This window comes from Asterias amurensis, chromosome 5 (assembly GCF_032118995.1).
Source record: "Asterias amurensis chromosome 5, ASM3211899v1".
NCBI lineage: Eukaryota > Metazoa > Echinodermata > Asteroidea > Forcipulatida > Asteriidae > Asterias > Asterias amurensis.
In genome coordinates, this window is record NC_092652.1 from 15,794,513 (window position 1) to 16,026,511 (window position 231,999).

At 38.1% G+C, this 231,999-nt stretch overlaps 6 protein-coding genes and 1 non-coding gene across 15 annotated transcripts; 5 read left to right on the top strand and 2 right to left on the bottom strand.

Moving 5' to 3' along the window:
* Nucleotides 1-7,019: 7,019 nt before the first annotated feature.
* Nucleotides 7,020-119,659, top strand: LOC139937746 (uncharacterized). 3 transcript variants are annotated; one of them, XM_071933036.1, is made up of 74 exons: nt 7,020-7,183; nt 14,438-14,607; nt 15,145-15,266; nt 15,746-15,879; nt 17,436-17,656; nt 18,426-18,523; nt 19,283-19,386; nt 19,880-20,009; nt 21,966-22,048; nt 23,448-23,573; nt 25,394-25,468; nt 27,194-27,226; nt 28,323-28,484; nt 29,452-29,540; nt 30,978-31,116; nt 31,364-31,402; nt 32,473-32,646; nt 33,805-33,921; nt 34,897-35,022; nt 35,635-35,880; nt 37,120-37,338; nt 38,037-38,194; nt 38,784-38,891; nt 40,878-40,993; nt 41,493-41,641; nt 42,314-42,525; nt 43,568-43,695; nt 44,160-44,218; nt 45,974-46,144; nt 47,136-47,177; nt 49,107-49,282; nt 49,793-49,860; nt 50,975-51,078; nt 51,484-51,750; nt 52,292-52,437; nt 53,619-53,730; nt 54,407-54,651; nt 55,469-55,649; nt 57,429-57,689; nt 58,504-58,671; nt 59,595-59,630; nt 60,993-61,162; nt 61,520-61,593; nt 62,704-62,798; nt 63,463-63,723; nt 64,471-64,619; nt 65,932-66,037; nt 66,644-66,894; nt 68,435-68,606; nt 70,112-70,372; nt 70,773-70,958; nt 72,050-72,061; nt 73,553-73,708; nt 74,929-75,065; nt 76,145-76,256; nt 77,587-77,834; nt 78,282-78,453; nt 93,553-93,708; nt 96,788-96,927; nt 98,576-98,708; nt 99,908-100,155; nt 101,717-101,891; nt 102,543-102,704; nt 103,634-103,773; nt 105,494-105,617; nt 106,421-106,668; nt 107,354-107,528; nt 108,201-108,362; nt 110,221-110,360; nt 111,523-111,646; nt 112,408-112,658; nt 113,629-113,797; nt 115,033-115,059; nt 117,306-119,659. In XM_071933036.1, exons 1-74 carry the CDS (start codon nt 7,138-7,140, stop codon nt 117,509-117,511), a joined length of 10,902 nt encoding a protein of 3,633 aa, XP_071789137.1. In that variant the 5' UTR covers nt 7,020-7,137; the 3' UTR covers nt 117,512-119,659. The 3 variants fall into 3 exon arrangements, with proteins under 3 accessions (XP_071789137.1, XP_071789139.1, XP_071789138.1); XM_071933037.1 differs by lacking the exons at nt 7,020-7,183; nt 14,438-14,607; nt 15,145-15,266; ... (3 more) ...; nt 19,283-19,386; nt 19,880-20,009 and adding an exon at nt 20,586-20,903; XM_071933038.1 differs by lacking the exons at nt 93,553-93,708; nt 96,788-96,927; nt 98,576-98,708; ... (12 more) ...; nt 115,033-115,059; nt 117,306-119,659 and adding exons at nt 79,428-79,688; nt 80,283-80,453; nt 82,659-82,691; nt 83,550-83,764.
* Nucleotides 40,698-40,770, top strand: Trnan-guu (transfer RNA asparagine (anticodon GUU)). The gene has a single exon. It is a non-coding gene; the product is annotated as a tRNA-Asn (tRNA).
* LOC139937754 (uncharacterized) lies at nt 85,996-91,562 on the top strand. The gene is made up of 3 exons (XM_071933051.1): nt 85,996-86,122; nt 88,328-88,360; nt 89,219-91,562. Exons 1-3 carry the CDS (start codon nt 86,011-86,013, stop codon nt 89,431-89,433), a joined length of 360 nt encoding a protein of 119 aa, XP_071789152.1. The 5' UTR covers nt 85,996-86,010; the 3' UTR covers nt 89,434-91,562.
* A 1,168-nt stretch (nt 119,660-120,827) lies between the features above and the next one.
* On the bottom strand, nt 120,828-141,267 carry LOC139937747 (macrophage mannose receptor 1-like). Its single transcript, XM_071933039.1, has 21 exons — nt 141,194-141,267; nt 140,377-140,547; nt 139,546-139,706; nt 137,924-138,026; nt 136,950-137,206; nt 136,220-136,403; nt 135,446-135,709; nt 134,423-134,593; nt 134,242-134,265; nt 132,711-132,889; nt 131,308-131,369; nt 130,573-130,673; nt 130,084-130,344; nt 129,163-129,323; nt 128,218-128,323; nt 126,459-126,706; nt 125,059-125,239; nt 123,918-124,172; nt 122,938-123,120; nt 122,142-122,171; nt 120,828-121,543 (listed from the first exon to the last, which is right to left on the bottom strand). Exons 1-21 carry the CDS (start codon nt 141,243-141,245, stop codon nt 121,371-121,373), a joined length of 3,327 nt encoding a protein of 1,108 aa, XP_071789140.1. The 5' UTR covers nt 141,246-141,267; the 3' UTR covers nt 120,828-121,370.
* Nucleotides 141,268-144,035: 2,768 nt separating this feature from the next.
* LOC139937749 (uncharacterized) lies at nt 144,036-159,291 on the top strand. The gene is made up of 12 exons (XM_071933041.1): nt 144,036-144,146; nt 145,904-146,528; nt 147,159-147,343; nt 148,122-148,309; nt 149,275-149,429; nt 150,380-150,523; nt 152,648-152,775; nt 154,687-154,855; nt 155,670-155,815; nt 156,445-156,554; nt 158,228-158,351; nt 159,035-159,291. The coding sequence occupies exons 2-12, from the start codon at nt 145,915-145,917 to the stop codon at nt 159,283-159,285; spliced, it is 2,214 nt and encodes a 737-aa protein (XP_071789142.1). The 5' UTR covers nt 144,036-144,146; nt 145,904-145,914; the 3' UTR covers nt 159,286-159,291.
* A 4,135-nt stretch (nt 159,292-163,426) lies between these two features.
* LOC139937753 (uncharacterized) lies at nt 163,427-177,052 on the bottom strand. 3 transcript variants are annotated; one of them, XR_011786081.1, is made up of 10 exons: nt 176,902-177,052; nt 175,810-176,082; nt 175,069-175,276; nt 174,420-174,551; nt 173,383-173,574; nt 172,566-172,697; nt 171,199-171,769; nt 164,856-164,921; nt 164,432-164,503; nt 163,427-163,565 (listed from the first exon to the last, which is right to left on the bottom strand). XR_011786081.1 is itself a non-coding variant. In XM_071933050.1 (9 exons), exons 1-8 carry the CDS (start codon nt 176,923-176,925, stop codon nt 171,237-171,239), a joined length of 1,410 nt encoding a protein of 469 aa, XP_071789151.1. In that variant the 5' UTR covers nt 176,926-177,052; the 3' UTR covers nt 168,307-169,986; nt 171,199-171,236. The 3 variants fall into 3 exon arrangements, 2 of the variants coding, with proteins under 2 accessions (XP_071789151.1, XP_071789150.1); XM_071933050.1 differs by lacking the exons at nt 163,427-163,565; nt 164,432-164,503; nt 164,856-164,921 and adding an exon at nt 168,307-169,986 and having other exon boundaries at nt 171,199-171,633; nt 171,718-171,769; XM_071933049.1 differs by lacking the exons at nt 163,427-163,565; nt 164,432-164,503; nt 164,856-164,921 and adding an exon at nt 168,307-169,986.
* Nucleotides 177,053-179,364: 2,312 nt separating this feature from the next.
* Nucleotides 179,365-215,363, top strand: LOC139937752 (TRAF3-interacting protein 1-like). Of its 5 annotated transcripts, none has more exons than XM_071933043.1 (16): nt 179,365-179,646; nt 181,926-181,994; nt 182,488-182,536; nt 184,879-184,991; nt 185,711-185,854; nt 186,644-186,937; nt 188,617-188,679; nt 192,215-192,238; nt 196,674-196,758; nt 198,809-198,826; nt 203,417-203,501; nt 204,096-204,179; nt 206,323-206,440; nt 207,272-207,382; nt 207,910-208,133; nt 209,792-215,363. In XM_071933043.1, exons 1-16 carry the CDS (start codon nt 179,527-179,529, stop codon nt 209,946-209,948), a joined length of 1,758 nt encoding a protein of 585 aa, XP_071789144.1. In that variant the 5' UTR covers nt 179,365-179,526; the 3' UTR covers nt 209,949-215,363. The 5 variants fall into 5 exon arrangements, with proteins under 5 accessions (XP_071789144.1, XP_071789145.1, XP_071789146.1 ...); XM_071933044.1 differs by having other exon boundaries at nt 186,647-186,937; XM_071933045.1 differs by lacking the exon at nt 198,809-198,826.
* The last annotated feature ends 16,636 nt before the right edge of the window (nt 215,364-231,999 follow it).

The window sequence follows — 231,999 nt, forward strand, 5'->3', positions numbered from 1 at the left end:
TTTGCATCATGCATTACAGTATGGTTTTTGAACTTGCAAAATCGACATTTTTACCCTATTTTTGGACCCCAAAATGTCAACTTGCCAGGGGTCTCAGAAAACTCTCCTTTCGGCTGTGATTAGGGCAAACATTGGTCTTTCCATATCTGGTGTCAAAAACTTGGGCAATTGTATCCTGTTGTGACAGTACTGCCTCAAAACTAGACTTTTTTCCCCAAAACGTGAAAAATGCCTTTTTAAGGGTCTTTTCACATAATATCGACATACGTGTCCACGGTAAAAAAAAGGCATATTTTTCTTATACTTTGTGGATGGTAGGGACTTGGGGTCCAAATAAACAGCATTAACATTTCAAATCATAATATAACACGTTGCCATGGTAACCGTTCATTTGTGTTTAGGCCACTTTAGTCCAATTTTGGGGTCTGAAAAAACTTTTTTTTAGTTATTATTTACAACTCCACCCCACCAAAATCAAAAATATTTCATAAAACTTTTTCCATCACTACAAAGTATCATCCTTGGCTTTACTTGGGACAAAAAAAATTGCTATAAAATTCACCGTTTTGTTATTTTTGGAACATGCATTAGAATATGTTTTTAGAACTTGCAAAATCAACAATTTTTACCATATTTTTGTGCCTCAAAATTTCATTTTTTTCAGGGGTCTCAGAATATTTTCCTTTCAGTTTTGATCAGGTCCAAAATTTGTCCTTTTTTTTCGGGTAGAAAAACTTGGGCAAGTGTATCCAGATGTTAACAGTACTGTCTCAAAAATAGACAGAAAAATGCATTTTAAATTGTTTTTTTTCTTCATCATGAATTTTGAACATTAAAAAGTAATAATTCTATCAATCTTGCAGCTTTTCCTAAGCACTCTATAGGCTTAGTGGATTACCCAACATTGATCAGGAACGATTGATGACCTTAATTTGAGAATTTGCCCCGGCCCAGCCCCAATCATATATCTTGACATTGCATAAAACAATGTTTTGTGAATAGCGCCTCTTTTTTGTAAAGTGTTCCCTTTCGGTTGTATTGGTATTTTCATGCCTTCTGGGTAGAAACACTGTGTTTATTGTATCCTGTTGTGACTGATCATGCCTTAAGTATAGTAAGTTTTCCCAAAACAATGCATGCTTGTTAAAAATCTGGCACTGTTTCCATGCCCTTTGAGTAATGAATACAAAGTTTGTATTTAAACATAATGGTATCCAACAAAACCATAACCAATGCTTTGCCACTGAGAGTTCTTGATTTGGCTACTTTACCTATTGTACAGGTATGATTCCCATTGCAAGTAGAGTGCGATGAGCATTCTCTACAAGTTGTCTTTAATACAGGGCCTACTCACCTTGGTCCCTGCCTGCTACCAATTGTAAAACTTTTCATAGAGATAGAGATCATAAACAATGTAGTTTCTGTGCTTGGGGCAGATGGTTTGGAGCATCCAATCATGTCCAACACAAATGTGGGAAATTAAAAAGCCTGCTTAAAAGTGTTGGAAAAGTTTGCCAAGATCTTATTAAAAACAATGATACTAACGATTTGCATGACGAGCGTAAGATATCATTTAAAAGGAACACGTTGCCAGGGATCGGTCAAGTTGGTCTTTGAAATGCGTTTGTAACCGCTTGTTATAAAATGCATGGTTAGAAAGATGTTTTTGAGTGATACTTGTCTGGATCATTATACTCTACTTTTAAAATATCTTTCTAATCATATGCATTTTGTAATAAACGTTTACAAACGCTTTTCAAAGACCAACTCGACCGACCCAAGGCAACGTGTGTTCCTTTAATGAAACAACACGGATAGAAGTTGTAAATACTTGAACCTGCTCAACATAAGTAAGTAAGATGCATTTGCAGTGACAAAAGTTTATTCGGCTAGTTTGATTATTTTTTCCATTCACTATTTTACTAGTTCATAATTAGCATATATGTCTCTGAGAACGATCAACAAAAAACATTGTCAAACATTACCTGCTGAACTCTTTTATTGTTTGCAACAGTACAATTGAAAGGAACCCCACCATGGTTGGGGGAACTGCTTACAGAAGGCCAAAGCAGTTGAATTTGGACACAGTACTTGCTCACTTTTAGAGCCTCTTTGTTCTGATAGGGATGAAAATGTTTAGTTTGGTAGCGGGCAGGGGACCAAGAAGACTGTTAAAAGGCCATGTACAAATGTATAGACAAGAATAGTAAAGAATGCTCATCGCACTACTTCTCTTCTTGCAATGTGAATCATACCTGTACAACTAGGTAAAGTAGTCATGACAAAACAAGAACTCTCAGTGGCAAAGCTTGGTTATAATTTTTGTATATGTTACCTTAAGAATATGGAAACAGTGCCATATTTTTTTAACAAGCATGCTCGTTTTTGTTTTTTATCAATTCAAACTAAGGGATAACTTCAAAATGCATTTTTATTGTTTTTGGAAAAATTACCATGTTTGAGGCAGAAGTGTCACAATAGGATACAATAAACCAAAGTGTTTCTCCCCAGCAGACATGCAAACCATAATGATTGCCCAATCACAACCAAAGGGGAAATATTCTGAGGACCAATAATAAATTAAGACAGTACAAACTTTCTTGATGTGCAAGGGAAATTAAAAAATGTGACTTTCAAAAAAGAGGCGCTGTTCACAAAACTTTTGTATTTTTTTTATGCAATGTCAAGAAATATGATTGGGCCGGGGCCGGGGCAAATTCTAAGATTTAGGTCATTAACAAGTCCTGATCAATGTTTGGTAATGCACTAAGCCTACAGAGTGCTTATGACAAGCTGCCAGATTGATGGAATTATTACTAACTTCTTAAGGTTTTAAATTCAAAATGAAGCAAATATTTCAAAATGCATTTCTCTATGTTTTCGGGGAAAAGGGTTTATTTTTGAGACAGTTCTGTTACATCAGGATACAATTGCCCGGGTTTGTCTTAAAAGAAATAAAAAGACAAGTTTTGGCCCTGATCAAAACCGAAAGGAAAATATTCTGAGACCCCTGCAAAAATGAAATTTTGAGGGCAAAAAATGTGGTAAAAATGTTGATTTTGCAAGTTCTAAAAACATACTCTAATGCACGATCTTAAAACACCACAAGGGTGAAATTTTTAGCAATAATTTTTTGTCTCAAGTAAAGCCAAGGATGATAATTTGTAGTGATGGAAAAGGTTTTATGAAATATGCTTGTTTGTTGGTGGGGTGGAGTTGTAAATATTAACTAAAAAACAGTTTTTCAGACCCCCAAATTGGCCTAAAAACAAACAAACTGTTACCATGGCAACGTGTTATATTATGATTTGAAATGTAAATGCTGTTTATTTGGACCCCAAGTCCCTACCATCCACAAAGTATAAGAAAAATTTTCCTTTTTTTTTACACGTGGACACGTTTATCGATATTTTGTGAAAAGACCCTTAAAAAGGCATTTTTCACGTTTTGGGGAAAAAAGTCTAGTTTTGAGGCAGTACTGTCACAACAGGAAACAATTGCCCAAGTTTTTGACACCAGATATGGAAAGACCAGTGTTTGCCCTAATTACAGCCGAAAGGAGAGTTTTCTGAGACCCCTGGCAAGTTGACATTTTGGGGTCCAAAAATAGGGTAAAAATGTCGATTTTGCAAGTTCTAAAAACATACTGTAATGCATGATGCAAAAATAGCACAAGGGTGATATTTAAAGCAATAATTTTTTTTCTCAAGGAAGGCCAAGGATGATACTTTGTAATGATATAAAAGGTTTTTCGAAATGATTTCGCATTTTGGTGGGGTGGAGTTGTAAATATGAGCTAAAAACCCGTTTTTCAGACCCCAAAATCGGCCTAAAATGGCCAAAAAACAAAATGAGCCGTAACCATGGCAACGGGCTATATATGGAATTGAAAATGCAATTTTGTTAACTTGCACCCCAAGGCCCTTCCACCCACAAAGTATAAAAAAAATTCATTTTTTGACCGTGAGCAACTATGTCAATTATTTACCTGAACTGACTCTTAATTTCACGAAATGTGTATTAGTTACTTTATTACAGACTGTAAGTTTGAATGAACCCGGTATCCGGGAAAAACTCCTTGCTGATTTTGAGGGTTTCTTTTTCTGAAATATTGGTATACAGCTCTGAAGCAAAATTTTAATATCTGCGTGCATGCAGACAATCAGAAGAAGAAAAAAAAGATTTAAAAACCATCGTTAAAACGTTTGTCGATGGACGCTCATGTAATTACGATAACATGATCGATCTGTTAATCTTGGGCCCTTTTCGAAACGACTGGATTTGGCTATTGATTCGGCTCAAGCTAGCTTGGCCCCGCCGGTTGGTTTGACAATTGCGCGTGCTTTTGGGTGTAAGCGCTCAGCTTCAGACGAGAGAACGGAGCCTCAAGCCGAAGCCGTGGTTTCGAAAAGGGCATATTTCTCTTTAACAGTTTAAAAGCAAAGTGTGGTTTCAGAAATTAAATTACTCTGGAGATTTTGACCAACTCGTCTTTTAGATGAATCTTAATGTATTGTGAAGTCGAGTACAGGACCCAACCTCCGTAAAATAGATTTGTCTAAAATAGTGCCTATACTGTCAAACATAGAAAATAGTATCTTATTTTGTTGAAGACCCTCCAATAAACACATACTTTGCTTATTTTGATATAAATCGAAGTAAGCAAACACGTTTGAAAACACACTGAACCCCAATGGGCACCAAAACACAGTACGTGTTGGGGTTGCCTCCTTAAAGACAATGAACACTTTTGGTAACTGTCGAAGACCAGTCTTCTTACTTAGTGTATCTCAACATTATGCATAAAATTACAAACCTGTGAAAATTTGAGCTCGATTGGTCGTCGAACTTGCGATCGCGAGAGAATAATGAAAGAAAAATCTAACTCTGAGGTCTCGAAATCAAGTTCGTGGAAAATTACTTCTTTCTCGAAAACAAAGTCACTTCAGGGAGCCGTTTCTCACAATGTTTTATACTATCAACCTCTCCCCATTACTCGTTACCAAGTAAGGTTTTATGCTAATAATTATTTTGAGTAGTTACCAATAGTGTCCACTGCCTTTAAGGACCACCAAACCTACGTACGGGGCCCAATTTCAGAGCCTGTAATCACAAACAAACTTGCTAAAGCACAAACAAGATATAGCTTAACAGAAACAATACCATGCAGCCAAAATCAAATTAATTTTACACTGTTGTTACTGGTGCCCAGTTCAAATGTTGCTAATAAAAGAAATGTCAAGCAGTATGTTCTGCTTGAACTTCATGAAGTTTGGTCTAGGTCACTTTGTATTACAAAGTTGATAATGGAATAGAAACGGCAACACAGGGTTGCTCCACACTAAAATAGGTCAACAATTCATGCACCAAAATTAGGCCCCCAAAATCTGTTTAATAATAACGTTTCTGGGTCATGCAATTTTAATATTGTTTAATTATGACAAGTTACCATCCTGAAGGGGTTCTTTGCCTCAACTTTTTAAGAGACTTGACTAAGGCTTTAAAGTCGGCCCCATTTGGCTTGGGAGGTGGGTAAGTTCCCCACTCGGGCAGCTAATCGTTTTGGGAAAAGGCACCTTTTTTTCGTGCTTTTCTAAACGGATGGCCTGCTAACAAAATTGAAAAGAAGTCTGAAGTTTATTGTACGGAAATTGATTGGTTTCAAGAGGCAGAAGCTCCAAAAATTTGTTGGGTATTTGTTTTAACTTTTTAAAAAAAAATTTATGCAAGTCGCCCAAAACAAGGCTAAAAGCCACTCTAGGTAAGGGCATAAAACATAGACATGCAGAAACTCAGTGGAGCTGAAGGTAGGCATTGACATTCCTCTTAAAAGATGTAAGATCATAGGGTGAAGGGAAACATGCACCAGGCAAGGAGTTCCAAAGAGATGCAGTACGAGGGAAAAAAACTACTGGAGTAGCTCTTTGTTCTACATCTCGGCACAGCCACAGTATAAGGATGGGAACAAGCAGAAAGCCTGGTCTCACGCTCAAACACCCTGACATGAGGAACAAGGTTGGATAGACTGGTGGAACATTTACTATGGAAATATCTGTAAAACAGACAGAGGCTGGCTACAGACCTTCGGTGAGAAAGGGGTTGCAGTGTAGTTCCTAACCCTTCTCCAACCAGGTTTATAATACGCTTCTGCACTCGATCCAGTAAAGATTTAAAAAAAAAAACCAATAAAAAAAAAAAACTATATTATTTTAGCATTTCGGTTGCTTGTCGAGTTCATTTAGTGTGGTGCACCAAAGCTACGGAGAGTAGGGGCCTGGTGCCCATAATTGTCCAGTGCCAGAGGCCCCCAGTGAAAAAAATACATAGCTGTGCCCTTAAAAGTGATGAAACAACCGTTATCTAAAGCTACGAGGGTTGGGGCTGGGCGCCCCAACTGTCCAGTATCCCTAAGGGTAAAAGATACACGTAGTGCCCTTAAAAGGGTGTAAACAATACCCGCCCCGAGCAATGCCCCTCTTTTTACCTCCAATAAATATATCATGGCTATGCCATTGAAATGAAATTACTAAACAAAATGGTATATAACCCAAGTTCTGTGTGAAACACACACAGCTTCAATATGTTTGTGTGACCTTTAAACAACAAGTCTTGTCCTTTTCATTGCATTACAGCAGTGTTTACACGAGGTTAACTTTGTTCCTCAAATTTGACCAGTTTTTTTTATCATGGACACTTTGTACCCCAAAACGCAAACTTATACAATAGTATCAACGAGACTGCATTTGCTTGAACCCTCCTCGGGTACAAGTCGATGTTTGCAATGATAAGGACTTCACTAAATGCTAGATGACCAATCAAAAGCCATGTTACATCCTCTCTCGCTCTATTCAAACAAGGTCTGAGGTTAAGATAAATACATTAGTAACTCTTTTTTTTTTTTTTTTAAATGATTTGATATTAATAACACAATCTGTTGATTAGTGTCTAAGTAATGATTAACAATTTTGGATGGTAATTTTGAGGTGTATTGGTTTTGGAAGCCATTCCGGGCACTGGCTGCAAGACGAGTGCAGCATACACGCCCCTCGTCACCGTTTAAACGCATTTTTCCGAAGTCTGTATTTCTGGTTTTCCTAACACTGAATAAGCTGGTCAAGCGACTAATATCAACCCAACATGCGAAGTCTACAGATTCTTGCACTGTGTTCACTCCTTGCATCAGGTAAGATTAAATTTTCGTTATTATATGAAAACAGAAACTATAGAAACACAGACAAAACTAATCTCAAATTACTCATTATTATATGAACGGAAACGCCCACCGCAAGTTACCGATATTTTTAAAAAAAATGCAAAACAAGTTCAGAATTATTGTTTTTAAATTAAAAAGCAGGAATATTAGAATGTAAATATTTAAATTTATAATGGTGTTTAAAGCACTGCATTCTTTCTCAATTTCTGAGAAACAAAACCACAGGCAAATCACCCATTTTGGGATTGGAACCCACGATATTTGCAATGCCAGAGCAATGGGCTAGCCCGGTGATTAATCCTATGTTTTAGCAGCAGGTAAACCAACTATCTAATAGATATCATTATTATAAGATCATTCGTACAAACAACTTATTGTTTTCTTTATCCCCGATTCAAAATTAAGGAACGCGTTGCCTTGGATCGGACGAGTTGGTCTATAAAAAGCATTTGTAACCCTTTTTTAAATGCATATGTTTGGAAAGATGTTTTAAAAGTAGAATACAATGATCCACACAAGTTTGCCTCGAAATTGCGTGGTTTTCCTTTTACTTTGGGAACTAACACGGTTGGTCAAAAATTTGACTCCCATAAATGGCCGACCGTGTTAGTCGACGATGTAAAAGGAAAACCGTGCAATTTCGAGGCGTTATTGTGTGGATCATTGTACTCTACTTTTACAACATCTTTCTACTCAAACGCATTTTATAACAAACGGTTACAAACGCTTTTCAAAGACCAACTCGACCGATCCAAGGCAAAGTGTTCCTTTACTATTAATTGTAAGGTAGAATGTTCCTTATGTTTAGTGTGTAATGCCTCAAAAACCCATAAATACAAAGGCATATACGAGGTGTTTTAGGGGTAAATCACAGGCAGATGAAATGGTAAAACCAAAATGATATTTTGATATCCATTGATAATTTAATATAAGATATATATACGGGAGGCGGGTCGTGGTCAAGCGGTTATAAGCGCCTGACGCAAGCTTTGATTTTTTTGATGATCAGTAGGTTCGAGTCCCGGTTGGGGTACTTGACTTATACGTACTAAAACTGAGTCGTTCTTCCTATGGGACGTTAAGTCGTAGGTTCCGTGTGTTAGGTTTGGTAGTGTACGTAAAAAAACAGAACAATATCTTGGACGAGTATAGGTGTCAACCCCAGTGTTTCTGGTTCCGTAGCATCACATACAGTTTTCCTCATAGGCTTGCGAACTACGGTGATTAAATTCACTTTATGAGACATCCTTTGTTCATTGCTGGAGCTAAAAAACATTACCATTTGTTTACTATAAAATATAACCATTTTTTTTACAAATACACAAGAAGTTCAGTCTTATTTTGGGGGTTTCCTCGTTGATGCTTTTAAGGGACACGTTGGGGTACAAGAAACATTTGTTTTGAAATAAATATGGTTGGAAAGATGAAAAGCAGCATGTTATGATTTACACAACCCTGAAATTTGTGTGGTTTTCCTTCGTAAACACGATCCGCCATTTTGTGGAGTCAAAGATTTCAGGAGCAAAATATTTACCCTTATATAAACATAATTGTTCAGTGAATAACAAAACGTTGTATGGAAGATGAAGTGTTATTATTTGTTTTACCTTTTTTTGGGGAAACGCTCTGTAAACGACTAGTCTTATCTCGAGTTAGGACGGGTTAGTCGCTCTAACTTAGGACTAGCCTTAAGTTTTTAATATCTCCTAGGACTAGTCCTAAGTTAGGACTAGGAAGTTAGGACTAGTCCCAACTCTTTGTAAAATCGACCCATTCGTTAATCGCTGCAATAAATAAGAAATACAAAATACCCAGTAATTTTTCTTATAAAACTAAAACCACACTTAACGTTTTAAATTGCTCGTAAAATACTGTTGTGTTTTTAGAGCTGTTAGAGGGCGCAATGATGTTTTGCTTTTGTTTTAAACGGTAATCACCTCTTTTAAAAATGGAGTGTACCCAAAACGGGATTGCGTGATACCTCCTTCCGCCTCGATCCGCTGTTGGCAATTAGCTGACGTTTGCCCCAATTCGGCCACCAAAAAAACATCAGTCTATATGTTACACATCTGGCAACTGCGCATTGTTGAACCAATAAGCCTTTCTGTAGTTACACTTTTTTCATACATTATGCAGTCACAACAAACAACAGACAAACACAAAAATAGAGGACACACTTGGAAACTGTCTGAATTGTCATGCCTGAATCTAAAATGAATAAAGTCCTGAGATAAATTAGAGACGGTATCATGATGTTGTCACATTGTTCGGCGGTAGTTCCTTCATTGGTACTTGCTGTCCACAGACTCGAATAAAACATTTAATAAAAAGTAGTTCAAATAGCAGCTTTTGCCAATTCGGACGTTTCTAAACTTAAAGGCAGTGGACACTATTGGTAATTGTCAAAGACTAGCCTTCACAGTTGGTGTATCTCAACATATGCATAAAATAACAAACCTGTGAAGATTTGAGCTCAATCGGTCATCGAAGTTGCGAGATAATAATGAAAGACAAAAGACCCTTGTCACACGAAGTTGTGTGCGTTTAGATGGTTGATTTCGAGACCTCAAGTTCTAAATCTGAGGTCTCGAAATCGAATTCGTGGAAAATTACTTCTTTCTCGAAAACTATGGCACTTCAGAGGGAGCCGTTTCTCACAATGTTTTATACCATCAACCTCTCCCATTACTCGCACCAAGAAAGGTTTTATGCCGATAATTATTTTGAGTAATTACCAATAGTGTCCACTGCCTTTAAACCAAAGGACAGTTTGGATTGACCAAACATGTGTTTACCTCTTATACTTGCAAAAGCAAGTTGGTGTCATATTAATCTGGTTCTATCGTGTATGTGTAGTAATGTAAATGTAAACCTTTCGTTGCCAAAGGGTCACGGCCATGGTGTTATAAAACTGCAAAGTGACGTCCTATTCGTGATGAAATGTCCGCTCTATACATGGCATAGAAGAGTACGCCCTCTTATGAGAACTCTTGGCATAAGTCTCATTTGGGCGAGTGAGGTGTGTTTAAAACCAGATATTATCAAAGATTCGGACACGAATGGGTCGAAGCATTCAAGGAACCTGTCTATAGGTCAAAACAACGTTTAACAGGTCAAGTCATCAGTTTGACCTTAATGTTAAAGGCAGTGGTCACTATTGGTAATTACTCGAAATAATTATTAGCATAAAACCTCACTTGGTATCGAGTAATGGGGAGAGGTTAATAGTATACAACATTCTGAGAAATGGCTCCCTCTGAAGTAACGTAGTTTTCAAGAAAGAAGTAATTTTCAACGAATTTGATTTTAAGACCTCAGAATTAGATTTTGAGGTCTCGAAATCAAGCATCTGAAAGCACACAATTTCGTGTGACAATGGTGTTTTTTCTTTCATATCTCGAAACTTCGACGATCAATTGAGCTCAAATGATCACAGGTTTGTTATTTTATGCATATGTTGAGATACACCAAGTGAGAAGATTGGTCTTTGACACGTGCCAATAGTGTCCAGTGTCTTTAAGTTTTACTGAAATTCAAAATTTTTGTCATGGATTTGGATCCTGATCTTTTCAAACAATAGAACATGGTATTTCTAGAGTGTAATAGGTTTAAATACGGGACTCAAAGAAGGCCAGTTTTCAGATAGCGAAATGATGTATGTTGTAAGTCTAGTAAATGCAGACCATGGACGAATGTGCTGAATAATAATTTAATAATAATTTATTCATTTATACTGCACCCATTCCATAAAATGTACACAAGCGCAAAACAAAATAATTATAAAAATATTAAAATTTTACAACAGGAAAATATATAGCAATCCACACAAATGAAAATACAAGGACCTTACAGAACAATCCGAAGTGTAAAAAAAAAAATACAAATAAATATGTGTGCATTCGGTACTTTTTTGAGACCATGTCCCCCGGTGTGTTCCCAGGTAGATATTAATTATAATTATGGTTCAAAGTAAATTGATTCAAAAAGGGCGCTACACAACTCGCCGTATGAGGGACAGAATATCAAGGGACAGAACCTATAGGAAAAAACCTCCTGCCATAGTTTTATAAAATTTCTTATGAAACTTGGATGATATAAATAACTGTACATTTACTCAGTCTTATTGTGCAGTATAATGCTAATTGGATAACTGCACGCACAGTTCGCGCCTGGTAGAACCTTTACTTATCTTTCTTAGATAAGATTTCGATTAAAACACTTTAGGATAGTTGTGATAAGAGTTGTACCAGGCTGTGTGAATTGCCAATGTTTACAATTAGGTCTACAAAGGGTCAATGGTCACAAGTACTGTCTCACAATGAAACAGGAGATATTTGTGGGCGTTGTTGGTGGAAACTATTTCAAAATAATTTCAAGGCATCCTCGCCTCTCTCTTGCACCCCTCTTAAAAAAAGAGAAAATCAAATAAATTTGGGGTGACATGGGTGGCTAAATTAGGATCTTGATCTGGATAAAATATTCTCAACGCACTAAAATTAGAGCCAAACTGAAAGAGAAGATTATAAAGAAGTGTCAGGTTTAGAGCTCACCTCTTTGCGCTGTGGCCCTGGTTCGATTCCTGACAAGGGCCATAAGTGGGTATAGTTATTTGTTATGGTTCTCTCATGAGGTACACCTGTTTCTCTCAGGATTTCAGCCTCCTAGCTCCTTAGAAATAGGACAAACACGTTTGATCTTTGGCGTGCTCTAACGGTCCATGTGGTAAAAGGAAAAATACAGCATTTATCTAGCGCATTCTGGATCACAGATCCTCGATGCACTTTACAACTTAAAACAAGGCTTGATTTACAAAGGTACAACATAAACAGGTCAGTTGTAAACAAAAAGATTAAAAATGGAAAACACTAAAGCTTTACTTAAAACAAAAAATGGCTGCTAGAGGGGCATGCCTGTGGCGTGACCATGTTGTAGCAGGGTAGGAAGTTATCCATGAAGATGATTGACTCGAGCCCGTGCTTTTCAGCCGGACCCACCTAGGTATGTGAGCGGGTTCTGGGTGACTGCAGAGCAATAAACCACTGGGTTGTGTAGTATATTGGATTACAGTATAATTCAAGTTCAGATCATTCTTAACGCGGCTGCTCCTCACAACTACTGAAGAGTGAACTGCAGACATTGAACTGCGCTCCTAGTGTGAATATTTGCAGAGAGATATACCAGGGGACAGGTCCTAGCTACTACACCAAACTGGATGGATAAATTTGATTTGAATATATTCAAATTAAATAGTAACTTTCCATTGTGTTAAATCATTTTGTAATGTTGAAATGTCAGCGGCTAATTCCTAAAGGGGAGAGGTATGTTGTGAAGCCCTTTGCTGTAGCTTGGGAAACCCACTACGACCTCATTTTAGCCCCCATATAAAACACCCTGTGCCAATTGAAATGGCGCAGATGACTCCAGGACGTTGGTCGCACCACATTTTATGCATTTATTACATACAAAAATATGCTCATTGATTTACTGAGGTAAGAAACCTTTCGATTAAATGATTTGAATCTCTGACTTAGTTTCCCAACATGGGTTTCATTTCCGTCTTCCGTTGGTCTAGTTTCCGGACAAGTGAAACATAACAGCTTCAAAATGTACACCTATATCAAGCCTAAAATGTACTGCGGTACCAAGCTAATCATGACTTTTTATTCGCCATAAGTTTGTAACCAAACTTTTACCGATAGGGTATCCTCTCTTACAGGGCGTTTACAAACTGGAAAAAAAAACACAAACTGAAACAAAAACCACGTGGTAGGACTTACACAAATTATTGCAGATTATTTATATAAATATAGTGCTATCGAAGAGATTTATCTTAAATAATCAAACAAATGTGCTCCCGTTCTGTAACCTCGAACGTGAATGGCACTATCGGCAATGGAGAAATCACTCGGCTAATAAGATCTTTGATCTGTGGTACAATTTTCTGACCCCGCTCAAGTGGGTCCACACAGGGCGGCGACGTTTTCCATCAACTATTGATTTAATAGTTTCAACATTTTGAAGTGCACGCGGACCAGCCGATTTCAAGAAACGCTAGGATTAGTCCTCTCTCAAGTTAGGACGAGTAACTCGTCCTAATTAATCCTATGAGGACGAGTAACTCGTCCTAACTTAGGATGGGTTCAATGCGTCCTAACTGTGATGGTCAAGGAACTTAAAGGAACACGTTGCCTTGGATCGGACGAGTTGGTCTATAAAATGCGTTTGAAACCGTTTGTTATAAAATGCATAAATGGTTAGAAAGAGGTTTTTAAAGTAGAATATAATGATCCACACAAGTATCACTCGAAACTGCACGGTTTTCCTTTTACGTCGCGAACTAACACGGTCGGCCATTTTTGGGAGTCAAAATGTTGACTCCCATAAATGGCCGATCGTGTAAATCGACGAGGTATAAAGAAAACCACGCAATTTCGAGGCATGTTTGTGTAAATCATTGTATTCTACTTTTACAACATCTTTCTACCCATATGCATTTTATAACAAACGGTTACAAATGCTTTTCAAAGACCAACTCGACCGATCCAAGGCAACGTGTTTAACTCGTTCTTAGTGCAATCCTAAATTAGGAAGAGTTTTGTGAAATCGGCAGCTGGTTCCGCAAAGGGGCATTTTTACCTGCTCGCGCAATGGCATTTTTAGACAAAAAATCTCAGGATAATGTCACAAATCAAAATAATGAACATACAATTAATTTAATGTGCATCTGTAAGGTTTTGACGGTTGTATAGGCCCTACTGCAAATGTTCTTGTAACTTCAGCTGATTATAGCCTAGATCATAGTCTTCCACTCAAATTCAAAGTGTACAATTGATTATTGGAATCGTTCGATTGTTCTAATCCCATATAAATGTAGATTGTTTGCAATAAAAGTGCTTTGTGAAGATTCCATTTCAAAAGATAGACTCGTTTTGAGGTAGACCTTTTCGCAAAATACCCATTGCGCAAGCGCTATTAAACTGTTGAATGAGGTGCATGCTCATAGCCAGTAATCAAACTGATCGCTAGCTAGACCAGCATGCACATACCACCCCCGTAGCGCGGTTAGGTACTGAGTATTTGCCATAAGGTCTATGAGTATATGAAACAAAAGCTTTTGATAGAATATTCTGCACATTAATATAGCTTCCCTCACTCATGTAAATGAATGTTTAAATAGCGAAAATACCTCTGAAACAAAATATTTGTGTATGATTTTCACAACAGCTGTAGCGCAGAGTGGGAGCTTAAAATGTGGCGGGAAATGGCAGCAGTATAACGGCAAATGTTATATAGCAGTCGGATCCAAGAAATCTTGGGGCGATGCGAGGAAGGATTGTCAGAAGAGGGGTGCCGATGGAGGAGATCTTGTCTTAATACCAGATACGGGTACCAACGTAAGTACACAGTCTTCTTATCGTGTCACATCAGGGGGCCAATTTCATAGCGCTGCTAAGCACAAACATTTGCTTAGCATGAAATTTTGGCCTCGATAAAAACAGAATTACCAACCAAAATTCCACGTGGTTTTGAGGATAAACAAACAACAGTTGAATACAAGTAACAAGCAATATGCAACAAATGGAAATATGGTTAGTAATCCTGTTTTTATCAAGGAAGAAATTTCATGCTAAGCAAATTTGTGTGCTTAGCAGCGCTATGAAATTTCATAGAGCTGCTGAGCAAGAACATATAATGTCATCTTATTGTCCTGTCATTTGTAACAAGTTTGCAGGTGGTATACTACAATAAAGCACAACTTTGATATGAATAATCCTGCGTTTGAAATTATTTACACTGCAAAAACTGGAGTGTTAAATTGATTCTCTTGGTGACAACACCGACACGGTGTTAATTAAACCAACGATTATAGTAATTTGGATAAATAACACCGTGCAGTGTATGTTTATTTATAATGATTGATCTTTTCACAGACGTTTCTGAAGAAGGTGCTCACTGGAGTTTCAGACAACACATGGATCGGTTTACACGACATTGCGAAGGAGAACACTTTCAAGTGGGTGGATGACCAAACACCTGCTGCTAAAGGTTTCACGTAAGTGGGTGGAAATTCAAATAGCTCCAGAGTAGGCTCCAGTTTTACCGTGCATCACCGGGCTCCATTTCCCGCCTGTATTTCACGCCTTCGTGCATCACCAAGCTAATCAGTCTCTGCTTCATCACAGTCCGGCTTTCTCCAGAAGACGATCGGAGCATACTGATCTAAACGTCGCGTTGAAACCAAACGGTTCTTTTCATAACCACCCTAACTTATTTAGAGATAGTCATTATGGTGTTACCGCAAATATTTCCATAGTATAATCTTATTATTATTCAATTAATGGTTTTACCCATGATAAATACACATCAGTCGGATGGGACTCGAACCACCAACCTTTTTGCCATTCGAGAGCAGTGTCATACCAATTAAGCCACCACTAATTTAAGAAATAATAAACCACAGGGGAAAAGGACTGGGTACAAAATATTATGTATTATACAAAGTCACATCCCCTATGTTTTTTCATTGAACAGGAACTGGGCAGCTGGTGAACCTAACAATGTTGGTGAAGAGGACTGTGTCATGATTTATACGTCAGATCCAAACTTGGTTTGGAATGACGATGCCTGCTCCACCAAACTTGCTTACGTCTGTGAACGTAGCATCAGTAAGTGAAACAAAATGTAACGAGCATTCGGTGCATGACGTTGGCCCAATTTTTTTAAATGGAGGTTTATTAAATGCACCCATGGATACTATAGGTTTTCTCAGCCAGTTTCGGAAAAAGAGCAGCCAATTCAACGGTCAAGCTATTCTATTTCGCGCGAAAAAGGGTCATTCGATTTCGTTTTATGATTAGTCAAATGTAATGTTGCGTCATTCGATTTAACAAAATGATCATTCAATTTAACATTTCATCAAAGCAGCATTCACTTCACATTTGCAGTCGCTTCTTGAGCCGAGTGTGTCTCGAAAAAGAATGACGATACACTAAATTGAACATAGTGCTAAAGGAATTTGACTCGACTCAAAACGAAATTGAATGGCCGAATTCTGAATTTGAAACGCAGTAACAACTAGAGAGGCAAAACAGCTTTAATTCGAACGCATGAGAATGAAATTGGCTGAAGGCTCATTTGCCGAATTTTACCGGGAAAACCTATATAATTAGTAATTGCTCAAAATACATGGTAATGAGCAATGTAATTGGGAGCTGCTGGTAGTATAAAACATTGTGAGAAACGGCTCCCAACAAACACTTTTATAGTTGTTTCATATGGCCATATGAAATAACTATAATAGTGTTTGAGAAAGAAGTATAATTTCTCTCTAAAATAATTTGAATTGAAGTCGAGACCTCATTGAACTTGTGGGACAAGGGTGCTTCCTCGCAACTTCTACATCCAATCGAGTTTCAAATTTCCACAGGTTTATTTTGTTATGTAGATGTTAAGAAAACTGATACCAAAGGTGTCCAGTGCCTTTAAAGGCAAAAAGTACGAAGTGTCTTGTAAGAAGGTACGAAGTATCTTGTTTAGAAGGTACGACGTGTCCAAGGTATACGAACGGTGTCAAAAGTCACTCATATCTGTAATGAAAAATACTAAATAAATTCAGAGCATTCCCAGAACCGCTCTTTTAAGATTGACATGTGATCCAGTTTGTACCATTCACACTGGCAACAATGACATTATCATTGTGCCATGTGATCCGATAATGGATCATGATGGTGTATATTGGACTGGCCGTCATCAGTGTGATCCGAATCCGAGATTAGGAACTTTAAAGGCAGTGGACACTATTGGCAATTACTCAAAATAATTATTAGCATAAAACCTTTCTTGGTGACGAGTAATGGGGAGAGGTTGATGGTATAAAACATTGTGAGAAACGGCTCCCTCTGAAGTGCCATAGTTTTCGAGAAAGAAGTAATTTTCCACGAATTTGATTTCGAGACCTCCGATTTAGAACTTGAGGTCTCGAAATCAACCATCTAAACGCACACAACTTCGTGTGACAAGGGTGTTTTTTTTCTTTCATTATTATCTCGCAAGTTCGATGACAGATTGAGCTCAAAATTTCACAGGTTTGTTATTTTATGCATATGTTGAGATACACCAACTGTGAATGCTAGTTTTTGACAAATACCAACAGTGTCCACTGCCTTTAAATAGGGTACGACTAAATTGTTCTTATAAGCTTTAATTATCTGTTCATATACAGATGCAGTTCCAAAATGTGACTCGGCAAATGGGTGGAAAAACTACAACGGTATGTGCTACAGACTCTTTACCTACAAAACAACATGGCAGACGGCTGAAAACGATTGCAAGCTGACACCAGGTGGACATCTAGCTTACGCCAAAACTGCTGACGACCAGGCGTTTTTAGACAACTTGCAATACAGTCACGGATACGAGTACTGGCTTGGTCTATCTGATAAGGTAACTTCATTGACTTGTCGAGTTGCTGGCATGTACTGAGGCTCCGCCCAGTAATAAAGTGCTGAGCTACAAGCAATTTATTTTTGTACATGTTGCCTCAGTTTTTCAAGCTACATACTAAGTTATAAGTTAACATTTGAATTTAATAAGTCATTTGAAAATATAGGTTTTCTCGGTCAAATTCGGCAAATGAGCAGTCAATTTCATTTTCATGCGTTCGAATTAAAGCTGTTTTGCCTCTTCAGTTGTTAGTGCGTTTCAAATTCAGGAACCGGCCATTCAATTTCGTTTTGAATTGAGTCAAATTCCTTTAGCACTATGTTCAATTTAGCGTAGCGTCATTCTGTTTCGTGACACACACGCCTCAAGAAGCGTCTGCGAATTTGAATGCTGCTTTGATGAATTGTTAAATTGAATGATTATTTTGTCAATTCGAATGACGCAACATTACATTTGACTAATCCCAAAACGAAATCGAATGACCCTTTTGAGTAGCATTCGATTTTGCGCGAAATAGAATTGCTTGGTGGTTAAATTGGCTGCTCATTTTCCGAAATTGACCGAGAAAACCTATAATATCAGTTGTTTTGTCAGTAGTTTTGTCTTTTGAAAACAATTTAGGCCTGGTCAATATTTTGTTCTGTTATTTTTATCAACGTCGACAGACAATTTTTCACAGGCATCGTTTTTTTTTAAAGTATTGATCATCCCAAAAGACATTTGCAGACAATTAAAAAAAAAATGTTTTAACTTACCATTTTTTTAACAGAAAAGTAACAAACAGGGCGTTTATAAATGGAGTGACGATTCAGCATTTGACGCAACAAATGATTTCTCTAAATGGGACAAAAATCAACCTTCAAATCAGTAAGTATTTCGAAGATATCAAATTAATGATTAAAAGGTTCGGCTGATACTAGTTATAATTAAAGTTAATTAATATTTTGAACAATTATTTTCATAGACTCGAAAACGTTAAACGCTTTTATTTGAGGCTGGCCCACCTTATCGCACAACAAAACTCTACTTATAAACACTAAACTGGCGTAAGTGATATACTATTAGTTATAAAATCACTAAAATTATGTAATGTCGGCAATCCTTCTTATCTCCATTCCTTAGCCGTTACAAAAAGTTGTTAAAGTTGCATACATTTTTATGCCGTGGTATTATGTAAAAGTTTATAGTTGTTTTTCAGTTTGAAAAGGCATTATCTGTTAAAACTTTTTAAGAGAACGAAAAGTTATTCAAGTTATTCAATTATACAAAACGGCCATGAATTTATGTTTGAATAATGACAGTTGATAATTATGTTTGGGTCCCTAAAAAGTTTAAAAAACGCCAAAGTCATTATCTCAAAGCGCGAATCTTTTTGTTGAACCAAAATTGCTAATTTATTTTATTTTATTAATTTAATTATGACATTAGGCCTATACAACAGGGGAAATTCTGACCATGAAGGGTTTTTCCGCCTGATTAGAATAGTCACAGAATTCGCAAAGGGAGGGCTTACATGTTGTTTTCAAGTTTCTGTCTCTCCCTTTTCAATAATGAAACGGGTTTAACAATTATTCTTTACCAAGTCGTAAGAAAATAACCCATGACTTTTAACTCACTACCGCATAGATTCTATGGGAAGGAAGGCGACTGCGCTAGAGTCAAGACAACCGGTTCTTGGTACACTCAAAAATGCACGGACAAGAGCAGATATGTGTGTGCTATTCCAGAAGGTTAGTGGTAACTAAGTCGAGTTTAAACACCTATACAAAATAAGGTACAAATGGAGTCGTCTTTGTCTATATCTCTACAAATCAGATGAAATGCAATAAATAGGACCATAGACCCGATTTCAAAGAAGTGCTTCATTAGAAGAGGATACCATAGCTAACACAACCAAATAATGCCTATTTATAGGGACTAAGCCTAGTACACGAATGATTTCTACTGAGCCAATGTTAAATCTGAAACTAGTATCATGTTTTATAAGTCAAGCTATAACCAACAAGGGAAACTGACTGGGTAAATTTGAAAACAAATACAATGAGTCTCAGAGAATTGAACCAACGACACATTATGATTGCGCTCTCTACTACCAACTGTTGACCAAGTTGTTTAGTAAAATAGATTTGCCCTTCTTGTTCTTGTTTTTCAACATGATATAATCTACCTTCAAGTTTTATTAAACGAAAACGTAGCCCAACGAATGTTTAATTTTGTTTGTAGGTGCATGCGCACAAGGTTGGCATTTCTTCAATGGACAATGCTATCAAGTCAATTCCAATACACCAATGACGTGGACTGATGCCAAGGACTACTGTACACAGCAGTCTGCATATCTGACTACAATTAAAACGTAAGTAATGACGTATCACTGACTCGGGGTTTGAGGCTATCAATCCTTCAGTGTACAGGGTTCAAGGTTCAAGGTTCATTTATCCACAGTATCAAAAACAAAAGGTAGGGTTAGGGTTAGGGTTTTATCAATAAAAAGAAATAATTATACATAAGCCCTTACGTTGCAAAAGTGACACTGCGGAGGGGTCCATTTTAGGAAAGCTTGGGCAATGGTCCCTTTTGACATGCATAATATTTTATGCATCGAAAGCTAAAAAATAATGGAAGCGAACCATGAAGGTCCGTGGTTGAGTCCAGCCACCAATCAAACAGAATTTGCAATAAATTATTTTAATTTATGGTTGACTACTAGTATTTTATCTTAAACGAACCGATCTGTTTGCAATCTGTTTACGCGATCTGTTTGCAATAATTCCGTCACTTTTTGTGCTACAGCGTGTTCATACTTTGATCAAAATTCCCGCCATATAGGCCCAAGCGCGCAGCAGCTCGAAACGCGACGGGCTCATGAAAAAATCGGCCGTGAGAGGGCGGTATTGACCATCGCCGTATGTACTTCAGATACAATACAACAGCTATGAATTAGAGCAGCAGCTGTTGCTCAATTTTAAACACGAAGATTGAGACTATCAAGGATGATTTTCACTATCTGCCAACATTGTCAAGTCTGTGTGGTTAATCAGTTCCAATCACTCTACAAACAAGTGGTGTACGCTGTCAGTTCAAGCCTACAACTTTACAAGTCACGGGCGAGAATGGTGGTGGGAGCTCCCCGCAGCTGATAATGGCCAGAGCTAGTTAATGATGTGCGGCAAGAATAGAGTTCAGTGTGTGCGTGCGGCGTATGCAACCGTGGCTGGCTGGTCACCCTCTAAAAGTATTTGTACATTGGGTACGGTCAACTCGGTCCCACGTAGAAATTGTTTGCTGGCTCAACTACATAATGAGATACAGATACAGAACTCGGTCCCAAGTCAACTCGGCCCTTCGACCAACCTTAATGTTTTTGAAATTATTTTATTGGCTTCTCAGGCTACTGTTCTGTGTTCAGATATATTTACGTACGTGGGTTAATTGGAAAGATTTGTTTATTCTTATTATTTTTAACCAAACATTAATTTCCTCATGTTTTAAGTTATTTATATTGTGGTGTTTTTGAGAAAATTTGTTGATAAAATAAACATCTGTTCTGTGTTCATGGAGGTAGCCTCCATGATCTGTTACACTAGTTGCGATAATGTAACCTTTGCTAGTAACGCTGGAGTAATGGATGGAGGAAATGTACCAACATTACAACACAAGTCACCACATAATGTGTTTTGTATCTACCTCAAAGTCGAACAAGTGTGTTCCCGTGATCGCAAAACTTCCCGCATCCTGCCACCTCGTTTTGACACATATTTATATTAATACAAACAACAGCCTTGGCTTTGGAGTATCATATTTTTGAATTAATTAGATACTATTTTATTTCATTAATGAATAAAAAAGTGGCGGCAGGGTACGGACACTTTTCCACAACATCAAAGATTTTAAAATTGAAACTACGTAAATTGGAGAATACTAAAAGTTTGACCACCACCAAGCAAAAGGCTGTAGTTTTTAAGAAAGTGTGAATTACATGGGAGAACTAGCCCACCTTGTTGAGCTGCAAATGACTCTCTTTTAACATCGGCCCTATCACGACCGGGATAGGACCGATGCTAAAAGAGATCCATTTACAGCTCACCAAGGTGGGCTAAGAAGAACCATAGTCAGTTTATAAATAGAAATTTAGAGAAATATTGTAATATTGTAAGTATGAAGCCCAAAGTCTTCTCATTGTCCATTGTTTACGGTAGGTTCAAAATGGAAAACTCACAGAACACAGAACGAAGGAAGACGTATTTTATAACAATGTGATAATCCACTGATTCTTTATTTTTGAACATTTCTTTGAATTTTGAAATTGCAGTGACGCTGAAAACAATTTCTTCAAGCAGTTTCTTGTGGACATGAACAACCAGAACATCAATGTACTTTACTTTGGCTTATCAGGTTGGTTGATTAGACATTCTAAACTGAGCTTAGTCTCAATTACATGATTGTAGCTAATGTATCTTATTGACCGAATTCACCTGACGCCATCATCAGAATGATCTTAGATGCGCCATACTGGTGGGCAATGTTACTGTGCATTATTCAGCAAAGTGCGCATTTGTATTTCCCACCAAAATGGTGAGCGTGGCACAGTCACCGCATGTGACGTGCATGCAAGGGGTCAATACCCCCACCACACCAAACTCGTTCTCACTACAAATTTAGTCTTGGTGGAAGATGTTGCTATTGACACTATCACTCAACTTTTGCGGTCGCTTGCTCCCTCCTTGCGCAACGCACACTACAAATACTATCATCTTGCACCATGACTACATTTTCAGAACATAGTGAGGACGAGATCAGTGTGATCGGGTATACGAATTGTGATATCACATCCGGATCAAAACAAAGTTTCTAAGGTTTTTTACTTCATGTTGTGTCACATAAATTGTGGATACTGTTCCAGGACTTGAATTCTACCACAGCATTACAGCAATAGACCCTTCCCATGAAATATGCTAATTACATTCCTGCATGCGTACAGACCCTGTTGGTTGGCAATCGCCATAGAGTTGTGCACTAAGCAGACGCGCAATCGCGTCTGCGTCACGCACGCATTAGCCGTGTACAAAACAGCGCGATGTTCCCTCATTTTACCAACCAAAACGTTAGTGCGCACGCGCTATGTGCAATTTACATATTTCATGGGAAGGGTCTATTGCTGTGATGACCGTTACAGTTTTACAAATTTTACATTTTCCTCATAGAAGTGGCCATTTCCAGAAGAAAAATTTACTTGCCCTTTCAAGAACGAATTTCAAGACCTGCTGGTCTTTGACAAATTACCAATGATGTGCTGTATGATATTAAAAATATGTATTGTCATTGGGTTGGGACTGTCCCTTGAGCAAGAAAACCAACATGTACATATAGGGAGTTTGGATAGTCAATTGCTAAAACCTATTTTCCACGAGGTGAATGTCTCTTTTCCCCGAGTGTGACTGGGCAACAGAGGGCGCCCGTGATAGCCAAACAGTTCGCAAGGTGTGTCTGTGCCACAATTCCAACAGTTAAGCCCGGTTTATACTTCATGCGAATGCGAATGCGAAGCGAATTTGACGTTAATTTGGCATCACAAATTTCGCAGCGATATTCACAAGTGCGTAGAGCGGAGTTGAACTGCTGCGATTTATTCGTTACGAAGTTGTGACGTCAACATTCGCTTCGCATGCATTTGCAGGAAGTATGAACCGGGCTTTACACCCAGAAAGAAGGTATGTGTGCATGACAAACTGTGTTCCAGCAAATACTACAGTGTAATTAAAATAGTTGCATATTCATTTTTCTCACTATACAGATGTGGCAAAGGATGATGAATTGAGATGGGTGGATGGCTTGAAGCTGGGTTCATACAAGCATTGGAATCAAGGCATGACACCAACATTAACCCCAAAAGTTAAAGACTGCGGCTACATTACTACAGGTATACTGATGAAGTTTACAGCTCGGAAGGCTGGGGTTTATAGTAACCATGGTTCCAAGAAATTAGACTTTCAAAATGACTATTTCAATTTTGTGATCAAATAATTTAGTAATGATAAATAATAATAATAATAATAATAATAATAATAATAATAATAATAAGACTTGTAATGCGCACATATCCACCCTGCTGGGTGTTCAAGGCGCAGTAAAACCAAAACAAGACAAAAACAAAACAACACTAAGAAAAACAGACACAACAAAATTAGTCATTGAAAACCTGTGACATAAGATAAGTTTTGCGGTACAAACACAAGATAAACTGACTCATGTTAAAATAGTGTAAATTGCCATTGGGTTCGGTACCCTACCAGTGCAAAGTGTGTCACCATCCAAAACATCTGGAGTCATGACCAAATGGTTTAGAGCATCAAAATAAAGTTTTAGTGGATAAGTCATCGGAGTGTGGGTTTGAACGCCGGTCATGACACTTGTGTCCATGTTGAGCAAGATGGTTTAATATAATTGGCTCTCTTCACCCAGAGGTATACATGGGTACCTGTAAGAGTTAAATGAAAATGGCTTTTATTTTGACCTTTTGATAAAAGAATCCTTCTAGTATTATAAAATATTCATCTATAATAGTTTTTCGTTGTTGAAATGCGTGAAGGCCTATGTTTTATGATTCATTATTGTGATATTTGGACATGAAACAAACAAACAAAACAAATCTAATGACATATTTCTCTCTGAAAAAGTCACTTGTAAGCAAAAATGAAGAGACCCATGTACACCATTTTAATGTATCTTCACAGGTGCTTCATATGAACACATTTAGTTTCTCAACATTTAAATGTTTATGCGATACAAAAAAAATTGGATTGGACAAATTTGCTCTGTCATGTTTGTTTTACCGTGGTAACAAATTGTGAAGTTTGATTGGTCGAGAACCAATCACGTGATGTGATACAAAATAGTATGTACTATGGCTAAGGATGCGTGCTACGCATTATGCGTAGAGCACATCCTTAGCCATGGTAGGCCTTGCCTGGGTTTTTTGTTTACCAGTGTACAAAACCTTGATCGTTCCCACCAATGGTCCCACCAGCGCTTTGTACAAAACAGCCGCGTGTCAAGGGAACAGTGAATAATTGTTTTTTGTTCGAACAACTGTTCGTCTGCTTATTAAATGCATACTCCGTCATTTGAAGATGACAGCAGAACTTCGAGCAATGTTGCCAAGGTATAACAAAACAATTGTTTCACGCTGTGACTGGGGTCCATGGGTTTTGTACACCCTCGAGGGAAAATGGTACCTTTGGAGAAAAATTGTATGTTAACAAAATGATTATTAAAGGAACACGTTGCCTTGGATCGGTCAGGTTGGTCTTTGAAAAGCGTCTGTAACCGTTTGTTTATAAAATGTATACGGGTTGAAAGATATTTTAAAAGTAGAATATAATGATCCACACTAGTATCACTCGAAATTGCGTGATTTTCCTTTCACCTCGTCAACTAACACCGTCCGCCATTTATGGGAGTCAAATTTTTGACTCCCATAAATGGCCGACCATGTTAGTTTGCAAAGTAAAAGGAAAACCACGCAATTTCGAGGCAAATTTGTGTGGATCATTGTATTCTACAGTATACATTTTATAACAAACGGTTATAAACGCTTTTCAAAAACTAACTCGACCGATCCAAGGCAACGTGTTCCTTTAACATTATGAATCAGGTATGATGTCAAAGACTTGGCGCCTCACATGCAGGTTTTTTTTATTTCCCCAGTTTTATATTTAAATAATAAGTCTTTAATTTCAGGAGATTCAAATGATGCATTCTGGAACGTGGGTGACTGTTTCATGCTTGGTGCATTCATTTGCAAGATTAATGCGGGTAGGTACCTTTTTTTGTTGCCATTCACATGTAGCTTTTCTTTGTCAGTTCAAGCTTTTTGTATTTGCTTTTGTGGTTGTTGTTGTTCTTTTTGGTTTTGTGGTTTTCTTGTAATGTTTTAAACAGTTGTATACATTTTTGCCTATGAACTATTTTTAATTGTAAAGGTACTTTGTGGCCTGCTTGGCTGTCAGTGCAATCAATTTAAAAAAAACAGAACAATAATTAACCCATGTACAGGTCTTGAATCTGAAATTTACAGTCCCTGTTTGCATGTGGCAAACCTAGCATAGTACCATATGAGTGCATGTACACTGGATGGAACATCCAAAGCTTTTATTATGTCACCCACTGTAGGCCTAAAGTGGGTGTGGTGGCCGAGCGGTCTAGGTCACCAGACCCAAGCTCTGGTGCTGTCGGCAGCAGAGTGTGGGTTCCAATCCCGGTCATAACACTTGTGCCTTGAACATGTGTTGAACAAGGCACTTATAACCATAGTTGCTTTGTAAAACATTTGGAGTGTAGTGCATTCTGCTCTACCAGCCAGACTCTTAGTGTATGATACTCATGCCTATCCTTATAGACTGTGAAAGGGATAGCTTTGTTTCAGCCCCAAGAGTAGGTGGCAACGTGCCCCTTGTGACAGCTAAGTGTAGCCCTCACCTAGAAATGGTCTTCTATGGCCTTGTGATGTTAGGCAGTCTCCAAAAAAAGTTAAAATGATACAAGCGTGTTACTATGCCAATTAGGGGCGTCCAATGGATGTGTGGAAAGTGGCTTTATCGTGCCCAGTGAGGTGTCATGGCAAAGTGGGTTAAGTCATTTGGGTGAGGGTTCGAATCCTGTTTGTGACACTTGAGCAAGATACTTTACTCTTGCTTCTCTTCACCCAGGGGTATAAATGGGTACCTACGAGGGTAGAGGTTGATATTGGGTTTGATAAAGCCAATTGGAGAGCTAGGTTGCCCATGTTGTATACTCCCCAGGGAGCTGAGAAAGATTAAAGGGATGTTATTGGCCCTATGATCAGGGCACTATGTGTAAAGCGCATTGAGACGATATTAGAAAGGGCCCTATGTAACTACGGGAATAAAAGGGTAGCTTCTAGTTCTTTCACGGCCGTTTTTAACAGGCAGGGTCGAATTGCCGTGTGACGAGGGCCTTTATCACACGGCAATTTGGCCTTGCAAGGTTTTAAACGGCCGTGAAAGAACTAGAAGCTACCCTTTTGTTCCCATTCATAAATGCCTTTTTGGTTAAAAGGCGTTAAAAGATACTATTATAGACACTTTAACAATTGAAAATTTGAGGTTTGAAATATTTTTTTCAAAAACGTTGTGAAGAATCTGTTCGATGCACGTGGGTTGTGTGTACGCGTGCGCGCTTAGATTACGCGCTGTTACTATAGCTATGCATTGCGCTCCTCGTGATAATATTGCGCACCCGACACACGGAAGCCAGCTTGTTATACACACTGGTCATTATCAAAGATTTATACACCCCCACGAATAGCGAAACTGTCTGAGGTAATTATGAATATTTTTTATTGTTCTGTGTAAATAGACATCACTGGCACTGTAGCAGTTTAAAAATATTCTGCTTTGGTGTTTCTGATATAAGCAGAGGGTGGGTCTGATTTCTGGGAGCCATATTATGGGAATGTGACTTTTTCTACAAATACAATCATGAAAATGACACTTTTACTAAATTATATGAATGTTTCAGGTACCAAAGTGACACCAGTGCCACCCGGAGTTGGTAAGTACGAAGACTAACTTTTCCAAATTTGAGAGGAAAAAAAATAAATAAAAAAATAATCATCTTCTGCCCTTGAATAAACAGTACATCATAGTTGTTGTTTTGTTTGTATTTGTTTGCAATCTTTTTATTATCAACTTACATCATACAAATAACAAACTTTTAAAGACAAAAGTAGTGAAACGGCCAAACTTGCCATTGTAGCAATGAATTTATGATTTGAATATTCATATACCATGGTTTATGCTTTTTTATTATTTTCCTAAACATATAAAAACATTTCCCAGGAAGTTTGGCGACAGGGATTAGGCTTTGCAACTTATGAGTGTATTGAAATACTGGGAGGCGTTCAAGCGCACAAGATTTTTTCCTTCAAGTAAATTACGTGCAACTAAAGTGGTCCCAAGCGTGAGACTTGCACAGTCTATAAAAAGTTAAAATACATTTGCTTCCACATTGAATGTTACACTTTTGTTAGTGGTAACAAATAGTCCAGCATTATCTTAAATCATTTAAACAAGTTTTATTTCAAATATAGGCTCACATTCCTATGATTATAATGTTTTTGAAGTTGTTTTCTTAATTTCATCCTAAATAAAAAATCAACAGACTGGATTTTAATGATTTCAGATAGGTGATTAGAATTTGATAATTTCAAAAGAATTAATTACATTTGATTAAAGGCACTGGACACCTTTGGTAATTGTCAAAGACCAGTCTTCTCACTTGGTGTATCTCAACATATGCATAAAAACCCAACCTGTGAAAATTTGAACTCAGTTGGTCGTCGAAGGTGCGAGATAATAATGGAAGAAAAAACACCCTTGTCACACAAATTGTGTGCTTTCAGATGCTTGATTTCGAGACCTCAAAATCTAATTCTGAGGTCTCAAAATTAAAATCTTGAAAAATTACTTCTTTCTCGAAAACTATGTTACTTCAAAGGGAGCCATTTCTCACAATGTTTTATACTATCAACAACTCTCCATTGCTAGTTACCAAGTAAGTTTTTATGCCAACAATTATTTTGAGTAATAACCGATAGTGTCACTGCCTTTAAAAGTTGTTAATGTAACTTTCCTATTATCCTAAACAGTGGACGGTTCTTGTGAAAATTCGAAGTGGGACTTGCATGGTGATTACTGTTACAAGGTTACGACCTCCCAGTCCACCTGGGACTCTGCAAGTTCAGAGTGTAAAAAACTAGGTGCAGAGCTAGCCAGTATACACAATGATGGCACACAATCATATATGTCAGGTAACAAAATCTCTACTATGATCTCCCATTATGAAACTGTACCTCAGATGAACTAGACATCACATTTCTATGGCACTTTGACCTCTGACATCACTAGAAAACCATAACATGATTCGCGCGCATACCTCCAGGCAAAACTGACTACGCGTCTTTTTGCCCGGCGAAACATGACGTATACAGTGTTTTGTCAACAGGGCGGTTTGAATGTAAACATTGGTCACATCGTCTATAGATGGATTGCAATAGACGCCATCGGCAGCCATATTTGATGAACTGTGAAGAGCTACCGTTGGCTGAGAGTCGCACACAGTGCGTACATTCACTTTTCCATTGTCTTACATCAAAGATGGAGGTCAATGACGCATATTGCAACCCATCTACATGTATAGCAATGCGGGAGATGCCAGGAGTGACAAAATGGACATTTCATCACTGTTTACAAAGGGCAAACTTAGCAACTGCAGCCAAACTTTCATGTTTGGAGAAAACCACATTCGAAGTTAAAGGAACATTACAGAATTGGTTTTGCTAGCAAAAAAGTTGCTGGCAGTGTCAGCACTCTATGTAATCCACAATATACATAAACTGACAAACCTGTAGAAGTTTGAGATCGATCAGCCATCTGGGTCACGAGAGAATAGTGACAAAACGATTACAAATTCTGCATTGCATCAATGCCAAAACAAAAATTAATAAAACGCTCACTGAGCGATAAACTCAAAACGCGAAATTAGATTATTTATTTCTCATCAAATATGAAATTTCAGACAGAAATATTTCAAGAGATGTTTTCTACTATCATCATTAGACCGTGTAAGTTTTATGTAAATCTGTGATCTTCACGATTTTTGTTTCTTACCAATTCTGTAACGTTCCTATTCTTGAAATAATTGTTTCAGACACTGTTTGCAAAGAAAAATGTTGACATTTAAAACTTGTGCAACACTTGTTCCTTTATTTCTTACAGTGCGAATGAATACTCTCAGCTCGTGGATGTGGATAGGCCTGAACGACAAAGCTGTTGAAGGGACCTACGTTTGGACAGACGGTTCAAGTGTAAGTATTCGCATCCAATCTTACATCCGTTTATCTATGATAGAATGTCTAGGAACTGCAGCTGTTTAGCGAACAAATTGTCATTTGCTAAGCAAAAAGTAGCGGGGCACCATTTGACTCGCATGGCACTTTGTCTGCTTTCCTGCATCTGTTAAGCAGTATAGTGATTTGTGCTTAATAAAACAAAAATTAAGATATAAAGGTTGATTTATTTTTTTGTCTAAGTGCCGTTTGTCCCTGTCTGTTTACCAGTGGTGTCAAAATTAATAAGTGAATGGTTCAAAAATCAATATAGCAGCCAAAAAAAATAAAAAATTTGTCTGTTCCTCTGCTTGCCCCTCCCTCAAATAAAAGTGTTTGGTTACATCACCCCTGTTAACCAATCAAATAAATCCAGCCACCTTGATTGCATGCCAGTTAATACAAACAATGTTCCCCTCAGTTCAACATGCTTTTTAACTCTTTCAAAAAGGTCACTTTTCCAGCCTTCCATTTTGGTGACCTTAAAAATGTTACCTAACAGAATGCCCTTCCACAATGTCAGTTGTTGATATAGCTATGATAGCATTACAAGAATTTCTCATTAACTAAATCTCCAATTCATAATACTCACTGGTTTCACTGTGACCCTTATCAGCTGCTATCAGGGAAGTAGTAATATAAACTTTCACCCTTGAGCCCACTTCCCCAAGGCAAGTGATCCTGACCCATGGGCCTTCTTGCCGGTGTCTCGAAATGCAGAAGAGCAGAGAGAAAATTTTGTTCTTTCTTATTAATTTCTCATTTAATTTTTAAAGATATTATTAGTAGATTTTCATGATTCAAAGCTAGTTAACACCGTTTCACAATTAACTCCTTGCACGCACGTCACACGCGGCGACTGTGCCACGCTCACCATACATGTAGGCTTGCGTGTAAACACCGCGTCGCCTAAAATGTGCACTTCACTGAGTAACGCACAGTGACATTGCCTACCAAAAGATAAAGGGCGCATCAAAGATTATTCTGAGGATGACGCCAGGTGAATTGGGTCAATACAAGAACCTGGGAAATTCTACAGGTTGTGTCAGTTGTTACAGTAATTGGTGCCCTTAACCATGAGTTTATACCTCTGGAACTTTTGATCAGATGAGAAATATCTTGCAGAAAACTGCTCTTTCCCAAACCAGCGATCGAACCAACCTCGAGTTTGTCATAGGCAACCTCAGGTCAGCTTTTATTGGGTGATTCAAGTAATGATGGGAGGGCAGAGATGGTTCTTGTGATTGATTTAGCTGAGTAGCGTTTATTTGTTGCTCAAGGCTGTTTACTCCCCAGGTAGCTAAGATGGTTTTAGGAGGTAATATAATATATCAAGTGCTTTGAGACACCCTTTGATTGTGAAAAGCGCTATATAAATCTGACTATTATTATTATTAAGCTCTTGTATGCCTTCAGTATGACTACAACAATTGGAGTCCTGGCCATCCCAAAACTGATGACTGTGTCGCCATGGTTTCTGGGGCAAATAACTACGGGCTCTGGAGAACGCGCCCTTGTACTAAGAATTATTACTACGTTTGCCAAAAAATGAAGCGTAAGTAAACCACAAGGTTGCAGTGTTTGACGCATTTGAAATTCAGTTTTCAGTATGCTAAATTGTTTTTAGTATGGTTTTTTTTAATTAACAAAATTTTGAGGCAAATTTTTACATATCCTTATATTCTACTTTTAAAACATCTTTCCAATTCATTTTACATCAAATTCTTTTATAGCTTTTTGAAGGCAATATTTTCCTTTAATATTTTAAATATTTGACTTTGTTTTTCCTTATCCCTCCCCAGTTCCTGGGCCTGGTGTAACCAATGCTCCTCCCCCTACAAGTAAGTTCCCTTGTATTTGTGATAATCAAGCATTTGTGGTAGTCACAAGTTCCATTGTTGAAAAACATCTCTTATTTTGTGTAAATCTAGATTTGTCAGTACCTAACACTCAAATTTGGACGATGAAACAGGCATGATATTATTCATACTTTAGTGATTTTTGATTTCTTTTTGGCCCTTGGAAAAACATTAAAAAACTGATGAAATTGCCTGTAAGGTCTTTTTAAACCCTACACCATAGTCTATTCTATTGTAATGCCACAGCCCAACTTTTTGCTTAGAAAGGTTGAACAATTAGAAGGCATCAATTCAAACTGGAAACAGTTTATTAATTTTGGTTTTTACCCATACACCGATGTGTGTTAGCACTGTATATACCCAGTATTTTCCCGAGTCCTGGAAACAGTTTGAACAAGATTACACAAATTTAAGTTTGTAAGGAAAACGCAGACATCAGTCATGCGATATAATTTGTTTCAACTGAAAGTATGCAGAAATGTTGAATTTGGTCACATCTGTTAACATGGTTGGATATTTTGCTACATGTAACAATCGGCCGACCATGCAAACCAGCGACATTAGTTTATCAGCAATAGAAGGGTCTGTAAGAACAAGTAGTTCAGCCCTTGTACTTGGCAAAATGTTCCTGCTTTTTCCCCAAGAACAAAATATACCAGGGCCCAATTTCATAAAGGGGCTTCAGCAGAAAGTACTGCTTATTACATTTTCTGCTGAGCTAAAATGAGCAGGATGCTTGCTTACTTGCATGTGTCGAGTGATGTCCTCGAACCACGATGGTTCTACATGCCTTTCTGTCTCCTATTCATGCCGTCTTGAAATCTGCTAATTCCTGACCTGTGTCCATTAGTAAGTATGTCAGTGTATGTAAGTACAATGAGCAGGATACCAGTCACAAATTGCACAAATAACAAGGTGGTTTGGCTGGTAACCTTTTTTCTGGTAAGCAACAATCTTGTCAGCAACTCTATGAAATTGGGCCCTGTTCTGAACACTGGACGTAACAAAACTGATTTTGAAAAGAGAGCCATATGTCAAATATTTCATTTCAGTGAATTACTACGCACGATGTGGAAACGGTTGGGAGTACTACAAACCGTCTGACCGCTGTTTCCTGTTTCGGCCATATGACTACAAGAACTGGTTCAATGCGCGCTACCAGTGCCGTGTAGAAGGAGGGGATCTTATGAGTCTATCAAACCCAGTTGATCAGACGTATGCCGCAAGTAAGTCACGTTACAAAATTGGTTGTTGAATTAAAATTATGAAATGGAATGTTGTGTACATTTGGTTATCACTTCTAAACTTATTGGCAATACATACTTACTTTGTTAGAAGTCTACAGCAGCTGTCAATCGTATAAAGCAATTTGAGAAACTATTTCGGTTTGAATCCCGCAAAATTTGAATTTGAGAAATTTTATTGTCAGAAACGTTTCTCAGATTGTGTATTCCAGTTACGTATTATTTTTCCTGCGAAGACATAACCGCTCCTGATTTTTGGCAATATCTCAGAAACGCTACACCTTTTAAAATGAAGTTCTCACAGGTTAGTTTTGTTGTACATGTATATATCTACGTGTAGACAGGAGCAAATATGTCCACGCAGGAATATAGGAAAACACACTCTGATTTTTTGGAATAAAAAGCAATATCTTTTTCCATAACCGCAGTACTTGGAAGTGAAATTTTTCTCAAAATGCATTATATTATCCAAAGCTGCTGTACTTCTTACCAAGGCAGTTTTAATTGCCATTAATTTTCAGAGTCATTACTGAATGTATACAGACCCAATAAGTGCTAGATTCTCTGCTTCCTTTGAACCCCCTTTACACTTATTCAGAATCAGCAGGAATGAAGCAGAACTAGCCGGAATAAAGCAGAACCAGCCGGAATGAAGAATCTTCAAAATTTGTGATATATTCGGGAGGGAATCTTCAAATTCGCGATATTCGATATAATCGCGATTAGTTAAATTTGACATCATCAGTCTTCAAACTCCCAGTGAAAGTTGTAGAAGAGACAGTCACAGCATAAGAGAGGTGTTCTTATGACCTATTCTTCTGGTTTTACTCCAAATCTATGGGGTGCATGATGTCTCAGCTAGAAAATACATCCCGATATTGCGATATTTAATCGATATCGCGATATATCGCAATATATAGGATATATCAATAAAAACCAAATCGATCCAATATCGAAATCGTTTCCAAGTTAGTCTCGCGATATTTGATAATATCGTGATATCGCCCAAGCTTAAGCTCTAGTGTGCCTTGGGTTTTGAGCACTAACTTTTCATTGACAGTAGTTGAGCAATGCCATGCCATTGACCACAGGATTATCATTCTGATTGTATTTTATCTTGGTTGTAATTTGTGTAAACAGGTCGTTTGAAAACGAGCACAGAGAGTATTTCATGGCTTGGATGTAATGACCTCGGAGTGGAAGGAGGATGGGTCTGGACCGACAAGAAACCGTTTGTATTCATTGACTGGAATCCAGGTAGGTTAATAATAATACTAATGGATTTATAGAGCGCTTTGTGCAAGCATCAAAGCGCTTAACAGTCAAACAGTTAGTAAAAGCTTTTAAATTTAGGCAACATAAAAAAAAGAAACTGTTGATCATCCCCGCCCGACCGTTCAAAACCCTCAACCCATTTTTTTTTTCCCATGTCTGGATATCTCTTTATACTTTTACTGCCCAGATTTTTCAGCTGAAATTTTTTTCCAAATGTACAGGTTTGAAAAGATGTTTAAAGAAGGTTTTTTATTCATGTTGGCAAAGCAAGAACAAATCTTCGAATATTTACTTGGGCTACACTGTGCTTAGTTGTTTGAAAAGGTTTACAGAAAATGTCATCTAGGAGTTAAATTTGTTTGACAAAACTATTGAAAACATAAAAAAAAAAAAAAAACCTCATCCACAAAAAAAAGGACGATCAACAATTTCTTTGTTATGTGGCCTTAAGTGAAATGGGCGAATATAAATCATTTTTAATCTGAGGTCATTGGTTCAAATCCTGCTGTAGTAAACTTTTCTCTGTTCAATCCCAAATGATTTAAAAGTTGCATCCCCCTTTAAGGTGATCCCCTGGCTGCCTCTTCCCAGATTGTATTGTAAACTTGGGTGTGACCCCTGGCTCACGGCACTCACAGTTTGAATGTTCTCTGACTGGCACCCTAGAATAAACATATTGACATTATAGGGAGACTGCCAAGTTGTTGCTAGCTCAGTTGGTTAGTTAATCCTGAGGTGATCGGTTCAAATCCTGCTTTAGTCAATTTGTCTGTTCAAACCCAATAATGTGTGCCCAACACATTTACTTAATACGTGACATTGCAGGGATTATATGAAAGCTATAAGCACTGACAACTTCTCAAATAGGCTGAAGTATAATCATTTGGGAAAAGGAAAGATTCAACTTAAATAAGAAATAACTGATATGGAAATCCTCTATTCATTGTTCATTTCCAGGTCAGCCAGATAATTGGTTTGGTGGCTCCAGCACTGGCGAACACTGCTGCCAGTTTTACAATAACATTGGAACGTGGAACGATAACTACTGTGAAACTGGTTTAGGGTATAGCTGCAATCGTGATGGTAAGTGCTCACTTTCTGGTTTTTCTTCTTCAGTTGCTGTGAACACTGCCCAAATGGTATATTTAATAATGCAGCTCTCAGCGTTAAAAAATTCCTGTATTGATCGTATTCCCACTGTGTTCTCTGCTGCTCTGTGTATGGGTATAAGTTTGCGTGCAAGATGCAAGACGCATGTAATATCTTGACTGCACAGCGTTAACATGCAAACACAATGCACAATATTTGCATCTTGTGTACGCATGGCAGACTGTGAGAATACGATCAAAAACGGGATTTTTTTTTGTGAGGAACATATGACGACCAAAACCCACCGCAGAAAAATGTATGCTGCCATGGAATGTGAATCTGTTGAAATTAGTGGCTTCTTGCAGGAAGCTTTGAGTTATGAAGCTTTAAAAAAATTTCGCCCCAGAAATGGACCCTGATATCCAGGACGTCACTCTAGTATAATGCGAAAGTGTAAGACCGCCAGGGCTAAGTAATTATCTAAAACTATTAATAACTGTTAATACTTAACAGTATTTAACAGGGATGGGCATTGTGAAGTCCGAAATGTTGAAAAAGTTGGACTGCCGCCTGATTCGCCCTGATCATTGTCTTTCCTTCCTCTAGATTACATCTTCAAGTATTACATCTCATTCCCCGAGAAGCAGCTCCTTGGAAACGACGACAAGACGCTGAAGAACATCTTTCCGAGTGAGTGCGCAAGACGTTGCGTCACCGAAACAGACTTTACCTGTCGCTCATTTGACTATGAACGCAACAAGATGACATGCTACCTCAGTAAGACCGACAAGAACGTGGCGGGAGGACTTGTACCATCATTTGAATCGCAGCACTTTGACTACTATGAGAGAGGTAGGCAATATAAAAACAGATTGGTTTTAACAAAGGATTGTCTAAATTCTTCCAAGTGACCTATCACTGATTTTTTGAACAAACATTTTAGTCAAATTCTCTTCTTTTTTTAAAATACTTTTTACTTGATTTTGTTGTCTTTGTTCAATAATAGTTTACTTATACTACGCACATATCTGTCGATAAAGACACCCAAGCCGCACATAGAAAAAATTAATGGTTCATTTAAACAGAAAACTTGATTCTGAAAGAACGCTTATTGAAAGAACGCTTATTGTCTTTAAAAATGGACTTGAAGCACCCAAGGGATGTAGATTAACAAAGATCTTATGTGAGAGTGTTCCAAACTCGTGGAGCAGCCACACAGAATGACCCAAAATTATTTAAAATTTATCTATCAGTCAGTTTCTCTTGTGGTGTATCATTTAAAATCTGAAATAAAAATTAGCATCCCCTTTATATGGTGATTTCCCTGGCTCGTCGCTTCCCTGGTTGTAGCGTAAACTTGGATGTGATTCCTGGCTACACGGTAGTTGGCGGTTATATATGGCTTTTGACTGGCACCCCTAAACAAAATAGGGAGGCCGCCAACGTAGGGCTAGATAGCTCAGTTGGTAGAGCGCAGGTACGTTATTCCAGAGGTTGTTGGTTTAAATCTCGCTCTGGTAATTTTTCTTGTTGTGGGAATCAACTCATGGGGTAAGGCTGACAGCAGACAGAGGACTGGCTATGTGCGTGTCCTCCGCTGTAATACTGGTGCAGAGACCACAGCAGGGCCCAATTTACCAGGGTTTACCGCTTACCACATTTTTATGCCTGCAATTACCAGTCTCTGCTTACTGTGCCAGTGTTGATCTTCTGCGCTCGCCTGTTACGCAAATAATGCCTATGGTGCGTTTGTTTAGCTTCCCTGGTGTGTGGCGTTTTTTTTTTCCAGGACGAACGTGGGTAATTATCTGCACACGTTCGTCCTGGAAAGAAAAAACGGGACGCTAAACGAACGCACCCCTAGTAACATTGAGTCCGCTTGCACAAGCAAAAATGTGAACCTGTGAACTACACTTGAATAAGTGCCGAATTCTCTGCATCCTTGAGCACCAATTCGTTGGTTACGGTAAGCGGACCTATAAAATGGGCCCAGAACTGACTGCCTTCATAGGGTTAAGAGAAGATTGGATTGGCGAGAGGCTGTGCTGGTTGCCATTGAAATATTGTTTTATCTGTGTTTCTTTTTGCCAGATTTCTCTGTGGCAGTTCCAATACCAACTAAAGCTCCTGGTACCGACATGGGATGCGCCAAAGGTTGGGGTCGATACAAGGGGTTCTGCTACTTTGCCAATCTAGCCGCACTGGAGTTCGCTGAGGCAGAGAAAGCATGCAAGAATCAAGGAGCTGAAATGGCTTCCATTTTAGACATGAATGCCAATAACTTCCTGAGGGCTAACATCTACGAGAAAAGTAAGTATTTCAAAACAGAGTAACATTGAAAAATAAACTGAAGTAACACTTTTCGCCATTGGTGAAGGGATGTGATTTCTCTGTTCTTAAAAAAAAAAGATTCTTGGTTTTTTTTGCCCCCCCCCCCCCCACAAAAAGAAAAAAAAAAAAAATAATGAAGATAAAACCATATAAATTACGCCCCAGATTGCAGAGTAGGGCTTTTAAAACCAAAGATATATGTTATTATTGGGCTTCATGCTCGTTGCCTTGGATCGGACGAGTTGGTGTATAAAAAGCGTTTGAAACCGTTTGTTATAAAATGCATATGGTTAGAAAGATATTTAAAAAGTAGAATATAAGGATCCACACAAGTATCACTCGAAATTGCATGGTTTTCATTTTACGTCGTGAACTAACGCGGTTGGCCATTTTATGGAGTCAAAATTTTGACTCCACAAAATGGCCGACTGTGTTTCTTCTCGATGTAAAAGGAAAACCGTGCAATTTCCAGGCATGTTTGTGTGGATCATTGTATAATCTACTTTTAAATTATCTATCTGACCATTTGCATAACATAACAAACAGTTTCAAACGCTTTTCAAAGAACAACTCGACCGATCCAGATTTCCTTTAATGTTTTGGACAAAAGGCAACACCGTTGCCTACCATGATTCATGTGTTACATCATCATCTGATGACCTTGTTGTTCTCAACAGCAAAGACCATCACTCGCTACTGGATCGGTCTGAATGATAAGAAGACAGAAATGCTGTATGAATGGTCTGATGGTACTCCGGTAACCTACACTAACTGGTATGCCCATGAACCCAACGATGCCAACGGTGAAGATTGTGTCGAGATATACACCGACATTGTAAGAAACACTATTTATGTAACTTTTCATCAATGATTAATTCCAATGTGAAAGAAGTACTGAGTATACGGTGCTAACACACACCGATATATATGGGTTAAAGCAAAATTAATATTCTGTATGACACACCTCTTGCTTGTTCTGTATTCTGGTTGGCTGAAACACAGTCACGTGGGGTGATTTAAAATAGTAATCTGGTTGGCTGAAACACAGTCACGTGGGGTGAACTAATATAGTCTAGTGATTGTGCGTACATGTTTTGCGTAAATAGTGCCCGATCGGGCACTAGTCTTTAAAAAAACACCCTTGTCACATGAAGTTGCGTGCTTTCAGATGCTTGATTTCGGGACCTCAAAATCTAATTCTGAGGTCTCAAATTCAAATTCAAATATTTTAGTCAAAAAATTACTTCTTTCTCGAAAACTGCGTTACTTAAGAGTGAGCCATTTCTCAGCATGTTTTATACTATCAACAGCTCTCCATTGCTTGTTACCAAGTAAGTTTTTATGTTAACAATTATTTTAAGTAACTACCATTAGTGTCAAGTGCCTTTAAATGAGTATACATGTTTGGAATTACTCTTTAACAGGGCTACTGGAATGACTTGAATTGTAAAGGATACACCTTCAGCTCTATCTGTAAGAAGCCTCTCTCTTCTGGTAACCCAGTACACTTGCCAGCCGCAACATGCCCAACTGTAAGTATACACAGCTCTTTTTCAGAGCCAACACTCCTTTGAAAAGAGATTTTACACATGGTTGTACCCGCAAGTTTACTTGTTATAGTTACTATGGTTGTCGTGGCCGAACGGGTAAGAGTACCGAACTCAAGCTCTTGTGTTTCTGTTAAGCAGAGTGTGCATGGGTTTGAATCCTGGTCCTGACACTTGTCTCCCTCGGAAAGACACTTCTAACTAAAATTGCTTCTCTCCACCCAGGGGTAATTGGGTACCTGTGAGGGCAGAGATGGTTCTTGTGATTGATTTAGCTTATGCGCATTATTATCGCAGGACAGTTCACTCCCTTAGGAGCTGAGATGGTTTAAGGAATGAATTAAGGCCCAGTTACCAGGGGTAATAATTTTGGAATCGCTTTAAAGCCATTGGACCCTTTAGGTAAACAGTATTGTCCAAGGCCCACACTATGTGTATCGCAACTTCGATATAAAATAACAAACCTGTGGAAATTTGGGCTCAATCGGTCATCGGAGTCGGGAGAAAATAACGGGAGAACCCACCCTTGAATCCGCACGTTTCGCCGTGTCATGACATAAATCCGTAATTCTCGATATCGAAACTTGATATTGTTTTACTGTTTTCTCAAAAAGTAATGCTTTTCATGGAATAATATTTCAAGAGAAGTCTTTCACCACTACCTTCTGTAAACCCTGTAAGTTATTTGTAAATCTGTGAACTTTTTTTTTTTTTTTTTCTGTACCGAAAGGGTCCAATGGCTTTAAGACGCCCTCTGGTTGTGAAAAGCGCTTTATAATAACTGGTTATTATCATTACTATTATTTTAACTTCTGATTTACCACACCATGGATGCAAAGCTTCAAATAACAAATAAGATTAGATACAGATTTAAACCCATAACCTGGGCCCAATTTCATGGCTCTGCTTACCGCCGAATTCTACGCTTACGATCACGATTCCCCGCTTACGTGCAAGCGCCGAATTTCTGCGCTAGCCTTGTAAGCGTAGAATGCCTAGTAACGCAGAGTACGCACGCGCAGAAGCCAAAATTCGCCGCTAACCCGTGAAATACGCTTGCCGTAAGCACAGAATTCCCTGCTTCCGTAAGCGCCAATTTTGTGCTTACGGTAAGCAGAGCCATGAAATTGGGCCCTGATGATGTCTTTGATATTCCAGAATGAGGTTTATTCATAAAGCGAAGTGAATTTTGTTGCATACCTGATTATTTGAGTCACATAATCTTACTTTGCGTGAAGTGGGTTGTCTTTGGCTGTGTGGTTTCTGATCAGCAGAGTGTGGGTTCGAGTCCCTGTCGTGGCTTTTATGTCCTCGAGCAACTTTACCATAGTTGCTTTGTCCTTCATATGAGACACATAAGCTGTAGGTTCCCGTGGATTTGGTTTGAAGTACCTGCCTGACTGAAGCTCCGTTCATACTTCCTGCGAATGCGAAGCGAATGTTGACGTCACAAAAATCGCAACGAATTTCGCAGCAGTTCAGCTCTGTTCAACTCACTTGCGAATATCGCTGCGAAAGGATAGTTGTTATGTCAAATTCACTTCGCATTCGCAGAACCGGGCTTTAGTGGGGTTTTCCCTGAAATATTTGTCTGGGGATTACCTACAACATCTAAAACTGTTACTTCCTTGTCTTCTCTCCATTGGGTTCTTGGCTAGTACAGTCATTAAGTACGCTTTTCTTTGAGTCCTTAGCTTCAAAACCAGAATAAATGAAATGAAATGATAACTAAAATTCTGACTGGCACCCCCGAACAAAGATATTAACAAAATAGGGACACCGCCAACATAGGGCTAGATAGCTCAGTTGGTGGAGCGCTGGCTTGTTAATCCAGAGGTCGTTGGTTCGAATCCCACTCTAGTCAACTCTTTGTTCAACCCCCAAACTCATTTAAAAATTTACCCAGTCAGTTTCCCTTGTGGTTTATATTGATAACTAGAATTATTACTGTACTTTACCAATCGTTACCAGGGTTGGACAGGCTGGAATGATGTGTGCTACAAGATGGATTCTACCAAGGCTACATGGACTGATGCTGGTACTCAATGCAAGACTGCTGGTGGTCGACTGGTCATCATTGAAGACAAGTAAATATGCACTCCACAACGACTGTTTGAATCTCAGTATATAGTCTTGTATTGAATTTATTTCAATTCAATTCAATTCAACTACTCTTTATTAGATAAATAATGATAATAATAAAAAGGGTAGATCAAATGCTTGCCTGCTGATAAATCATTAAAACATTAAAACAGCTCTTGGGCTTTATACAATTGAAAGTAAAACCGCCACACGTCACTTTCACACGAATTTGTGTGCTTTCGCAGATGCTTGATTTCGAGACCTCAAAATCTAATACTGAGATCTCAAACTTAAATTCGTGGAAAATTACTTCTTTCTCGAAAACTATGTCACTTCAAAGGGAGTCATTTCTCACAATGTTGTATACTATCATCCTCTCCTTACTCATTACCAAGTAAGGTTTTATGCTAAAAATTATTTTTGAGTAATTACCAATAGTGTCCACTGCCTTTAAAAGAGGTTGGTTTAGAAATTTCTTAAAGAGCAACTGTCTGTTTGTTACAGGTATGAGTTATCTTTCCTGAGTGCTCAGCTTGGAATGGAGAATGGCGATGATTTCTTCATCGGTTTCAGCGACAGTAAAACACCAGGACTCTATGAGTGGATGGATGGATCTTCAGTCACCTACACCAACTGGGCTGAGGGACAACCTGGTCAGAGTCAACACTATATTATCATTTAGGATTTTACATTAAATTTCAACAGATTTGATGGTTTTTGTTTTGTTTTTTTTTATATTTTAAGTTTCACCCCTAAAACAAGTTTTTAATTGTAGTTCTAATAAAGCTTGCCATTTGTTGCATATTGCTTCTTGCTGGTATTTAACTGTAATTGGGTTGGTAATCCTGTTTTTATCAAGGAAGAAATATTATGCTAACCAATTTTTTGTGCTTAGCTCTATGAAATTGGGCCCAGTTATTAGGCAGTACTTAAGCAGCAGAGTCAAGCAATCTCCTGAAGACGATCAGAGCACACTGATTGAAACGTTGGGTTGTCAACCACCGGTTCTTTTTAGACCCAAGACTACTCAAAGGAGATCCTTACATGGTGTTACCACATACCTCTCTTAGCCATACTTCCTCCATGCAAAGTTCCAAATCCTACTTATGAAGCCCGGTTCATACTTCCTGCAAATGCAAAGGCGAAGCGAGTGTTGACGTCACAAATTCGCAACGCATAATTTGCAGCAGTTCAACTCTGTTCAACTCACTTGCAAACATCGCTACGAAAGGAAGGAATTGTGACATCAAATTCATGTCGAATTCGCATCCCATTCGCAGGAAGTTCGACCCGGGCTTAACTCTGATGATTGTTTGTCTCTACAGATGATCAAGCCGGTAACTGTGTAACAATGAACTCTGGCATGGATGCTGGCTACTGGACCGATAGAGATTGCAGTGTGAAACGTCGTTACATCTGTGAGAAAGCTGGGAATGGTCAACCACCTCTGACCCCACCTCCTGCCATCACACCTACCCAGCCATCGGACACTGACTGCCAAGCTGGATGGACAGGCTATGGAACACAATGCTTCAGGGTTAGCTTCAGAAGATTTTGTTTTTTCCTGTGAGATCGAATCTTCTTGAGAAAATAGAATTAGCTGCCGTCGATTTCACAAAGAGTTAGGACTTGTCTTATCTCGAGTTAGGACGAGTAACTCTTCCTAACTTAGGATTAATCTTAAGGTCTGCATGCTACAGTGCAGGGTTGGGACTCATCCTATGTCCTAAGATTAGTCTTAAGTTGGGAAGAGTTTTGTAAAATCGACGGCTGTTTTAATTGATGTTAAATTTGCATCGGGAATAAAGGATATTCATTTTGGTTTTTACCTGTATACACCAATGTGTGTTAGCACTGTATACTCAGTACTTTCCCGAGTCCTGTGAAAAATATCACAGGCATAATACTCGGGTGGGATTCAAACCCATGACCTTTGCAATTCTAGAGCAGTGTCGTACCAACTAGACCCCCCCCCCCCACGAGATTGCCCGGTGGCTAGAGGCAGTTTGAATCCTATGTTTTGTGCAGAATTAGCTGTTGCAAACAACTTAACAACCAAAATGACCTATGGTATAAATGCAAATAATAGTTTCAACCCTAACAGAGTCTTTCTCAAAGATGACAACGCAACAAACGTGAACAGGTAACTAAGTGTAACATAAGTAGTCGGGTGGAAGTACATGAATAGAGAGAGAGAGAGAGTCAGAAAGCACACAGAAATAAGCAAGGGATAAACAATGAATAGGGAGACAAAACGGGGGGTCTTCTTCTTAAACTTCTATTTGTACAAAGTTCTTGAAAAAATTATCATCTGTCAAAGGAAACAGCTAATCTCTCTCGTATAAACATTGGTTTAATGTCTATGATTATGAATTGCACAAATCAAGAAACTGTGATTCAGGAACTAGACGACAATATTTATTATAGTCATTTTGAAATCAGCGGTTAGCTGGGGGATTCGAACCCACAACCTTTTGATTGCAGGTCCTGCAGCCTAACCACTGGACCACAGTGACATTTTGATAACCGAGGAGTTCAAGATAATTTTTTTAAATGTGGGTGATATTTGTTGTTTCCAGATATTTGAGTTCCAGTCTGATTCAGACATGGTGACGTGGGATGAGGCAAATCGACAGTGTATTAACATGGGAGCAAACCTCGCCAGCTTTCACCATCCTGATCAGCAAGCGTACCTCGTTCAACAATTGTAAGTTGAGAGGAACATTTGCGCATAACTGCCACCCATCCAAAGAACAAATTCCACACAATGAAGTAAGACCAAACCTTTAGAAATTCTCTTTGTGACAGCTATAAGGCCTCCACAAATGCCAACCACATCATATTTTCTGTTTATACATTTCCTGTGTATTCTTCTGGTCAGTTCATCCAAAAAGCTCTTTTTATTATTTTAAGGAGTTCTAGTTTAATAAAACCATTGATTTGTTTTTGTTAAAATCTCAATTGCTACTTTGCATACATTCAGCAAGACATTGATAACCTTTTTTATTGTGTTTATTTTATTTAAGTATGTACATGTACAAGGTGCTCACTCTATTTGAAACTGGCTATGAATATTTGTTATCCATCAGCATCTATTGATCAATGTTATCGGATTGCTGTGGATAATTTGGGGTTAACATCTGTTAATACCAATTGTGTTTATGTTTGCAGTACACCCACATCTTCAAACGGATTTTGGATTGGACTGAATGACCAACGCAAAGAGGGGGGTAAGTTTTGGTCTGGCATTTCTTACAATTTACCTTTATCACGCTGTCACCATCTTGGTCATGTTCCCTGTTTCCGATCCCAGTAATGAATGCTAACATTCACTGCGCATGGCACATTCTAATATTTCGCCCATCCTCAGTTTGGTTACAATGAGTTGAAATGGAGTAAAATCAAGATGGCCACATCGTGATAAAATGCTTATAATAAGAACAATTAGTGTGCACCTGTCCCCACAGATTGATCCAGGCACAGTACACTTCAATGAAATCTAAAAACTAAAGTTCAGTTATTTTTTTACATTGGTTTGAATTGCTACATTTTGTATACCTAGTGATCACTTAACCTCACCCCAAAAAAATACTTTTGTAAAAAAAAAGCTGCTCTAGTAATACAGAAAGGCATGAGTGTAAATTACTTTTTTATTGCACATCAATAAAGGGAAGGGAAACAATAACACAAAATGCCAACAAATTGTCAAAATGGATTACTTGCCCTCATGGCAGGGGCCAATTTCATAGAGCTGCTTAAGCAAAAAATGTGCTTAAGCACGAAAATAGCTCGCTTATTTTACACATGTTACTGGCCAAAATTTCATGCCATATACATTGCTTATGACTAGTATTTAGCTGTTGTTTACTTAGCATAACAATTGAGTGGAGTCTTGGCCGGTAATCTGATTTTACTAAGCAATGAATTTTTTGCTTAAGCAAAATTTTTTGCTTAAGCAGCTCTATGAAATTGGGCCCTGGTCTCAAGACCTCATCATGGTCTCGACAAGCAACAGTCTCAGTCTCGGACAGAAAAGGGTCCAATTACATGGCTATTGCTTAATGCCAGATTATGAGTGAACGGTCACCATTCTCCGCTTACTGTGCAAGCGCCGAATTTCTGCGCCAGCTGTGTAAGTGAAGCATGCCTAGTAACTAGAGTGCCCACATTGAAAATTCACTGCTTATCCAGAAAATATGCTTGACATAAGTGCAATTTCCCTACTTCTGTAAGCGCGATTCTTTGCTTATGATTAGCAAAGCCATGAAATCGGACTCTTGTCGCTAGTTAGTCTAGGCAGGCATAGACATAGACTTTTATTCAGTTCTCAACAGTGGCGTTGCCTGGAACATATTCTCATTCTCAGTAGGTGTTGGGACTGACGTGGGTTGTATCTGGACAAAATCGTCACAGCCCACATATTCCCAAATATTTTAGGGCCCAAGCCCACAGGGCCCAAATTTCACAGCTGATATACCTGTGTAAGCACAAAAATGAGCTAAGCAAAACAAAACTCTTCTTAACCAAAAAAAGGATACCAGGAAAGGTCCATGTTCATACATGACTGTTGTCCTGCTCGTTTCCTGCTGTGACACTTGTGTCCTTAAGCAAGACACTTAACCATTCGTCCTTCGGATGGGACATAAAGCCGTTGGTCCCATGTGTTGTGTAACGCATGTAAAAGAACCCAGTGCACTTACCGATATCAAAAAGAGAAGGGGTTTGCCCCGGTGTTCCTGGCTGTGGCTGCTTTATGTGCCGTAGCACCTTGTAAACCCTTAGAAGGTGCTAAATAAATGGGTCTCAGAATTCCTCACTGCAATAACATATCTTTCTGAAAGTTTGTATATACTCAGCGCCTTGAGTACCTTGTTTGGTAGATACGTGCGCTATATAAGACTTTGATATTTATATATATATATTAGCAATACTTTCTGCTCAAACAGCTCTTTCAAGAATCCCACATGATTTTGTTTCTTGACCAGGTTATGCATGGAGTGACGGCACACAAGTTGAATTCACTGACTGGGCACCAGGAGAGCCCAATGATTACGGTGGCCAGGAGGAATGCGTGGAGATTTATCTGCAGTCCGACAATAAATGGAACGATCTGTACTGCTGGTATCAGAGAAACTTCATCTGCCAAATACCCAAAGGTTTGTATTTTTTTTTCTTACGGAGTACCCCATGAAAAAACATGCATAATATGCTATAGGGATAGCTAAGTCCTAATTTCAACAGACCATCCAATGATAAAAAAAAAACGAAAATAAAAGAAACTAAATAATAGTTATTGGACTATGCCTCACTCACTAGAAAGTGATGAGAGACGCAACAATTAGCATCACACTGCAAACATAATTGCCGTAAAACAGGACCTTACTTACACATAAGGTATTTATTTACTCTTCATTTGAATGACTGTATAAAGCTGTGTTCCTATTGGACTATTTTAAGTACCACTACTTTTCTGTAGAATTACAAAATTAAATCCAATGGGACTGCATGGTAAACTGACCTCCCTGTCAACTTACCCCGACCGTGATGAAAAAAATAGGCCTAAAGAGGTCGTGGAAGACTTCCCCGCAGCCACGTACCTTTACAGGGGTGCTAACAAATCCAATGGAAACAGCTCCGCTCTGTAAAAACCTACCTCCACTTGCTATAAAACGCTATACAAACTTCACGAAATGTAAGTCCAGGTGGGAACACATGGTAGAATTACACAAAGTCAGTCACGGTCATTTCCCGCGCGGTAGCGGAAGTCGAATGGAAATATGGCCGTAGACGGAGATTGTTGACAGTGTGTTGTGTAATGCACGTCAAAAGAACCCAGTGTACTTATCGTGAAGACGAGTGGTTTCGCCCCCGGTGTTCCTGGTTTGATTGGCTGCATATTGTGCTACAGCACCTTGTTAACCATTACTGGGTATTTTGTTTAGAAAATAGTGTTATACATCAAAAACGTAGCTCCACATACCTTGCAGGAAAACACTGAATGTTGAAGCACCATGAGTGTTGCTGAGTGACGAATTTGTGGGCTATGAGAAGCCACTATTATTATTATTATTAGCCACAATGTGATAAAACAATTTCTCAAATTTAGTATTGTGTTTAATTGTTTCTTGTGATGCGTTTCTATTCTAGGGGAAAGCGTTATAACAACACCAGCCCCAACAATTCCAACAGGCAAGTTAATATTGCAGTATAAATTTATAAATGGGAAGAAGAAAAAAACTAAACTGAAATAAACTTTTGATTTGTGCTGCTGTGTAGTCCAGCCTTGGATGGATTCACATAATGTTATCGCAGAAATCTGCTCACCAGGGGATTCTTGCGTATAATTGTATTGTATTGAGTTTTTCTTTTTAATGGAACAAACCCCATACCCTTGGGAAGGGTTACAACAATTTAACAAAGAAGGAGAGTTTAGCATGATCAAATATTAAATTTTGTTTGGGTTTCCTTTAAAGGAACACGTTGCCTTGGACCAGTCCAGTTGGTCAAACATAGCGTTTGAAACTGTTTCTTTTGAAATGCATATGGTTAGAAAGAAATTTTAAAAGTACAACATAATGATCCAAACAAACATGCCTCGAAATTGCACGGTTTTCCTTTTATGTCGCGAACTAACACGGTTGGCAGTTTATGGAGTCCAAATTTTGACTCCACATATAATGGCAGACAGTGTTTCTTTGCGATGTAAAAGGCAAACCGTGAAATTTCGAGGCATGTTTGTGTGGATCATTATATTCTACTTTTAAAATATCTTTAAAATGTCTTTCTTTATAAATGCATTTCATAACAAACGATTTCAAGCGCTTTTCAAAGACCAACTCGACCGATCAAGGATAACGTGTTCCTTTAACTTAATGCAGAGAATAAGTACTTCGTAACACAGTTCATAGTGGTTTTATCCTGAGAGCTCATTAGGAAAATAAATTTGTCCTTCTTAGATAAGATACTAAAATCTGTGTAACTTTGACCAATGGACAAATGATGGAACCATATAATTTCTTTCTGAATACAGTAAACATTGGGCAAAGGGAAATGAATTTAATTTCCGTTTCAACATCCTGTGGGAAGAATCGGGAAACAGTGTTAAATATTATAATGAAAGTATTCAATTCAATAATACGTTTATTCCATACTCTTGTTGAAAAAAAAGAACAGCTGTGAGAATTAAACAGTCAAAATCTAAAGCGCATTAAATTGTACAGAAACAATATAATCTTAAAGGAAATAATAAATAAATAACTAGGAATTAACTATGTTCAAAGTAACTTTGAAGTATAAAAATTGACCGAATATTATTTTGAGAAATCCAATAAGAAACTGCAGGACTTTCTCTGTGCTTTTCAACAATTTCATTATTTGACAGCAAATATGCATGTGGGTCAGGATTACTAGCCTTTGGAAAGTTGTTTCAAGGAAGAACTGTTGTAAAACAACTACTTTACTGATAACACAGTTAAAGACCTTGGACACCTTTGGTAATTGTCAAAGACCCGTCTTCTCACTTGTTGTATCTCAACATGTGCATAAAACAACAAGCCTGTGAAAATTTTAACTCAATTGGTCGTCGAAAGTTGCGAGAGAATAAAGGAAGAAAAAGCACCCTTGTCACACAAGTTGTGTGCTCTCAGATGCCTGAGGTCTCGAATTCAATTCAAATATTTTAGTGAGAAATTACATTACTTCTTCCTCAAAAACTACCTTAATTCAGAGGGAGCCATTTCTCACAATGTTTTATACTACCAACAGCTCTCCATTTGTTCCATACCAAGTAAGTTTTTATGCTAACAATCATTTTGAGTAATTTCCGATAGTGTCCAGTGCCTTTAAGAGTCACACAGATATAAACTGGTGATTAAAATTCACACTTGGGGTGGTTCTGAAAAGAACCGTTGGTTTCAACTCGACGTTTCGATCAGTATGCGCTGATCGTCTTCTGGAGAATACTTTCATTGAGAGATACATGGTAGTCGTTACATGTTACCGCAAACCTTTCCATATTGTATTTCTACCATGCAAAGTTTTAAATCCTACTTAAAATTCACAGATTCACGTAATGCAAGTTGACTACATGTAAATTTTGCACCTTGTTTTTCGCCTCAGGTGACCCATGTCCAGGCAATGATAAATGGATTCATCGTGCCCCATACTGTTATTACTTCAGTCAAGCAATGGATGGTGTTCTTGGCTGGGCCGAAGCAGAAGAGTTCTGTCATAAAAACAACGCACATCTGGTGTCTGTCCACAGCAACGACGAACAATCATTCCTCAAAAAATATGTGAGTTTGAAATGTGTTCATTTGACAAGTTGTATCGTAAAGTGAGGTGTGATCCCTGCAGCTGATTTCACGAAACGCTAGGATCAGCCCTACCTCGAACTAGGACGAGTAACTCATCCTAACTTGGGATGGGCTCAATGTGTCCTAACGTATTTGAATACAGAACTGAGAACCCGTCCAAAGTCCTAAGATTAATCCTAAGGTAGGAAGAATTTGGTGAAATCGACGGCTCGCTCCTATTATTATTAAATAAATTTGCCTCCGTGTTTGCCTCGTTTTTAATTGTTTCTACTTAAGTTATTATTCTAGAAGTTCTTGATACCTCTTTGTTCAATAGACCATCTTTTTAATTATGTGTACACTGTATAGTCATTCTGAAAATAAATGCTAAGTTGAATTTAATTGATTAGTGACGATTGATAGTTTTAGAACCGGGTTCTTGTGACTACCAAACATTTTTATTTGAGTTTGGTTAAAAACTGGATTGTGATATTTTTCGTGTGATTTCAGGCGAGCTTCTTCGCTAGTGGTTACTGGATTGGTCTGCGGTCCAACTTGACTCACCCAGGGGAATACCAGTAAGTTGAAGCCACAGACTTTGTTCAGTTGTTTCCCCTTTGAAAGACCTCTAAAATATAATAATAATAATAATAATAATAATAATAATAGCCGTGTTTATAACGCGATACAAAGCGCCAAGTAGTTACTGCAAAGTGAGTGGGACGGAGTTTGAATTAAGAGACCTAATTCTTAGCACCATGTAATGGTTTACCTGGAACCCCTTGTGGCCAAGTAATAAAAAAGGAGTCTTACATTGCACAGATATCGACCAGTATGGTGCTCGATGTGCTTGTGCAGAAAGAAACTTTTTTTTAAGATTTATTTATTTATTTTAATTTATTTTTATTAATTTGGAGTGGACCATACAATATTTTTATAACAAGCAGAGGCTGTCCAGGGAGTGGTAAAGGCAACAACAAAATTAATCAAATTGTCACACAGATATTGTAGAAAAAATTTAAAACTAAATATGTGACCCACTAATGTAGCACCTTTGGGGGGTTACAGAGTGCTGCGCAGCACTTGGCAGCCACTGCCAAAAGCACCGCAGCGTATGTGCTGTTTTTCATGGTGTCTGCCATAAAGACACCATACGATGGAAGTGTCATGGCCAAGGGATTAAGAACACTGAATTCAAACTCTGGTGTTTCTGTTCAGCAGAGTGTGGGGTCGAGTCCCAGTCATGACACTTATGTCCTTAAGCAAGACACCATTTCTTCATCCTTCGGATGGGATGTAAAGCTGTTGGTCCTGTGTGCTGTGTAACGCTTGTAAAAGAACCTATAGTGCGCTTATTGAAAAGAGAAGGGCTTCGCTGTGGTGTTCCTGGTTTTATTGGCAGCATATTGGGCCGCAGCACCTTGTAAATTATTACATGGTGCTTCAAAGGAATAGGTCTCTACTAAAAAACGTAGCTCAACAGTGCAAGACAAAATACTGAGCGCTTTGAGCTACGCCCCTATGTGGCGCTATATAAGAACCTAGTAATATGATGTTTTTGTAAAAAAATACAAAGTATTCAGTGCTTATGCACATTGGTATACACATCGGTGAAAGGTCAGAAACCAAATAATATTCTTGATCCCGCTGCAAAGTTATTGTCTATTAACAAGTTTTCAATGTGTTCCTCAGGTGGGCAGATGAGACCAATCTAGACTTTGTCAACTGGCAAAAAGGCCAACCAGATTCAGTGAACGGTGCTGAGCTCTGCGTTGAAATGAAGATGTTCCCAAACAGTAAGTTCCCTTTTTTGTTTATTTTTTCTGGTTCACTTATTATTCATCGTCGAATGAAATTAAGAACCCTGAGCTCAGATTATGGGGAGCTTTTCAGTCTGCGATTATTTACAACATACAGCGTAACTGCGAATGATTTTCAGACAATCTGAAACAGTCACCGCTCAAAAAAATCAACAGTCGCAAGAGTAGAACAATTTCAACTTGTACGACAAAATCCAGATAGTTCAGAACCAATCACAGCAGGCCCACTATTTCTCAGTTGTTGTGACCGGAGCATATTTCATCCGCGCGTTGCCGACAATTTGTTGTGGGCGCAAGGAAATCGTAGGTCGACCTGAGGCCGGCTTAAGAAGCCACTATTATTTTTATTATAATTATATTATTATTTGAATTCATACCCAGCCGGTGAATGGAGAGACAACAACTGTGGCGACTGGGCAAAGTTCATCTGCCAGAAAACCGTCGACGACGTTCCTATGGTAACACATGCACCAACCACACCTCCGACTGGCGAGTGTCCAAACGGCTGGAAAAAGTACAACAATCGTTGCTACACCATTGGTGGAAAGAACGAAGGATCCAAGAAGAATTGGCAAGATGCCAGGAAGGAGTGTCAAACCTTGAATGCAGCGGCTAGCCTGGCATCCATACACGATATCGCTGTGCAGAGTAAGTATTCCTTTCGAATAACAGTTTCCCTTGTCGCAAGCCTGGTGTCCATACACGATACCTCTTTGCAGAGTAAGTATTCATTTCGAAAACAGTTTCCGTTGTATACTTTCGCCAGCCTGGATATCGCCGTGCAGAGTAAGTATAGACCAATCCAGGCGCGCATTGCCTAGCACTTGCGCGCCTGGATTGGTCTATTCCTTTCTAAAATAGTTTCCCTTGTATACTATCGCAAGCCTGGCGTCCATACACGATACCACTGTGCAGAGGATAGTACATTTAGTCATTTCCAGAACACTTTCCCTTGTTTATACATGTACTGTACAGTAGTATTGCAAAATAATACAAAAAATGTATCAGTGGCTATATTCTTTCTTTCGATGGGACGTAAAAGCCGTTGGTCCCATTTGTTGTGTAATGCATGAACTTCCAGGAAAAGGGGTTTCCCCCGGTTTGGCAGTGGCTGCGGAGTGCACAGCTGCTCCTTGTACCCAAATCATTTTTAAATATACCCTTACATGTACATCTTGCCCCTATGCAGCCTACTTGACAGCTGACCTGATTGATGTCAACTTTGATGTGTGGATTGGTATGTCATCCCTTGGTAGCAGCGGAAACTTCCTGTGGGCAGACAACACACCGGCAGACTACTTCAACTGGGGCTTCAACCAACCTGATTGGCCCTTTGTAAGTCATTTAGGGGCAAATTTCATAGAGCTGCTTAGCGACAAATTTTGTGCTTACTGTGCGATTTCTATTTCATAGACCATAAGCACATGAAAAGGCGTGCTAACCTTCTGGTGCGCACTGCACCAAAATAAATATCATTACAATGTTAACATGGTGAACGTGCAATTATGGTCGCTAATTTTTCTGCTAACTGCTAACCTGTACCTTAGCAACATTTTCTGCTGCAGTACAAAAATCTGCTTACCGCTAAGCAGTGCTATGTCGGGCCCAGGTGTTTAGTGTCGGTTGTTTGCCTTATAGGCACTGAACACTATTGGTAATTACTAAAAAAATAAATGTTCGCAAAAAAAAATAACTTGGTAACAAGCAACTAAGAGCTGTTGATAGAATAAAACATTGTGAGAAATGGCGCGCCCTCTGATGTAACATCATTTCTCACTCAAATATTAAACGCTTTCGGGCCTGAAGTCTTTTAAGGCATCTGAAAGCACACTAGTTTGTTTTTTCTTTCTCTAGGCCTGTCTCTTGCACTTTTGATCACCAATTGAGTCCAAATTTCCAAAGATTGTTTATTTTATGCATATGTTTGGATACACCAAGTGAGAATACTGGTCTTTTCAATTCTTTATTTGTACATCTGTACATGTAAATGTAGATATTATATGTCCAAATTTCATTTCAAAAGGTGATAAGTGTATTTTAGATTTTGCCAAACATCTGGAGCATTTACGTTCACGCAGAAAGAATAATCTGTAAAACACAATCTGAGAAGCTTTACTGTCGGTAATGTTTCTCAGATTCAAACGTTTGTGGATAGTGATATCTTTTCCATTTAACCGCAGTACTTTGATGTGAAAAATGTCTCAAAATGAATTATACATGTACTAAGTGCTTCTTTACAAGTATGTTTTAATTTTCATTAGTTTTCACTACCAACCATATACACGTACAACCCCTTTAGTTCGAAAGATTGCCTTTGTACTGGTACATGAACATGTCTGTCTTATTTTTTCAAAACCAAGGCTCTGTCATGATTGCATTTAGTTTGTTTAACTGTGGCGAAAAGTCAAAATGCAACCACCACAACACAGCGTTGATGCAACCATGCTGTAAGATACAATTGTGTTTTACTATTTTGTTTGCTTTATTGTATTGTTTGATTATTTTGCATAATTCAGAAGGGAAATCGAACAGACTGTGTCTTGATGATGAATGAGGAAGAGGAACCAGGCCGCTGGAATGATGTGGACTGTATGGCCCTCAACAGCTACCTTTGTGTCATGAAACCTGGTAATACTAACGTACAGTCTCATCATTAGTACTTTAACTTTGTGTCAAGAAACCTGGTAATACTAACATGCAGTCTCACCCTTGGTACTTTAACTTTGTGTCAAGAAACCTGGTAATACTAACATGCAGTCTCAACCGTACCTTTGTGTCATGAAACCTGGTAATACCAACATGCAGTCTCATCATTAGTACTTTACATATGTGTCATGATACCTGGTAATACTGCAGTCCCATCCTTAATACTTTACCTTTGTGTCGTGAAACCTGGTAATACTAACATGCAGTCCCATCCATAGTACTTAACCTTTGTATCATGAAACCTAATAATACTAACATGCAGCTCATCATTAGTACTTTACCTTGTGTCATGATACCTAATAATACTAACATGCAGCTCATCATTAGTACTTTACCTTGTGTCACGATACCTAGTAATACACTGTACTAACATGCAGTCTCACCCTTGGTACTTTACCTTTGTGTCATGAAACCTGGTAACTAACATGCAGTCTCATTCTAAGTACTTTAACTTTGTCTCATGATACCTGGTGATCACATGTACTAACATGCAGTCTCATCCCTGTAGTACCTTACTGTTGTTTCATGAAACCTGGTAATACTAATTTGAAAGAAACAAATATTAGTTTTCTTATGATCAACCATGGTATCATTTCAGATGATAAATACACAAATCCAACCACCCCGCCGAAGTGTGACGGCTTGCCTGAGTACGAGAAGTACGGAGATGCCTGCTTCAAGGTTGACATCATTACTAAGAGGACATTTGAGGAAGCCAAGACGTTCTGCCAGAAGGATGGAGCAAACGTGGCCTCGATCCGCAACGGTTACGAGCAGGCCAAGTTGCAATCCATGGTCATGAAAGCGGATCAAAGTGTCTGGATTGGCTTGTATGACGACCCGGTAATTCAATTGAAAACTTATAATTTACAAAACTCTTCTTGCACTTTCAGTGCGTGCATTTTCTTTTGCATTTTTAACCTAAAATGCCCAGCTCTTTTAGGTTTTATACATTAGTGTTAAGCAGCCGATTTCACGAAACGCTAGGATTAATTCTAACACGAGATAGGACGAGTAACCTGTCCTAACTTAGGATGGGTTCAATTCGTCCTGGAACTGAACACGCCAAAGTCCAAAGATGAATCCTAAAGTTATAGGAAGAGTTTGGTGAAACTGACGGCTGGTCATTGAGCCAATGTCATTCCTGTAGTTTTTCTCAGCTCCCCAAGGAGTATAAAGTCTCGGGCTGCTGTGGTTCCAAAGGCTTTTTCAAACCAACCTCCTCCTTTGCAGGGCCCAGTTTCATAGAGCTGCTAAAAGCACAAAAATTTGCTAAGTATGAAATTTCTTCCCCGATAAAAACAGGATTACCAGCCAAATTTCCATTTGTTGCATACTGCTTGTTACTGGTATTCAGCTTTTGTTTGCCTATCCTGAAAATCACATGGAAATTTGGTTGGTAAACGTGTTTTAATCTAGGAAGAAATTTCATGCCAAGCAAATTTGTGTGCGTAGCAGCTCTATGAAATTGGACCCAGGTACCCATTTATAACCCTAGGTGAGAAGAGAAGCAATTATATTAAAGTATCTGGCTCAATACAAGGACACAAGTGTCATGACCAGGATTCAAACCCACTCTTTAACCATCTACACTTTAGTTGATGTTCTACTAAACCACTCTGCCATGACTCCCTTTTTCTACTTATTTTATCTCCTGTAGGCTACTGGAGTATTTACGTGGATAGACGGCTGGCCATTGTACTACACCAACTGGGGCTGGTTGTCTCCTATAGGTTTACCATGTGCCGTCATGAAGGAAGGTGGATTTTTCACTGAGGCGGGCGAATGGTCAAACGTAGGATGCGGTATGAAGTCATACACCGCTTGCAAATACACCACAGGTAGGCAAGGGTTAACCCTGTAGAGAGGGCTGCTGACAGCTCATGCTGACTTTAGGCAAAGTCACACTGCAGCGATAACAAAAGCGATAACGATCTTGAAGCAAAGAGAATACTTTCCATTGGGTGAATTACTCCACGCAGAATACGCACACGCTCATTAAATCAATAGGATGCGTTCTCTTGACGTCGTGATCGTTATTGTTTCTGTTTTTCCATTGTTAAAGGCACTCTCTTAAACAGCCAATAAAGGATGATCTCAAATATATAGATATTTCTAACAGCTGCAGTCCATACAGGAAACATAAAAAATATAACGAGTCTCTTACCTGACGTTAAACATGGTAAAAATGGGTTTTTGCCAGAACGCTCCAAGCCAAATTTCTGAAAAAACGTGGGGTCAAACAAGCCCGTGCGACAAAGGAATCGTGATGTCAGTGGCGGCTATTTTGAGTGGAAATGCCAAAGCTGGAGAATTGTGTTCAAACCAATAGGGGATAATCGTCACTGGCGTCCAGGGTCATCATAATAGATAAGCCGTTTTTGACTCTCGGTTGAAAAAGCCGCGCGGCCGGGTGCATTTTTGACTCAAGTTATTTATTACTAAATGCAAATTTTGAGAGTAAAATGGTTATTAACCGGTATCTGCAATGTCTATTTGGCCATAGAAAGGTAACAGTTGACATATTGAGATCATCCTTTATTGGCTCTTTAATATTTATGCATGACGTCATAATTCTCACCCAAAATGAGGCTATTGGCACACATCCCCCATCACTTGCAGTGGCTGTGTCCATTACCTCATTTTGGATTGATTAGTAAGAAAGGCCTATTGTGTTGGCTTAAAAACTTGGTTACAGCTCCCTCTGAAGTAGCCTAGTGTTTGAGAAAAAAAGTAAATTCTCACTCAAATTCTTTAATTGAAATCAAGACCTCAGCTGAGGTCTCGAAATCAACCATCTGAAAGCACAGCTTGTGCGAAAAGGGTGTTTTTTCTTCCACTATTCTCTTTTGACCAATTGAGCTCAAATTTTGACAGGTTTGTTATTTTATGCATATGTTGAGACACATCAAGTGAGAAGATTGGTCTTTGACAACTACTGATAGTGTCCAGTGCCTCTAACTGCATTCTACACACATTCATAGTGCCATGATATCCTAAGCTGGACCATACCACTCGTCATAGAGGGGTTGTCAATCAAGTGGTGTTATAAAATGATTTGGTAGAAGGGGGTAGGACAAAAATCTGCCAGCATCCTCTGTTTACAAAATCGGTATTTCAATTGTCAATGGTAGCTGAAACCAAACTATTACACTTTTAAAACACAAACAATGTTTCATTAAACCAGGAAACAGGGTTTGCTTTCGTGGGTGATTCAGGTAATGAAAACGAGCGATATTCAAGCACAAACAACACATTTCTGATGTAATGGTTTAACCCTTTGATGCGCAAGGCGGACACTAGACGCTACCGACCACCAAAAACATGACAAATTACACTTTGATAAATGGTCATAACTTAAAAACTAACACCCAAATATACCGCCCTCATTCAGTTGAATAGTTCTTTTTTTTCTTTCTTTTAAATTAAATCTTCGCACCAAAGGGGTAAACTTAATCCAAAAAAAACAAAACATGGTTCCATTAACCAAAGATTCAGTGTTTGCTACCAATGGGTGATTCAGGTAATGAAATAGAGCAATATTCTAATAATTTGAACTTTATTGGGGTTTTTGTTTGCTTGTTTTTACTATTTTTTGTTGTTTGATTTTACGAATGCAGCGGTCCCACCAACCAAGGTTCCAGATTCAGAAGGCAAGTGTCCAGACGATTGGACAGCATATGGATCCAGCTGTTACATCATGGGATCTGGGTTCTTCTCTACAGGCTCATTCCCAGAGGCACGGTATGACTGTCAGACAAACTACGGAGCGGATCTGGCCACCATCAGCAGCAAGGACGAGAACCACTTTGTGTTGGGACTGGCTCAGAAGTCATTTGACGTGTCGTGGCTGATCATGGGGCTTCATCGAAGTAACAATGGTAAGATGCAAGAATTGCATTGTTTCACTCTGTTTGTGAAGCCAAGAATTCTCACAAAATTTATTAGCTCAATTTCTAAACTAGCCAAGTACCTCGTGAAGAGATAAAAAAGTAGAAGATTTCAGGAAAAGCCCAGATAATTTACTAAAGGGAAGATCTCTGCAATCGGATTGGGACTGATGAAAGCTCAATCAACATAGTGCTCCCAGAAGGATTTGAACCAGCCGTTGATTTCACAAAACTCTTCCTAACTTAAGACTAATCTTAGGACTTAGGACGAGTCCCAGCCTTGCACTGTAGCATGCAGACCTTAAGATTAATCCTAAGTTAGGATGAGTTACTCGCCTATCCTAACTCGAGATAAGACAAGTCCTAACTCTTTGTGAAATTGACCCCTGATTGTGAAGCCAAGAATTCTCAGAAAATTGAACTCAATTGCTAAACTAGCCAAGTACCTCATGAAGAGAAGAAAAAGTAGGAGATTTCAGGAAAAGCCCAGATAATTTACTAAAGGGAAGATCTCTGCAATCGGATTTGGACTGATGAAAGCTCAATCAACATAGTGCTCCCAGAAGGATTTGAACCAGCCGTCGATTTCACAAAAATTCTTCCTGACTTTAGATTAATCTTAGGACTTAGGACGAGTCCCAACCCTGCACTGTAGCATGCAGACCTTAAGATAAATCCTAAGTTAGACGAGTCCTAAGCTCTTTGTGAAATCGACGGCAGGGTCCTAGAGGTGAGGATGGGGAAAGGTACTTTTTAAGCCAACCTAAACTACCAAATGACAAACAAATGTCTCTGACGTTTGCAGGTGGCTGGAAGTGGATTGATGGCTCCCCAGTGGCTTTTACCAACTGGGCTAATGGCGAGCCTGACGATGACTCGGCAGGGTGTGCAGAAATCTGGCCAGATTCGCAGGGCAAATGGTTTGACGTATCCTGTACTGTCAATAGCCACTATGTCTGTGAGATGCCAAAATGTAAGTTACATTCATCTTTAATATTTTCTTCTTCTTGAAGCCCCTTACTACTTAAAGTGGTTTTCAGCCTTGTTTGGGACAAATTTGCATGAGACAAGAATAAATTAAACAAACACTACCAGTACTTGGTATTGGTGTGAATCTGTATATTCTACTTTAAATACTTTGTATTGTTGTTGTCCGCTTGGTTGTCTGTTTTTTCTGTCCTGTAAGGCATCCCCCCCCCCAACTTCAAGCTCTGTTTTTTCGGGATTTACCCACACATTACTCCCCCTTTAAGTTTTTATTTATTTAATGTCCATGTTGTATGCCTCTGCTGAGTGTTAGTTTACTTTATATTCAGTAGTTGTCTATTTTCGTCTTTCTGTGATATGGAAATAAATGTTATACGAATGAATGAAAATGCAGACAGATTTACACATGACTGAAAGCCCGGTTCATACTTCTTGCAAGTGTGAATGCGATACTAATGTTACGTCACAAACTCAAAAAGAATAAATCAAAAGAGTTGAATTGTGTGCCACTCCTGCGAAGTATTGGCAGAGAAAACAGGGCTGTGTGACGCATTTGCATTGAGTATTAATTGGGCTTTTACATGGAGTAAAAATGGCTATTGTGGGAAAATATGTTTGCCTAAAATGATTTAGTTTTTGAAAAATGAGTAAAACATTTAGAGCATGTTTGAAAACAGTGAAAAGTATTTTTTAACTGTATTTTTTGCGACCTCAATGACCGATTGAGCTTTTATGGCTATGTTATTTTATTTGTGTATTGGTGGTTCTCAAAAAAACGGTAAGGCCCTACTGGTCTTTGCTAACTACCATTTCTTTTTCAGTGTATTTAAATTTTAGCTGCATATATATGTGACTGTTTCTTTTAAAATTCCTGTTGACCTAACTTGTATATTTGTGTTTGTTCCACAGTGCCTCTTTTCACAACAGAAGCACCCTTCACTAAACGTAAGACAACAATTTGATTTGAGTAATGGTCATCTTTTTTATGGAATTATTCACCAAGGGTGTTATGAGCTATGTGTAACATTGTGCTCATCATCACAATATGAAGAGCCGTTTTCTGTCCTGGGTCGGCACCTAACTTCTGCAAATTGGCTGTGTTGAGATTTAACTTCAATTCTGGCTAACCCCAGTGCCATTTGATCAGCGATCAGCACTTCATTGTGTCAAACTGTTTATATAGTTAGGCAGCATAACACACAAACCAATAACAATCGTGCATTTTATGATAACAGCCAGGGATTTGGTATATAGGTAAATTAATGTGTTACAAAAATATTTGGATATTGGGCCATTTCAATTTCTGCTCCTAGCGGCTTTGGCGGCCATTTTGAAAATGGAAAACCTTCTTTAATGTGACTTCTATGAGGCTATGATACTGTTAAACTGGTCTGCAAAGGTGTTGGCAACTATAACCCAACTAGCTAAGGGCATTTTGGTCCTCTTCTTGAATGCACTGAAAAACTGCTCTCAGAACTGGACACAGAAGCTAGATTACCCCATCAAGGCCCTTGGCCTGATTTCAAAGAGCTGCTGAAGCAAAACATATTGCTTACTTTTCTGCTTACCAGAATGATCAGGATAGCATTCACAAATTGAACATATTAAACATTTTGGGTGGTCACCTTACCCAAGCCTATATCCGTATGGACTGTAAAAGGGATAACCCTGTTTCAGCCCTAGGAGTAGGTGGCAACGGGCTCTAGAATTTTTTTTATTGTAACCCACACCTTGACGCGGCCTTCAGGCCTTGTTTGTCTGGTGACTTGTATAACAATTTTTTATTTTAAATTCTGGTATGCATAATTTTGTTTTGCTCAGCTAGATTTTGTTTTTTATGTAGCTCTGTGAAATCTGCGCCCTCGCGTAGCGTATTGCTGCGGCACATGGACAGCATAAGACACTTGAAGCCGAACATCGATGCTTGAATATACAATCGTATTAAAACATGAACTGCATAGAGGACACCAAGTTTGACATTTTGTTTTAATTTTATTTTATCTGAAGCAAAAAGTCGCATCCCCTTAAGGTGATCACCTAGCTGCCGCCTCCCAGGTTGTATCGTAATTTGGGTGTGATCCCTGGCTACACGGCAGTTAACGGTTGTATGGCTTCTGACTGGCACCCCCGAACAAAGATATTGACAACATAGGGACACCGCCAATATAGGGCTAGATAGCTCAGTTGGTAGAGCGCCGACACGTTAATCCGGATGTCGTTGGTTCGAATCCCACTCTAGTCAATTCTTTGTTCAACCCCCCCCCTAAATTTTTTTATTTTATCTGACATTACATTTTTTCTAACCAGCACCGTATTGTCCAACGGACCCTGATTGGCTATTTGTTAGTCCATACTGCTACTATGTAGAGGACAGCAAAGAGAAGACATGGTATGATGCTGAAGCATGGTGTAACACCAAAGGAGGCTACCTGGCATCAATACACGACGATCAGGAGCAGATACTTGTCAAAGGATTGGTACGTTCTCATTTGTCTTCTGATCATTTTAGGTACAAGAACTAAAGCCTTATGCCCACAGTATAAATATATATAATATTTTGTTGAGCTTGTCTGTTTTCCTTTATTTTAACCCTGCGCTGCAGTATGCCAGATTCCATGCAGCAACAAAAGGTTGTACGGTCCTCGACCCTACAGTGACAAATTGCGACAAATTGCTTGCAAAACTGATTTTGGTAGCACATCACAAGCTGTCATTAATTTTAAGAGTGAATTCCAAATGTACATCTTCCATTTAAAGCTCCGGATAAGGTAGAACAATAAGTGGCACATTTTTTGTTACAATAGTTTTTATCAACTTCTCTATTTTTCCTTCAGACTCCATACTCCTACAATTATTTCTGGATCGGATTAAAGAAACTTGACGATAGTAACAGTGTTGATGAATACAGGTAGGTTCATTTTCCATGTATAATAAGTGATATTTATAAAACGCTTTATACATCAGAAGGGTGTCTCAAAGCGCTGAAACATACAGTGTTTTATGCGCACTGTAATGGTTTACAAGGTGCTGTGACGCAATATGCCGCCATCCAGCCAGGAACACCGGGCGAACCCCTTCTCTTTTCGATAAGTGCACTAGGTTCTTTTATCACAACACACGGGACCAACGGGTTAATGTCTCATCCGAAGGACAAAGCAATGATTAGGTGTCTTGCTTTAAGGGCACAAGTGGCACGGCTGGGGATGTATAGAGAGAGAGAGGCAGAATGCAAACGAGAAAACCAAGGGGTAAGCAATAAATAAGGGGATAAAAGAGTGGTTTGGAGTTGACTGCATGAAGTTGAAACACAGAGGACAGAGGGAGAACAAATATTTCAGTGGTGAATAAGGCAGACTAAAATGGAGATATCTTTTGGAAAGGGAGAAGGAAAAGACAAAAAAAATCTATTAGTCATTTTCTTGTTAGATGTTCAAACCATTGGATTGAATGTTCTGAAGGCGCCTAATCCACAGTTTCTCCTTACTCAACGAACAATCTCTCGGTGGTTAGCTATTACCTCAATGCTTTGTAAAATCATTTCAGGAATGGAATGATTAGGAATATTGAAGTGATGTCCTTACAGGTGTGTCCAGCTTTTGGGTCTTGACTGTGGATCTGTGGCCGTAGAAGTGCCTCTTGATTGTAGTTCTTGTTTCACCTACATGTATATATTGAAAACCACAAGCTTTGCAAGATATCAGATAGATGCGATCAGTGGTTATGGAGGTGACATGACCCCTTGATTGTCTTATGGGTATGGCTGGTGAAAGAGTGAGATTCCCTGATGTATTTTCTACAGACGTTGCATTTGGAGATGTTGGAACATCTGAAAGTTCCCTGTGGTAGGAAACCTCTGATGGTCGCCTTCAACTCATCCCAGTCCAGCATCAGAGTTCTAAGCTCAGTGGTTTCGTGTTGCGTCCTTCTTCAGCTTGTCTACGAGTGTAGTAATGTCTTACAGGTGTATCCAGCTTATAGGTGCGTTGACTGATAATGATTTGAATGATTTCATTTACAGGTGGAGTGATTCGTCACCAAGTGACTTCACTAATTGGGATTATGGACAACCCAATGACGGCCTGGGAATGCAGAAATGTGTTGACATGGCGGATGGTAAGTCGCTCCTTCTAGGTGCACCCGAGTCTGGTCCCCTGTCTTTCAGGGCCAAATTTTATAGTGCTGCTTACTGGACACAATTAGTAATTGTCAAAGACCAGTCTTCTCACTTCGTGTATCTCAAAATATGCACAGAATAACAGACCTGAAAATTTGAGTACAGTTGGTCGTCGAAGTTGCGAGATAATAATGAAAGAAAAACACCCTTGTCACACGGGGAGTTGCTTTGATTTTGAGACCTCAAAATCTAATTCTGAGGTCTCGAAATCAAATTCATGGAAAGTTACTTCTTTCTTGAAAACTATGAGGGAGCCGTTTCTCACAATGTTTTATACTATGAACAGCTCTCCATTGCTTGTTACAAAGTAAGTTTTTATGCTAACAATTATTTTGATTAATTACCAATACAGTCTTCTGCCTTTTATGGCAGATTTTGTGCTTACTGTACAATTTCCATTTCATAGCTAACCGTAAGCATATGAAAAGGCGTGCTAACTGTCCTGCGCTTACTGCACGAAAATGCATGACGACACATGTAAATCCCTAACCTGTAATATGCGCTTCTGCTTAAGCAAATTATTCTGTTGCAGCTAGCATAAAAATTTTCGTCTTGGTCATTTTGTTTGTTGGTTAAATATTTGACTTGTTGTTTTGTCCGCAGATGGCTTATGGGGTGATACTAACTGTGGTATAGAACAGCACTTTGTTTGCAAGAAAGATTACAATAACAAGGTTCCGATTGTGAAGCCTGACCCTCCGCCCGCAGAAGGTAACTGCCCCAATGGGTGGTTCAAGATCGACAAAGGTTGCTACCAGATCAACGGAGACACCAGTGATTTCAAGACGTGGGACAACGCTCGCACTGCGTGTAAGGCAAACGAGGGAGGAGGCCTTGCATCCATTCATAATCAAGCGGTTCAGTGTAAGTCTGCCGTTTAACAATGTAATAATAATAATAGTTTGAGAGACTAATCATCCTTACCCGCAGGTATGAGCTGAAATGTGAAGGACGCGGCTACAACGTCTTCGAGAAGCAGGCATGCCAGGGCGCCTTTGGCAGCCAGCCACATCAACCCATTTTGACCACGGAGCACAGCCAGAGATCGAAAGTGTTTGATTTTTCCCGAGGGAGGAAAACCTGATGGTCTGGAAAACCCTAGTGGCACAGCAAAGAACCAACGCACAACGCAACCCACATTATGGCCCTGGCCGGGTATCAAACCAGGGTCACCTTGGTGAGAGGCGAGCGTTTTACGCACAAGCCAACCATGCCCCCAAATCATATGTCTTATGTAAGATGGTGGGGTTTCGTTGTGAAACGGTTTGGGGCGATGGACTCTAGTTCTGTAATTTATAATCCTATATTGTATATAAGATGTCGGGATGTCGCGGCCGAACAGTTTTGGGCAGTGGACTCAAGTTGTGTAGTATTCAATCCTATATCTTATGTAAGATGGTTTGGGGCGACAGACTCGAGTTTTGTTATTTACAGAATAAAGGTTCAAATCGGGGCCTGCTCAGTTGTTTCAAATTTTTATTTTTCGGAATTTCTGGAGAAGCTTTTGGAAAGACAAAATGAAATCCAACCAATTCAATCTGTGAAATAAAGACAAGTATAAAACGTTAAAGATTGACCAAACAGGGTTGATGTGTTTGTTTTTGTTTACAGCTTTATTGACCTCGTTGATGAAGTTCTCCACTGGGAACCTGTGGACTGGACTAAGCAACAAAGTGGGATACTATTATGAGTATCATTGGTCTGATAACTCCAATGTTGACTTCCAGCACTGGGCTAGCAACCAACCCAGCTATCCCTATGTAAGTAGTAATAAGTTACATCCAGTAGTTATAATAATAATATCAAAATCTTATATAGCGCACGTATCTACCAAACAAGGTACTCAGCAAACACAAACTTTCAGAAAGATAGGTTATTGCAGTGATGAATTCTGAGACCCACTGATTTAGCTATGGCGTATACAGCAGCCACAGCCAGGAACACTGGGGCAAACCCCTTCTCTTTTCGATAAGTGCACAGCCGTCGATTTCACAAAACTCTTCCTAACTTAAGACTAATCTTAGGACTTAGGACGAGTCCCAACCCTGCACTGTAGCATGCAGACCTTAAGATTAATTCTAAGTTAAGAAGAGTTACTCGTCCTAACTCGAGATAAGACGAGTCCTAACTCTTTGTGAAATCGACGGCTGGGTTCTTTTACATACATTACACATCACGTAGGACCAACGGCTTTATGTCCATTCCAAAGGACGGAGCAATGGTTGAGTGTCTGGCTTAAGGACACAAGTGTCACGGCTGGGGATTCGAACCCACACTCTGCTGATCAGAAACACCCGCCACAAATTTGATGCTCCTAACCTCTCGGCCATGACACTTCCAGTAGTGACACTCTATCAGCTTTTTTCTACTACATGAATCTATGTTCTTACAAGCACTTAGGAATCCTACGCACTGCTTTCCTAGAAATGTGTGGCTACATTCAGATGAACCTTACAATGTTCAGCTTCATCAGCACTTGAATTTCATCTTTGTAGAGTGTCGCGGCCGAGTGGTTAAGAGCATCGAATTCAAGTTCTGGTGCAGTCACCGGAGTGTGGGTCTGAATCCTGGTCGAGACAGTTGTCTCCTTGAGCAAGATACTTTACTATAATTGCTTCTCTTCACCCAGGGGTATAAATGGGTACCTGCGAGGGTAGAGGTTGATACTGTGAATGAAAAGCTTTCGGAGCGCCACAGCATCTCGGGGCTGTAAACTCCCTAATGGGAGCTGAGAAAGATTAAAGGGATGTTTATTGGCCCAATGACCATGGGACTAATGTAAAGCGCACTGATACGGTTTATTGTGAAATGCGCTATATAAGAATTTGTTATTATTATCTTTGAGAGGACAAGGCCATTTTCATTTTCCCAAAGGGCATTTCCATAGGAAAGTCTCTCAGAATGTTATGATGGGCACCAAGGCCAAAACCAGGGCAACAGAACAGAATACATGGCCTCAGTAGTGGCCACTGTGTAATTCCAGGCCTATATTGAAAAAAAAATGTTTACTTTGTAATTATTATTTTTGTCACAATATAATGTTGTATACTGTGTCCTGTTTGTCTAACGAAGGTTGATACTGCTTGTGGAGTTTTGGTGAATGATCCATCATACCCTGGCAGATGGGACGATGTTGACTGCTCTGAACAACATGGCTACCTTTGCTACAAACCCTTGGGTAAGATACAAACTTGTTTTTAGAAAAAAAATGTCTTTATAAAGGTTTTTCGCTAGTTCTGTTTCCCTCCTGTGCCCAATTTCAAGTTAACAAGCAGGACAGTTATTTTTTAGGACAGAGAAGTCTCCTGAATTCCGAAAATTTTATTCCGCGGTAGTAGACAAACTCTTCTGAACTTCAAAAGACTACTTCCCGGTAGTAGAATATAAAACAAGACAAGTTCTCACAAGAACATAATCTACCAAGCAAGTAGATACACACATGGTGTATACTCGGTACTTTCCCGAGTTCTGTGAAAAAATTTCACATGCATATTACTCTAGCGGGATTGGATTCCACGACTCTTGCAATTCTAGAGCAGTGTCTTACCAACTAGACTACTTTGCCTAGTTACTAGAGGCAGTTGGAATCCTATATTTTGGCTGCGGGTACCGGGCAATCTCAGTAGTCTAGTTGGTAAGACACTGCTCTAGAATTGCAAGATTTGTGGGTTCGAATCCCACCCGAGAAAGTACTGAGAGTATACAGTGCTATGGGTAAAAAAAAAAAAAAAAAATGTTTTTATCCCCAATGAAAATTTAACTTTTTTTATTACTTTGCTTGCAGATCCAGCACTGCCCACTCAAGAACCCTCTTTTGGCGGCCTGTGCCCAGCCAACGGATTCCTCCAATATGGCACTGATTGCTTCAAACTAATGACTACTCCGATGTCATTCATTGATGCTAAGAAGGCCTGCGAAGGACAGACAGCTACCCTGGCCTCTGTCCGGGATGGCTTCTCGGAAGCGTTCATCGTGGCCAACATGCTGTACAAGAATAATTTAGACAGCGCTTGGATTGGCTTGACAATAAATGATGTATGTTGTTTATATTTCTCACATTTATTTCTGCTTTTGTTTTGCTTAACGGGAAGTTACACGTTTGGGATTGTCAAAGACCAGTCTTCTCACTTGGTGTATCTCAACATAAGCATACAATAACAAGCCTGTGAAAATTTGGGCTCAATTGGTCATCGAAGTTGCAAGAAAATGAAGAAAGAAAAAACACCCTTGTTGGACGAAATTGTGTGCTTTTAGATAGGAATAAAAGACTTCTAGCTAGAAGTCTGTTATTATTTTAGTGAGAAATTGCCTCTTTCTAAAAACTACGTTACTTCAGAGGGAGTCGTTTCCCATAATGTTTTATACTATCAACAGCTCTCCAATGCTTGTTACAAGTAAGTTTTTTAAGTTAATATTTGTTTTGAGTAATTACCAAACGTGTACCTTCCCTTTAATTTGTTTTTATATTGTTCTTTTGTATTTGGTGCTGTTGCCCTAATTTACTATAGTCTTCACCAGGATACAGCACCATGCGCTTAGAAACATAATCGTAAGCGTGGCATAAATTTATATTATTACTATTGTTGTTATGAAGTAGGATGCTCTTGAAAGCATGGTCCAAATTTCCTGCGAATGCGATACGAATTTTGACATCAAAAAATTTGCAAACAAATAATTCTCATCAGTTGACATGTGCTGAACTCCTGTGAAACCTTTCGCTGCGAAAACAGCCCAGTGACGCCAAAATTTGCATTGCAAGAAGTATGAACGGCGCTTAATACTATAATAGAACAAGACCGTGTGCCCCCTCCCGCCACACTCCAAAAACCAGCAGGTCTGATACTTTGAATCAAATTTGATCTTCTGAATTTGTCGAAATCCATCTCCCTAAAACTGCAATGGGACACTATACCTGTATTGTACATGTACTGAGGGTTTCTTTTGGGGGGAGGGGTTAGTTGTTTGGGGGAGGGTGTGGTAGTTCTTTTATTCTATCTATTTTTAATGAGTTATTTCAACAGTAGTTTAGCTGTTTGGGCACTCCACCCTGAACAAATCGTTTTGGGGTTTGTTTGTTTGTTTGTTTTGGTTTTTTTTTTGTATTTCTTTTTTCTTCTTTACTGTTATATGTTTGTTTCTCCATTATCAAATGATACAAAAAAAACAATTTTATGTGAGTTCTTTTTTCCAAATTTTATGTGAATTCTTATTTCTTTTTGCACACTACCGTTACATACAACATTGTACATGTACAAGTGTGCCGTTATAAGTTATACAAGTTATTTTGTTTGTCTTTTATACTATAGGCCTATTATGTGTGTTTCTCCATACCAAATGATATGAAAAGCAAGCTAAACATGAGAATTTTGTTTTGCAGAATAACGGTACATTCAAGTGGATTGATTGTTGGCCATTGATGTTTACTAGTTGGGCTGATTACGAACATTGTACAAGTGTACTGTTATAAGTTATACAAGTTATTTTGTTTGTCTTTTATACTATAGGCCTATTATGTGTGTTTCTCCATACCAAATGATATGAAAAGCAAGCTAAACATGAGAATTTTGTTTTGCAGAATACCGGTACATTTAAGTGGATTGATCGTTGGCCATTGATGTTTACAAGCTGGGCTGATTTCGAACCAAGTGAAGAAGACGGAGAGGGTTGCGTAGTACAGACCAACAGTGCTGACTGGGATTCTATCAAATGTACATTGAAACGTGCATTTGTCTGTCATACAACAGAAAGTAAGTTTATTATTACTAGTGGTTTATTAAATATACTGCAATACTTAAGCATGCAGCTTTTCAGCTGATTTCCTCTATTTCTTTTTAAAACAGTGCCATAGAAAACTGAAAAACACTACAAAAGATAAGTGTGGTTGGTTGTTTTCTCTCCTTTTTTTTTGCAATAAGAAAGTGAAATGTCTGAATACAGCGACTAAAAGCCAAAATGTGCACTTTACAAAAGCCATACATATTATTAAAAACATTAGCAGTAAATTACAGATACACACGGAAATGAAAAATAGTTATTTAGAGATATATAAAACACTTTTTTATGATAGTACAAAACTCAACAATTTGGACTAAATAAGAATCCAGTCATTAAGAGCAACTATAAATATAAATATTAATAGTAAACTTGCGGGTACAACCAATTTATATTTATAGTTGCTCTTATTCTCCACACCATGCAAAGCTTCAAACATCATTTAATTCAGTCATTGCTCATAATCTTGGAATGTCAACAAGATGAATATGTGCCATCAACAAAAACATGTTGTCAAGACAAACATTAGAATTACATGGTGGCAGTGGCATCTGTCGCCCCTGGCCGTGGTCGCCCCTGGCCTTGGTCGCCCCTGGCCTTGGTCTTGTTTGCCCCTTCAAAAGTTTTCTTAGACTTTAAGATTCTGCAATAAAAAAGTGCCCTTGGCAAAATGAAAATAGCCTTGCCCTCTCAACGATGAAGTTCCAGGCCTAAAACTTCCACTGGACACCTTTGGTAATTGTCAAAGACCAGTATTCTTACTGTTTCTCAACATAAGCAAAAAAAAAAAAAAAATCTGTGAAATGTTTTACTCAATTGGTCGTCGATATTGCAAGAGAATATTGAAATAAAAAAACACCGTTGTTGCACAAATTGTTGTGCTTTCAGATGCCTAAAAAGGGGCTTCATAAGGCCTGGAGTATTTTACTATTTCGCAAGTAGAAATTAGGTTTCACGTTTTACAAAATATTCCACTTGCCAGCAATTTATTAACATTCAACCCTAACGGCAGACTAAAAATGTACAGAGCATTTGTTTCTTGCCCATGCTATGATAATTTGTTTGTTTATTATGGGGTGTCGTGGCTGAGCGGATAAGAGCACCGAATTCAAGCTCTGCTGATTCTGTTCAGCAGTGTGTGGGTTCGAATCCCGGTCGTGACACTTTTGTCCCTGAGCAAGACACTTCACTATAATTGCTTTTCTCCACCTAGGGGTAAACAGGTACCTGTGAGGGCAGAGTTGGTTCTTGTGATTGATTAGCCTTGGTTGCGCTACATATTTAGCGGCACAGGCTGTATACTCCCCAGGGAGCTGAGATGATTTAAGGAATGATTTAAGGCCCAGTGACCAGGGGTAACAATGTTGAAGTGCTATATAAGAAGCCACTATTATTATTATTGAAGAGTTTTCATTGTTTTGTTTTTTCATTTTAGTCAGTTTCATAAACAATAACTTACCTCTTGTTTTCTCGTGGACAGTGGTTCCCCCAACACCGCCCTCGTTTATTCCTGGCAACTGTCCCCCAAAATGGATAGGGTTCGGTGACAACTGCTACATGTTTGAAGCAGAGTTGCAGTACGTGTCATGGTGGGAGGCGTCTTATTTCTGCGAGAAAACCTTTGACAATTCGCACATCTTGAACATCCACAGTAGAGGGGAGAATGCATTTGTCAAGAGGGTAGCTGCAGAGAAGTATGGGTACTATGGAGTGTGGCTGGGCTTGACACGTAACACAACTGGTAAGTAAGCGTGATCTTTCATATTTGGTTGAAGATTAAGCTTAAGTATGCCTTTATATTTTTTAATCATCCAATGGGGGACTTTGCGGACGCGTGGTGGCAGCAGACTTACAGGTAAAATACAATTTACCTGGTAAGTCTGCTGCCACCTAAACATTCCGAAGTCTCCCATTGGTTTAATCTTATGTAGTTGTAGATATATTTGTGTGAGATACAGTGTTTAATCCAGATAAAAACCTTTGGCAGTTGAAGAAAAGTTTATTTATGATGATAGAGCTTGGGAGTATGCAGTGCTAACACACATCAGTGTATGTGGGTTAAAATCAAAATTATTATTCTTTATCCCCGATGCAAATTTCCATCTATTAAATCACTGGCCTTGTTTCATTTCCCTCTGTAGCTGTAGACAAGCAGGAGTTTCTCTGGAACGACGGTCAGCCGCTGGATTACACAAACTGGAAAGTAGGAGAACCAGACAACGAGCTAGATTCCGAGGACTGTGTACGCATAATGACATCGGAGTACGGCAAATGGGAAGACACTGGATGCGCCTCTTACTCACAGTTAGTCTGCAAGAGACCCAAAGGTACGTACACAATGCCTTCCGGTATAGTCTGTGTATAGGAACCTCATCAAAATGGTAAATAATAATAATAATAATACCGACGATGACTAGAGCAAGCTAGTCGAAACATTGAGACCCAATTAAAAACTCACTTCACGGTAGTGAAGTTAAATCCACTAAAAGCTAGTCTCAGCCTATTTCCTACCTTCCCCGGCCCAGGTAGTAGTTAAAAAGCAGATCTTTTCAGAACTGAGAAGTCTTCCGATATCTGAAAAAATCTGCTCTGTGGTAGTAAAAATTAAAGCAAAAACAATTCTCAAAAGAACATAATCTACCAAGCAAGGAGATACACACATGATGTCGACACCAAACCAGCTCTTTTTTCAGAGCCAACACTCACCTTAAAAGATTTGCACATGGTTGTACCCGCAAGTTTACTATTTATTTATAGTTTCTTCTTATAATCTAATGTTTATTGAAACCTCACCATGTAATGCGTCAATTTCCATACTCCATAAAATGGTAATTAATAACAATAAAACTAGGTTCTTATATGTTAAGGAGAATATACGAGAAAGTGTAGTTTTGTGAATAGAATGTACGAGCCGAAGGCCAGTACATTGTAATCCCGAATCTACACTTTAGTGTCTATTCTCTGACTTACACTATTTCCCCCATTGGTTATGTAACAGTTTCAAGGGAATGATTTTTCTAAACTGGATTATGTTTGTAAATTGAAAGATAACATATTGTCAGCTATGTTTTTTTGCACTTCATGCCATCTTTCAGTTTGGGACAGTAATTTTCAAGTTGAACTATTTACTTAAGTTTGTAATGAACCTACACTCAACTGTTGATTATTTTTACGAATCTACACTTAAGTGTAGACTACAGTTAAGTTTAAGTTCATGTATCAGACCCCTGAAGGGGCGTATTAAAGCGCTCGGTATTTTTTCCTGCAAGGTATTTCTAGCTACATTTGAACTATGATGCCTATAATTCCTTTACCAATTCCTTATTTCATTAACTTTGTGAGTATTTACAGTCCCTACCTTTTCCATGCTATTTTTTATATTGTATTCTAAATGGATGTTTCTGCTTTTTCCCAACAGACAAAAGCTCAGGTGAGTTAAAATCTCTTTGATCCTTTAATGTTTTCTTTAAGATCATTAACAAACAAGGCCACATACATTAACAGTGTTTTTGTTAATAAGGGATTCAAACTGTATACAGGCACATATTCTTGTGGTAGAACAAACACTCCTTAAAGGAACACGTTGCCATGGATCGGACGAGTTGGTCTATAAAAAGCGTTTGTAAACGTTTTTTATAAAATGCATATGGTTGGAAAGATGTTTTAAAAGTAGAATCAATGATCCACACAAGTTTGCCTCAAAAGTGCGTGGTTTTCCTTTTACTGCGCGAACTAACACGGTCGGTGTTAGTCGACGAGGTAAAAGGAAAACCGTGCAATTTCGAGGCATGTTTGTGTGGGTTATTGTATTAAACTATTACAACATCTTCCTTCCCATATGCATTTTATAAAAAATAGTTACAAACGCTTTTCAAAGACCAACTCGACCGATCCAAGGCAACATGTTCCTTTAACATTTCATACCACCGGTGACCTCACATGAAATACATAATGGGCCTGCAGCCGATTTCACAAAACGCTAGGATCAATCCTATCTCTAGTTAGGACAAGTAACTCAACCTAACTTAGGATGGGTTCAAGGTGTCCTAACATCTATGGATACAGAACTTAACTCGTCCTAACTCCTAAGATAAATCCTAAGTTAGGAAGAGTTTTGAAATCAATGGCAGGCTTGTTTTTACTTTAACCCAAACTCACATTTTGGACAACACAGAGTTTAATGTTTATTAGAGCTGCTTAAAGGGACCATTGCCTTGGATTGTTGGTTTATGAAAAGCATTTGTAAACCGTTTGTTTTAAAAGTAGAATATAGTCCACACAAATATGCCTAAAAATTGCGTGGTTTTCCTTTTACTTTGAGAACTAATATGGCGAGTCAGACATTTTGTGAAGTCAAATAGACTACACAAATTAAAGTGCTGTGTAATTGTTCACAACGTATAAGAAAAACAGGAAATTTCGAGGCATGTTTGTGTGGATCATTATATTCTACTATTAAAACATCTTTCTAATCATATACATTTCATAACAGTTACGCACCCTTTTCATGAACCAACTCGCCTGATCCAAGGCAACTTGTCCCTCCAAGCTCAACAGTTGGCAAAGCACAATACAGTAAAGATTATACAAGCTTAAAAACCATGTCACACTAGCGGGATGCCGTGCTTCGCTAGAAATCTTTATGCTTAAAATGCCGCGTAGCGTTGTGTAGTGGGGTGGGGGGGGGGTAAGAAAACAATGGCGGCCCCATGCGATTTGAGCGTCATTATAGTACCATCTGTGATTAGTATCCTGATCTTTTCTACAGAGCAGCGAAAACTGCTAAGCAAAAGTTTCTTCTTAAGCAGCAGAGAATTTGAAATTGAGCTTAGCAGAGTTTTGATTCCCGTGCACTAAAACCATTTGCCACCTATACCCCCAATGTCAAACTGAATATATCTGTTGTTTTTTCATTCCGAAGTTGGCGGTTGTGAGAAAGATTGGTACCGGATGAACAACTTATGTTATGGAGCATTTGGCAGCAACGAGCCCGAATCATTAACGTGGACTGAAGCTTATAAGTCTTGCGAGAATAAGGGTGGCAACTTAGCTACTGTCTATGGTCAGAATGTCCTATGTAAGTCACTTATGTCTGCAGTTTTCTTGTATTTTTGCTTTTGTTGACATATTAAATTAGCTCTAGCCATATGCTCGGTTCATACTTCCTGCGAATGCGATGTGAATTTGACGTGAATTTGTTGTCACAACTCTCCCCTTGCAACGATATTCGCAAGTGAGTTGAGCAGAGTTGAACTGCTGCGAATTATTTGTTGCTAATTTGTGACATCAACATTCGCTTTGCATCCGCATTCGCTGGAAGGGATGAGCCGGGCTTAAGTCTTGAAGTTTAAGTTTTGTTTCCTTCTGCATTATTTCTATGTAAGCAGGCAGTGCAAGTCTCGCACGTGCACACATTTCTGGGACCAAGTTGGTCCAAACCACATTGAGTTTAACAATATTGGGTTCATAATATGTCCAGTCTAGGCCGATTTTTTCACTTTTCATCTTATCTCTGTACTTGCTTTCCTCAGAGTGTAATTCTTTTAGTTAGGCTGTTTCTGTTATCTGTGTGATATAGAAAGGTTTGCGGTCACACCATGTAATGATAATCTCTAAATGAGTTGGGATGGTTTTGAAAAGGGCCGTTGGTTTCAACTCAACGTTTTGATCAGAATGCTCTGGTTATCTTCTTTTCTCTTAAGAAGACGATCGGAAGCATACTGGTCAAAACATCGAGTTGAAACCACTGGTTCCTTTCAGAACCACCCCAACTCATTTAGAGATTACCATTTCATGTTGTATCCACAAACCTTTCTGTATCGTGTTTCCACCATACAAAGTTTCAAATCCTACTTATCTGTGTGATATATTTGTGGAAGTGTCGTGACCGAGCGGTTAAGAGCACCGAAATCAAACTCTGGTGCTTCTGATGAGCAAAGTGTGGGTTCGAATCCCCAGTTATGACACTTGTGTTCTTAAGCAAGACAATGAACCATTGCTTCGGATGGGATGTAAAGCCATTGGTGCCATGTGTGGGTGCCATGTGTTGTGTAAAGCATGAAAAAGGACCCAGTGCACTTATCGAAAAGAGAAGGGGTTAGCCCCGGTGTTCCTGGCTGTGGGTGCTGTATGCGCCGTAGCATGTACATAACGGGTCTCACTATTCGTCACTGCAATAACCTATCTTTCTAAAAGTTTGTGTATATACCCAGTGCCGTGAGTACCTTGTTTGGTAGATACGTGCACTATATAAGACTTTGATATTATTATATTATTATTTTTTGTCCAACTTTCCAGCTTTGCTAGAAGCCATGATGTTCATGATGAGACGTACCAATGCATGGATTGGATTGAATAAGATTGATGGTTCATATGAATGGGCAGATGGAACTCCCATGCAGTTTGAACACTGGACTGAAAACTTCCCTGATAAGGTATGTGTGCATGGCAAGTTAATATCAAGCTCAATCAGTTAAGCGCACTGGACACTTTTGGTAAACCTTGCGTGTGACGCTAAACATACCTTCATCTGCCAGACGGCAGACATTGGGAAACCAATGTTGGCAGGTCTGCGAGGTGGGGTGGTTAAGTGTCCAAAACGTCACCACGAAATATTTCAGATTTGTTTTTCAACACCTGGTTGCTTCTCTGAGGAATACGTAATCTGAGAAACGTTTACTGACAGTAACGCTTCTCAGGTTCAACCTGTTTGCCATAAAACAAAACTGTGTTTCTGGTTCACATGCAAGTATCACTGTTTACAGGTTTACTCAGGCTTGTGAGCTACAGTGATTCACTTATGCGGCATCCTTCATTGCCAGAAATATATAATAGTAGAATCAGACCAATACTTACCTCCAGATCCCCTGGGTTATTTTCATGTGAATTCTTTCCTTCTTGTTGCCCCTAACCAAAGGTTGCCTTGTTTGGGACACACTTGCTGAAAGGCGCTGGACACCTTTGGTAATTTTCAAAGACCGGTCTTCTCACTTGGTGTATCTTAACATAAGCATACAATAACAAATCTGTGGATATTTCAGCTCAATTGGCTGTCAAAGTTGTGAGATAAGACAAAACACCCTTGTCACAAAAAGTTGTGTGCTTTCAGATGCTTAATTTCGACACCTCACAATCTAGTTCTGAGATCCCGAAATCAAGTTCGAGGAAAATTACTTCTTTCTCAAAAAACTACATTTCTTCAGAGGGAGCCGTTTCTCACAATGTATTATACTACATGTATCAACAGCTCTCCATTCCTCTATACCAAGGTTTTGCTATTAATTATTTTGAGCAATTACCAATAGTGTCCAATGCCTTTTAACAAAATAATAACAAGTACAATTTCAAACTTTGCATGGTGGAAATATGATATGGAAAGGTTTGTGATAACACCATGTAATGACCATCTTAACCACCCCAACTCATTTAGAAAATAATAACAATCGAATGAATTGTTTTGCCTCACAAAAGTCATTTCACTCTTGTTTACTTATCATTTTTTTTTTTACCAAAGGACCCTGACAATATGTGTGTGATGATTGTTAACAACCAAGTCAAGCCAGGATTCTGGAAGAACCTACCGTGTGAAGGGCCGAGAGAGGGATACTTCTGCCAAAAGCCAACCGGTAAGTAGATTGAATATAAAAAACATTCTACTATTTGTGTTAGTGTTTGAAAATCCTGTTCTTTCCCTACTCTTTTTAAGTAACCAACTGTTTTTCTTCTTACAAACATCTTCCTCTCCATTTTAGGCATTAATGACACATTCAAAGTGTTTGTTCTTTGAATTCAAGGACATGTAACTGGTCGCCAGCGAGCCCGCAGTGCCAATGAGAAAATGCAATAAAAAAAAATTAACAAATCTATAACTCTACCTTTAAAGGCTCAGCCCTCAATTTCACCAAACTCTTCCTAACTTAGGATTAATCTTAGGACTTAGGACGGGTTCAGTTCTGTACCAAAATACGTAGGACGCATTGAACTCATCCTTAGTTAGGACGGGTTACTCGTTTGGTAATTGTCAAAGACCAGTCTTCTCACTTGGTGTATCGCAACATATGCATAGAAGAACATACCTGTGAAAATTTAAACTCAATTAATTGGTCGACGAAGTTGCAAGAGAATCGTTGAAGAAAAAACAACCTTGTCGCACAAGTGTTGTGCTTTTAGAGCTGAGGTCTCGAATTCAATTCAAATATTTGAGTGAGAAATTACTTCTTTCTCAAAAACTATGTTACATATACTTCAGAGGGAGCCGTTTCTCAAATTGTTTTATACTATCAACAGCTCTCCATTGCTCTCTACCAAGTAAGTGTCATGCTAACAGTTATTTTGAGCAAGTACCGTTGGGTTCAACTAGCAGATACTAAAGAAACAAATTAGTTTTCTTTCTAGACATCTTTACTCCATTTTTGACAGTGTTTTGTTCTTTGAATTCAAGAACTGTAACTGGTCGCCAGCGAGCCCGCAGTGCCAATGAGAAAATGCAATACCCTACCTTTAAAGGCTCTGGACATCTTTGGTAAAATGTCAAAGACCAGTCTTCTCACTTGGTGTATCTCAACATAAGTATGTAAGAACAAACCTGTGCAAATTTGAACTCAATTATTGGTCGCCGAAGTTGCAAGAGAATAGTGGAAGAAAAAAACACTCTTATTGCATAAGTTGTGTGCTTTCAGATGCTTGAATTCGAGACGTCAACTGAGGTCTTGAATTCAATTCAAACATTTTAGTGAGAAATTACTTCTTTCTCAAAAACTGCGTTACTTCAGAGGGAGCCGTTTCTCACAGTGTTTTATACATGTACTATCATCAGCTCTCCATTGCTCGTTACCAAGTAAGTTTGTATGCTTACAATGATTTTGAGTAAGAACCAAAAGTGTCAAGTGCCTATTGTGAGAAGGGAGACAGGTGTTTCTGTTGAACTGTTTTTAATTCTGTGAATTTCTATTTCAGATCCGGCCATACCTGACTTCCCAACTGGGGATAGCTGCAGCCAAAAAGGCTACTACAGGCATAATGGAGTTTGCTACAAGGTGTATGATCAAATGGACCAGAGGAAAAACTTTGTCGACGCGCAAGCACAGTGCGAGAAGGACACCGGTAATCTGGCTACAGTCACAGACGGCTTCGTCGAGGCATTCATGGAAACACTCCTGTTTTATTACAACATACGGGACGCTTGGATTGGCCTGATGCAAGATGTAAGCTATTATTAATGATCAAGGACAATGTGTTTTGCATGATGAAAAGTGTGCGTAGTTTTTCACTATTTTTCTCCAGAATCACACAATGGATTAGGCCCTTATTTTCACAGTTTTCACCAAACTGGCTCTTCTCAGAGCCAACACTCACACAATAGAGATTTACACATGGTAGTACCCGCAAGTTTACTATTTATTTATAGTTTCTTCCTATTTCTTCACATCATGCAAAGCATCAAACAATACTCAGCTTGATGGTGATGAATGTTTTTGTGGTGATACTGCACTTTATAAGTTTCTTATTTATTATTGTTAAGTATGAGGTTTACTCTCCAGCATAGCAGTATATGGCAAGCAACATGGACTAGACACTGACCATACCAGAATAAACTACAATTTAAATGGCATTCATTACTTTACTTATATGTTTAACCTTCCTGTTTACAGTCCACAGGAAAGTTTCTCTGGGTGAATGGTGATCCTCTAGTTTACACTAACTGGGACGAGGGAGAACCAAGCTCCAACCAGGGTGAAGGATGTGTTCGAATCAGCGATGGCCAGAAATGGGACAACGTAGGTTGTGCAGCGACACACAACTTCATTTGCCAGATAGGTGGAGGTTAGTGTTGCCTTAGTAAAAGAGAAAGTTTGCGCTAGCATCCGGGATGCTACTCTACCCTCTTCCTATAAGATAAAACACAAGTTTCAAATTTGACCAGAAAGGAAGAAATATATTTGTTGAGACAGATTTGAAAGATGATACTATATGCGAAGAATTTCTGGTTGAAAAACTCTTTCAACTAATATGCAACAGTGGCTGCTGTATGCGCCATAGCACCTTGTAAACCCTTATACACGTAAGGTGCTAATTATTTGGGTCTCAGAATTCATCACTGCAATAACCTATCTTTCTGAAAGTTTGTATATACCCAGCGCCATGAGTACCTTGTTTGGTAGATACGTGCGCTATATAAGACTTTGATATAATTATTATTACAGTATATATACTCGAATCTGACAATACGCGACCTGAAGCTACAGATGTTTGGTTTTATAAAAAATATCTTGGAAAACTGTTTTAAAAGTAACCACTGTCTGCAGTAACACCATGTGAATATCTACTTTACTGTGTCGATTGTGTTCTTTTGAGAACTTTTATTAATTCTACTGCCGCGGAGTATCTTCTTCTTTTTTCGGGAGACTACTCACTTTTGATAAAAACTGTCCTGTGTAGTAACTATCAAGGTTTGTAATCGGCCGCGACTACTTCCTTCCCTTTGTGGATGGAGGGGACTTCTCGTTGTTAAGTTTACTGCGGCGGAGTGAGTTCTTAATTGCTCTCAATGTTTTGACTAGCTTGCTCTAGTCATTGTCTTAAGACATAATCTGCACAACAAAGTAGATATACACACACAGTGTTACTGCAAACCAAATGTACTTTGAAACCGTACCATGCAATGCCTAAACTATCACGGTCCGCTGTTGAGTTTGAGGCGAAAAAGTTGTGTCACAAGATAAAGGCGTTTTATTGTGTGATTGTTCCATATTGACGGTTTGTATATACTTATATCCACCAACCGTCTTTCGTAATAGGTGGCGGTCCAATACCAAGTACCCCAAAGCCGCCCTCGTGTCTGACCGGTTGGCAGCAATTCGGCAGCAAGTGTTACCGCTTTGTCGCAGCAGACAACAGTAATATGAGCTATGATGCGGCCAAAGCTGCGTGCGCCAAATCCTCCAAAGCTGTCCTGCCCGATGTTCACAGCTTTGAGCAGAACTTGTTCATCAGCAAGTATGCCCAGGGATTGAAAGGTTCTGCCACCATCTGGCTTGGGCTTGTCAAAGACAACCAAGGTTTGGCTAAACTCAGTTACTCATTCATTACTCAGTTACTTATTCATTACTTAGTTACTTATTCATTACTCAGTTACTTATTCATTTGTTCATGTTTACTCTAGACAAGTAAACTACAGTTTAAATGTGTTTACCCAAACATGTTATCATTAATGGGGTTTATGGTTTGTAGTTGATAGGTCAATGCAAGTTGATTCAGGCCTAAGCGTAATTTCTTCCATAGAAGCTTTTAAGGTTTAAACATTCTTGCTGTCTCTAAAATGTTTTGCATTCAAAGTTTGTTGGAAATGGAATTCCTGGATTAATTGACCATATTAACAAGACAATGGTCAACAGACAGTTGGTCTTAATTTGGCATTTGTGAAGAAAAGTGTGTGAATCACTTTTTCGCAATTAATATTTCTGTATGCCCCATATTTCCCCAGTTTATGTTTTGAATGCATTAGAAATAATTACATAAAAGAAATGAAAATAAATTAAACAAATTATAAATAGCACATTTTCTCCAAAAGATGCTTAAAAAAGAGAAAAAACTGCCTGAATTTGGCATTCTGCCAGGGAGCCATTGCAAATTCTTCTCATGTTTATTCATAGGAGACTTTAAGTACGACAACAACGCCAAGTTGGACTACGCTAAGTGGGATACGAATCAGCCGTCTATGGATGAAGGACTCCGATGTGTGGGGATGAATAAGCAGACGGCCACATGGACCAGTCTCTCCTGTGATGTCAAAACGGACTTCGTTTGCCAGATGGATGCTTATGGTAGCTAATGCTTATTGTTTGTTTTTCAATCTCAGTTATCTGGTTCTCATGGTTCTTAAATACCCCATTACATTGCCGTCAAATGCTATGTAACACTTGAGTAGGGCACCAGTCACAATAATGTAGACTTTTGTGGATTTTGGCTGGTTACCTGTTTCTGCTAAGCAAGATGTGCATGTGCTTAGCAAGTTTTTGTGCGTTACAGGTTTCATGAAATTGAGCCAACTATCACCAGGGTTGTAGCTTACATGTAGGTTGATCTGTGCTCAATTTCACAAAGAGGTAAGATTGATCTTAACTCAGGATCAATCTTCATGGCAAACCAATGTGTAATGTCACCACCCAAATCACTATAGTGATACTAGCAACATAACTTAAAGCCATTGGACACTTTCGGTACAGAATTTTTTGTTTTAAGTTTACAGGTTAACAAATAACTTAAATAGTTTACAGAAGGTAATGGCGAAAGACTTCTCTTGAAGTGTTATACCAATAAATGCTTTACTTTTTGAGAAAACATTAAAACAATATCAATTCTCGATATCGAGAATTACGGATTTATTTTAAACACATGTCATGACATGGTGAAACGTGCGGAAACAAGGGTGCATTTTCCCTTTATTTTCTCCCGACTCCGATGACCGATTGAGCCTAAATTTCCACAGGTTTGTTATTTTGAATAGAAGTAATGATACACGAAGTGTGGGCCTTGGATAATACTGTTTACCGAAAGTGTCCAATGGCTTTAAGATGAATCTTGGAGAAATTCAACACCATGGCCCAATTTCATAGGGCTGCTTTAAGCACAAAAAAACCTTGCTAAGCACAAAACAATTTTGCTCACCAGAATAAGGTTACCAGCTAAAATACCATTACACATGTACTGTATGTGACTTGGTTTCCTGCATAATTTTGCTCAGGAGAAAACTATTCAACAGTTTACTCTTTCAGACAGGGACATGTCAAGTTCAGTTTGCTCCTGCATGCATAGCCCCTTCCCCACACCCTCCCCAATCCTTACCTCGGACCAACCAAGCTGCACCACAAACCACATCATTTAAAGCCATAGGACCCTTTCGGTAAACAGTATTGTCCAAGGCCCACACTTCGTGTATCACAACTTCTATATAAGATAACAAACCTGTGAAATTTAGGCTCAATCGGTCATCGGAGTCAGGAGAAATTAACGGGAAAACACATCCTTGTTTCCGCACGTTTCGCTGTGTCATGACATGTGTTTAAAATAAATCCGTAATTCTCGATTGATATTGTTTTACTGTTTTCTCAAAAAGTAAAGCATTTCATGGAATAATATTTCAAGAGAAGTCTTTCACCACTACCTTCTATAAACCCTGTAAGTTATTTGTAAATCTGTGAATTTTTCTGTATCGAAAGGGTCCAATGGCTTTAACCCGTTTCCAAACATTGGCTTCGACTTGGGTTCTGACTTAATTTCTGTTGATTATTTAAAAAGCCTGCACTTTTGATGCGGGGGCTTCAGTAAGGGCAGACAGAGCCAGAACTTAAGTCTAAGCTCAAGTGATGGTGTTGAACAGGGCTCTAATATTTACCGCTTTTTTGTGTTGTGTTTTCTTTCTTCTTTCCTTTATTGTGCTGTTTCAGACCTGACCCTTTCACAGCCTAGGGTCATTGTAATCCTCACTGCCCAAGTTCCCATTTCATTACTCATCTCTAAAAAACTCTCTTAATTATACTCCCAAATTTAGCAGATTTCTTTATGAGTTACTTTTGTGTGAATATTAGTGGATTTCTATACAAGTTACTAATTCAAAGTGGACACATCTAGCAGATATCTTCACAAATTACTAATTCAAAGAGTACACATTTAGCAATTCTTTTTACAAGTTTGTAATTCAAAGTGAACACATAAACTATTTTTTAACAAGTTACTTATTCAAAGGGTACACATTAACCATTTTTTTTACAAGTTACTAATTCAAAGTGAACAGGAAAAAAAGATTTGTTAACACGTTATAATTAAAAGTATACATACAGTACAACTCTTTACAAGTTACTAATTGAAAGTTATACACATTTTGAACAGACTTCTAAAAGTCTACACATTTTATTGCTGCATTTTGTAATCTTGACTTTCTTAGACAGTTACTTATTCAAAGTGAATACATCAGCAGATTTCATGAAGTTACTTATTTAAAGTGCACACATTTTTTCTTCTTCTTTCAGGTGGTCCTCGTCCAAAACCACCCGCACAAACAGGTAAGTTGATATTTGTTCAGTTTAATTATCTTAGTTTTTAGTAGACTTGATGACAAGTCGGTAGTGCTGCCCCAAACACACATGCTGCCGTTCATGCAACAGTCACAGTGCGATTATCGTCCAGGCAACGGTCATAGTTAGCGCGTGCCAAGGTCCGTCAGCAGTTGCCACTGACTCAAATACATACTGGGATCGAGGATGTGTGTACCGTCCCCGTTAGCTAATGTACACTAGCTACCGACTTGATTTCAAGATCAAGTTTTTAGAAGAGGACAGTTGAGCAAATTTTGGACTCGTATAATATAATAATATATAAATAAGACTTATAAAGCGTTTTTTTTACAGAGGTAATCTACATAATTTTGCTCGACCCCAACCAAGCCCAACCGAGTCAACAAGTCGGTTATTGTTTGGTCTGAGCAGCCATGCACAGCAGTTCAGACCACACACGTAAAAACGCTAAACTGATGACCAAAGTTTAAACATGTTGCTGTTTGGGGTTGCCAAAACGCACTCCCCCGAATGCGAATGATCGTGACATCACAAATTTAAATGAATATTTCGCATCATGGGTTGACTTGTGCTCAACTACTGCGAAACATTCGCTGCAAAAACAGCCATGTGTAGTCACAGTTTGTATCGCATTCGGAGGAGGTATGAACTGGGTTTAACTCGTCTCAGATTTGAAATTTGTTGGGGAATAAAAACTTATATATTTTTCAAAAACCACATTACTACTAACTGAAATGATTTTCAAAATGCTTTAAACTATCAAAAGCTGCTGCACCTCTAACCAAGTAAGTTGTTACTGCCAAATAATTTTATCAAACAATTCAAATTTGATTTATGTTTTACCAGGATTGGGTGTTGGAGCCATTATAGGAATTGTGGTTGCTGTACTGGTTATTATTCTACTCATCGTCATCGTATACCTGGCTCTGAAAACTCGACAAACCAAGTCACTCTTAACAGATCCAGGCCTACCTCCTACTCTGGGATTCGATAACGTCCTGTACACGCCTTCATCTGAAGAGGTCAAAGTGGACACCAAGACGGGCATGAGTGACGCATAACTACGTTGACACAGCTACTATAGCTATTTAAACTTTATAAAAATGTATCTGTTTATCATTTAAATGTAGTTTTTGTACTTTCTTTTACACTTTCAAAATTGTTGTAATTATCGATCATAAAGTTTAGGCCCTCAACCTCAAGGTTTTGATAAACTAGAAACACTTCTGCCGTTGATGGTGTGCGTCAAAATGACAATACTTTGATGTCATGTGTGGGAGTTTGCATTGTTATATTTCCATACTCCAACAATGGACATCCCACATTATGGCGTATTGGGTGATGACGTATAATGGGAGACTTTCAGGGCGCTTGGTGGCAGCAGACTTACCAGGTAAAATCCATTGTTCTCGGTAATGTGCGCACGCTCAGAACTACGTAAACAATGGAAATTTGCCTGGTAAGTCTGCTGCCACCTAGCGCCTCAAAGTCTCCCATAGGGCTTTTCACAAATCTTTCTGAAAAGATGGATTTTACATTTTGTTTACTACACAATTAATTGAGTTCGTGTGGTTTCAATTTCCTTATTAATTGAAGAAGAAAAAAAATACAGGAATTTCAGCAACAATAACATGTTCCCATAGTCGTTCAAGTTCATGAAGTAAACAACAGTTTCTCCCTATTTTGTCACCATCTTTGTTCCGGGCATGCCAGTCGGACGCCGTACAACTGTTATAATTCAGTTTATAGACTTTGTTCACGTTTTGGTAAAAAATTTTCATTTTATCATCACTGCAGTCTTATTTTAAATATCAGGATTAAGAACTTTGTAAATTCCAGTAATTGTTCAATTTGTTGTGTTACATTATTTGCCCCAACTGAAAGCAAACCTGAAATACTGACAGACTTATTTATATATTCCAATTTTCTAGGTTTCAAAACCATCTCTTTGAACAAACTTGTGAGAAGAAAAGAAAAAAACATTTAAATTAATGCAGACCTTTGGGGGAAAAACTTGTTAGGTGTTTTGTGAGTAATTGTTCACATGAAGTATTACCTCATTGTTCTTACCCAGGATGTAAGAAAAATGAAATTGGAGTTACTGTAAAAATAACATTTAAATTAATGCAGACCTTGGGGGAAAAACTTGTTAGGTGTTTTGTGAGTAATTGCCCAGGATGTAAGAAAAATGAGATTGGAGTTACAGTAAAAATAGTTAGAATTTTACCCAAAGCTGAAGGTATTTCATGGTAATTTTTCTATGGGCAGTGTGTACTGTTATATGAGATGAAATTTAACTAGTGTTTGTTTTGCTGTAAGTCATTAATTATGTAAATCTTTCATTCATAATCTCCATTTTGAAGGTATTTTTTTCCACTACTTAATTTTATGTTCACACTTTAAGTTCCACTTAATTTTCTTGAATTATTTAGATTTATTACTAGTAGAATTTAGATATAGAACAGTTTATTTTGTATGGGCCACTTCATGGATTCAGTGTTCACCGGTACAAAATCATTTTCCTGTAATCGATTGAACAGCTTTTGATTTAGTTTGGAAACATTGGTGTTGGTCAATTAATTATTCAGCAAAACAATAATTTGTCAAAACAGTTATATAATTATGGTTATTTCAATTTATTTTGAAAATACTTATGTAGTATTTTCATTTTTCTCAGGATGCATAACATATTCAATTTAAGTATGTCATACTTGTAAAAAAAATAATTGTATTCATCTAATATAATTTTTGGGTAACTAATTGAAGTAAACTTTTTGGTGTGTTCCTATAACATTGTATTATAGTACTTTTATGTATGAATGGAAAACACAATTCAAATGTTGAACTGAAATATCCCCTCAATCTGTATGGACATTTTAAGAGTCAAGGGGGAACATTCCAAGTAAGTATCTTGTATCTCTGTTAAAAGCACAAATAGATATTAAAGTATACATAAAGCCTGATTCATACTTGACAACACAGCTCTGTGTTTGCTGCGAATGCTGCAGATGAGTTGAGTACAGCTCATCTCTTCTGAATTTGAATGACAAAATTTACATGGCATGCACATTTGCAGGAAGTATGAAACAGACTTGATACAGAATTTAATAAGGATAAAAGCTTACTTTTAAAGGAACAGGTTGCCTTGGTCTTTGAAAAGCGTTTGTAACCATTTGTTATAAAGTGCATATGGTTAGAAAAATACAATGATCCACACACATCTGCCTCGAAATTGCGTAGTTTTCCTTTTACTTTGAAAACTAATACGGTCGGCCATTAATGTGAGTTAAAAATTTGACTCCCATAAATGGCCGACCTTGTTTGTCGACGAGGCAAAAGGAAAACCACGCAGACGGCCACATGGACCAGTCTCTCCTGTGATGTCAAAACGGACTTCGTTTGCCAGATGGATGCTTATGGTAGCTAATGCTTATTGTTTGTTTTTCAATCTCAGTTATCTGGTTCTCATGGTTCTTAAATACCCCATTACATTGCCGTCAAATGCTATGTAACACTTGAGTAGGGCACCAGTCACAATAATGTAGACTTTTGTGGATTTTGGCTGGTTACCTGTTTCTGCTAAGCAAGATGTGCATGTGCTTAGCAAGTTTTTGTGCGTTACAGGTTTCATGAAATTGAGCCAACTATCACCAGGGTTGTAGCTTACATGTAGGTTGATCTGTGCTCAATTTCACAAAGAGGTAAGATTGATCTTAACTCAGGATCAATCTTCATGGCAAACCAATGTGTAATGTCACCACCCAAATCACTATAGTGATACTAGCAACATAACTTAAAGCCATTGGACACTTTCGGTACAGAATTTTTTGTTTTAAGTTTACAGGTTAACAAATAACTTAAATAGTTTACAGAAGGTAATGGCGAAAGACTTCTCTTGAAGTGTTATACCAATAAATGCTTTACTTTTTGAGAAAACATTAAAACAATATCAATTCTCGATATCGAGAATTACGGATTTATTTTAAACACATGTCATGACATGGTGAAACGTGCGGAAACAAGGGTGCATTTTCCCTTTATTTTCTCCCGACTCCGATGACCGATTGAGCCTAAATTTCCACAGGTTTGTTATTTTGAATAGAAGTAATGATACACGAAGTGTGGGCCTTGGATAATACTGTTTACCGAAAGTGTCCAATGGCTTTAAGATGAATCTTGGAGAAATTCAACACCATGGCCCAATTTCATAGGGCTGCTTTAAGCACAAAAAAACCTTGCTAAGCACAAAACAATTTTGCTCACCAGAATAAGGTTACCAGCTAAAATACCATTACACATGTACTGTATGTGACTTGGTTTCCTGCATAATTTTGCTCAGGAGAAAACTATTCAACAGTTTACTCTTTCAGACAGGGACATGTCAAGTTCAGTTTGCTCCTGCATGCATAGCCCCTTCCCCACACCCTCCCCAATCCTTACCTCGGACCAACCAAGCTGCACCACAAACCACATCATTTAAAGCCATAGGACCCTTTCGGTAAACAGTATTGTCCAAGGCCCACACTTCGTGTATCACAACTTCTATATAAGATAACAAACCTGTGAAATTTAGGCTCAATCGGTCATCGGAGTCAGGAGAAATTAACGGGAAAACACATCCTTGTTTCCGCACGTTTCGCTGTGTCATGACATGTGTTTAAAATAAATCCGTAATTCTCGATTGATATTGTTTTACTGTTTTCTCAAAAAGTAAAGCATTTCATGGAATAATATTTCAAGAGAAGTCTTTCACCACTACCTTCTATAAACCCTGTAAGTTATTTGTAAATCTGTGAATTTTTCTGTATCGAAAGGGTCCAATGGCTTTAACCCGTTTCCAAACATTGGCTTCGACTTGGGTTCTGACTTAATTTCTGTTGATTATTTAAAAAGCCTGCACTTTTGATGCGGGGGCTTCAGTAAGGGCAGACAGAGCCAGAACTTAAGTCTAAGCTCAAGTGATGGTGTTGAACAGGGCTCTAATATTTACCGCTTTTTTGTGTTGTGTTTTCTTTCTTCTTTCCTTTATTGTGCTGTTTCAGACCTGACCCTTTCACAGCCTAGGGTCATTGTAATCCTCACTGCCCAAGTTCCCATTTCATTACTCATCTCTAAAAAACTCTCTTAATTATACTCCCAAATTTAGCAGATTTCTTTATGAGTTACTTTTGTGTGAATATTAGTGGATTTCTATACAAGTTACTAATTCAAAGTGGACACATCTAGCAGATATCTTCACAAATTACTAATTCAAAGAGTACACATTTAGCAATTCTTTTTACAAGTTTGTAATTCAAAGTGAACACATAAACTATTTTTTAACAAGTTACTTATTCAAAGGGTACACATTAACCATTTTTTTTACAAGTTACTAATTCAAAGTGAACAGGAAAAAAAGATTTGTTAACACGTTATAATTAAAAGTATACATACAGTACAACTCTTTACAAGTTACTAATTGAAAGTTATACACATTTTGAACAGACTTCTAAAAGTCTACACATTTTATTGCTGCATTTTGTAATCTTGACTTTCTTAGACAGTTACTTATTCAAAGTGAATACATCAGCAGATTTCATGAAGTTACTTATTTAAAGTGCACACATTTTTTCTTCTTCTTTCAGGTGGTCCTCGTCCAAAACCACCCGCACAAACAGGTAAGTTGATATTTGTTCAGTTTAATTATCTTAGTTTTTAGTAGACTTGATGACAAGTCGGTAGTGCTGCCCCAAACACACATGCTGCCGTTCATGCAACAGTCACAGTGCGATTATCGTCCAGGCAACGGTCATAGTTAGCGCGTGCCAAGGTCCGTCAGCAGTTGCCACTGACTCAAATACATACTGGGATCGAGGATGTGTGTACCGTCCCCGTTAGCTAATGTACACTAGCTACCGACTTGATTTCAAGATCAAGTTTTTAGAAGAGGACAGTTGAGCAAATTTTGGACTCGTATAATATAATAATATATAAATAAGACTTATAAAGCGTTTTTTTTACAGAGGTAATCTACATAATTTTGCTCGACCCCAACCAAGCCCAACCGAGTCAACAAGTCGGTTATTGTTTGGTCTGAGCAGCCATGCACAGCAGTTCAGACCACACACGTAAAAACGCTAAACTGATGACCAAAGTTTAAACATGTTGCTGTTTGGGGTTGCCAAAACGCACTCCCCCGAATGCGAATGATCGTGACATCACAAATTTAAATGAATATTTCGCATCATGGGTTGACTTGTGCTCAACTACTGCGAAACATTCGCTGCAAAAACAGCCATGTGTAGTCACAGTTTGTATCGCATTCGGAGGAGGTATGAACTGGGTTTAACTCGTCTCAGATTTGAAATTTGTTGGGGAATAAAAACTTATATATTTTTCAAAAACCACATTACTACTAACTGAAATGATTTTCAAAATGCTTTAAACTATCAAAAGCTGCTGCACCTCTAACCAAGTAAGTTGTTACTGCCAAATAATTTTATCAAACAATTCAAATTTGATTTATGTTTTACCAGGATTGGGTGTTGGAGCCATTATAGGAATTGTGGTTGCTGTACTGGTTATTATTCTACTCATCGTCATCGTATACCTGGCTCTGAAAACTCGACAAACCAAGTCACTCTTAACAGATCCAGGCCTACCTCCTACTCTGGGATTCGATAACGTCCTGTACACGCCTTCATCTGAAGAGGTCAAAGTGGACACCAAGACGGGCATGAGTGACGCATAACTACGTTGACACAGCTACTATAGCTATTTAAACTTTATAAAAATGTATCTGTTTATCATTTAAATGTAGTTTTTGTACTTTCTTTTACACTTTCAAAATTGTTGTAATTATCGATCATAAAGTTTAGGCCCTCAACCTCAAGGTTTTGATAAACTAGAAACACTTCTGCCGTTGATGGTGTGCGTCAAAATGACAATACTTTGATGTCATGTGTGGGAGTTTGCATTGTTATATTTCCATACTCCAACAATGGACATCCCACATTATGGCGTATTGGGTGATGACGTATAATGGGAGACTTTCAGGGCGCTTGGTGGCAGCAGACTTACCAGGTAAAATCCATTGTTCTCGGTAATGTGCGCACGCTCAGAACTACGTAAACAATGGAAATTTGCCTGGTAAGTCTGCTGCCACCTAGCGCCTCAAAGTCTCCCATAGGGCTTTTCACAAATCTTTCTGAAAAGATGGATTTTACATTTTGTTTACTACACAATTAATTGAGTTCGTGTGGTTTCAATTTCCTTATTAATTGAAGAAGAAAAAAAATACAGGAATTTCAGCAACAATAACATGTTCCCATAGTCGTTCAAGTTCATGAAGTAAACAACAGTTTCTCCCTATTTTGTCACCATCTTTGTTCCGGGCATGCCAGTCGGACGCCGTACAACTGTTATAATTCAGTTTATAGACTTTGTTCACGTTTTGGTAAAAAATTTTCATTTTATCATCACTGCAGTCTTATTTTAAATATCAGGATTAAGAACTTTGTAAATTCCAGTAATTGTTCAATTTGTTGTGTTACATTATTTGCCCCAACTGAAAGCAAACCTGAAATACTGACAGACTTATTTATATATTCCAATTTTCTAGGTTTCAAAACCATCTCTTTGAACAAACTTGTGAGAAGAAAAGAAAAAAACATTTAAATTAATGCAGACCTTTGGGGGAAAAACTTGTTAGGTGTTTTGTGAGTAATTGTTCACATGAAGTATTACCTCATTGTTCTTACCCAGGATGTAAGAAAAATGAAATTGGAGTTACTGTAAAAATAACATTTAAATTAATGCAGACCTTGGGGGAAAAACTTGTTAGGTGTTTTGTGAGTAATTGCCCAGGATGTAAGAAAAATGAGATTGGAGTTACAGTAAAAATAGTTAGAATTTTACCCAAAGCTGAAGGTATTTCATGGTAATTTTTCTATGGGCAGTGTGTACTGTTATATGAGATGAAATTTAACTAGTGTTTGTTTTGCTGTAAGTCATTAATTATGTAAATCTTTCATTCATAATCTCCATTTTGAAGGTATTTTTTTCCACTACTTAATTTTATGTTCACACTTTAAGTTCCACTTAATTTTCTTGAATTATTTAGATTTATTACTAGTAGAATTTAGATATAGAACAGTTTATTTTGTATGGGCCACTTCATGGATTCAGTGTTCACCGGTACAAAATCATTTTCCTGTAATCGATTGAACAGCTTTTGATTTAGTTTGGAAACATTGGTGTTGGTCAATTAATTATTCAGCAAAACAATAATTTGTCAAAACAGTTATATAATTATGGTTATTTCAATTTATTTTGAAAATACTTATGTAGTATTTTCATTTTTCTCAGGATGCATAACATATTCAATTTAAGTATGTCATACTTGTAAAAAAAATAATTGTATTCATCTAATATAATTTTTGGGTAACTAATTGAAGTAAACTTTTTGGTGTGTTCCTATAACATTGTATTATAGTACTTTTATGTATGAATGGAAAACACAATTCAAATGTTGAACTGAAATATCCCCTCAATCTGTATGGACATTTTAAGAGTCAAGGGGGAACATTCCAAGTAAGTATCTTGTATCTCTGTTAAAAGCACAAATAGATATTAAAGTATACATAAAGCCTGATTCATACTTGACAACACAGCTCTGTGTTTGCTGCGAATGCTGCAGATGAGTTGAGTACAGCTCATCTCTTCTGAATTTGAATGACAAAATTTACATGGCATGCACATTTGCAGGAAGTATGAAACAGACTTGATACAGAATTTAATAAGGATAAAAGCTTACTTTTAAAGGAACAGGTTGCCTTGGTCTTTGAAAAGCGTTTGTAACCATTTGTTATAAAGTGCATATGGTTAGAAAAATACAATGATCCACACACATCTGCCTCGAAATTGCGTAGTTTTCCTTTTACTTTGAAAACTAATACGGTCGGCCATTAATGTGAGTTAAAAATTTGACTCCCATAAATGGCCGACCTTGTTTGTCGACGAGGCAAAAGGAAAACCACGTAATTTCAAGGCAAATGTGTGTGGATCATTGAATTCTACATGTACTTTTAAACCATCTTTCTAACCATATGCATTTTATAACAAACGGTTACAAATGCTTTTCAATGACAAACTCGACCGATCCAAGGGAACGTGTTCTTTTAAGTTAGGGCATGTGCAGTTTTCTCTTGCACAATGCATTTTAACCTACATAGGTCATGTCTGAATTGCTGCAGCTATTTCTAAGGAAGGTTTTTTATTTCCTATTGAAATAACGATCCAGCCAGAGCTGCTCATTTAGAAAATGCTGAACACTGCCTGTCAACCTGGCTTCGTAAAACTCTTCCATTTCACCATTACAGTCTTGATTCCCACCTGAGATTTTTGTCCATGACTGAAGAAAGGACAGAGTTTACATCGAGGGGCAAGCTTAAATCAATTTAATTATATTTTACAAGCTTGATGAGATTTTCATTAAAACATTAATTCTAACCAAAAAAACGCCTATTGTTTCCTGTCTATATGTAAAAGTTCAGTTTGTTGTATTCATTCTTCCCCATTCATTTATTGTGTCCCATAGAACAGAGTCTTTAAAGGGATGCTGCAGTGAATTAAAATAAAACAGTTAATTTTGCTGTCATTTATTTCTGATATATGTATTGAACATCAATAAAATGTGTTTTGTTTATTCCCGACATATCTGACTTGCGTAATGAGCGAATAAGTCATGCCCCCCCCCCTTTTGTGGATTGTTACCGCCCCTACCATCGACGTCACGTCGGGAATTCAAACATATCGTCGGCAAAAAGAGTCTGGTCTCTAACTACACGCGCCTAGGTAACAGGCCACACAGTGCACATGTCTCTATATGCACACAGCCAGGGGGCCCGTTTATGCAAACGTTTAATCTCTTGAAAACCATTTTTAAAATACTTGCGCATTTAATAAAAAAAATTAAAACATATTTTAGGTTTAAAAAGTCATGTTTAATCATTTAAATGAATAAAAAAAAACCTGCAGCCACCCTTTAAGCCTTTGAGGAAAAGTCCACTGTTGCCTGACTTTGAGAGAGCAGTTGCTGTCTCCCTTGGATGTATTCTATGCTTTGGTGATGATAAAGTATTTACCACAGTCTAAAAGCTTAATATTTTGTATTCACGCCCTAAAAAAAAACAGGTGAAATATACAAATATTGAATGCATATGAGTGGATCATTGCAGAATATGGTGTAAAACGATTAAGATTTCCATGAGTGGTGTGACAATGCATGAATGAAATTCATTAAATACTGTTCATAATAAACACAAAAGAGACACCAAAACATTTCAGCTAAGTGATAATACACCTTTGGTAATTGTCAAAGACCCGAGTCTTCTCACTTGGTGTATCTCAACATATGCATCAACTAACAAACCTGTGAAAATTTGAACTCAATTGGTCATCGAAGTTGCGAGAGAATAATTGAAGAAAAAGACAGTTCCCTAAGAACAACTCTACCTGGCAAGTAGATACACACATGGTGTTACTGCAAACCAAATATACATTGATACCTCACCATGCAATGCCTCAAATCCTATATAAAAACACCCTTGTCGCACAAGTTGTATGCTTTCAGTACTTGAATTTGAGACCTCAGCTGAGGTCTCTAATTCAATACAAATATTTTAGTGATAAATTACTTCTAGCTCAAAACTCTGTTTAAACTTCAGAGGGAGCTGTTTCTCACAATTTTGTTTACTATCAACAGCTTTCCATTGCTAATTACCAACTAAGTTGTTATGCTAACGAGTATTTTGAGTAATTACCAATAGTGTCTAGTTCCTTGAATGCTGTGATTCTTCTTATCCTGTAGGTGGCGGCTGCCAGAACGGTTGGTACCAAATGGACAGCTATTGCTATAAATCATTTGGAAGCGCTGAGCCTGAAGCCAAGTCCTGGACTGATGCCGAGGCAGACTGTACAGATCAAAGTGGACATTTAGCTGCTGTGTACGGCCAGAACGTTCTGTGTGAGTATGAAACTAGATATTAATAAGGGAATCAATGTGTGGTGAAGAGGTTTCAACTAGTGGTTTAATCCCAACGAGGCCTGGTTCTTGATAATTTACCGAGACAAAGTCAAGGTAAATTATAAAGAACCAGGCCTCGGCGGGTTTAAACCACTAGTTGAAAACCGATTCAACACACTTTGATCCCATTAATAAATACCTTTTTGGGTCAAAAAAATCGTCACTTGTTGGTCATAAAGTAAAATAAATGCAAAAAAATATAATTGTTAAATGATTTCTTTCAACACAACACCCCTCCAGCCATGAAATGGTAGAGCCCTTCGCTGCCCTCGCGTAAACAACTCCTTATAAGGGAATGCTGTGGGCGTCGCGCGTATCGCGTGATGTGGTACAACTCTTTCAGCCGTTGCTCTTGACCAATAGGAATGAAGAAACTGTCTTATAAGAACAGGTGCAAGGTCGTGTGTCACATCCATGAATTAACAATTTTTACTGGTCATTAACAAAAGGTTTATGCACACCCACGTGACGCGCTCTCCACCAATAGGAGTAGAGAAACTGTCTAGGGTATTTATGAATAGATGTTAAATTTGCATCGGGTGTTCCTGGCTGTGGCTGCTGTACATATGCGCCGTAGCACCTTGTAAACCCATATAAGGTGCCACATAATTGCGGGTCTCAGAATCCATCACTTCAATAACCTATCTTTCTGAAAGTTTGTATATACTCAGCGCCTTGATTACCTTGTTTGCTAGATACATGCGCTTTATAAGACTTTGATATTATTATTGTTTTGGTTTTACTTTATTACACCAATGTGTGTAAGCACTTTATACTCGAGTCGTGGGTTCGAATCCCACCCGAGTAATATGCCTGTGATATTTTTTCACAGAACTCGGGAAAGTACCGAGTATACAGTGCTAACACACATCGGTGTAGGGGTGAAACCAAATTAATAAACTAGATATTGGTCTACAAATAAAATATACAGGCTGGATTGTGTAGCAAGTTTGTCATTTTTTTATCATTAAATTTTTTGTTTTTATACTTGTGCTTATTTACTTCTACTAATACCTTAAAGGGAAGGTACACAATTGGTAATTGTCAAAGACCAGTCTTCTCACTTGGTGTATCCCATCATATGCATAAAATAATAAGCCTGTGAAAATTTGGGCTCAATCGGTCGTTGAAGTTGCGAGAAAATTATGAAAGAAAAAAACACCCTTGTGGGACGAATTTGTGTGCTTTCAGATAGGAATAAAAGACTTCTAGCTAGAAGTCTTTTATTATTTTAGTGAGAAATGAACTCTTTCTCAAATACTACATTACTTCAGAGGGAGTCATTTCCCACAATGTTTTATACTATCAACAGCTCTGCTATGCTCGTTACCAAGTCAGTTTTTAAGTTAATATTTGTTTTGAGTAATTACCAAACGTGTACCTTCCCTTTAAACGAGATGAGATATGGCGGACACTATAGGAGTGCACTGTTTGGGTGGATACAGACAAACTTACCCAAACCTTATACAGTAGCAATGTGTCCGCCATATCTCAAAATGGCTCATGGTTGCCAGCCGAAATCATACATGTACCGATTGTTACTAGTTTCCAGCTTCATTTTGATTTGCCATTTTCAGTCAAAAATATCCAAGTTACTAACCCCGCTGACTTTGGTTTGGTTTTTTGAAGTCCAAGTCTTGGGTTCTTAATTCAAATTCAAGGCAGGGATCAGGGTTTGTTTCTAACACCAATAATTAAACAAAGGAATAATTGATTGAGTATTGTATTTATCAATTTCGGGTAAACAAAGACAAATTTGTGGGACTTTAACATGTGACCTACAAGCCGGTGCTCCACCAACTGAGAGCTTTCTAACTCTGCATATATTCTTGCATTTTGTCAACATACTTGTATAGAATAATAATAATATTTAACATTTATATTGCGCCCCTTACATACAAAATGATCAAAGGCGCAGAACACATGTTAAAAAGTATAGAGTGGAAGAAAAAGACAAAGAAAAAAGACTGGTCACCAGGCCAGTGCCCAAACAAAAGTATGGGGATACGTCTGTCCCGCCAACAGAGAACTAATTAATTACTTATTACATAGGCCTATCCCTGCTGGCATCGGTAATGTTTTGGCCTTTTCAGGAGACAGACGCCTCTAACCCTATCTATGCTAAAATTCTTAACTAACTGGCAAGGTGACCATAGCAGAATACACACTAAAAAGCGATTTTAAAAAGGTGGGTTTTTATATTACATTTAAAAGAGATGGATTCATGCCTGAGTCAGGATAAAGGGGTCTTCCCTGTATGAGGGAATATGAACTTGTTTCTTTTAAACATCAAGTAATAAAACAGAATGGGAGCTGACTTGATGTAATTCAAATTTGTTGGACGAACAAAATTTGACCAAAAATTAAAGTCACCTGGAAGTGGTATTTTTTCAAAATAAAGCTTCTGTCACTAATATATGTGTTTTGATGAGTGGAATGTGAATAAACAGTTAACTAAGGTTTTAAAAAATCAGTTCTTATGTTATTTACAAATTTAAGAGTAGACCCCGACCCGAGAGGGCGCTGTTCGTGACGTCAATCGAGGCAGACTTTGCCTGTAATGCGTAGAGTAAACACAATTGCAAAGTACATGTACGGACCAAGTCGTGAGTTTGTTTTTTTTCCCCGGCAATGCCGACCAGGTGTATTGCTGCTGAATGCAGAAAAACACTTTTTGAAATGTACCAACTCACGACTTGGACATACATGTACTTTGCACGTGTGTTTACTATACGCATTGCAGGCGGAGTCAGCCCCCCAAACAACTTTATATATTTTTTAAACATATAAATCGTGACAAACAATTACTAAAAAAATTGTTTTATTGTTCGTAAGCATATACTCTTATGTTTGAAAGAAAAAAAAATCTATTTCCAGGTGACTTTAATACAAAATGAATGTAATACGCTCAAACAAGACAAAATAAGTAAGTTTTCATAGGAGGTATTTTATAAACAATGCTATCTATCTTGACGTTTTGTTGGTGATTGTTAATTTGTTTTTTGTTTGCATTTTTCAGCCTTACTAGAAGCGTTGATGTTTCAGTTGAGAAGACAAAATGCCTGGATTGGTCTGAACAAAGCATCGACACCAGACTACACTTGGTCTGACGGCCATTCATATGAATTCTCACATTGGAAGCCTGGATCACCTGATAATGTAAATGTCAACCCTAATCAATTGTAGTTATAATATTTTGTTTAAATGAAATTAACAAAAACCTTCCTTAACTAGTCTTTCAGTGACAAGGTTATACATGTACAATATATTTTATGTACTCAAAAAGAGTCATCAATTGTACATGTACGATCCATTATACATGTTATCACTCAAGAAATACTATTAACTTTGGGAATTACCAAGACAAAAATCAGCAAGTAAAATTTGGTTTGGTGAGAAATCCTTTTTTTTTTCTTTTTTTTTTTTACAGAAAGCTCAAAAAGCTGGAATTTTTTTGTAAAAAAATGCCACAACAAAACAGGCACTGAAAGAGTAAGAGTTAAATACAAAAATTCTTTGGGGTTTTGTTACTTGGTTTTAGAACCACAGCTTGATCTGCGCTGTTGTGCAGTTTGTTTGTTCACCCTCTAAGTTATGGGGACCTTGCATTTCTGAGGAAAGAGGATTAACCTCCTGCCCCCCCCCCCTCCTCCCCATTGCCTCTTGTCGAGATCTACCTTGAAAATATTTTAGTTTGTCAAGATGTGATTTCTCAGGATTTTCTCAAACCTCAAGCCTTCTTGCAAGAAGTGAAGCAGTTGGTCCACATTGTGTCAAAATCTGTACTTTTGTTTTTCTGGTGATGCACAGAGTCTGTAAACTTGTACGAGTTTCGGTGTTCTGAAATAAAAGGGGTGCCCATGACAGCTGGCTACTATTTCCAGGAATTTCCCATTCGTCAAAAAAATCATATTAACCTAATATCTGATTTTTTCCAACATGGGACAAGAGCACTTCCAATTTAATTTTCTAAAGGCGTTAAAAACATTTTTACTTGGGGAAATTGAGATTCTCATAGTTTGATTTTTCAAAAAGCAAGCTAAAAAAAAGAGTAAAAGTCAGTCTGTTGTATATTTACAAGTTGACACACTCTAAATTTGTATGAAAAATAACTTAATGTATGAATTGGTTTGTGCTAGAACTATGAAGTCTCCTGAATTCCAAAAAATGTACTCTGCGGCAGTAGAATATATAGCAAGAGAAGTTCTCAAAACAACATAATCTCCACAGCAAAGTAGATATAGCTTGTGGTAGAACTGAGAAATTTCCCGTTCCAAAAAAACTACTTCACGTCAGTAGAATAAATAGCAACACAAGCTCTCAAAACAGCATAATCTCCACAGCAAAGAAAATACATTGTACATGGTGTTATACCGCAAACCAAGTAAACCTTGATACCTCACCATGCAATGCCTTAAACACACTTGACACTTTTGGTAATTGTCACAGATCAGTCTTCTCAACATTTGTACAAAATAACAAACCTGTGAGAGTTTAAATTCAATTGGTCTTTGAAGTTGCGAGATAGTAAGGGAAGAAAGAAACACTCTTGTCACATGAAGTTGTACGCTTTCAGATGGTTGGTTTTGGGACCTTAAATTCTAATTACTTCTTTCTCGAAAACTACGTTACTTCAGAGGGAGCCGTTATAACAATGTTTTATACTATCAACGGCTCTCCATTGTTTGTTACCAGTTAGTTTTCATGCTAACAATTATTTTGAGTAATTACCAATAGTGTCAAGTGCCTTTAAATCCCACAAAAATAACTTACTAATTACTCTTGTTTTCATTTGATGGTTCCATAGAATGAAAACAACAAATGTGTGATGATGATTAACAATGAGGTGTCACCAGGACAGTGGATAAATGCTCCATGTGGTAAAGATGCGGGAGGTTCAAGACCACCAACAGAGGGCTACTTCTGCCAGAAACCCACAGGTAACATTAAATATACTAATTTGGGTTTCAACCATATTGACCCATTTCACCTGACGTCATCATCAGAATAATCTTGGATGCGCCATTTTGATGGTCAATGTCAACGTGTGTTATTCAGTGAAGTGTGCATTTTTAGGTGACGTGGCGTTTACACGTAAGCCTATTGACCACCAACATGGTGGGCGTGGTATCAGTCGCCGCGTGTGACGCTCGTGCAAGGGGTCAATACACCAATGTGTGTGACCCAAAATACTCAGTTTTCCTGAGTTCTGTGGAAAAAAAAATTCACAGGCATGTTACTCGGGTGGGATTTGAACCCACGACCCTTGCATTTCTAGAGCAGTGTCGTACCAACTAGAATACAGAGATTACCCGGTAGCTAGTTAGAACTCTATATTAATTTAACGCTTTAATAGATGTTAAATTCGCAATGGAGAGCTGTTCATAGTATAAAACACTGAGGAATGGCTCTCTCTGAAGTAATGTAACTCAAATTTTAAAAAGGTGTCAAACCTGAAGTATTGTACCCTTTTTTTTTTGCATCTGAAAACACACACATTAATAGTGAATCCACAGTGTTTTTTTTTTTCTTTCCTTTTTCTCTTACATCATCTATGACCAATTGAGGAAATTTTCAAAGATTTGTTATTTTATGAATATGTTGGGATACACTAAGTTTTGACAATGACCAGTGCCTATAGATTGAAAACCCCATTCTCCAAATACTTGTCATGTGTTCATTATACATGTATCCCTTTTGAAACCACTGGACACTATTGGTCAATGTCAAAGACCAGTCTTCTCACTTGCTGTATCTCAACATATGCATAAAATAACAAACCTGAGCTGGATTGGTCGCCGGAGTTGCGGGATAGCTATGAAAGAAAAAAACACCCTTGTCACACGAAGTTGTGTGCTTTCAGATGCTTGATTTCGAGACCTCAAATTCTAAACTTGAGCATTCAAAATCAAATTCGTGAAAAATTACTTCTTTCTCGAAAACTACTCCACTTCAGAGGGAGCCTTTCTCGCAATGTTTTATACTACCAACCTCTCCCCATTACTTGTTACAAAGTAAGGTTTTATGCTAATAATTATTTTGAGTAATTATCAATAGTGTCCACTGCCTTTAAGCAAAAAACAAAATGATTTTTTACTAGCTTGTCAATGTTAATTTTCCTTTTTTTTTTTTTTTTTAGATCCACAGCTTCCGTCTTTACCATCAGGGGACAAATGCAACCAAGAAGGTTACTTCAGGTATCGCAATACATGCTACAGGGTTTTCGGTTCCATCACGCAGCAAAAGAGCTTTGTCGATGCGCAGAAACGATGCACACAGGACCAAGGAACGCTTGTGGCCATCCGTGACGGATTCTCGGATGCATTCATGGAGACGCTCCTTTATTATTATAAAATCTCAGATGCGTGGATTGGACTCAAGAGAGATGTGAGACTCCAGTTTAAAATGTTTAGTTCCTACCTTAAAAAAACCCATATATTTTCTCTTTTTCTTTTTGACAAGACAAAACTCAGCTGGCCAAAAGGGTACAATTTAAATTTCAAGGGTTTTCTGAACACAAATTCTTTTTCAGGCTTAAAGGCAGTGGACACTATTGGTAATTACTCAAAATAGTTATTAGCATAAAACCTTACTTGGTGACAAGTAATAGGGAGAGGTTTATGGTATAAAACATTGTGAGAAACAGCTCCCTCTGAAGTAGCGTAGTTTTTGAGAAAGATGTAATTTTCTACGAATTTGATTTTGAGACCTCAAGTTTAGAAGATTAAAGCACACAACTTCATGTGACAATGGTGTTTTTTCTTTCATAGTTATCTCGCAACTCCGAACCCCAATCAAGCTCAAATTTTCACAGGTTTGTTTTTTTATGCATATGTTGAGATACGCCTAATGAGAAGACTGGTCTTTGACAATTACCAATAGTGTCCAGTGTCTTTAATATTTAGTAAACGATAACTCAAGCAACATTTACTTTTTTTTTTTTTACATTGTCAAATTATTTTGTTTAACTCAAACAATCACTTTGGTCGAAGTAATAAAACCTTATTAAATACATAAAGAGCTAGGTCTCCCCCATGATGGGGCCCTCAGTCTTGTTCTTGATTGACAACCGAGATGTGTCATTGGTGTGCTGATGTCATTTAGGTCAGTACTCTACTTTATTTTAAAGGCACACATTTGGTAATTATACTCAAATATACATAGCATAACACCTTACTTGGTAACGAGCAATGGAGAGCTGTTGTTAGTATAAAAACGTTTTGAGAAACGACTCCCTCTGAAGTAACGGAATTTTTGAGGAAGAGGTAATGTAGTTTTTGAGAAAGAAGTAATTTCTATTTAAAAAAATGTTTTAAATGAATAAGAGACCTCAGCTGAATACCAATTGAGTACAAATTTCTAAAAGCACACCACTTTGTACAGCAAGGGTGTTTTTTCTTTCATCATTTTCTTGCAACTTCAATGACCAATTGAGTCCAAATTTTCACTAGGTTTGTTATTTTATGCACATGTTGGGATACACCAAGTGAGAAGAATACCGGTCTTCGACAATTACCAATAGTGCCTTTAAAGGCAGTGGACACTATTGGTAACTACTCAAAATAATTATCATCATAAAACCTTTCTTCATTACGAGTAATGGGGAGAGGTTGATGGTATAAAACATTGTGAGAAACAGCTCCCTCTGAAGTGACATAGTTTTTGAGAAAGTAGTAATTTTCCACGAATTTGATTTCGAGACCTCAAGTTTAGAATTTGAGGTTTCGAAATCAAGCATCAGAAAGCACACAACTTCATGTGACAAGGGTGTTTTTTCTTTCATTATTATCTAGCAAATTGAACGACCGATTAAGCTCAAATTTTCAAAGGTTTGTTATTTTATGCATATGTTGAGATACACAAATTGTGAAGACTAGTCTTTGACTATTACTAATAGTGTCCACTGTCTTTAAGTTAACCATGAAATGATCATCTTTCTCCCAATCAGAACCTCGGTACTTTCACTAAGTGGCTCACTGGTGAAGATGTCAACTACAAGAACTGGGCTGTGGACCAACCCACCGAAATCGCAGGAGCGGATTGTGTGCGTATAAGTAACGGCCAGCGATGGGATAATCTTGCGTGTGAGGCTAAACATAACTTCATCTGCCAGACGGGTGGAAGTAAGTCAATTGTCATCCTAAAGAAGGAATATGTATGGACATTTTATCAGCAAAAACATTTTTTGTGTGACAAACATTGATTTTCAATAGAAACCACATGGCTTCTGACTGGCACCCCAGACAAAATAGGGAGATCAGCTGGTAGAATGTCGGTACGTAAATCTGGAGTTCATTGGTTCGAATCCCACCCTAGTTAATTCTTTGTTCAACCCCCCCCCCAAAAAAAAAAAATTATCAGCAAAATATGTTTGTGTAACCTACATTGATTTTTTTAAATGAAATTCAATGAAAATTTTAAATGATTAAGCAAAATTCACCCAGTTGTAATCTTAAAGGCACTGTCCAAGCACTTTTGGTAATTACTCAAAATAATTTTTCGCATAAAAACTTACTTGGTAACAATCAACGGAGAGCTGCAATACAAACATTTTGAGAAAACGGCTCCCTCTGAAGTAACTAAGTTAGCTTGCAAAATAAAAGTAAAACACGTAATTTCGAGGCATATTTGTGTGGATCATTGTATTCTACTGTTAAAATGTCTTTTTAACCATATGCAGTTTATAACAAATGGTTACAAACACTTTTCATCAACCAACTCACCCGATCCAAGGCAACGTGTCCCAACGTTTTTTTCTTCAAATGTATCTTTAGGTGAGGCTGGTGGCTGTGCCATGGGATGGTTCAATATGAAGAATATGTGCTACAGAGGGTTTGGCTTCTCTCCGCCCACTGCTAAAACATGGAACGAAGCCGAGAAGGATTGTATCTCAAATGGAGGAAACCTAGCCTCAGTAACCACTCAGTACGTTCTATGTAAGTATTATCATTACCTACATACATACATACAACTAAATATTTATAAAACGCCTTTACATCAAGATCAAAGCGCTGAAAAAAGCAAAACCAAGGGAACTATAAATACAACATATTACATCTGATACAAGTGAGTTTTGAGAGATTTTTTGAACAATGGCAAAATTTCTGCTGCGTACTGGGAGGTTGTTCAATATTCGCGGAGCAATAAAGGAGAAAGTCCGTTTGTGAGCAGATGAGAGTGTTCTGATGGTTGGGTGTTCGGTTAGTTGTTTGATGTCAGAAGCTGATCGCAAGCTTGAGCATGGCGGTTGGTAGAGAGCAAGGCAAGATGATTAGTAGCCCGGTGTTGTTGATACTATAGTGACATTGTTGAAAATGACACACTTTCAAGTAATGTAGTTTTAGAGAAAGAGGATATTTGTCACACACACAAAAATTTAACGGCAGTGGACACTATTGGTAATTACTCAAAATAACTATTGGCATAAAACCTTTCTTGGTGACGAGTAATGGGGAGAGGTTGATGGTATAAAACGTTGTGAGAAACAGCTCCCTCTGAAGTGCCATAGTTTTCGAGAAAGAAGTAATTTTCCACGAATTTGATTTCGAGACCTCAGATTTAGAATTTGAGGTCTCGAAATCAACCATATAAACGCACACAACTTCGTGTGACAAGGGTTATTTTTCTTTCATTATTTTCTTAAAGCTTGGATGACCAATTGAGCTCACATTCTGACAGGTTTTTTATTTTTTGCGCATTTTGGGATACACCAAGTGAGGACACTGCGTATACACTGTCTTATGATCATCATGGTTCAGAGAATAAACTGCTTCTATTTCGTCGGGGATGTGTATTATAATAAGTACAAGCTTTGGGATTAAGAATTGTTTTGTGCATCATACTTTGTACCTTTCATACTTGCCAGCCTTACTTGAAGCATTGATGATTGACTCTAGACGTATGAATGCCTGGATTGGCCTGAACAAAAAGACATCAAACAGTTATGAGTGGACTGATGGAGCTACCTTTGAGTTTGCCCATTGGAAACCTGGATCACCTAATACGGTAGATACAAATTCATGTTGTGTTTCTCTCTAAACACCCTCCCCCCCCCCTCACCCACTCCCCCATAAAGATTATCTCATGGGCATGTCATGGCCAAGCGGGTAAAGGTCAAGTTTACCTTGAAATTTTGGAACCGTTTATTCCTTTTTAAAAGGAGCGTTTTTGAGATTTCGTTGAAAATCCGCAGAGGTTATGTCCACGTGAGAAGAATGATCCATAGTTGAATACTACAATCTGAGAAATGTATCTATAGTAAAATTTCTCTGATTCAAATTTGGGGGGGATAAAAACTATCTTCAAGTAAGCGCTAATCCTCCAATCAGATTGGCAGAATGGAGTGGTGATAAAAACCTGTATTGCACGGCTAATATCACTACCATGCGTCTTGTGTGTTCTATGTCATGTGCCAAGTTTGCTTGAAGATAAATACGTTATCACACGCGCGCTCATGTTCCGTATTCCACTCCCGCTTGTGTGATAACTTATAATATCATTTAACATAACCACCTTACTTTAAAGAGAATTGATTCTCATAATGCTTTAAACTATTGAAGCTACTGTACTTCTAACAAAGTAAGTTTTTGTTGCCATGGATTGTAAGAGTGATCACCAAATTGATACCTATGGCTTTAAAGGGAGTGTGTACCTTTGGACAATTAGCTCTTGGTCCAATTTTGTAGAGCTGCTTAAGCAGACATTACTGTTAAAAGAATGTCTGCTTAGCAAAAATAAGCAAAGCACTAGTCACAAACTACATATGTGCATAAATACGGTATTTTGGCTGATACCCTTTTTTTCTTGGCAATTTTTTCTTGGTTTTGCACTAAAGCTGTTTTTTGTGTCTGATGAGCAGCTCTATGAAGTTGATTCCTGATCTGCCGAGTGTAGGTTCGAGTCCCAGTCGTGACGCTCATGTCTTTGAGCAAGATACTTTACCATAATTCCTTTGTCCTTTGGAAGGGACATAAGCCGTACATGTAGGTTCCCATGAACTAGGATTGGTAGTGCTCGTTAAAGTACACAGAACACTTATCGTTGAAGAGTTGTGGGGTGTTTGTAAAGATAACACATTTAGAACTGAGCGTTTACTGGAACATGAACTTTATTGTATATTTGGTTTGCGGTAACACCATGTGTGTTTCTACTTGCCAGGTAGAGTTGTTCTTAGGGAAATGTCTTGCTTTATTCTACTGCCATGGAGTAGATAATCGGAGGTTCGGGAGACTTCTCAGTTCTGAAAAGAACTGTCCTGCTTTTTAACTATTACCAGGGCGGATGGTATAGAAATTAGACTGGACTACTACTTTAGCTTATAGGATGGTAATTAACTGTACTGCCGCGGAGTCAGTTCTGAAATTGGTCTCAACGTTTCGACTAGCTTGCTCTAGTCATCGTCAGGAGACTGACGTGAACTTTATTCATAACTCAACTCCATGAGCGCGTAGCAAGCAATTTGCAGTTAGCGCCCTCAGTGTTGCATTAGGGAAGGTAAGCAATACATGGAATAGCAAAGGGTTTGTAAACAAAAATAAGTAGGATTTGACCCCGGTGTTTCTGGTTTACATGGCTAAGCACTCATGCTTACAGGTTTCCTCCCGCTTATGAGCTACAGTGATTTATGAGGTCACTTACAGTACATGTATGAGTCATCCTTGTTTTCATTACCAGAAGTATATGGTTTTAATAATAATTCTACTTCTTTGATTCTATTTTCAAACAGAACAATGCAAGTAAATGCGTCATGATATTGAATAATGAGGTGTCACCTGGTTTGTGGAGCAACTTCCCATGTGGGGATGGTCAACGTGATCCAAGACAGGGATATTTCTGTCAGAAACGAGCAGGTGAGATTCATGAATTGGAATGCAGTAAAAATTTCTCCGGGTAGTGTGGAAGTGTCGTGGCCAAGCGGTTAAGAGCACCAAATTCAAACTCTGGTGTTTCTGATCAGCAGAGTGTGGGTTCGAGCCCCAGTCGTGACACTTGTGTCCATAAGCAAGACACTTTACCATTGCTTTGTCCTTCGGATGGGACATAAAGCCGTTGGTCCCGTGTGTTGAGCAACGCACGTAAAAGAACCTAGTGCACTAATCAAAAAGAGAAGAGGTGCCCTGGTGTTCCTGGCTGTGGCTGCTGAATGTGTTGTTGTACCTTGTTAACCCTTATAAGGTGCTATGTACATAATTGGGTCTCAGATAACTTCAATAACCTACATGTATCTTTCTGAATTTTTTTATACAAGCGCCTTGAGTACCTTGTTTGGTAGATATGTGCACTATATAAAGACTTTAATATTATTAGTGTGTTTTCATCAGCATTTTGTGTGGCTTGACCACAACATCTCTTTTTACTAAATGACCAACATGGCTGCCAATTAAGCCCACTTATAAGCATATATTTATTGCAAATTTGTGACATCACAATTCGTATCACATTAGCATTCGCATTCGCAGGAAGTATGAAGTTAATTTTTTAGTTGATCTTGTCCTCTGTATCAAAAGGGAATCAAATCTTTTTTTCTCCACAGCAGCGCCAGATTGGCCACAATGATTAGATTGGAAGAAATACTTTGGACGAACAAAATCTTCCAGTTAAATCTTCTGACAAATTCAACTCAAATTTGATTTTGTTTTTCTGCTTTACCCAGACCCGAATCTCCCTCAGGAACCATCCGGCAAATCATGCTTTAGGGACGGCTACTTCAGCTATAACGATAATTGCTACAAGGTGTTTGACAAGCAGTCCCAGCAGATGAACTTTACTAGCGCCCAGAGTCAGTGCCAAGCAGACGACGCAACTCTTGCTGTCATTACTGAGGGATTCAGCGAGGCTTTTGCAGAGACACTCTTGTACTACTACGGCATACAGGATGCATGGATTGGACTCCAGAAAACTGTAAGGCATTTATCTGAATCCATTCTAGTCAATTTTTCTTTGTTCACCCCCATAATAATTTGGCATGTACCCAGTCAGTTTTCCTTGTGGTTTATTAATTGATATTTGATATCTGAAATAAAAATATTGTATCCCTGAGCCGATTCTTCCAAGGTTGTATCGTAAAAACTTGGGTGTGATCCCTGAGACCCTGACTACACAGCAGCTAACGGTTGTATGGCATCTGATGACGGCTCCTCCAAACAAAGATGGCGACAAAATGTATTGGGTGCGTTCGATTAGCTTCCCTGTGTCGGCCCGCGGTGCTCACTCAGGTGAGCCACTGGCAAGATCTAATCGAACGTTCACTCGACCTCTCATGGTGATGTCATGCACCTGGGGCCAGCCCCAAAGTGACCCACTCCACAAGCAGGGCACTTGGGGCTGACCCGGGTGAGCCCCTTGAATGAGGTCAAAGCCATTTGGATGTACCGTGGGCAGACTGGGGTCGACTGATGGAAGCTATCGGACGCATCCAGAGATAGCTCAGTTGGTAGAGCACCAGCATGTTAAACAGGAGGTTGTTGGTTCAAACCCTGCTCTTGTAAATTGTTCTTTGTTTGTTCAACCCCAAACTATTATTTGTAACACTGAATTTATAACCCGATTACAAACTGCTTCTTTTTTTCATCCTCAAAACATGCAGGACTATCAGCAAGCTTTCTCTTGGGTAAACGGTGAGCCTCTCAATTATAAGAACTGGGCTCCCAACGAACCCAGTAAAAACCCTGGTGAAGGTTGTGTACGAATCAGCGATGCCAATAGCTGGGACAATGTTGACTGTAACACAAAGCATAACTTCATTTGCCAGTCGGGCAGAGGTGAGAAGTTTACTACATGCTCTTTTGTCTGATAAAAGTCTTTTGTCTTCACCTCAGACCTAGACGTTGCCATTTGTTTAAAGTTCTCTTTCATGTCACTCTTGTAAAATATACACTACTGTGTTATATAAAATTCTCTTCTTGTCTATTTACTGTTGTCGTCTTCAGTTAGCCTGGTATTATATTCTTCGTACTTTGTCGTCAGCATTTTGTAATGTCGCTGCTCGTTTTGTCTGTATTGTCCTTGTTTCTTCATCGCTGTTTGTTGTTTGTCTGTATAAAGGCTGTTGTCTACAAGCCTCGGTTTACTCTAACATCATCATGCTCTCACTCCTCTATTGTTGAAGTTAATTCCTAGTTATTGTTTTATTATTATTTGCTATATCATATTTGTTTTTGTAACTTTTTTACGCACTTTTGATTTTGTTACATTTCTATGTACTGTTTAATTCTCATAATTGTTTTTTTTTCCAAACAACAGTATGGAATAAAACGTACTATTGAATTGAACTGAATTGAATATAACATTTTTTATTTTTTATTTTGAGTTATTGGGATTTGTGCAACATTGAATGAACAAGTATCTTGAGTACACACAGGTGCACAGCTTTATAATGGTTTGATTTCTGTAATACTTAAACATATCTTCTTTTTCCATACTTCTCATCTTAGACCTAGCTGGTGGTTGTGAAAAGGGCTGGTACAACATGATGAACAAATGCTATGCAGCATTTGGAAGCACTGAACCCACATCTAAGACATGGATTGATGCTGACCAAGACTGCAAGTCAAAGGGTGGTCAATTGGCTACAGTCGAGGCCCAGTATGTTCTATGTAAGTCCTAAAACTTAATCTTTGTTGGTTGGTTTTTTTTTCATACCTGACATTTTTAACTTAAAGGAACATTACAGAACTGGTTTTTGCTAAACTAAACAGTTGCAGGCAGTGTAAGCACTTTATTTAATCTACCATTACATAAACTGTCAAACCTATAGAAGTTTGAGATCGATGGGCCATCTTGGTCACGAGAAAACAATGGAAAGCCGATTACACATTTTGTATAGCACCAATTTAAAAACAAAATTAATAAAACGCACACTGAGCGATAAAAACTCCAAACAGGAAATCAGTTTTATTTGTTTCTCATCAAAGAGGACATTTCAGACAGAAACATTTCAAGGGATGTTTTCTACTATCATTGTTCATGTCATTAGACCATGTAAAGTTTTATGTAAATCTGAGGTCTTTAGACAAGTTTTTTTTTTTACAATTCTGTAATGTTCCTTTAATTAGGATCTTCCTTTTTTCACTTTTCAAAGATGACTTCTGTTTGCTCTGTTATTTACAAAGCTTTTTATTCATATTGAATAATTCTCTTAAAGGAACATTTCAGAATTGGTTTTTGCTGACAAAACAGTTGCTGGCAGTGTAAGCACTTTATGTAATCCACCATATACATAAACTGACAAACCTGTAGAAGTGTTATATCGATCGATCATCTGGGTCACGAGAGAATAGTGAAAAAACGATTACAAACTCTGCATTGCATCGATGCCAAAATAAAAATGAATAAAACGCTCACTGAGCGATAAACTCCAAACGCGAAGTTAGATTATTTATTTCCCATCAAATATGACATTTCAGACAGAAATATTTCAAGGGATGTTTTCAACTATCATCATCATTAGACCATGTAAGTTTTATGTAAATCTGTGATCTTCACGATTTTTGTTTCTTACCAATTCTGTAACGTTCCTTTAAGGGAAGCATTTTTAACTTAACTTTCTGTTCTCAACTATCTTATTGCCTTGCTGTCATATTGCATTATTGTGGTTTTTATTGGGTGGCTCGAACACTTTTTATTTTGTGCATTGTATTCTTTTAACATTTTATACTGATTTCATTTTAAATATTTTTCTTTGGTGGTTCATTTGGTAACTTTTTCAGGATGTTTATATTTTACATGGGTTTTTTTCTGTCGTGATTGATTGCTTAAACACCTGATACTTTATATTGAATCGATTGTGGATCTTATTTTTGACTTTTTCATGATTTTAAATGTTATACTTTTTGGGCACTATGTGGATTGAGTTTTCATTTGTGTTTGTTTTTCCCTGGAATAAGTGGGAATAATTCTCTGGGGTTTTCCTTCTACGTCTGAAACTGAATTGACCTTCCATTTCTTCTCCCCATTGTGTTCTTGGCTAGTGATTACATTCGCCTTTCTAAGGGTCCTTGGCTTCACAACCAGAATAAATGAAATTAAATGATATGAAATGAAATGACATTAAAGATGCTATGTCAGATTTTTTTCCGATTTGACTCCAAAATTTTGGTTTAAAATTCAATAGCTATTTTGATGGGGGTCGAGAAAGTTACAAGCTTTCATTTGAGCCATTGCTCGAAAAAGTCCGCCAATTATTAGTAGCAGTGAAATAAAGTGCTCAAAATTAGTTTTTGTTGGGATCCCGACAATATATCACGTGACCAATTCTTATGTCTTTTATAAGAAACATTTTGAATTTTTGTCATGGTGCCTGACCATTAAAAGTAAAAGTTAAACTTTTTTTTGTTAGAGCAGGTGATACTCTTTGAAATACCATTCACTCAAACAAATCTATTTTTTAATGTTTGGGGCCAAAAATCTGACATAGCATCTTAAAGTTGAGTTTGTCTTGGATTTTGTTTTCAGCGTTGCTTGAAGCTATGATGTTTGAGATGAGGCATTCTAATGCATGGATTGGTCTGAACAGGCGATCATCTGGAAACTATCAATGGGTCGATGGAACACCTTATCGATTTGGACACTGGCAAAAAGGATTCCCACAAGATGTAATATTTCAACTTTCATAATTATCTACAAGCGATTTTTTTTTTAATTAATAAAAACAATAATTTTCTTAATAAGGAATAATTTTCTTAATAAGACGAAAATTGTTTTAGCATGTATCAGATTTACGCGAAAACATATTGCTGTGTGATTCTTATGGTTTTTTTTCTAAATAACTTTATGACTAATGTACCTGAAACTTCTACAGGTAAATTATATTACAAACCGTATTTTCCTGCGGATAAGACGCGTCTTATCTGACTTCTTTTACCCCAAAAACATCCTTGCGTCTTATCTTTCGGTGCGCCTTGTCCACTGACGATTGATTTTTTTTTATGATCACTGCGTGAAATAAAAAATACCTTCATGTCCAGTTCAAATCAACGGTCTTTGTGTGAAGAATCCTTACTCAATAAAGCGGTCAAACAAGGCTATTCAGACACGTTTGAACAATGCCGCAATCCCCAGACGGTCCTTTTATTCCAACAATGCCGCAACATGTTTGTTCCCCATGACCGTGCTTTCATTCCAACAATGCCGCAATGCGTTTATAGCTCTCGGTCCAACAGACGTCGGCGTTGTACAAACGTTTTTCTGTGTGGCCGGGGATTCGTTCCGAAAACGATTGACAATCAATAACTTCATACAAACGTCATTCACCCAACCGCTATTGTGTGGTAAACTTCATGTATAGCTCCATTCACAGTGAGTAAGGATTCATGTTTGATGGCCAAAAACTTGATTAACAAAAGGTACCAAAACCCTTGTTGGCGCTGTAGAAAAATTAGGATGCTGGACCCGGTAAATGACTATTTAATAGTTCCTTTGCATAACGCACAGTGATGATGGTGAGCTGATGTCCAGACACATTTTTGCGCACCAAGAACAGCTGTCGTCCAATGATCTGCTTGCGTTTGCCTCAGTGAGGGCACTGTTTGAGAGTGTGGCGTCATACGCAAGTGAATCTATGTTGATGACGTGACCTGGCTCAAAGCCAGATAATAAAGGCACTGGTCAGGTCTGGTAAATGTGAAAGACCATATTCTCACAATTGGTGTATCCCAACATATGCATAAAATAACAATGGCCATTTAGAGAACTACCTTTCTATCCCTTATAACTTCCTGTATTATTACATGTTAATGTTTGTGTTATTTGATATAGATCGCTGATAAAAAGTGTGTGATGATTGTGAATAATGAGTTAACACCAGGCTACTGGGTGAACGTGGCTTGTGGAGAGAATCCTCGTGAACCAAGAGGGGGATACTTCTGCCAGAAACCCGCTGGTGAGCCCACTAGTTACTATATCATTAGAATCAATATTCTAAGACTTGAATGTTTGCATGGTAGGAAGACAATAAACACCAGAAATTTGCCGTTGCACCATAAATTATTGAATAATTAATAATTAAACATGTGGAAGTGTTGTGGCTGTGAGCGGTTAAGAGCACCGAATTCAAACTCTGGTGTTTCTGATCAGCAGAGTGTGGGTTCGAATCCCCAGCCATGACACTTGTGTCCTTAAGCAAGACACTTAACCATTGCTTCGTCCTTCGGATGGGACGTATAAAGCCGTTGGTCCCATGTGTTGTGTAAACGCATGTAAAAGAACCCAGTGCACTTATCGTAAAGAGAAGGGGTTTGCCCCGGTGTTCCAGGCTGGATTGGCAGCATATTGCGCCATAGCACCTTGTAAACCATTACATGGTGCTAAGGATTAGGTCTCATAACTCAAACGTCGTCCCACTCCTTGCAGTAATAATACCTGGCGCTTTGTATCCTGTGGCAAAAGGCGCGTTACAAATACAGTTATTATTATTATTATGTATTTTCATATATTGAAATATACAGTTGTGCTCTTTATATTATGACCAGCTTGAGAGGAGAGCCTCCTGACAGGCTTCAGGCTCCAGTTGTTTCTTTTTCCTTCCTCTGTATTTTCACTTTCATTGCTGTATCTTTAAATGTTTTTACCAAATTAACGTGAATTGTTGTACTCTTTATCTATACGAGAAATAAAATAAATATATATATAAACATTCCTCAGATCCTTCACTTGACCACAACCCGACCCCTGACCTTTGCGAGAAGCCAGGTTACTTCAGATACAGGGGGCTTTGCTACAAGGCGTTCCCCAGTACGAGCATGTTGATGTCGTTTAATGATGCCCAGTCACAGTGTGCTAAGGATGGTGCTAACCTGGCCACAGTCCACGATGGCTTCATACAAGCTTACATGGAGACACTAATGTTTTATTTCGGTCTCCAGGATGTTTGGATTGGCTACCAGCTGAAAAAGGTCAGAAAACTTTGAAAACAAACGTAGAAATGAAAAAGTCAAATTCTGGGGTAGAATTTGCATGATGTAAAGTTTTGTTTGTTGGGGGAGGAGGTTTGCTTAGTGGTTTCTTTCGACAGAAATCTATCTCAAATGGAAACCCTTATGTTTTACATAAATCTTAAATTTTAAATGTGGCAAGAGGCTGTAGGACGTGGACACAGGAGATTGGCGCGACGGAACCTTGCTGTCTCTGCGGTTGATTGATTGATTGATTATCTCAAATAATTTAGGGTCGTACAATGAAAACTTTTGAACCTGCAACCTCCAGATTAATGTGCAGGCACTCTACCAACTGAGCTATTTGGCTCTCATTTTGGCGTTCTCACTATCTTGTCAAAATCTTTGCTGGGGGTACATGCCAATCAGAAGCCATTTAATTACATGGAACCACATCAAGGGATTCAATTCAATTCAAGTCAATTCACAATTATTTCCACAAAAACATTTCCACAAGTTCCAGATCTTAGTTGTAATGCATACATGTATATATAAACGACAAAAAAGGAATAAACTAGAAGGAAAGCGCGTGGAGGGATCACACCCAAGTTTATGATACAACCTAGGAGATAGCAGGTGCGGGATCACCTTTTCAACTTTTTCAAATGTCAGATAAAAAACACAAGAGAAACTAACTGGGTAAATTTTCAATTTGGGGTTGAAAAAAAGAAAAATTTATATCAGCCGGACTTATTCTACAAAATCCAGATTAATGTGTGGGCACTCTTACAACTGGGTTATCTACCCCTAATATTGGCAGGCAGTCACCCTTTTTAAAACTTACCCAAATTTATTTCGGCAGATTTGGTTAAACAAATTGTAAAATTCTACTTTGAACTGTTTTATCAATCACTACTAGCTCTAATCTTACATTTAAAATGTGTAAAATTCACAATTAATTTGTCCAACATTTTTTTTCAATCTTTGACAGGGTGCAAGTAACTTCACTTGGATCGATGGTGGAGCAAACTACTATCAGAACTGGGGTAGGAATGAACCGAGCTCCAACAAGGGGGATGGGTGTGTCCGTATCAGTGAGGCTCAGACATGGGACAGCACAGACTGTAACACAAAGCATAACTTCATCTGTGTCATTGGTGGTAAGTTTGTTTCTTTTTTACAGAATTCAGTCACAAAATGATTTGACCTTCGGTCCACAAAACTTGCCAATTTGAAATTCAAACCAAAGGTATGCTTTCTCTTTAAAGGCACTGGACACTTTTTGTAATTGTCGCAGACCAGTATTTGCCGTTTGTGTATCCAAACATATGCATAAAATAACAAATCTTTTGAAATTTGTACTCAATTGGCCATTGAAGTTGCAAGAGAACAATGAAAGAAAAATAAACCTTGTTGTCCAAATTGTTGTGCTTTCAGATGCCTAAAAAAGGCTTCAGGCCTGAAATCTTTTAATATTTTAGAGAGAATTCATTTAAACCTCTTTCTCAAAAACTACATTACTTCAGAGGGAGCTGTTCCTCACAATGTTTTATACCATCAACCTCTCCCCATTACTCATTACCAAGTAGGTTTTTATGCTTACAATTATTTTGAGTAACTACCAATAGTGGCCAGTGCCTTTAAGGATGAATGCAAAATTAAACAGTTGGTAACTCAAAGTCAGCCTCTAGGATTTTTTAGTTTTTCCGAGGGTTATCTTGGGCTCAACCTCGAGTTACTTCAAATTACCAATTCTGCATTTCTCCATAACAATTACTCGGCATGTAGAATCTTGATATGAATTTTACAATGACTTGTGGATATAATGGCTGTCTTGAACTGGTTTGTCTTCCTAATTCTCTGATGTTCCCTCTCCCACCCCATTTCCTATCCTTACCCAATCTACCCTCGTCTCTCATCTATTCTTCACATGTTCCTTGTTGTATCCAAACCCTCTGTCAATCATCTTCATTCAGGACTAATAAGCTTTAATTGCTATTTTAGCCTGTAGGCCTATACATAGCCCGGTTCATACTTTCTGCGAATGCGATACGAATGTTAACTTCACAAATTCGCAACGAATAATTTGCAGGGGGTTGAGTTGTGCTCAACTCTCTTGCGAATATCGCAATGAAAACAGAGTTGTGATGTCAAATTCACGTCATATTCGCATCACATTCACATTCACCGGAAGTAAGCATTAACCAGGCTTTACATGTTTATTTTATTTTTGCCTGTCGCTAAACTTTTGTTCGCAAGTTTTGTTTCTTCTTGTTGAGTTGGTCAAATAAATAATAGAAATAATAATAATATTAATAAATTTAAGAGATACCTTTTTTAATGTCATCACATTCTTGCAAAGTTTTGATCTCTGATATTATTTTTCTTATCTCAGGGAAACCAACACCTGGAAAACAAACTGGTAAGTTTGATAATCAAACTTTTATTATTATCATTACCATAACTGCTTATGGACAGAGTCATGTGTAAATGCTTTTTCTGTTTTAATAATTGTTTAATCATATAATTACATCTTGTTTGCTATTACGTTGCTTTTGTTTTTGTGATCTATTTTGCTCTGTATTCCCATGAGCGTTTTTTTTTTGCAGGTTTTTGCGCAGTATAAATGTTCAATATTGTTATTATCATTGTCATCATGAGTTGTACTTTTAAAGTTTATATTCATTGCAGGGTTTTACCTTACATCTTGTCCGTTTCCTTTGACAAAAACACCCATTTCTGCATCTTATTCACTTATTTTGAGGATTTTAAGGAGTTGGTAATTCTAATGTCCTTTTTTAGCCTGAACAAAAATTGTTGAATCACTCAGTCTACTTCACTCTATTTACCGGTAGAGTCGAATTACTAATTTGCATATTCCCTATGCCATGCCGCGAGGCAATAATAGTCGTCCTCTTTTCTCTTAGCCGCAAGTGGGTGAGGTTGTGGTAAACATTCTGTGTCCAACAGTTCACCGTTTTTTGTAAAGATAAAATCGCCTTACCCTTTTTTTGCTGAGAGTGATTGAAGACTAGAGTTATGGAGTTGTAGAGTTGTTGTTGTAGAAGAGATTTTTGAGATGAAATAAATGATTTTATTGAGTTTAAATTATGAGTAGCTCGAAGAAATTGAGGAGTACTGGGGGTACCCAGGACAGTTGGGCTGCGGTATTCGTTGGTAGACCCATTCCACACTACTGTGGGGGGGGGGATTTTATTACTTTTCCAAAATTTAAGTAATTTGTTTATATAGCCCTGTTACTGGGTTTTATTGACACATTAATAAATACCTGGGACAGTTCCCAGACTCTGATTGGTCAAAACTTGATCAAGTGGGGATGTATTAACGGGTGATAATAGACCGGCTTTGGAAAATAGCGAATAAATGGCTCCTAAATCAGCGTACATTGTGTTCTGTGAGTGTTTGTGCATTGCTCTCTGTCATCGCATGCTTATTCATCTGAGTTTCATCGGCACTTACACGCTGTAAATGTATCAATGCATAAAGATAAAGCTGCATGGACATGCACATTTTTACGCACAAAGAACAGCTATCATCGAATCATTTGCCTCCCAGTGAGGGCGCGGAAGAGGAGGGAGCCACCAAAAGCTGGAGTTATCATCGACAGAAAAGTCACAACATTTTTAGCCGGTTATTTTGTTGAAAAGGTATTTAATAACGGGAATTACAGTGCACGGACCCGGTCTGGCTCAGTCCATTAACAGAGCCGGCCACTAGCCAAGGTCATTACCACGCAGTGAAAACGGTGTCCACGCACTGTTATTCCCTAATTCGTTTTCATCATTGTTTTCACAAAAGTATCCTCATCATTGCTTGTATTTTACATATTACTGAACTTTTTAAAGTAATTGTGTTTAATTCTTTAGTTGTTTTACAAAGTAGCCTCTTAATAGCATCTTCTTGTCAGTGTTTGTATTTCAAAAAGGCCATATTACTATTTTTTTTAAGTAATCTTCCATTCTTCAGTAAATTTATGAAGTTATCACTTGAATAGTATTTTATTTTTATTTTTAAATAATTATTCTTCAGACAATACAATAAGTAAAAAAAACAAGCAGAGGCTGTCCAGGGAAGGGCAAAAGTTTAAAAAAAATAGAACTCATAAAAAAGGATGTGCCCTCCCAAACCTTGCTTGAAAAAGGAAAAAATTACATTTGTTTCGCCTTGTCATTGCTTATATTTTACAATATTTACTGTAATTTTAAGTTATTTTTCTGTAGTTTTATGAAGTTACCTCTTGATATTTTATTTCATTCCTTTTTTTTAAACACTTTACTGTAATTTTAAGCAACGTTTAATTTTCCAGTAGTTTATGAAGTAACCTCTCTCGATAATTTTCTCTTGTCGTTGCTTTTATTTTACATTTTACTGTAATTCTAAGTTATGTTGAATTCTCCAGTAGTTTATGAAGTAACCTCTTGATAGTATCCCTTGGCAGTGCTTGTATTTCACATAAAACTGTACTTTTTTGGTAACGTTTATCTCTTCCACATAGTTTTATTTAAGTAACGTTTGGTTCTTCCGAAACTTAAATGCATTGAGCAATTTAAAATTCTTACTTAATATATGTTTGTGTGAAGCGCCTTTTAAGGTGGATTCTGATCTATATAAGATTTTTTTATAATTATTATTTGATTTCTAACACAGGTTTAGGTGGTGGTGCAGTAGCAGCAATCATCTTATCCATTCTGGTAGCGATAGTCTTCATCATGGCGGTTGCGTACTACCTCGTCAAGAGTAGACAAAGCCAAGCACCTACAGACGCAGAACCTAAACTAGGTTTTGATAATGTGCTGTACACACCCTCGGCTGATGATACTCAAGTGGAATCCAAGGGTGCTAGTGATGCATAGTACAACAACAATCCTCCATCTTGGTCAGGTTCCTCGTATTGAATAACAATAATGAATGCCAATAATCATTTTGCTAACAGGAACCAGACTATTTTGTTCTTCCAGCATTGATTTGGTAACATTAATATCAATGGGAAAAATTCAAGATGGCTGCAACATGATAAAACTTATTGATCATCAATCCAATGCATTTGATATTGCTGGGTAGCCGTCAGTGCAATGTTTTGTACATGAAGACATGGAAAAATCGTCATATTTTCAAATTTTTGTGCGAGTAAGGTGTCTTTCTCACTGATGTACACAATTTCTGCCAGAACAGCATGACATATCAATGTGTAGAAGACTGACCATGAATATTTACTATATAGAAACTATAAAGAAATTGAAAGTATGATGCAGACAATAGGTGAGTTTAAGTGTGATAGATGCCGAAACTGCTTGGTCTAGTTTTAAATGTGTTCAATCGGCAAATGTTTTTGACAGAATGTCGGTTTTCACTTTCGGTTTAGTTTCAAATAATTAAAAGTTAAAAAATGTTCATGCTGATTAGTCTGGGAAAGTGTGTGAGTCATTGAGAAAGACACTTAATTCGCATAAAAGTTAAACAAACAATGGGTTTTCTTTGTGTACAAAACCTTGGGCTGCCAGCACCCAAGCAATGGTGGCGCAGTGGCAGCGTGCAGCACTGGATTGGTCTATAAATCTAGGAAAAAATTTCATCATATCCAAAGGAACTTATCAACAAATGGAAGTAAAACATTAGTTCATTTGCCATCGAGGGATACCAATCAGACATGGTTGTGTTCAAAATATTGTCATGTGCCTGGAAAGATGTTATGAAAGTTTTTTCAAAGATTTACTGGACAAATTTGGAAACTAGGCTAATGCATTGTGTATAACATAACATTTTGGGCTGGTAGTACGTTTCTGCTTAAAATAATAACAATAACTATTCAATAACAATGATGTTTCATATTCCCTTGCTTGAAAATTGATTGCATTAAATGCGTTGATTTTGTTTTTAATACATTCACTATGGTTAGTACTAGATGAACCAGCATTATGTCAAACTAATTTTTTGTTTGCTTTTATATCTAAGGTTCTTTAAAAAAACATTATAAATTCTTAACTATTCTAAGAATGTTTTGTTCTGATGATTTATTTTGTATAGAAGAATAACATTGAACATGATTTGTTTTGCCTATAAGTATGCATCTTTGTGGTGCAACTAACATTATCGCATTTCTATTATTGAACACTCAATGGTCAAATGTGTACAGTTGTTGGAAATCTCATGTTTATATAACATTTTTTGTTTCTTATTTTGGGGCAAAGAGAACTTACTTTGATGTCCCCAAATAGTGACATGTAGGCTGAAGAAAAAGTAGATTTAGTTGTAGCTTCATTTTAACATAAATTTCAGTGACGCCCCAATTCTAAAGAGTAATGTAGTTTTAGTCTCAAGTATGCCTTTATTTTATACCTAAATTTCATAATAAGGTATGTGAGGAGGTGTGGCCTGATATTTTGTGTTTTGTGCACACGGTCAATTAGTAGTGTGTAATAAAACAAATATTTGGCTATAGGGACACTGAAGATTTGTCTTTTGAAAAAGAAATGATGAAAACCAAAGCAATGGCAGCCATTTTGAAAAAATTTGAAAATTGCTTGTTATTCTATATTTAGTTTTTCCATGCTAGTATCATCAAAGGCACAACTCCACCTCAATAGTTTCCATCCATTTGCCCAACTGTCTTGAAAAGACCCTTAAAATTAATTCCTCCATTTTTGAGTGTCTATTATCTAGCTTTTACTTAGTGAAATGTTTTAGGGTCAAATCGCCACACCGCTTGAAACACTACACGGAGATTTAAGGTCTGGTTTTCATTTTAGACAATAATTCATTTATTAGAAAATTGTCCAGTAGTATTTCATGGTACATCCACTAGCATGTTGACAAAAAGAGGCTAAACACATCTGCTTTTATTAAGATATAGATCATGTTTGTTAATCTGGTTCAAATTGTAGCTGATATCAAAAATAATTAACCGACAGAAAGACGAAAAAAAGTCTCTCTTCATTAGTAATCATTCCATTACAAATATTAAACAATGCAATAAAAAACAAATATAAGTGTTAATAAACACAGATTAAATGAGGACAAATGTGTTTCTTTATTTGTGTCCACAAGTTCAGAACTAGGCCAGTGCGACTAGTGTCGTAGTCCCGACTATTGATTGCTTAGTAGAAAAGTGACTATCGTTTTTCAACTACTCAATTAATCGTGCCACCTCGACTCCATCAATTTGGGCAGTTGGGTCGGCGTAGTGGTTTTTTTTCTTGCCTTCCACCTCTAGGACCCCAGATTGAAGCACATCAATGCTGGCAAACCAAGCAGCAGAAAATAATCTTACATTTCCAAGAATGCACTTGCATTTAAAAAACATAAAAAAACACCTATTGAGTTTAAACACTGATTTTATAGCGAACACAGCTAGTGGATTACAAGATTTTTTTCTTTTTTCAAATCCAAAATTAATGTACATAATACTTGCATGTTATTTCAGTTACGTTTCACTCCTAAAAAGCTAGGATCTTCTTCAGACTGGTGACCCTATCCAATGCTAAACTGCATTTTATACCCTTTTCTTAGTGGTCATAGAGGGCGTGGTAGGCGTGGTTTGGACTAGTTGGTCATAAAATAATGTTCTGGAGCTTGTATGCCCAGTCATCGCCTTCTCATGTAATATGCAACGACACTATGTAATATGTAAAGTAATGTCCTCATTATTCATATCCTCATTAATCTTTGAAAAACGAACCTCAAAATTCATGATTATCAACAGCTCAGATAGCCTTGCTCAAGGCAGTCGCATTATTCGCTCCGAAAAGACACCGCTGTAAACCCACCCGTATACCCTGTTTGTGGTGCGTGCGATCACACCGCATGACCCAACCGTATACACACTGTCAGATCGTACGAATACTGTTCACATAAGTCATCGCACTCGTACCACTAACCGCATGCGGAGGCCGTCAGGCCGACAGCCTTGTCGGGTCTGTATCTTCCGGGTTTAATGTGTTGTTTTGGAAAAAATTCCACTAGTGGAAAAAATTGGGGGGGCTCTTGGATATGCTAGTATGCAGCTCGTGAATATGTATATCGTTCGTCAGACCTATCAGACAACACAGGATGTGAGGCAAATGAATTATTCATTTTGACGTCCAATCACGCACGCCTATCATGCTCGCTGAGCGTCCGTGGTGTAAACATGTCTCGTCTTTCGCGGGCATTATGGTAATGAGCTGACCGTGGGAACTCTTCGCTTATTATAGTAATGAGGTCGGTGGCTTCAACACAGACCCTACAAGGCTGTCGGCCTGACGGCCTCCGCATGCGGATAGTGTACAGGGGCACCGTGTCGTGCGATGTTACGCAGAGTGAATACGGGTGGGTTTTATACAATGGCAGTCTTTTTTCGGAGTGAATAATTCGACTGCCTTGAGCAAGGCTACAGCTCAGATAAACTTACTTAATGAAAAACTGTTACTGGCTATAAAACTCCAAAATATTAAAAAGTTGGTGATCATCTAAAAACAAACATATTGAAAACAATCGTGAATGTAATTACCAGAACGTCAGGGGGCAATTTCACAAAGAGTTAGGGCTAGCCCTTAGTACTTGTCCTGGTAGATATTACAAACTTATGGCTAGTCCTACAGTTAGAGCGAGTAACTCGTCCTAATACGAGATAAAACTTGTCATAACTCTGTGTGAAATCCACCCCCGGTGATTAAAACATTCAAGTTTGATTACAAAATGGCAACAAAAAACTAAACTTGCTTTGGGGTGCATTTTTTACTGGAGAGAATCCTCATTAACAATTCCAGTGGTATCCTGTTGGCCAAATGAAAATCTCCCTGTCGATTGCCCTCTAAGTACAAAGATAGCCGCTATCCCTCCACAGATGGCTGCCACCAGTACGAGACATCCAATGACTATACCAAATATTGAGCCAGCGGGAAGGGCACCTGAAACAAAACCAAACAAAATCAAATGAGCTTAAGTTAAATAATAGTATCAAAGTCTTATTATAGCGCACGTATCTACCAACAAGGTACTCACAGCCCGCATATATACCTTTATACAGAAAGAGAGGTTATTGAAAGTTATGAATTCTGAGACCCAATTATGTAACACCTTATAAGGGTTTACAAGGTGCTATGGCGCAAACAGCAGCCACAGCCAGGAACACCGGGGCAAACCCCTTCTCTTCACCACAAATGCACTGGGTTAGTTCTTTTACATGCGTTACACAATTGGAACCAACGCCTGTCGCCCCATCCCGAAGACTAAGCAATGGTTACGTGCCTTGCTTTAGGACACATAGCTGGGGATTTGAACCCACACTCTGCTGTTTGTAAGTTTTGAAAATTTGGATGGTGGGAGCATAGTTTAGGTTATGTTTGTGAGAACACCAAATCTCTTTTATTATTAGTGTTGGTTCTGAGAAAAACCAGTGGTGGATGTCCGCACAACTCAACATTTTGATCAGTATTCTCTGAAATAAAAATGAACCTGGACACAGTCATTTTTAGTTATAGTTCACACCCTTGTGGGGGACCTTACCTGTTTGAGGTTTTGGTTTAGTGCCTTCAACTGCATAAAGAAAAAGAAAATAAAACAACTCAAGTTTTTAACACTTTCTTTGTTATAGTTATGAGTAATTAATAACAAATATTTCTTCATGTCCGATTTCGAATGAGCTTACTGAACTTGGTCGGACATGAAACAAAAATACCCGAAAAACAGGTTTTAGTTTTAAGTGAGATATTGATTGAAACACAATATTGTCATAGGCCTATATTGTTTATAACATGCAAGCATCAGATAGCAAGGGTTCCCTATACACTAACACAATCTTTCCTTGTACAGGATGAGTAGCATCCCCCTCAAACACAATCAAGTGTCAGTATTTCAAGATAAAGTATTTCTCAGCTATAAAAAAAAGTATTTTAGTTTACACAGTTCACTTCATGAAAAAGTAGCCCTTTGCTTTAATATGAATAAAAAAGTAATGATGTAAAAATATACAGAAAGTGTATCAGAAGTATAAATACAAAGGAAACATACTTTGTGGTCATAATAATAAAAAAGGCAACGCAAGCTAATATATCAACAGGGCCCAATTACATGGCCTGTTAATTGTTAATTGAATTTATGGAAAGCAGGGAACTCCTCACTTAGACAAGCAGGTTAATAGGGAAATTTTTCTTGTGTGCATACCCGGTACTCCACGCTGTCTTTGCTTGCCCTGTAAGCCGAGAATGGTGATCGCAATCACAGAATTCGGCGGTAAGCCAAGCCATGGAACTGTGCTCTCAACTCTTTTAAAGAGAGCTAGGAAAAAAAATTCAAGTCTTACTCTGTGGTCTCTTGCATAGGTAGCTGGCTGTGGTCTTGCAAGAAGTGTCTCGCCATTTGCCTGGGTTTTGTTTCAGTGACATTTGCATGCAATCCTCCTTGATTGAAGCCCCATTGGGTTCTTGGTTTGCCCAATTTGCATAGTTCACCAAGTCCAATGGTCCATTAGCCCAGTCTAGAAATCCTTTTGGGGTAAAACAAAATTATCAAAATTTAGAAATTACATGTAAGTTTGCTCTTTAGAAAGTTTAAACCTATGTGAAATCAAATCTTTAGAAAGTTTAAACCTATGTGAAGCCATGGGAGTTTGTGTATTACACAAACTGTAAATTAAGCATAATTTAAGTTTGCAAATTATAAATCAACTTGAAAAGTTGAGATTTACAACAAGTTGCTGGCAAATAAACTTTAGGGTACAACCATTTGTAAATCTCTTGTAAAAATTAAAGGGAAATCATGGCCTTTTGGGCCCCCTAATTCCCTTTGCCAATGAAATAAGCCCCACTGACATGTAGGCTGTAGTTATTCTACAATACAAGCTCAAAAAGCAACAAGGACTAGACTTATGTATTCAACCCATTTCAGAAAGGCACGCCAGAGTCGCACCAAACCAAATAGATTAGGAGGGACTCTTTGTCGACCCAAATAACTTTTTGGTTCAGGACAGGCAAACTTGACATAACATTTACATTGGCTCTGCCCATGACAAGTTCGATGTCTGAAACTAAGGCACTCTAGATTCGTTCTGAAGGACTGCAACAGTCTTTGTGGATTCTAGCGCGTGCAGTCGCTCCTAACTGTTCCAGACGTCAAACTTTTCATGTAATTAATTCAGAAGTTGGTTTGGCGTGCCTTTGGAGCACCTATCTGAAACTAACTGTTATAAAAGTAAACAGCTACTAAAGTAGTAGCCCAAATAATTTTGTGGAAATATTTCCAATTTAACACAATTCAGCACTTTGAGTTATTTTGTCTATTTACCATCTTTTTCTCTGCGCATTCGAATCCACATGTAGTCCCCAGTCAGTGCGTTCTTGGATTTGTTCAAGATGAAATTGTTTTCGTCAAAGCTGTGAATGCTAACGAGGGAGCCAGAACGTTCACTCTGGCAGAAGTAAGATGCTGTGTCCCAGTCGACCATCTTAGTCTCAAAGAAATAACAACTGCTTCCCCATGCTATCCAATCGTCGGGACACTCTCCATTTTGTATGGGCACTGGGGTGGTGGGTGGTGGAACTAAAAGAGCAAACAAGAATTTAGCTTAAAGTGTCTTGATGAAAATCCTGTGATTTTTTCCTGGTTTCTCAACATGTAGATTTTTTTTTTGCTGAAACTTTCACATATGTGACTTTTATTGTATAACTTTGCTTATAAATCAGCATTCTTTTGATGACCACTTGATGACCAAACAATCTGTTTTTCTGGAGTTTTTCTAATTTCACTTCTAATCTCCTCATTTTAGGGTTGGCTTTAGTTATCCCAAGCGCTTTGAAAGGTGTTACATAATGTTCTTGAATGTTTTCGGGTAGCCTATAGCTTAACAAGATTACTTCTCTTAGAGTTGGTCGTATGAGTATTCAATGCTCTGGACCACTCGGCTTATGCTATACAAAACATGCACTGTATACCCTTAGTTTGATACGTCCTCCCATATATTGCTGATGATGAAGAAGCTTAGTCATGATAATTTGGTGGGATATCAGTGCTGAAACTAATGAGGTACAATTTTAAGGGCCACACCATTTTGAACGGGGGTGGGGGGGGGGGGGCATGACTAGTTTCCTATGGCATTTCTCTTAATGAGACAGTGGACACTATTGGTGGTTGTCAAAGACCAGTCTTCTCATTTGGTGTATCTCAACATATGCATAAAACAACAAACCTGTGAAAATTTGAACTCATTTGGTCATTGAAGTTGCAAGATAATAATGAAAGAAAAAACACAACACCCTTGTCACACGAAGTTGTGTGCTTTCACATGCTTGATTTCGAGACTTCAAATTTTAAACTTGAGGTCTCAAAATCAAATTCGTGGAAAATTACTTTACATTAAAATGGTGGGGCATGTGAGGGGGGCATGCTTGTGCCCTACACCTTTTTCGCTGTTAGACTGACTGTTTACCTTGAGCTTCTTTGCATATGGTAGCATGTTTCTCTGTTCCAGAACAGGTTCTGTCGTACCAGTAGCCTTCTCTACCTAAGCTGACACATCCATGATTGGCACCCGTCCAACTAGGCTGTCCTGGTGCCCAGTTGGTGTACAGATAGGGCCATCCGTCTCCCCACTCGTATACTTCTGTGAACTGCCAGTATAAAATAGAAATCGATGTTTATTTATGAACGGTTCAATAAATGCTAAAAGTAGTGTGCTGCTGTACAATTTATATATTTCATTTATTCTGACTGTGAAGCCAAGAACTCTCATAAAAGCAAAATTAGACCACTGTACTAGCCAAAGAGCCCAATGGAGAGAAGAAGTATGGAAGTTACAGTTTTAGTAGGAGAGAAACCCCTGAGAGATATTCCAGGGAAAGTGACTAAGAGTCTGGTAGGGATGAAAAACCCACTCTATGTGATTTGAAGCAGTGCATGGTGACGCATCAATGTAAATTAGTTTGCCATAACACCATATTTGTATCTAAATGCCCGTAGAGTTTGTTCTTTAGAGAATTGTCTTTGGTTATATTCTACCACCGTGGAGTAGATTTATCAGATTAACCGGGAGACTTTACAGTTCTGAAAAAAATTGTCCAACTTTTTAACTACTACCTGGGCGGAAGGTATGGATATTTGGCGGGGACTACTACTATAGCTTTTAGGATTGATATTAACTGCACTACCATGGAGTCAGTTCTTAAATTGATCTCAATGTTTCGATTAGCTTGCTTATAGTCACCGCCAGAAGACAAAGTGTCAATGGCATGGTTGTGCAAACCGGGGTGCTAGGTGGAAGGCAAGAAAAGCGACCACTATGACCCCATTATAAAATCCATTATAAACTAGAACACAATATATTATTTTGCTTCATGCTTCACTAAATGCACTCTGCTCCCTCAAAATGAGAACAAAGTTGAAAACCGTTATGGCAAATATTGCCTTATATTTCAGTATTTGAAAACTATGATTTCTTTTTAAAGTTTAGAAACAGACACTCGAAATGTTTAAACCATAAACAGAAAATATTTTATGAAAGTTATTAAAGTACTGTACAACATGTACCCAATTATGTCTTCTCCCTTTCTTTAAATTATTTTCCAAGCCCTTCACCTTGAGGCAAAAATAAAACAATCTTCAATCAACATTCATAAAGCTTCTGAAGTGCTTCTGAGGCATATAACAACATCCAGGAGCAGGATACCAGCCACATATGTGACTTTGTTTGAGCTGGTAATCTAATTCTGGTGTAATGTATTGTAATGTAATGCAATGTAATTAATATTTTACATTATAAATGTTGATGTGCTTAGGTCCTTTTTGTGTTTAAGCAAACATATTATGATCCCATGTTCCTCGTTAACTTACACTGTTTTTACGTAGCCCAATCCAGGCATCAGTCAACTGATGAACATAGAGTAGTACCACACTAATGGAATCATCAAAGCCATCCCTTATAGATGCAATTGATGTCCCATCTGCTTTACAGAAGTCTACAGCTTCGTCGTATGTTCTTTTTGTTGTGTCGTACTTGAAGCAAGAACCGTGGAAACTCAAATAATCCTTGTTGCTGCATGTAGTTTCAAATTTTATCTCCTGGTATGGGTAATCAGGAGCTACAACAAAATGACAAATTTGAATCCTCAATACTGATTGGTTGAACTGTAAATAAAGTGTAAAATTGGTAGCGCCCTGTATTGAACAAAATTAACAACTGTGGTGTCTTTTTGTGCATAATCTAGGCACTGAAGACACCGCAGGCAATGGCGCGTGGTGCTCAACACTTGCGCGCACAGTGCGGCCCCGGATTGGTGTATACTGCCCATATGACACCATCGTGTGTATTGCGCTGTTCTAACCGTGACACTGTGTCCTTGAGCAAGACACTTAACCATTGCTTCGTCCTTCGGATGGGACATAAAGCCGTTGGTCCCATGTGTTGTGTAACGCATGTAAAAGAACCCAGTGCACTTATCGAAAAGAGAAGGGGTTCGCCCCGGTGTTCCTGACTGTGGCTGCTATAATTATGCGCCGTAGCACCTTGTAAACCCTTATAAGGTGCTAAATAATTGGGTCTCAGAATTCATCACTGCAATAACCTATCTTTCTGAAAGTTTGTATATACTCAGCGCCTTGAGTACCTTGTTTGGTAGATACGTGCGCTATATAAGACTTTGATATTATTATATTATTATTATATTGCACTATTGTAATCGAAGTATACGCAAATGTACAGCTGTTCCAACACCATGTACTTTGTTAATCTGCGCGTCAAGATGTAGTAGTTTTGCATTGCTGAAAAAGCACCACCACCATACTTACACCAAGGTTATTCTTGAGTTAGGGTAGTGTGAACATTATAGCATTAATGTGGGTGCAATTGTTTGGCGTATAATTAAATTTCAGCCATCAGGACAAAATTTAAGTAAGTCTCATTGCGGGACAAATTTGGGGCACAAAGACAAATTTGGGGCACAAAGACAAATTTGGGGCACATAGACAAATTTGGGGCACAAAGACAAACTTGGGGCAAAAAGACAAATTTGGGGCACACAGACAAATTTGGGGCACCAAGACAAATTTGGGCCACAAATTAATTGTTTTGGAAGGGGATACATGCTGTGCTCCCTGTAGCGACTGGTGCTACATAACCTACACTTTTCATAAGTATCGAACATGGCAAAGTAAATAACGAACCTTTAAGACACGGACACCTTCGGTAATTGTCATAGACCAGTCTTCTACCTTGTGTATCTCAACATATTCACAAAATAACAAACCTCTGAAAATTTAGGCTCGATTTGTCGTCGAAGTTACAAGATAATAATGGAAGAAGAAAAAAACCTTGTCACGTGAAGTTGTGTGTTTTCAGAAGCTTACACTCAAACCTCAAAATCTAATTCTGAGGTCTCGCAACTAAATTCAAATGTTTTAAAGTAAGAAATAACTTCTTCCTCAAAAACGACGTTAGTTCTCTGTGAGTCGTTTTCTCACAATGTTTTATACTCACAATTCTCACAACATCTCTCCATTGATTACTAACAAGTTGCAAGATGCTTAAAATTATTTTGAGCAATTACCAATAGTTCCCAGTGCATTTAAATGGAACTTTCAGGTTTCAACTCACATGAATCTGTGGTGCAGGCAAAACCAGATTTGATGTAGCAGAAGACGTTTGACCATTTACCAGGGTTATGTGGTGAATTCATCATTCGTACACAGTCATTCTGCGGCTGTAATTACAAGTAAAAGTCGTTTACGTATGTACAAACAAAATATTAAAGAGTCCTTTTAAAAGCGGGCAACTTTATTTATGTCTAGATCATTGTGGTCATTGCTAGATCATTGCAAAATCCTTATTTGTCATTCTCATGCACGAACATTCAACAGCCATAGACAAAAAGCACTTAATTTCTTGTGATGGCCTATAGCAGATTCTTGGATCAAGTTGACAGCGAAGGCTTGAGAATTGGAAAAGTTAACTTCTTAAAACATAAAAGTTTAACTTATATCCATAGACTTTGGTTGAAACAAACCAGAAACTTCTGATTTCTGAGCAATTTGTTTTGTTTTGTGCGTCTTTCTGAATCTAAATTATATAATTATATTCGGCAAAGCATCCGTACGGAAACTTCACACCAACTTTTTGAGTAAAGAAGACAATAGAGAAAAACCCCTGTAGGGAAAAACCCAAGCAGTCAGGGCCTGAAATATCCAAATGCAAGGCTCTGAGTATCCACGCAGGGGGTCCACAGAGGTGAAAGGAAGGGACAGAAACCACTGAGTCAACCTGACTGCCTTATATAGAAGGTAGTTTTTGTTGGTTGTACTTTTGTAAAGCTAATCTGAACAAAACATAACATTCAACCTGCCTCTAGCTACCAGGCAACCTCGGTAGTCTAAATGGTAGGACAATGCTATAGAATTTCAAGGGTCATGGGTTTGAATCCCACCCGAGTGATATGCCCGTGAAATTTGTTCACTGGACTTGGGGAAATTACTGAGTATACAGTGCTTATATTGGCTTATGGGTAAAATCCAAAAATCATATTCTAATCTGAAATGTTCTTACTACATCTGGGTCGTTCCATCCCTGTGGTTGTCCTCTGTCCCAGTTTGTGTAATCAATCTTAGATCCATCGCTCCATTGATACTGTCCATTGGGTGAACCGATATTACTCAGACCAATCCACAGGGATTCACTATCACTCTCCATCAGTGATGATAGAAGGGCTGTCAAGATGAATTCAGGATAAGATAAATAAAACTTGGCTGGGCAGAATGTAACAAACTAGTTGTTAGATTATAACAACAGCAAATATGGCTTATAGAGCAGGAGCTCAGAAAAGCGCCGAGCAGTCGTCATCATTGGGTAAAAGGATATAACCGCGACATCACAAAAATGCATTGCTGCCGGGTTTAGGGCGTGGACTAATATATAAACTCCTATAGTTAAAGATAGGATCATCATTTGCTTTTTTTGTGAACAAAAGGTTGATTGATAATAAACGGGTTTCAAAGAATACAGAGTGACAATATTTTCTGGAAGGTGTGACCAATGTTTGACCCTACCTTTAAGTCACATAACAACGGATATTTTCATTGGGGGAGGGGGAGGGGTTGGAGGGGGAGATGGGTGTTTAAAGCAAATTTGTTTGATGGATTGACTGGCCTTTTTAATTTGTTCAGACAAACCAGTTTCAAGAAGTGCAAGACATCAACAAATTTTATTAGTTTACGTAATGAATTATACATTTAAATAAACTAAATTTAAGTTTTAAAATTATAGTTTGGTTGTGGATGTGCAAAAACAAAGCAGACCTAAAATAAAGCTTTATTTAAGTTTTATAGAGTTTTCAGGCTCTTAAATAACAGTTTTTCTGATTTTTCCAAAAGCTTAAGGCAGAACAATCTGAAATCAGACTATAGAAAGAACATCATTGCACCAAATCAGAGATTTAAAAGGTTTTTTTTCATGATTTTAGGGTCTAACCTTGCTCTCCGCTGTTCAAGATGATTGCCAGGTTACCATTATTGTGTTTCTTACACTCAGCCTGAGCCTCTGTCCTTGTCTTCTGGTTGCTAGGTCCACCAAAGACCTTGTAACATTTAGTGATCGTCTGGAACCATCCATCCGGGCATCCTCCCGTCAGCGGTTTGTCCGTTGGAGTGGCAACACTTGAAATTGCATCTTTGGGCTTTTTGCAGATGTAGCTTTGTTTTACTCCACAGTTAACATCATTCCATTTACCACCTAGGTGTAGAAATAGCATTTAAAGAAAAGGTTTACGCTTGGTAATTGCTCTTAAAATTAATTGCACATAAATTGACTTGGTTAGAAGTACATTAGCTTTAGCCTACAGGTTTTACCAAACTTTATTGGAGGTTAATATCGCAAAACTTAAATACGCGGTGAAAACCTAAGAGCTACAGATAAAGGTGAGGACCACAGGTCACTCTGGTATGAATGTTACAGACTGACCTTTCCACATGTTGAGTTCTACACACTGTTCTGCGCCATTGAAGTCGTTAGGTTCTCCCTCGTCCCAGAATTGGAAAGAATAAGCAGAGCCATCAGACCATCTAAGTCACAAACAAAACGTACAAAATCTTAGCACCAGACAGATAAATAAAAGCTTTGAAAAGACCGTATCAAATAACCTCTTTGTTGCTATAAAAGTCGCCATCTTGTAGGGCAAGCCGTATGTGCGTCTAATTGAATACATCAATGAAGCACGCAGACAAGCACGCAGCTTCCCCGGTTTGATTTCTTCGGCACACTCAAATACACGCACATGCACTCGCTTACAGACGCCATGTTGTAGGGCAGGTATTTGAATATGTATTTGAATATATATTTTGTTCCTGAAATGCTGGTACTTTTGAAAAAGAATGTTGTATTCTTTAACAACGACAAAGAAATGATTGGCATGCAAACGGCAGAAGTTTCCACTCTTTTATGGAAAAGCTGCAACTTATTTCAATGAACTTTTTTACAGTTTTTTTTATGATACAAATGAACAGAAATGGATCTCCTCTTGGCTTCTGAAAATGCCCCATCATGGTTTCCTTCGTATCAATTATACTGTGTTTTTTTGCTCAATTATTTGTTTTAATTCATTTGGATCAAACAGACAGAACGTTTCCAACTTGTCACTTTTTTCACACCCACAAAAAGTACTATACCTATTCAAAATTGACCAGAGGGACAACTTACGTATATGAATTATTCGATGTTTCTTTCAAACCAATCCAGAAATCGGGAATGAGCTGAAAATGCTACATAAAGTACACAAAAGGGAAAAGGTATTTAAGGATATTTAATCTATAAACTTGATTGTATCAAAACATTTGGCCTGTGTTACTTAGTTCTAATGAGGTGTGGGTTCGAGTCCCGGTCTTGGCAATTGCGCCCTTCAGCAAGATACTTTACAACAGTTGCTTTTGTCCTGTGTACTAGAACTGGTAGTACATAAAATAGACTTTTATTATAGGTAGGGGTTAGGCCTATAACCCCGTGTTTCATTTTGATCTTGATTCGATAATATTGATGAACTCAATCTAGAGCAACACTCAATGCGATATTAGCTGTGTGTTTTGTACAGCAGATGTAACGACTTCATGTAACTTAGTTGAGTCTGGGATGCTGGTGTTGGAGGATGGTAGCCCTTGTTTAAAGCAATCGCACACCATCGGTAAACAGTATTGCCGAAAGGCCCAAACTTCGTGTATCACAACTTATATATAAAATAACAGGGCATGCAGTCATTCAAATGTTGAGTAAATAAATACCTTAAGTAACGTCCTGCAATTATGATTGCAGTGTGATGCTAGTTGTTGTGTCTCATCACTTTCTAATGAGTGGGGCATAGTCCAATAACCATTATTTCCTTTCTTTTCTCAGGATGGTTTGTTGAAATGAGCACTTAGCTATCCCTAAGGGATATTATGCTTGTTTTTCATGGGGTACTCCATAAAAAAAAATTCAACAAAATAAAACAAACTGAGAAAGTTTAGGCTCAATCGGTCATCGGAGTTGGGAGAAAACAGCAGGAAAACCCACCATTATTTCCGCCATTTCGTCGTGTCATGACACGTGTTTAACATAAATCCATTATTCTCGATATATCGAGAATTGATAATTGTTTTAATATGTTCTTAAAACCATAATATTTCAATGGAAGTCTTTCACCATTACCTTCTGTAAACCCTGTAAGTTATGTGTAAATCTGTGAATCTTATAATTTTTGTTCTGTTCAGCAGGCTTGTGAGCTTTTTAGCAACGCTATGTGCATGTATTACTATTAACTTTGTATTGGTCTTAGCTAATGGGTTATTCCTATTCTTAACAACCACTTTTGTGACAACTACTGGTAGTGTATTTTGAATCTTTTCAAAACAACTTTTTACTGTTTCTAACTTATTATATGTATAATACAACTTTGGGGGGTATATCTTCTTCTTTTTTCCTTTTTTCTTTTTACTCTTTATGAAAATTTTATGTTGTAAAGGACCTCGAGGTTGGCTTAGTGTGAGGCGCTACATAAATCTAATTATTATTATTATGAAATTGATTAAGTTAACTGATGAGTCATCCAAATGATATCTAAATTGACATACCAACTCATTCAGAAAGTCCTGTTCAGCTTGATTTTCGATGGACGCAAGGTGGCCTGCATGTTTGTTGCACCACTCTTGAGAATCCTGCCATGAATATCCAGAGTTCTCTATCGGCTCAGAGAACATGTAACAGTAGTCACCATTCAGTATCCAGTCACTGTTTGTTGGGCATATGGTAGCTATGTAACAGAAAATGTAATGTAGTCATCAGGGATGGGAGTCCAGATATGAGAAAATTCCTGAAAATTACTTGAATCTTGAATCTTATATGTGGGGTGTCGTGGCCGAGCGGATTAGAGCACCGAACTCAAGCTCTTGTGTTTCTGTTCAGCAGAGTGTGCATGGGTTCGAATCCTAGTCGTGAATTGTGTCATTGTGAGAAGGCACTTCTCTCCACCCAAGTGTAAATGGGTACCTTGAGGGCAGAGTTGGTTCTTGTGATTGAAAAGCTCAGTGCGCTACATATGGCGGCACAGGTTGTATACTCCCCAGGGAGCTGAGATGGTTTCAGGAATGATTTAAGGCCCAGTGACCAGGGGTAATAATGTTGAAGCCCCACGAGCGTCACTGTGTGACGGACATGAGAGATATATAAGAAGCCACTATTACTATTATTATATTGAATTGCTGCTGTCCAAAGAGGGTGGGTTGCAAGACACATTATTTTGTGCTAGTTCTGACAATTATTGTGCTTATCAGATTAAGATATTGTTAAATCTGTCCTGAGAGAGATTGGAAGCTCCATCCCTATTATAGCTGGCACTTGGCATGGCTTCTAACTCTCTTTGGAACCCTTGCAGATTTGTTGCAGTGATTTCAGCCACTTGTTGCCTGTTCCAAAAGTCTAAACAGGTCCTTTTTCACAGTTCTGTGCTTGCTCAGACCTACGAGCGCAATACTGAGTATTTTGCGAGCACGCTTAGAGCTGCAAAACCGTTATGTCTGCTGCCGCCAGCATCTCAAAAGTCTACCATTGGAAAGGGCTATAGTAGGTAGCACCCAACTCTGGCGAATAGTTGTCTGTAGATGAGGCTATGCTGCATCTGTGTGCCCCCCCCCCCCCTGAATTATTTTGTAACCTGAACCTCCCAGATGTTTGCAGGTTTACAGACTCTGTTCATCACCAGAAATACAAAAATACAGATTTATTGCACAATGTGGACTATTTCTTTCTCCTTTTGGCACCTGCTTTACTTCTCAAAAGAAGTTCTTTTAAGAAAATTTTAAGGATCAAGGTGATATCAGTTTTGTTCCAGTGGCTTTACCAGAAGGGGAAGCTTGAACTTTAATTTTCTTTTTATTAGGTGGAGTGGGGGGCACCCGGGGTGGGGAGAGGCCCAGACATCAATTGAAGGGCCCCCTTAATGCAATTAATTAGGTCTGAGGACACTTGCAAGATCTTGGTTCAAAAGAAAATAATGAGACAGTGCCTGAAATCATCCAACAAACATTTACAAAGAATGCACATCTTTCATTATTTGGAATGTCAGAAAGCGGTTTAAAAAAAGTGAGTGAATAAGAACAAACTTACAATTAGGTGCTTGCCCGTCTTGGTCTGGAATAAGAAAAATAGGTACAATACAAAAATAAACTCTTTTATCTTTACTAAATAACAAAAGCATCTCCAAATAGCAACAGCTTAATTTATCTTCTTCTTCTTTAATGTTAAAATGATACTTTAGCTTATCTTAAATAAAGTGCAATCTACTCACACTGTGGCATCATACACACAGAGTTTGCATTGGTAAAGCAGAGTTCATCTTTCCAGTGGCCAAACAAATCAGGGTAAAGCTTGACACATTGCTGTAGGAGTGGAACGTCAGGTTGCTTGTTTGCCCAGTTCTCAAAGTCCAGTGGAGAATCATCCTGCCATCGGAAACCACCTGATAATGTACAATAGGAAGAAGAAGAGTACAGGTTTAGAATGTGCATTTCTCCAGAAAACCGATGAATGTGCCTTACACAAACAGAACATTATAATTTGAAAATGATGGATAATTAATACTTGTATTTAAACTAAAGGTGGCTTTAAAAAAGAAAACATTATAATATGAAAATGATGGATATTACATACTTGTAGTTAAATTAAACCTAACATGATTCTTTGTAACATTAAATAGAAGAAAAAGGGGTAACAACTCTTATATGATAGATGTTAAATTTTCATCAGGGATAAAGAATATTAATTTTGGTTTTTACCCATACACCGATGTGTGTTAGCACTGTATACTCAGTACTTCCCCGAGTCCTGTGAAAAAATATCACAGGCATGTTACTCGGGTGGGATTCGAACCCATGACCCTTGCAATTCTAGAGCAGTGTCTTACCCACTAGACTACCGAGGTTGCCCGGCAGCTAGAGGCAGTTCGAATCCTATGTTTGGCGCAACGATATAATAGATGTTAACTCTTATATGTTTGATAAAAAGATGCAGGCCTACCGCATCAGGGGGAAGTTGTTCACAGCACCATTTACTATCCAATACCACAGTTACTCTATCTGATAACATTGCAAAACACAAATTCTACATAACAACAATTTTTCACTGCTCTAGAATTGCAACGGTCATGGGTTCAAATCCTACCTGAGTAATATGCCTGTAATTTTTGTGTGTCACAGAACTCATGTAAGTACCGACTATACAGTGCTTACACACATCGGTGTATATGGGTAAAAACCAAACTTAATATTCTTTATCCCCGATGCAAATTTAACATCTATGATGATAATATTACCATTTCCATTTCTCTCCAAGCCAATCCACACAGCGCTGTATCCTTTCTCTTTTGACTTCTTACTGATGAAATCATTCTGTCCAGTGGAGTGTATGGTCACTAGCTGTGATCCATAGTTAAGGTAGCAGTTATACTGGGCCCGGTTCTGGTTGACTTTGGGATTGGATGATTGGAAGAGATAGCAGTCCGAACCATATTTTTCCCATCCGCTGGGGCAGTTCCCAGTCGTGGGCGGTTCAGTAACAACTGGGGGACGGTGTCCTCCTATACATTTTGTAAAAAAGCTATGTTATAAATAAGGGAATAAAAGGGTGGCGACGAGTTCTTTAACGGCTTAAAACGGGCAGGGTCGTTGCCGTGTGATAAAGGCCCAAGCCGAAGGCGAGGGCCTTTATTGCACGGCAATGACCCTGCAAGGTACTCTTTTATTCCCATTACTCTTTTATTTCCATTCATAAGTAAGAAACTGTGTAAAACTTGTGCTCTGTACGTCTGTGTGTTGCACTGTTATGACTGAGACGCCTATTTCTGACAGTTTCCGGATTCGTTCATGCGCGTATAGTCTTGGTGCAAGACATTCACGTTTTCCTTTCACACACAGCACGGCCAACTCACCGACAGCGCCCGCATCGCCCGTAACAAGAAATGTCTTGCACTAAGACACATTTAAAGAACACATTTTCTTGAATAATCTCAAGACTTCCACAGGTCGCATTCAGAAGAAAGATCTCGATTCCTGACCTTATTTTCTGAAAAGTGACCCCTTAATCTTACCAATTCTAAACTTGCAGAAAAATGGCAGCTTGGTGTCGCAGGTAGTATCATCCCATGATGCACTGGATGAATCAGTCACTATTTTTGTACAAGCTCGCTCAGTATTGCTTGAGTCAGGCTGGTTCACTCCCCAGTTAGTGAAGACCACTGGGTAATCGTCTAACCACTTGAATTGAGCAGTTGTCTAACAAAGAAACAAATTAAACTTTAATCAAGACATTCGCTTAAAACCAAATTTTACTTTACTCTCATTACCTTTCAAATTTTAATCAAAGTGGAATGTGGAAGTTTTATTAACAAGTCTTCATCTGGAAGCAGACTCAAATAACTCTCACCAAAACCTAAATAGCACTGGTCATGATCACATAGTTAAAAAGGAGGCCATCATTTTTGTATACTAAGGACCAAATGTGAACAATACCCCAACAGACATTAACAAGGTCAATGAACAGAATGAAAACTAGATTCAGACTGAAGGCTCTTTTTAAAAGAACTCTGATGGGCTAATTAATTGTTCCAATGCAGCTCAGAGTTACCAGACGAGTATAGCTACACCATAGAGGAAGGACAATCAGAAAGCAACAAAATATGTTTGCATGCTGTGATAAGGTGAAATAATACTACGTCTAGAACTATTTTGGTTTCGTCCCCTATCGTCTCCGGTATCGGACGAAACCGAAATAGTTCTAGGAGTAAAATAATATTACTAAATGTAGCAAATGTTACTGACTGTGTTCTTTTGTAGACCAATCCAAACTGAAGATGCACCTGCTCCTTGTCTGTAGATGAGAAACTCAAGGAGGGCATTCTCATAGCCTAGGTCAGTAGTAGCGAGGAAGCTGTCAATCGCAGAGTCTTTCTGGCACGTCTTCTGGGCTTCATCAAAGGTCTTGGGGTCCAGGTACAGGCGGTAGCAAGATGAGAAGAAGTTGGTGTAGTCTTTAAGGGGGCACTCCGTTGATATTGGAGGTACAATGGTCGCGTCAACTAAAGTAAAGAGTTTTAAAGCGCTTGCTCAGGTAAACATTTTAAGGTAATTTTGGGGTTAAACAAAAACAAATTACTATAGAGCGTTATTTGAACATGCGACCCAAATTGCAGCTCTACCAACTAGTGTTGGAGGTGTCCCCAATTTGTCAATAATATTTTTTTGGGTGGGGGGGGGGTGCCAACATCTGATGAAGTCAGATGGCATTCAAAGTGTCATATTCGTTTACATATACAACCTGGAATTAGCAGGAGCGGCCCACTTTAAGGGGATGTGACTTTAATAATTTGAAGTGTTCTTAACTAGAGTGTTCTTAACATGCAGATGTACAAGGGGAGTTACTGGGGGTTTTTCTTAGGGGAAGCGTAAAGGATTCTCATCTTTTAGTTTTTATAAGTTATCAAACAAAATATTATCAAATAAAAAAAGATTTTTGAGTAAAAACTAAATAGAAAAGCACAGTTTGTGAAACAAATTTATGGGGAGGGTTGTTTGTGTGTGGATTGAGGTTTTGTTTGAACAAAAATAAATTCTCAAAGAGTAAACTATTTTCCTGCTTAGTAGTTTTGTCGGGGATTTTTGACATTCACATCAAGCTTATTTTGATTGAAGCAATCAGAATAACAAAAAATTGCTGCATTCCAGCTGGAGAATGCTCTCTCAAGGATTGTAATTGTATCAACTCTATACTTGTCATCAATGTGTTGAGTACATACCTGCCTTAACTTGACAAATATAAGCGTTTTCAGTTAAGCAAGGGACATCATACCAGCTTCCAGGATGAAGTATGTCGTTAACAATTTCCACGCAGTCAATTCCCTGTCAGGAATAAAAACGAGAGTAAGTTCTTTGAGACAGACATCTTCCATTTTTCTTTGTGCAAATGACAAATGATTTATACGTGACTAAATAATGTATAGTAGTTAAGCTCAGAAAAAAAATCAGTCTGTCATGTTACTTGAGTGGTATTTAAATTTCCCCATTAAAGCCATTGGACACTTTTGGTAATTAGTATTGTCCAAGGCCCACACTTCGTGTATCACAAGTTATATATAAAATAACAAACCTGTGAAATTAGGCTCAATCGGTCATCCGAGTCGGGAGAAAATAACTGGAGAAACCCACTCTTGTTTCTGCACGTTTCGCCGTGTCATGACATGTGTTTAAAATAAATCTGTAATTCTTGCTAACGAGAATTGATATTGTTTTACTGTTTTCTCAAAACGTAAAGCATTTCATGGAACAATATTTCAAGAGAAGTCTTTCACCATTACCTTCTGTAAACCATGTAAGTTATATGTAAATCTGTAAACTTTGTTTTTCTTTTCTGTACCAAAAGTGTATAATGGCTTTAAGTAAGCAACATTGACTGTGACCATCGCATCATGAGTACATCAATTTAATTTTCCCTAAGTTAAGGGAAGTTCAATCGTAACAATTAAATTTACCCAATGAAGTAAGCAGCATTGACTGTGACTATTGTAACATGAGTAATAATCAACTTTTTGCTTTTATAAATGGGAGTGACCATACAACTTTCCTTTGTGAGTGACTTTTTAACATTTATGAACTTTCGGCTATCAGAACTAGAGTATAACAATTTAATTGCTTATATGAAAGAAAAAGAAAAATTGCTTATATAAAAGTAAGCAACATTTACTATGGCTGCCATATTGTGTGAACTTTCATTCCCCCTTTAAGGGCACTGAACACATTTGTTCGTCAAATACCATAATTCTCACTTGATGTATCCCAACATAATATGTTTATTCATAAACAACAAATCCGTGAAAACTTAGACTCAATTGGTCATCGAAGTTGCAACAGAATAATGACAGAGAAAACGCCCTTGTTTCACAAATTTGTGTGCTTTCAGATGCCTTATCTTGAAGGCAATTTATTAGGTCGTAGACCCTCCTGCCCCTTAAAGCCATTCTACACTTTCGGTAAACAGTATTGTCCAAGTCCCATACTTCGTGTATCACAACTTATATATAAAACAACAAACCTGTGAAAATTTAGGCTCAATCGGTCATTGGAGTCGGGAGAAAATAACGGGAAAACCCACTCTTGTTTCCACGCGTTTCGCCGTGTCATGACATGTGTTTAAAAAAAATCCGCAATTCTCGCTAACGAGAATTGATATTGTTTTACCGTTTTCTCAAAAAGTAAAGCATTTCATAGACTAATATTTCGAGAGAAGTCTTTCACCATTACCTTCTGTAAACCCTGTAAATTATTTTTTTTTTCTGTACCGAAAGGGTCCAATGGCTTTAAGAAAGTAGATTTATTTTTAAAGAATCTGTCTAATTTTTCTGGACCATCCATGATCACTTACTATTCCAGGAACAATTCCAAATCCATTGGGTTCTGTAGGGGCCCAATTAGTGTAACTAAGAGATGTGCCATCCACCCACTTAAATGGTCTTAGTAGCTTCTGAGAGAGACCTATCCAGGCATTCCTCTTATTCATGTAGCCTAACATGGCAGACAGGAGAGCTGTAAAGAAAACAACAAACTACATCAAATTGGCAAAAAGTAGCAAAGTATGAGGGTGCAATACCACATGTCAAGGTTGTCATCTTTGATAATAAATTGTCAAAGACCAGTATCCTACTGCTCTACACTGTGAATAATTAACAAAAACCTGTGAACAGTTTGGCCCAATTTGTTCAACGAAGTTGCATGTAGGCCTAAATAGTTACTAATAATGGTAGGCCTAAATTTAAAGGAAAAAAGTTTTTCATGGGCCTTTCCCATCAGGTTCAAGTTTTGGAACGAAAATTTAGCTCTTTTTCTAAAACTTCTTTTCATTCATTCATTCAGTCGTTTCTATAAAATAAAATAAAAAACTGCCAGCACAAAGCTGAATAATGTGGCATTACAAGGTTAAAAAAAATACCCAGACAAAAACACAAAATAACAACACTGCAGTGTGGAGGTACATAAATATATCTTCAAAATTGACTATATTGGAATATAAATTTGATAAAAAATTTAAAAGACATTACAAATTACAAAAATGCACAGGGTTTTATGGGAATTCTCCACACTAAAACACGAAACGGGGTCGTTTCTTAATAGGTTTTGCCGAAAGCTTTGCAGTGCCCTTTTATATATCAAGTAAGTTTTTATTGGACAAGACTTTTCAAACACATGCAGTACTTACATTGCGTCTGTTGTGCAGTGATGACAACCAAACTACCCGTACCGTCAGAACCGAGCGTTTTACAGTCGGCATTCGCATCCTTGAAGGACAATGGCGTTTCCATTCCTTGGGCGATGTAACACCAATCATCTAGCTGGAAATACTGCCCAACTGAGACTGGCGGACACGTACCTGACGACAAAATATGTACCACAAATACTCATAGAATACTTCTCGAGATAATGCAGTTTCTATAAGTTTTTTTAGTAGTAGAATAAACCTTCGTCAATCATGTCTTAAATTCAATCTGCGAGCAGTGTGTTAGGAAGGGTCCAAGAGGTAATAAAGGGATCACCCAGTGCCGCCTGTTATGAGAAGAGAGCCATTACAGCTCTATAAGGTGGGCCTAAACTTAACATAGATGTTACGGGCTTTAAACACAACATTTACCACGCGGCACGGTACCACAAACGAATAAGTTTGAACTGAAGTTCAAACGCATGGGTGCATTTGAAAGTCAGCAAGGCGGTTGCTGTTTAAAAACGTTGTGTGTAAACCAGCTCATTGCATCGCGCACAGTAACTTCCACTTGAACATCGACTTAAAGAACTTCACTGTAAGTCGATGTTCAAGTCCAACTTTAGTTTCTATTAAAATTACTTGCTCGTGATTGAACCACACACTTTAAAAACTAAGTTACTTATACTAGGGTAAGCGAGGCCTAGCCTATACCAATCACAGGCTTGAGTACCATAAATAGTTAGTGGGCGTTTCTGGATTCTGATGAAGCCGCAACATTTCGTGAGATGTTTACAACAATCGACAGCTTCAAACTTACCAAGGGTGTGGCCAACGAAAGCTAACCAAATCGCAACTGTGAAAACCCTCATTTTGTAGATTTCGTCCGCATTCAGAAAGTTTATAAGAGTAGGCACATAATTCCCGTATAATGTGTTTTTAATCGTAAAATAAAAATGTGTATAAAGCTTTGATAATAGAGATCGCTTCTGACCTCAGTGTACCTTAGGTCCAATAGTTCACATTGTCGACCTCCACAGTCTATTTTTTCAGTTTATTCTTGGTAAAAATAGTTATAAGCCTGGACTCTGGTGTGTGCTGGATTTTGTTTAACTTTTATGGCAAACTGGCGGCTACAACCAATCTGTAGGCTACCCCTCAACCAACCCTACATTATACCGACCCCCCCCCCCAAAAAAAAAAAAAAAAAAAAAAAAAAGCACCAACATACACTCTAAAAACTCCCGGTCATCAGAGTTGACCCGGGTGCGACCCGGGTACCAGATTCCAGGGGATCTGCCTTCCATGTCAGGGTGACCGGGAAAGGGAATTTTAACTATACGAAACATGTTCATTTTGAAGCCATAAAGACTGACCTCGAACGGGATCATCAGACCACCACATGACCCAGACCTGGGTCAGTTCAGACCCAGAGTGTAAAATTGGAATCCCATCAATCTCCCACGCAACAAAAACCAATGAATACACTGCAAAATGCAGGAGACTTGATTCAAAGGTTTTAATATTATGTTCTCAGTGTAGTTGGTCATTGTACCAATATACTTGTGTGTATTTTAGGCCGAAAAAAAATAGATTTGTGATTCTACCCAGTTGGGAGAACTTTCGACCCTAGGTCCGGTTCGGTTCTGAAGAGATTATTGTGCATGCAAGTTTGACAAGAAACATAAAGAAAGGAGTGAGATACGAATTTGTGAAATCATGGTGAAATCATTGACGGTTTCGAGAGGAAACTGTCGCTCAGGCAGATTTCTAAGACTCTGTGTCGAAACGTCAGGCCACTAACTATTTTCAGGCAGATTTCCGTAAAAAAAGTTCATTAATTTCGGTTTTGAAAACAGACAATGAATAACACGTCTAAATTGATTTGGCACGGTCCGAAATTCATTTTGTTCTATAGTAATTCACAAATTGTACTGGAAAATCGTCACAGCAATGTACACGTGATTGCTCTGTTTTTTTTTTTGTTTTTTTTGTTTTTTTTTTTTTTATGCCTCTATTGTATAATCCGCCTTTGATCTTTAACCCAAGGCTTTTTTAAGAAATTGGCTATAAATTAAAAGGTTATTGATTAATTATATCTCCTGTCTGTAAAGATTTTATTTTAATCAGATATGCTTAACCTGATCAGCAATCGACGTGTTGCTGGGGAGGCGTATAGCCCTTAGGCCTATTGATATCGGGTCAACAAACTTATCGTGCCAGGGTACCGCCCTCCCGCGCCTATTTCAATTCCGAAAAGATTAGAAGATTTTATCTGCTGACAATAAACCAATTAACTATTAAAATTTGCTTTGAATTTGAACCCAGTTGTGGTATTTGAACGTTGAAAAAAAACCTGTTATACATACAGTCACGCATACTTGGGCAGTGGACTCTCGCCGGGTCACTTCATTGCTAGCACACTTCATTGGTCCAAACCAGGAACCCATCTCGACCGATTGTATGCTAAGCACGTTTTTTATAGCCCCGCAAAACCGCCCCGCCCATGTGAAATTGGACTTTTGTGATCTAACCAGAATAACATTTTAATTGTCATATTGCTCGATGCAGTTTCTCTTTTAAAGCCATTGGACATTTTCGGTACAGAAAAACAAATTAAAAGTTCACAGATTTACAAATAACTTACAGGGTTTACAGAATTGGTAATGGTGAAAGACTTCTCTTGAAATATTATTCCATTAAAACAATATTAACTCTCGAAAACGAGAACTACGGATTTATTGTAAACACATGTCACACGGCGAAACGTACGGAAACAAGGGTGGGGTTTCCCGTTATTTCGGAGTCTCCCGGCTCCGATGACCGATTGAGCCTAAATTTTCGCAGGTTTGTTATTTTGTATATAAGTTGTGATACACTAATTGTGATCCTTGGACAATACTGTTTACCGAAAGTGTCCAATGGCCTTAACATGACATTCAAAGTGTTTATTTTTACCTCCTCGATCATCTGACCTTGCTTCTTTTTTTCTTCTTTTTTTCTAAATAATACGACAGCCTAACAGAGTTCGGAGTTTGTTCTGTAAAAATGCAAAAAGGAAAACTATACAACTTGTTAACTGGCCGGAAGACCCCCCCCCCCCACTGCCTAGAAAAACGGGAGTGTGGTGCACCCCCCCCCCCTTACCTCCTTACCCTATATTTAGATCTATTAAATAATTTTGTTTTTATATTTTAAAAACTGCGAGCTGATGCTCTGGTATCGCGCGTCCTGAAAAGTAAACCCAACCTGAATTTAGACGGTTTTTGCGGTTTATGCAACGCCGGTCAACCGGGACGCGATTTCTTTTTATTCGAAACTACGTTGCAATGCTTTTTGAAATGAGTGTTGGCCTACTTTTAAGTTGTGAGACCATTCTTTATTCCTTTTTTTCCCGACACGGCATGCCGTGGCATCAAGAGTAAAATTTTCGTTAATTTTAGTATGCATAAATAAACGGATAAAATTTAACATTATGTGCTACACTGCAAAAAATCCAGGTAACTTTTTCATTTCGCTACCCCCCCCCCCCCCCCCCCCCCAGCCCAAAGACTGGATAGACTGTCCGCTGGGACCGAGCGAACTTTTTCATATAATAATATGCAAGTAAAGTTGATTCTTGACTATAGAGGGCGCTTGACTGCTTAGTGCTGAAATTTTGTGCGGGTACGTACGTCGTACCGCTGTAGCGCTAGCTCTGCATGCTGCCTAGCCGCCTAGCAGTGATGGTACGTGGATGAGTGGACCCAGTAATTTCACTAGGTGGCGGATCTGTAAGATATTTCCTTTCTCCATGATATTATCAAGTAACACAACAGTTGGTCCTTAAGTCCATTTAGACATCCGTATCTTTTATCACCTTCCATTCCAAACCATGATGTCGGAGGCATGACTCTCAGTTTTCTCAGCTCTCACACTCACTCTGGTCGGCTGGACCCCTGTTCGAATCCAGCCGGCAATGGCCAGGCGGGGGATGTGGATTCACTTTCAGTTCCTACTTCACTTGAGCATGTTGAGTGCGTGGGAGAAAACCCATTGGAATTAATCCACAGACTGTGGATGGAGCATAGTGGATAATTCAATTCTCCCACATCTACAACTTAAAAATTAAACTGACAATTTAAAATCATTTCCTAATTCAATTCCTGTCTCAATCTAGTTGCGATAACGTAACCCTCCTGCCGACGGCGTAGAGGCGTAGCCGGAACGCCGTTGGCAGGAGGGTTAAGTTATCGCAACTAGCCGCAATCTCAATCTTGACACCACGTAGCCCCACTTGTGTGACCAAGGATAGCTGAGTCCTTTTCAATACACACAAAGCAAGCTAATAAAAGACTTAGGTGAACACATTCAGCCAGTTTATTATACTGCCGGGTGGCTCGTAGATAAGGCGCCAGAATTTTTGTACTTCTTAGCTGCATGAGGAATGGGGTGGGCGTGTGGCTAAGGATTCATTCATTCATTCATTCAAACTGATATTTATTCAGCTATCCTTGGCCACACAAGTTGGGGCTAGGCACCACGCTGTACCATAGCCAAATTTTGTGCTGCAAAGGGATCACCAACTTGGACTCAATCTCTTCTCATTCCTTCATAGTTTTGGGGTTCTGTTTGGCTATTTTATAGTGTATCAATCAGGGTTTTTTAAATGAGAGTCCTTGTTGTAATTGGCTTGATCCCCACTCAGTAATAAAAGTCAAAACGAGTGTCGCGGTGACACTACCTTGATGCCCGGAGGGAGTTGAAACATCTGGCAGTCTGTGTCACCATCAGTGACCATGGTTTCACCGTCATTCATTTTTAAATTGAATAAGTTTATAACGAAAATTCCCCTCGATCCTATAACACAAACAACAGACTACAAAAGAAAAGTGAAAGTGAACTTTTCTGTTGTGTGCGGCGTCACGTTGTGGCGGTGGTGTAATATGATTCAGGTTTCCGCGATCATTCACTGCTCTCGTGCGAGTGGAAACGCTATCACTGTGATAGACATTTTTAACGACTTGTCCACAAGTCTTAAGTGAAAGTGGTACGTTTCTAAGTAGTCCCTGCAGATTTCCTACCTACTGCCCAGGTTGTACAAAAATAAGCAGGATGGTTCTTTTCAGAACTACACCTCCTGAACTAAGTCGGCCTTCGGCCTAGTCTCCCAAATTCTGAAATCTAATCTGTGGCAGTGTAGAATAGAAAGCATGACCTAGCTCCGAAAGAAAAAAATCTACATAACACAGCAAGGTAGTCTATACCAGTACATAGTTGTTTTGTCACCACAAACTGGATGTACATGTATGACTCCTCACCAGTGTAGCCCATCTTGTTGGGCTGTGGCACTCTTTTAACATCGTCTTTCTCATAGTTGTTAGTAACTATAAGACTGACGTCAAAAGAGAGCCATAACCGCCCAACAAGGTTGGCTAGTCACTATACACTGTCTCAAAACCTATGTTTTTATTGACTGAAATGTAACCCCTCTGAAGAAGACGTTTCTGTATTTAAACGCCTTTTTTACAATTTTTTTTTTAATCACCAGAATCGTCCAACATGGAGGTGACTGAAATCATGAAAGCACTGAACTTCTTTGCGCTCACTCTGCTAATCTGTACCATTGATAGCACATCAGCCAAACTGGACAATGTTCACCGGACAAAATCTGGCATCGTAAACAAAACAGCATCGCAAAGTTTGCAACGACAAACACCTCAAGCTATGCGACCAAGAGAACACGCTGCCTCAATGGGTTGGAATCATCTTCAACATCAACTTACAGTCAGCTCGTCAAATCTAGCACTGCACAGCCAGCTGCTCAACTCATTGACAAAGTCTCAAGAAAAGACAATTCAGAGTGATCAGCCTTCGATACTTCCCAACCAACCCGCCAAACCATTCCAGTTACTCACGCTTAACGGTGTCCTGACTTATCCAAGCCCTACCCTCTCAAACACTCCTATGATCCTCCACGCCTTTGACAACCATTCTGCTTTCTTAGAGTGTCTCTGGACATCCAAAGACTCGCTGGAATCCCTCGTTAGTGGGATTCCTGATAATACTCATCTTGTGTTTATACCAACGAGTGATGATGGTTTGAGTCAGGCTACTTGGATGAAATCGCAGATAGATGGAATGATGGAGGAGTTGAAACAAGAAGGAAAAATTAGGTAAGAACTTCATGTCAAAGGAATGTTGTTTGTAGGCCTACACCTATGGTCTGACCATGTTGTCCCATGTCTTTGTCTTTGTTTGTGTTCCTTGGTATCATGTTTGTCTGTCAACAGGTAAGGGCACAAAAACATTTTGCTTAACCTTACACCTAAATGTTGTCTTTAAATACTGCTTGTTTATTTGTTTGAAGTATTGTGTACCTAATCATACCTCATACTCTATTGCTTGTTTTAATTTTAACATAAATGTATGCTATTGTATTATTGTTTTGTATGACAGCATTGAAATAAATGTACTGAATATAATACATGTAGGCCCCGTACCAGGGCATTTCATAAACTCTTGCTTTGCTAAAATAAGTTGCAAGCCGAAAAACCATAGTTCTCATTGCCGTGTCTCATTTCTAGCTCAGTAAAGAAATTTGCGAAGCAGGATTTTCTGCACAACAGTTTTAGGAAATTTGGCCAAGCAGATGTAAGTCAACCCAAAAATTCAGACCCAATATGCAAAGCGATGTTTTTATTAGCAGTTTTAACACCCCCACGTGACATGATCTCCACCAATAGGAATAGTGAAACCGTGGTATTTATGAATAAATAAATCCGATTTTTGTTTCCATCTTGCAGGAAAGAAGCCATGACTAGTCTCCAGTCGAGACTTCATTTTGTTGTGACATCAGTCTACCAGCTTGGTAACTGGATTCCTACTGTGTTACAGCAGTGGGCGTGTCAAGATCATGGGTGTGGCTTAAAGCAGGTGGTCTTTCAGAGGAAACCTTCTTATCCAAATCTTGACCTTCTTGATCAGATGGGTGAGTAGTTCAAGTAAACTACTGCTTTAAACTCTGTGGCTGCAGAAATGTGATTTCTCTGTTTTTAACGGAAATACGTGTGTCTCCCCCCCCCAAACAAAAACAAAATAAAAGAATTATTCAGGAATAACAGTGTGAGAACCCGGTCTCCACTACATGGTAATGATCAGGTTGGTGGCTGGCCGCTGTTAACGGACCAAGCTAGAGGCGCGATCTGTTAACAGCAGCCAGCCACCAAACTGCCAAGCAACATTTCCATTTTACTTGTATGTTCAAGAGCCACATTTTACTGTGAGCTCAGCTAAACATAAACAAGACCATGTATGGAGATGGGTATATGTGCCCACCTGTTACATCAAAATTTTCTGCGTACACGCGCATGTGCAGGAAGTGCAAATAAAATTTAGATGAATAAACAAGCGATACAGCGCAAACAAGTAGTGCTGGTTTAGGGGCCATTATGAATTGCTAGTTTCCAGAGCATGTCTTTATAGCATATGTTACCACATGTACATCCCCACGTGACAGGTTACAGGTACATGTAGATAGCTCATTTGGTAGAGTGCCACAATGTTATTCTGGATGTTGCAGGTTTCTAATGCGCTCTAGTTAATTTGTCTTTGTGGATTTTTTTCACAGAACTCGGGGGAGGGTGGGGTGGGGGGTGGGGATTACATACTCAGTTTACATTGTTTAATACTCATCGATATTAGGGTAAAAAAAATTGTATTTGTTATCCCTGATGCAAAAATTATTGCCTAAAATATTTCTGAAATAGCTTTGTCCTGGAATCAGCCGTTAATCTTGAAGCGCCTTGATGCGAGATATGACTGGCTGCCCTCCCCAGCTGGATTTGGTAATAAATCAACGCCTGTAGCGCTCTCTGGAGACGGTTGTAAGCAAGATGCCAGTATTAATGCGACGATTGCTGTGGTATCGGCTGATGGATGCAGCTTCTCGAAAAAGGTAAGTCGCTAAGTGAACAGATTTCTTCACAACACACTGCTTCACAACTACATCAACAACATACCAATTTTAATGCTTATTTTGATATGTTATTTATGTGTACCCCCAAGAGAGCTGTGAAAGATTACAGGAATGCTATTGGCCCAATGACCAGGGCACTCAGGCCTTCATTTTAATAAATGGGTGGAGAGCTGAAGTTTGTACACCGCTCTCCTTAAATCAAGAAAGTGAATAAGGAGAGTGATTTGGTATGCCCAAGGTTTCCATAGGAAAAAACAAACAAAAATTGTGTGCACTTTAAATGTTGTCACTGCCAACTCCAAGATTCAAGCCGCTAATTTTAGGGTTTTGGAAATGTTCTTGTTGAATTTGTAAGGAGCAGTTTTTTTTTGCTCTCCTTCGAAAACATTAAGGAACGCGAGCGAGATCGCGCTCCTCTAATGTCTGGGCACTAATGTAAAGCACATTGATACGCTTTGTAAAAAGATAAGAGCCTTGGGCCTTTCTACCAAGCAAGATACTGCCCTGCCCCCGATTTCACGAAGCGCTGCAACGCGTCCCAAGTGCAAGTTGCGACCAATTACACATCGTCAGTTGCAAACTCGTCGCAGCCGCGGTGTGTCTTATAGGTCTGCGACGCATCGCAAACCCTAAGATGTGCGCTACTTGCGATGAGTTTTGTGAAATCGGGGACAGGTCTATGGAAAGATTGCATATTGTGTCACAGTTTCCACATAAATCCAAGAGTTTTAAAAGTAACAGCTGACAAGTTGTGAGATGTGCCCCCTTTCATTATATCAATTTTTTGTTTAATATTAGACAGTGCAATCTCCATAAAATACAAGATTTTATGCTTTCTGCCATTGAGCTGTGTACAAATCGTGCCTGCAGGAAAGCCAGGCTTGGTGGCTCATTTGTAAACACTAGGTCATGAAGCATTAACCAATCCTGACACTTTGTTGTAGATCTCCACAATGGGGTTGTCTGGGGCTAGTGCTGTTATTGTGTATGCCAACCCAGATCAACCTGTGCAGGATATGAACTGCAATGGGGACGAGTGTGATCAACCTCCAGAGATACCAGCTACCATGGTACCCTACAGCCAACAGTTACTAGACAGGTCAGTAATGTCATCTCTCTTTTAAAGACAGTGGACACTATTGGTAATTGTCAAAGACCAGTCTTCTCACTTGGTGTATCTCGACATATGCATAAAATAACAAACCTGTAAAAATTTGAACTCAATTGGTCGTCAAAGTTGCGAGATAATAATGGAAGAAACAATACCCTTGTCACACAAAGTTGTGTGCTTTCAGATGAGTGATTTCGAGACATCATGCGTGAGATACAAAATGAATTCAAGTATTTTACTGAGAAATGACTTCTTTCTCAAAATTTATGTTACTTGAGAGTGAGCCGTTTCTCAACATTTTATTTTGTTTACTATCAACAGCTCTCCATTGCTCGTTACTAAGCCTGGGCGATATCAATTTATTTTATTCACGATATATCGCCGACAATATATCGCGATATTCGATATAATCGCGATTAATTAAATTTGACATCATCAGTCTTCAAACTCCCTGTGGAAGTTGTAGAAGAGACAGTCATAGCACAAGAGGGGTGTTCTTATGATCTATTCTTTTGGTTTCACTCCAAACCTATGGGGTGCAAGATGTCTCAGCTAGGAAATACATCGCGATATTGCGATATTTAATCGATATCACGATATATCGTTGAACAAACAGGCATTGCTTAGCGTGTGTTTGTGCGGCCATTTTGTAAGTTGACAAAACAGCATCGCGTCAGCATTCAATAAACACAAACTCCAAAGTATTCTTCATATTCAACGTGCATGCAGAATGGCGCGGGTGTCTCCTTGCGGTCCCGTGGCGTTTGTGCAAGAAGCATCACCAGTGCGCCCTCTAGTTCTTATAGATAACTCTATGACTGTACTATACTAAGGTCTTTTGCGGCAGGATACGGTGAGCGTGTAAGAGCTAGGTGGTTTAATGTTTGTCACCCTTGGCCATTTAAACATGCCCCTTTTCATCTACTATTCCAAACCAGGTTAAAGACAACCAAGTTGTCGGTATCCTTCCAGACCACACCTACGAACACATTTTACTTTGGGATTGATGGAGAAGGGCTCCTTGCTGAGATGGGTTGGTTACTCTACCCATCGTTCAAGTTCTTCAACTGGCAAGCTCAGTGGTAAATATTCAACTTTTGAGACTTTTGGGATTTGATTTGAGACATTGCATGCTGAGGTACTATCTTCTCCCGGGTAGATAGGTTTATGAAGAATTTATTTAGCAATGTTCAAAAATAATAATAAGAGATGGTTCTTGTGATTGATTAGCTTAGTGTGCTACATTAGTTGGCAACAAGCGCTGTATACTCCCCAGGGAGCTGTGGTGTTTTTAAAAGAAACGATTTCAGGCCCAGTGACCAGGGGTAATAATATGGCTTTTGAGACGCCCTTTGGTTGTATAAAATGCTATATAAAAAACAACTATTATTATTACTAATATTAAGACACAGAGATTGTTGTTTTGGGCACTGGGCTTTATTGTTTTCTCCAAAAACTTGCATGGATGCCCTCTTTGTTCAGAGTGTGACTCGGCTGTCTCTGGGCCGTAACCCACGGGCGGTAATCGCTGGAACTTTGCACTTTGTGTAGGTGCTGAGAACAATGGAATAAATTGTGGCGGCCATTTGTGTTGTGGTTGAGCGGTCAAGCGAACTTGACTTGGGTTCTGGTGTTTCTGATCAGCAGAGTTTGGGTTACAGTCCCTTTCGTGGTACTTTTGGCAAAACTGTTATCCATTATTCATAAATACCTCAGACAGTTTCGCTATTCCTATTGGTGGAGAGCACGTCACGTGGGTGTGTATAAACTTTGTTTATGACCGGTAAAAAGTGTTAATTCATGGGCGTGACACACGACCTTGCACCTGTTCTTTTAAGACAGTTTCTTCATTCATATCGGTCAAGAGCAACGGCTGAAACACATCACGCGATACGCGCGACGTGCACAGCATTACCATATACCCGAGGGCGGCAGAGGGCTTTACCATTTCATAGCTGGAGGGGTGTTGTGTTGAATGAAATTATTTAACAGTTATATTTTTTGCATTTATTTTACTTTTTGACCAAAAAGGTATTTATGAATGGGAATTAAAGTGTGTTGAATCGGTTTTCAACTAGTGGTCTAAACCCGCCGAGGCCTGGTTCTTGATAATTTACCTCGACTTTGTCTCGGTAAAATTATCAAGAACCAGGCCTCGTTGGGATTAAACCACTAGTTGAAAACCTCTTCACCACACATTGATTCCCTTAGTTCTTCATCCTTTGGGTAAATCATAAAGATCCAAAGTGTTGTGTAATGCAAGTGCATTCAGTGTGTATAAATTTGTTGTTGATTATTTTTGTGTGCAATGTATATTGCCAGATTTTGCTTTCTTTTGTTATGCTTGTATAACAGTGTTTTGTTTCCCCTTAAATAAGGTTAGAGTGTCTGCTTTTCAAAAATTGGTTTCTGTAATTTTACGGTGTGTAATAAATAGGGTAGATGGCCTTAGCTTTCGATCCAATCCGGACCTTCTTCAGAGGCATAAAACAAGTACAAACAAAAACATATATCCATTTATAGAAAAAGAGAGGGGAAATGGATTAAGGGAAGGATCCAGAAAGAAGCGGGAAAATAACAGCCAATCAAAGTTTCTATTTCAGAAACAATTGGTGGCTATGAACCAATAGGTGTAAAGTGGAGAGGACAAAGGATGTTTAGTATGAAAGGATGGATTACTGGTCAATAAATGTTGTGATACATTTATGTATTTTGAGGCTGTATTGTACGCATTTTGATGTAATTCTTATTGTTTGCTTTTTGATGTATCTTTTATCGTGTTTCTCCTTCCCGCATATCCAGCACTATATTAATGTGGATTACACTCGTGCTTGTGTGATAACTGAATATTAACAAACCGATTATTATTATTGTTATGATTTTATTGACATATAATTTGAGGCATTGCGTGGTGAGGTATCAATAGTGTAGTTATTTGGTTTGTGGTAACACCATGTGTGTGTCTACTTGCCAGGTAGAGTTTGTTCTTTAGAGAACTGTCTTGCCTAATTCTACTATCGCTGAGTAGATTTATTGGATTGTTCGGAAAGAAGTGTCCTGCTTTTGAACTACTATATAGTGTTTGTTATAATGATTAACGTTGGATACCTTCTGTTGCACATAGACAATGATGCAGATGCCATCCTAGGAAATAAATGGCTCTGATATTAATGAATGTATCTATTATTATTCATAATTTGTGACAGGTTCAACTTCAAGTCATCCTTGCTGCATAACCTGTCGAGTGAAGCTCTCATAGTGCCAGTCATCAATAATTCCATCATGCAAGGAGAGGACGGAATCGTAGCTACCATCAAGCTACCATCAAATGATGGTCAGTTAATAAACCCCAGCCGTGACACTTGTGTCCTTAAGCAAGACACTTAACCATTGCTTCCACCTTCTGTGTTGTGTTACCACCTTCTGTGTTGTGTAACGCATGTAAAAAAAAAAAAAAAAAAGGGGGGGGAAAAAGTGCACTTATGGAAAAGAGAAGAAGTTCGCCCAGGTGTTCATGGCTCTGGCCGCCAAAGGTGCTACATAATTGGGTTTCAGAATTCATCACTTCAATAACCCTGATCTTTCTGAAAGTTTGTTTATACTTAGCGCCTTGAGTACCTTGTTTGGATGATACCTACGCTATATGAGACTTCGATATTAAATGATGAAAACCGAAATGTCCTTCAAGTTTAACTACAATAATAATAAAAACCAGTTTTATATAGTGCTTTTCACACCCGAAGAGCATCTCAAAATGCATCCAACATTATTACCCCTAGTCACAGGGCCTTCATTCATTCATTAGAATATTGGGGCTAATAATATAATTCAGTTCACAAAAGCCATAAAATTGCAGGTGATAGGGCATTTTCAGTTGCTGCTCCCCGACTATGGAATTCTCTACCTACTTGCTTTTCTCTACCTACCCTTACCAGAAGCTCAAACAGTGTCCCAGCCTTCAAACATGCTCTCAAAACCCACCTTTTTGCCTCTTCGTAGCTGGTCATCTTTATCTTTGTTCAGTCTTTTCCCCTCTTCTTTCCTTCTCAGCGCCTTGTATCCTTTGGCAATTTGGCGCTTTATAAATACTGTTATTATTATTGTTATTATTATTAAATCATCTCAGCTCCCTGGGGAGTATGCAGCCTGTGCTGCCAAATATGCCGTCTTAGCTAAATCAGCCTCACGAGAACCATATCTGCCCTTACTGGTACCCATTTACCCCTGGGTGGAGAGAAGCAATTATATAAGTGTCTTGCACAGGGACATAGAGTATCATGACCGATACTCAAACCCACACTCTGCCGAACAGAAACACCAGAGCCTGAGTTAGGTGCTCTTATCCACTCGGCCATGACACCCCTTGTCCAGTATGGTCGGTAGCTTCATCAAAGGGCGAGTTAGCGACCTTTGGATCAGAAAGAAGTTTCTGACATTTTGAAAACAACGCTAGCGTGAAAGCCAGTCGGTAACCAGAAACTGTTTATGACCTTGGCACATCTCTTGAAAATTAATGCTGCCTTTAAATAAACATCAGACCTGTGGTCTTTATAATTTATAAACGTTACTAGTTTGGTGTGCTTCATTTTTTTATAACTTTGTTTGAACAATTCTGTTTTTGTTAGTTTGTAGAAACCTTCATCTTGAAACCAAACAGAACCAACCTACTTTATTTATTATGTCATTTGTTCTTTTAAAGGCAGTGGACACTATTGGTAATTACTCAAATAATTATTTGCATAAGACCTTACTTGGTGAAGAGTAATGGGGAGATGTTGATAGTATAAAACATTGTGAGAAACGGCTCCCTCTGAAGTGACATAGTTTTTAAGAAAGAACTAATTTTCCACGAATTTGATTTTGAGACCTCAGATAAAGAATTTGAGGTCTCGAAATCAGCCATCTAAAAGCACACAACTTTGTGTGACAAGGGTGTTTTTTCTTTTATTATTATCTCAGATTTAGAATTTGAGGTCCCAAAATCAACCATCTAAAAGCACACAACTTTGTGTGACAAGGGTGTTTTTTCTTTTATTATTATCTCGCAACTTTGATGACCAATTGAGCTCAAATTTTCACAGGTTTGTTGTTTTATGCATATGTTGAGGTACACCAAGTGAGAAGACCGGTCTTTGACAGTTTCCAATAGTGTCCAGTGTCTTTAAAATCGAAGTAAGTTTTTGATTGTTACATTAAAATCATGTCTTTTTCCTATCCCTCTCTCTTTCCCACTCTCTTTTTATAGAAATGGCCAAGTATAACAAGTTAGAGCTAGATGCATCCCTATCCTGCCCGGGCACAAGGGACGAGGAATGCCCACTCTGGGACCACACGGTGCAACTCTACCTCTGCTGTAATGAAACATCCCAATTATGTGGCATGGAACTAGGCAGGTGGATAACTCCATTTAGAAGGTGAGGGGTGTCAATTTGAAAAGTAAAAAAAGTACCCTTATAGTTGCTTACAGACGCACACCCGGTCTAAGTCATAATCATCTCATTATTCAGACTGAAGTCCGAGGGGGTGGTGTCGTCATGATCAAAGCAGGCCGTGGCTGTGCATGGAATTATGACCTCTCACCCAATACTGCATGAGCACGCTGCGCCCTCCCTCATCAGTATCATATCTGTGGCCTTGCGACAGGTTCACCACCTAACGCACAAAGAAACCTGGACAACTGTCTCTAAGACTGTCGCAGCATGCTGAGGAAGAGTTATGGGTGTTTTATTGCATCCTCTAAATGTAGACTGGTTAAGAATGAAGAACTGTCTTTGTTAAGCCCGGTTCATACGTCCTGAGAATGCGAATGCGAAGCGAGCGTTGACGGCGAATAATGTTCGCAACGAATAAGTCCCTGAAAATACTACATGCTGAGGTGCTGTAGTTTTTGGGAAATGAGTAAAACAATGTCATGAAAATAATTTTCGTCTCATGAGGTTAAAAATTATTTTAATAATATACAAAAACGTATTTTCATGACATTGTTTTACTCATTTCTCATAAACTACAGCACCTCAGTAAGTAATATTTGAAGGAAAGCTTTCCACTATCATTATCTTCAAACCCTTTAAGTTTAATGTAAATCTATGGACATTTCTGCTTTGTGTTTCATTGTTTTGCCGTCCTCTTGTTACAAAGGGGTAATTTGGCCAGTCCCTGCGACCTTGTTATAACGAGGGTGGACTAGAGTTAATCATTCTGTTCCATTCTGTGTTCTTACCAACTTAGGCGTATTGGTCGTTGGTTAACCGACGTGACACCTCTACTGCCAGGCCTGACATCTAACAGCTGTACCCTTACCATGAAGACTGTAGCATGGGCCGAAGCCTGGAAGCCATCTCTCAATTTACGCTTCTCAGTGGATTCAGCAGCAGGTATGGAAGCCAACGTAGGGCTAGGTAGCTTAGTTGGTAGAGCGCTGGCACGTTAATCCGGAGGTTTTTGGTTCAATTCCCACCCTAGTCAATATTTCTTTGTTCAACCTCAAATCTTAAGAATATTAATAAGTGTCATATTTATAATAGTGTACATTTGTAACGCACATGTCTCCTTAAAAAGTGCCCATTTATGGTGCCAATTTATCAAATATGTTGGAGCTTGATTGTTGCAAGCGTTTTTATGAAATGAAGCAACAATTTTACAACACCATGAAAGGGATATAAGTTGAAGTGGCATATAATGCTGCCAGACCATGCCATAAACAATGGGAGACCCCTCCCATTTTGGTAAGTTAACTGGGTTCTTTTATGTGCATTACACAACACACAGGACCAACAGCTTTATGTCCCACTTGAAGTGTTAAGCAATAATGGTAATAAGTGCCTTGCTATTGAAGGCACAACTGTCAAGACCAGGACTCAAACCCACCATCTGCTGATCGGAAACAACAGAGCTTTGGTCCGCCCACTCAACCTCTACACCACAACACACCACTGAAAGATCAGTCTGTTAAACTATATTTTTGTACCATGTTTATGAAATTGTATCTCTTTGATTTTTGCAGTAGTTAGACCCTTCAACATCACTCCGCTCTTCCAAGGTGGGACATTTGACAAGAACTACAACAAGAACTATAAACCATTCTATTTCACAATTTCTTCGGATATTAAAAAGGTAGGTTATAGCCAATATCAGGATACTGGCATTCATCACTCCTGGTGCGTAATAGGAAACTATGATTTTAGATTTCTGTGTACTGTATAGTGTATGAATTATTACTCTGTTTAAGAGCAAGGTCTGGGAGGGCACATTTTTTTGGACAGTTTTTTAAACTTTTGCGTCTCCCAGGACGTCCTCTGCTTGTTTTAATCATTCTTGTATTGCCCGAAGAATTAAAATAAAATAAAACAAATGTGACTTCAAGTGGAAATTTCTATCCAAATAGCAGGTCATCGGCTCAGGACTTTAAGGTCGACAGTGCAGTTAGTATGGAATTCATAAAATTGCTTTTGTTAATTTTGGAGCTCCAAGTAAATTGAGGTTGTGATTCAAGAGTGTTCTCTGAAGTAATTGTTGGCCAAAAAAAACTGTCAGTTTCTCAGAAAAACATTTACTTTTTCCAACTAAACATTTGTCAATTTTCCATTAGAAGTGTGATTGCACCATATAGCTATAAGTCGAAAACATGATAACTTCCAGTGCTTTTACTTTTTATACTATTTCCATTTTGTAATGTGAATGTTGTGCCTTTTAATTTCAAGTTGATGTATCCAAATGTGCAATAATCTATTTTTTTTATTATCTATCAAAACATTGTTCTGTGTACTTAATGCCCTCAAAATTATTGTCTGTTTCTTTATAATTGTAGCATCAGGGGATCAACCTCTGATATTTTTTAAGCTAACTTGTTTTGAAACTTGTTGTTAAAGCTTTTGGTCCGTTTGTGTCATCATGATTGTTTTTGTTATTGTACCTGTATCATTTTCCGTACAACAAATAAATGACGTAATTGAAAAGGAATTAGTGGTGTTTCAGCAGATGATTGGTGAACGATGAACATGACCGTCACGCTGCTGTTGTCCTTGTTGTCAAATGAAATTGCCTGTCCAGTTTTCAGGACTCCTCTTTTTAAACAGCAACTCCTTTCTTTCTGCAAATTTGTAACTTATCCCTCTTAGGCTTAAAATAATTGTATTTAAGGCAAATTATATGTTTGTATATTTATGTTTTTTTAACCGTTCAGTTGTTTTAGTCCTAAATAAATGTAGATATACACAATAAAACTAACATCTGAAAATGTCATTTTAAAAGGTGGGTCTCATTTTTAAGTTAAGGCCAAAAATCTGGATGGATTATGCTCATGCAGGAAGAATAGACCGTATTGAATATGACACCACCATTAAAATATCTGACCAACAAGATGGCGTCTGTGCGTGTGTGCGTGCATGCATGTGCTGTAGAAATCAAACCGGGAATGTTCCGTGCTGCCTGCTTCGATGGTGTATGCATTTGGACGCGCATATGGCTTGCCCTACAAGATGGCGTCTTTTCATAGCAAAAAGGGGTTTTTCAATACGGTCTTTTACACAATCTTAGAAACATATCTGACAGTAACATTTCTCAAATTCACATTTTGGGCCATAGCAACTGTTATCTTTTAACCAGACTACTCTCATAGAAAAACCTACAAAAATAACCTTTATGTAGGCCTATACATGTACTTTGAACTTTGTAGGCCTACTGTCTAATTATGTTTTTTCAGTGTAAATAGTAATAGCATACAAAAATTCAATTGTTTGATTTCTTCCATTCGATCTAAAACCAACTTTTCAATGTGATGATTTCAGGTGCAGGTCTATGCAGTGATTACAGGCCATGGTAGCGATAATAACGGCTGCGGAGAATTCTGTGTCACGTCACATCACTTCATTGTCAATGGACATCCTAATAATATCACATTTGATAATGCAGGTAGGTTTTATTCAGTCCCTTCATCACCTACCTCTTCCAAAAATTAGTGGGGCTTTCAGTGTGTCCGGCCCCAAGTTATGGAATGACTTACCACCAACCATACGGTCTTGTAACAACATCACATCATGCAAACACCAGTTACAGGCAGTGGGCACTGTTGGTAATTACTCAAAATAGTTATCATCACAAAACCTTTCTTGATTACCAGTAATGGGGAGAGGTTGATAGTATAAAACATTGTGAGAAACAGCTCCCTCTGAAGTGACGTAGTTTTTGAGAAAGAAGTATTGTTCCACAAATTTGATTTTGAGACCTTGAGTTTAGAACTTTAGGTCTCGAAATCAAGCATCAGAAAGCACACAACTTGGTGTGACAAGGGTTGTTTTTTCTGTCATTATTATCTCGCAGCTTCTACAACCGATTGAGCTCAAATTTTCACAGGTTTGTTATTTTATGCATATGTTGAGATACACCAAGTGAGAAGACTGGGCTTTGACAATTACCAATAGTGTCCACTGTCTTTTAAGACACACCTTTTCTGTTAATTAACTTAACCTTTTTTGCTTTACTAATCATTTTTTGGCTGCTTTGTCTTTTTTGCTCAGCTTTGGTGTATATATTTTGTGTTGGTACGTAATGCTATTAAAATACTAACAATCATTTTGGTTCACTTTGTCCTCTAGGTACACCTTTAGGTTGTGCCCTACGCACCCCTACAGGTGTTGAGCCTAATGAGCATGGTACCTGGGTGTACGGTCGGGACGGATGGTGTGATGGGCGGGAGGTGGACCCTTGGGTCTTTGATATTACTTTACAGACAGTGATCGGAGAGAATAAGATCTCTTACTTTGGTTGGTTTGACGGCAAGGATCCGAACCCCACCTCTAATCCAGGGAACATTATCATGTTCTCTTATCTGGTCTTATATAAATAACTTTCTTGCTATGTAGAACTCTTCAGCATCTTGAGTCTTGAGTAGAATAATCTCTGTACAGCTCACATAGAAGGGTAAAATGGGTACCTGTGAGGGCAGAGATGGTTCTTGTGATTGATTTAGCCGAGTAGCGCATTAATGCACGAGGCTGTATACTCCCCATGAATTAAGGCCCAGTGACCAGGGGTTGATTTCACAGAGAGTTAGGACTAGTCCTAACTTAGGACTAGTCCTAGGAGATATACAATTTGCATGGATAGTCCTAAGTTAGGACGAGTAACCGGTCCTAACTCGAGATAAGACTAGTCCTAACTCTTTGTGAAATCCACCCCAGGGGTAATATCTTGAAGCGCTTTGAGACACCCGTAGGGAGTGAAAAAGATATAACAACTCAATATGATTATTATTTTTCTTACACTTGGATGGTACAGTGGTTACGTTATTGGTCGACGGTGCAAAGATAAAGAAAAGAAAAGGTTGTGCACTATTTACATTGTGCAAGACTTGGTTCACAGCATAGTAGAGCCAGCCAGAGGTCGTAGGACTCTAATTGCTGGCAGGCGACCTGTTGGAATGCCGAGCTGGATGGCGCATAGACTGCTGTAGAGGGTAGATGCTTCCAGATCTTAGCTGTTCTTGGGAAGAATGAGAATTTGTATTGGTTTTTTTAGGCATCTGGTATATGGTGTACTTGAGAGTGTGATCCCGTCTGGCAATGTATGTAGCTGGTTTGCTAGTCTTGGTGCAAGACGTTCTTATTGAGTTGGTAAAACATGTACATGTATGGTCCCCCTACACACACTCAACCTTACACACAAATGTTTTTGAACAGTGCCCTCATACAGATGTGGAGCGGCGGATCAAATATAGCAACCAAGAGATTTATTGTTTGTCACTGATGATTATAATTTTGGAGGCTAGTCATCTGTGCTAGCAGCTGAGAAGCTAAATTGCGGAGGACGCGGCTACAACGTGTTCAAGAAGCAGGCATGCAATGGCGCCTTTGACAGCCAACCACATTGACTCATATGTGAACACAGAGCACAGCCTGAGATCGAAAGTGGAAAAACCGGAGGGCCTTGAGAAAAACCCTCATGGCATAAGAGAGAGAGGTTGCACAACTCTTTACTCACATATTATGACCCTAGCTGGGTATGGAACCATGGTCACAAATCATAAGGATCTGTGTGTGCAATATATAATTTATAATATTGTTGAATACATCTGGTCAACTATAGTATAATTTCTTGTAATGTTATTCTGTGTGTTATTTAGTTTACCGTGTTTGACTCAAAGTGCAACCCTTCTTCAGAGTCGGTTGTCTTTATCTCGGCATTAGAGAAATTCATTTCAAAAAGTAGAAACTCCCTTGAGGAATTTCAAGACGTCTGTCAGTAAAACTGCTCATAGGCGGAGGCTCTGCTTGTTCACTGGCAAGACTATACATGTAGATCGAAAGTGGTTTTTCTAGAGGGAGGAATACCGGAGGGCCCTGAGAAAAACCCTCATGGCATCAAAGAGAACGATTGCACACCTCTACTAACATATGGCCATTGGCGGTATGGAACCATGGTCACATGAATATGAGAATTGGAAGAAGCCAGCACACCAGTAACATGTAGTCAAGAGATAAGATAAATGGGTGTCGACATCAGAGAAATGTATCTGTATCATAGAGTCACTCCTTCCCCTTGCAAGTAATATTGTGTGGGCTTAAGGAAAGTCAACTACAGTAGGGAGGAGGGTCTTATATATGTCTGGAGAATCTTGAATCTAGAATCTCGCCATGTTTGACTCAAAGTGCAACACTACTTCAGGGTCAGTTTTCTTTGACTAGGCATTTAGAGAGATTCATTTAAAGATGGAAAGTCAACTACAAAAGGGAGGAGCGTCTTAATGTTTGGGGAATCTTGAATCTAGAATCTTGCACTGTTATACTCTCCTGTAAGCATTGCTGCTGTCCTGGAGAGGGTGGGTTGCAAAACATATTTGTGCTAGTGCTGTCAACATTGTGCTTATCAGATTGTCAATTTGTCCCGAGAGAGATTTGAAGCTGCCATCCCTCTTATAGCTGGCACTGGCAGGATTCTCTCTGGAACCCTGCAGATGTGTTACAGTGACTGCAGAAGGCTTGTGGAGTAACAGAAGATGGGTACTAGCTGTAACTGCACTTCTGTGACTGCTACTATGGGTGCGTTCGATTAGCTTCCCTGGGTCGACCCTGCGGTGCTCACTCGGGTGAGCCCCCGTCAAGACCTAAACGAACGATCACTCACTGCTCTTGTAGTGTCGTCATGCACCTGGGGCCAGCCCCAAGTGACCCACTCCACAAGCAGGGCACTGGGGGCTGACCTGGGTGAGCCCCTGGAATGACGTCGAAGCTATTCAAACCGGGGGTAGACTGGGGTCGACCATGGGAAGCTAAACGAGCGCACACATTTCAGTGGACTAGGGATCTCAGACTATTTTGTTCAGTTGCAAGATCTCCTAATGAGGGTGGAAGATGCGGATGTGTTGGTAACAGAGTAAATAATATCAGGAGTCATCAGTCCAAACTTCCAGTTTTGTTGTCTTATGCATATGTTGCGATCCACCAGGTGAGGAAACCTGTATTTGTCAACTACCAATAGTTCAGGAGCAAAACCCCCAAATTTAGGTAAAGCGTGACCTTGAGTACAACTAAGATTTGTTTGCAGAAATATGTTCTTTGAGGTGTCTAGTGTGCAATTCCGATGCATACCCAGCTGGCAGGGTTGAGCATTTTTTTTAATTTTTTTATTTGAAACCACTTTTCTCATATGTTTGTGTACAAACACTCATCAATGTGTTTTATTTGAAAAGGTGTCCAGTGCCTGTAACACAGACTGAGTGTACCAGCTTTATACCAACCCTATATCGTGGCTTTAGGAATCATGGAGTGTCAATCTGAAATCAAATTTCTAAATAAACAAAAAAGTATTGTATATTTTCTTTTTCATGTATAGCAATATTTTTTTTTTACTTTCATGAATTTGTATGCAAGCAATTTTGCCTTTCAGTTAAACTGTCAATTATGTTTCACTTTGAGGCATGCAAATTTGTATTCATATACTAGCATTATATTCATGTATAAGGGGAAGGTATACATGTACCTTTTGGAATCGTTTGATTTATTTAATGCTTTATAAATCATGTTTCTGTAAACCTAACATTGTCTAGAATAAAGTCGCAATAATGTATGATAAATAAATGCAATACATGTAGTTGTAATACTTTTTCCGACGGCAAAATTCTGCACGCAGGGGGTCAAGCTTTTGATATAAATACAGGAAACTTAAGTGAACATGTAACAACATTCATGATGAGACTAAGAATGTTTCTTAAAAAAATAGTGGCAATTTATTTTTTTCATTCAAAATCTTTACAATTAATGTACAAGTAAAAATTTACAACGTAAAATGCAGTTTTGTTCGCCTTAAAGCCAGTATACACTTTCGGAACAGAAAAACAAATAAAAGGTTCACAAAATTACAAACAACTTCCAGGGTTTACAGAAGGTATAGTTAAAAGTCTTCTCTTGAAGTATTATTCCATGAATGCTTTACTTTGTGAGAAAGTATTGAAACAATGATCAATTCTCGACAATGAGAATTACAGACACATGTCATGACACGGCGAAACGTGCGGAAACAATGGTGGGTTTTCCCGTTAATTTCTCCCGACTCCGATGACCGATTGAGCCTAATTTTTTTACAGGTTTGTTATTTTATATATAAGTTGTGATACACGAAGTATGGGCCTTTGGACAATACTGTTTACTGAAAGTGTTTAATGTAGACACAACAACTTTAGTCCAACTTGGATGACCCCTTTAAAAAATATTCTTTCCGGCACAAACTCAGGCAAATTTCAGACATTTATTAAAATGTTGATTTTTTTTCTTGAACCACGCTACCTTGTATGAAAGTTGCCATGATAGTTATTATTTTATTTTTTATGCAACAGTGTGCCACAAACAATCGTAAAAAGTATTGAAATGTACTTTTTTTCAAAGCGAACTTGTATAAGTTGTTTGCAGTCACTAATTCACCATGTGTGGCACTATGAAACCACAACCACTGCCTTTTCAGCCATGTTTGATCAACAAATTGTCATTTCTATACTGGCAGTGTCATATACTGGTAATTTGTTTACATAGCGACAAAACAAACACAAAGAAAACTATTGTGGTGTTGTCAAGAAGCTGGTTGAAAGACCCCCAAGGAAACAAACTGGCCATTCCTTTGATGGTGAGACAGGACCTGCAAGTTTATGCAAGCAAATATCAACAGCATGAAGCTATGCCCAATCCAGAGCTGCCAACATTTGCATCTTATTGGACGATTTGTACAGGAGATGTTGAAAATTTTATTCAACATACATGTAGAAGGGCAGAGTTTCCATAATCCGGGAGATTGTAAAGTTTGTTTTTCTGAACATGGGAATATTGGTTTACTTTCAGGGAACTTTCTTCAGAATCGGGGAGAACTGGCAGCTCTGCCAATCCAGTCATGCCATAGGAGCAAAATGTTATCCATTCCTTTGAACAATAACTCTTGAACTAGGTCTTGGGTATAGTTAGGTGATCTTGCAATTTGAGCATGAACATCTCTTGATTTTGTTCTGGTAGTTGTGCTGATTTTTTTTTTTCTTCTTCAGTTTCCGTAGAGCTCTTCTCTACAGCATATTTATGCTGAACTCAAAAGTTAAAATTGAATTGCTAATTATGAGCGCAACACTGCAGGTGCATCCCTAAACTTTTTTTTTCTACTAGCGAGCCTACAATTAATTGATTAATATATTAAAAGGGGCTGTGTAGTGGGCACGTACATGTATCCCCACCACCTGGAAAATTTAATCAAACACCTGCTTTACGAGAGCACACTGAATCAGTCCCTCCCCCTCCTACAAAAACATTTTTCCCAGTAAAAGATTAAACTTTAGCCTTTAACATAACATTATAACTGGCCTTACATGGAGGCAACAAAGGCGTTTGCGCCCATGCCCTCTGCCCCTGGTCATTGTCTTGGTGCCCTTGAAATGCTTAAGCAGAAATTTACAATTTCCTATAGGTAAGTGCCCTCTAGCCATGTTAGCAAAGAGAAAATAACAAATGTTTACCCCTCACCTTTCCCTTTCCCTGGGTAGTGTTTTACAAGTCAGGAAATCTCTCGAGTGGGATCCCTGGGTGAAGTAAATCCTAAAGAAAAGAAATTGTGTGCAACAAATCCATGTTTATGCATCATTATGTATGGTGGTGGTGTTAGTTGTTTTAACCTGATTAATCATGTTAATATGCAACTTTCTCCTCACATGAAGCATCCTCCCACAGTCACACGTTTCAAGTTTCTTCACGAAACGTCTTTGTCTAGGTCACCTAGATTTTCTCTTTGTTCTTCAAGGCCGTTTTCCTAAAAAGTTGTAGGAAACATAGTTATTGAAAAACAAGATTAAGTGTCTCCAGATAAAAATTAGTTTTGCTTTGATCAAGCTTTGATCCCACACCAGAACCCAAGACCTGGTTTTTAAAAAGGCTAAAAACAAACACTCACCATTTTACAGCTAACCATTCTACTCGTTTTATGACTGTTTGATTTCACTTTGCAGAATCACACACTCTGAAAACAAAATAGAAATTCAAGAGATTCAAATGAATGTATTGTACAACACAAAAGAAAAGATGTTACACTTTGAGTGTTACATTTAGACAATTATATAATACACAGTCTCGATTTTTAATGGGGCACTGCGGCTGTACATATCATGGAATTATGAACTCGGTTACTGCAAGCGCGCTAGTGATCCTATCATGATTGTGACGCGACAGCCTGGGTTAGGCTTTAGTTCACAATTCCACATGCAGCCACAAGTCTGCTTTGATACCTACATAGTCACACGGTTATCCCTGCATGCTCTACATCACACAAAATGATTTTATCTTATTTCAGTAATTACTAAACTTTGTAATGTTTTTTGGCCTACCTGGAAAATCCTTCTATTCTTCCTCCATACTGGTCTCTGTAACTAGGGTTACTGCCCAACGTTGACTACAACTAGGTGTAATTCTGATCCTAAAGTTCTTGATAAATATTCGCAACACACTGTTCTCTGTAACTAGGGGTACTGCTCAGCGTTGACTATACAACTAGGTGTAATAGAGTGTCATGGCCGTGGTTAAGAGCATCAAATTCAAGTTCTGGTGCTGATTCACTGGAGTGTGGGTTCGAAATCCGGTCGTGACACTTGTGTCCTTGAGCAAGATACTTTACTATAATTACTTCTCTTCACCCAGGGGTGTTAATGGGTGCCCGAGAGGGTAGAGGTTGATATTGTGTATGAAAAAGCCACAAGCGCCTTACAGGCAGTTCAGGGCTGTATACTCCCTAGGGAGCTGAGAAACATTGCAGGGATGTTACTGGCCCTATGACCGGGGTGGATTTCACAAAGGTAGTCCTAACGTAGGACTAGTCCTAAGCAATGCTAAGAGATAGGACTGGTCCCAAGTTAGGACCAGTAACTCATCCTAACTTAGGACTGGTCCTATCTCTTAGCATTGCCTAGGACTAGTCCTAAGTTAGGACTATCTTTGTGAAATCCACCCCAGGGCACTAATGTGAAGAGCATTGATACAGTTATTGTGAAATGCGCCATATAAGAATTTATTATTATTATAGTGATCCTAAAGTTCTTGATAAATATTCGCATTACAATGTTCTCTGTAACTAGGGTTACTGCCCAGCATTGACTACAACTAGGTGTAATTCTGATCTTAAAGTTCTTGATAAAAATTCGCATCCACTGTTCTCTGTAACTAGGGTTACTGCCCAGCATTGACTACAACTAGGTGTAATTCTGATCTTAAAGTTCTTGATAAATATTCGCATCCACTGGTCTCTGTATCTAGGGTTACTGCCCAGCGTTGACTACAACTAGGTGTAATTCTGATCCTAAAGTTCTTGATAAATATTCGCATCACACTGTTCTCTGTACTGCTCAGTGTTGACTATACAACTCGGTGTAAAAGTGATCTTAAAGTTCTTGATAAATATATGCATATGAACACATCCATTTATTTTCCTTGGAGCTAAAATTGTTGTAGTTATTGTTAGGAAAGCTTGTTGACTATGAAAGCTTCATGATCATGGCCCAATGTCATAATGCTGTTTAGCATTCTGCTCAAAAGATTTCTTTGCCAAGCAAAAAAAGAGTAGGGCACCAGTCGCAATGTAAAGTTGTTTGGAATGTCGGCTGAAAATCTGTTTCTAACAACCAATGTGTTTCTATGCTTAGCTATTTTTTGTGCTTACCGACTTTATAAATTGGGACCCATGTTATTGCAGGATTACTCACCCCTTCAAGCAATATTACTAAATTCTAATAATACATGCTTACACATTGTACATGTAAACTGAATCTATGAAAAAAACACAAATTAGCTGAGTTTCCTGTGAGAACCTAATTTCACTTTACACAATACAAATTGACCAGTACACATGAAAAGTAAATTTAAACTTCTTGGTGTACATGTAGTACTACAATTCCTACAGGAATAATTAAGTTTTCAGGATGTTAAATTGGTCGTTGCATTTGTTTGTTAGTATGCCCATTTTGGTAACTGCAAATGTATGGAACAAATAAAAGACATGCAAGTGAGAAAAATCAAGCACCAACTCTTAGGGGGGAAAAAAACGAAAAGAAAAAACACTATAACTTACTTAAAGATATGAACACTGTACACTACCTGGTTCTACCCCAAAACTATCACATTTTCCCATCCTTATAAAATAGTTTTTGTATCCTGTTTTCAACTAGCACCTTTACTAGTTCTCAGCTATAACTAGCGTCAAAACGATGTAAAGGGCAGAATAAAACATAGCATGAATCATTCACAGAAATAATTTCACCGCTGGACTTTCTAAATTAAATCTGATTAAATTTCACTGGTTTATTACTCTGCTTAGCATCAAACAACCACAGTGACACCTCATCCTCGAGCTGTATTTATAGTATATAAAAAACTGCTTGTTTTACTCTTTGATTAGCTACGCCAACTGACAGTGCACCAAGTAATGGAATTGTGTGCCTTACTTGCAGTTTATGTACAATTCGTTGGACAGATTATATGAAAATACTATTTTCAAGGTGGAAAACTTAAACCTATGCAATACCCAAAATGACGGCCTTCAGCCTAACATAATTTGTGGTTATGAAGTAAGGATAATGCTAAATAGACACATCAATAAAATCAAGTTTTACCTGATGAAATTAACCTTACAAAAGAACATAACCTTCCTCAAACCAATATGGGGCCTTGTGTTGTAAACAATAACTGTACAACTACCTGTGTACACTTAACCCATGCTTAAACCTACCCCAAATGATAGCCTTCAGCCTAACACAATTCACAAAGATAAAAAAATGAATATGGCAAAATGGATACCATCAATAAACAAATCAAGTTTTACCTGATGAATTAACAAATGAACTTAACCTTTCTCAAACCAAGTAGGAGGGGCCTTGTATTGTAAACAATCATTGTACAACTACCTGTTTACACTTAAACCTATAAGCAATACCCAACATGGCAGCCTTTAGCCTAACAATCTAACATAATTCAGGGAGATGAAAAATGGGTAATGCAAAATGGACACCATCAATAAAATCAAGTTTACCTGATGAAATTAACAAATGAACTTATAGAAACCTGTTGCCTTGGATCGGACGAGTTGGTCTTTGAAAAGCGTTTGAAACCGTTTTTTTTAGAATGCATATGGTTGGAAAGATGTTGTAAAAGTAGAATACAATGATCCACACAAGTTTGCTTCGAAATTGCGTGGTTTTCCTTTTACTGTGTGAACTAACACTGTCGGCCATTTATGGGAGTCAAAAATTTGACTCACATAAATGGCCGACTGTTAGTCGATGAGGTAAAAGGAAAACCGTACAATTTCAAGGCATGTTTGTGTGGATCATTGTATTCTACTTTTACAACATCTTTCTACCCATATGCATTAAAAAAAAAAACAGTTTCAAACGCTTTTCAAAGACCAATTCGACCGATCCAAGGCAACGTGTTCCTTTAACCTTCAAACCAAGAAGGGGTCCTTGGATTGTAATTTGTAAACATACATTGTACAACTACCTGTTTTAATCTATTACAGACACATCTACATAGGTCTAGCATGGGTCTTTGTACACAACTAATCAAACACTGTAAACTGTAACTAATCCACACAGAAAAAGCACAAGTCACAAAACTACACTTCAGAAAACTTCTGAATAATCGTTCTTTACTGGTTAGCCTATCCTGTTGGTCTGGCATATTTTTATTACTTTTTGAGCTACATCAAATTCTTAGCACTTATTGGTGCATCATTGCCCTTACATGTAGAATGATAGATACCTATGTTCAAAATAACTCTGGAGGCTTACGTATTTGAATCAATATAAAGGTTCAAATAATACGACAGTCATTATTTCTGCAATTACTTAAAATAATAAAAGACCTGCTGGTATTCAATACATACAAAATGGTTTTCTTAAATCTAAGATGGCTTTACAAGTATCCAATGTATACGTTCAATTTTTACGGACATAGGAAAAACCTGGCTATTAAGAAGTTACATTGTTTGCCTTCTCTATTCCCATTCTTACAGAAACACAAACATACACTTTGTAGTTAGAAATAAGCACTGATTTCATAAATATGCGTGTTTGTACTTAACCCTTCTAGATAAAAAAATGAATAACAGACGTGTACTCTTACTCCTTTGCGCAACTCTAACACTTAAATGCCTTTAAAATAAAATATTAAAAAATAGCGACACAATAAATGCACAAAGTCTAACTACTTATCACTGTCATCTACATTATGTACAACTACTTATACATGTAAGTCATCAAAACCACCTTCACTATGTACACATTACTTTAACGGTATGCAATCTTCACTTCCTCAAGTTCTTAATCTGATAAAATATTTAAAAAAGAAACATTTTTGAAACCCAAACTCCACAAACTAGAGGAACAAAAGCTCAACTCAACCTACATTTAATCCTCCCAATAAGTTAAATTGAAAACATTTATTCAAAAATTGTGTGGTAAATTTGTGTAATATGAAATTCTGATAAGACACAAAGCTGTATGGAGATTACTAAACATATACCAAGCAGTTATTAGGCCTACACTGGTCAAAATCAAACTGGAGGCCTCTGTGATAAATGCATAAATTGCCATAAGTAAAATTAATATTATAAATTGAACGACATAATTTAGAAATAATTGTCATAAGACAAAGATATCCCAAGAATTACTTATGAGACTAATTCTTCAAAAGCTACTCTCTAAAAATATTGACTCATTTTAGATAGAGAATCACGTAAACTTCTTTAAAATTAACACTAAAAACACATCAAAAATAACTAGGAAAAAAACAAGTTACTAGTAGCGTTATTCTTGAAAATGACTTCATTTGATACTCCGATACTTAGATCTAGCTGAACCTCTAGAAGGGACTGGTTTTTTTTTTTTGCCTAGCCTGGGTGACCAGACCAATCTGGACCTGTCTAGTGTCTAGTGCCCTGTCTGGCACCCTGTCTGTCTCTCTCTGCCTGTCTGATACATGTTCCCTGTTTTTAGTTCACTCCATTCTATCTGTGCTGGCTACTAACCCTTGAATAAACCCTGTAGTGGACAGTAAAACTGAAAGGTTAATAACTGGATCGTAATACAAGCTAGACGTTTTCAGAAGAAAAACAAATTTATGGAGCAAACTTAGCCATATGCGAATATGATAGTTGGACCAAGCCTTACCTTAAACATAAGTGCCTGGAATTGTACTACTATGGGCAACTAAATGCCAGGTCACTTGAAGGTCTATGTAATTCAGAGAGGACTGGGGTCGATTTCACCAAGAGTTAGGCTTAGAACTAGTCCTAGAAGATATTCAAACCTTATGGCTAGTCCTAAGTTAGGACGAGTACTCGTCCTAACTCGAGAGCAGTCTTAACTCTATGTGAAATCCACCCCTGCCTTAACTCGCACTCCAAATCATTGATTGAATTAATGAAGCACCACTCCCACCACTGTTATTTATTTATGAGCATAACTGACAAAATTTCACCCTTGCACATGCAAAAGGTTTGTGGATCCAAGTGTCTTTCGTCTGAACCAAAAGTATGCCTTACTTTTTGAAAGTTAAAGGAACACGTTGCCTTGGATCGGACGAGTTGGTCTATAAAAAGCGTTTGTACCCGCTTATTATAAACTGCATATGGTTGGAAAGATGTTTTAAAAGTAGAATACAATGATCCACACAAGTTTGCCTCGAAATTGCGTGGGTTTCTTTTTACTGTGCGAACTAACACGGTCGGCCATTTATGGGAGTCAAAAATGTGACTCCCATAAATGGCCGACCGTGTTAGTCGACGACGTAAAAGGAAACCCGTGCAATTTCGAGGCATGTTTGTGTGGATCATTGTATTCTACTTTTACAACATCTTTCTACCCATAATATGCATTTTATAAAAAACGAATACAAAGACCAACTCTACCGATCCAAGGCAACGTGTTCCTTTAAAAAAAGTTACTTCAATGGGAGACTTTTTGATGGTCCTTTTTCACAGTTCTCGCCAGTAGTGCGCGTGCTCAGACCTACGCGCACATATTTACTGAGCATGTGTGGCATCTTCAGAGCAGCAGAAACAGGATCGTTATGTCTGCTGCCTACGCATCAAAAGTCTCCCATTAAGTGCGACTGATAATCTTGGGAAAAAAAGTTTGACATGGTACATTGTAATCTTTTGTCAAAGTCAAGCATAACCACGTTCAAAACGTATGAGCACTTTTATTAATGGTTTTATTCAAATAGTACGACTGGTTATAAAAGGAACTTACCTTTTTAACGGTGGTCTGGTTTGAAGATGCAGGACGAATTAGAACCTCCTGCCTCCGGTATTGCTTGACATATTCCCACTTCCAGAATATCCGCTACTTCCACCATATCCACTGGACGTTCCATATCCGCTGCCACCACTACTACCCATACCTCCAACCATATTGTTGCCCAATCCACTACCCATGTTACCCATTCCACCTCCGCCACCCATATTCCCACCCATCCCTCCGCCCATGCTACCCATGTTGTTACCCAGTCCACCGCCCATATTGTTACCCATTCCGCCGCCCATGTTGTTACCCATTCCGCTACCCATGTTGCCCATACCTCGCATCATGTTACCACCCATGTTGCCACCCATGTTTCCACCCATGTTTCCACCCATGTTTCCACCCATGTTGCCACCCATGTTGCCACCCATGTTGCCACCCATGTTGCCACCCATGTTGCCACCCATGCCTCCACCCATATTGCTGCCCATGTTTCCACCCATGTTTCCACCCATGTTGCCACCCATATTGCCACCCATGTTGTTGTATCCACCACCGTTGTTGTTGCCACCACTACCGCCTATGGAAGAAAAAAAGAAAAAGCGTTCACCTCACACATCATTTCTTTTCTTTAGAGACAAAAAAGGCTTTGTGATTCACAGGCTTCTTGTTTTGTTTTTAATCAAGTGAACTAAATTGACCCAATTCACCTGGCGTCAACATTAGAACAATCTTCGATGCGCCCTTTTGGTGGGCAATGTCACTGTGCGTCAGTCAGTGAATTGCACATTTTAGGCAACACAGTGTTTACAAACCTATTGCCAACCAAAATGGCGAGCGTGGCACAACCACGTGTGATGTGCATGCAAGGGGTCAATAGTTATTTTAAACAAGAAGAGAGGCATAAGCCTGGGATGTCTACAGTTGATCCACTAATTTAAAATCATTGTGAATGAAATGGTTTGTAGGAAAATTGTGATCAGGAAGTTTAGTTTATAAAGCAGTGACTATTGCCAAGCGATAGATGGAGATTGGGAAAAAGCTTCACAAAAATTGAGTAAATATATTTATATAAACTGAGGTAAACCATGCAGTGAAACACTGCCTGCTTTCGTATACAATATGAGTCTTTCTTAATTAGTTTGTTTACATTTCAATTGTTGCCATAAATCACACAATAATATAAAATGTTACATTCTTAATCAAATTGATGGTACATATAATCAATATTTTACACCAAAAAAAGATATGAAAGTAAACATTAAACATATGGCAACATCTAGATCCAGGGTGAAACAACAGCTTTTGTTACCAAGCCTATGGATAGACATATATAAAAAGACAGGACATAATGTTGGTTATGTACGCTAACTTACCGCCATATGGTGTTTGACCTCTATTACTGAAGTTATTCCCCTTCATTGGGCCAAAGTTGGAACTGCCACCAGCGTAATTACTTCCAAAATTGTTGAAGCCATTTCCACCACCTCCGCTATTATTGTTCCAGCCTGTAACAGTTAGGTCAGTTTAATCGGTAAGGTCATTTGGAACAAACTTGATCTACAGTTTTAGGCACCGGACACGCATTTGGTAATTGTCAAAGACAATCTCAACATTCGAAAGAATTAACAAACCTGTGAAAATCTTTACTCACTTGGTCAACAAAGTTGCAAAAGAACAATAAAAGAGAAAGCATCGTTGATGCACAAAATTTGTGTGCTTTCAGATGCCTCAAAAAGGCTACAGGCCTGAAGTCTTTTAAAATTTGAGCGAGCAAATACCTCATTCTCAAAAACTGTGTTTCTTCAAAGGGAGCCGTTTCTCAAAATGATTTATACTATGAACAGCTCTCCATAGCTTGTGAACAATTAGGTTTGTATGTTAGCATTTATTTTGAGTGATTAACAATAGTTTCCAGTACCTTTAAACCATTTTACATTCATCGGCATTCACAACAGATGAATCATTGGTAAACACTACCACAAATTGACATGGTTTTTGATTGTGCTAGTACCCAGTATTGTTCTTAACTTGCTTAAACTTTTCTCAAGCATTCTTAATCTGTTCTGTATTTTTTTAACTTGCTTATTTTGTTTAACCTCTATGAAGCGCCTGGGGACCCTTTTGGCTCGGGACCCTTTTGGGGTTTAGCACGCTTATAAAATCAGTTTTACTGTTATTATTATTACCCACCATTGTTGCTGAAGTTTCCACCGTCGAACCCTCCTCCATTTCCTCCAAAGTTATTGCCAAATCCACCTCCAAAGTTGTTGCCGAAGCCCTGTCCGCCATTTCCACCACCGCCATTATTACCTCCAAAGTTTCCTCCAAAGTTTCCTCCATTGTTGAAGTTTCCTCTTCCGTTGCCGAAATTATTTCCATAATCTTCAAAATAAAAAAAAACCTCAAATTTAATTTCTCATAAGCAGCCCCGATATTTCACAAAGGCGATTGCCTCCATTGCCCCTGATCATTGCCTTGGTGCCCCTTAAAAATTACCCACTAGAAATTTAACATTTCTCCATAGAGGTGCCCTTTCACCAAGGAGAAAGTGCCCTGGTGCCCGTGCCCTTTGGCAATTCCAAAAAAGAATACAAGGAAATTCAATTTACAAATCAAAAACCAGGAACCACTAAAATGACAATTAAATTTCAAACAGAATGTCCAATCAGGAGTGTTGTAGATGTTTTTATTGTAGTCAAGATAAAGCCCATTTCCCCATAAATGGGAAAATAGTTATGTAAAGATGATTGAAAGACTAGAAGTTGAACACAAAGACATACTTTGGATTTCATCCAAACAATTTCTTGTAGTTATTGAAAAATTGATAACTACTTAGAATTTTTATCCAAGCACTTGGTACTTTGGAGCTTTTGAAAAAAAACAAATTATTTGGTGGGGGGCAACACATGGATTATGCCTTATACTTTTAAATACATGTTCATACAAAAATAATAATAATAATAATAATAATAATAATAATAATAATAATAATAATAATAATAATAATAATAATAATAATAATAATAATAATAATAATAATAATAATAATAATAATAATTACATTTATATAGCGCTTTATACTAAAAATAAGTTTCTAAGCGCTTCACAAAAAGACAAATATAAATGATAAGTAAGCAGACGGGAAAATTAAAGCTAGAAATAAACAATAATAATACAACATGTCAGATTTATCCCTACAGTTTTCTTTTCTAATCGTACACACTTACCTCCTCTGAAGTTACCACCACCACCGCCACCTCTACCGTAATTATCTGGACCATCCTTCCTCGACATCATGTTCTTGGGTACGGCTTTCTTTGCCTCGCATCGTTTGTTCTTAATGAAGTGAGTCTTCATGGCTAGTGAAAAAAGTAAAATACTTTTTAGCAACATGTACCTGTTCCTACAGGTACACACAAATCTAAGCAACAATAATGTGACATTAGATAGGTTGCAATATGATGTAACTCGGTCTTCTTAACAGATGTGCGTTTCAAGTGAGAATGACATTCAGCAAGCACACATTTCATATAACTCATTGCATGATTGGTCAGTGAACAACAGCGCTGTGTGGATAATTTGAGAGCTTAGTGCACCTGTAAGCAAAAAATGCAGTTTGCCTGTAAAGATGGCCTCTGTTTGGATCTATCTATTAAAACAAAATTGTATTTTTGAAATATTAGTGTTATTTTAGTAGAGAATGCTACAGACTGGGAGACTTTGAGATGCTGTGTGGCAGAAGAAAAAAAATCTTTTGTTTATCATCATCTGAGCATGAGCTTTGAAAATGAGTTGCGGCTAGTGTCAAAGTCAGGACTTATTGAGGCATGACTTGTCTGGTAGTGAATTTCACTAGTCCCGAGGATTGCAGCTTACCAACAAGTTTGTTGACTACATCATGGTCAGTGAACGTTATAAACGCAAAGCCTCGTCTCTTGGAAGTTTTATCAGTGGGAAGTTTGACCTCTTCGATAATGCCATGCTGCCGGAAGTGTTCCTCTAGATCAGCTTCTGTTGTATCTTCACTGATGCCACCGATGAATAACTTCTTCACCTGTTCCTTAGAGCCGTAATCATTCGAGTCCTAAAAACAACACACAAGAATTAATCAATCATCAATCATCGTTTTTTATATCTTGCTTTTCACACCCGAAGGACTTCTCAAAGTGCTGCTAAAAACCTTGACCCCTGGTCACTGGGCCTTTTAATTCATTCCTTAAACTCATCTCAGCTCCCTGGGGTGCATACAGCCTGTGCAACAAATATTCGCTACTCAGCTTAATCATCGCAAGAACCATCTCTGCCCTCACAGGTACCCATTTAGAGAAGCAATTTAGAAGAGAAAAAATTAAAGAAGTGTTTTGCTAAGGGACACACAAGTGTAACGACCGAGACTCGAACCCACACTCTGCTGAACAGAAACACCAGAGCTTGAGTTTGGTGCTCCTATCTGCTCCACCACGACACCCCATCAGGCTTGTAGAGTGCAATCATTCAGGTTGTCTATTTTAAGGCACTTAGCAAAGTCTAGGAAACATTTAAGACAAAAGAATTTATTGTTGAAAATGACAAGTGCAATGAACTAAATTGATCATGATGTTTGTTGAAGATCCTCACCCCACGAGGTATCGCCCTCTTGATCTCTATTGTCTTGCCGTCCAAGACGGGTCCACCCTGGCTCTTGAAGTCGTCCATGACTTCATCCACCATCGACATCTTGGTGAATGTAACAAACCCAAAGCACCTAGACTTCTTGTCTGCATCTCTGATGACGCAACAGTCTGTCATGTCGCCATACTTTGCAAAGTGGCTTCTGAGGGACGCCTCAACAGTCTTGGGGCTGAGGCCACCAAGGAAGACCTTACGCACCTGTTCTGCCTCGGTAATATCCTATAAAAAGAAAGAATTTATAATATTTCAAAAACTGAATGCTACATTGTCATTGACAGACACTCTTAATCAGAGGTTGTTAACTTGATTCTACTCTTTATTAAGAAATTATGATGAAATTAATAGAACTACGATAGCCCTACGATATATTAGAAGAAATTTGTACTGACTGCGACTCGCGAGTGAGTACAACAAATAGGGGGTGTCCAAAAAAGTGTCTTCAGCTACCATGGCTATAGTTGCGATAACATAACCCTCCTGCCGTAGGCAGGACTAAGAGTGTTACGTTATCGCAACTACCATGGGATCCATGGCTACAGCTACGGCTAGATCACGCTTGTCTGTCTATTCTTCAACACTGACAGACACGCTGATCTAGCCGTAGCCGTAACTGAAACCGCCGTCTCACCACGGCCTCAGATTAAGAATGTGTAAGAAGAGTGCCTTGGCCCTCAGGACAATTACTGATACTGTATACCTTTGTTCGTTCATATCATAACATTCCCTTTTTAAATTGCCTTTTCTTTGCTTTACAAAATGTTCATAAATATTAATTTAAGTAACAAGTCCTTGAGAAAAATATCTTTCTAAAGGGAAATATAATTTGAGTACGACTTAAAAAGTAGAGGCTCGAGAGACATCTGACTGAGTGTGAGGGGAGAGGGGGAGTCCCAGTCGGTTTCGGGGGGGGAAAAATTCTTCCCCCTTGCTTGAATTTTGCGGACTAAAAATAAAAAATATGGCTACTCTACTTACTTTTCTAAACAACATAATAAACATAAATAATATGATAAAGAAAATAACTAAAAATGTACTTACTTTTGCATTATATTTTAGGCTCATGGTGAAAGAAACAGTAGCGTACTCTGCAAAAAAATTATAAAAGTCAAATGCTTTTCTTTACAATCGACGTGATGATGATGCTGCTTGTGTGCACCGACGCGTTCGTCTCTGTTTTTTATGCGGGACACGTTTTGTATGCTTTGTGTACATTATGCAGTGATGCATTTAAACGCTTCGTTGCTCAATGACCGGGTACCAGCAAAGTTTTTTGTAGTTCTTATAGAGGGCGCCCTGCCAGCAGCTCACACACTTAAACTGAAAACAACTTTCACACAAAAAATTGTGTATAGCCAATTGTGTTGGTGCTCTTGATTTCATTTCTACCTCCATGTTTATACAATGAATAGACAATGTGGCCTTTGTTTTTGAACAAGTGGGACCTTGTACATTCTTTGGCTTTTATGGCAGGCAAGATACTGCACTGGTCATGGAAAGTTGACATCGTGTGTCATAATTTCCACATAAATCCAGTTATGAAAGTAAAAGCTGTGTGGACAAATAATTGAGATCTAGATATGTGCCCCCCCCCCCTTTCATAAAACTTGATAAGAATAAGACAGTGTAATCTGCATAGATTATGAGACTTTTTTTTCCATTGAGCTGTGTACAAATCGTGCCTGCACGAAGTTCAAGCTATATGGCTCTTTTGTAAACACGTGACGTCACAGGTCAAAACAGTCGAACTTGTCGTGTTATTTTAAATATATTTTTAAATAATTATTTGATTTTTTTCCATTTGTTTAGGCAATCAGCCGAAACCACATTGGGGTGTCTGTGTTAAAAACATTATTATTAGCAACGTTGCCCAACAGTAAAGGGAGTCGCGGGCGCAAAAATAATAAAATTGGGGCATTAGGCTAAAATATAATTTTAAAAAAGTCCCCTACCCTACCTCATCATTTGTTAAGGCCGCATCCTTTTTGAATATTTTTATTGTAAATAATTGTTTTTCATATAAAAATAATAATGATACGACAATGCTTAAAGACAGTGGACACTATTGGTAATTGTCAAAGACCAGTCTTCTCTCTTGGTGTATCTCAACTTATGCATAAAAATAATAACAAACCTGTGAAAATATGAGCTCAATCGGTTGTAGAAGTTGCGAGATAATAATGAAAGAAAAAAACACCCTTGTCACACGAAGTTGTGTGCTTTCTGATGCTTGATTTCGAGACCTCAAGTTCTAAACTTGAGGTCTCGAAATCAAATTCGTGGAAAATTACTTCTTCATCGAAAACTACGTCACTTTAGAGGGAGCTGTTTCTCACAATGTTTTATACTATAAACCTCTCCCCATTACTGGTAATAAAGAAAGGTTTTGTGGTGATAATTGTTTTGAGTAATTACCAATAGTGTCCACTGCCTTTAAATCAGGCCTAGATGTGCATTTACGGTTGTTTTTAATCCATACATTCACAAGATTGCACACGCACTTATAAGTTTCATAAATTTACATTTTGGTAAGTAGGCTACAGCGCCCGCCGCGTAACCCCCCTATCTAGCCCCCCCCCCCCTTCATACCAGCAAAATAGCAAGGAAAGTACAGACATAAGGTACGGACCACCACCAGCCAATCAGCAGTCTCCGTGTTGGAAGTTCTTCTAGTTATTCAAACTTTATAAACTGATCCGAGGCATATAAAGCCAAAAATACGACTACTAAAAAAAATAATAAAAGCATATTGAATAAAACATGAAAAAAATTGTATAAAATATATTAAAAAAATCAATCGTAGGAAATAATATATTCCGGAATAAGTTTTTATTTTTTTATTTTTGTTATAGCTATAAGCTCGGATTCACTATAAGCTCGGATTACAGGCAGATACGCAGAAAAAGATCGCCTGGAAGTGGTTGTCGTATAGGGATCGTTAAAACATGGAGGAAGGAGAAATTGGTTAGAGCGAAGATTGCGAGTTAGTGGCGCATTTACGGTGAAACTAATTTCTATCTGCTTTTCGTAAAGTCTTTTTTCAATGTTAATTTCTTTCTAGTGCGCTATGATCTTGATGGAATTGGAATAGCGTCCGTTATAATTTTTAATTGTCACGTTATGTTATTAAGTGACCCGTAGCCGAGTGTGGGACGTTGCAGTGGATTGCCTTTAGAATTGCCATCTTGTTACCCTATTTTGAACCGAATCACAAAAAAAACAAATGAATTCCCCCCCCCCAAAAAAAAAAAAAAAAAAAAAAAAAAAACATGACCAGTTTTTCGGACTAGTCCACCGCCACTCCTCAAACCTTGCCGCCCCCAATTTAGATCCGCCCCGCCCCCCCAAAAAAAACCAGTCGGGAAGAAAACACGGAAAACTGACAAGAGAAACTATGTCCCTGGTACCCTGCGAAATGGAGCAAACCGTTGCACAACGATTTTACCGTTTACCAACGTATCCCAAATTCATTTTTGTGCACACTAGATACGAATGTTCAGTCACTGAGAAAAACAGCATGAACGACAATACATGATGGCGTCTGCGTTACTAACGAAACAGGAATACAGCGGTGGCAGTTCGTCATGAAAATTATCACCTAAAACCATCTGTTTTCTTCATGTTTTCACAGTATTTTCAAGGGAATTAGATACAAGAACTATTGAGATGGGGGACTTCGTAAAAGGAACCCAGGACACTCTGGGAAAACTAATTAAAAAACCACCACTTACAGAGAAACTACTGAAGAAACCGCCGTTCAGATTTCTCCACGACATAATTACAGAGGTAGGATTTGTTGTTGTTTACTGCTGGTTGACAAATCCCATCGGTTCACGTTTTTTGATGAATGGTTCCTTTCATAAGTTTTTTCAAAAGTTCTTTAGTTGGGAATTGGAGAATACGTTATAAAACTATTCGATCTGAAAAAGGTACACCCTATTTTTGCAGGTCGCTAAGCGACACACACAAATTGAAATGTGCTTTGACATTTGAACTTGTTCATGAATCATGTCTGTCACTTTGTCAGTGTCGTGAATTTTTTCCTCCTCCGTGAATAGACATTGACACTGGAAAGTGTACTGTCACTATTGAAAAGTTGTACATTCAATATGTCAAGTGCATTCCCTTGACCACATGACCTAGCTGGTTCTTTTTGATCTGTGTTAAATTTAGACTTAAATTTAAGCAAATATTTAAAAAATAAACTGCAACTTATGAAAATTATTATTTACTAATTTACTAAAGTACTTCAACAAGTAAAATACCAAGGAAAAGTTTCCGTATGAAGCCACCACTTTTTCATTTGATATGAAATAATATAGATAGTATCTAATTAACCTCAACTCAATCAATGAGATATTATATTCTTTTTCGTAAAAATTAGTGAAAAAGTGGTGGCGCCATACGGAAAGTTATCCAATACATAAAGTGAATAACTTTCCATATGACGCCACCACTTTTTTACTCATTTTTACAAAAAGGGATATCTCTTTGAGCTTAAATTAGATACTATATTATTTCATATCGAATGAAAAAGTGGTGGCGCCATACGGAAACTTTTCCCATAGAGTAAATAAAACCCACATAAAGACTACTTTACTTTTGTTTACTTTGGTGTTGAGGCTTCCAGCTACAGCTTATGTGGCCCTCTTTACTGCATTGGGTTCACGTTGATAAGGGCGGTATTTCAACGGGTGGCGCTTCCAATGATTTTCGAGTTCAGACATGCTTTTGTTAATTGATGAAGCATTAAAATTAATGCTTTGTCAGGCAGGTCGTTCAAATTATTTAGGCTTCGCACTGTTAATGACATCTGCCTCGTCTTAGATCTGCAGTGGGGCTTCCTCCTAATTTTGAGCCTGTGTCCCCTATTTCTGGATTCTTTGATGATTTCAAACATGTCATTCTTCTCTACAGCCTCAAATCCATGCATGACTTTGTATATTTGAAGGAGATCAGCCCTTTGTCTGCGGTACTCTAGTGATGGTAGTTTGAGTGTCTTAAGTCTGTCTTTGTAGTCTCGATGCTTCACATCTGGGATGAGTGATGCAAAGAAAATGATTTTGTTTTAAAGAAGGGTTTGATTGAATTTTTTAAAGACAATTTGACAAACATTTCAAAATATAGTTCAATTTAAAAAAAGAAATTAAACAGTACTTCAAGTTCAATTTCAAAACAAGTCAGTAAATTAAATACCCATCCTGATTCATACCACCCTAATAAAGTAGCAAATAAGGTAGGGGTGACTTTTTCAATGTCAGAGGCAACTCTGTCTGTTGTGGGCAACTTTGTGAGTGTCCGACTTTGAGAGGGGTGACTTTTCGACTTAGAGAGGAGTGACTTTGTGAGTGAGGGGACTACTTTCTGGGCATGCTGAGGAGGCGGTAGCCCACCTTGTTGAGCGGTAAATGGCTCTTTTAAATAATTTGTCTCATCACATCACAGTCTCAATGGCAACTGTGATGAGAACGATTTTTTACAAGAGAGCCATTTACAGCTCAACAAGGTAGGCTTAGGAGGAGGGGGGGGGGGGGGGGGGAGTTGACTGGTGGTCTTGGTGTTTTTCTAGGAACAAATCTGCCCCTTACTTGGGGAGGTGAAAGATCTTTTTTTAATGGACTTTTATGTATTTGTTCAACATGGAATAAAAATATTTTTTTTTGAGAAAATGTCATTATATCGATGTGTTTGTGGCATGAAAAATAAAATTACCAGGGGTGGATTTCACAAAACGTTAAGATTAGTCTTACCTCAGTTAAGATGAGTTACTCGTCCTAACTTGGGACTGGCCATACGCTTTTTATTCCTCCTTGGACTACCGGTAGTCCGAAGTTAGGACTAGTCGTAACTCTTTGTGAAATCGCAGGTCAAGTTGGCTGATAATTAATTCAGGCCTGATTCTTCATGGAAGCAACAGAAGCCTCCATCCAGTCCATGACCCTAGGTCATTGCCTTGGTGCCCTTTGAGCAGTTCTGGACAGTAATATTTTCATTTTCAGGAACAAAATATCAGTATCTGTATTCTAATTTTATTTATTTTAACCTTCTCTTGCTCTTCTTTGTAGGTAATTAGAACAACAAGTTTCATGAAGGGTCTTTACACATCAACAGAAATGGATTCACAGAATGTGAAGGTAATAGTTTGTCTTCATATATTTGTTTAGGGCCAAATGATGTACTTTTATGAAGAATACCCTTATCTGCATTGAATAGATTCAATTTCTCATACGAGTATGAAATATGATACTTTGATATTTTCACAGGCTGATTGTACCGGTTACAGTCACTGGTTTATGAGCCTGCGGGCCAAATTTAATTTTGAGCCCTAAAAGTGATTCATTTATCATTAAGTGCTGACATAATGTAAAACAGAAAAACAACTTTCAGATATTTGCACTTGTCTTCATTGCATGTCCACATTTCCACACGAGAAAATACATTTCATAAATCACATTTCATAAAATGCCACATGTTTTTATGTAGGTTGGTTGGTTTGACATGTACACGTAGGTTGGTTGATTTGTGTGAAAAAGACACAATCGTCGTGTTGCAAATTTTCCATCACTGTCAAATTATGCACCTCATTCTTTTTGTATATAAATGTTGTCGTTTAATTTTACTTCACAGGATAAAGAGAATAAAGTAGCATTTCTACAGAAAGCAATTGATGTAGTTGGTAAGTACACACTTTATGTAAACTCTGAAATAATGAGCAGTGTTGTAGTGGTTGTTAGAACTTGTTGACAAATCTTTTGTGTTACATGTATATGTCTTCTTTTAGCAGTAAATTGCTGCTTCATTTAGAAATTGCTACTACGAATTCTAGGAACTATGACTACTGTACATAACACTCAAAAGTCATACTTAAATACACAAGTTCAACAGGCGTGAGAATCTTCCGGTTTAAACCGGAATTCCGTTTTTTTTCCTTTCAAAATTGTGGTCTCCGAGTTCGATGTGAATTTGCTATAAAATTCGGGGGTAGGTTTTTGGGGGTATACATTTGGATTTCTCTAATCCCTCTTCTCTAGCCGGACAATGTCAGTTTACCTTTGTAATTGTTATTATCGCGGATCCACACGTACGGCGTTCATGAAAAAAACGGCACCTAAGAACTAAACAATAAATTGCAGTCCAGCAAATGGCCCAATTTACGGCTTGTGGTCTTCCTGGCATCGCGCATGCATGTAGCAGGAGCGCATATGTATAAACTTGCCTCATTCCTTGCTTCGTTTATAGTGGTACGGTTCAATAATGTTTGCGTGTAATGCGCTTGCTGCTGCAGCAAAGATAACACGTGTGGAGACTTTTGAAAGTCTACTGAAAAAACAATGCACGTGTTTGCACCATGTGTACTGTGACTGTGTACGTGCAGGTTTGTACACGAACCAATGAGCGGCGCGGCACGAATCTGAGATCGCCGGCAGGCCATGGAAAACTGGTATCTGTTATTGCCTCACAACCAGCGAAAGATATATTGGGAACCAGCGAACACACTGTACGTCCGGACGACGTGCTTTCTTCATTGGTTCTATTTCTATGTTGGGGTCTAATCTCAACCTCGTTCCAGTTATACCCTATGCTGAATAACAACCTCTTTCTCAAAAACACATCGCTCTCGCCAGATATATAGGCCTATATATATTTTAAAATGCGCGTCGCCGACGGATCGTTAAAATCACAAACATTTAATTGCAAAAGAATTTCTTTTACACAACCGAATTTCAAATCAAGAACCTATAAAAATGGTTGTTTGTGAGAAAAAAAGCATTTTCAAGGCGAAATAAGGGATAAGATCGTCAGAAAAATTAAAATATTATTACCATTATTTTTTTTTCTTTCTTTTTCCGGAATTGTTACAAAATCGCAGGCGAACCCAAAATTGTTTGAATTGTTTGAGCTTTACATTCCTTATTTTCCCTTAAACCTATTATTAAAAATTAAAATAAGGAAAAATCACACAATAGTAGCTCACTTCTACCTGGAAAAATAGGTGTCAGAAATTCATCAGAGACCACCACAGAGCTTCTAAAATACCTAGAGCTCCCAGGGCCCTTAGCGGGCCCTGGACCCCGGCCGTAGGGGCCTTTTTGTGTGCTACACACACAAAAATGATGGACTATTGACATTTCCGATCAACTGAATTTTTTTCCTTTTTTTTTATCATCACCCATTCTCATGCCTGGTTCAAGCTGACTTTCCAATATTTATTTGGGTAACAAATGAAACTTTCACAACTTTGATCTTTTACAAACGAGTTGATTAAATTGCCTCTGACAATAGACAGTCTAAAAATAGGGCTAATTTAATTGGCCCAGGACACATCTAGGGTTAAAATGTCTAGTGCTAAAGCCAAGGATTAGGAAATAGCCTTCTTTTGACAGATCAATAGACCGATCCATTAAGCTCCGCCCCATTGCGTATTGACCAATCACATGTGTGCGCGTTGCTTGGCGCGCGCGGCAGAGTTGTGCAGAAAGGCATTGGAGAGGCTCACGTGTTCTTGCTCACACGTGTGTCGTGGGCGGAGCCTAATGGATCGATGTATTGATACCATCAAAGACAGACAGGATTGGAAATTAGTTTCAATTACAACGTAAACTTTTCATCCTTAGAGTTCACTGACTATAAAGGTCATACAAGTACCAATGCTTTTTGTAATTGGCGCAATCGAAATAAGCTCGGTATGAAATGCATTTTACACATCACGAAACTTAACCTTTTTAGGAAGAAACTATAAATAAGTAGTAAACTTGCGGGCACAACCATGTGCAAATTTCTTTTGTGTGAGTGTTGGCTCTGAGTAGAGCCGGTTTGTTCTAGACGTTTTGAACAGTATACTCTGCTCGACTTCAGGAAAAAGTATACTGTTCAAAATTTAGGACCAAACTGGCTCTTCTCATAGCCAACACTCACACAAAAAAGATTTGCATTTGGTTGTGGTGGCAAGTTTACTATTTACTTATAGTTTCTTCCTATTTCAAACAATACTTAACCTTTATAACTTGTATTTTTCAGCAATTGTAAATAAAAAACCTCTGTCGGTAAAGCCATCCAAGATTGTAGCAGGTCATGAACCAGAGAAGACCAATGAACTCCTTCAAGAGATAGCACGTGCAATATCAAGCAAGGTAAGGTTCTTATTGTCCGGGGCGGTGTGGAGCAAAACAAATTTATCGGCCATTTAAAGCAGCACCTTTGTCTCAAGCTGCAAACCCCAAACTACAGTGTGACCTTAACAAGTACAAATGCGCAAGCGCAAGCTTTTGTTGTGTGTACGCACCAATGGATTATTAAAGTACGACAGTTGTTACCAGAACTTTGACTCTCTAACTATGTTTCAGCAGAGTGTTGATTCCCAGTCAAGACATTCGTGTCCTAAAGCAAGACACTCAACCATTATTGCTGTGTCCCCCATGGGTGAGGTAAAGCCGTTGGTCCTGTGTGTTGTGTAATGCACCTAAAGGTACCCAGAGCGCTTGTCGAAAAAAAGAAGGGGTTGCCCCAGTGTTCCTAGTTTGATTGGCTGCATATTGAGCCACAGCACCTTGACAACATTGGTGCAATCTGAAACTAAAGGATCTAGGGTGGATTTCACATAGAGCTAAGACTAGTCTTATCTCGAGTTAGGAAGAGTTACCTAACTTAAGACTAGCCATACATTTTTTATCCTAACTCTTGTTGAACTGCCTTGAGCTTCAATGAGTGACGTGTATAAGCGCTATATAAGAAGCCACGGTTACTATTATTATTATTATTATTATTATTATTATTATTATTATTATTATTATTATTATTATTATTATTATTATTATTATTATTTTATTTTTTTATTTTCTTCTTTCTAAAGTCGGACAGCTCAGCAGCAGTTGCCAAAGTTCTTGGAGGAGATGTGAATGAGTCGGAGTCGGGGAAACCCCCAAAGCCAGCCAAGGAAGACGATAAAATCAGAGACTCCAGTGCTGACAAGAGGAAAAGAGATAAAGAGAATCGAGTAGGTCACCAATCCTTTACAGAGACATTTTTATCAGAAATGCTGTCGATGTTGCGAAAATAGCATTTGAAAATCCTGATTTCAATGTTGCTTATATTGTAATTGTCGCAAACAAAATAAGCCTGATGTGAACATGCATTAATACCTCACTAGTCTGTACATGGGCCCAATTTCATGGCTCTGCTTAGCGCCCTTTTCTGTGCTTACTGCCAATAGAATTGTGTGCTTAACAGGGTGCTGTAATCTTAGAATTCCGTGGTTGGCAGAGCCATGAAAGAGTTTAGAAAACATTGTTGAGTTGTTTTGGAATATGAATGAGTACAATATAAGCAGATGTGAATAGGAAAGACTTTTCACTTAGTATTGAACTTATATCAAATGAAGCAAAAGGGTGAATGTGAATGGGTAACAAGTTCTATAGTTTTGGTACAGCAGAAGAAAATGCCCTGTCATGGGAGAAGAAACTATAGAATTCTTTACCATTCCATATTCACTGTTTTACTTTAACTCAAGTCGATCAAAAGTCTTTTCTTTTCATATCTGCTAATAATGTAATGAATTTGTGAAATGATTTTGTTTAATCCTTTGTTTTTCTGTGCCCAAGAATAGGTGACCTAGATGAAAGCACATCATAAATGCTGTTTTTATTGTTATCATTCCTTATTATACTTCGTTTAAATAACTCAAGTTTACATTTATGTAAAAATGTGCAATGAGAATGTTTATACTTGGGTTAATTCTATATAGCTGCAGAAGTTGAAATCTTTAAGAATGCATCTTCCCATTCAGCAGGAAAAGAAAATCAGTTCAGACAACCGAGACAGAAGCTCCAGCCGCGACCGAGAAAAGGAGAAAGGGAAGGAGAAAGACCACAAGGACCGCAATCGAAGCAAAGACCGAGAACGGAGCAAAGATAAAGACAGGGAGAAAGATCGGGATCGCAGCAAGGACCGTGACAAGGACCGTGACAAGGAGCGTAGTAAGGACAAGGATAGGAAAGGACGGGATAAGGACAAGGAACGTGAGAAGGAACATAGCAGGGACAAAGATAAGGAGAGGGATCGAGAGAGACGAGAAAGACGGGTAAGAAGCTTAATGTTTGTGCCAGCTCGGTGTTTCTTGGTGTTTCTTGATTTGAATTTAATGTAGCGTTTTGTACTCTTATATGTTATTATCAACATTTTTAAAATTCATGCTTTTATTTTCTGTGTTTTTATAAACATGTATGTTTTTTGTTGGAGGGGTCTGGGAGGGCACATCGCTTTGATGACAGTTTTTTAAACTTTTGCCTTACCCTGGATGGCCCCTGCCAACAAAGAATTATGTCCGAAGATTTAAAATAAATAAATAAATTCCTGGTGACCAACACATCATGCTTGAATGTACAGTCGGCTCTCGTTATAAAGAGCACTGTTTTTAAAGAGTACATTCCGAAGTCACGAATCTCATTTCTGCTTTGTGTTTCTTTGTTTTGCTGTCCTCTTATAACGACATTCCTGTTATAAAGAGGTCTTTGGCCAATCCAAGGGACCTTGTTATAATGAGAGTTGACCGTATTTCATTATAAACTGTATTTTTACCCTCACATGTTTTGTATGATGCACTGTGTACTCAGTACTCCTGAGTTCTGTGGAAAAAAAATCCCACACGCATATCAGTTGGGTTGGATTCTTGCCCAGTACCTTTGCATGTCGTGCCACTTGACCACCGAGCTAGGTGGCTAGAGATATTTTGAGTCCTATTTCATTAGTTCTGTTTGACATTTCTGATTTTGAGTTTCAAGATTCATCAAAACTGATTTTAGCAAAGGCACTTGTCATTTTTGAGCAAAAATAGTTTAAATTATACTCTACGACAATGTGTTGCGGTTGTGAAACCACTTACATGTATTGCGGAAAGATGTGTATACAAGAAAACATTTTTCAAGACATGCAAATGAAAGTCTGATAGATGCTTTAAAACAATGTCCAGGGATGCCTGTGGCAAAGTGTAAAAAACTATGGCGATCCATTGTGTAGCATACACAGTGCATGCACTCACTGTGTTATTCTTTGATATCCCTGTGTTAAAGAGCGACAAATGGTAACTGTAGTTTAGCCTCAAAATTTCCCTTTTTCTGGAGGCTGGACAATCGTGTACTTTGAGAGATTTTTAGCATATGAGTTAGTCTGAGATTCTATCATGCAATGGCCGATTATCGGCTGCTACTTCTGGCCATGGTTTTATAGCAGAGTCACTGTGAAAAAAAAGCCCTATTTTCTTAAAGAAAACTATCCCAAACAACCCTGGAACATTTTATTAGAGCACTTTGTGCCTTTACTTGCATGGTTTCATTGTGACATTGAAATTCTCCTCACCAAAGTTATTCCTGCCAGAGAGCATGGACACATTTCTGAATCCCAGCGGTAAGTGGTTAAAATCAGACATGCCAAGTCCAGAGGCCAGCTATGCGTGAGATTTTTCAAAGCCAGCCGCCCCCCCCCCCATCTAATATTGTAGATTGCGTTTTTTGTACACACGAGCGCGACTTGGCAATGCATTGTCGTTAATTAAAAAAAAAAATTCCCGGTCTGGCCCAATGCGTGAGAAAATGGTTGCTGTGCGTGTGAGCGTGAGACAGAGCCCAAATGCGTGAGTCTCACGCCTAATGCGTGAGACTTGGTAGGTCAGTAAAATACAACTTTAGCATTGTTCATGTACACACACAGGTGGTTGATGATTGTTAGTTTCATTAAAATCCTTTCTTTGTTTCCCATATTCAGAAACGCAAAGAAGAGGAGGAGGCTGCAAGGCAGCAGCAGCAGAATGCTCAAGAAGATGAAGAGGTTAGTATTGGTCTTCAAACTCTCTCATAAAAGACTGTACAAGTCTTATGCTTATTGAAACATTTGAACCCTTTAAAGGCACTGGACACTATTGGCAAATAATTGTTATAGCATAAAAACTTTCTTGGTAACGAGCAATGGAGAGCTGTTGATAGTATAAAACATTGTGAGAAAGGGCTCCCTCTGAAGTAACGTAGTTTTTGAGAAAAAGGTACTTTCTCACTCAAATAGAAAAAGACTTCAGCTGAAGCCTTTTTATCAAGCATCTGAAAGCACACAAATTTGTGCGACAAGGGTGTTTTTTCTGTTATTATTCTCTTGCAACTTCGATGACTAATTATGTCAAAATTTTCACAGATTATTTTTTTAGTGAGAATACTGGCCTTTGTCAACTACCAAAGGTGCCCAGTGCCTTCAAAGTGCATTCGTTTGTGTCTTTTTACGTGGAAACAAAGTTGTCCAAGAAATGATTGAATATGTGAGTGACTTGCTTAGTCTATGCTCATCAAGCTACATTGTAACAACTAAATGAAAATATACAGATGAACTAAAATTTTCAGAAGTTGCATTGAAGTGTTTTTCTTCCCATTACTGCACACAACCAGTGAATTAGCAGATGAGCTAATATTTTTCAGGTGTGAGTTCCGTATTGAAGGCATAATTGGTGGATTTGAAGTACTTTTAAAATGAATGTGATAGAAGTTATACTGGCTAAAATGTCTGGTTTGTGGCAGATGTCTGTGATCCGCCCATTTTTACTCCCCTATTATGTTCGCTAAAAATAACCATCCTACTTACTGATTGGCCCAATTTCATAAAACTTGTTAGCAAAAAAACTTGCTTAGCACAGACAATTATTGCTTAGCTAAAACTGGTTACCAGATAAAAGTCCATAAAGTTTACATTGTTGTGACTGGTATCTCACCCATTTTTTGCTTAGCATATAAATTTGTCAAACAGTATTTTCTGCTTGACAACTTAATAAAATACGCCCCTGGTAGATTGTGGATGTTCAACATTTAAAACCATTTACACACTAAACTGATCATGCATGGTTGTGTATAGTTTGATCCAGTGGTAAAGCTATAGAATGTGTACAAAGCTAAGGGCAACAAACAGATTTGTTCAATCAGCAGGACCTTCTTGATTGTGTGGGAATAATAACCCCCTCATCGACATTTCCTTTTTCTTCTTGTTTTAAACGATGTCACTAGAGTGACGACATGACAACAGAGGTACGCAGGATTAACTTTGGCAAAAGTGCAGTGCAGGAAAAATCTATTGCACAAATTAATTCCTGAGAAGCACAATTTTTGAAGGGCACATTGGTTTGAAGTCTAAGTGAACACACTACACCTCTACTCTTTGAACTTGTGCACAATGTGGGTAGGAATGCCAAATACTGACTCGACAAAAAGTGCCATGGCCTGAAATCACCCACTGGACTGATGGTCTGAGTACAGTGGCTTTTACACTTTGGACTGATTAAGTCACTTCTTATAAAAATGCAATCATTGTAAATCTTCATTTATTAGCTAAGATTCCCTTTGCATTCGTGTTTGGAAGACACCCAACTGTTACCCATATCTCCTTCTGGCGTGTCATGACCAAACGAAAAAAAGCATCGGACTCAATCTCAGTTGTGTCTTATCAGCAGAGTGTGGGTTCAAGTCCTGGTCATGACACCTGTGTCCTTAAGCGAGATACTTTGAAACCATTTCTTGATTTATTCGCCCTTCGGATGGGACATAAGGCTGTTGGCCTCTTGTCTCGAGTATCGCATGTAAAAGAGCCCAGTGCACTATTGTAAAGCGAAGGAGTTCGCCCCGGTGTTCCTGATTTTTATTGACCAAAGCATCTTGTAAACAATAACATGGTGCTATGAAAAGAAAAATATCTTACACTCCTAAAACAGAGCTCCACATACAGTACCTGGCTCGAAAAGTACTGAAGAGTGCATTGAGTGTCACTAAGTGATAGATTTGTGCACTGTATAAGAATCCAAAGTTATTATTATTATTTTGTCCTGAACACCTCCGAACTTGATGATATCACCCCGATTCCATTGCCGATACCCTCTCACCAATTCTCACAATCCTGTCCCACCCGCCCTCTCTTTGCTACACCTCTATTTGTTTGCCTGAAATCAATCAATAAAGTTAATGCACTTTGTTTGTTGTGCTTGCAAAAGTAAAAAATAATACTTTTCAATACCCAAATATAAATCATATGCAATCTGATCACATCCACCCTCTTTCCCTCTCAAACAACATTGTTGTATTCATTTAGATACATCCTTATAGGAATTTTTTTTTATGTGCTTGGCAAAGAACCTAAATAAGTTGTCATACCCAAATAAATTCCTTAGGTCTGTGTTTAGATATTAAAGTGTAAAAAACCCTGCATAACATGTAGTGACAAGAGGGACAATGAACTGGGAATTCTACAGTCAGAGTCAGTTAGGAGTCCATTTGTGGGCTTTTGTACATTTTGTACATTTGGTGGTAACCAATCTGAATGACTAACAATGTCGTGAACTTCAAAATGAGAGCATTTTAAAGGGTGTATTTACTTTTTGTAGGACAAAAAACACAATGTCCACAGATTTACACTAAACTTACACAGTTTGAAGATAATGATAGTAGAAAGCTTCCCTGGAAATGATACGTGCTGAGGTGCTGTAGTTTTTGGGAAATGAGTAAAACAATGTCATGAAAATTATTTTAAGCACTTACAAACGTATTTTCATGACATTGTTTTACTCATTTCTCAAAAACTACAGCACCTCAGTAAGTAATATTTGAAGGGAAGCTTTCCACTATCATTATCTTCAAACCCTGTAAGTTTAGTGTAAATCTATGGACACTTCCTTTAACTGGTAAGCAAGTGATTGTACCAGTTGTCATGAGAAATGTTTCTCAGGGTCAACTGAGAAACATTTCTCAGTTGACCTGAGAAATTTTTCTCAGTTGACCCTGAGAAATGTTTCTCAGTTGTCCTGAGAAATGTTTCTCAATTGACCTGAGAAATGTTTCTCAGTTGACCTGAGAAATGTTTCTCAATTGACCTGAGAAATGTTTCACAGTTGACCTGAGAAATGTTTCTCAGTTGACCTGAGAAATGTTTCTCAGTTGACCTGAGAAATGTTTCTCAGTTGACTTGAGAAATGTTTCTCAGTTGACCTGAGAAATGTTTCTCAACTGACCTGAGAAATGTTTCTCAGTTGACATGAGAAATGTTTCTCAGTTGTCCTGATAAATGTTTCTCAGTTGACCTGAGAAATGTTTCTCAGTCGCCTGAGAAATGTTTCTCAGTTGACCTGAGAAATGTTTCTCAGTTGTCCTGAGAAATGTTTCTCAGTTGACCTGAGAAATGTTTATAAAATGTAGGCAATGCTGCGTTGTCCCGCTTGTAAGTTGACAGCAGCAATGTGTTGCGTCAGTGAAACTATGATAGATCAGCTATAAGAGGTGAAGCTTTAGTAATAAAACCCGAGTGTTGATGAATCATTCTTTTGATTATGTTTCTATTACAGGATGCTAAACCTGCACAGGGAGAGGTACATTTTGTATGATTTACATTTGATCTAAGCTTACTTTGATCCAATCAGATTGTGTCCAGTAGGCGTGGGCATTTTGTTTGTTACATTTCATACGCATTTATGATCAAAATACACCTGTTTCATTGGTCAAAGATACTTTTACATTTTGCTAACGATGTTTTCCAACTATAACACTATGCAAATATTAAAGGATTTGGGTACTTTTTGTAACACAAAACACAATGATTTACATTAAACTTTCACCATTTGAAGATAATGATAGTAGAATGCGTGCCTTAAAACATTAGTTGATGAGGTGCTGTAGTTTTTGAGAAATGAGTGAAACAATTTTATGAAGAAAAAAAAACGTTTTTACATGCTAAAATAACTTTCCTGAAACAAAAATTATTTTCATGACTTTGTTTTACTCATTTCTCAAAAACTACAGCACCTCAGAAACTAATATTTTCAGGGAAGCTTTCTACTATCATTGTCTTCAAACTGTGTAAGTTTAGTGTAAACCTGTAGACATTGTGTTTTTTGTCCTACAAAAAGTACATAGACCCTTTAAGGACCATGATGATCTGTGGTGCCAGAATATCTATAGCAGGCAGGGAATTGAACTTAGCTCTTGAAGGGACGTGGCAGTTTTCCTCTGGGAAGGGACATTTTTCTATGAGGAAAATGTTAGTTCGTATCAGAACATTGAAAAGGACACCAGGGCCCAATTTCATAGAGCTGCTAAGCACAAAAATTTGCTTAGCATGATATTTTTTGCCTTGATAAAAACAAGATTACCAACCAAGTTTCCACTTGATTTTCAGGATAAGCAAACAACAGCTCAATACCTGTAACAAGCAATATGCAACAAATGGAAATTTGGTTGGTAATCCTGTTTTTACCACTGGAAGAAATTTCATGCTAAGCAAATTGTTGTGCTAAGCAGCTCTATGAAATTGGGCCCAGAGCAAAAGCACAGGGCACCACGGCAATGGCTGTGTGTGCTGTTGGTTATCTTAAGGGTTGTGCAGGGTTTAGTGAATGGTATCAAGTGGTACATGGAACAAGGATAAGATAATGTTATGAAGGCTCAATAAAAATGTATGAGATGAATTAAAGGCAGTGGACACTATTGGTAATTTCTCAAAATAATTATCAGCATAAAACCTCACTTGGTAACAAGTAATGGGGAGAGGTTGATGGTATAAAACATTGTGAGAAACGGCTCCCTCTGAAGTGCCATAGTTTTCGAGCAAGAAGTAATTTTCCACGAATTTCAAAATCAATCATTTAACAGCGCTGTATGCTTTGTTTTTGAAAGGGCAAGGGCACCAAGGCATTTTCTCTTTGGCAAAGGGCTACCTATGAGGAAAATGTAAATTTGGCAAGGCAATGGCAAGGGGCAATGGAGGCAATTGCCTAGGTGAAGTATCAGGCATTATCTAAATGCACACAACTTCGTGAGACAAGGGTGTTTTTTTCTTTCATTTTTTTCTCGCAAGTTCGATGACCGATTGAGCTCAATATTTCACAAGTTTGTCATTTTATGCATGTTGAGATACACAAACTGTGAAGGCTAGTCTTTGACAATTACCAATAGTGTCCACTGCCTTTAAAACAAATATTAGATGGTTTATTTTGGGAATGTACACGTTGTACAAATCAATGAAGTCAATTCAGTTCTAACTGTAATAGATGTTAAATTTGCATCGGGGATAAAGAATATTAATTTTGGTTTTTACTCATATACCAATGTGTGTAAGCACTGTATACTCAGTACTTTTCCGAGTCCTGTGAAAAAAATATCACAGGCATGTTACTCGGTGCGGACTGCCCTGGTTAGGACTGCCCAATGAATGTGAAAGTATCTTCAAACCAGCCAAAGTTATTACAAACTGTTTGCACATTTTCCTGTTGAACCACGAGTGGTACATTTATTTGTGTAATAACCAATAACGGTGTGAGTCACGTGAATGCTGTGACAAGACATAATAAACATTTCATTGGTCAAGCACTAGGGTCCAATTTCATAACAGCTGCTTAAGCAAAAAAGAAAAACAGCTAACCACAACAAAATTATGCTTACCAAAATAAGGTTACCAGCCAAAATAGCATGTAACATCTACAATCTGTGGCTTGTGTACTTGTGTATCCTGCTTATTTTTGCTTACCAGCCTACATGTTAGTAGCTCTATGAAATTGGCCCCGATGTTTGCTTAGTTCTCTTGACCATCACCCATGAGAAGTTTTGGTTGCACAACTTTGTCTCATCAGTGACATCAAGTCTGGGAGTAATCTTGAACGAGCACATACGTGTATAGTATTTTGAATGGAATGTCCCAATAAAATAGTCCACGGGCTTGCGCTGCATTACTTATTTGATCCAAGTAGAAAAGTTACTACTATTCCATGTATCGTGATGCTCCCTTAGAGCACATCCTGAACATTTCACAATGACTAATTAAAATCAATTTATCAAGCTACTAAATGCCGTAAGTGCAGCTCTTGAGTTTCCAAGAAATAAACGCCCTTTTTATGGTGTTGTTTTGTATACGATCAAAATAAACAAAGTAATACAGGTCAGTTGTGTATACAACACATGTAAATGTACAGTGATTAATGCATACACCTTGAATAAAAAAATATATTATTATTTTTTTTGCACAAATTTGCTAGTGCCTACATACAAAATTATTACAAATGAAAAAATTATGAGTCCATTATGCAAACATCTCGACATAAAATTGATTTCTGACATGTACATGTAGGACAATACACAATGACTTGTACATATTATTCACAGTACATCAATAAATGATGGAACCTTGGGAATTTGTTATCAGCTGAGCACGTATTTGAGTGTCTGAGAGAGACGAGGTTACCTGAGATAATTAGTTTGCTGTGCTGTGTGGTGCATTTCATCATTATCATATATTGTTAATAATGAGACATCTTAACCAGTGTTCCTCATTTTCATAACAGTAATTTTATCAGAATGTTTATGTTTTTACATATTGTAAGATGTTGTTTAAGGCAGTGGACACTATTAGTAATAACTCAAAATAATTATTAGCACAAAACCTTACTTGGAAACGAGTAATGGGGAGAGGTTGATAGTATAAAACATTGCGAGATACGGCTCCCTCTGAAGTAATGTAGTTTTCGAGAAAGAAGTAACTTTTTACGAATTTGATTTCGAGACCTCAGATTTAGAATTTGAGGTCTCAAAATTAAGCATCTGAAAGCACACAACTTCGTGTGACAAGAAGGGTGTTTTTTTCTTTCATTATTATCTCGCAACTTCGACGACCGATTGAGCTCAAATTTTCACAGGTTTGTTATTTCATGCATAAAATGTTGAGATACACCAACAGTGAAGGCTAGTCTTTGACAATTACCAATAGTGACCAGTGTCTTTAAAGTACGTTCATTGAAGGCCCTGACACCATGGTAATTTACTAATTATTCAAAGTATATATGTTAGCTTAGTATTAAACATAGTGAGAAACGGCTCTCTCTGAAGTAGTGTATAGTTTTTGAGAAAGAGGTAACTTCTCACCCAAATAATACTAAAAACATTCAGGCCTGAGGCATTTTATTAAACATCTGAAAGCACACAAATTTTTGCAATATGGGTGTTTTTTCTTGACCAATTGACCAATTGATTCCAAATTTACACAGATTTGTTATTTTTTAAGTGAGAATACTGGTCTTTGACAATTACCAAAGGTGTCCACTGTCAAGTGCCTTTACACCATTGTTCCTGGGGTGGATTTCACAAAGGTAGTCCTAACTTAGGACTAGTCCTAGGCAATGCTAAGAGATAGGACCAGTCCTAAGTTAGGATAAGTTACTGGTCCTAACTTAGGACCAGTCCTATCTCTTAGCATTGCCTAGGACTAGTCCTAAGTTAGGACTACCTTTGTGAAATCCACCCCAGGTGTCATAACAGCAATATTTACTCTGTACGTTTATAACTCTTCAGAATTTGTGGTTTTACATACTGTGAGATTTTCGTTAAAGTTCTTTCATTATTTGTGATTCATAATAACCTTTTTAAAAGCACTGCTTTTTCCATATCATCACCATACATGTACATCCAGGACTGTCCAACATGCTGACTTTGTTTTTCAGGGAATGTGGATGATTAACATAGATTTTCCCAGCCAATTTCTGCAAAAAAATAACTAAATCTAATTAACAAAGTAAATTCGAGAAACATTGTCATAAAATGTACAACTGCATTTGTTCAATGGCAGGAGGGTTCATGAATTATGCTGAAACTAATTCATAAAACACCAAACTCTGTTTTTATCCATCGACAGTTCACCATGTTTAGTTTTGCGGTTTGTTTTGCTTGCAGTGGATTTTCAATTTGACATATTAACACTTTTTTTTCAGAGAAACATCTTCTCTCTTTAAACTTTGCTTTTCTGTGTACTTAACTACCCAGAATGAGGATGGGAGTTCTAGCAATCGTATCCCTCGTCCGACCTCGGCCAAAGGTCAACGCCGACGCCCAATGCAAGGCAGTGACGGTAAGATGTCATGCTTATATAAAAAATTCCCCAAATTTTCGGGGATTTGGAAATTTAGGTTTTTCCTTGCACTGGCACTCAAACACTGATGTCCATGAACACAATACTTAAACTTCACTAGCCCTCACGTGTACATGAAGAATAACTACATGTACGTTGCCTGACTGTTACTTTAGTTACTGCGTCAACATTTTTGTTGTTTTTATTTTGTGACAAATTTTTCTTCAAACATTTACAGGTTTGTAATAATCAGCTTGTTACTGAAATGAACCCCTTCCGTGGTGTTTGGAGCAACCCTAACATTTACTTACCCAAGTTACTGATGGTAACCCAACAAGCTTGTGCCTCCCCCGAACAAATGTAAAATAGCGAGACTGCCAACATTGGGCATCATTGTTCATAGACAGCCCAGTTGGTAGATTGTTGGCACGTTAAACTGGAGATCATTGGTTCAAATCCTACTCTAGTCAATTAACCTTTGTTAGATAATAATAATAATAATAATAATAATAATAATAATAATAATAATAATAATAATAATAATAATAATAATAATAATAATAATAATAATAATAACAATAATAACAGCTCTTCCATAACGCAATTCCAAAATTTTTCGTTGCGCTTCGCACACAAACAAAAACAACAATAGCAATTATAACACACTAGAATAAAATAGATTTTGGGATTACAATTTGCACGATGTTTCAATCGGAGCCTCGAAGGAGATTAAGTCAAGGTTCAGAAAAAGCCCCAAGAACCGTTTGGACAGTTTCACTTTACTTGGCTTTGCCTCGTTGAATGGAACATTGGACATACCAGAACTGATTTTGTGCTGTAAAAATCACCCAGTATTTGTGCATCAAGAGATGTTTAGGATGAAGTACCCAGTAGGACTTAAACACTGTAGACTATTTGTGACCCGCTCTGTGAAAATGAGTCAGATGTAGGCAATTTCAGGAATTGAGTTATATGCATGGCTGGAAAGAACTCATCAGCAGCAGTAATTTGGTATATGCCTAAGCTTTGGGGTGTATCGCGTTGCTGAGTTACTCCCGTTTGAAATAAGCCAATACATCATTTTTTGTGAAAAACGAATTACAAGTAAAATGATATTATAAACTACCATATCGTGCAAAATGGTACAAATTAGACATTTAAGTATGACCACAAGATTTTTTTTTTTTTTTATACACTTTCCACATTAAACTGTCCATAACTTAATCATGCATTGGGCGACATCTGACTCATTTTCACAGAGTGGGTCACATTAAATATTAACTCTCTGCAAAATCAACCTCATACCAGTAATAATCCAGACCCTGGTTTGCTTGTTTACCGAATGCCTGTTTCTACTTATCTGACTGCTCAATGCGAACAGTAATAATGGTTGTGCGCCAAAACTGACACTCTTGGCTTATTGAAAAGAAACTCTGCAATTAACAATACCTGAAGCCCAGACTGAACAAGTAAGTTTTCAGATTCCAGACCGATTTTACCCAAATTTAAGATTTGACTTTGATTTAAATGGATATTTTTATAGATTCCAGAAAGTTATAGGCTTTGGTTTAAGATATTCCACAAAGCATCGGCCACAGGTAGTCCACAAAACATCGGCCAAAGATAACTATGGGTTTAAACCAAAAATGAAAATTGTTGGGATCCCGACATAATCTAAGTACAAACCATTTTGCGTAATATCTGTTTACATGTATTGTAATTGCACTTTTCATGAGGTATGCCACAGTTTTGGTTTGTTTTCCATTTGGAAACTGCATCATCTGTCAAAATTTTGTCAGAAAAAAAATCAAAAAAAAAAAAAAAAACCTGTCTTTCTGTGAAAATCAGGCCAAGTAATTTAAACCAGGAGAAATACTTATTTTGATATGTTGGATGGCATGAGGTTGAGGCCAGTTTGAAGAAGTCTTTGTATCTCCCCACCCCCCTTTCACCCACTCCCCCACCCCCACCCCCAGCAACACACCCTAAGCATGACTAACACAGATTTCACCACATTTTCTTTATCTTATAACGCTTTATTTCACTGCAGACTCAGAAGGGGAGGAAGGTACGTTGCCGTGGTTTCACGCAAAATTTGAATATTAACTTGGAACATTTACTGTCGTAGTGTCATAGATTTACATCTGTGTTAGATACAGTTCAACGTTGCCATACAGAACATCGAGTTGGAACACTCACTTAATCATTTATTAGAAAATTGAAATAGGAAAAAATAACGGTGTAGAAAACTTCACATGCCCTTGCAGCCGTTAAAATACTTTAAATCTTTTCCCCGCTCCATGAAGACTCTTCTCACTGGAAAGTAGTGCATTATAAAAGCTTAGAGCCCGTCTTTAGAGACACTGGACACTATTGGTAACTGTCAAAGACCAGTCTTCTCACTTGGTGTATCTCAACATATGCATAAAATAACAAACCTTTGAAAACTTGAGCTCAAATGGTCGTCGAAGTTGGGAGATAATAGTGAAAGAAAAAAACACCCTTGTCACACGAAGTTGTGTGCTTTCAGATGCTTGTTTTCGAGACATCAAAATCCAAATCTGAGGTCTCAAAATCAAATTAATGGAAAATGACTTCTTTCTCGAAAACTACGTTACTATCAAAAGCTCTCTATTACTCGTTACCAAGTAAGGTTTTATGCTAATAATTGTTTTGAGTAATTACCAACAGTGTCCACTGCCTAAACAAAATTACAACCATTGAAAGAGCTGAAAGAGCTGACAGATGCAAAGCAATGTCCTTTATTGAGTTCCTTGTCCAATGAACAAAACTGTTAAATGTTTCATTTTTACTTGCCTCTGTGAAGTACTTGATGACCTATTTGCAGTTTGTTAAATATTTGTTGGCGCAATCCTCTATAAGCAATTAAGTTACAATGTGTTGCAAAAGAGCACTGTTTAAAGACTTCATGCCCGGTTCATACTTCATGCGAATGCGAAGCGTATGTTGACGTCAAGTCTGCTCAACTCATTTGCGAATATCGCTGCAAAAGGATATTTCTGACATCAAATTCACTTCGCATTCGCATTCTCAGGAAGTGTAAACCGGGCTTAAAGGAACACGTTGCCTTGGATCAGACGAGTTGGTCTTTGAAAAGCGTTTGTAACCATTTTTTATAAAATGCATATGGGTAGAAATGTTGTTGTAAAAGTAGAATACAATGATCCACACAAACATGCCTCGAAATTGCACAGTTTTCCTTTTACCTCGTCGACTAACACGGTCGGCCATTTATGGGAGTCTAATTTGTTACTCCCATAAATGGCCGACCGTGTTAGTTCGCACAGTAAAAGGAAAACCACGCAATTTCGAGGCAAACTTGTGTGGATCATTGTATTCTACTTTTAAAATATCTTTCCAACCATGTATACATGCATTTTATAAAAAAGGGTTACAAACGCTTTTTATAGACCTGGAAACACACATAGGCCACAAAGGCCATGGTCTCTTTGAGCCCCCTTTAGAAGTTTCCCATTACACTTTAACATTTTCCAATGCCTATTGCAAATTGAAAAAATGGCATTGCCCTTTCAAATATAAACTTCCAGGTCTCGCCCTCTCAAATATAAACTTCCTGGTCAGCAATTATATGGTGTTGCTTTGGGGCCAAGCAAGAAAGGTTCATGTTTTTAGAACAACTAAAATACACTCATTCTTTAGCCAATCTGAATTTGATGTTCTGTATAGCAGCATGATTTTGATCATTTGTGGACCTTCAGCGCATCATATTTTTCTGTTAGTCTTTGTAGTTGTATAATTATTTTAGATGGTGCAGGTGGGTGTGGGCTTTTTAATTCAGATACACACAAGCTGTTTTATAGTTTATGTATTTCTGACAGGTAGAATATTTGGTTATAGTTACATTTACATCTAATTCCTTCATTTAGCTTTTGTTAACTGTTCCCAATTTCACAAAGCTGTTTACTATTCTGCAAATGTTTGTGCTTGTTATAGCAGAAAATCTTTTAAGTGTACTTGCAAGAAACTTTGACAGCAGGGCCCAATTTTATGGCTCTGCTTACCGTCGAATTCTGCGCTTACGATCGTGATTCCCCGCTTACATGTACGTGCAAGCGCTGAATTTCTGCGCGAGCCTTGTAAGTGTAGAATGTATAAGTGGAGTATGCACGCGCAGAAGCCAAAATTCTGTAAGCACAGAATTCCCTACTTCCGTAAGCGTCATTTCTGTGCTTATGGTAAGCAGAGCAATGAAATTGGTCCTGGGTGTGGTTGTTGACATTGGATTTGCATTGTTGCATCACTCAGTTGCTTACAAGAACTGCCGGCATGCCTAAAGTTTCCCTTTCTTACTGCTAGCAGTGTTTATGCAATATAAATTCTGCTAATTGACGCTCTGCTAGAAGGAAAGTTTGCTTACAGGCTTTATGAAATTCGGCCTTGTCTGTCTTTTCTCTTAGCAATATTTATGTTTTAATGTGATGTAATTTCTGATGCAGTATATTCTTGCTTATCTTGCGCTCTTCGGTCTTCCAAGTAGAAGGAGATCTTAGCAATGATGTCATTTCCCCATCCCTTATTGGCCTGCGCCTTCAAATTTTCCCATGACTGTTCCTCGTCCAAAGAGTTAAAACACTGGGATGCTAATGAACTGACAAGACGCAAATTCATACCCGGTCATTTGGGAACTAAATTAAAAGAGGAAGGGCAATGACCAATTCAATTTTCTGATGTACTACTCGTTTTCTAAAAGATAGAGTCCTCATGTCAGTGGTAACAAATTTAAATATTATAACTAACTTTTGATAATAATGAATCAAAACAGCCTTTTGATCTTTAACTGACACATTAGGTATTTAAAGATCTGTTAGTTGTTGAAATTAATTGATGTCATGTTTCAAATTTCGCTATGTAAAGTCGGTTATGAACCAAAACATCACGGTACAAAAACGTAGAGAATGATATCATCGGATGTTTTGGATGTCGAAAAATTCTGCACTAGACGGTATTAAATACATATGAACAGCTTGACAATGTACACAATTTTTCGTGTATAGACTTTCCCCACTCCAACTAGGATTATTGAAAGTAAGTTCATCACAAAATCAAATTGGTCATTTCCCTTCCTCTTTAAAGGAACGTTACAGAATTGGTAAGAAACAAAAATCGTGATGATCCAAATTTACATAAAACTTACACGGTCTAATGATGACGATAGTAGAAAACATCCCTTGAAATATTTCTGAAATTTTATATTTGATGAGAAATAAATAATCTAAATTTTGCGTTTTGAGTTTATCGCTCAGTGAGCGTTTTATTCATTTTTGTTTTGGCATCGATGCCATGCAAAATTTGTAATCATTTTTTTTACTATTCTCGATCTCAAACTTCTGCAGGTTTGTCAGTTTATGTATATTGTGGATTACATAAAGTGCTTACACCGCCAGCAACTTTTTTGCTAGAAAACCAATTCTGTAATTTTCCTTTTAGACAATTTAAAGCAACTCCGTGTAAAATCAGAGTCAGTTACTTCAACGTCAGGTACTTTTAGTACTGCAGTTTTCGAAATTGCATGTGCACATGCAATTTACCACATATGTAGTAGTGTAAGAGAAAGGTAGCCTTTCTTCCCTAAAAATTTGCGGGCAATTGGTGCATGCAAAAATTATTTCAGGACAAAATTTCATAGTGCTGCTTTGAGCACAATAAAAGTAGCTAAGCACAAACATTGTTAACATCTAATTCACAAAATGGCTCATGTGAGCTGTGGACGTTTCCATATTGGTTGTTTCTTAGAGCAGCATGTGCTTCAATGCATTTTGACCCAGTGATCTTGCACTTTTCGCCATTTAACAATTGGATTGAGCACAACTCTGAAAGACTTTGATTCAAAAAGATTTTCCTGTTCAGAAAGCAATCAAATTACAGTTTTTTTTCTACATTGTGCGTGTTGGGTCCACTTTGAATAAAGTTGAAATTGTCGCGGGACGTTTTGTTTCATACTAACCCATGAAGACGTCATACATTTTAACAATCGCATCAAATTTGATTTCATTTCTTAGAAACATCATCTTTTGATTTCATCTTTGAGGGCAAGGCCATTTTTATTTTGCAATTGGAAATTCTGTGGGAAGCTTTTGAAGGGGCACCAAGGCCAAGACTAGGGGCAATCGAGGCCATGGTCTCCAGGCCTTTGTGTCATTCCAGGCATGACTTTTGTAAAAGGCAGTGGACACTATTGGTAATTGTCAAAGACTAGCCTTCACAGTTGGTGTATCTCAACATATGCATAAAATAACAAACCTGTGGAAATTTGAACTCGATCGGTCATCGAACTTGCGAGATAATAATTAAAGAAAAAATACCCTTGTCACACGAGGTTGTGTGCGTTTAGATAGTTGATTTCGAGACCTCAAGTTCTAAACTTGAGGTCTCGAAATCAAATTCATGGAAAATTACTTCTTTCCCGAAAACTATGGCACTTCAGAAGGAGCTATTTCTCACAATGTTTTATACCATCAACCTCTCCCCATTACTTGTCACCAAGAAAGGTTTTACGCTAATAATTTTTTTGAGTAATTACCAATAGTGTCCACTGCCTTTAAAGTGTGAATTGTGAATCATGTAGACATCATTGCTCTAAACTGTTCATTTCTTTTTGTGGAATTCTTCCCCACAGAGGTAGATGGCGGTGGAGGTCAGAAACTAGACCAGGAGAAGAACAACATGGTGAATGGTAATGACTCGCTACCACCCCCGGCTAGGTATGCAATCTTTGTTTTCTTAGGGGTCATTCGGAATAGATGGATTGCACTAAGCGTCATCGTCCGCCATGTGATGAAATGTGCACGCGTGCGAGGCTAAAGATTTGTGCGTAGCGTGACGCGTATGCACTTCTGCATTGTTTATACATCAAATATGGCGATTGATGGCGCTTAGTGCAATCCATCTATTGTCATTGTTGAAATAAAAAAAAATCACAACTTTGGGTGGGTCTAAGGCACGGGGGTGGATTTTTCATAGAGTTAGGACTAAGTCTTATCTTTAGTTAGGATGAGTTACTTACTCCCTATTTTGGCAGTATCTTTGTTCAGGGGTACCAGTCAGAAGCCATTCAACCTACAACTGCAGGGTGCAAACCCAAGTTTCTGATACAATCTGGGAAGTGGCAGCCAAAGGATCACCTTAATGCCACTTTTGATTTCAAATATCAAATAATAAACCACCTGAGAAACTGACCGGGTTAATTTGAAATAGTTTTGGGTTGAACAAAGATAAACTGACAGGAGCAGGACAGTGAACCTGTGCCCTCCATATTTTATTACTGCTTTGAATAACAACGATGATTATGATTTCAGTCGTAAGCTACCTAGACCTAGTAGTGCCCGGCCAGCACCACCAAGAGTCAAGAAACAAGATGCTGCTGAAGATCCTGCATTGAGGTAGGTTTAATAGACTGTCTGTATTTTATTATATCTGGGTTTGGGTACCTTTTGTACAACACAAAACACAATGTTCACTGATTTACATTAATCTTACATGGTTTGAAGATAACGATAGTAGAAAAAGCTTCCCTTAAAATATTACTTGCTGAGGTGCTGTATTTTTTGAGAGATGAGTAAAACAAACCATACGAATAATTTCCGTCTCGCGAGATGTAAAATGTACAACTAATTTTTTACCCCATCCCCCCCCCCGCCCATTTATAACCCTGGATTAAGATAAGAAACCTAATTTTTATAAATACCTAAGACAGTTTATCCATTCTGATTGGTCGAGAGGGCATCACGTTGGGGTGTTTAAACGGATAATATAACACCAGTAAAAAGTGTTTAAACATGGGCGTGACACGCGAGCTTGCACCTGTGCTTATAAGACAGTTTATTCATTCCTATTGGTCAAGAGCAACGGCTGGAACACCTGGCCCACATAACGCGATACGCACGACGCGCACGCCAATCTCCTTTTAAGGAGTTTTCACCAGAGGGCCTTACCATTTCATAGCTGGAGGGGTGTTTTGTTGAAAGAAATCATGAAACATAACTTTTTTTTAAATACTTTTGGACCAAAATTTGTTGATGTTTTTTGACCGAAAAGGTATTTATGAATGGGAATAAAAATGTGCTTGGCCGGTATTAAACACTCTGTTTAAAACCGGTTGCAGTCTGGATGCTGATAATTACCCCCGCCTCAGGCTTTTAGTAATTATCGCATCCAGACTACAAGTGGTATTAAACCGAGTGTTTAAAACCAGCCAAGCACATTCCCATAGCAAAGCATCTTGCTCATGGACACAAGTGTCGGCATCCGGATTTGTACCCACATCCTGATCACATAACTACCAGAACGTGAATTCGATGCTCTGTACCACACAGCTATGACACCCTATGGCCATGAACACTGTAACTATTTTGTCAGCTCTACCAATCGTGTACAATAAGGGCACAGAACTGATACAAGCAACACCCTCAGTGGTTGCAAACTGATAATATACCTTTCAGCACATGTCATCATTTTTAATGGGAGACTTTCAAGACGCTTGGTGGCAGCAGACTTGCCAGGTAAAATCCATTGTTCTCGGTATTGTGCACATGCTCAGAACTACGTAAACAATGGAAATTTACCTGGTAAGTCTGCTGCCACCTAGCGCCTCAAAGTCTCCCATAGGGCGCCCTTTGCTAGAGGTCAAAAGAAGGTTGCTTAATCTATAGAATTCATGTATTTTTGCTGATGTGCCTTTGACCTTGTCAAACACGTAGACTGGCTGATAATTTACACAAAACAGCACATCGTGATTATTATTATTATTATTATTATTATTATTATTATTATTATTATTATTATTATTATTATTATTATTATTATTATTATTATTATTATTATTATTATTATTATTATTATTATTATTATTATTATTATTATTATTATTATTATTATTATTATTATTATTATTATTATTATTATTATTATTATTATTATTATTATTATTATTATTATTATTATTATTATTATTATTATTATTATTCATGGTTTATTTATTAAAACACTGCAATACAGCGGCTAAAAAGCAGAAATGCACAGTTTACAAAATAGTCATTAAAAACATTACTATTATATTTAAAAAGAATTAAAAAATAAAAATATAAAATTAAATATTGATGTATAAACACACAGGCAACAAATTTCTGACAGAAAAACATTCAAGAGACATGTTGCCCCAGAGAGTGATGTTCACAATGTTATGTGGAACTACGTTTTGAAGTATGAGACCTATTCCTTTATGCCACCGGGTAATGGCTTTTACATTGTGTTGTGGCGCAATGTGCTGCTGATCAAACCAGCTAGGAACACTGAGGCAAACCTCTTCCCATCAAAATAAGTGCACTGTGTTCTTTTACATGCATTACACAACAAACGGGACCATTACGTGTATGTGTCATCATGACCGGGACTCAAACCCACACTCTGCTGAACAGAAACACCAGAGCTTGAGTCAGGTGTTCTTATCATGACACAACACAATTTTCATGAAAAAATACCTTCAAGCGAATAATTTTTATATTATTTTATATTTTTTTCATTTAGAATCGGCAGTGGGAAGCAAAACACTAATGTGATCGTAGACAACGGTCAGAACTCAGAAGATGAAGACGATATATTTGTTGTTGAAGATTCTACCCCAGCAGTTGAAGATGATGCAATGGTAGGTCACCCTCACTGTGTTGCAGTTAATCTGCCATTTTGGGAGTCAAATTTAAATGTAAAGACATGTGGTGAGCATGAACAAGTGACAGTGCCTAAATTACACCGTGAAATACTTAAGAACGCTGACTCCCAAAATAGCACAACCTTTATTTATCCTGATGATGACATCTAAGCCAAATTTCATAAAACATTGAAGCAGCCGTTTTGTGCTTACAGAAAGCCCTCAGCAGAATTGTTATTTCTTAAAGCTGTTTACCGTAAGCAAGGGTAAATGGTTAGCACACGAGTGACCTAACAATGCAAATCCATGGTGAATGGGCGTGCCCGCCTAGAAGTTTCTGCTTTCTTGAGAAACAATGGTGAAATACATGTACCTTAATGCTTACGCACATTTTTCTGCTACTGTAAGCACACAAATTTGCTTACGGGAAAACGACCTTATGAAATAAAATTGGGCCATAAAAACTTGCTGAGTGCAGAAAAATCTTGCTCAACTGAAACAAGTTACCAGCCAAAATTCCAATTTTTTATAGTCATTGAACTTCTGGAGTAATTACCAAAAGTGTACCCTGCATTTAATATGAAACATGGACTAGTTGAACCAACGGGTAAACTGGTTCTGCTGCCTAGTCACTGTAAAAGTTAGGTGCAAACCCTGTGTATGATTAGACTGTCAACCACCGGTTCTTCTTAGAACCAAGAGATTTACAAAAGATGCTACCGCGTAACCTCAGCCGAAGTGATATTACCTGTAAATTAAACGTGTTCGTCTTTTAGGAATTCACAAGGACATTGAATGTTTCATTTTGATCTGTTTGTTTATTTCCAGCCAATTGGCAGTGAATCTCTTGAAGATGATGGAGAGCATGGCGGCCTCGTCAAGAAAATCCTAGAAACAAAGAAGGAACTGGAAGGGAACAAGATGAATGATAAGAAAGATGTAAGTTACGGGCTTCCATTGGACGTATGCATTTTTCTTCAAAGCTTTGCATTACGGTAACTTCCTGCGGATAAGACGCGTCTTCTCTGACTTTCCAAGGCCCCAAAAATCACTGCATCTTGTCTTTCGATGCGTCTTGTCTGATATCAATTGAGTTCATTGCATTAAAATCTTACACTTATACTGTAAAATACAGTGTAATACCTTAATTTTGCCCAGGGTAATTCTATATTTAACATTTTTCTCAAAATAAAACTTCAATCTGTTCCATCTTTGAAGATTAGCTTTTTTGAAACTCCGCTAAGCTGCAATTTTCTTTACTGTGCAAACCTTCTTTCAAATTTAAATTGGCTTGCGCGAATTTAAATAAAATAAAGGCCATCTTTAAAAATTGCGCACAACAATAATACTGGCGCAAATCGTCCAATGCTCCACATTCGTGGCATCAAGTGTAACATACCTTCTCTTAGTTCAACTTAGTTGAAACTGGCTCTCACCTGTCATTTGTATTTCTATAATTTCTTTAGGACAAACCCATCGTGATGGATGCTGCCCGGCGTAAGGAGCGTGAGCGTGTACAACGTGAGGTGGAGAAACTCTCCGGCGCAATCCAGACGCTGACTCGCAGTGCTAACCCCTTGGGTAAGATCATGGACTACCTGCAGGAGGATGTGGACAGTATGCAGAAGGAATTGGAGATGTGGAAGAAGGAAAACCAAGAACATGCTTTGGCTATTAAAAGGGAGCAGGGGTAAGTACTACAACTCAATTTTTGCTTAGCAACGGAATTTGTCAAGCAGTGTTTTCTGCTTAACAGCTTAATGAAATTTGGCCCAGGGTGGTTGAGGGAGAGCTTGATGTATGGCGTGCCATTGTTGCATAGTCTGAAGCGAGTGGAATTGATGATGATGATGATTGTAGGGTGTCAATTTCAAATTCTGATGGTTAAAGGGAAGGTACGCGTTTGGTAAAGACTCAAAACAAATATCAACTTAAAAACTGACTCGGTAACGAGCATTGGAGAGCCGTTGATAGTATAAAACATTGTGGGAAACGACTCCCTCTGAAGTAACGTAGTTTGTTTGGTAAAGACTCAAAACAAATATCAACTTAAAAACTGACTTGGTAACGAGCATTGGAGAGCTGTTGATAGTATGAAACATTGTAGGAAACGACTCCTTCTGAAGTAACGTAGTTTTTGAGAAAGAGGTAATTTCTTACTAAAAAAATAAAAGACTTCTAGCTTGAAGTCTTATTCCTATCTGAAGGAACACAATTTCGTCCAACAAGGCTGTTTGTTCTTTCATAATTTTCTCTCAACTTCGATGACCGATTGAGCCCAAATTTTCACAGGATTGTTATTCTATGCTTATGATGGGATCAGCGTTGTAGCCACGGTGGGCGGCGGTGGGCGGGCCCGCCCGGCACTGACAATTTCCGCCCGGCACTTCAGCTGAAAAACAGACTGCCGCCCACCACAAAATTTCCCGAAAAATAAAAAGTTTTGTCGATTTTTATCACATTGCAAGACTAAAAAGTAATGTTTTTCGAGTTATGTAATTTTAAATGCAGTTTTTTATTTTTTGAGCCGGAATTTCGAGTAATAAAAATCTCAAACGTGTTTCACTTGCCTCTTGCAGTGAAGTTTTCTTCGTGAAATGTGCCCTGACGTTTTTATTGAAACGAACTATAGCTAGTGCATTGTATAGAAGGCCAGTCTGACAGCAAGCAGTACATACGGACGCAGTGTGTGCTGGTACCGTGTACATGTACATAACATTGACATGTACACGAATCATGTACACCATGTACATGTGGTGTACAAAGTGTGGTGGACCATAGAGTGCACTACAAGTCCAGTCGTGGGTTTTTCTGACGAAGTTTAAATTCAGCTGCGCGCACCACTAAAAAGATCCTAGCTACAACACTGGCTGGATGGGATACACCAAGTGAGAACACTGGTCTTTGACAATTACTAAACGTGTATACCTTCCCTTTAAGCCATAGCAGTGTGCGTTTAAATCCTGGTCATGACACGTGTGTCCTAGAGCAAGATGCTTTACTGTAATTGCTTCTCTTCACCTAGGGTATACATGTAAATGGGTATCTGTGAGGGTAGAGGTTGATAAACCTCACTGTTTATCCCCCAAAAATTTAAATATAAGACAGACTGTGTATCCGTATACGGATTTTGTTATCTGCGTGGACATTTTCGCTCCAGAGTTTTGGCGATATCTCAAAAACACGACCACCTGCTAAAATGAAATTGTTCACACATAAAATGTTAATTTGATTGTATACTCCTTGTGTCAACCCACCTTCCCAATCTACACACCCAAAGGTCCATGAACCAAGACATTGATCATTATTGTAACATTTTTTCTCTTTTTTTTTATATTTTCCTAACAGCATCACCGACGCTGAGTTGGAACCACTCAAGGCCCAGCTAACTGAGCTGGACCAAGGCATTGATGATCAGCTGGATACGATCGCAACCGTCAAAGCCAGTATTCTCCGAAACGATGACAAAACAGCTAAAATGTTGAGTAGTGTCGCCATTTCCTGATACATTAATTTGGATCAATTTGTTTTTCCCTGAATTTTCTTTTTAACAAAGTCTTTATGTGTGAGTTCAATTTTCCCTGTTACTTAATAACATACTTCCTACCTCTTATGGCTTTCTACAGCACTGGATTTCTAAAGAAACGGACAATTTGTCATATATTATAGATATTGGTAGAAATATGCAGTTCTTAAAAATAGCGCTTTATCACACACGAGGGTGTCTCAAAGCTCTGCATTGTTTTTTCTCTTCAAGTTATGCGGAGCTGTGTTTACCTTAGATCCATTTATTTACATAGCACCATGAGGTGCTGTGTCGCAATCTGCTGCAGTGCAGCCAACCAGACAAGAAAACACTGGGGTGAATCTCTTCACTTAACAATGTGTACTGGGATGGCTTTCACAAAGAGTTAACACTAGTCTTATCTTGACGAGTTACCCATCCTAACCTAGGACTAGCCTTAAGTTTGTATTATCTCCCAACTCTTTGTGAAATTGACCCCTGGTTTTTATTTCATACGTTGCATAACACATAGGAATTACGGCTTTCTGTCTCATACGGAGAACAAAGCAGTATGGGTTAAGTGTCTTGCTTAAGGACAGAAGTGTAAAAAACGTGACTTGAATCCGCCCTCCGCTGATCAGAAATACCAGAGCTTGAGTTTGATGCGCTGGACCACTCTGCCATGACACTATGGTTAACAAAATAGCAAGAAGTCTATGTCACCAAGCACCAAGTGGTGATGGTGAAACTCCTGTGATCAATTTTAAAACAAATTGAAACTCAGAGTACCTTTGACTGAGAGTAACTCACACATACCTGTCCTAATGAAAATGGTAGTTATACTGTATTTTGTGAAAAATACTGAGCCCAGGTGTTTGTTTTGTTTTGCGAAATGTGAATAAGAAATTGCTGTTACTCGAGTTCTCATTGATCAATTTCATTTCAATCATGTGTATAGAGTTCATTGACGATTCAAAAAATTCCAATCTGTAGCAATCGCAAGATTGCTAACGCCCAACATCATGGAGCTGCTGAGCAGAAATGTAACTTAACAAATCCTGTAACTTAACAAAAGCACTTGCTGGAAACCAGTCACATGATATGGTACATGTCTGTTTTGGCTGGTAACCATATTCTGGTAACCATGAACTGAGAAGCCTCCTGAACAATCCGTTAAATCTACTCTGCAGTAGTAGAATATATAGCATGACAGTTCTCTAAAGAACTAAATCTTCCTGGCAAGTATATGTAGACACACACATAAATTTTATTATATATAGTGGTCAGCAAATTGTTTTTGTACCAGGATTCGTAGGATTTGAAACTTTGCATGGTGAAAATACAAAAGGAAAGGTTTGCGGTAACACCATGTAATGACTATCTCTAACGAGTTGGGGTGGTTCTGAAACCAGCGGTTCTTTTCAGAACCACCCCAACTCATTAGAGATAGTCATTACACCATGTAATGACTATCTCTAATGAGTTGGGGTGGTTCTAAAACCAACAGTTCTTTTCAGAATCACTCCAACTCGTTGGAGATAGTCATTACATGGTGTTACCGCAAACCTTTCCATATCGTACCAGGATTCATTTTGTGCTTCATCCCTTTAAAGACCATTCGTTTCTGTATAATCAACCCATATGCCCATACAATGCTGATCTTCAAGATTTTTTGCTCTGCTATTTTCAGGGAAAATGTCAGGAAAATTCATAAGAGACAGACATACACGGCTTTCTTGTACAGTTTTAGATTCTATGTTTACATGGGAAACATTGGAAAAATGTCAACTTGGTCCGATACCTTTCCTCTGATCCTCGCAAAAGTTGGTATTTTGGTCCGATACCTTTCCTCTGATCCTCGCAAAAGTTGGTATTAATCACGGCCATTTGCTGCTTTTCTGGGAATTTCAAAGAAGCTGTTTGCGGCTGATGTTGTCTCTAAATGGTTAAACAGCTCCATGAAATTGAGCCGTGGTAAAGTGAATCATGGTTTATCCAACATTCTTCCTGTTACCAGAGGTTGCTTGACATTGAAGTTTGTAAGACTCTAAACAAATATGATTCCATTCTAAATTTTGTAACAATTTCTGAAGTGTTCATTTCATCAATTACATCAAAAGTTCTGAGTTCGATTATTTCCATTCAGATAGAACAATAGAATAAATTTGTTGAAACTATTGTTGGATTGTATTTATTTGTTCTAAATTAATGTGTATCAATTCATGTGTGATTGGTTTTGTGGAAGCTACAAACTAAAAGAAAATTATTTCATTGTTTATGTGCTTGTTAAAAAATAATTTCTGTATAAATCTAAGTTATTTTTCAAAGAAATTTTAGAGCCATTAGAGGAAAAAGTTGAAGAAATATGAATGTTAACTTTCAGAAGAATGTCACAGAAAATGTATTTGAGAAAATTTATCTTTGCTTATGTGTACTATCATTGTTCATGCTATTAAGAAAGAGGCGTAGAATTTAGGTTTCCAGGAATTTAGGGAACCAATCCGGATGGTTTTGTTGCTTGCACGCACCTCCCCTCCTTTCCCACCCCTTTCCCCTTTGACCTTTGGGGTCAAAGCTCGGATGGTGTGCAATTTTTTTAAACCTAATTTGTTCATGTTTGATTCCCCTACAAAAGGCAACTACTTTACATGCTGAAATTGTGTGTACACGTACATGTAATGTACATCATTAAGTGCCTACAAATGCATTCACACTTTATTGGAATCAGGAATTACTTGTTTGTACAATATCTGCCATGGAGAAATATTTGGCTCATTTCTCATGAATTGTTTGATACATTTATAATATTGCATTTTAACATGTATTGAAGTTCATACTTAATTGCTGCTCTCTTTTGTTACCTGCTATAGCTGCTTGGGCACTCCAAAACACTTCAAGCTATCTTTTAAAAGATTAACAGGGATTTATGGACTTTAGGTTTGGTAAAATGTTTTTTTAAAGGCATCAATATTGATCAGAGTAAAATGGGATGAAAAGAAACAACACCTGTAAAGATTCAGCCATTTTCATTGTAATGTAATTGCCTGAAAACAGCGATAATGGGAGACTTTTAAGACACTAGCAGGCATCCCACTCAACAGTCATTTACTTTTTTTCTCGCTACTGAAAACAATGGTAAAAAAAAGTCTCCAACTTATTTTAGCTTATTTGTCCGTATTCTAATGTTAACGAGGACCATCAACCAGTATTCATTTTTAGATGTTTTCTCCACAATGGGAAAAAATATCTGTGAGAACAATATTCAGTTGTCATGGTTTTAAACAATCTTTCAGCCAAGTCAAATTATGGATAGTAGTTTTCAAATAAAGATATTTTTAATCATTACTAATACTAGTGCACAATCCCTTTAATAATAATGAAAGTGAAATATATTTAGCTTTTGCAATTCTACTCACTAATGAAAGGGACCTATGGATGGTATAAATGCAAACACTTGTTAATGGCTACATGCACTCGCTGAGTCTTTCTCAAAAGGCTAAATGACAGCATCTACACAAGCTTGTGTAGGCCTGCAACTGTGGACCTCCTAAAGACCGTATTGAATAACCCCCTTTTTTGCGATAAAAGTCGCCATCTTGTAGGTCAAACGGTATGTGCGTCCAAACGCGTACATCAATAAGCATCAGCATTCCCGGTTAGATTTCTACGGCACATGCACCCACACACACACATGCACATCTTGTAGGGCAGATATTTTTTTTTTACACACAGTTTCAAACTGTGGACCTTTCCCGAACTGTGGACTCTATTGTCCTCGTTTTTTATAATAGTTGTTGTTTGAATGTGTATACTTACATACACCACTCTGTGTTGCAGTTACTGTGTGGATATCCCTTTGTTCTGTTGGAAAATCCTATTGTTCAACACTGTACAAAAAATGTTGACATATTTATGTCCACAGAGTCTTTCAAGTCCCAACGTTCTGTGCACTTCTTTGTTCTCAGGTCCACACCTTGTTTGTAATGTTAATACTCAACTCCTATTGTTCAACACTGTAAAAAAAAAAAACATGTGGACGTGTATATGTCCACATAGTGTTACAAGTCCACTACTGCACTTCTTTTGTTCTAAGGTCCACACTGCGTATGTAATACTCTAATGTAAGAGAAGCAGTCAGGTGAAAAGAGAGAGGCATACTGTAGTTAGAAGAAGAAAGGAATGAACAAAAGATAAAGGAATGTATCACCATGATACCAAATGACACTATACCAAATAGACCCATTCCCATGAAATATGTAAATTGCACATAGCGCGTGCGCACTAACATTTTGGTGGGCAAAATTAGGGAATATCGTGCTTTTTTGTACACGGTTAATGGCTGCGTGACGCAGGAGCGATTGTGCGTCTGCTTAGTGCACAACTCTATGGCGTTTGCCAACCAACAGGGTCTGTACGCATGCTTGAAGGTAATTAGCATATTTCATGGGAAGGGCCCATTATTGTTTTGATAGAAGTCTTAACACCCATATAACTGTAAACAAATTTCCTCAATTCCATTAAGTTTTTAGAAACAGTAGGGATTAGACAACTGTTTTATGGTTAGTTGTAAATAATATGCATTGTTTCAAGACTTTCGAGTTAACAATGACACACAAAAGTCATGGTATGTAGTATATATGCATGTATATATATTATTCATTTAAAAAATGCATAATTCATGATTATGGATTATTCCAGATGAAGTATTTTTTTGTGAATTGATTTACATGTATTATGAATTAAAATAAAAGGGCAAGCTTAGTGGCTCAAGTGTTTAATTAGACAAAACCAATGGTAAAACTAAAGTAATATCAAAGGTGGTTTACAAATCTTTCGACAATCCAGACATTGTACCACCACAGTTGGAACGTTAAAGGACAACAAAACAGTGTTAAACTTACACCGTTTGAAGATAAGGATAGCAGAAAGCTTACCTTAAAATATTACTTGCTGAGGTGCTGTAGTTTTTGAGAAATAAGTAAAACCATGTCATGAAAACACATTGTACATGCTTAAATAATTTGTGTCGCACTGAGATGAAAATTATGTTTGTGACTTAGGAAGGGAAGCTTTCTACCATCATTATCTTCAAACTCTGTGAGTATATACATTTAATCTGTGGCGTTGTGTTTTGTGTCCTACAAAAAGAAGCAGACCCTTTAAAGTGAATAGCAAGTTAAATATCAACTCAACTTTTGCTAAGCAAAGAAATTCCTCGAGCGGTATTTTTTTAAATTGGACCCTTGTGTAGCGTTCCAGATTTAGATTTATTTTAAACTTGACCTCATTTCTCTGCGGCCTGGCCTTTTATTTTATGCATATGTAAATACTCTGTAAATTGTGTGTATACTTATTATAGAAGGTGTACTTAATATTCTTGTATTGTGTGTTAATAAACTTAAGTGAGCTTGAAAATGAGTCAAAATTCCTATTTTTTATTTGTGATGCTCAAAAACTATCAGATTGGAAAGCTCTTTTCTCAAACAAGACCTACTCATTTTTAAAAAGGTTTTAAAATTAAGAATTTTGCCAGTTGCTCCTGTGTGTAGCCAGTGTCATGTTATGCACATTAACCAGATCATTTCAAAATGAATTAGAGGCTGAAAATTAACATTCTGAGAAAATTTAACAGCTGGATTATTCGAAAATTTTACAAGAATTATGCGTAGCACGTGCAGGTATTACTATAACAGTCAGCGTCACAACATGTTACAGCACTTGAATACTAGAAGCAAACTCGCCCCCCCCCCTCATCCCCACCCCACCCAACCCGACCAAAATAATTTAATGTTTTTTTTAGAATTCCCGCATTCCCCCACAATATTTTACAACCTTTCTGAATGATGACTTTGGAGAGATTTACAAAAACAAAACAAAACCTAGCTGCATCTGTAACCATGAAGATTTAAAGATTGTTTATGTTGTTTTTCATCATTTTGGTAAGGCCATTTTCGTATGTGGTCTTTTTGATAATTTGCTGACTCAACATAACAAATTAAAGAAACATTACCGAACTGGTAAGAAACTCTTCTAAGATCACAGTTTTATTCATTTTTTTTAAACCGATGTCATGCAAAAAATGCGTCCCACTATTTTCCTAGATGCATGCCCAGAGGGCCGATCGATCTCAAACTTCTACAGGTTAGTTTATGTGTGCTTACACTGCCAGCACCTGTTTTGTTAGTAATTATGTAATGTTCAGGACCAAATTGACAGATAAAACAAAAAAGTTAGACCCCTTCTACCACAGGCCAAGAGCGGGGATGCAGTGTTGATGAGGGGGCGTGGCTGGTTGTCTGCTTTCCTAGTAGCCCGCATTGCATTATGATGATGCGCACGTGGTGTACGTGTGGTTCATGCATAAGCTTTATCAACACACCAGACGATAAGACGTGACTTGTTGTTTTCTACACACAGACAAGAGCTCTAGCTTCACACACAGTTAATCGTTATTTTAAGCAGCAAATTTCTCACATTCACAATGCCTGACAAGTGTAAATGTTGCGAAGGTAAGTTTAACATCATTAGCAGACCAATTTTATCAAAATTGTTCAACGTATGGAAGACCATGTGAAGATCAACCACACAGTTGAGTTCTGAAAATAAATACACTTAGACTACAGTGTGAGTGTTGAATGTTTTGTTATTGTTTATAAATTGTAGCAGGACAGATATGTTCGTTGTATGCACTGGTACATGCCACAGCATAACAGAGAGGAGTTCAACATGGTTCAACCATAGAGCTGGTCTAGTCATGGAGGTAAACTAGTCGAATGTTGACAATTTTGAATTGTCCAAATTATATGTTGCAGTACCAGTACCCAGTAGTAGGGCCTATTATTTAACCAAATGAAATAGGACTGTCCTAAAAAAGCACTTATAGGTCGTAAATTTTTTCCCTACTTATTAAATTAAGCGTTGGAATTAGGAGGGGGTAGGCCTACTCCGAGATCTACTCCTAGAACCATTTCGGTTTTGTCTGGCTATCGTCTCCCGTTGCGGGAAAATGTCCTGTTTTGAAGATGTTTTTAAATTCAACTCAACAAAAAGGCCATACAAGCAGCAGCAGCCTTGGCCACACAAGTGGGGCTAGCCTAGATCTAGAAGGAGAACGATAATATCTTTAAAGACACTGGACACTATTGGTAATTGTCAAAGACCAGTGTTCTCATTTAGTGTTTCTCAACATTTAGCGCTTTGTATCGCTTTTGTAAAAAGCGCTTTATAAGTAAGGTTATTATTATTATTTATTATTAACATATCATCATATGCATAAAATAACAAACCTGTGAAAATTTGAGCTCAATTGGTCATTGAAGTTGCGAGATAATAATGAAAGAAAAAACACTCTTGTCACACGAAGTCGTGTGCGTTCAGATGCTTGATTTCGAGACCTCAAATTTTTAAACCTGAGGTCTCGAAATCAAATTCGTGGAAAATTACTTCTTTCACGAAACCTACTCCACTTCAGAGAGAGCCGTTTCTCACAATGTTTTAAACTACCAACCTCTCCCCATTACTCGTTACCAAGTAAGGTTTTATGCTAATAAATATTTTGACAATAGTTCTATTAGGAGTAACTGTGATCATGGAGGGAGACTACCTCTGCTTAGTTGCGATAACGTGACCCTTCTCCCGACGACCTGGCAATCGTCGGGAGGAGGGTTACGTTATCGCAACTAACCTCTGCTGTGATGATAGTGATAGGCGCGCAATACAGACATCTGTGTGCATTGTGATGTTTCATCTACAATGCACCACAAACAGACATGACTTGTTGCAAACTATTTTTGGCTATACACACTTGGTCTTCATTTTGAACAGAAACATTTCACACAGTGCCTGGTGAGGTATCAATATATTTTTGGTTTGCGGTAACACCATGTGTGTGTCTACTTACCAGGTAGAGTTTGTTCTTAGAGAACTGTCTTGCTTTACTCTAACTACCGCGGAGTAGATGTTCGGGGGTTCGGGAGACTTCTCAGTTCTGTAAAGAACTGTCCTATAATAGATGTTAAATTTGCATCGGGGATAAAGAATATTAATTTTGGTTTTTACCCATACACTGATGTGTGTTAGCACTGTATACTCAGTACTTTCCCGACTCCTGTGAAAAAACATCACAGGCATGTTACTCGGGTGGGATTCGAACCCACGACCCTTGCAATTCTAGAGCAGGGCCTTACCAACTAGACTACCGAGGAAGAACTGTCCTGCTTTTTAATTATTACCCGGGTAGACTACTACTTTAGCTTATAGGATCGTGATTAACTGTACTACTGCGGAGATTTCTATTTTTTACCTGCATGGTTTTATGACCATTGTTTGGCATGGAAGATCAAGGGCACAGTTTGGAAAATCAAGTTGAATGTTTTGTTATTGTTATTTGTACCTAGCCCCACCTGTGTGGCAATTTCTCTGAATCATTGAGGATTCAGAGAGTTGGCCGCACAGGTGGGGCTAATTTGTACCATGCATGGAGCTAAGGTAGCCCCACGGACTCCTCGACAAACGAAAGGAGTAGGCCTACGTGATATAGGGCTAGCATCAAAGGTAGTCCAGCCCTGGACTCCTCCATTGCATCTAGTCATTTTATTAGTACAGTTGCACTGACATGATGTCATACGACCAGAGGTTTAGCAATACCATGTGGAAGCTAGAGTGTGGTACATGGCAGGGCAGACGCTACTTCTAGAAACTACATACACTGCCTACAATAATAAGGCTTCCTACAGGTGTTTATTTAATAATATTATAGTTTCTAGAAATAGGCAGACGCCACCTTTCCCGTCCGTTGTATGCTTTGGACCGTGTATGGAACCAGTGATTCAACCAATTCTAACCTCCCCCAGGGTTTAGTCGAATGTTGACATTAATTTTATGCAATTTTCTGTATTTTTTATTACCAAATTTTTAAAGTCCAGTATATTTGTCACTATTTATGGGGCTAGGCGTAAGGCACTGGACACTGTATTGGTAATTTCTTAAAATAATTGTTAGCGTAAGCTATCAAGCAATGGAGAGCTGTGATAGTAAACATTATTTTGAGAAAATCCATCACTAAATTATCCAAAATCAATTGCAATGAGTTTTGGAAGACGATTAGGCCTGCATATTTTGGTCATCACAAACGCCAAAATCCATCACTAAATTATCCAAAATCAATCGCAATGAGTTTTGGAAGACGATTTCACTAGATCTTTGCATCGAAGTTACTCATTGCAAAACAACTTAACTAGCGACACAATCGTGCGATGACTTGTTAGTGGTCGCAAAGCATACATGTAAGTTCATCGCAACTTTATGAAAAAATGCATGATTTTGTGTTTAGATTAGCAACGCAAGTCTTGTTGTAGTTTATCCTCAAATTAATGAGTAAAATTTCATTTTGTTTACTTTTTTTTGTGTTTTACTGTGATATTTCACTCTAAGAAAAAAATACCCAATGTTGCGTAAAATTTTACTCTTTGTGGTGTTCAAAAGGGAACATGGTCGTTTGGAGGACAAAACGGTACGCAACAGGGGTTGCGTCGTAATTTACTCAATTTCTGTGTAAAACGGCTACCCAACTATGCGTCAAATTTCTTACCCAACTTTGTTGTGTCAAAATGTACCCAACAACCGACTACCCATTTACTCAGTAGTTGAGCACCATAACCCCTAGTGTTAAGTAAAAAAGAAGTAATGCATTTTGGCAGCAAAACGGACACTACTAAAAAATTAAAAAAGCCATATATACATTGAATTGGACTGGACAGTATAATTTCCGATTAATATATGGTGATCACAACCCTATAACCACCTTGCATAAAACGACCGGAGTGTTTGTGTACATTCAGGGGGTAAAAACGAAAACAAAGTTCTCGCGAGCAGACTATAAGTAACAATCTCTTTTTAGAAGCGGTAATGGCTCTGAAAAGAGCCGGTTGGTTTTGCCAAACCTGTTATTGACGAAATTGAAGCTGCTATCCGCGTATTTCCTGGTGATGCATTTCTCACTTCAACAGACTGTTGTACCTCAAACATAATGCCAAAATTCTCTCTTGACAACTGTGGTTAAATGAACATCAGAACATCAACGACCTGCAACATCAGAACTATGTCCACCCCATCCACCTTTGATTGTGACTTGTGCCTGCGACTTGTATACGTCCGTGTGTAATGTGCACGTTGCATTATGGGTAAAATGGTTTCCACGAGGAGCAGTTTACCCAATTACGTGCAACATTTTACCACAAAAAAGAGCATGTCCTGCTTTTTTTTAGTACGTCGCAAGGTAAACTTGACCCTGTGGCGAGGAAAATGTGTTTTTGTACCCATAAGTTGCTTTCACTGGCAAATTTTTGTATGCAACTTAAAAAGGTACAAATTACCTTCTCGAGAGTACTGGCCAAAAAGCCACATAGCCCAACATTGCGTAAGAAGTTACTCAACTTTCGTACCCAGCACATTTACTCAGCAAGTTTTTACACTTCTTTTTTAGAGTGTTGGGATACACACAAAACATCGCAGTTGCCTGAATGGCACCTTTCAGCGACCCAGCAACTGGTAAAGAGAGACACAATTGTTTAAATATAGAAAAACATTTGGTCAGTTACTTGACCTAAACTTATTGTATTGATATTGCATCCTCCACAAATTGCCTATTCTGTTGTACATTACATGTTCCATGGCTGAACCTTTTTTGAGTGACATCAATTTTGACAAATATTTCAGGCATTTAGAAATGAACTTTTTCTGCAATTAAGGCCCAATAATAAAGAGAATTTTAAGCCTTTTGCTGAAAAAAAAGAAATTTGTAAAAAGCTGCCAACGGAAACTAGTTAGAATGCAAATAATTACACACAATGTGATGGTAAGCTTAGTAAAGCATTTAGAAGCGATTTCTTTCTACAAATAATGCCCAATAATGAAGAGATAGACCTTTTGGTTAAAAAAAGTAGAACATTTAGAGTTTTCTGCAATTTATTATAAAGAGAATTTTAGGCCTTTTGGTGAAACAAAAATTAAAAAGCTGGCAACAGAAATTAGTTCTGCAAATAATTACATGTGATGGTAAGCTTTTTTAGAAATGAATTCTTTCTGCAAGTAAGGCCCAATAATAAAGAGAATTTTAGGCCTTTTGGTGAAAAAAAAGAAATTTGTAAAAAGCTGCCAACGGAAAATAGTTAGAATGCAAATAATTTCACACAATGTGATGGTAAGCTTAGAAAAGCATTTAGAAATGATTTCTTTCTACAAATAATGCCAAATTATGAAGAGATAGACCTTTTGGTTGAAAAAAAATAGAAAATTTAGGGTTTTCTGCAATTTATGATAAAGAGAATTTTAGGCCTTTTGGTGAAAAAAACAAATTAAAAAGCTGGCAACAGAAATTAGTTATGCAAATAATTACATATGATGGTAAGCTTATTTAGAAATGAATTCTTTCTGCAAATAAGGCCCAGTAATGAAGAGAAAGGCCTTTTGATGAAAAAAAGATAATTTAAGTATTTCCGACGGAAACTAATTAGGCAAATAATTAGGATATTGTGCTGGTAAGCTTAGTAAAGTGATAATGCCCAATAACGAACAGGTAGGCCCTCTTGTGAAATAAAACAAAACTGTTAAAAGCTGCCTTTTTATCTTGAGGGTATATCCAGCAAAAATTAATCATGCAATTTATAATTCATTTGTGCTGGTAAGCATTATTTATTATAGAATTTTTGTATAACGAGTTTGACTCTTTAGGATTATTTCAAATGATTTGTCACTTTGAAAACGTGTCAGACATTTACAGCTAATATAAATTTAACCAGCATTTTATCTAAATTTTGTCAGTTTTCCGTCAATCGCATGAACATTAAAACGTGAAGTCGAGTTTGCTTTTGTGGGAACTTTATTTTAAAATGAATGCCTATGGAATGAATTGCTAGGATTAACTATATCTCGAGTTAACACGAGAAAGTTATCCTAATTTAGGATGGTTTCAATGCGTCCTAGTGTCTATGGTTACAGAATTTAACTCGTCCTGCTGAGAGTCCTAAGATTAATCCTTAGTTAGGAAGAGTTTTGTGAAACCGACAGCTGTATTCATAAAGCCTAAGATGGACTCTTTCATGAATCAGGGTTTGGTTGGCCATACTACAAAACTATGCAGTTGGTTCCAATCCAGAGCTATGATGTAGCTGGAATGAATGTAACTGTCTGGTCCCTGACTGGTCCCTAATTGATGGTTACAGTCATCCTAACCAGAGCGTAACTTCAATAAGGAGCCAGATGCATACTTACTTCTAAACTTCTGCCAATCTTTGGCCCTATGCCCACCCCTCAAACAGAGGAAATCACAGCTGATATGTCACCCATAACCAACCCAGTTTGACCTATGACCCAGACCAAACACATTTTGTAACAAAGTATTGTTTCAATGCTTAGCTTTGGTGACCTTAGATTGGTACAATAAAGATGATAGGCATTTAAATCCAATCTTTTACCAAAGTACTAGATCACAAAGATGGAACGATCATGATTTGCCATTTGGTTTTGTTACTCTTTGCTTTGTTTTACTGGGATATTTAGGATACACACAACCCTGTTTGGTGATGACATCTTTCAGCAAGCAAGAGACTGCTGCCAAGAGACCTCACAATTGGTTTGAAAAAAACTGACCACTTGGTCAGTTATTTTAACCAGCATTTGACCTAAAGTTAATGTATTAATATTCCATCCACAAATAGTCCTTTCCATTTGTAAAACATAATGTTCCATGGCCCAACATTTTGACAGCAGTTTTGACGAATAATTTGGGCATTTAGAAATGAATTCTTTCTGAAAATAAGGAACAAATAACATAAAGAAAATGAGACAACAACAAAATTGTGAAAAAGCTGCCTTTTTTTCTTGAAAGTATACCTGACGAAAATTAATTATGCAAATAATTAATATCATGTGCTGGTAGGCTTAGTAGAGAAATGAGAGTTTTATTTAATATCAATTTGTTTTTTTAATGAAGATATTTACTGGTTGTACGATTATTAAATTCAAAACCAGTCAATACACCCCCAATTTCAGACAAGAAATATTTTTAAAAGCTGCCCTTTTACCTTATATCCAAAGGAAATTACTTACACAAATAATTAATTTCATTTGCTGGTAGGCTTTCTAAAGTAATGAGATTAATTATTTATTACAGAGTTATAATAGATGTTAAATTTTGCATCGGGGATAAAGAATATAAATTTTGGTTTTTACCCATACACCGATGTGTGTAAGCACTGTATACTCAGTACTTTCCCGAGTCCTGTGAAAAGATATCACAGGCATGTTACTCGGGTGGGATTCGAACCCACGACCCTTGGAATTCTAGAGCAGTGTCTTACCAACTACCGAGGTTGCCCGGCAGCTAGAGGCAGTACGAATCCTATAGTAACATGACTGATATTTTTTCACAGAACTCGGGGAAAGTACTGAGTATACAGTGCTAACACACATCGGTGTATGGGTAAAAACCAAAATTAATTTTCTTTATCCCCGATGCAAAATTTAACATCTATTATATCGTTGCGGTACCCGCTGTCAAAACATAGGATTCGGACTGCCTCTAGCTGCCGGGCAACCTCGGTACTTATTTGCAAGAGAGAACTATGACTTAAGTGTTTTTGTGTATGTTAATTTCAGATGGCAAGCAGTGTGGCTGTGCTGGCAAGGATTGCTGTAAGGATGGTTCATGCTGCCAAGCTGATGGCACATGCAAGTGCCAGACAGCCTGCAAGTGTTGCACTGGTATGATGTCATTCTATCTTAAAGGAACACGTTGCCTTGGATCGGACAAGTTGGTCTATAAAAAGCATTTGTTACCATTTGTTATAAAATGCATATGGTTAGACAGATGTTTTAAAAGTAGAGTACAATGATTCACACAAATTTGCCTCGAAAATGCGTGGTTTTCCTTTTACTTTGAGAACTAACACGGTCGGCCATTTATGGGAGTCAACAATTTGACTCCCATAAATGGCCGACCGTGTTATCCGGCGATGTAAATGGAAAACCGTGCAATTTTGAGGCATGTTTGTGTGGATCATTGTATTCTACTTTTACAACATCTTTCTAACCATATGCATTTGATAACAAACGGTTACAAACGCTTTTTTAAAGACCAACACGACCGATGCAAGGCAACGTGTTCCTTTAAGTTCTGTACCTAAGAGCCTATTCAGAATAGTCAATGTTAAACATTTAAATATTGAATGGCTTCATCTATACAGTGAAGAACAAATTAATGCCTCAAATGGATCAGATATTTTAGATCAAACTAATTAAGGTCTCCAACATCGGTAGTTTTCAATGGCTTTTCCTGGCTTAATAGCAAACTTCTACTTTGTAGTTTAAACTGGACTGAAATTGACAATCTTGGCCAGCAGGGTGTTTTGTCATGTTCTTTTTTCCTTTATTTATATATTTTTTTTATAAAATCTGAATTTGGATTTTTATAAAGTTATTTCTTTTGACCCATCGACCCACAAATTTATAATTGGGCTCTGGCAGTGTCTTGGTCATAAGCAAAGGGGTGGATCCCAACGCCAAGACCCCTTTCTGATCTTAATTTTTTTAAGACCTCATCATCAATCGTTCTTTATATTTCTGTTATTCTCGTGTCATCAGATGGTAAAGAATGCAAGTGTACTGGTCAAGACTGCTGCAAGACAGGATCAAGCTGTGAAGCAGAAAGTTGTGGCCCTTGCAAGTAGCTGACCCCTATACTACAAGGTAATTATACTAACCACATTTTCTTGACTTTTAGTGATGCCCAATCAAAGACACTGGACACTATTGGTAATTGTCAAAGACCAGTCTTCTCACTTGGTGTAACTCAACATAATGCATAAAATAACAAACCTGTGAAAATTTGAGCTCAATCGGTTGTCAAAGTTGCGAGATAATAATTCAAGAAAAAACACCCTTGTCACACTAAGTTGTGGTTTTCAGATGCTTGATTTGGAGACCTCAATAAATCTGAGGTCTCGAAATCAAATTTGTGGAAAATTACTTCTTTTTCGAAAACTATGATACTTCAGAGGGAGCCGTTTCTCACAATGTTTTATACTATAAACCTCTCCCCATTACTCGTTACCAAGTAAGGTTTTATGCTAATATTTATTTTGAGTAATTACCAATGGTGTCCACTGCCTTTAAAGAAGTTCCAAAAGTTTCTGAAAAGTTAGCAAAGTTTCTTGATGTTGGCAGGAGTACAGGGATAAGTAATAATATAGTAAAACTAGGTCCTTTTATGGCTCTTTAACGCACCCCTTTGAGGCGTATCAAAGCACAAAGTATGTGTTCCTGCAAGGTACGTGAAGCTGTTTTTTAAGTATTAGACCTATTCCTTAATATAGCACCATGTAATCATTTACAAGGTGCTCTGGCGCAATATGCTGCCAATCAAACCAGGAACACCAAGCGAACCCCTTCTCTTTATGATAAGTGCAATGTGTTCAACACAAGGTCTTTGTATGTATGGATGTTTGATGTTGCTCTAGCTTGCTTTTCATTATAGTCTTAGCCCAAAAACGTCAGTGTTGGATAGTGGATTGTGGTAGATTGTGTACGCTTCACAGAGTATCGGTTGTAGGAATTGGTAATAGCAGGCCCTCTTGTGGCATGATTTAATGGCACTGCAGCCGATTTCACGAAACGCTAGGATTAATCCTATCTCGAGTTAGAACGAGTAACCTGTCCTAACTTAGGATGGGTTCAATTCGTCCTACGTCTTCAGTTACGAAACTTATTTTGTCCCAAGTCATAAGATTCATCCTAAGTTAGGAAGAGTTTGGTGAAATCGATGGCTGGACACCTTTGGTACCATAATTGTCAAAGACCTGTGTACTCACTTGGTGCATAAAATAACAAATCTGTGCAAATTTTGACTCAATTAGCTATTGAAGTTGCAACAGAATAATCGCAGAAAAACACACCCTTGTTGCACAAATTAAGAATTATTTTCATTTATGTAAATTTGTTTCTGTAATCATTACAGGGGTACCAATAGGCCCGTAATAAAGGAAGGAATCAAAAGGATACCACACAAATTTCAAAAGGTTGCCTGCTGGTAGCCTTGCTCAAGGCAGTCGAATTATTCACTCTGAAAAAGACTGCCGCTGTATAAAAACCCACCCTTATTCACTGTGCGTAAAATGTGTGTAACCACATCGCACGACACAATGCCCCCGTACACTATCCGCATGCGTCGGCCGTTAGGCCGACAGCCTTGTAGGGGCCACTGACCTCATTACTATAATAAGCGAAGAGTTCCCACGGTCAACTCATTACCATAATGCCCGCGAAAGACGAGACATGTTTACATCACACCACCACCACGGACGCTCAGCGAACATGATAGGGTCGAAAAGGTCGCGATAACACAACTCATTACCATAATGCCCGCGAAAGACGAGACATGTTTACATCACACCACCACCACGGACGCTCAGCGAGCATGATAGGGTCAAAAAGGTCGCGATAAGGGAAGTGCGTGATTGGACGTCAAAATGAATAATTCATTTGCTTCACATCCTGTGTTGTCTGATAGGTCTGACGAAACATATTCATGAGCTGCATACTAGCATATCCGAGAGCCCCCCCCCCCATTTTTTTCCAATAGTGGAATTTGTTTTCATGAAACACATTAAACCCGGAAGTTACAGACCCGACAAGGCTGTCGGCCTGACGGCCTCCGCATGCGGTTAGTGGTACAAGTGCGGATGACTTGTGTGCACAGTAGTCGTACGATGTGACAGTGTGTATACGGGTGGGTTTACAGCGGCGTCTTTTCGGAGCGAATAATGCGACTGCCTTGAGCAAGGCTAGCCTGCTGGTGATCTTTGGAGATTCAAATTTGTTGATTTATAATCATTTAAGACTAAGTAATTTTGCACGATGTTTCCCACTATACCCATCTTTATAACGAATAGGCTTTCAGAATTCAAAAATTACACAATTCTTTGGGGCATTTCTTAAACGTATGACCCTATACCAGGCCTGGAATTACAATTTTTTTAGGGCAAGGCCACTTTGGCCTTGGAGCAGGCCAAATTTTGAAGGGCACCAAGGCCAGTAGAAAGGGCACCAAGGCCAAAACAGTGAAAGTAAAAAAGGCATCAAGGCCAAAAAAAAATTGACCAGGGGGACCCCTACGGGTGGTAAACCCAATTTAACAGTTCACATGAATAAGGATATTGATAATCAAATCTCAATAAGGATATTGATAAATCATATCTTATTTATGAGCAAACTGTACCATTTTAATTTTAAAACAATATTTGTATTATTTAAAAATATAAAAATACTAACCCCCCCCCCCCAAAAAAAAAAAAAATTCTTACTTGTCCCCAAAAAGAAGTCAAGTTTCTTGCATTTTGCAGCAGAGCTTTCGTACTCATCCCTTTCAGAACGCTTCAAATGCTCTTTTCGCGGCATTATTCTATTATGAAGTTTTATCGATGACCTGAAAAGTTTTTGCAAGCGATAGTAACGAAAAAGGTTTTTTCAGATCACGCGGCGGTGTAACAATGCCACCAGCAGAGGGCGGTCGAAAAACAACAGCGCCCGCTGTCGTTCAATGATTCATGAAATAGACGGGTCCCCTGTGAAAATGGGACGTCAGATGTTCGGGCCAATCGCATGTACATGTGTACGTGTTTGCAACGGATGTCACGATGGGCGACTCGTTGTTTGTACGATGATGACTCTTGACCTGATTGCGTTGGATTATATTTGTTTACACTTCACAAACGAAGTTTTGTTGGACGAAGATTAAAAACGTAAATATTTGGTTTTTTTTAATGAAAATAAAGGCACTACGGCCCTTTTTTTAAAGAAGAAAAAAAAAGGGCACGACGGCCAAAAGGAAAAAAGGGCACGGCAATTATGGCCGTGAAAAGCGGAAATTTTTGAAGGGCATCACGGCCAGTTGGAAGGGCATCGACGGCCATGGCCGTCGTGGCCGCCGTGTAATTCCAGGCCTGCTATACTTTCAAGCAATAGTTGAATATATGGTGTAATGTGGCCGAGCGGATAAGAGTACCAGACTCGAGCTCTGATATTTTGCAGTGTGTGGGTTCAAGTCCCGGTTGTGACACTTGTGTCCTTCAGTTAATTGTATCCTTCTGATGGGACGTAACGCTGTGGTCCTGTGTGTTGTGTTATGCACGTCAAAGAACCCAGTGCACTTAGCGAAAAGAGACAGGGTTTTCCTCGGTGTTCCTGGTTTGATTGGCAGCAATGCTCCATGGTACCTTGAAAACCATTACACAATGCGTTGTAAGGAATTGGTCTCATCTTCAAGCTCCACAACTATTTTCCTTTGTGTAGGCCAATGCAAGAGTGCACTGACCAAGTTCGACACAGGTAAAATGGTTTACAAAATGACCTGCAGCCGATTTCACATTCTCTTAAGAACAAACTCTACCTGGCAAGTAGATACACACATGGTGTTACTGCAAAAACAAATTGATACCTCACCATGCAATGTCTCAAATAATACACAAAAACTTAAAGGCAGTGGACACAATTGGTAATTACTCAAAATAATTATTAGCATAAAACCTTACTTGGTAATGAGTAATGGGGAGAGGTTGTTAGTATAAAACATTGTGAGAAATGGCTCCCTCTGAAGTGGAGTACTTTTTGAGAAAGAAGTGATTTTCCATGAATTTTGATTTCGAAACCTCAAATTTGGAACTTGAATGAATTCTCGAAATCAAGCATCTGCAAGCACACAACTTCAGATGACAAGGTTTTTTTTTCTTTCAATATTATCTAGCAACTTCGACGACCGATTGAGCTCAAATTTTCGCAGGTTTGTTGTTATTGTATGCATGTTGAGATACACCAAGTGAGAAGACCGGTATTTCACAATTACCAATAGTGTCCACTGTCTTGAAGCACCTTGAGCATTACTGAGTGACCAATATGAGTGCTATATAGAAGCCACTATTACTATTTTTTTTCCCTATTTTTTTTTTCTAGGTCCATACATCCAGAAACGGAAGCTCTGTAATCAGCTGCAAAAATTTATAATTATTTAATCGAGACATAGAAATTTTATTAAACAATGCTGTATAGAATACATAACAATTAAAACTCTTGCCGACTAGCCTTGAGCTGCAATCCCGGCCAAAATGCTTGGGTCACCCATTCCTAGCGCTCCATAAAACTATTTACTCCCTGTCCACTTCCCACTGACAATAATCATTCTCTCCCCTTGCCCCGTACCCACGGTCAATGTTGACTGTAAGGCAGAAGACCGTGCAATGAGAACCAACATTGAAAGGGGGCAGTGGGGCCCAACGAGATAAGGCCGGGATTGTGGATCCATAGTGTGCTATTTAGTTTAACAAAGCTGTTTTGTTGCTTTTCGGAGTAATTTTTATCAACTAAGTCTGGTCGCTTTTGGTGCTTGTGATTATTGTGGGTATAAAATAATTAGTAAAAGGGAGTTGATTAAAACATTCCTGATGTAAGGGGGCCTGGAAGTGCCATTAATTTAATGAGATCCTGAGATAACTCGCTGCAGAATGATGCCATACCAGAATTTCAGAAAAGTAAGATGACGATATCCTGTGATAATTTATCTCAGGATTATCGTAATGTGTAATGTGAATTAGAAAGATAAGAAATAATATTTATGCTTTATTATAGGAACCTGAAATATTCAATAGGATGCAATATTATATTATTTGTTTGTTCAACTACATAGCATTATGTCAATATATTGTGTTTGTTACAAATTTATGCTTGCCAGAATGAGTTTACCGACCAAACTATACCATGTCACATGTACAATTTGTTTTCTGCTTAGCAGAAATGTGTCAAGAAATATTTTCTGCTTATGAAATTAGGCCTGTGTTGTCTCAACTCTAATTACGAATCATGGCCATGCTTTTGTGTCATGTATTGTAATGTTGTTACTTTACATTCCATTAAACCACTGGACCATGTGAATCATTCATTGTCTGAGTAGACCAGCCATTTTGAAAACAAAGTGCATGCTGAATTGTTTTTGTCAATTTACCACTTTTGATCGGCTTGTCAAGTATCAAACCATTGTTTTTAAAGCAGAAATGTTGTTTTATCAAAACGAGGTACTTATGAGCAGATAACAAACAAGGAGTCGGAGCAAATATTAGGACCTAATTTAAAAAAAATGTTTTCATGAAATTATGTTGTCTCTGAAAAAAATATTATATTTCTGTTTGAAAAAAAAAAACTATAAAAAGTAGGCATGGACATTCCAAGTAAGAATATACATGTACATTAATATAGAAAACCAGAAATTCAAGTTTTATTTTAATTCGCTTATTAAAGTGTGCCAATAAGGTCATCAAAGTTAACAGAAAGATTTGTTATTGTGTTTCCTTACTAATGGTATAAACTTGTAGTAAAAGTATACATGGCATGCACCGTGTTATGGGATTGATACATCGTATGGTTAGGTGTATCAATATATGTTTGGTTTGTGGTGTATCTATACTAGCCATATAACTGTCTTGCTATATATTCTACTACCGCGTAGATTTATCGGATGTCGGAAAACATCTCAGTTCTAAAAAGAACTGTCCTTCTTTTTAGGTACTACCTGCCGGGCGGAAGGTAGAACATCGCCTGGGACCTATTTTATAGAGCATGGTTATATTAATTTCACTACCGCGGAGTGAGTTTTAATGGTCTCATCGTTTCGACTAGCTTGCTCTAGTCATCAGGAGACTTTACATGTTTAACTTTTTCAACTGAACACAGCCTTGACTGCCCCCTTTCCAGACGTTTGCCTACAATTTGAAAAGTTGCATGGGTGGTCTCAGAAATAAAGCTATAATATTGTTCAATGGACCTAATTTGCATTGACGTCATCATGATGAAACAATGCGCGGCTCACGGGTGGCCAATGAGCTACCTTCTTTTGACCTGTCATGGAGGGCACCATACTCGAAATGACGTCATGTGGCATTTTAGAGTCTATAGATAAGGTTGTCTACCGTGACAAGAGTGTCTGAATTGCAATATTTTTCTTATAAACATTTAAAGTTGTAAGACCTAATTTTCACAAAAAGATTTATTTTCACAGCTTACACTTATACAAGACAATTCCTGATTCCTAAATATATGTAAGGGCAACATGTTAATTGTCTTTTGTGAGTTAAAGACAGTGGACACTTGGTAATGTCAAAGACCAGTCTTCTTACTTGCTGTATCTCAACATATGCATAAAATAACAAACCTGTGAAAATTTCAGCTCAGTCGGTCATCGAAGTTGCGAAATAATAATGAAAAAAAAACCACCCTTGTCACACGAAGTTGTGTGCTCTCTAATGCTTGATTTCGAGACCTCAAGTTCTAAATCTGATGTCTCGAAATCAAATTTGTGGAAAATTACTTCTTTCTCGAAAACTACGTTACTCCAGAGGGAGCCGTTTCTTACAATGTTTTATACTTTCACCCCCCCCCCCCATTACTCGCTACCAAGTAATTTGTTATGCTAAAAATTATTTTGAGTTATTACCAATAGTGTCCACTGTCTATAAAAGGTTTATTTTGCCTGTCGTCGGTGATGTAACTTCTGATTTGAATTCGGTTAGAGCGTAAACCTGACCCCTTCTTTGTCCAAAAAGTTTGAATTGTTTTCCACTGCAAATAGGCTATTGTTAGCACAAGCTGAAACAGTAGGTTGAAATGACGTGCACAATTGCACAGGTAGTGCGTGGTCTGGTGTGGTTTTTGAACTTGCACATCCACATAATATGTTTTATTTTGAACATGTATAAGCATTTTACGTTTCTGATGTGCAAAATTTTGCAAGTTGGGTTTTAGATATTTTTGGTTACAGTGAACTTGGGTGCTGCTTATAGTAATGCGTTTGAAATCGGTGCAGGAAAGAGTACATAAATGTTACGCTTCCATTTACAAACATTAGTTTTGGTTTAATAATAGTAAGGCTATACCGCGTTAGTGTGAAACTTTTTTTTCCGGTTGAGTTTGGGAGTATCTTTCGTACAAAGCTCAAGTTCCTCTTATCCATTGT

Bases quoted from the DNA above. Each gene is read 5' to 3' on its own strand.
- LOC139937749 (XM_071933041.1), top strand. From the start codon at position 145,915: ATGGAGGTGACTGAAATCATGAAAGCACTGAACTTCTTTGCGCTCACT. The intron at 152,776-154,686 runs GTCAGTTAATAA...CTCTTTTTATAG, and splicing joins CAAGCTACCATCAAATGATG to AAATGGCCAAGTATAACAAG. The intron at 154,856-155,669 runs GTGAGGGGTGTC...TTACCAACTTAG, and splicing joins TGGATAACTCCATTTAGAAG to GCGTATTGGTCGTTGGTTAA.
- LOC139937753 (XM_071933049.1), bottom strand. From the start codon at position 176,925: ATGAGCCTAAAATATAATGCAAAA. The intron at 172,698-173,382 runs GTGGGTAATAAT...TAACTGTTACAG, and splicing joins TGGAAACTTCAGCAACAATG to GCTGGAACAATAATAGCGGA. The intron at 171,770-172,565 runs GTAAGTTAGCGT...TTTCTTCCATAG, and splicing joins AGGTCAAACACCATATGGCG to GCGGTAGTGGTGGCAACAAC.
- LOC139937752 (XM_071933043.1), top strand. From the start codon at position 179,527: ATGGGGGACTTCGTAAAAGGAACCCAGGACACTCTGGGAAAACTAATT. The intron at 182,537-184,878 runs GTAAGTACACAC...TGTATTTTTCAG, and splicing joins GAAAGCAATTGATGTAGTTG to CAATTGTAAATAAAAAACCT. The intron at 188,680-192,214 runs GTTAGTATTGGT...TTTCTATTACAG, and splicing joins ATGCTCAAGAAGATGAAGAG to GATGCTAAACCTGCACAGGG.
- LOC139937754 (XM_071933051.1), top strand. From the start codon at position 86,011: ATGGCCGACCTTGTTTGTCGACGAGGCAAAAGGAAAACCACGCAGACG. The intron at 86,123-88,327 runs GTAGCTAATGCT...TTCTTCTTTCAG, and splicing joins TTGCCAGATGGATGCTTATG to GTGGTCCTCGTCCAAAACCA. The intron at 88,361-89,218 runs GTAAGTTGATAT...ATGTTTTACCAG, and splicing joins AAAACCACCCGCACAAACAG to GATTGGGTGTTGGAGCCATT.
- LOC139937746 (XM_071933036.1), top strand. From the start codon at position 7,138: ATGCGAAGTCTACAGATTCTTGCACTGTGTTCACTCCTTGCATCAG. The intron at 75,066-76,144 runs GTATGTGTGCAT...TTTTTACCAAAG, and splicing joins CTGAAAACTTCCCTGATAAG to GACCCTGACAATATGTGTGT. The intron at 77,835-78,281 runs GTAAGCTATTAT...TCCTGTTTACAG, and splicing joins GGATTGGCCTGATGCAAGAT to TCCACAGGAAAGTTTCTCTG.
- LOC139937747 (XM_071933039.1), bottom strand. From the start codon at position 141,245: ATGAGGGTTTTCACAGTTGCGATTTGGTTAGCTTTCGTTGGCCACACC. The intron at 134,594-135,445 runs GTAATATTATCA...GTACATTATCAG, and splicing joins CTTGGAGAGAAATGGAAATG to GTGGTTTCCGATGGCAGGAT. The intron at 125,240-126,458 runs GTAAGTTAACGA...TTATACTGGCAG, and splicing joins TTGGGCTACGTAAAAACAGT to TTCACAGAAGTATACGAGTG.